Here is a 288358-nt window from a genome sequence, read left to right as displayed (position 1 = left end):
AAATGAACCAACCCCCTGTTTTTTTAATATGCTCATGTTGCCACTTTTTATATTCTTAGAAGAAATACTGTAACTTTTTCAAGACAATGAGACTAAACCTCCTTTGTTTAGCATATGCTGTTTACTTACCCTGAGCTTCTATTTTCTGCTTGAACATATGTGAAACAGGTTATCTTGACATCTCCTAAAATACATACAGAATAAAACTGAATGTGGATATTGTGAGCATGATCTTTTGGGATGTTTAAATAGGGTCTCGATCAGAGCACAACTGGTTTGACTTTATATGTGGGTAATTGCCACCATAGGTTAGTGTCAGATTCTAACTCTTGTTACTCATTCACTCACATACTGAGTGATTGTGTGACGCAGGAGTGTGGGCCATGACCCAACCCATATGTATTTAAGTGGAAGTGCGTAGGTTAAGCACACTGACACTCGGTACATAATCCATGAGCATAGTTCCCCTCCACACATCCATGGAACACATGGATAGAGGAAAAATAAAAACTGTTTTGATAAAGAGAGAATATGGGGTGGAGAAGAAGCATCTGAGAGAGTTCACATAATCCAGCACACCAATCTCTGTTCCTAAACCCTGGCTTTGTGTACATGTATGTTGACTGAGCCCTAAAGATAGCTAAAATATGGAATAAATTCATATTTATGTATTTATTATCCTCTTAATACAGTTTGATACATAGGCCAACAGGTAACCTGACCAAAATTTAAAGGTGACTTAGCTTTTTTTATGTGTGTGGGGGGGGGTAGTGTTTCCTTAGTTCTTCCTTCAGTTTTGCTTATCCAGTTATTTATGGGCCTAACATTTTAATCCATTATTTGTTGGGTATTGTCAAAAGAAAAAGAAATTGGTTGAAAAGCTAATTGATGTTTACAGGCTGTCACTTCAGAAGGGATGAGTATGCCTTGGCATGTTGTCATGATGGACATTGGTCTCTGTTGATTCTCCAGTAAATTTCTTCAAGAAGCATTTTATAAGACAGGACTCTTAATCACATTTTGTTTGTTTGTTTGGCAATGATGTCAGAATTAGATAAGTCTGAGCTGAGGAACCAGAAGCAAGGTCAAATACTTCATTCAGATAACTGCCATTTGTTTCTCTCAGGCATACTTTTTCTTTAGCTGAAAGAATTTGAAGATAGATAAAACTATTCTCTGCAGCAAAGTCCTGGACTATTCACGTAATTTATTGCCTAAAACAGCGCTGATCAAGATGTTGGTGGCACTGGAGGGGGGGCAGGGGAGGCAGGCACCGCCCTCAAAAGACCCTGTCCTCCACTTGCCTCCCATTTCTGAACTCCTATCATTAACATTTCTTTCTTTCTTTCTTTCTTTCTTTCTTTCTTTCTTTCTTTCTTTCTTTCTTTCTTTCTTTCTCTTTCTTTCTTTCTTTCTTTCTTTCTTTCTTTCTTTCTTTCCTACCTAGGCATATATTTTGCCGCTTCTGTGCCCCATATTTGTTTCTGGTGCTGCCCCTCATTGCTTCCTGTGTGCCCACCAATATCTGCTATGGCACCCACAAAGGTCTCAGTAAATATTCCCTCAAAAACACAAGATATGAGAGACTTTCTACTGTTCATGCTCAATTTCCGTTTGCACCAGGTCGGCCTCTCTTACACTGAAACACCCTCTTAAACATGCCCACATTTCATCGGATGTCAGGATTTGATGAACATAGGAGGGGCACAAATAGCTGCTCTCTGTAAGCAAGTGCAGACGTGGCTGATTTGGCTGCCTTTCTCCCCCATTTCTGGGGTGGCAGATGGGAGGACATGTCTACAACATTTTGTGGTCTTGTCTCTTTTCTCGTGCTTTCTTAGATGTGGCAGCAATTGTGATGTAGCCTCATTTGCATTATGCCACACTTGCACAACTTCCATTATATGTTACGTCATGATCGCATGGCAGCCATTTTGTGTCTGGTGCCCACAACACTTTCTCAAAATTCCGAATGACTTACTGGTTCAAGAAGGCTGGTGGCCACTGGCCTAAGCTGCTCCAGAATGAATGGAAGATAGCTATAGACAGCAATGTTTTAAAGAGGAGAAATGCTAGTGGATATGTCAGTCAATGGCATAACCCTTATGCTTGCAGCTTGTTCATGGGCAGTTATTCTCATGGACAGTATAGCTACTGCAGTCCCTATATTTATTCAGGAGAGCCAAGGGCCCGCCCTGACGTGAAGCCTCTGCCTCATTGCTTGAGCCAATGCAGCTTTGGTAATAACTTCTCTAGAAATTATTCATTTGTTTATTACAATTATTTGCACCCCATTTTCCAAGGTTACACATTTGTCCAAGGTGGCTTATAACAAATTTTAAACTACATTTTTCTGAATCCTCAATGTGAAAAATCATAAGGCTATTTTTGGTACAAATGAGGTGATAGTGAAACTGAAGAAGAAGACTATGAGATGGTCTTTGCCTGCAATCCCTTTCTCTCCTGCAATGCTTCCCACAAGATACTTGATGATTGGTGGCCCCATGTTCAGGGTGGAAGTAGATGAGGGGAAGGGTTCTATCTGTCAATTTTCCTTCAGGTTGAACTGGCTGCCTAAAGGCCTTGTCTGAGACTCCTCTTGACCACAGTCCTGGCACTATCACCTCAGTGTGATGAGTTTCCACGTGCAAAGTTGCTGCGGATTACATTCTTGGAATGGACAGTCGCTAGAACATCAGCGATACCAGTGTATGTTATTTCGGATTCATTAGGCTATATTTGCTAACAACATCAAGACGTAATTTGTGCCATTGGGAAAACAAGTTCTTTTATTGCATGACAAATAGAATTGCCAGTTTTATAGCACTCTTAATTTGAAACATTCCTTGTTTGCAGCAAAAGAGCAAAAGTGAAAAATGTCTTCCTATGGCAGACGTAGGACTTGAACCCAGTTCTTTTTATCTAAGACCTTGTCTTTCTCCGCTGGACCCAAAAAGTGAGAAGGCAAACGAGAGAGAGGATATTGAGGATTTTTTCCTCTTCCTTCCTGAGTCAAAGTAAAAGGTTATTTGCTTTTTCTGAACCACTAAGTCTTATTACAATTGTCTTCTATTAACTCTGTCTGTCAACAAGCTTCCACAGCCAGATCTGATTTGCAACACCTGAACTGCATAGATAGATAATCAATGCTGAATGAGTTTCTGATAATTTGATAACATTTTAGTATTCCTTTATTTTGATGAATAGCCTACCTTGTCTCAAGGATTTAGGACGTGGAAGAAATATTATCATTCTTCTCTCAACTGTTAGAAATGTAATGCTAATTCCACCGTACGACCCTTAGAATGACACTGAATGGCCAGGCAACTGGTATAGTTGCTAAGATCATTGCTTCTGTTCACTTCCCAGTGACTGCCCTACAAAATGAACACTTTTCTCCAATAGCTGATAGCAAAATTTCTTATCCAGGATAGACTGCCAATCAATGTGATTCTTTGAAAAAAGAACAGAATCGATTACTTTCAAGTGCAGATTAAAAAGAGGTAGAACATGTTGACAGCTTATGCTTTGCTGTACTCACATATATCCACCTTTATTGTTTTGATTTATTACCATAATTTTGGGTACAAGATCCCAGCAAACATTTCTTCACCCCCCTCAGTGTTTGTTGGAAAGGGGCTGGGCACCCTCAATATTGGGGAAAATCTGGCACCTCTGGTTTATTATTAGAGCAACTGGTTTTCTTTCTCCTTCTTTTACTTTTAGAAAACTTAATTTCAACAGGCAATGGCTGCATGCACCCTATAGAACACATTCAAAACACATTTCCACTCTCAAAGAATTCTGGACACTATAGTTTGTTAGGTGTTGCTGGGACTCTGTGAGAGGTAAACTACAGTACCCAGAATTCTTTGAGGGATTGAGTGTGCTTTAAAGGTATAGTGTATGGTCAGCCAATAAGGCAAGTTGCACTTTCAAAATGTAACTGGAGCTGCACTAGATAGAACACCCATGGGGTCATCCATCTTTGTTTCTTTTCCACCTTCTTCCCACAGACATTTTCTATGCAATGTGCCTGGAACCAAGGCTACATTGCCACCTTTTTTCCATGGCCATTACAGCCACCATTTTTAAAGCTCATGTCTGCAGTTTTTCACAGTCATTTCTGGCAGCTTTTGCCTTTAAAAGAGCCCTTGGCCTACCCCACAACTTTACATTTAAGAATTAACCCCTCCACTCAAAAATAAAACGTCTCTCAATTCTCTACGAATGTCGCCAGAATACCCCCCCCCCCACTTCATTGGACAGAAAGATGCAATAACAAGGGGGTATATATACCCACCCATATATTTTCATATTTTGTTGGGAACTAGTGTCGGGGGGGAATAGGATTGAGGGCTAATTGCAAAATAATGGATTTGGGTCAAGTTTTGGGTGAATAATGAGGATTAATGTGAAGTAAATTCAGTGAGGGGGGATTGATTTGCGTGGGAAATTACTTGCTTTCTGCAAAATTTAAATTCCAAAAATTCTTTCAAAATTTGCATCTATATATAATACTGGCATATGCAAAAACTATTTTACTTTCCCTACTTTTTTAGTGATATGTTTTCTCTTTTTTTGGCTACATCACCACCCTTAACTCCAATAATTCCCATATAATTAATTAATTTCTCTTCTTCTAGCTTTCGTTTGTTGATACAGGTGTATGTAAATTCCGAGCTTGCCCAACTGAAGCAGTTCCAGAAATGAAGGGTGTCTGTGTGTTAGAAAGCAGATGGGTAAATGGGTTGGGTACAGCTGGCTCCCAGGCAGGAGCCAGTGAGAAGAAATCCTGAAAAAGTGCTCTAGGGAATGCTCTCTAAGCAGCTGTGAGAGGAAAAAGGACTCTATACGGTTAATTAGCCCAGTTCTTCAACACACTTGGTTGGAAGGGAGAGGAAGAGCCATGAGCCACAAACATAAACAGGAGCCACAAACATGCAGATCCATGTATCTTAAAAGGGGTAGGGCTCACATTCTGCCAGGACCCACATGCACTATATATTTAAAGCAGTATTATACCACTTTAAACAGTCATGGCTTTCCCCAAAGAATTCTGGGGACAATAGTTGGTTGACAATGTTGGGAGACATTTGGAAAGAAGGAGGAATGGATAACTAAGATGGTAGACTACGCCGAAATGGCAAAGATAACCGTGAAAATCTGGGACCAAGATGAAAAAAAGTTTATACAAGACTGGATTAAATTTAAATTTACTAAGGTCCACTGTAAAGACTTGAAAACATTAGCAGGATTGAGCATCTATGAAGTAATATGAATTAGGGTTATCAATGAACTTGTAACTGAATGGAAAACTAAAGATGTGTAAGCTAATAAATAGGAGAAATTGGGGAAGCATAGAAGGGATGAATAAGTAAGTAATTTGGACGTTGAATTGTTAAATTATTGAAAATTGAAAATAAAATATGAAAAAAGAGAGTTGTTGGGAGACCCCTTTTCCCCTTTGCAGATCTACAGATCTCAGAGCAGTTTAACCATCAAACTCTCTTCCCACGGAACTCAGCTCTGCTGCTGCCAGTCAGTGTAGACAGATCAATGGTCTGACTCTGTACAAGGCAGCTCCTTATGTTCCTGGCATCCACAAGGTCCCCTCCCCTACTGAAATTAGGTCTCAGTAGCCAGTAGAATATGTTACAGTTTTTACGCTGCCAGCAGCAGTTTGAGAACACAAAGGCCTGCTGGATCATCTAGTCCAGCAGCCCGTTCTCACAGTAGATGCCTGTGGGGAAACCCACTATCAGGATCTGAGTTCAAGAGCACTCTCCCTTCAGCTGTGGAGGCAGAGCTTAGCCATCATGGCTAGTAGTCATCAATAGCCCTCTTCTCCCTTCATTTGTCTAATTCTCTTTTAAAGTCATCTAGATTGGTACATATTACTGCCTCCTGGGGGGTGGGTGAGCTCTATAATTTAACCATTAGCTATGTGAAGTAGTATTTGTCTTTCTCTGTCCCAAAACTTCCAAGATTCAGCTTCACTGGTTGTCCATGAGTTCTAGGGTTACAAAATGGGGGACGTGACATTCCTGTTTCCTCTTTCTTCATGCCATGCACAATTTTATAAATGTCTATCATGTCACCTTTTACTTACCTTTTCTTGAAACTAAAATGTCCCAAACACTGCAACCTGACTTCACAGGGGAGTTTCTCCATCCTCCCACCCATGCTGAATTGGCCACAGAATATGAAGAAAAAGAGGCGAACAAACGGAAGTCCAACCTGGGCATATGTATGGTGCAACCTGTGCCAGATGTCACTCACTGAGGCCCAAGGTGGTAAAACATATGGGGAAACAGAAAGGAATCTCCTGAGGCAATGAATGTGGAATCCAACAGACAGTGGGAGGGAGCTGCAGTCTGGCTCTTGTATTAAATAACACCGAGGAACTGCTCCACAAATGCTGAGAGGCCAAACGAAGGCCAAACAACAGAGGCATCAGAAAACAGAGTGAATACTAAGAAGAATGGAAAAAGAATACGTCTTCCCTTTTACTGTCTTGCCAGCTTGGTTCATTTGTTGCTCTGCTTCTTGCTGCTCCACATCCAGGCATTCCTGTCTCCCACTACAAGTTATAATGTTTCCCTTAATTTTATGCCCTTAGGTTTGTTTCCAGTTTCAGCCATCCCTGCTTCTTCAAGTCATCCGTTGTGCACTTAAGTAATTTTAGACTCTGGGCTTAATGGCCGTATGCTCCTGAAATGGCTGTGTTTCTTAATTCACTTACTTCAAAATGTAGTGAGCCAGCCCTGTTGCCCTTGGGGACCTTCCTGCTCATCCTGCTGAGTGGGTTTCTGCCCCCAAATCCTGCCCTGATGGCACCTGATCGCCATATGTAAACTGATGGGAGATGATTGCAAGCACCTACGAAGGCTCCTTGCTAAAAGTGCATCCCCTAAGACAGGAGTTCCCAAAGCTTCATTCGGTTGGTCCATATCAGGCATAGACATTCTGTGTAAGTAATATTCAAGAAAGTCTATGCACTTACAAATGGTGAGCTCAGAATCCCTATTCAGGTATCCTTACCACCACCACGGTGTGATTGCCATCATGCAAAGAGGACAGTGGGGATGAGTCCTGAAATGCCAGGTTAAATATTATAGTCTGCATATGTGTGTCTCCATGAGTGGAGAAGGCCTCTCCCTTGCAGGAGACATTTCCTGTCTCAGTACATGGAAGGTGATGTAACTGGCAGTGAGGATGCAATGGAGGGACAATGCCAACAGGCTAATCCCTGCTCTCTTCCTTGCACAATGATAATTGCTTTTGGGGACTGCAGGCTCTGTCCAAATAGGTTGCATAGACCAAGCTTCTTCTTTGGCGATCACTCATAGCCGAGTAAGATTGTCTTCCATAAACACCAAACAACGAGTCCATAAGTGACTGTGGAGGCTAATTCTGGACCCACACGTCCTTCCACAATGGGGACATTGGTTTCTGGGTGGGAGTTGATCACGGTGTGGATTTGCCAAACGTGCCTTCCTCTTAGCACGTTTTTCCCTTGCGTCCTGAGTACGAGTGTCTTCAAAGCCCATGACACCTTTGGTAAAGGCTGTTCTCCAACTGGAGTGCTCTCAGGCCAGTGTTTCCCAGTTGTCAGTGTTTATACTACATTTTTTTACTACATTTCATTATAAAAATTAATTAAAATCAAATTGATGGCAACCATTAAGCTAAAGTTCTGTGAAGATTGCCAAAGGAGGCATCTTAAATTATTTGTGTGGTTTTCTTCTTCTCTTTTGATCATCACTGCATGAAAATTGCTACGAATATTATGTATATTTGGAAATATTATTTTTAAAAAAATAATGATGGCGGTGATGCTTAACCCCCCCCCCAAACCCAACATTATTCAAAAATGAGCTGAAATTCTATGCACTGGATTTGCCTGCAGTATAGTAGGAGAACTCTGGAAGAAATAGACAACCACATACAACAGCATTGCGAAAATTGTATGTGCTGAGTCAAGCCAGCCTTGCGTTAAATAGAAACAAGCTAACCTGCAGTGTAGGCATGGCCTAAAATCGAGAATTCACTCTTCACGTTGGACTGTCCCCAAGTACTTTTCTCAGAGCACACTTCCATATAACGGTAATATAATTGATGGCTTTATGCCACATTGCAGAGATTTTTTTAAAGTCACAGTTGGCACAAGGATGTATAAATATGGGACAAAACACAGTGAGATCTTGGCTCCACTTAATCCACTGAAGCCAAGATTTAAGTTGCAGGGATCCAGGAATACATATTTTGCAAAGGCCAGGCAGGCAATCTTTCCATTTCAAAAAAAACTAGGGAGTGAGGAAGGTTTAGGATATTTGCTTTAACCTTTTCCACCTCTGTGGTTATATGGGAAGCCTCTGCTCAATGGTAGGTAGAAAAGGAGGGACTTCCATGTGCATGAACCTTAGCAACAGCCTATTCTCCCCACCTCTCACCTTCCACTCTGCCTCATAGTTGTGGTGCCCCCTGTGGCATCCCCGAGGAATTGCACCCAAAATCTGTCTCTGCTTAGCATTAGCATACAACTTCAGAGGTACAAGAAAAGTTGCAGCAAATTTCTTTAAGCCTCTTCCTTCAGTTGCTTTTCAATTTAATGCACTGGTTGCTTTCTGTGTTTTTAAGTGGTTTTTGCTGCTTTTGTTGTACATCGCCTTGAGATATAGTGTAGAAGGTGATTTATAAATTGATGGTGATGATGATGATGATGATGATAGCAATAATAATAATAATATCTCTCGGCCTTTGGAAATATGTATTCCTGGATTTTTTGTAACTAACATTATGTCACTAACATTTATAGCAGGGCAAGCTACTATAATGGAACTAAATGCTTAAAAAAGAATCGATCCTAATTTTATTTGGAAAAATCAATAGCATCTGGAAATAAAAGCCTTATATGTAGTAGAAATGCCTTCAGGAGTCTTCTGATGAGAGCACATAAAAACAGTCCTGCAGATGTTCTTACAAGTGGAGTGTTAACAGAAATATAATTCAAGATTCATTTTGCAACTTGATCAATCATTGCACATACATTATATTGGCACAGAGATTGGATGAAGAGGTTTTCAGTTGCTGCAAATTGCTTTGAGAGGATGAGATACAAAGGAATCTTTTTGCCTTTGGTTAGTGTGCAGGACGGGGCAAAGTGAACCATTTCATATGGTTACTTATTTATCATTTCCTGCCAGAGCTAACTTCCTCATCGAGAAGCAAATGCGGAGATTAGGTCTCACAAGAATATCATTTATACATTATTTAATGCCCTTCGACACGGCCATCAGAGGAATAAAGCAGAGCTTCAGTGATGCTCCCAGGAATACATAGGCTGTATCACAAAATGAAATATTTAGGGTGAAGTCTGAGGCCAATTACCTGGGAGTAAGTCCTACTGAATGCAGTAGGACTTACTTTTGAGTAACCATGCATGGGCCTGCACTGTCAATGCACAAACAAAATACCATATTTTTTCCGTGTATAACATGCCCCCATGTATAACACGTCCCCTATTTTTGTTTGAGAAAATGGGAGGGGGGGATTGTATCTGTGTATAAAACAACCCACAATTTTGAACATAATTTTTTAAATAAAAAAACCTAGTCTTATACGCGGAAAACTATGGTAAGTGCCTAATATTTATACTAGAGACTTGCTATTCAGTTGCAATAGACACTTCTTCTTGTTGTTTCATTATCTTTATTCTCCACTCTGCCGCCAGTTTACAAATTTCCATTAAGGAAACTTTTTATAACTACAGATTAACATGCGTCTAACACGTACTTTACTTATGTGATTGCAGCTTTCCACAGGGCAGGGTGGGAGTGGGGAAATAAATAAATAAATGAAGAGCAGAGGAAACCCACTGTACGTTTATTTATTCCTCCCTACACACCTGCACGAAGGTCCGTATAGTTAAAGCTATGGTTTTCCCAGTAACGATGTATGGAAGTGAGAGCTGGACCATAAAGAAGACTGATCGCCGAAGAATGGATGCTTTTGAACTATGGTGCTGGAGGAGACTCTTGAGAGTCCCATGGACTGCAAGAAGATCAAACCTCTCCATTCTTAAGGAAATCAGCCCTGAGTGCTCACTGGAAGGACAGATCCTGAAGCTGAGGCTCCAATACTTTGGCCACCTCATAAGAAGAGAAGACTCCCTGGAAAAGACCCTGATGTTGGGAAAGATTGAGGGCACAAGGAGAAGGGGACGACAGAGGACGAGATGGTTGGACAGTGTTCTCGAAGCTACCAGCATGAGTTTGACCGAACTGTGGGAGGCAGTGGAAGACAGGAGTGCCTGGCGTGCTCTGGTCCATGGGGTCACGAAGAGTCAGACATGACTAAACGACTAAACAACTACAACAACCACACACCTGCACAGGCTTTCCAAGCTTTGGCAAGGCAGTGTGAGGACTCAGGCAGGATCCTAGAACCCTCTCTTATGCTCCCCACATCTGGGCAAGCCCATTCTAGGATTTAGGAAGGAGACGGGAAGACTCTAGGACCCTGCCAGAGTTCTTTCATTATTACATTTTCTGCTGAAACAGATCTGCCTGCTGTCAGGCGTCTGGAACTATTTACCATGGGAGTAAAGTTATTAGTGGTTGAATTTTACTTAACTGTATGAATCTTTGCAACTTTGTTCATTACATGCCACTGTCATGGCATTCTCTGTATGTTTCATGTGTCTTATCAAGACACAGACATCTACATGCGCTGCTATGTCAACCAGGAAATGAACGTGGCCGTATCACTTGCCATTGGCTTTTTCAAAAGTGCTGGAATGACTGATAAACGAATATTCATATATAGCAAGTGATTTGCAAAGGAAGTGTACATTCATGAAAGGGGGATTAAATTAGAATGCTTCTCTGTTTTTGTTTCACTGTCTGTAATGTCTGAAAGACACTGTCCCTTGAAATGTTTTTTGGCTTTTGTGCCCTAAGATGTTTTAGAAGGAAATTTGATTTTCTGGGCAGTTTGACCTTCACTCTAAATGCTTTTACTTATAAATGGAATGTGTTTCAGCTTCAGTATTTGACTCCTGCCATCGAACAGAAGAATTCAAGATTATTTTATGCTGTGTTGGTAAGCAAGGTAGGAATGGCAATACATACTAATGAAGCAGATTTTCCCAAAGCAAAGAAAGATTCAAAATGTGGTGAAAACAATGGGGGGAAAGCAGTACCATGTTCCCTGTAGTTTTGCTTGCTCAAAAATGCTTGCAGTCCAGCTTTACTGAAATGCAAAACACACAGCTGTGTATTAAGGCCAATATCCTATTAAATCCGAGGTCTGCTAATATTTCACTTTATGCCTCATATATTTCAGGCACATTATATTAATAGACAGGAAATGACTTGAAGGTAGCAATAAACCACCCCAGCGAATTATCAGCACTCTAATTTCCGTGAGATTCTTGCTTTATCTGTGAAGGAGGTAATACGATGGAATATTTACTAGTGTGGGGGCTGATAAATATAGCACACAAGTTGCTTGTCTGCATATGCATCTGTCAGATTATTTATTCAATACACATTTCTATAATATGAATGTGCTCTGTGAAGCCATGGCATTTTGGATTGCTTTGAGACAGGGAGGCCTGAAGTAATCCCTGAGGAACACTATTTCAGTTCCTCCTCTAAAACTGGATTAAATGAATTACATTAATTATGTGGAAGAAAATGATGAGGGTTGTGGCAAGTGAAGAGAGCCAAGTTGTGTCAGCAGGTCTTCAATGAGTAAAACAATAGTGATCCAGTGATCCAGTTTGGAAAGACCCCACATGACGATGCTGTACTGTACAAAGATGGGAGATGTATGATCACAGATCATCTGCAACTTTTCTTAAAAATGTCAAAAAACTGCCCCAAGCAGTGCCTGGGGTTGGTGGGATAAGGCTTCTTACTGTGTTATTTTCCTGATCTAAATTGCACCCCACCCCCCAGCTTCTGTTTGTCCTGTGGAGTGAAACATCCAGGAAACAAATAATTTCAGGGAGTGATTTAGATCAGGGAAATGGCATGGAAATTTTTTAAAAATAGCCATTCCTCCTCAGTGCAGCTTCTCTGGTCAAGTTAGCAGCCCCACACAATCCTGATTACACATCTCCAACACCCAGTGTGGTGTAGTGGTTAAGAGCAGTGGACTCATAATCTGGTGAACCGGGTTCGATTCCCCGCTCCTCCACATGCAGCTGCTGGGTGACCTTGGGCCAGTCACACTTCTGTGAAGTCTCTCAGCCCCACTCACCTCACAGAGTGTTTGTTGTGGGAGAGGAAGGGAAAGGAGAATGTTAACCGCTTTGAGACTCCTTAAGGGGAGTGAAAGGCAGGATATCAAATCCAAACTCTTCTTCTTCATCATAATCCCATTTAAATGAGTCTTTCAAGACATGGGGTGTTTTCTCAATGGAAGCTAAGCACACCTTTTAAAATCTGAAAAGAATCCCTAGTGGATGTTGCTCACTGGGGATTGAAAGAGGGATAGGGGGCTTTTTAAAATAAATGTGTGTATATTCTGGCTTGTACCAGCTAAGAGGAGTGCCTTAGGACGGGGTGGAAAATCTTTTGGCTCTGTGGGCCAAATCCTTCTCAAGATCACCTTGTGGGCCAAATGCGACAGGTGGGTGGAGCTGCATACCTGTCGATTGTGTGACAGCATTATGACACCAGATGACTGACAGGTGGGCAAAATCTCCCACCTGTCAAAATTCCTTGTGCAGGAACCACTCCACAAGGGACGTATGGCAGGAAGCTCTGGAAAATTGCTTGTTTCTCCCCTCCCTGCCATTGATGGGGAGAAAAGAAACAGGCCTTCTCCTGCTTTTGTTTGCAAAACGTAACTTTGTTTCTCCCATCAAATGCTTTCGGCTTCACTTCTGCAAACAGGAATAAAAGGACCCCTGACCATTAGGTCCAGTCGTGACTGACTCTGGGGTTACGGTGCTCATCTCACTTTATTGGCCGAGAGAGCCAGCATACAGCTTCCAGGTCATGTGGCCAGCATGACTCAGCCGCTTCTGGCGAACCAGAGCAGCGCACGGAAACGCCGTTTACCTTCCCGTGTGCTTTTGATCCAGAAGTGTTTACGGAGGACTGGTATCTAGGCAGTGCCAGATTTCTGTATAAGCTAAACAAGCTATATCTTAGGGCCCCACTCTCTTGCCCCCCACCCCAATAAGGGAAAATAAACCTGGATGTACATTTCCAAAATATAAGATAAAAAACAAATAAAACAAAACCTACATACAGCAACAGTGTTTTGTGTTGTATAGGCTCCTATGATGTAAGTAATGGGCCCCACCTGCTAGCTTGCTCCCTAAAATATCATTGGTTTGCTCATTTCTATATATAGGGTGTCTACATTCTGCATGGACTGGTAATAGATTGCCATATAGCATATATTCAACACAAAAAACAGTGACAATTTGTTGTTGACAAATGACAGCTGGACATATAAAGGGCCCCATTACCTTCAGTAGCTTAGGGCCTTATCAAACCTAAATCCGGCCCTGTATCTGGGGCATTAAGTCTTTTACTGATGTCACTGTACATCTGAGTCAGCAACATACCACTGTGAACTGAGCTTTCAGTGGCACAAACCTCATATGACTCTTGGTCATGAAGTCATGAAGCTGTAGTGCAGAGAGAGGATGGATGGAGACCGACACCATCTCACTGCACTATAAGGCAGGATCCTTTGTACCCAACCAGAAGAGCCAACAGGCACAACAACACACAGCACACCAGCTGGGGAGTCTTGCTCATTTTTATTTAGAACATTTCCTAAATGCTTTAGATTCCAAAGAGTCTCAAAGCGATGCTCTGAAAATTAAAATCAAATACAATATAACAGAGATTCAGAACATTGTACGAAGTAGAGGCATAGTGCCATACGAAAGAATATCAAAAACATGCTCAAAGTGGAAATAAATATCAAACGAGCAAACAAACACTCAAACCAATATACAATACAAAAATAAAACACAGTATAAAGGAATCTCAAAACAATATGCAAGTGTAGGTTAAATGCAATACAAAAGAAATCAAACAATATGCCCAACAGAACTCAAAGACAACAAACAAATATATCTCAAAACGGTGTGCAAAATAAAAATAAAACACAGTATGAAATATTAATAATCAATATTAATCAGCAATAAATATTAACAATCAAATGGAAACTGTCAGATGGCTGTTGCGGTTGCTTGAGAGTAACTAGGCAGGACTCCAAACCTGTGTTTTACAGGTTTTTATTTTGGTGCAAACTCTTTACAGTGAAGAGCCCCAAAGCTCATGTCTAGCTCAATTGCTAGCAAAATCCGGGAGTGGTCTATTTTTGGACCTCCCCCAACATAAGAGTTTCGTTACCCCCAACCTTCTCCTTCCCTCTTTGCGCCTTAGGCTACTGCGCAGGATGGGCAATGGCAAGGATGTGTTTCCCTCCTGTCCGCCTTGCCCAGGAGCAGTGTTAAGGCTCCCACAAGCATCCTCTGGTCCTTGCACCTCTTCTCCACTAGAGTTGGGGCTTTCCTCCTCCCCAGAAGAGGAACTGTTTTGCAAGATTTTCGGAGGCTCCCTGTAACACAACTCCCCTTCTGTTCCTCGCCTCTGAGCCGATGGCAGTTCCCTGACAGAAAGCTTTTAAAATAATGTCATAGTATCGGATCAGTAACGTTTACAAAACCCTAACCAATCACTTTGTGAAACAAAGACAGCTGACCAGATAACAAGTCATATAACCTTGGAACTGAAGTAAAGATAAATCAGTAATGTTTTCATTCTTGCCGTGCCTCACACATTGCACACACACCTCGGACCAGATCGGATTCCCTCTCTGACCTCTCATGTTTGTTTGTTAGGTTGAAGGAAGCCCGTTTTCTTAGGGTGGCCACTTAGGCATTGCCAACCAAGAGGAAATGCATCATGGCACCGCTTTGCATAAAATTTGCACATGCTAATTCATATACTTAGATACAAATTTAGAAATAGTTAATATAATTTAAGTAGAATACAGTGTAGCTCAGGGGTAGCCAACCTTTTTATACGTACCGCTCACTAATGCATCTTTCTGGATGGTAAAATTTCCTTACCACCCACCAGTGCTCGATGGAAGGAGGATTCAGCCGTAGAACCCCCTAGCGCCCACCTAGAATCCTGAAACGCCCACTATTGGGTGGTAGGGACCAGGCTGACAACCCCTGGTGTAGATCAAAATTACGAGAAAGCCTGCGTCTGCTGCCCAGGTGCTCACTGGTGATGGGCAACTTAAAGACCACCCTCCCTCCCTTTGGTTCATTCTCTTTAGACTAGAATTGGGACTGGACAGTTCTTCTAACTTCCCTGCGTAAAGTAGGGCATATGGCGACCCTACTCCCCTTCTACAGGATGCTACTGGTAGCTTCCAATAGCAAACTCAGCTGGGCTGCTGGCTAAATCTATTTATATCACATAACCCAGATGAGCCTTTAATCACCACATGGCAGGCACAGAGTGATTAAAGAGATGCTACAGGGTAGTTTCTCTCTGTGCTTTCTTGAGAAATGATTGTGAGTAAGGAACCTGGGGGTGGTAGTTATTCCAGATTAATTACCATGAATAGAAAAGTGGCAGGTGTGCACCTACACTTTCAGCCTCTGTCCGTCCTTTCACCACTGTCTGGGTTCAGAATCCGAGGCTTTTAAAATATCTGTGTGTCCTACTCCTCATGTATTTTAATTGGTAGAAATAACAAGTGGGGAAAATGCATACCCTTTAACTGTCCCAATTAAATCAGGACATCCCGTTGTGGGAGGCTGTGCTCTCAAGAACACAGCAGCCAAACACACACATTTTTGGGCACCATGATATCACAGCTCCCCCCTCCATGCACATCTTTTGCAAACTTGTGTGGGTCCTGTGATTCATGCGGAAGCACATCCCGGAAGACACATGCCCTGGTTTTCTGCGGAGACATTTTGGAGGGTATGCAAGTGTGACGTTAACATATGAGAGTGCTGGAGGTGAAATAGTTAAACAAGTTACCCAATCAGAACCTAGGGGGTGGAGTCAGAGGGACTATAAAACCAGCTCTGGGAGGGGTGAAGGGGGGAGTTCATTGGGAGTTGGGTGGTTAGTTGGAGTGGGAGTGAATTGGAATAGAGTCTGTGGGTAGGTTGAGTTAGTGTAGCGAAATAAGCTGAGTCAGGAACAGTTAGGGGCTAGGAATACAAGTAAATATCTGAGAGGTGGTTTAGTGAGTGAGAGCAGGTAGCGGAAGTTATAGGTCTGGATAGGCACCCCATGATTGTAATTGACCGCTACCGTTTATGAAACTACACACTTGTTAAACGGCAATAAATAAACAGAAGTTTATGTTCCAATTTAACCCTGACTGGACTCAGTATTGTACCAGGTAGGGCCTGGGTGGTGGCAGTGAGAAATAAAGTGCTGGTACAGGGATCAATAGACAGTGAAACATCCAGGGACCATGTGTGATCGCCACAGCAAGTACCACAGTTTACCTGGGGGAGAATGTGTCCCATTGGTCCCCTAATATTCTTGCCTGTTTCTGCAGTTACTCACAGTATAGCTTGACACAGCCCCCGAGCAGCAGGAAGCATTAAAAAGCACCCATTTCCCTGCAGACAAATACATTTAGCGAAACCAAAGTCACTTTACCAAGCATGCTATTCTGTAAAATAAGAGGGGATAGTATCTTCCTTCGACTTCCCTGTTATATCAAGCGGTCCTGGGGAAAATCGAATGAAGCATCATGTAACCAGACAATAACAAGGGGGAAACAATTGCCAAGCATATTAGTTGAAGATAGCGCAAGAAGTAATGAGCTTAAATTACAGGAAGGCAACTTCAAGGCCTGACCCCAGTCACTGCCAAGGAATTGCTGGAACTCATGTCCCTCAGGGCCACCTCTGGTACTCCAGATGCAATTGACTTTCTCCCCCCCCTGTTGGTTTTTTTTAAGCCAGCAAAAGGTTTAAGGCCCACATTGCTCTTTGTTCCAGGCAAATGGGTCTGTTGCCTAGAAACCACAACATGCTCTTCCCTGATGCTTCCAACTCTAAAGAAGCAGCTGGGTTGGTTTTTTGTTTTTTTTTGGTGGGGGGGGGGGAGATGTTCAGAGATGGCCCATTACATGCGCTTTGCACTGTTGCTTTAGAAGCAAGGCTATCATGAAAAGCCATTTTTTAATGCATGTTTCAGGAACTTTTCCTCCAGGGTCCCAAAACTAAATTGTAGCTATCCTCTTTGCAGCAGAATCCCATGGGAAATGCCAGCAGCGTAAGACAGAGAAGGAAAGTGTAAATTGGCACAAAGGTCCAATTTACAATCAACCAGCAAACTGCATCCCATAATTATTAGAGAGAACCTCTTTTCTCAGGTAACTAGAAAATGTGTTGGAGCCTCTAATTACTGAAGAGTGATGAACCTCCGTTGCTTGAAAAATAGGTACTGGTAGTTAAATCCAGTTAATTAATCATAAGAATATGTTGACATTTCTTTCCAAATTGAAACTAACCTCCGATTATAGCTACTTCTGTAAAGTATTGTGATTCTCCTTCCTGTTTGCATCTCACCTGGGGATGATTACAAGGATAGTGGGGGGAAGAGGGTTTACCCCAGTATATGCATTTTTATACACATTACTTAACTGGAAAACTGTGTTGCAAAATTCAGATATGCACAAAAACTGAAGGATGGCGATGTTCCAGTTCGCCTCTTGTCTCAGAAAGCACAGATTTGGTAGGTTCATGTTTAAATGCCAACAGAATTGAATAGGGCTCATTATAGTAGTCCAAGTGGAGAGATAGCCAGAGAATGTACCACTCTGGTGGGACTGAGCGCAGGCAAGTAGGGGCTCAGCCGGTGTATCAGATGGAGCTGGTAGACAGCTGCCCTGGACAGAGAATTGACCTGTGTCTCCATGGACAGCGGTGAGTCCAAAACCCCCATTAGCCAGGCTGATAGGAGATGCAGTCCAAAGCATTTGGAGAGCACCAGGCTACCAAGGGCTACAGGAAGGGATATATTGTCTAAAGCTTGATTTTTTAAAAAAATGAAAGGGGGTGAGGAAAAGAGTATGTTGGGGTGGGGAAGTCTCATTAGAAAGGTATTTTATACCTCAGAGACCGACTAAATGCTATGTGATGCAGCAGTTTCTATAGTGACTGTTCTCTTTCATTTGAAAGCAGAGTAAGCAGTTATAGAAAAACCCAAATAACTGTCTGGCTAGCATGCGCGCTCTCTCTTTCTCTCTCCCCTGATTACTTATAAGGATTTTCTGCCCTTGAATTGGATATGCTCCTCCTTCTGAAAGAGCTTTTGTTACACAGCAGAAAGAAGGAAGGCTAATACTCAGCAAGGAGGACAATGGGAAACAGAAAATTAGAATACGGGAGTGCATCTGCATTAGGGCTGGTTTGGCTGGGGGGGGGGGGTATTATTATTTCTTCTTCTTGCATAAGTACCAAAACACACAGACAGGACCAGCCCAGAGGGCTCAAACTCAGCAGATGGGCGGTAAATTCAAGTCTGCTTCTTGCAGGGATCTGTGGCAAAACATAGTTTGCATTGTAGCCAGAGAGGGAAAGCTTCATTTTGGCAGCAGGTTCAATGTCATTTTCTTGGAGGAAGGTGTGCTCCTACTCAGTGGGGTAGCGTGGGGGGTGCCAGGGGGGCCGGCCGCACCGGGCGCAACATCTGGGGGGGGCGCGCTCGCTGCCTCCGGAGTCGCCGAAGAGCCTCGGGCGCAGGCTGTAGCAGAGCCCCATGTCTCGTGGAACCGACGAGCTGTGCGCGCGCCCGGGCTGAAGGCGTCCGGCAGGCAGCGGCTCTCAGCCCCGCGCGTCAGGGCCGCGGAGGACGTGCCAGGCAGCCCCTCCTCACAGCCCCGCCTCCGCTGCTGCTGCTGCAGCTGCTGGGCCATGTTGCATTTTCCTCGCCTCTCTGCCCCCCTCCTCCTCCGGGCAAGCGGCGTGGTTTGGGCGGCAGCGCCAGCAGCAACTCGACTCAGATCGGCAGGTTAGGGGTTGGGGGGGGCGCAAATTACTTGCCTTGCCCCGGGTTAGGGGGCGCAAATTACTTGCCTTGCCCTGGGTGCTGACAACTCACGCTACGCCGCTGCTCCTACTGCCCATCAGCAAAGGAATGATCAGGAGCTCACTTTGCTGAGATAAGTTTTTTTAAAAACGGATTTTAATATAAAAAGGGAAAAAGAGAGGGGGAAAACAAAAAACAATAAGGAACCAATAAAGAAAGATTACCCAAATCACACATCATATTAAGTGGCCAAAGAAAAGTTAACTCAAGAGTTCAAGATCTCACACGGAGCTGTTGTAAATTGTGGTTCATTGTCAACAAAATAAAATCCCACCCAAAGTGTCCAGTGCAGCTGTTCATTGCAATGTCTGGAAATGGAGTGTAACTTTCTCCCAAATAGCAGTATTCCAAATATTCTTATACCAGAGCATAATATAGGCCCTTAAAGTAGAAAAATCTTTTTGCAGAAGTCCTGTGTTCACTTACCTGAACAGTGAGCCCAGTTCAACAAAAGTGGGACTTAGTTCAAAGTAAACATGTACAGTGGTACCTCTGGTTATGTACTTAATTCGTTCCAGAGGTCCGTTCTTAACCTGAAACTGTTCTTAACCTGAAGCACCACTTTAGCTAATGGGGTCTCCCGCTGCCGCCGCGCCACCGCCGCACGATTTCTGTTCTCATCCTGAAGCAAAGTTCTTAACCCGAGGTGCTATTTCTGGGTTAGCGGAGTCTGTAACCTGAAGCGTATGTAACCTGAAGTGTATGTAACCTGAAGTGTATGTAACCTGAGGTACCACTGTATAGGACATTACTTTAAATCTTGCTTTGCTTCAACTGATGCCCGCTGAGAGCATCCCTGCTAATTTCATGATGAAGCGAGCCAATTTTAAAAGTGAGAACGTCTTGTTTAAGATGCAAAGTATTTGCTCAAATGGCTCTCTTCCTCTTTCAACCATTCTGTTATTCACAGCACCCCTATTTGCCATGACTTCCCTAATAGAGTTGCAAAGCCTGTCCACAATGAAAGGCAGAGGAAATAACTCTTTTCACTAAGGAGCACACTCCAGGTGAACTGAATGGCAATCAAGTGTACATTGTGTGTGCAACATTTATATCGAGACCACATGATTCATTTGACCATTTACCACCCTTGATGAGTTTATACAAGCACAGATGTATTTGTGAAATTCGCAGAGAAGCAGAAGGGGGAAAGCCTTGGAAATAATTCAAGTTCATCAGGAAGTGCATGAAGAAAGGGAGAAGGCAGACCTTGGGTGGAAACAGTGTTCTGTTAGGGGGAATAATTTGTTGTAACTCTAGTGGGTATTACAAAAGACAAATAATCTAATAGCTTGTTAGTGCTGTCCATGTGACTGCTTTACAATGTGTTCACAGCGACTCAGGAGCAATGATGCTTCCTCAGCATTTTCTGCAGCTGTAGTGAGTTTGGTTTTCTGCCTTGTTCCCCGAATTAACTCAGCAAGTGCCCTACCCTGTAATGGACAGCATTCTAATTCAGATTTTGGAGGAACCCGGTATCCATTGTGTGTGTAAGAATGTGCTGAATAGGCAACTAAAGTCTTCCATTTAAAAGCAGTTCTCCAAAAACTAGAGCAGAAGGGAAGCAAACTGTGGTGTCACAGGGGACACAGGAAGTCTAGTCTGGCCCTTTCCCTTTGCCAGAAAAGGAGCAGCTTCGCTACTCAATGTCAGAAAGAATATTCAAAACCTGCCAGTTGCCCTGGGCCTGCAGAACTGAAGGGAAGGGTGGTCTGATCTCATTCATCAGTCAGGGGACTAACAACTGCTGGGTTCATGCCCTCCAACATTTCTTCAATGAAAATAGGGACGATAGCTCAGTTGGTAGAGCATGAGACTCATAACCCCAGGGTTGTGGGTTCTAGCCCCACGTAGGGCAAAAGACTCCTGCATTGCAGGGGGTTGGACTAGATGACCCCTGTGGTCCCTTCCAGTTCTACAGATCTGTGAATCCGTCCTATTCCATAATAATAATAACAACAATAATTTTATTATTTATACCCCATCCCTCTGACAGGGTTGTCCCTGCCACTTTGGGCAGCTTCCAACATATATAAAAACATAATAAAACATTCAAAAACTTCCCTATACAGGGCTGCCTTCAGAAGTCTCCCAAAGGTTACTTATCTCCCAAAGGTTACTTATCTCCTTGGCTCGGGGGTCGGATAACTCCATACGCTCCAACATTTCTCTGATGAAAATAGGGACATCCTGCAGAAAAGCAGGACATTCTGGGATCCAATCAGAAACTGGGACAGCTTCTGTAAATCTGGTTCTGTCCCTGGAAAATAGGGACACTTGTAGGGTCTGTGGGTTGTGTGTGTAACAATAGGGCAGCAGTACACTGTGGGTTAAACCACAGAGCCTAGGGCTTGCTGATCAGAAGGTCGGCAGTTCAAATCCCCGCGACGGGGTGAGCTCCTGTTGCTTTGTCCCTTCTCCTGCCAACCTAGCAGTTCAAAAGCATGTCAAAGTGCAAGTAGATAAATAGGTACTGCTCCAGCGGGAAGGTAAACGGCATTTCCGTGCGCTGCTCTGGTTCACCAGAAGCGGCTTAGTCATGCTGGCTACATGACCCGGAAGCTGTACGCCGGCTCCCTCGGCCAATAAAGCAAGATGAGCGCCGCAACCCCAGAGTCGGTCACGACTGGACCTAATGGTCAAGGGTCCCTTTACCTTTACTTAAATACTAACCTTGTATTACATGGGTCACTGCTGCTTACCTGTAGAGAGAGTGGGAGAGGTGAGGTGTTGGGAAGGTGCAAACTCGCTGGCAGGAGCACGAAATCGCCTCTGCTGGTGTGCTATGGTAATCTTCCAGTGAATCCTGGAGCCCCTGGCCAGTGCCTGCCTGACCTGACCGACCATTGGTGCTGGGCCTGGGAAGTGACCATCACTCATTGGCAGAGTGCACACTTTGCACGCAGAAGGGATCTGGTAGCAAGTGTTGGCAGAATTGCTGTCAGGCAGAGTAGTCAATCCTAGATTCGATGGACAACATAGCTGCTTTGCAACAGGTCAGACTTCCTATATGCCTATGCCCAGCCACCCAGGAAGCATAACATTCCTTTCTGATATTTGCACTCGTATGTGATTCCAAGGCACTATAAAACCTTGCTGTTTGACATTTCACAGCATCAATCTGCTCCTATGATGAAGCACTGCAGAATGTTAAGTGATATAAAACACGGTCATCTGTAATGAATGGAGAGCTGCCTCTGATGAAAGGGGAGGGGGCGCCGGGGACTGGAAGCAATAAATCCTAGTGCCATTATTGGTTGTGCTGCCAGGGAGGAAATGTCTGCAGCCAGCTGCCACTGCCAGAACATCCTGCAACAAGTTTAAAGTATTAAAACAAGAACCTGCCATGGCCAGATGTCTGTGGTGGCAACTGTGAAACAGGCGAGCGCTCAGCAAGCTACGTGAACCCAAATGGATGGTGGCTGTTCTCGATGAGCTGGAAAGAGAAATCCCTTTGTTTCCAAATTAGAAAACACTGAAATGCATCATTAAATTTTAACACTGTGTTCCAATAAAAAGGAGAGAGCTAAAGGAAATTGGACAAGTGATTGATGTTGGTCTGGACCCCTTCAATTCTATTAAGACTGTGACATGGCTGCTGAGCATAATGCATTCTCAAGGCTTATGCACCCACCATGCTTTGCCATTGGGTTGCCAGATCAAGAGGTGATAGTGCATTTGTCTCTAGGTAGCTGCAAGCTAAGCTCAGAGCTGTGATTACTGTATAGGCGATTTTTCTAGATGTAAACAAGAATCTCACAGAGGTTAATTGGGGCCTGTTCTTTAGCACAACGTGGAGACGGATTGAAACTATTCTGGCTAAACGTAAATTTGTCCTGGGGATAAATGCTGCAGAAATGAAGCAATGTGAATAAAAGCTGCCTCACGGCTTGGAGACTTAACCGGCCAATATTGTCCCTGACCTAAGAACTGGGCCTTTTAAAACATGGAATCTTAATTGAATATAATTAATGGGGGCTTAAAAATGAAACTATTTCATGTTGGATTGCATTTCCATGTAGGGAAATTCAAGAGAATTGTTATGTATTAAATTATTTACAGAGTTGGATATTACATTTAAATACCAAGAAATGTGTGGTTTGAGTTTATGAATATTATTGTTGTTGTTGTTGTTGTTGTTGTTATTTATTTGATGATATGGGTTGTAAAAATGAAAATAGATACAAATAAAAATTAAATTTATAACAACAACAACAACAACACTGTCCCTGTCCTTACAAGAGGACTCTTCATACAGGCACACTGCCAAGGACTAAAGCAATCCTGCTGGATGCTCTGAACATATAGTCATTTTTATTTTATGCTGTAAGAACAGTTCCCTGTTTTCTCCTCACCCCTCCATATTTCTATAGTTTGAAAAGAAAGATGTGTGTGTGTGTGTGTGTGTGTGTGTGTGTGTGTGCAGTATCATGTCATACTGAGATGTGCCTTTTGCAGTCAATGCAGTTCTAATCCAAACCTGGAAAATTTATGGTGTCTTTTTTAGATCAATATATTCTTACCCTAGAGTTCATGGGCAATGCAGTGTCAAAAAAAGAGCAGAGAGAACAAGGTTTTTCATTAGTGGCAAGTCAAAACTCATGTGAATGAATGTTTTTTTAGCCCCAGAACTGGGCCCTTTGTGTGATACATTCAGCTAGGCATTGCTCTTTAATTGTGATAATTCTTGCAGTAAGCCTTGAAAAGGAGTTACCTTTATGTAATGCTTTTTTTATTTATATAAGGTTAAATTGAGAAAGCATAAATAACCTGAAGAACCATATAAATGTAGTTGAATAACACCCACTATTGAGAAAGGGACCTAGATAGCTAAGCACTATACAAAAATAAAAACAAGATATTGACCACACATGTTCAGAAAAATACACCCCTATTCAGACTATAGATTTTTAAAAATAAAATAAATAATAACACACTCAGTTCTATAAATTATTGGAAGCCACCCAGAGTGGCTGGGGCAACCCAGTCAAATGGGAAACATATAAAAATAAATTGTTCTTATTCTTAATATCAGGAACAGAATGCCTTCTGTGAGAAAGGGGGCAAAAAAAGGAGGGGTAGATGAGAGATGTCCGGAAAGAAGGTATTGCTGACAGGCTGGAACCCTGAACCCCTCCACACTGCAACATTTTGTTGTATGTTCCACTTGTCCTTCCTAACCTGCATAACATGCAATAGATGGTAAGACAGAAAGGCACCTATGATATATTTACAAGCACTAAGGAGAGTTGGAACCGGGATTCATGTAGCAGGAAAGGTTAAGGGCTTTGGAGGCTGAAACCCTTCCTAAACCAAGAGTCTTTAGCACTGTTTCTGTCTTTGCCTAATTACTTGGGAGCAAGCACCTTTGAACATGTGTGGCTTGTTTATGTGCCAATATGCATTTCTCTCTAATTCTTAATTCTAGGAATCAATGCCTGCCCCTGCCCCCAAATCACCTCACTAACTACAGGGAGAACGTTTAATCCAGCACCATCTACAATTCTATGATTCTCTGTTTTTGCAACAAGTGCAAATGCAATTTCTACATGCATCTAATGCCAAACCCATCGTGTGAACCATCCCTTTCGGCTGAGAGGCTGAATACAAATGGGATCCCTCTTTGAAAATGTCATAAGTTTAAAGGGAAGCAGGGTGGCTAATGGGCAGGGCCTACCGCTGTGACAGAGACTATAAAGAGCAGGAATTGGTAATCTAATGTAAAGACTGCAATGGAACAAGTTCAACCAACAGCGCTGGAGCAGAATCTTTTCAACTAGCAACTCTGAACAGTCATGAAAGAAAGATGATGCCAGACACCCCCTGCTGTATCGCAGTGCTCCATAACCAGAATGGCCCGGGTTCATAGTTGCAAGGGAAATCTTTCATCTCTGCGTCTTCCAAGGACAGCACTGAGGTTGTCTCCACGTTTCTCCACTCCTGTCCTCCATTGAGGCTGTAAATAATGAGACAAGTAAAAACCAAGACATGGGTGATGGGGGGAAGGGGGAGAGAGAGAGGAAGGAGGAGGAGGAGGAGGAGGAGGAGGAGGAGGAGGAGAAGAAGAAGAAGAAGAAGAAGAAGAAGAAGAAGAAGAAGAAGAAGCAATATTAGCCAAGTGATCAATTTAGCAGAAAGGGCCTGAAAGCAAGCCAGCAGACGTTTATTGTAAAATTTTATCGCCTTTTGTTCTCATGTACTGATAAGAAAGTACCCAGAGCACTTCAACTGAATTCAGCTGGATTGCTCAAAGATACTTTTACATGTATGACAGGTATGTGTTGTGGACCAGATCCAGAGCATCAAATGGGAAGGACTCAGACATACTGGGTCTTTTACAGGGAAATCCTACGCATGTCTATTCAAAGGTAAACTTCAACAAATTTAATGGGGCCAATATAAAGGGTTGCAGCATTGTGTAAATTCAGTGGGGATTACTTCTGAGTAGACATGTACCAGATTGCACTGCTAATTTTTCTTTATAAACAGCAGTCCAGTCATCCTGGCTGATATTGGAAGCTCTTTTGAAACTCACACTGGTTTCAAACATAGCTTTTGAGAACAGCATTCCCCCCCCCCCCCATAGGACTGAGGGACTGCTGTTCCAAGCAGAAATGTTTCATGGAAGCAAGTCATGGGCAACTTACACCTGCCAGGAGTCATATAGGCCAACTCCCTGGGTGCCCGAGCACCCACAAAATTCCCCATGAAGGGTCCGGGCACCCACAAATTTTGGTGTCAGGGCCATGCATGTTGCATGGCACCCACAGCCCCAGGCACCCATGGTCGTGGGGCCAGGTTGGCACTCCTGCCAGGAGTGATGCCTCAATGCCTTCCATATGTACTGTGTCAGGAAGATCTGGGCATCGCATAACAGTACAGAGTCTCAAACAAATATATGTTTTTCCAAACCCACATTCCCAGTGGTTCGTATTTCTGTCTCAGTGACGTCTATGCTGGCTTGGTCATGTACACAGAATGGAAGGTGACAGGATCCCCGGTTATGTGCTTTGTGGTGAGCTAGCTTCAGGTATGAGGCCTGTTGAAAGACCAATTCTGCCTTATAAAGATGTCTACAAATGTGTCATGAAGGTTGGCAACATTAACCCCACCATGTGAGAATGCCTTGCAGATGACAGCAGTGCCTGGAGACAGGTCATGTAGCAACAGCAGTGACCAGGGGAGAAACGATTGCCGTGAGAAACGCAGAGAGAAGAAACACCATGGTGCATTTGTAACAGCAAAACCAGATGCCTTCATCTGCCCCAGCTGCAATAAAATATGTTTCTCCCATATCGGTCTCTATAGCTACAGCAAGCACTGTAAGTCTCCAACAGTTTGACTTTACATCTGATGGGTGCACTCTTCCATTGATTCTCAACACAGGCAGATGCCACCAAATTCACTTCCAACTGGAATGGAAGTTGACTTTTTAAAAAGACAATTTTGCACAGTAATTGTTAACAGGCATAAAATAACGTAAGAGCATAAGAAGAGCCCGCTGGATCAGGCCAATGGCCCATCTGGTCCAGACTTTGTTCTCACAGTGGCCAAACAGATACAAGCAAGATTTGAGTACAAGAGCCCTCTCCCTTCCTGTGGTTTCCAGCAGCTGGCATTCAAAAGCACTACGGCCTCCAACTGTGCAGGCAGAGCATAGCTATCGTGGCTCATTCTCCTCAACAGCCCTCTCCTCCATGAAGTTGCCCGGTCCTCTTCTAAAGCTGTCTTACATTTCATAGGCTTACACCCAAATTAATTCTGATGCATCAAGATACCAAGGTCAGTACAAAGATCCCAACCTTTACTGCAGAGTGACACATTGAATCTGCATAAAGTGCAGTAATAGAGATCACAGTGCCTGCCTCCTCTTCATCACTCTTGGGGTGTTACTGCTCCAATGTGTCAATTGCAGTTTTTCTCAATTTCCCCCCCCCCATTTCTCTGATCTTAAATTGAGCCCACCACATTTCCACATCAGTTTGTGATTAAAAAATAAATAAATCAGGATTTTAGTGTGCCTTGCTTCTCATTTTCCTAAATATAATGCATTTTCTATGTTATTTTCACTCATATGTGCATATTATACACTTTTTCACCTGATATACACCTTCTTAGGCTTGAAGAACCACACTGCCAAATTTGGAGAAGCGCTAGCTTTAAAGAACAGCTGCATTTTGCTTCTCATTCTTTCAGGAAATATGAATTAGATAGGCCTGCTTTAAAATGCAAACTGAACTGAATCTCTCCTGCATCGCTATGTCTGGGCATTCATGTTGCTGTCATTCGGGCTGTCATAAAGTCTCCCTCTGGCCCGTGATTCCAGTATGCAAATCAATGTCTGCATCTCTTTATACATGCAGAAATTTACATTGCCATGCATGAGAGCTGAACAGGTTTTTACACACAAGGGTAAGGGCTTAACAAACGACGTTTCAGAATCCTTCAATGGCACCTCAGTCTGCAAGTTACTGTCAAATATGTATAGCCTTCATTGTTCATGTGACAGTATCCCCACTTGGTACAGGATTTACGGTCTTATCTGATTAAATGATACTGAGATGATTTCAAGAATTATAAAGCATGCCACACAAAAGTCAACATTTGACATACTTCAGTCTCCATAGTACCCAGGCTAAACACATGGGATATGACTTTTCATGGGTTTGTGAATCTTTGGTTTTTAATGATACTCACTGGTACTTAATGGCTTAGCAGGTTTAAATGTTGCTAAAAGAAACCTCTCTCACACAATGCATTGTGGGTTGGTAGAACTCTCTGTCACTGTGCAGTAGTGAGCTCAAACAGTAGAAATGCCATTAAACTTTAATATGATCTCATATCTGTTATTTTAAAAATTCAGTTCTTATGGTTTTATGGGGAAATTCTACGGCTACAATGGTTTTATTTGAAAATGCTGTTTTCTATTTTTAATATGTGGCATTTTATCCATGTAATTGTATGTTTTGTTTATTGTAAATAAGTATTGTTTAATTATTTTAAATTTTAAAAACCACTCTGAAAGCTTTTATAAAGCAAGGTAGTGGGATATAAATTTAATGCTTAATTCATCCTCTGCAATGCCTATCCCATGTGCACCACAACCCTAAACATATTTAGGCAACAGTAAGTCCCACTGAGCCCAGCAGGCTTTAGGACCTACCGGTAATAAATGTGCTTAGGCAGCAGCCTAATGCCACAATCTTATGTTCACTTACAGATCAATACTGTGCATGCTTACTCAGAAATAAGTCACACTTTGTTCAATGGGACTTACTGTAGGGTAAGTTTGGATAGGATTTCAGCCCCAGTTAATTAGAACATACAGTAAAGCATTCTTATACCACTTTTATAGTCATGGAAAATCCTGGGAATTGTGGTTTGTAAAGGGTGCTGGGAATTGTAGCTCCATGACATCAGCACCCTTAACAAACTACAATTCCCAGGATTCTTTGGGGGAAGTCATGAGTGCAAAAGTGGTATAAGAGTTATTTGAATGTATGGAGACTATTTTTTCAACTTTTTTTTATTAGGTAGACCTACTGAAATTAATGGACCCAACTTAGTCGTGTTCATTACTTTCTGTGGATCTAACTTGAGTAAAACTTAGTGGAATGCTTCCCATGGTGTGGAGATGACTCAGTGAAGTCAGTGAGGCATATTTTTGTGTAAATATACACAGGATTCTGCTGTAAGCTATCAGCTGGTCAACGGTCATTTGTATTCACCTGTGATCATCTGCAGTGGCCTACAAAGTAGTGAATTCTATGACTGGCCCACTTTCCTGGATTTCTGATTGCATGCAGGCAGGTAGCAACATGCTCCTTACCACCTGATAGGACATTATAGCCAACTTGTTATGTGCTTATCTGCACACTATGGCAAGACAGGAACATACGAAGCTGCTTTACACTGAGTCCATCTTGGTCCATCTAGTGCAGAGTTCCCCAAACTTGGGACTTCAGCTGTTTTTGGACTACAACTCATCATCATCATCATCATCATCATAATTTATTTATACCCCGCCCATCTGGCTGAGTTTCCCCAGCCACTCTGGGTGGTTTCCAATCGAGTGTTAAAAACAATACAGCATTAAATATTAAAAACTACCCTAAACAGGGCTGCCTTCTGATGTCTTTTAAAGAGAAGATAGCTACTTATTTCCTTCACATCTGAAGGGAGGGCGTTCCACAGGGCGGGCGCCACTACCAAGAAGGCCCTCTGTTTGGTTCCCTTTAACCTCACTTCATCCCTAGCTAGCAGGACCAGTGGTCAGGGATGATGGGAATTGTAGTTCAAAAACAGCTGGAGGGCCAAATTTGGGAAACACTGATCTAGTGCATTACTGTCTGCACTGACTAGCAGCAACTCTCCAGGGTTTCAGGTAAACGGGGCCTCTTTAAGGAGAAGCTGGGAATTGAACCTGAAACCTTCTGCACACATGACAGATGCTCTGTCACTGTACTATGGCCCTTCCTCTATTTAGTAAATCAGATACTCTCAGAAATTCAGCTCATCGCTGTGTGGATGCATTCAGTCCACTGCAGACAGCTGCCACTAGATCAAAGGCAATCTATATTCATCTTGAGAATCAGATTCTGAGAATAAGGCAGATTTAAATTCTAGAGGTGGTTATAAAATTTATTATATTGCAACATGGAATGCTGGCAGGCGTTCACAGCAGTGTTGCAGAACTGGGCCTTTTGCAGAAGGCTGAATTAGTCACTTTATATTGCGGTGCTCCAAAAGCATTGCCATCATTAATTGAAAAAGGCAGGACCTTGTGCAATATAAATTTCTTTCTTTTTTTTTTAAATGATATTTATTAAAAGTTTAAGAGTTACAGAAAAAAGAGAAAAAGAAAACAGCAAAAAATTTGACAAAACATACATTACAATACATAAAAAGAAAAGCATAAAAAACAATACAACAATACAGCAAAAAAACAACAATAAAACAACAATAACATTAAAACACACATCCAATGTTCCATATCTTTATCTTTCATTTACTTGTTTCATCGACCTCCTCACACCTCCCTTTTTGTTTTCTAATTTAATTAATTGTTTCAGCAAATTCTTTCCATCTTTCTCAATTTTTTTAATATAATTTATCTTAACGATCTAACCTTTTAATTAACTCAACAAATCCTTTCCATCTTTCACTATATTCTGTCATTCAATTTACCTTAATTTATTTAACCTTATCTTACCATAAAAAAAAACTTTAAAACTTAAAACTTAATACTTATTTGTACATAACTCCTTATATCATTTCTACTAAAGCCAAATACTTTCATTCCAACATTTTTCCTAATACTCGTTAATTTTACACTAATTCTCAAAATAATTTTTTTAAAAACTTTCTTCCAATCTTCATCCAACGTCTCTTCTTCCTGGTCTCGGGTTTTGTCAGTCCTTCTTGTCCATTCCATCTAGTCCATCAACCTGGTGATCTTATGTCCGAGGCTCTTAAGTCTTTTCCATGTCCCTGCAATATAAATTTCAAGGTAAGGAAGGTCATATTGTCTGTGGTATACATTTATTTTACAAGGAATTCTCTCCCCGCCCCCACCCCCTCCACCAATATGTATCTCATAGTGTATAAGAGCTAGAAACAATGTCATTAGGACTGAAGCCAAAACCTCATTGCTGAGAATGACCTCATCCATGATGCTTTTAGCTGAACCTGGAGGTTAAGCAAGACGCTTACAAAATGCTGCTTGCAGTTGAGGTATCTCTCCTCTGCATTCTGCTGCGTAATGAAGGCCTGCTTAAAATGCAGTATGGCTTGTTAATTTTATGTTTCGTTTTGGGAGAAAACAATGTGGGTAATTGCCACAATTAATTAACATGTCATTAGTTAATCAAAGCCAGAAAGCATTTCTCTCTCTTTTTTAAAATGCTTATATTAAAATCTCTTTGGACACAAGGGCATTGAAAGACAAACATGGGGTTGGATTTTGACTTAGGCTTAGAACAGACCAATTGAAATCTATGGGACATAAGCAAAGCCACATTCACACCATACACTGAAAGCACTCTGGCACCACTTTAAACAGCCATGACTCCCTCCAAAGAATTCTGGGAAGTGTAGTTTGTTAAGGGTGCTGAGAGTTGTTAAGAGACCCCTGTTTCTTGCGCAGCGCTAGAGTCGCCAGAAGGATTTAGCAACCAATCCCTCTTACCAGCAAACTCCACATAATTTCATATACTTCTATCATGTTGCCTCCTTCTCAGCTTTTCTCTAAACAAAGATGCTCCAAATATGACCACCTTTCCTCATAGGATACATTGTTTATTAATATCCTTCCAAACTTGTGCTAGCAAGTTCCTTAGCAGAGTTTCACAGTCCCCTTTTAATAATAATAATAATAATAATAATAATAATAGTAATAATTTATTATTTATACCCCGCCCATCTGGCTGGGCCTCCCCAGCCACTCTGGGTGGCTTCCATAGAAACCAAAAATACACTAAAATATCACACGTTAAAAACTTCCCTGAACAGGGCTGCCTTAAGATGTCTTCTGAATGTCAGGTAGTTGTTTATCGCTTTGACATCTGCTGGAAGGGCGTTCCACAGGGTGGGCGCCACTACCGAGAAGGCCCTCTGCCTGGTTCCCTGTAGCTTTGCTTCTCGCAATGAGGGAACCGCCAGAAGGCCCTCGGTGCTGGACCTCAGCATCCGGGCAGAACGATGGGGGTGGAGACGCTCCTTCAGGTATACTGGACCGAGGCCGTTTAGGGCTTTAAAGATCAGCACCAACACTTTGAATTGTGCTCGGAAACGTACTGGGAGCCAATGTAGGTCTTTCAAGACTGGTGTTATATGGTCTCGGCGGCTGCTCCCAGTCACCAGTCTAGCTGCCGCATTCTGGATTAGTTGTAGTTTCCGAGTCACCTTCAAAGGTAGCCCCACATAGAGCGCATTGCAGTAGTCCAAGCGGGAGATAACCAGAGCATGCACCACTCTGGCGAGACAGTCCGCAGGCAGATAGGGTCTCAGCCTACGTACCAGATGGAGCTGGTAAACAGCTGCCCTGGACACAGATTTGACCTGTGCCTCCATGGACAGCTGTGAGTCCAAAATGACTCCCAGGCTGCGCACCTGGTCCTTCAGGGGCACAGTTGCCCCATTCAGGACCAGGGAATCCTCCACACCTGCCCGCCTCCTGTCCCCCAAAAACAGTACTTCTGTCTTGTCAGGATTCAACCTCAATCTTTTAAACACACAGCAGGTAGCTGGTTGCAGGCTTGTGTAAGCCTCTCACTATTAGGTTCCTGGTAAGTTCCCTTATATCCCTCTTAAAAGAATAAACACGCCATAATCTTGTTTAAAGTATATAAAATAGGTTTACTCACATTCAGTTCACAGTTGGATCCCTGAAGGCAGACTTAGTTACAAAGTATATATATGTGAATCTATTCCATATGAGGATAATCCCAGTGTTCTCTGTTGGCTGAGAGCCAACAGAGCATCTCTAGCTAAAAAGCTGCTCTGATCACAGAGGAAGTCAAAGAGAGAGTGTGTGCTGCTGCCTTGTCCTTTTGTAACCTGGACAGGTAAGGTCACGCCCACCTCTAGTCACGTGCAAATGAAATATGTCCCAGCCAGGAGGAAACAGGAAGTTTTCGACTGGCTGGATCAAACATTCCCTCGCATGTCCACTCGAGGAAAACAAGGAAAGTTGTACTTGACTGCTACCGTATTTTTTGCTCTATAAGACGCACTTTCCCCCTCCTAAAAAGTAAGGGGAAATGTGTGTGCGTCTTATGGAGCGAATGCAGGCTGTGCAGCTATTGCTGAAGCCAGAAGAGCAAGAGGGATTGGTGCGCACCAATCCCTCTTGCTCTCCTGGCTTCAGGGATAGCCACGCAAAGCCTCTTGAGCGCAGCCGGAGCGCTCCTGCCTCTTCGCTCAAGAGGGTTTCTTGTTTTCCTTCTCTAAAAACTAGGTGCGTCTCATGGTCGGGTGCGTCTTATAGAGCAAAAAATACGGTACTTATGCATCACATCCCACATGGTCCACCCACTTGATCATTTTGGTTGCCCTTTTCTGAGCCTTTATTAATTCTACAATATATTTTTTGAGGTCAACTGTATGGTTGCACCACAGATCTGTGTGATGGCATTGTGACAATGGCAGTTTTATTTTCAGTTCTTTTCCTAATTATTCCTAGCATAGAATTTGCCTTTTTTTCACAGCTGCTGCACACCTCCAGCTTGCAAATGTGCCTGCAGGCCCCAAAAGCTTGGTGATCTCTCTGTTAAGCTGAAGGCTGGAGCATGTGCAGCTTTATAAGCAAGTAGTCAGGGTTTGTCGACTTTACATATATAAATGTACTATAATTTTTAATGTGAGCTGCAAAGAGGCACTATTATCAATTGCTATTATTTAAAGAGCACTCGTAGCCTTTATCAAGCCTTATGGAAGAGAATGCACCATTTCTTAAAAACAGCAAAACAATGAAAATGCTGAAAGCAATCAATAATAGTTGATCCACTCACAGCACCGGCACCGTGAGGCTTGCTTAAACAGAAATGTCTTGACAAGATGTCTGGAGGTAAACAGTGAAATGGCTTGGCCAATATGTCCTTGAGTTCTTGTTGGTCTTTGCCTTATGATGTAGTGGCCTGCTGATAGACGCTTCCACAGTAAACAAGACATGAATTTCTAATGTAAAGAAAATCAATCAGTTGTGCAAAACTATCAGGATCTGAAGATGCTTGTGACAAGGCCATGACAAATGACTTGCTCTGAATAAACAGAAGCCTTTTCTTCCAGTCTTAAAAAAAATGCTTTTGATATTTTAGTGTGTATTTGTAGATACTCATTTCCTTTTTTCCTTGCTGCCCTGAGCAATTTTCAGTGCAAAGGTGACTGAATAAGCTCTTAAAGAGAGAAAGAGAGAAGAGAAAGCTGTTTTTGTAAATCTGATTCTTGCATTCGACAACTGCTAGGAGATATTTCCTCACGCATTTCATCAGAGTTGGACATCATGTACCTCACAGTTTCAGCAGTGTTCTTACAACCTGTTGGGCACTCAACGCTCAGTCCGGGTTTGAGGGGCACCTCTGTATAGCGTCCTCTGGTGGGCCTTCTCTTGTGCCCTTGGGTCCATGTGGGCTTATCTAGCAGTGGTCTGGCAGCTGCGTTTGAGCCACCATTTTAATTTCCCACAGTGACCCACAGCATAGCATTGCTACAGGATTCTGCAGGAAATTTATGCAGTGGTTCTCACTGGTGTGGAGATCCCAGGACAGGGAACAGTGCAGTAGCAGGCCCTGTTGAAGCCCTGGCAGCCTGGCTGCAGGTCTTGCTCTCATTTCTCCATGTGGTTCAGTGAGTGATGCGCCAAGTCATGAACAGCAATGCCTGTTCACATGACCTATCTGGGGTTTAGGCAGTCTGCCTTTTGCTCCTAGACCTCTGGGGTTAACGACCTGCTTGGAGTTTGCATACATTCAGCCTACGACTTTTGCTCCATAGGGAGCTGACCATGGTCCTGAATTATTGCAACTGCCTAACCCTTCCTTCTTGCCAGGTATCAACATTCCTGCAGGGTGTGTGTGTGTGTGTGCGCGCGCGTGTGCACACACACATACAATATTTAAATAATATTTTATGTTCAATTATTCATAAAGCATCAGCAACCACCCTCAAAGCACATATACAATCAAGCAGTATACAAAACTTATAAATAAATGAATCAGTATTTTCTCTTCATTCAGTGGTCCTCCCATATCTTTACAACACTATGTTTACAAACAATGCAAAGCAGCAAGTCTATCCTAAATATATTTAATATAAGGCCATTAGGTTTATGACTAATACTTTCTTTTCAAACTACTTTTCATACTTTCTGAAAAAGTATAAGGTGCTTATTTTATTTTATTTATTTAATTTTATGAATATTGGGTCACTTTGGCTCCATATAGATGCATATCACACATTCCAGCTGCCCTCTAGACTGCCCCTATTACGAAGTAAGATTATACATGTCCTGACCTGCAGACTTTGACCAGGGTAGAAAGAGCCATAAAACTAGTTTTGTAAGCCTAAGGGATCTTCAAATATCTTTTTCTCTAACAAAAGATCCTCTTCCTACAGTGTGTCATATTGCTTTTGAAACTGAGGGTGAAGTCAAAAGCAGTTTGTGATATATCAATGGGAGATATGATACTAGTGCCTGTTGCTGTCCAAAGAATAAAGTGGTCTAAAATTGAACAAATATCCATTTTGGCATGTGCAAGACTATTGAGTGAACCTAGTGTTTAAACTTTAGACCTCTGTTTTTATATCTAAGTTCCCAAAGGATTGCTTCAACTCTTATATACCCAGTCACTACAGTCTGCAGGAAAAGGGCTCGTACAGATACCATCTTATCAGAACAACCATTCCATGCATGTAGCAATCACACCTTTAGTGTGATAGTAACCACCATTTGGAGCATCCCCACATTACATATCAAATGGACAGCAATTGTTGAATACCTTCTTTTTCCAATAGAGATTTTTGTCCTTGACTTTATTGGGCTAGAAAATCTATGCATATGTATTCCTTTGTTAATCATTTCAGGACGTTTCATGGGAGGAGATTCATGAACAGAGTAAATAATATGTCATCATCAAAATATCTAACAAATTGGTTTAGACGTTTTCTGAGAGCTAAGTAGAGAAAATGCTACAGACTACCAACACTTTGCCAAAGGCACAACAGCACTGAAGAATTAAATTCTTTTTATGTTTTGCAAGCCGATTACTAAGCTAGCATACCCATTCAGACTAAATGAGGAGAAAAAAACAAACCCTAGTGTCAGTGTGATAAAGTGAGGTAGCCACTTCGGACAGCTGATTTTTTGGTGCCATGGAAAGACATCCAATCGTTAGTAATTTAAGTTGTTGATGTTTTACTTCCAGCATGAGGTGCTTCTGGGATTTTCCCTCTCAGCTTTCAAAATTCTTCCTCTCTGGCAGCAAAAGGACAACAGGAATGATGCAGTAACTAACAATTTGCTGCTCTTTCACGACACCTTGAATCTACCATCTTTAACTGTAGTTAATGTCCAGTGTCCACTGGCTGTGGTAGTTGTATTATACCTGCTACTTTTAAAACAAATGGCCTAGAGTCCTCCTAATATACTGAAAGTGAGGGGGGAGGAAATAATTTCTGTCTTTTCATTCTCATTATATATTATAAACCTCTGTCCTTTCCAATATGCCTTTCTTCTTTTTTCTTCCTTAGAAGATGAAATGGCATCTTCACTTTAAAAGTTTTCCATCTGCAAAGCCTGGACAACGGTGTTCTTGCCTTGTGCAGAGTTATTTGGTAAGCAAGATTTCATTAATCACAGTAAGAGATTCATAATGTGTTTTGCTAACAGTAGCAATTTTATTATTATTATTTTGCAGCTCAGCATACGTTTCTCAGGGTAAATCCTTCATGTGTGTTGCCAGGATGAAATCTGGAGAAGGCTACTGTCTCAGTCAGGAGGCCTGACTTGTGTGCATCACAGAGATTACTTTTTATGTAGCATTGCTGCTTTTAGCTTTGCTTTATCATCCCTTTGCTGAGCTTCCAGCTGGATGCAATCCTAGAGATAAAAGCCTGCAACTTCTAAAGGAGGGTCACATTTGGCAGCAGTTGCAAACATCATAAAGCCTTCCAGGCCTGCTTGCTGCTGGGTAATCAAGTTGAAAATGTCTTTGGGAGAGTAGCTTTACAGTGATTGTCTTGCCCAGACACCTGCAGAGTTAAAGGTTTTACATTAGCCCTGGGGCACATTGTGTCACAGAAAAAGACAACTGGAGAAGATCGAGGAGCCTTTGTTTACCCACCAGCCACACTTTTCTACCAAACCGACTGAGCATCCTACTTCTTCTTTAATTGCAATCCCAAATGAAAACGGAAGGCAAGGTTCCTGGCTCATTTATTCTCTGAAGGCAAGGCTGGCTGATAGCTCTTGAGGGCAGTAATAGAATGTGAAAGTTTGCCTTGGAAGGCATCAGCCTCCTGCAATGTCCAGATCAAAAACCTTCTGAACTGAAAAGGAAGTTTAGGAGCACTTTTGCAGTGTGTGTGTCTCTCTCTGTGTGTGTCTTTGTAAAGGGTACCATCTGTCAACGTAAAACTAAGAAAAGCCTACCATATTGTTTTATTATTACAAATATATATATAGATGCAATATAGTTACTGGGAAAGTATAAGCAAATGCAATAGCGTGCATAGAAAAAATAATGAGCTATTTTCAATCTTGTATGTGATTAACGTGTGGAAAGTTTTATCATGAATAAACCAATTATATACAAACTAATTCTCAGTAAGAGTTAAAAAGTTATTCTAAATGTCCTTGGAGTACAGCATTAATATTATATATCATCTTTGTTCCAGCAATGCATAGAAATGCTAACCCAAATCAAATCTTTTAATGTAACAGAAGTGTAGGGCCAGAGGTTATGTTGAAACTGTATATTTCAATGCTTTATTTTAAAAAGGCCCCCATCTTACTTTAAATATATTTTGTGCTCTTCCTTTCATTTGTTTTCTGAAATAATTAAACTTAGCTGAGAAGACTTCCTTCCCAGAATGTCTTATGCCATTGATCTATGCCTAATGACTTAGAATACTTCTAGTTAGCAACAATATCTAGTCTAGCTGCAGCCAGTATTATTTATTTCAAACATTTCTTGCTTGCACTGTAATACAGGTGCAATTTTGGAGAGGATTACTCCTAAAACAATTTAAAATATATAACACAATCACAAAAAATAGCAGATAAGTTGCAACCAGCCAACTAAAAATAAATTGCAACGGGCTTCCTTTTCAATACCTATCTGAAAAGTCAGCGCTCATAGTATGCCGGTGTTACTATAGAGACAGTGCCCTATATGTGGAACATATTTTGTGGCATGTAGCAGTTTGCAGGAGTAAATTCTGAAATGTGCGTTCTCTGAGACAGCTTTATAATTGGTAGAGTTAAGCTGGAAGGAATACATTTCCACGAGGGCACAGTCTCCACAGGCTCTCTGTTGTATCTCTTTGCCTTGAAGGTGCTGCTTTTTATCTGTTCCTGGGCCTTACAGGCAGGACGGTGCACTCCTGTGCATGTTTATTTGGATGCACATACCACTAAGTTCAATGGGACTTGTTCCTGAGTAACTGCATATATATATATATAGAATTTTGTATGTTTATATTCTGCATCTTCCATCAAAGTCAGCTCCTCAGAGTGGATTACCCTCAAGATCCTATTGATTGCATACATTAATAAATCTCAAATAATTGCAGCCTCCATTGAATGACCTGAAAAGGAGGATCCATGCATGATGAGCTGCATCTGGCAAAATTCACTCTTCTACACAGCTGATATGCATGAAGGAGTTTTGTCCCGCTTAGCGTCTGGTCACCCATGTAAGGAAATTGCTCTACTCCTCTTTTGCTATGACTGCCAATCTAGGTAGGCCAGCCATGCAAGAGGCTCTCAGGCAAGCTGCCATTACACTTACGTATGTTGCTCTAAGGGTGTTACCCATCTCTCACCCGAGCCCAGTGTAGCTTGCTGTTCTCTGCCAAATCCCACCTGATGCACACACAGCATGAAGGGGAATATCCTTTTGAGTTTGGCCCGAATGCACGCAAGAACCTCAGCAGCCAAACTGAAGAGTGTTTACTAAACACAGGGTTTCAGAGAGGGCAAGCACAAGTGAGGCAGAAGGATGCTTAAATTTTCTAAAAGGTTGTATTTATTTATTTTATTAGCTAAGCTACTCACAAAAGTCTAGGATCATCTTCAAACACAAGCAGTACAGCATCTTGGATAGTCAGAGACCAAGGGACCAAGGAATACTAACATTTATAAAGACTCTTGACTCAGGTGGGTTCTGGTTAACAGGTGGCTGTGGCGAGTCAATCCCAGGAGTTTCATTGCACATAGCCTGGAATGGCTGATTCTTGGGAAGCTGTTTACTAGTGTGATTGGGCTGGTTCACAAAAGTCCTTCTTGGGCATTTGATAAAGAGTGCAGTAAATGTGTAAGGTGGCAGTGGGTTCTAGTGTGCTAACTCTGCCCTCCATCACTGTTCCCATTACCTTCCAACTTGTACAAAATGGTGCTATAAACCTAATTTATCACAGGCACAATCCAGGGTAAACAAGGCATGCTTAATTTCCACTGAAGCCAGTGTATGAACAAACCTGCTTATCCATCCTATTAATTTAACCGGCATTTATATATCTCCATAGCGCATTCATAAATTTATACCCCTGATATGTGGCTTATACTGGGTAAATGCTCTCAAGATGGTAATGGTAAAAATCCCTGTTTCAAACATTTAATAAAAACAAATTATTAAGCAGTTAGAAACGAAGGACCTCCTTTTCAGGCACGGTTGGCAAATAATATTAGCACTAAGCAAAAGGGCCAAGTGAAGCCAATCAAACCTGCTGTTATATTGTATTAGTTCCCTTTTTTATTATTATGACTCAGTAATTCTAAAAATGATTTTGCTTGGTGTTTTTGCTTCCTGTTGTAGACGCAGAGTTAATGATCTCAGATATATCCAATATAATTGGTCACAGAATCATTATATCTGAGTTAATTATCTTTCTGCCTCTTGGCAGTTTATCGTCAATAACCAACAAGAATAAATCACTGTTAATCCTAAGGTGGATTTGCTTATGTGAAAAGAGTTATGAAAATACATTTAACCTTTAAGATGCTGTTAGTGTCTGCATATAATTGGTGAAATACTTAAGCGCTAATGGGCATCTTGGGTTCAGTCATCCGTCAAAGAAGTTCATCAGTCAAGGATTCCGCAGCGTATCTTGCAGCATATACAAGCTGAAACAAAACCACCACCCAACCCCCACCTTGAGGCATCGCAGGTGTACAGCACTCACAATGCAGCCAATATATTAACACAGCTTGCCGGAATTCTGATGTAATGGATTTTGCTGTTGCAGCTCTCTTTTTCTTCCAACATGCTTTACAGGCCAGCAGGTAGGTGCAGGAAACAGGGTAGCAAGAGTGATTATCAGCAGCTTTACAACTGAAGCGTTGCTTCTGTTTACAACTGAATCTCTGCTCCTCCACACATATCCAACAGAGACTTAACACTAGTAGAAAGCACTTACGTTCCGACAAAGTTGGGGAACCTGATTCTGCAGCTCCAGGGACCTATCTCTCACTGTTCTGTCAGGTCCCCCAATCCTGAGGAGCAGCTGGAAGGCAACAGGGGCTGCAGTGGGTAGGGGGATCAGTAACACTCGGGTGCAAGCAGAAACGCTTGCTACAAAGCCACCACTGGATAAGAAGTTCACTTCAAATTGTGAAGTGTAAATACATCAGAAATCACGGGTGTACACATATTACTTCTACCTTGGGGTGGGGTGGGGAGAAGCCATGGACGGACTGGGTGTGCAATGGGGAACCCAAATGGCCATGAAGGGAAGGAGTTAACTGAGGGGATATACTCTGCTTTGTTGCTCCTGGGCCTTTGCTGCATCTCTCCTAGGCAGGGTGAGACCTGAGTCCCAGTTTGCCTTTGCTTTAGCATGCCTTGCTCTAAGGTATGGGGAACTGGCAAAGGATGATAATGTGTGAAAATGTCCCTTTCTGCCACAGTGAGGATGGTAGAAAATGAGCAGGAAGTTTGATTCTTTGCACTGTTGGGTCTAGAACCAGTTGTGCAATGTAGCTGTGATACATCAGTAATGTGACCCTTTACCCCTTGAGAATCTGGTCATAATTCTTTCAACCGTCATTTTAGCTATACTGATCCTGAATAGATATATTTAATTACAATGGTGTGAAGTGGTGCTTTGGCATAGCAGCAACGGCAAGTGTTCTAGCATTACAAAGTTATACCTTTTTAACACTTCTGCTCCTAAGATCATAATATTACTCAGTATTTCTTTAACGCTGCCTCCGTTAACTCCAAAAAAGCCTGCTTCCTCTGCCTGCTAGCACTGTCAATTATCCTGCCATGACCTTGGCAGTTAAATGCTGTTGGCTGGAGGCTGTGTGTGCTGCTGTTGGTTTGATATGGCATGAAAATGCTGAGAGAGTTCACAAGGTCAGAAAGGAGGAATGGTTTTCCCTGAGATCATCCTGCCTCCTCTTCTCTTGGACTCCCATCTGCACCCCGGTATTCTGCACAGTGCTATTTTTCTAGAAAAAGAAGTGCCGAAACTCACCATGAACACCTCTTTCATTCTCTTAGAACCGCAATGGCATCCACCTTAGTTCTGGTGAGTTCTGGCTGGAAAAAAGCCCCAACTCTGCAAGAGAAGAAGGGAGAATGATGTCCCTTTCTATTGGTTTGCATCAACCCATTTTTATTCTATATTTCTTTTGCAAACCACCTATATACATGGGATGATGACTTGGTACAAGTCAGCCACTAAAAGGTAAAGGGTAAAGGGAACCCTGATCATTAGGTCCAGTCGTGGCCGACTCTGGGGTTGCGGCGCTCATCTCGCTTTATTGGCCGAGGGAGCCGGCGTACAGCTTCTGGGTCATGTGGCCAGCATGACTAAGCCGCTTCTGGCAAACCAGAGCAGCACACGGAAATGCCGTTTACCTTCCCGCCGGAGCGGTACCTATTTATCTACTTGCACTTTGATGTGTTTTCGAACTGCTAGGTTGGCAGGAGCAGGAACCGAGCAACAGCAGCTTACCCCGTGGCGGGGATTCGAACCGCCAACCTTCTGATTGGCAAGTCCTAGGCTCTGTGGTTTAACCCACAGCGCCACCTGCGTCACAAGTCAGCCACTACCTGTCCTTTAATTCAGCAGCAGCAACACCTTGCATTGAACTGGTATTAAGGGTCACACAAGTGGAAAAGTATATGAGTGTATATGCTTTTCTTGGGCTGGATTAGCCTTAGTGAGTGATCGGTCTCAGAGAGTGTTCAGACAAGCAGTTTGGATTGCAAGGTATATAGACAGTACAATGAATACCACTGGTCTAGAAAAGGTGGCGAGTGGCTGCAGCTACTCTAATCCTTTAGACCACTGCAGACAGTCCATTCCCCCCCGATCATTGACATCAGCTATATTTAATGAGCTGGAACAAAAGCAGGTCAATGCAATATATAAATACACTGTTGGAGGAATGCCAAATGCCTAGGGTTATTGAATACTAGTACTGTCTGTATATGGATGCAATCAGAAATCTAAAGGATAAGCAGTCATCTTACCTTCCCCAACACTGTCACATCACTTCCCAGAACAGAAATTATTTTGACCTGCATCTTGAACTGCTTGTAAATCTAAGTGGGCAAAAATAAGTGTTTATTGTATGAAAATACATTTGTTGACATCTAGGAACCTGGGTTTGCAGAAAGCCTAAATTACTTCCAGCATTTTGGAAGGTGGATACTTTGGCTGCAAGAAACCTATTATGTAGAACCTAGGCTATGAATGTAAATAAAGTCTTAACATTACAAATTCTTTAGGGGGTTGGTGTTTTTCTTCTTGGCAGGAGCAAGCAAGTGGTTCTGCCTTGCAGAACATGGCCACTGGATTCCAAATATGTACCGTATTTTTTGCTCTATAAGACTCACTTTTCCCCTCCTAAAAAGTAAGGGGAAATGTGTGTGCGTCTTATGGAGCGAATGCAGGCTGCGCAGCTATTCCAGAAGCCAGAACAGCAAGAGGGATCGCTGCTTTCGCTGCGCAGCGATCCGTCTTGCTGTTCTGGCTTCTGGGATTCAGAATATTTTTTTTCTTGTTTTCCTCCTCCAAAAACTAGGTGCGTCTTATGGTCTGGTGCGTCTTATGGAGCGAAAAATACGGTAACCTTCAACCCTTTACTGTCTTCCTAAAGGGGAGAAATGCACACTTTTAAATAGGCATGAGATATAGAAAAAGGCACCTCAGATTAGGTTTTGAACCAATTAAAACTACTCTAGCTACTATTTCATACAGGACAAAGGGTAATTTGACACATCAATTTGATTGACTCTAAAAGCAAAACAGACAAGGAAAATCTATAAGTTTCTCACAGTGTTCAGTCTGCTAGGAAACACTTAATTGAATAGCATGATGATTAAAGAGCTAAGTATGAATGGGTTCCCTTACCTGCTGTAGAACAAGTAAACTCTTTGGTTCTCTTGTATTACAAAATGCACACGCTTTGGTCAAGAGACGTGCCAACATTAATATACAGCACAACATGCATTTCTGTCCATAGTCTTCCCCTGCCAGTCATTTGAAAACAACATGGAAGAAAAGGGAGAGAAAAAGAAGGAAGCAGCAGCAGCAGCCGCCACATTTTCAGACTGATGGGTAAAACAGAAAACTTTAAATACATACATCGCTAATAAGGGACTTATTTATGGGAGGGTCCTAGGGACCACTGACCTGTGATCCACATGGGCATGAGTTACCTTACTCAGCAGGATACGTAAATATGAGAGCTGGAGGCGCTATCAATGCTGTCAGGCAGAACTCAGACTAGACCAGGAGGTCTTGAGAGGGTGCTATGCACCAGCCAGTTCCAAGGGGGATCATTCATTGTGTCTAAGCGTTCTTTGGCAGCAGATGGAACATTATAATGAACCAGTCTGGAATGTGTTTTATTCTAGCTGGGTTTAAGAACTTGGTAGTTTGCCTTGTCTAGTCTAAGTAGGGTATATTGTGCATGTTAATGTCTAATGCTTGCCTAAAACACACAGCCTTCACCCAACAAGCAACTGCTTGTTGCTCTCAAATCAAAAAGAACCACTGCCTTTGGCAAGCAAAATATTTGCCATAAGAGATCCCACTACATGATCTAAAGTCTAGAGCTTTGTGATTAGAAGGATCTAGAGGACAGTTAAGCAGATATTTCTTCCTGGAGCACTTTGGTAATTCCGTAAATGAAATTAATATTAATTAATCAACTTTTTTTGTATTTATATACTGCTCACATGCCAAAATTACTTCTAAGCAGTTTAGAAGTATAAAACCAGTTATAAAATCCATACATAATTAAAATACACAATAAAATAATTCTATCAAAACATTTTAAAAGCCCATGTACAATATAACAGGACTACTGAGTTTGGTCAAAATTTGCCAAATGTTTTATCTGACTGACTATTGTCTCTGTTCTTCCAGGCCCCCATCACAAACCATTATGCTGTAGTTTGCTTTTAGTCTTCGTTACATTCCTTATAATGACAAGAAGTAAGTCAGTACTCAGCAGCACCTTGGGACTAATGGCTAGAAGAGGTTAACTGCCTTTGGCTCTGCTTATAGCTATCAACTCCTCCCAGTCCATCATTAATCCACAACCTTACCCTTGATCATTATTCTCAAAATCAATACCAGACTCATCATTAAGCAGATGAGTACCAGGCAAGGTGGCTAGAAGACGATGGCTGTGGAGCTGGAAAGTAAATTAGGTTGTTCTCTCTTGGTAGTGAAATAATTTCTCCAGTTGGTTTGCAGAAATTGGTTTTGCAGCATACATACATGATCTGGAATTTTGACTTTGAACACACACACACACACCATTGACACTTATTAATAGGTATAGTTATCAATCTTTCAGAATGTGAGTAAACTCAATAAATGGCCTAAATATATAATAATGGATTTTGCATCATGTTCATAGACATCATTCCATTAGTGGCGTATGGAATAAAAATATTAATGCAATCCATTTCCTAACCATCAAATGTGGTACTGGGGATATTGTGAAAAGCCACTATGCAACACAATCAGAACATATAAATGTATTCAGAAATAAATTAAATTAAATGTCTGTATTGTTAATACAGAAGTCATATTGATCCAGTGAGGAACTTCAGTGCATTCTTCTATACAGCAGTGACAGTTGATGGAAGTTCATATAATCTAATCATTATTTCTTATTATTATTTAGCAATAACATATTAATCACCTTTCTAGTCAATACAGGAGGTGACATGCTCCCTATAGAAACATTAGCTACTAAAAATAAAATAAAATGATACGATGCAATATTTTTAGCAGCCTTCTTCAACCCGACACCCTCCAGATATTTTAGATGACAATTCCCATAATCTCTAACCATAGACCAGCAGGCTGGGGAAGACTGCTTTAAAGCAACAACAATAGAGGATCTTTATAAAAGTAAGAGGCCACCTATAGAAACTCATTAAAAGCATAGTGTAGTGTAACAAATAAAAATGAGCAAGCTACAAAAAGTTGGCCAATTAAACTATGATCAGGAATATATCAGTGGATTTACCAGCCTCTTCATTTGCATTCTCAGAGGTTTCTTTAGTACTATTATTCACGGTTATCATTTGCCATCACTTAAATAGTTATTTTGTAATTCTAGGCATTTGGAAGTGCTTCAGTTTCTCAGATTCTATGGCCCAATAGAACCATAGAACTGGAAGGGACCACGAGGGTCCAACCCCCTGCAATGCGGGAATATTTTTGCCCAATGGGGGGCTCAAACCCACAACCCTGAGATTAAAAGTCTTATGGTCTACCAACTGAGCTATCCTGCAGGCTAGAGCACTTTAAGCCCAATATTAGAACCAATGGAAAATCCTGTTGGTCAAAGCTAAGCATCCATTGTACAAACAGGACCCAGAAAATTAGCTGATTGTGCTGTGATTTGCACTTAGGATCAATGCCTGTCTGTCTGACTCGTGGGTGCATTGACTGTGATCTGCAGGATTCTCTCTTGATTCTTTTATTGTCATAATCAGAGGGTGAACAATTCTGCCTTCAGTTTATTCGTATTGACTTCTGAATCACATAGAACTTAACTTAGCTGTCAAGCTTTGTCAAAGGCTCGAGTGAATTGGTTGGACATGGCACTTGGGTAGTGAAGCACAGGGAGTTTTACTTTTTAAATGGAGGCAAGTTAATCTGGTAACTACCTGGAAAAAATCCAGAATGTCTCTTTTAAATGGGAAAGCGTCACTTTTGACTGGTCTACTTAAGGTCAAACATCAAGTCAAGAGATCTGAAGGCTCCTTGCTGTCCCGTGAAGCACCCTGTCCATATTATCAGATGGACAAGCAATCACATCCAATATGTCTGGTCACTCTTTCAGAATTCATACTCTGGTGAGTGACCTTCAGAAGTTCCTCCTCAAGGGACTGGAGTTCAGTTTTGTTCAGATCAGTGTACCTGATCCTGGAAAGTCTCTTGGGCAGCAGTGACTTCACTGATTTTCAGAGACAGACTCCAAATGACATGTTTGGGCTCTGGGGTACAATTCAGCTGAGATGTTGCTCTCACATAAAGAATTCCATTCAGTGCTATAATCATGGGCTGACTGGTAAATGTTTGGTGCTGGGGATTGGCTAATTTCTGGGAAGAAAAGCACTGAGTGTCTGACGCTGAGGAGCTGGGGGTTGTTAAGATAACAAAGACTGAGGGAAAGACCCTGGTCATGTATATGAAAGGAAATGATGAGGCAAATAAAAGCTAAATTGAAAGCCTGGGGGCAGATTCTACTCTGCCTTTACAAATAAATTATTCTACTTCTAAGAACAAGCAGGTCTATTGCTACATGCAAAATAATATTAAAAATGCTGCTAATTCTTGCATATATATGGTATATATCTTCTAACATAATCATGTCCCCAGGGTAGCTAACAGAAATGTAATAAAACAACACATGATAATTTTTTTTAGCAAAAATAGGTAAAAGACAAAACAAACCCCAAGGCTGCAATCATGTACACACGTACCTATGAGTAAGTCCCAGTTAGCTTATCACGAAACATACATGGTATAGCACTATTAAACAGAAACAAACATATATGAGTAAAAATGTTACCACTTACTATTTTCAAAAAGATTAAACGAGGTACGGTTCCCACCAAAATCTGGCAAAATAAAATTATGCATGTGCCACCCCAGACTCTGTTTGCACATATTGATGTATATTTGACCATGCTCATATATTTGAACTGGTTCCTGGTCACCACATTCTGTTTCTTGCTATATAGTTTCTTCCCATAATTTCATTCCATATACACTTTTTCCTACGGCTTACCTTCCCATCCCCTGTCACTTTGAAGCATCATTGCAACAATATTTATTTTTCTGTGGCAGGACTCACATAGATTTTTTTTTAATCCAACCTGTGCAGACATGTCTTGAAAAAACATGTGGTAAGTTTCAAAAGATGTCATATAGAAATGCAAAGAATTCAGTTGCAGGATAACTGGAGGGAGAGAAGGAGAAAGAGAGAGAGATTGACAAGCTATCAAACATTCAGGTATGCAGTTGGTTGCAATAGGTCCTAAAGAAGTAAAAGAGGTAGAAAACATTTTGCATACTGTAGATCTGGCACTTCAAAAACAAACAAACAAATAAACAAACCTCACAACATCTCTGCAGCTCCAATCTAAACTGCTGGACAAAATTCCAAGAGGCCAGACTAAGATCATGCAATTTCCCCCTGCCACACAAGATCAGCAGCCTTGAAAGGGTGTCCAGGTAGAACAGAAGCAGGCATCATCAGACAGTGATTTTCAGAGACTATTCCCAAGTATTATATTACTGTTAAAGTCACCTTTCCATTGCATGTTTCTTTTAAAAGATTAACGAGTGGCTCTCTAACTTTGGGGAAGGAGGACTTGTCTACTGTAGGGACCTGGGAGTGAGGGAAGCAGAAATCATGTTTCTGGGAATGATCAGATCTTGAGAGAGATAGTAGCTTTCAGTCAGACCAGCCAAAACATGATTGGATTAATAAGATTTCCCTCGGCAATGGACCTTCACTGAGCCATACCTGAGGTGAGGTGGCTGCAGTTTTACTGCATATTTCACTTGAGAACCCGTGACCCTGAGTTTAAGAGCCTCATGCTCTACCCACTGAGCTATGTAGGTGGAATAAAATTTGAAACAAACTTATAGCAAACAGGTTAACAAGTTGCTCAGGAATAGGAAAATGACAACTTTGAAAATGATTGAGACCAAGCCATGCCAATAAAAAAAAGAAGAGGTTGCATTAAGAACTCGTTTGCACTACAGGGTATTGTTGGATAAGGATATTCATAACTGTAATGCTTGTTGGGATATTTATAAATTTGATATTTATTTTGTTTTGTTTTTGCTTCTCTTTTTTCTTTAAGTTCTTAGTAGTACAATAAAAACAGAACTGTGATTTGTGAAAAATATATCATCTACAGCAGTTTACAGGATGACCACATTTTTTAGACAAATTACTTCCCTTTTTTTATTTAGAAAAATACATATATATCATTATTATTATTTTTTTAAAAATCAGTTTACAATGGTATGTACATAAAACCACGAAAAAAAGACATTTTTTCCCCTAATCGGAAATCAGCTAAGTATTCTGGAAATATATATATTTAATTTCCTTGCATTTTCTCTACTAGATCAGTTTCTCCTAGTTGCAATCCACATGTTCTGGCAGTTGCCCAAAGCAATAATATGACATTTAGTAAGCAAAGTATCAAATTAACCAAAGAAAAAAGGGAGGGAGGAGGAAAAGGAAAACCAGAAATGGGAGCATAAAGGAATCTCAGATTCCTGACATCTTGATAACACAATTCCAAAGACCAAGTAATAGATCTGGCAGGAAATAAATGAAGGAAAATGAAATGAAGCCAAATCAAATGCACACTAATTATTGAAATTTGTTTAATACCCATATGTGCAGGAAGCAAGAATCCAAAACAGCCCAGACTTAGGTAAAATTAGTTGTAAGAATTGCTGAGTTTAGCAAGACTTTCTTCTAGTTAGTGGGCTTAGAACTTGCAGCCTTCAAACTTTATATTGGAAACTAGAAATCCATTGTAAAATAAATGGATTAATATTTCAGTCCAAGGTGACAACGTTAAACCACAGAGATTTTTTTCCAAATAGAAGATGCTCCAGCAAGGAGCCCATGTTTCTTTTTAACTGCCAGAGCTGACTTCTGCGGCAATTTGCAGCTCACGTGAAGCATGTGAAGAAAATCTAAGCAAGGGTCAGTGCAGACTGAGTAATATTTTCTGGGCACAGGATCAGCACTTAAGAAGCTGCTGGGTCAAAAGTAGATGCCTTGTCTATATATAGATAGATAGATAGATAGATAGATGAATAGACAGACAGACAGACAGACAGATAGTAAGTATGGATTATATAATCAACCACTGATGAGTACAATGTGAGTTAGGCAGCATGCCCTTGTCTGGAGTGGAACATGTAATTCTAGACTGTCCCTTACTTAGACATCCAGTCCTAAAAGTATGCTAGCAAAAGGAGTTGCAGGAGGAAAAGGAATGGCATGCACACTCATGCAAACAAACACACAAAGCACATGTTCTGAGAAGAATATAGTGCATATAAATTGGACTTCCGCTAATATCTATCCACATTAGTGGGCATAGGTTTCCTTCTCTGTACAGGGTTGCAATGCACCATACCCAACTTATTCACACAATCCCTTCACTTTCCCCCTTTCTATGCAGCCTCCCCCCCTTTTTTTTGCCCTTCACATTTACAGTCTAAACAACTGGTATGTTTTCAGTGTTACATCTGGACCCTCTGGGAACACTCAAATATCATCACATCGCCAGTGTGGCTTCTGCCCCTTGCACACTCCAGTTAATCATAACCTCAGGGTTGGTATATTTTTGAGGGCATTTTCACAAGTGGCTTTAAGGGTTGACTTCTCTCATGATGGCTGTGCAATTACATGCTGGAAACTCACAGAACATTTGGTTGAAGGCCCATCTGGAAGGTGGGTTTACTTTTGCTTGATGTGCTTGTTTGGTCACCTGTGAATTAACATGCTGTCTTCTGAGCACACCTGCCTGGGCCCTGGGCCCTTGCTATGATGGAGCACTTCCAAGTGGCTTTGGCAATCTCTGCAAGAGGACAGGTGCTTGATTTGCTTAAAAATGTGTGCCACAGATACCTGATTCGTACCTGGGATGTTTAGCCACCCAAAATCTTCCCAGTGGTCTAAATTTTAGGTTCACGTTCCTGTGTTTAGAAGCTCTGCTCATAAGGAAATCCCTGAATTATCTAGTCCCCTCCAACCCAAAAAATGTGAGTTAGAGGTAAAATGATGGACGTTCATAAAATTATACATGGCATGGAGAAAGTGGATAGAGAACAGCTTTTCACCCTGTCTAGAATTCATGGACATCCAATGAATCTGAATTTTGGAAGATTTAGGATAGGTAAAAGGAAGTACTTACTCACGCAGTGCAAAGTCAAACTATGGAACTCATTCCCCAAGGAAGCAGGGATGGCTACTGAAGGAATGGGTTTCCCAAACCCCAAAACTGACTGTGCAGGCAGTTTGAAACTGCACCAAAATCCCTATTTTTCCTTAGCTAAAATGCTTTAACTTGAGCTCTTGAGCCAAAACCCAGCTGTATACAGCTGTGCTCGGAGCCCTCTCCTTTATCAGTTTGTGATGGCAAGTATGGCCTTCACTGTACCAGTAGAACAGAGAAGACACGTCTGTTCCTTATCTTACGTCCTGACCACAAAAATGCACAGACCCAGTCTGGGAACAGCGCCAGAGTGTGTTCTCGGAGATGATGACCTCTTGCTCCAGGAGCAAGAGTAGTAACAGGAAGATCCTTTTATGGTCAGAAATACAGGAAGGAATACCCTTTTATGGTTAAGAATACCAGAGCAGGAACATATGTGAAGTCAACCTGCGTACATAGGCTGACGTGGTTGGATTCCTGGGGAAGGAGGGAGAGGGTGCCTGGAGGATATATATACTGAATGAAACTTCTCATTTCTTTGGACTTGCTGTGGACTGACCACGCAAGTGCCTTCTGCTATCCGGAGAGCAGAATAAACTCTTTCTTTGAACCAACCTCGGTGTCATTTGACTTCCTTCCTCCTGTCCGGGAGCAACGCAGACCCAATCGGTGAACTCCAATAAGGCTACACTACTAACTTGGATGGTTTTTAAAGAGGATTCAAGGCAAATTCATGGAGGAAAGAGCTATCAATGGCTATGCTCTACCACAGTTGGAGATTGCAATGCTTTTGAATGCTAGTTGCTGGACACCATAGGAGGGGAGAGTGTTCTTTTGCTCATGTTCTGCTCCCTGTTTTCCCACAGGTATCTGGTTGGCTACTGCAAGAACAAGCTGCTGGATTGAATGGACCAGTGGCCTGGTCCAGCGGGCTATTATTGTGTTCTTATGCCCACCTCTGATAGCTAGGCAGCACCAGCAATGGAAATAACAATATGCATCATGGTGTACATTAAAAAATGGCAGCCCTGGGGTCTGGTTCCACATCAACTTGGTAACATTTGGAAGCTTTAAACATAAGGTAAACTGTGATTATATTGTTACTTCGGTGCTTGTGCTGCACATTGTATCTCTAGCTGTTGTACATAATCAATTAGAAGGCATAAAAGTGCAACAAACTAACAAACCTCACCGTGAACCTTAAACACCCAACCCAAGCATAAAACTCAAATACCAAAAAAATCGACACAATGAAATGTAATACAAATGATAAAAACAGCTAGAAATCACTGGAGCTAAAACTGTATCACAGGAAATAAAATATTTTTAAAGGTCTGGCATATAAGGTTGTACTTGTAGACATAGCATTGCAGAGCAATCAGAGACAACATTACCAGAGATAAATTTTATAATGACTAGTCTCTCTTCATTTATTTCTCACCAGAAAAACCTAGACCACCTTCTATCCACTTTTTTTTAAAAAAAGAGGTATGTTATCCTGAAGTTTATCTCAATACTCCAGATTTTATTTATTTATATATGTCACTGACTGTCTCCAAGGTTTAAAGAAGGTTGCCAATGACAAGTCCTCTGTTGTAATCAATACTATATGTTTGGCATTTATATTGTATAATGAGAATGCATGGTATTTTTCCCTTCTAAAGTGATATTGGACAAGTTTGATTATTTTATATTGGTTTGTTTGTTCTAATGTCCTGTTTATCATTGCATTGTGCAATAAACTTACATTTTTAATATATTAGAATATTTACATTCCATAGCAAGGCGGTTTACAGCATAAAATCAATACAGTACAAAAGAAAACAAACCCACAAATACTACAGATATCTGATATCTCTAATAGAGCCAGTACTAAAAAATCAAAGCTTGAGAATGTTGTCATGAATAGGTATGTTTTAACCAGCTGGTTGAACACCATTACCATAAGGGCCTACATATATCTAGGGAAAGGCTATTGCACAGTATTTCCCATCAGACAAATCTGATGGGTGCAGTATGACTAACAGAGCTTCCTCTGATGATCTCAGTGAATAGTCTGGATTGTAAAGAAGAAGGTAATCACTGAGATTGACTGGACCTTAGCAGCAGAACCTTATACTTGACTTGGTAGCAAATAGGCAGCCAGTGAAACTCCTCTAGTACACAAATGCTACAAATGTGCAGTAGGATGTACCACTGAGCATCCTGACCACTGTGTTTTGCACTAGCAGCAGTTTCTGAACCAACCTTAAGAGGAGCCTCACACAGAGTTCACCGCAGCAATTCAGTCTTGTTGTTTAGTCGTTTAGTCGTGTCCGACTCTTCATGACCCCATGGACCAGAGCACGCTAGGCACTTCTGTCTTCCACTGCCTCCCGCAGTTTGGTCAAACTCATGCTGGTAGCTTCACAAACACTATCCAACCATCTCGTTCTCTGTCGTCCCCTTCTCCTTGTGCCCTCCATCTTTCCCAACATCAGGGTCTTTTCCAGGGAGTCTTCTCTTCTCATGTGGTGGCCAAAGTATTGGAGCCTCAGCTTCCTTCCAGTGAAGCAATTCAGTCTAGAGGTTACTAATGTATGGGTCAAGCTGTCTCTGTCCAGGAAAGGGCATGGCTGGCATACCAGCTGAAACTCACAGAAGGTGATGGATGTAGGTAAAAGTTAATTGTTCATTTATTTACTATATTTGTATGATGTTCCATACCATGAAGCTATCTCAAAGCCTTACAAAAAATATGTAAAACTAATTGAAATATATAGTAAAACAAAACTATTTTTTAAAAAAGGGAGGGATGAAATTTGCATAAATTCAGCAAAGCAGAACTTGCTGCCCATCCCCTCATTAGAAACATATTTTAAACAGAGAGGCTCAGAATATCTCAGTTATTTAATAGGCTTGGGGAAACACCTGGTGCCCAAAAGATGTTGCCATGCAAACCTACTTGTAGAGGCTATTATGTAACCAGGGTGCCACTACTGAAAAGTCCCTCTCCCGGTTGGTTAAATGAAGAAGCACCTCTTTTTGTCTAAACCAGAGGTTTCCAAATTGGGGTTCATGGACCACAAGTGGCCATTCAGGATGTTTTGTGGGAAACCTGCACCATTTCAATTCTATAGTATGCTACGGAATTCAAATTGCAATACAATAGAATTAAATATTAAAAAATAAAAGAAACAATAAATATAAGTATCTGAAGGTATCTGAAGAAGTGTACATGCACACGAAAGCTCATACCAGTAACAAACTTAGTTGGTCTCTAAGGTGCTACTGGAAGGAATTTTTTAAATAAATATACAACAAATGACCATACACCATTTGGCACAGACAGGTGCGAAAACCATTAAGTGTTCCATCAAGACCCTCTGCAATTTTCCAGTGTCCTGTGGCAAGGGTGAAGTCAGGAATATTTCGCCAGTCAGCTTAGTTGAATTATGCCTGTTGAATGATGCTCTAGCGCAGGGGTAGGCAACCTAGGCCCGTGGGCCAGATGCGGCCCAATCGCCTTCTAAATCTGGCCCGCGGATGGTCTGGGAATCTGCGTGCTTTTACATGAGTAGAATGTGTCTTTTTATTTAAAATGCATCTGTGGGTTATTTGTGGGGCATAGGAATTTGTTTATTTCCCCCCCCCCCAAAAAAATATATAGTCCGGCCCACCAAAGGTGGCTGACCCCAAAGAGGGAAGGAGAAGAACACACACCTCTAGCCACTTTCTCCACAGTGCAAATGTAATGCCCCTGGGTTACAAAGGAAACCCAAAACAGCCTGCCACCTGGCACATCCAATACCACGTGCCTGACCTTAGGCACCCTCTTCCCCGACCTATTCTCTTCGGGGTCCGCTAAGGAGAAAAGGCTCTCCTGCTGGCTTGGCCTTCCCTTCCCCTGGCTGCGGGGCGTGTTGGTCTCCATCGCCTCCGCGCGCCTCAAGCCTCCTTGGACACTTCTGAGCAAAGAAATGCACCGGCTCGGGTCGAAAGTGACGGGCAGGTTCACCTTGGGACCCTGGAGCCCGAGGGCTGGGTCCGCCAAGGCCGGGCCTCCTTTGCCCCCCGGTCTACTCGCCCGGGCATTGTTCGCCCACCTCGTCCTTTCTGCTTCCGGAGGCAGCGATGGGAATGATTTGCTGCAGATGACATCAGCTGCCTGGGCTGGATGCTGGCGAAGCAGCAGCAGCAGCAGCAGCAAGCGAGCAAGGCAGCGCGCGTGGCTGTGCCGGGTCCCCTCCTCCTCCTCCGCCGACGCCTCCCTCCTCCTCCTCGCCTGGTCCCAGCCCCGCACTGTCTCAGTATAAAAGCGCCGCCGCCTCCCCGCCCTCCCTCACTCGCCCGGCTGCCTGGAGCGCGGTGGTGCCTCAGGAGCGCGCGGTTTTGTGGCTGTTTTTTTCCCGCCCCTCGCGAGGGAAGGAGGCGCCTCGTTGGAACTAAAAGCCTTTTCGTCCCGCCGCCTCTCCTCTCTCGTCGCCGCTGCCTGAGGGGAGAAAAGGCGAGGAGGAGGAGGAGGAGAGGGGCTTTGCCAGGATGGCGACGGTGGTGCTGGAAGCGGAGACGGAGCCGTCTTGTAGCCTCCCCAACGCGGTGCCTCCCTCGCCCAGCCTGTCGCACCGCTTTCTCGACAGCAAATTCTACCTCCTGGTCGTTATAGGCGAGCTGGTCACCGAGGAGCATCTGAGGAGAGCCATAGGCAATATCGAGCGAGGTAAGGCGGCGCCGCCAGGCAGCCCTCCTCCTTCCCTCCCTCCCTCCCTCTCCCTCAGGAGCCAGGCGAAGAGATACTTCAGCTGCCGCCCTCCGTCTCTCCAGGGGCGGCCAGTCGGGTGGGGTGGGGAGGGAAAGGGTTGGAGAGGCGACCTACAGGTTGCGTGGCGCGGAAAGTCCCGGCTCCCGCAGCGAGAGGGGGTTTCTGCGCCATCGCAGCCCCTGACTGTGCAGCTAACCTTGGCGCAGCCGCCTCCCCGTCGGAGCTGCTGCTCATTGTGGTCTGAGGTTGAAATCGGTGCGCGGTTTCACGGGGCTGACTTCATGGTCCAGACAGAGAGAAGGTCGAGAAAGGGAAAATTGATGCAACCACTCCCTCTCCTCTCCCCCACCCCTGTGTGTGTGGGGGGGGGGGGCGAGGAGGATCCTCCGTCTAGAACTGCGGCTCTAGAGTTGGCAGCGATCTCCATCAGCCTCGGTTTCCTACCCAGCCTCTTCTGACTCCGTTTCAGACTCTTCTTGGAGTTGCATTGCGCATGGATTGAAAGAAGCTGCAGCTGGAATCGCGGAAGGGTGTGTTTTCTCCGCTGGCTGGCTGCAGTTCTTGGGTGGAGGTGGCGCGCGGGGGGGGGGGTGGCGAGATGGAAGAAATGGCTCCCTTATAATTAATGGCTTTGTTTTTAACCATAGCTGACTTTGACAGCAAACCAACAAAACAACAACCCTGAAATACAGTCAGAGAAAAGTTGATTTCCCCACCACCACCACCGCCGCCTTCTCTGTCGTGGTTGGGGAAGCTTGTACAACATATGCACTCATCAAACAAGAGTCTCTAAATCGGCTCCTGTCTTGCAAAGCATGTAAGAAGGAGGCATTTCAGGAATCCAGTGGGGATTTCTTTCTTGGGCAGGTGGGTGGGTGTCCAAGGTTGTGTGAATCCCTCTCTGTCTCACTTGATAGCGGTGCCTTGAGATGCTCATGACTCTTGAGAATCCTGCAGCAGCAACAGAGTGGGGGAGGGGGACAGGCTCTTTGCTCCCCCCCCCCCCCAAGATCTGCAATTCTGGCTTTTTGCATTTAGCTGCGCCAATTGGCACAAGGAAGGTGGGAAGGGGATATCACCCCCTCCTCCCATCCTCTAAAAGCAGTTGATCTGGAGTTTGCGCCACTTTTTCCTTCTGTGAGTCATTCCGCCTTCTCGCTCCCAGCATTGTCATTAGACACCCTCCCCAACTAGCTGGGCAGAGCAGAGGTCGTTCAGGTCTTTTGCAGAGCCAGCAACAGTCCCTCCTTTGCTCTCTCTTTCTCGCCTCTTGGTGCTGCTGCTGGGGAGTCTGCCCAGAGATACCGGCTTGTGGGCGTGGTGCAGTCCGCAGTGCGGTCCCTATGGCAGCCCATAGCGGACAAAGGGCGTTTACACAGTCAAGGAGAAAAAGAAAAATGCATTAAATAAGCATCGGAAAGTAGACAGGCTTTGCTGCCTGCAAATTGAAGCAAAAAAGATTTGGAGATCTCTTGTGCTGCAAAAGGTGCAGCTCCTGACAAGAGATGCTGCTGCATCTTCCTTTGTTTCTAACTTTAAGCCATAAGTATTCTGGGGTTTGTTTCAGGAACCTTAGAACAAAACTGAGACTTCAGAAAGATTTTTTCCCAAGAAAAACAACAGTAACAATAAAGTACAGAAGCTCTGGTTATAAAATATTGAGCACTTTTCCTGTTAAATCTTGTCATTGCCCAGCTATAGAACTGTATTGTTAACTTTTATTTTATAAAAGTCACATTGGAATACTGGCCGAAACAAGTGGATTTCTTATAGATGATCTTAAATATAATGCTCTGCATTCTGGGGGATGCAGTTGTGCACTGCAAATGGGATAAATGATACACAAGTGTTAAAAGGCAGTATTCATAGGTTTCATACAAGTCCTTAGTAATATTAAGTTTTTGAGCAAATGCATTTATTTTTTTAATGGGTTTTGTCTTTATCTGGGAAAGAACAAGGGATTTCAGGAGTCTGCCATTTTCGAAGAACCCTTAGGCAGTGCCTTGATTACATTCTTGCTATATAGGTGTGGTTCAGCAGATGGAGGGGCTCCAGTTGGTTCCTATTGTTGCTTCACTCCCTACAAGTGGTTCGAATCCATAATTTCTTTGTGCATCTTTTCTCAAATCCACATTGTAGTGAAGACGGGACTGCCTGCATTGGTGGCTATTTTTATAAATTGACCTGTTTTATCTGACACTTGCACAGAATGAAAGTCTTTGTTTTAGACTGCTCTGGTTATTTTCTTTTTAGCTTTATCTGAAGTTTTAGCTTAAGCCTGAACTAGCTGTTACTTACTTAAAGTTATTAATAATTGATATAGTAAATGGATGTGTGTTGTGCTCTCAAGGCATCTGATGCCAACTTGCTCACATCCCCCCAGAAGAAATAAGTTCTGTTCCTGCACCATTCCCCCCCCCCCCCATTTGCTTTATTGTTTGGTTGTAGCTCCTTAGAAACAATGCCTACTTTTAAAAAGCTGGATTAGAAATTGAGAGCAATACATGCTATTTTTAGAAATCCAGTGTCTCTCTTATTAATGATTTTATGCTGAATCTGGTTTGGGGAAGAATGCAGATTTTTCTTTTTCTGTGGATCATGATTATATAGTTAATGAGTGGACATATTAAGTTCTCACTTGAAGTCTGCATTCCCAACAAGGGCATCAGTATTTCAGGTAACTTACCTGTGCTCTCAGTTTTGTGCCTTGGGCTCCACCCTTGAAGATGCTGGATTAATGAGACTCACTGCAGAGAAATCTGAGAAGACTTCATGTACTGATGACTTATTAAAGGTTGATCTTGAATGATCTGGAGGATGAAGATTTGGTTTTTGTTCTAAATATTGTCAAGAGGGACTTGGTACAGCATCATTTAATAATCTCCATAAGCTATTTGTTTTAATTCACTGGCTACCCTTTTTCAATACTTAAAAGACGGACTCTAGGATCTGTAAGAAACTCAAGATTTGTGGGTGTGCCCTGGTTGCTAATGGGGGGGGGGTCTGCTGTAAGGCCTTCTACTCTTCTCACAGAAGAAAATAACTTGATCTCAATTGGAATTCCATTGGTCACTCACATTAATAACAGCAGACTATCTATATATATTTTTCCAGATTTCCCCTGTATTAGTGAATTTTGTGTTGTGTTTCTGTCATGTTTCTGTCAGAACTGCTGAATCATTGAGGATGACTGGCAATGGATTGTTGATAAGTTACGACGTTTTATTTTCAAGACATAGTCCTGGCTTTGATCCACACAATTCCCAGTTTGCTTCAATGATACTGCATGATATACAAATGATATATGGCTGGAGTTTATTTTTAAACAGCAGAAGGCAAATCACTCAATTTGGCTACCTAATGCTTTGTGCTGTGATGGCCCATCTTCAAGTGGTCTGATCATGAATGATCATTGCAAGTATGACCCCCACAAGAATATATATATATATATATATATATATATATATATATATATATATATACATACCTCAATTCAATCTTAACCACATGACAAATGATACTGAATGTTGCTCACAATGAAATGCTTGTGATATCTGGAGACCATGAAATATGAACACTGTATTATTATGTTGCATTAAACAAATTCTGAATATACTCTATGGAAGAGCAGTAAAAATCTGCAAGGAAATGAAGGTCAGATTCAAAACAGAAATCATATCTGTATTTCTACACTAAGCAACTGGGTCAAAACATCCTCTCTTTAATATTTCCCTGTACTGGATTGAACAAAGAACTGTCACAAAGTAATACTATTTCTTTTTGTTACTTTTGAATCTCTGGCTGTATACAATGACACTGAGAATAAATGTCATTGAAAACTATCTGCTTGGTGAAGTTTTTCATCCTCTTGTTGACTTTGAGGGGGGCTATATGCATAACTGTGTAGGATTGCAGCTTTATTCTAACCTTCAAGTGTAAGGCACAGTTTAAAAGGTAAAGGTATCCCTGACCATAAGGTCCAGTCACGGACGATTCTGGGGTTGCGTGCTCATCTCGCTTTACTGGCCGAGGGAGCCGGCGTACAGCTTCCGGGTCATGTGGCCAGCATGACTAAGCCGCTTCTGGCGAACCAGAGCAGCGCACGGAAACGCCGTTTACCTTCCCGCTGGAGCGGTACCTATTTATCTACTTGCACTTTGACGTGCTTTTGAACTGCTAGGTTGGCAGGAGCAGGGACCGAGCAACAGGAGCTCACCCCATCGCGGGGATTCGAACCGCCAACCTTCTGATGGGCAAGCCCTAGGTTCTGTGGTTTAGACCACAGCGCCACCCGCGTCCCCTAAGGCATGGTTTACACATGGCATATTCATCAGCCACTAAGTATGGAAGAAATAGGTGATATGCATGTGTGATACAGGTCACAGATCAGTAAGCTCAGGATTCTTGGTCTCTGGGATGGAGAGTATGATTATTGCTTTCAGTGCAAGAAATCCTAGGCTCTGTTCCTGGACATATCCTGGGCACCACACCTTTCAGGGATTTTTTCTTTCTTTAGGGGAAGGATTGTAGTTTGGTGGTACAGCAGATGTTTTGTGAACAAATGTCCTATGTCTAATCTGTAGCATCTCTAGTTGAAATTGGATAAGCGAGCACGCAGACAGTTCTGGGTTAGAAGGACAAATAGTTTGACCTAGTATTATCTATATTCCTATTGCAGGCTCAATCTTCCTTTCTCCTTATACTTTTCAGTGGAGACAGTTTTGCATTTGGTTGAGGAAGATGTTATGAGTCAGTTCAAAGTGTGAATCTGCCTATTCCCCCTTTCTGGACTCTGACACTAGTGGTCATTACTGAATCTTGGAAGTTTCCACAAAGAACAGGGATGAAGGTCCATTCTAATTTAAATGATGTAGGCTTTTCAGCAAAAATTGAATTCAGAAACTCCAGTGCCCTAAATGGTTGGGAACATGATTTAGCTTACATGACTGACACATTTAGTAAACATATCCAACAAAAATACAGCAGATTAATTTTTCATCCTATATAAATCTCATAAGTTTTTGCAACACCCAGATAGTGACTCATCAGGGATTATCAGCAAATTTCATTAAGTATTTATTTCCATCTAAAACACATCTGTAAGTATTTCAGTATGCCTCAAAGTTTGTTTAACCATTGTATGTAACACTTATGGAGAGTTCTAGAGCATATATATGCACTTAAAATATATATGCGTTTATATCTAGCATTTTTAATCTGTCTGACAAGCTGATTGTTTTAAAACTAGATAAGGACTGTGTGAAAGTTGTCTAAGACATCCCCTCCTTTCTTTGCCAAGATCATTTGCAACAGAAGGATCAAGCAACTGTGAATGTCATTGGTGGTACAGAATCACCATTGGAGTGACTCTATTTTACTGCACATAAAATAACCACTACTCCCAAAAAACGGTATTAAGAGGAAAACTAGACTTTCTTTTTTCCCCTAGTGAGATTTTGTTGCTATTGCAAGCATTTTGAATTTAAATGCTAGAATTTAAAACTGCTCTCACATAACTTTTAAAAGCTTTATATGATTAGCTAGGTCCCTTGAAATGATGTCTCCTTAGCCACATCATGGTACATTTCTTTAATATAAACAATGATAAAATCTCAACGTTGGGACAGAAGTAAAGTTCCAACTAGCAGTATTCACCCATTCTAATATTACTGTGCTGTAAAGCTCACCTATTTTTAGAAAACCATTCCATGGTTTCAAGCTCCATATATTAAATGAGGGATGATAAACTTGTGGTCCTCCAGATGCTGTTGAACCCAAACTCCCACCAACCCATCTGGCATAGCCAGTGGTTGTGTTTTATGGGAGTTGTACTCCAACAATATCAGTAGGTTCACAGGATCCCCATTCCCATATTAAATGCTTCTTATGCACATGTTTACACAAGTGTATAAGCACAGTCTTCTAGACTCCACTTCTTCTTTTTTTTAACATCAGACAAACAATTTAACCATTCAGAGTTTCTTTAACTTTCTTCTATACTTTGGTTTTGTTTTGACTTCCTCCATCAGAAAACAGGCAAGTGACCTTTTGAAATATGACATAGCAACTAGTTTGGACTTGCTTTTCAAAACATCTCTGCTTATTCTGCCATGTAGAACTACTGCTTGCAGGCTTTTTTAAATATATAGTCACGATCCTAAAACTGTCTTGGATTATTATGTGCATTTAACATTTAGTATTTGTGTCTTGTAGAGCACTGTATCACAGGGAAGCCTTTCCCAAGCAAACAGTAAAATTCTGTTCTTTTTATTTTTTAAAGTGCACTTCGGTTTAAAAGTTTTAGTGCAGCACATTAATCTGGGGGTGAGTGAACATCTACATCAGGAATAAGAGGGAAATAAATATCTAAATTGGGATCTACTGCCCCTTTGGATCCTGCCGCCTCACCTCATAGGTGGATTTAGGTGAGCATGACCTGTTTGGTCATACTGGGTGTGTTGCCATAGGGGCACCACAACTGTTATGTAGAATGGAAGGTGAGAGATGGTTTGGGGCACCGCATTTTGGTATTGCACAGGGTGCCACTGAAATTTGAAACCCCAAGGTCTGCAACTGCTCACCTGACCTCCTGGATGGGCTGGTCCGGATGGTATGTACAGGAGAGATTGGAGTCCTACAAAGGGAAAAGTGAGCGATTTCTTCACTAGAAAAAGAGGGCCTCATACATACAGGCCTCAAACAAAGACTAGCATCCACTGATGTGATTGCCTGCATAAAGAAAGTTGTGAGGCTTTGGGCTTTTCACAAGTCGCCACAGAGTCTGGATCTGAGATGGAAATGAGGGCTAAAGCCAGAAAACATGGATGGAGGGCTAGGAATGAAGTACCAGATCAGAGTCAGGGATGAGAGTTTTAGTCGCACACAGGATGGAAGTCAAATTCACCTTACTTCACTTCATCAAATATAATGATGGAGTGGAGCAAGGTGAAGCAGTGCAGGCTGAGGCAAAGCAAGTGCAAAGGATGGAAAAGCAGGTGTGCTACCCAATGGAATGACTTAAGACTGCCTAATAATAATAATATAATTTATTTATACCCCGCCCATCTGGCTGGGTTTCCCCAGCCACTCTGGGCGGCTTCCAACAGAATATTAAAATACAATAATCTATTAAACATTAAAAGCTTCCCTAAACAAGACTGCCAAACCAGCCTAGAAGGAGCTGTCAGGCTGTGGCGCTAGTTGACAGTGTTCAGGCTACTACTTACAGCCCTATGGTGCCTGGTCTTGTCTGTCTGTCTGTCTGCCTGCCTGCCCGTCTGTCTGTCTGTCTGATAGTACTGGTGCAGGAGATAGGCTGGTTGCCAGAGGGGGCCCATTCAAAACACTCCCTGTCCACCAACCCCAGGCACTTTTGCTTGGGAATCAAATAGCTAGCTAGCTGAAGGCCCTCTTCCAAGCACAAACTATGTAACCCAACAATCCCATTTATTATGGAAAGCCCAGAACAAAAGGGTAGATTGGCACACTGGTGTACTTGCTATTACTGCTACTATTTATAGCACTATGGTTCATGCTTTTCTTTGTAACTGCAGTGTGGTTAACAAGAGTTTGACAAGGTTGCTGTTGTGAGAAGAAATGAAAAATAAAGTTCCTTCTTGTGATAGGAATTTGGATTTTGAGTCATATGGGTAATAAATGAAAGTGTGAAAGACACCAACGAAATGTGGCCTATTCAAAATTAGTCACCCCTTTTTGAGTTTTAGCCACACTTTCATATATGGCTAAAGACTAATAAATGAATTTCACTCTTCCATTGTGTTTATACATAAAGAAGTGGGCAATGTAATTCAAGTTAGTGATTATGAGGAAAGAAATGTGGTCTCAGCTGACACAAGATACCCTAAATCCAATGTACACTTTCAAAGTAAATCAGAATAACAGATTTGTCCATTGTATTGTATCTGCAATCAGTATTTTTCAATGAGGGAAGTTTTGTATTTTGTATGTTACATGTTATTTAAGCTGCAAAAGCAAAGTTTCAGGTGCATAAGCAAAATTAATTTACTGAATTTACTGAAAATAAAATGTTGCAAAAAAAGTTACTAGGAAGAAATTACAAGAATTTTATGCATGCAGAATGAGTAAAAAAACCCCAAACCCATTCCAAAGTAGCTATGTTGTAAATAGGTTTGAAAATATTATCAGTTGTCACCCAGTAATCGTGCTACATAATAACCAAACTAGTAACAGTTCTTAAAGTTGTGTTTACAAGGCCTTGAGCAGAAATTCATTCAACAACTACTGTACTGTATTCAGAAGAACTAGAAAATGCTTAGCATGGTGATGGATGGGTCCTGGAAAATGAGAGCAGATAATTTATTTATTTTTAAACACCATGTAGCTTTTAAGAACATAGAGTATTCAGATAGGGCACAGATTTTATTAAAAGAAAATTCAGAAATACGCAATCTGTTTGTATCCAATAATTACGTGTATTTTATTTTCTTGATTTTTAGGCATCCGGTCATGGGACACGAACCTTATTGAATGCAACTTGGATCAAGAACTTAAGCTTTTTGTGTCTCGCCATTCGGCTCGATTCTCTCCAGATGTGCGGGGTAGGTTTTATTTTTCTGTCTTTACCCATAAACAGCATAAAAGAATGTAGAAATACTTACTGGCATAATGGAGAATGATTTCAGTTTAATTCATTAAACTATTATTTCCCCCTATGGCAAAACAAGCCTTTTGGATAATGTGTGTTCATATAGATAGAATTATTCGTGGCTCTTCTGTTAAAAATAACACCACACAGTGGATATAAACATGGGATCACAGCCATAGTCTGTAATTCAAACATGCTTGCAAGGAAGTAAGTCTCATTGAACTCAGGGGGATTTAATTCCCTGGAAATATTCCTAGTTGGCCAAAAATCCTTGTAAACATCTATGCTGTGTATCATAATTTGCACATGGGTTCTGTTTCTGGACAAACATTTTTGCAGAGTTCTACATTTTCCTCATATACTCCCTTCTGTGCAATAATAGTGCAAAGAAAGCCCCACTGAATTGAATGGTGCTTACTCTCAGGTAACTGGGGTTAGCACTTTCGCCTAAACTGTAACTCTGCATATAGTTACATTTAAAATAATTGTAACTCTGCCATATTAGTTACATTTAATTGGGCAGAGTGCTTAAGTGGTTATAGATTGACATGGAAATTTGAATAAGCAAATAGTACTTAATGGGCATCCAAGGCATTAGCATTTTTTTTGCTGCTGCATCATGTTAGGCTTGTGGTCTGCTAAGACTCCTAGATCATTTACACATGTACTCAGGTGTCCTCCATCTTATATTTGTGCAGCTGGTTCTTCCTGCCCAAGTGTAGAACCTTACATTTGTCCCTATTGAAATTCATTTTGTTAGTTTGGGCCCTGATATAAATATAAATTAAACACATTCTGGGAGAGAGAGAGAGAGAGAGAGAGAGAGAGAGAGAAGGAGAAGGTTCCGTCTCAAATCGGCTCTTCTGCATTCCTTTCCTGATCCAGTTCTCTTCATAAGACTCCTGTAAGGAGGGAAAGTGTTGTGTTAAGTGGCTAACACTTACCTGGGTTGTCTATATGCTCAGGTTTATAAATAAAATGCTAGCAAGTCTTCACTCACACTCAGGATAACATTTAGTAACTCTTAAGTCTACCCATGGAGCTTAGTGAACCTGCCCGTAAGCTGAAGTGACCTTCTGAAAGGTCCTGCCAAAACCTTTAGGAATATCACTCCCTTGTTGGAAAGTGTTGGGGTGTTTATCAAGCTGAACTTGCTTGTTTTGGTCTAGTCCAGGCATGGCCAAACTTGGCCCTCCAGATGTTTTGGGACTACAACTCCCATCATCCCTAGCTAACAGGACCAGTGGTCAGGGATGATGGGAATTGTAGTTCCAAAACATCTGGAGGGCCAAGTTTGGCCATGCCTGGACTCTAGTCCCACTTAGTTAGGGGTAGAGCAATCATAACCCCTGATACACATTGCTGAAAAGGAATTATTGGGGTGCTGGCTTCATTGCTGCAGTTGTCCCTGCTGCACCTGCTTAAAGTGTGGTGATGTTACTGCTGACAGCGTCAATCCCTGCAGCAGCTGTCATAAGACCTCAAAAGCAGATATTTTAGGGCAGGGTGGTGGTGTGCTGTGGTGTTGACTCTGTTTGATTCAAAGGTGGTCCATACCTGACGAGGAGATGAATCCAGGCTGCTATGCTAGTCTGTAGCTGGCAGGGCAAAAAACAAAGCTTGATCCAATCAGTGGAGGAGCCTGCTGCTCCATTCTACCCCAGCCTTGGATTAGGACTGTTCTCCTAGTCACAATGAATTAGTGCCAGTGTACACATGCAGCAGAATTAGGCAGTAGAAATGGGCTGCATTGCTTCAGGCAGTGGTCTTCCCTTTCAAAATAATCTTCAGAATTATTTTAGATATACTTCCTGCTGCGTAGACTTTCTACTTGCAGGAGATTTCTTTAATGTAGGGAAGCAGTGTGAGTCTGCTCCTGAAGTCTGAAGAGGTAGAGTCACTTCTACCATCTTAGTCTGTTATATGCATAGACTTCAGCCTTACTCTTAGAGGTGACCTGTTCAGGTAAGGATCAACACAGAATACTTTGGTGGGAGGAAAAACAGCCTCTCTGTAACTGTAGAACTTGAACAAAAACTTATTGTCTTACAAAAAATAAGTAGCAATATAGGCAAGCTTATAATGAGCTACTTCTTGGATCCTGTAGAATGCTAGGACTGGCTATCACCAATAACATTCTTATTATTCTTTTCTGTCTTGCACTGCATAGTATTCTGGACTGGCCTGGATCCATCCTAAGGATATATATGGTGACAACGCCAAATTTAGGATTAGGTTTTAAGAAACACCACGTGGTTGATTCAAAGCTATATGCCTTTCTGCTCAGTGGGAAGCTAATGTACAAAGGGTTTGTCTCCTTTCAGATTCCATGCTAGTTGTATAGCGCATATACTGTAGTAGAATTGGGAAGTACCTTCAGATGTGGAGCTCAGTGTATACATCCAGGTGTGTGCATTGAAGCCACCGGATTGGATGTGAAATTGGAGAAATCACTGCAGCAAATGTCTCACTTTGATCAAAGGCTGTTAAGTCTCTTAACGTGGCCAGTGTGTTTGATAGCTTCATTCAAGAACTAAAATAATGCAAATCCTCCTTTTCAAATGAATAAAGCAGGATTATATTATCTTTTGAATGGAAAGATTTGGTGTACTCTAGGAAATATTTTCCAGGAACAATATTTTTGGTCTAGACTTGTATGCTTAATCTGTCATTGTGTCGGATTACAGTTTAATTGCATGTGACTAATTCATCACCACCTTTATGGCGTGCAGTTGTGGATATGTTTCATGAACTGCAATATTTGAACAAAATGCTGGAAAGCAATGTTCCAGGCGTGGAAAGCAATCTGTCTTAAACCTGAAACCCCTAAGAATTACTTTAAAAAAAACACAACAAGGTTCATTTTCAAGACACTAAAAATTACCATTATAGGATGCATCTGTGTTTATCCTAGCTGCATAGTTAAAAATGCAGTCTGCCTTGTACATTTGCCCATTTCATTGTCTCTGTGGGCCTTTGTTCTTCCATTCCTTACAATGCCAAGCCAAGGATGCTTCTGTGACCGTAGTCACAATAGGCAGTGAAACCCTGTAAGATGGAGGCACCTAAGCCTCATGATACACAAAGTAGAGTTTCACTTCACGAGATTATAGTACCCTTGCTGTTTAAGACGAACTGAAGTTAAACAACAAATTTTGCACTGGTGTCTGCATTGTGTACTTTATGTTAAACAAATGAGATGTCTAATTAATGGTTGCTATGACAACAAAGAAACCCAAATGTCATAATGCAGTGGTAAGCAGCTTGTTCAGGGAGCCGAGTCAGTGTGATGCTTCCATTTGCAGCAGAAGGGCAAAAAGGATGCCTACCACAATAAATGCAGTCTTGCTGTATCCAACCCATGCCCCATGTTCCATCCTTGAAAGTGTCCAAGAGCAGAAACGACAAGGGAAAAGAACTGATGAAGGATTAATGGAGAATTAAACCAATGTTCATGGTGGAATCCAGCTGATGCCAATGGAAAGGGCTTTTGATGTAGCATACATATCTAATAACAGAAGAGGAGTAGGGGGCATTTGCCAATTCACTTTTTTCTCTACAACCCTTCTACCTTGTTTGGTGAATTCCTCAACTCTCTGGAGTCTATTTTTAGATTGTGCTGGGGGTTTCAAGGGAAATCAGAAAAGGCCTCCCTTCTTCTGTTAAAGGAGGTATCCAAAGGAACAAAAGCCCTTCAGTGAGCATAAGTGCATCAACTGGCTTCTACCCCCATGTTTTTACCAATCTGTTTCACGATACCTTGAAAGGAGGAGGTATAATTGCAGTTCTATACACATTTACTTGGAGAGTAAGTCCTGTTGAATTCAGTGAGGCTTTAATGGCCCCATGGAAAAGACTATATGTTGAAGTCATCAATATTCCAATATTAATTCTTTGATTAATATATTTATACCCTTTCATTATCCCACAACACTATGTTTCAAAGAACACTTTCTTAATTATTAGCAGGCATTTCCATGTTAAACTTTGAGCTTTGTTTGCTCTCTACTTCTAATATTACATGGAGTGATGAACCGATTAGGAATGGAGACTGCACAAGCCTGAGTTGTAACTGAATGGCCATTTCAGTCTTAATACTTGTGCTGCTTCACAACTGGATAGTTGTGGCATGCTAGTATTCACGGGCTAAGCATTTGATCTTGTGTACTTTTCATTTTAGCTCCTTAAAATAAATCACAAAGCATGTGCATGCCACTGGATTATCGGACACGGTGTATTTTAACATAATAGGGAAATATTGGGTGTAGTTCAAGCAGTGCTGGTTTCCATCCAGTTTCATTAGTATACTCACAAGGTGCATGTGGAAGTCTGTGCAGAATAGAGAGCTGCAACCACTGGAATGTAGCGAGAACAGCTGTGCATTCCAAAGAGGTTTTATGTTTTATAGCAGTGGATAGGAAGGAGTAGCTGCAAGCATAGAGCTGTAGTTATTTACCTTCCTTTTCCTCCATTCCTTGCAATGGTTTGTTCTCTGCCAGCTGACTTGGAGCACTGTGAAGCAATATTGTGAAATAATGGTTTAAATGCATTCCAGCTTTGTCATCTTGCTTTGCGAAAACATTTAACATTTTCGAAGGATAGCTAGCATGCATTGCTATGAATCTGCCCACTTACTGCATCCAACATTTGAGACTCTGCTTTGTGTTCTGGCAGTTTTAGAGGGGTGACTGGAAGGTACACAAGAACATTTGTGGCTCCCAGACTGTGGATCACCCTCCTCTGGGAGGTTTGGTTGGATCCCTCTCTTATGACCATCACCAGATCTATTGTTGACCTTCTTATTTTTTTTATTTGATAGCTTCTGAACTTCTCTTCCCTTTGCGGTCATTTTTGTTTTGTTATGCTGACTTGCATCTACAGTGGTACCTCAGGTTACATATGCTTCAGGTTACATAAGCTTCAGGTTACAGACTCTGCTAACCCAGAAATAGTGCTTCAGGTTAAGAACTTTGCTTCAGGATGAGAACAGAAATTATGCTCCGGTGGAGCGGCAGCAGCAGGAGGCCCCATTAGCTAAAGTGGTGCTTCAGGTTAAGAACAGTTTCAGGTTAAGAGCGGACCTCAGGAATGAATTAAGTACTTAACCTGCGGTACCACTGTACATCTCTTACCCCTCTTGTTTTTATTATGCTGGTTTGTTAAATTTTGTAATTGTAAGTGAATCCCACTTTTGAGGGGGTAGTTGTTAGGATTGATAGATGAGGTTTTATATTTGGGGGGAAATTTTAAAAAACGAATGTGAAGTTTTAATACTATTTACTTTATTTATTAAATTTATGTCCTGCCCTTCCTCCCGTAGGTGCTCATAGTAGATATACTGTGGTGCGAAGAAAATTGAATACCCCATGGCACAGCGGTTTTGCAAATTTGCAGAGTTAAAGCTGCTTCAAAAACTGAAGCAGCTATACAACTATTTCATTAAACTCATAAGGAGCAGTCTTAAGATTTATGATTGCAGAAGAGTGTTATTTCTGGAATAACTCATAAGAGTGGATCATAATGGCTTGGCAGATCTTTGGATTATTCCACTCTGACTCCCCTAATTGACTGAAATCTTCAATGCACATCTTTATACTTTCTCTTGGAGAGAAAGAAAATGGTGACTAGGAGACAGAGGTTAGATTCATTTAGCTGATTCATGCCGATGGAGCCTTCCTTAGTTTTCTCTATGGAGGCGTTGCTGTTAGCAACTGTACCAAAGCATCGCTATCTGTAGCTACACAGTAACAATGAGTTGGGGAAAACAGATGTCTTAAAAGTTCCCTGGATTGTGTTCCTTCTGTGGGGTGTGGGGAAGCCCAATGATTTCACCAACTGTAAGTAGCATTAAAACTGAATGTGTTTCAAAGAAGCAAAGTAGAATATGTGCTGTTTCAAACCTGGTTTCTGTATTGTGCACCCTCTGACCACAGTGCTGGCCTTTAAAGTAAAATAGCTTTCTGGATACATGAGCTAAAACGTTCGATGCTGAAAAAGAGAGCAACAAAGTCTCCCCCCCCCCCCCAAAAAAGGTTATTGACTTGAGGACACTGCAAATATAATGCATTTCCAGTATGGAATGAAGTTTGATGTAGGAAAAAGTTTGGCATTCATAGGATGAATTCCCCCATATTTCAATTTCACCTTGAGTGCACATAGTGATTTCTATGCAGAAAACATGTAAAACTTTGAGAACCACTTCTGTGCTGAACTAATAATGAAAACCAATAACATGCACTCTTGCATGCTAAAAAACTAAAATTTCTGTGGTGCCCTCCTTCCCTTGATGGCCTAAGCATGTGCTTATTTTTTCTTTACGGTTAATCCAGCCCTGATTATGCAGCAGCTAAAAGGTGGCAGGAGGAGGCAAGGCTCGTAAAAAAACAAATCCCAGGGTCTGGGCATTCCAAGGGTGGTGGCTGCCTTAAATACAGTACTGGCATCCACAAGAGTCCCAGTAGATTCTGGAACTCGGAAGCTTCTGTTTATTTTTTCTCTATAGAATTGGTAATCAGATCTGACTAAATAACTTTCACCTTAACTTTCTGAAGATTTTTGTTGTACACCTTTTAAATGTTTTAGCCTTCTGAAAGATATATTAGGAGAGTCCTAAAAGCCCATTTGCTCTAATGTGTCTGAAGACAGGATTTAGCAGTCTGCTAATTTAATATTACTCATAATCATTTGTCCTAGTCTATTGAATTTTTTAAGTTGTCATTATCAGTTTTAAGCTGCAGCGCTCCAATTTCTGAGAAGTTCATTAAGACTTAAAAAGATTTAAATATTCTTCAATAGGTAATAAGGAGCCTTCAAATTTAGCACTTATTAAAAACTTACAATTGTAATATTTTACTGTCCGCATTTTTTGGCTAATTATATTTATTTTTAAAAGATTTTTTAAGGGGGAAGGTTTCATGTAGAAACAAAACAGATCTTGTGCAAACCTTAGCACAGTTTGGTTATTTGTGTATGGCACAGTAATTAAGTCTTACACGGTATCTCCTTGGAGGTGAATCACAGCATGATTCCAAAATCACATATAGAGTTTGTGGCTCCTCCATTTGTATTCATAAAGAGACCCAAGTGGGAATGGCTGCTTTGCCCCTAACAACTCCCCCCTCCCCATTAAACCCTGTAATTACATCAAGAATTATAATTTGTCTTTGGCTTCAGTGGGATAATGTCATTGCATGTCAAGTTGGGGATTATCAAGTGGAAGGAGACCGTGCTGACATTGTCATTTTATGTTAAATAGGAGAATCTGATTTTAATTCATCTCATAATGATTCAGTAGAGTATAGCCATTTACTAGGCAAGTTAATAGGGGCATCTATATAATAACCCTTTACCACCAATTACAAGCAAGACAGGAGACACAAAAGTATTTCTATAGAATCATTAGTTCAATAAATAGGAGTAGCTTTGTTTCAGCTGTTACACTACATGGTACAGTCTGAGAATTTAGGAATCTAATGCTTAAAGTCAGTGACCCCATTTATCCTCAACTTTACAAATGAATGAATAAATAAATGAACAGAATATAAAAAGGGTTGCAAATTGTGGAGTTAGGGTTCTTTTAAAAAGTTTGCTTCCCCTGCCTAAGAAACCATTATTAACATTTAAAATGGGTAACAAACTTGATGTGCTTCTTGCTTCTTTTCTTTTCTTCTCCATCAATTGATCCCTGCCATTCTTACCAATGCTACAATCTACTGAGCTCCCAATCCTTCAGTCCCAGAAAGATGGAATAAAAGCAAGTCACTCTTGCATCTCTACCACGTATGAATGAGAAAACTAGCCTCTCCACTGACTCATAGCAATGAACTGCCAGAAAGCTGCAGCACATTTGGGATGATTATCTTCCAAGTTGGCTATCAGAATGGCTTACTTTGTACCATCAAACAAATCTTATTTGCTTTGCGGTTTTCTTTTTTATCAAATTCTGTAATTTCAAAGCATGACAGCTTTATAGGAATTAGGCATCCTCATTTTAGATAATTGGTTAGGTTTATGTTGTTGGTTGGTTGGTTATTTTACAACTAATTGTCCATGTTTGGAGCAAGAAATAACATTAAAATACAGTAAACAATGTTTCATTTGAATAAAACTTCAATGTTACGGATAGTTTAAGAGAGAAAGAGAGATCAGATTATGCTGACCCAAGGCTCCTTATAGTCAGCATCTTCCTTTCAGCCAAAAAAGGGCCCCTCACAAAGGGTCACACCCAAATACAAAATTCAAATACAAAAAAAAATAGCACTCACACCAAAAATATGCAGCAAAGTCTTAATATTAAAGGAAACATTAAAAGCCAAATATTAAAAGCATTGGTGTTTCTGATTAAAAGGGCAGTCCCTGCTCCTGCCAACCTAGCAGTTCGAAAGCACGTCAAAGTGCAAGTAGATAAATAGGTACCATTCCGGCGGGAAGGTAAACAGTGTTTCCGTGTGCTGCTCTGGTTCGCCAGAAGCGGCTTAGTCATGCTGGCCACATGACCTGGAAGCTGTACGCCGGCTCCCTCAGCCAATAAAGCGAGATGAGCACCGCAACCCCAGAGTCGGCCACGACTGGACCTAGTGGTCAGGGGTCCCTTTACCTTTACCCTGCAAAGATACCAAAGAGAGCAAGAGTAAATCTTTAGGGAGCAACTCCTCTTTTTCAGGGTCCCAGGCAGGATGGACCGGGCAGGTAGAAAAGCTTAACCCCTTGATGGTTCAAGTGCAATCACTCCCCTGTAGCAATGCCTCTAACAACAGCCATTGAAATACTTTAGGGAAGTCCACAATAATGTCTTTCCTCCATTGTTTTGACCCTCTTCAAGTGGCATTCATACAGCCTCTAGACTGGAAATGATGGCTAATAACTGTTGACAACTCATTTTCTATGTGTTTTTATTAATCCCTCTTAAAGCCATCTAAGTCAGTGGCAGGGCAGTGAATTTTCCCAAGTTAATTATATGCTATCTGAAAAAGTACTTTCTTTTTGGATGCCATACTTTCTTTTTGCACCATACTATTAATAAATGTCAGTCATATTCTGCTTTAATTATGTTAATTTCTCTCCCCCCAAAAAACTAGTTTTTCAAAGGGAAGATCTTCCTTCTCTGTACATTTTTCTAACTTTATGGTACCCCTTTGAAATGCTGGCTATCAGAATTGCACACAGTACTCCAAATGTGACTGGTTAATATTATGATTTTGATTGTTTTTTGCTTGCTTTGAACTTGTGGATTGCTTCTACAATAAAAAAGTGCGTAAGGTAATGTGCAATAGAAGTTAATGCCTGCTTTTTAACCAGTAGCTGGCACTAAAAAAAGTTGTTATTCACAACCACTTGCTTATAAAAGTTTAATTGTATTCCCACTTAAACTTCTGCATATGAATACTACTAATGCTGAATATATTAAATGTTTATTAACAGTTTCCATGCCTGTTTTTTCTAAAAAAAGTAAATTTGACCACAAAAGCACCAGTCATTAAATATCATCGAAAACTGGCTTTCTAAAATTTTAGAATCGTTATCGTCCCTGCTGTTATTATTAGAATGTAAAAAAAAATAACATCAGCTAAAACACTTCCTTTGTGTTCTGATACAAAAACTATATTTTTCGGCATATACCCAGCAATAAGGTATGAAATACATTTGACAGAAACCAAAAGGCCTTGCCCAAGTCCCTGTGAGCAGAATCCCCTAAGCATTTTAGATTCTGAGCAATGCCTATTTTTCAGAGATTGTGCTCCTGTGGAGACAGGGGGAAATGTCATGTAATTCTTGACTTGGTCTGGGAAGAAAACCTTACTCAAACATGACGGTCTTGGGTGGCATTCAATTGAATACAGGTTGATCCTTGAAGGGAAATCCTGGGTGCGGGAGGAAAAATGCAGGCTTTAGCCTGAATCATGAGAGGAAGAGGTGCATGCAACCCCAGTCCTTCTCACTGTCTTCACTGCTGCCATCAAGTGGGTATATTTATTTCCTAGCTACATCCACCAAACATCCCGACATCTGTAATGTACTTACTGACCCTGCCAGCTCTCTGTACTAGGTGGTGTGGTGAAACAATTTGCCGTGAGGTGAATAACAAGGCCTCAGACAGCAGTATGCCAGAACAAATGTAGCTTTTGGAAAGGTTTTTGTAAGGCAGACAGTTGAATATTTTCAGGAGGAGGAAACCCTAATTTTAAAATGGTTTGAACAGTTAAACTCTCAATGTTCAGCTTTGTCTGCTCCAGGAGTCAATAGATTCACTGTAGCTCTTGGCATCTTCCTTCTGATTTTGGCTCTCCTTTCTCTGTTTGGTTATACTTGCATACACCATTTTCACACACACCCTCAAACTCTTGGCCCTTATGTGTCGGGCTAAACTTGACTCTAGTACTCAGAAATACTGTATCAGTCACCCGGTGCAGGAATGGGCGGAGGTTGTGGCACAACATCTCCTCCTTTGCAGCTGACCGTTGGCTCTGGCCCCAGCCTGCTGTGGGGAATGACTAGATTGACATGTGCAGTTCCTCTATGCAAGGACTAAGTAGCTGTGTATTGTGCTCAGGTTTTAACTGCTGCTGTACTTGATTTGAGTGTGAGTATTAAATTGCGTTATGTTGTTCTTGTTTTTTAATTGTAAACTGCCTTGGGGACGTGTTATGTATTGAAAGACTGATTTTCAATTTTTTAAAAATATAAATAATCAAATTACCTTTATATCTTCATTTCTACTGAGAATCTATTGGTAAGGTTGTGCAGATGTTTCAAAATTAGCTGAATATGTGCTCAAACCCATTTGCTCATTCTTGGTTACGAGGCTCTGCATCCACACTAGTCTGAGACTAGAGCTGAGTCCGCAGTGTGTTAATTCCATATATGGGTAATTTTGGGGTTTTATTCCAGTTCTGTATTTTTTAAAAAAAATATTCATCTGTTTTTAACTAATATGCACATAACATATTCTGCAGTGATCGTGATTTACTGAGCTGCTATGTCAAAGGAAAAGAAATCTGTGTTCAGTTACTTTTCCTCCACCCCGTGCTTTTAGTTCTAGTAGTCTTGGCAGTTGGTAAGTGGCTTTGCAATGCTGATACTCCTCTCTACAATCTAAAAGGTTTGTGCAAAGCAAAACCCATGATGAAATACGGGCTGCTGTCTACTCAAGTTTCACTTCACAAAGGAATTGGATGCTTTTAAGCATTGCCATGTCTCTCTGCAAGTACCGTATGTGGTTTTTTGTTGTTTCTGGAATCTGTTTGCAAGTCCTTAAAAAAAAAACAACCAAAAAAACCCAACAACCCAGAACTGCTTACAGGGTAAAAGTTAAACCCATGCAGAGACAAAATAGATGGGTATTCTTATTAAAAGCCCAGGTGGGCTTATTTGCCTGGTGTCACCTTCAACTCCTGGGGCTGATGAGATTGACTAGCATTTGGCTTTTGTCACCTCTGATTTGCCAGGCGCACACGCCACCGCCCAACATTGATGCATATTTTATGGCTGAGGGTTAATTAGAACACTATAAAGCTGAAGTAGAGGAGGTTGATTTAAATTCCATCTGTGTGGATTATGATGTAGCGGGGTGCATTAGCATGCAGACAGAGTTTCTATACGTATCTTTCAAATGACAAGTGACTTGAAGGCACATCACAATCTGGCAGATCTGCTGTGTGTTATAGAGCTGGCCCACACCTTCATATTAGCACAATTTAATTAGGCAAGAAAGTGCTCCATATCTCTTAAGAGACAAGATGAAATGATAAATCAATATTCCTTCCAAAGGTTCTTTCAAGTAGAAAGTATGGCTTTCTAAGTAAACAGGTTTTCTCGTTTGTAAAGAAAAGAAAAAAGATGCTAAATATGCTTATTCCTAACAGTTAAACATTCTTTGTCCAGTACCAAGTATTAGAATAGATTTGCTTTGTGGCATTATATTGTCATTTCCATTTCCATTATGTTCTTACGTCATGCTGTTTTAGTGTAATATTCAAGCTTGAATAAAGGCAGTGTTTTATTTACAGAGGCTACATGCCATTAGTTTTCTTGAGCTAATAACCACTGTATAAATACCAGAATGTTATGAAAATGATGGGCATTTATCTTAACTAACAAATGGACATTTTTGGCATCATTCTCATCTAGCTGGTTCCGATGACTTTCAAAATTGTAACATCTTGCTAATGTACTTAATAAATAAAATGTGATAGTCTGCATGTAGCTGGCTGTTGGGTATTGCACAAGGTCCTCTGAACATTATTTGCTTATGGAGACAGCCTTGTAGTTTACTCCCAGATAACGTGTGCTTGGTAGGTGAATAAGCTATACATTAAGGCAAAAACAAACAAACACCTGAACCACATATTAATAGCCAACTTGCATTTCCAATTTATCCAGCCATTGCAAAGTGGTAATGGGAAGGGACAGTTTGTAGGGGAGAATTGGTGGGTGGGAGAAGGAAGTTATTCTACTCCTTGCCACTTTCCCCACTCAATCCCTCCCGCTTCCTACCCACACCCCCAAACTGGGAGTTCTTCCAAGCAGTGTTGGTCTTTTGTATACACTGATCTGCTGGTACCTGGTCTCTGGGTGTGAAGCAATGCACATGGTGCTCTTGATCAGGATGAAGTGTCAAGATGTACAGGATGACAAAATGGGCTCCACCAACTATTGATCTTGTAGCAGCCACAATGAACTGAGTTAGACCAATTCTTGGTGATCTGAGACACATTTTACTGGACATAGTTACAGAATATCAATGTCTGTGCATGGGCTTGGGCCAAAATTACTTTCTTTGTTTCCTGTTAGAGTTGGGCCAAAATTACTTGCTTTTTCCCCTGTTTCCAGTGAACTTTGTGAGTGTTGAGAAGAGCCACCCATTTCTGGCACTTTTTGTATTGCTTTGATGCTGTCCTATCGACTGCCTCTTTTCTTCTTTGTTGTCCTTAGTCAAGTATGTGCTCACTGAAGTTTTATCTATTTGACTGTGGTTATCCAGATAGTTTTGTCCATGATGTCATGATGTTCTGTTCTAGTATGGTGATGCCATGGATGCCACGGATGCTTAGAAACAAAATCATTTGAGTCACACCACAGTCACTTTGAATGCAGTCATTCCAATTCCCTTTTTGTAAGACTTATATTTAATGCTGTCAAAGCATGTATCTCACCATTGATTTAAGTATTCATCCCTTAAGTTTTATAATGGATGAGTACAGTTCAGGCATAGGCAAACTTGTCCCTCCTGACCACTGGTCCTGTTAGCTAGGGATGATGGGAGTTGTAGTCCCAAAACATCTGGAGGGCCGAGTTTGCCTATTCCTGGTATAGTTTCTTCTGTGGAGAAGTTCCCAGTGGAAATGCTAGCAGCTCCCAAGAATTGGCATTACTTAGCTGGAGAAGAAAGCATTTGTTATCCAGACCTACTGGAAAACAATAACAAAATGAAATGGAATACAGTTATTTTACTGTATGAAGGAGCATAAGGGTTTCTTGGAAAAATTAGCAGTCACCTGTCATTCCATTGTGTGTGCTATTTTTGACTGATGGTGATCTTAAAAGCTTGCTGAATATTTTTTTCCTAAGTAGGTTAAAGTCTTGCCAGTGCTGACACTTTGTCGTCTGACGGGGTACAATTTATGAAAATAATTACATAGTCATATATAAATTGGCAAATGGGAAGTTACACATCTAAAACAACACTTTATATATGCTACAGTCAAATCAAATCTGATATTTCCCAAGAAGATTAAAAGCTCTTTGCTCAAAGTAACAGTTGAATATTTCTGACTTTGGGTGCAGAAGTGGTTGCTGTAAGGAGAGTCTGTAATAAATCTGTTTCTTATCACATTAATGGAATGTCTATAAAATTGATTGATTGTCTTTCTGATTGAAAAAAGGCACACACACATAAAAAAGAAAAAGTAACCACTCTTCTGTTTAAAAGCACAAGAGAATAAAAATGAATTTACACTGTGCTTGAACTCTGAGAAGGCTAAGATGGTCATTTGTTATATTACATTTATATCTGAACTTTTCTTCCACGAAGCTCAAAGCAACTTCCATAGCTCGATTCTTGTTCTAATCTCACAACAACCCTGTGAGGTACATTAGGCCAATGGCTGGGTGTGGATTTGAACCTGGATCTCTCTTGTCCTAGGCAGTGCTTCATTTACAGAGGCTACATGCCATAGGGTAGCCAACATGGTGCCCTCCAGATATTGTGGACTACAACTCTCATCACCCTTGGCTTTTGGCCTTGGTGGCCGCGGATGATGGGAGTTCTAGTCTAAAACATCTGAAGGGCACCATGTTGGTTACCCCTGCTCTGTCCACTACACCAAACTCGTTGTCCTTGGAAGATGATGCCAAACCTGTGGGCGCTACAAGATTTCACGTCATGTAGGAAACAGTTTCAGCAACTTTCTCCCTGCAGAAGACCTTAAAGAATGAGGGCGTTCATACAACAGGAGACACTCACTTAGGTAATATAGCATCATGTGGACTAATATAGCCACAGATGATACTGTTTTAGTATTGTTTGACTGTCTTCTCCATCTCCAATATAATAACTTTTTCTGCCTGCCTCCCTTGCCCATGAATTGAGGGTAATGGTGCTGGATTATCATTTAAAATGGAAAGGGGAAGACAAGACATTTCATTTTTGAAGAGGAATTAAAATAAGTGGAATGTTAATAAAGGCAGTCTGTAGTATAGGTGCAGAAGACGTCACTGTAAGCAGTTCTATATTAGACATGTGGTACTGAAGACAAGCCCTGTTCAGCCAATCCATATTGAAAGTACTAGTATTATGCTACAGGGATAGCAGGTACTTACTACACAATTTGAATACAGTAATTGTACCTCAGCATGACATTTAGGGATGTGAATTCTAATATTGCCCAAGGGCTTAAATTCAGATTAATGCAGTACATCTACTTTTGAAATACTGCTTTCTCTCATTAAAATAAACTAATTCGAGACCCACAGCAACGCTCACATTTTCTTTGTTAAGACTTCAAAAGTGCCTGAAAGGTATTTTTACCGTAATGTGTGGCTTCAGATTTATAAACCCAGGTTGAATGTCTTGCCATTTTGTAACGAAACTCCTATTCCCTTTTCAGCTATTTTTTGTTGAAATTGAAAGCAGTTGTTCAGAGTCTGAAAGTTTTTGTATGATAAGGGAGCATTACTCATACGATGAGATCATCTCAAAAGTGATTTTTTTTGCCAACTCTGAAATGAAAAAGGAATTCTGTCCTCCTCTTAACCTCTCACCTTTCTCTGAATTATTTAGCTTAACTGGATAGCTCAATTGGTAGAGCATGAAAATCTTAATCTCAGGGTTGTGGGTTTGAGCTCCATGTTTGGCAAAAAGATTCTGGCTTTGCAGGGGGTTGGACTAGATGACTCTCGTGTTCCCTTCCAACTCTATAATTCTATGACTTTATGAAAACAGAAACTGTACCCTATTGTACATCAGAAAAGGAATGCCTTTGCTGTGTGTCATAACATTTGGGTGCTGTTGGGCTTGAATTGCTCCCTTGTTGTTCCATTATCTCTTTGCTGCTGTTCATTTCATTGCTGCTCTTGATATGAATGTGTCCTTCCTGGATTGTTGAAGATTTCTATATTATAGCGCTATATGTGTGTACAGGTGACTCTGCAATTACACTTGTGCATCTTGTGCAAACTTGTTTGGCAGCAAACAATGAAGACGGCAGCTGTACTCTGTCAGGATTTTAGCTTACTGAATGGTTACTTGTTTCTTTCTTGAGTTGAGCAGAAAAATCACTGCTAACACCCTCACCTAGTTTATATAAAACAGGTCCTCATGATATCGCAGACTTTGATTGATATCTAAATCAATTTGAATTTGAATACTGGCATCAATGGGTTCTGTTTTGCCTCGGAAATTATCATACCAGCAAGATTCATTTTCACTCCATTTGATTTTAACAGGATGACCAAGTGCTTTGAAAAATAACACTACATATGCTATATCACACCTGACAAAAATAATACACACACTTTCTCTATACAGTGGTACCTCAGGTTAAGTACTTCATTCGTTCTGGAGGTCTGTTCTTAACCTGAAACTGTTCTTAACCTGAAGCACCACTTTAACTAATGGGACCTCCTGCTGCTGCTGCGCCACCGCTGCACGATTTCTGTTCTTATCCCGAAGCAAAGTTCTTAACCTGAAGCACTATTTCTGGGTTAGCGGAGTATGTAACCTGAAGTGTATGTAACCTGAAGCGTCTGTAACCTGAGGTACCACTGTACAGTGGTACCTTGAGTTACAAAAACCTCAGGTTACAAACGCTTCAGGTTACAAACTCCGCTAACCTGGAAGAGTTACCTCAAGTTGAGAACTTTGCCCCACGATGAGAACGGAAATCATGTGCTGGAGGCGCAGTGGCAGCAAGAGGCCCCATTAGCAAAAGCACATCTCTAGTTAAGAACAGTTTCAGGTTAAGAACGGACCTCCGGAACAAATTAAGTTCATAATTACAGGTACCACTGTACTTAAAATCTTGGTAAATTAAAATTAAAATGAAGCAACATGTAGGAAAATCATGATCCTCTGTGGCTGCTAGATCACAGAGGAGCCAAGTGAAGCCCCAGTAAAACTTGTTTGCCTTGATTCCAGTAGGATGCTGGCAAATTATTCAGCATTCCTCTGGGGCACAGTCTTCAGTGCCACCCATGCTGTTGGCCTTGTCTGTTAATTGACCTCAGGGGGCTGGAATAAATATGAGCAGATAGTTTGTGATATCTTGATGCAAGCTTTTTCCTCAGTTGACAAACATTCCAAGGGGAATATCTTGAACCTCTTGGTACAGTTTTGAATTTAATGGCTCTTTCTTACTTAAACACAGTGGGAGACTAGATGACCAAATAGGGCAAATAATATTTCTTCTCTAAATTGCAGCAAACAGTTGGTCCCTCATTCTTTTCTCTTAACAGATAGGTAGCCGTGTTGGTCTGCCATAGTCAAAACAAAAAAATTCCTTCCAGTAGCACCTTAAAGACCAACTAAGTTAGTTCTTGGTATGAGCTTTCGTGTGCAAGCACACTTCTTCAGATACACGTGTATCTGAAGAAGTGTGCTTGCACACGAAAGCTCATACCAAGAACTAACTTAGTTGGTCTTTAAGGTGCTACTGGAAGGAATTTTTTTGTCTTTTCTCTTAAGTAGCTGCTGGATGATAATGATTACAAGAGATTTCTAATCATTACATCCAAGAAATGGCATCACCTCACCACCCAACATGTAGAGTGTTTAGCTGGCAGTCCTAAGTGGAGAAAGGAAGAGAAAACCACAGGGAACTAATGTATTAGAGAAGCTTCTGTGAACACCTATTCACTGCTTTTTATTGTTATTGATCCCCACACCCTTTTGTCTGGATATGCCAACTTTGCACCTAGGTAATAGGCTGCTATTGTTGTGTGCAAGCACATTTCTTGTGGGGAAAAGGACCCTTTCATTTCTCTAAAGCCCCTCAAGGGAAAACTTCCAGTCTACTATAGGGGGCTTTTTTCACACAAGGAAGCAATCTGTTCTATGAGTTTGGTACAAGAAACGTCTTTCTGCGGCTAGAATCTTTGGCGCACTTGTTTGAGAATAAATCACTTAATTTGTATGATAATGTGTACAAATATTTTGATTGGTCATTGATCCCAATGCTACAAGTATTTAGGTGCAGCTCAGGGAAGCAGATTGGGATATACAGGATTATTATTATTATTATTTTAAATTTATTACTGCCCTTTTTCAAAGATCTTCTTATCAGGACAAGTTAATTGTTGTTTACTGTTGTAACAATTGTTTTCTCAAAATTTATCTTCTGTACCATGAAAATAAATAATAACAGTATTAAAAAATAAAACACAAGTAAATAATTAAACCATAACAACAAAACAATAACTCCCCCTCCTTGTTTGTTTCAGAATGTTGCTTATGGAAAGCAACAACTAATGAACTGTTACATTTAAAATAAAGAAAGAAAGAAAGCTAAATGTATTATGAAAGTTAATTTTTGAACAAACACAAGTATTTGTCTTATAAATGAGCAAGTCTGATTCCCCCTGATATATGCATTACTGTAAAGAATACTGATGTTTTTTCTTCAATTATATATTCAATGCCTGACATTGCTAAGTTAACAAAGAAGGCTATGCAGAAGCTATATTGCAGCTTTTGACAGTAATACCATAGACATCTGATGCTCTCTGAACCTTTTCTAGTAAAAGATTATCCAGGATCTCAGTGGAGTTTTTTAAACCCCAAGATGCTGTCAAGAAACGATATTATAGCTAAATAGGGTATCTATGCACATTTAATATTTCTTTTTTTTTTTTACTAAGCTATAGCCCTAAAGGAGAAAGCATTGAAACAAAATTCTCAGAAACCTTATGTATTGCCTTTGATATTAATGAACTGACACTTTCAGTAAAAATTGTGCTAGAGACATTTTCAGAAAAAAATTCTAAATGCACTTAGGGCTGCTACACTTGGTTTGCCAGTACGGAAATCTTGGTATACTTAGTTTGTGCCATTTGTGAATAGTACCCATTTAAATTTTCTCTTTTTTTCAATAAAATGCCCATCGGTCTTAGTGGAGACTGACTGGAAGTTCGCAACAACAGGAAAAATGAAATTATGCATATATTTTATTGCTTGTGGCGTATGAATATGCTCCAACACACAATTTGAGTGTTACAGGTTTAAGAGCTGCAGGTTTCATTCTTGAAACAAACATGGATATACAATTGCAGCACTGAACCCCTTTACTCATCTTCACTTCTTTGCATGCTGCTTAGAGGTCTAATTATGAGGCCTAATTTGTTACTGGGACGCGGGTGGCGCTGTGGGTAAAACCTCAGTGCCTAGGACTTGCTGATCGTAAGGTCGGCGGTTCGAATCCCCGTGGCGGGGTGAGCTCCCGTCGTTCGGTCCCAGCTCCTGCCCACCTAGCAGTTTGAAAGCACCCCTAAGTGCAAGTAGATAAATAGGTACCGCTTTATAGCGGGAAGGTAAACGGCGTTTCCGTGTGCGGCACTGGTCCTGGCTCGCCAGTTGCAGCTTTGTCATGCTGGCCACGTGACCCGGAAGTGTCTTTGGACGGCGCCGGCTCCCGGCCTCTTGAGCGAGATGAGCGCGCAACCCTAGAGTCGGTCAAGACTGGCCCGTACGGGCAGGGGTACCTTTACCTTTAATTTGTTACTAGAGTCCTTTCAGTCATCATTAAATAACTTGGAGGCCTGAAAGTGCTCTCATGTCATCTTCACAGAGCTTTGTGGTTAGTGTAACCTGGCTTCAGTTTTTTCCCCTGTTATATGAAATAATAGTGTGTATATTCAACACTCAATCCACATTGGATCCCCAAATAGTTCACATGTCTTTTTTGGATTTCTGTGCTGATAGCCTATAACAGCAACAGATTCTTCTTTAGGCAGAAACTTTGTGAAAGTGGATTCAGAAGGTGCCACCCACTACTATTCTTGAAAAAGAGACACAGGGTCAGTCTTCAACAGCAGCTGCACATGAGCTATGTATACATAAAGCATGAATCTTGTGGGGCGAAATGCATGGATACAATTTGAAAGGATTTTGGATTTCAGACTTAATAGACTGACGTTGCCTAGACTGACATGGAAGCATATCTATTTGAAAATACAGTAGCTCAGAAGATGGTTCAGAATGACTTCTCTTCAGATTGTATGCTACAGATTACATTTCACCATTTGGCCAATATGTTTCTGTGAGAGATAAATCAAAAGAGTTTGTATTTCTTTTATCCATGAGGAAAGGTTTCTGTTCTTTCCTCTGGCGTCATGTTATCTAGTAAAACAAACACAGCATTTGGACCCAATAAATATCTGCATTTTATTGTGGGCCTGCCATTTTTTGGTTATATGAGTGAGTGTCATCCTATATTCACTTTCTCTTTGATTAACAAGCCACTTTTTTGCTTAATTATTTATTATTTAAATGTTTTGCCAGTTTTTTGTTTTTGTTTATTGGCCAAGACCTGTTATTAGCTCTCATTCTGCATGAGATTAGGTTGCAACAACTAGACCAAATATGGCAACTTAATTTTGCTTGTAGTAAGGACACAACAGAATTCCATAGGATAACTCAATGAAATTTCATTCCTTCCCTCTGGCATTCAGGAAGGGTAATTTCCTTAAGAAGTACAGCAAACCACAGAGGGCAATATCTCTGTGTGCCAGAGTAGAACAAATAGGATTAAGTTGTACTGTAGAGGCTTTTTCAACCTGCATGACTGAACACTACTTTCACAGGTTTGAAAGAACCAGTGGATTGTAACGGGAAAGAAAACATGGCAAATGTTCCTCTTTGTAAAGTACAAAAACTATGACACCGGTTTTTAGATGCTAGGTGTCAACTTTGAAATGCAAATTGTTACAGTAATGTACTAAAAGGTTTAATACTTAGGTCTATGCAATTTAGAGCCCCAAATCCTCCTTTACATATTAGCGTATTTCATTTTCTAAGAGTTAGGAAAGGGTAAGCTAATAAGGAAGTAAAATGGGCTATAAATGCTATATTGGATTTATTTAACAGAACACTTATTTAAGAGAACACAAGGAACATCCCTTACAGCAGCCTTGAAATGATGACATATGAAAAAAGCTTGTTTCCCATTTTGGTCTCTTGAACACTCTGAATGATCAGTGCAGAAATACAGTGGTACCTCTAGATACGAACGGGATCCGTTCTGCGCATGCACGTGACATCATTTTGAGCGCCTGCGCATGCGCAAGCGGCGAAACCTGGAAGTAACAAGATCCATTACTTCCGGGTTGCCACTGAGCACAACTCGAATGCACTCAACTCGAAGTGTATTCAACCCGAGGTATGACTGTACTTCAATGACCAGGATAATTCTTCCACATTCTGCTAGAATTGAAATAAAATATTTGGTAGCATGAGTTCTGATAACACAGCTATGTACCAGGTCACATAGAACATTTAAACCTAATACAGTGGTACCTCAAGTTACAGACGCTTCAGGTTATGTGATTTCGGGTTGCGCACCGTGCCAAACCTGGAAGTACCGGAACGGGTTTCGGCGCTCGTGCATGCGCAAAAACACTAAATCACACTTTGCGCATGCGTAGAAGCGCCGAATCATGACCCGTGCATGCACAGACGCGGCGCTGCGGGTTGCGAATGTGCTTCCTGCACAGATCACGTTCTCAACCCAAGGTTCCACTGTAGAAAGTGTTGGGTGTGGTTTTATTATAGGGTTGCCATACTGGACATAGCTGGGAATTGGCCATTGGAAACATTGTCTGGGTGGAAATAGCTGAAATGTCTGGGGAAATCCGGACATATGGCAACCCAGGTTGGCAGTGTCATTTTTTTTACATTTCCCCTTAGAAAATGGCAGGGGTTGGGTTGCCAGCCTTCACATCATGTTTGTAGGCATATCTGTAACACAGAATTGGTCTGCGGCCTGGTGCATGAAACCAGCTTCCCATAGAGTACATCCATGGTGGGTCCTGCCATCTTCTATTCTGTGGACATCAATGGGATAGTGAAAAAATGGCTAAACATGATAGTCAGATAAAAGAAGATATCTGAGGCAGATAAATATCTAATCAGCCATGTTAACATAACTAGAGATGGATTATTCAAATTCAGCCAGAGTTTTCTTTTTAAATAAGTCAAATGTTGAGAACATTTTGCTGTTAGCCTACACAGCAAATAGAAAACACACTATGCAATTTCCTTAGAACTGTTATAAGCAAATGCTTAAAGTCTATGTAATACAGTTTTAGATTCTAAAATACATTTCCTTCAGACACCAGTTTGCATTTCACTAAAACTGACTAGCATGCCTCTTCTTTCTAAGAAGTCTACCTATAGTCCTCATTTGGTATTAGAAATTGCTTAGGTGAGCGGTTTGGCTGAAACCAAATATTGGAAAATGCAAATAAGTGATCCCATGTATTTCTAAGCAAGTCAGAAAATCAATTTATAATGTTCTGTAAGCACTGAGAGAGGAAGCCTTTATAAATATATTAAAAAGATGAGAAACCTTCTGGGGCTTTATGATATATTATTTATACAGCATGAAGCCAAGTGTTTCAGTATGAGAAAGCAGCAAAGAGGTATATGAAACTGAATTTTTAAAGACTGGATTGCGACTGACAAAAAGAAAAAGACAATGCTTAAATGGAATGTTGAGAAGAAGATGCAGGTGTTGCTGGTTTTGATTGTGATAATATCCCTCCCTACATTTTTAACTGAATTGACACAAAATGAAGTTTGCCAGGCAATTTTGTTTGGAATTCTGGAGACAAGCCATTTTAGTGACATCTTCATGCCAGATATTTACCAGTGCAACCTTATCGAATGTGTATTCGGACCCGCAAGCCATAATTTCCCCAGATAACCATAATACACTTGCAGTGAAACACACTGTGTATCATATTTTACGTAAACAAAGTAAGGTGGCATATTTTATTGCTCTATTATATTTTAGGGTAGTGTGTGTGTGTTTTTTTAATATTTTTTATTAACCGGCCAATCAAATCAAATTAAATCACATCACATAAATTCCGAATTACAAAGCCGAATTTTAAATTTTGTTGGGGGGACCCATATTTCAAGATCCGAAGGGGGATTCTGATCATCTTCTTGCTACTGCGTTAATGTCCAAATCATTCCAAATCAGTCCAAACAGAGTTCATAATTCTATCCAGTCTTATCTTGCTGTTTCCACATCACATCTTGTTTATATATTTTCTCTTTTTTCTTTATGATCTCTTCTGATAGTTTCCTTAAGCTGATAAACACCAATAATAATAATAATCCTGTGTGAATTTTCCGTTCTTCCATTCCTCAAATCGCTCTTTCTATCTCACAAAGCTGTCGCTCTTAAGTCCCTCTGAGGAGTTTCACCCACAATATATAAACAGCTCTATTTCTCTCTTTCTCCTCCCAGACTCAAGACCTCCGACAGAACTTCCCAATATGGCGACGGCATTTTTAACTGCGTCATTCCCAAGCTCTTATACATTCCTCGCTCTTCTTAAAACATGCTTTGGTTCGAAAGTTTATCTCCACACAGCCTTAAATCCACAGCTTAAGTCCTTATAATGACATTTCTGACTCGTGACTCGTGAGGGGAGGGGATTCTTGTTAATCACATAAGAAAAGAAAGGAAAGTTTTTTTTCCCCCTCCCCCATCAGTCATTTGCCATACCGTGTCTTGGTGTATCTTCTCATGTTTTATTCTTGTCTTGTTTTATCAGAGATCTCTTCTATAGCAGTCTTTACTCCCCTCCTTCCTTGAAATATGTGCATTCCTTCATCCAAATTGTTTTCTTTTGAAGTTCTAGCAGCTAGTGGCGCGAATCAGGGACGGCGTCCAGGAGTGCCAGAATCCCACAGGAGGGCTTTGTGCCTAGTGCCCCCATCCCCACAAGTTCAGGGGTGGTATAGGGCACAGCAGGCAAAGGCAGTCCCCCCCACCGTCCTGGGGGGGGGGTTAGGGAGGCTAATTATTCCCATCATAGCCTCCAAATTACCTCGTGTGGGTCGGAGAGATGTTATTGTCAGCCATCTTCCGATGCGCCCCCTAGTAGCCCCAGGGTAGTGTGTGTTTTAGCATAGAGTGGCTGGGGAAACCCAGCCAGATGGGTGGGGTATAAATAATAAATAAATAATAATTATTATTATTATTATTATTATTATTATTATTATTAATTATTATGCAAGCAGGTGCACTATGCAAACTCTTCCTAAGTCAGAACTGGAGATCTTAAAAGTTGGCATACTTCTACACTAATAGAGAGGTGCCCAGGAGCTTATCCTGCTGCAGTACTTGGAAGCAGAGCTAAACCTGTTCTCCCAACACCACACACTGCACTGGAACAACCTCCGAACATGCTTTATTGGGTTCTATTTAGGATAAATTGGTCTTCTTGGATTAAAATTTAACAGAATAAACAAGACTTCAAACTACAATATCAGTTACTTCAGGCATTTCTTTAGAAAGTTATTGTATTAAAAGGTATCTGAAAAGCTAGCCAGGCTTTTCTTTTAAAAATATGTTCCAAATCCGAATGACAATTTGCTGTTGCATGATAGAATCAACTCTTTCAAATAATTCTTGTTAGTACTTCATTTCTTTGCTGGAGGTCTTCAGGCAGAGGCTGAACAAACATGTGCTGGGAATACTTCAACTCTGAATTTAATGGATGACATTGAAGTAAATGGTCCACAAATCCAGTTCTATAAATATGATTCATTCTCTCTGCCTTTTTTTTAAGAGGTGGGGGCTTATTTCTCCCTATGAAGTACCTTGTAAATGATGTTGTTTATGATAGTCTTCATTCTTCCCAAGAGCATAATCTATAGATGGATTTTGCTGTCCTTTATACATGTGGATATTTCAGAATTCAGATTAGAAATAAAATGAAATATTCTGTCAGTTTTTCTGCCCACAGAAGGGGAAGTGGGGACCTGCAGAATTCATTTTTTTTTTTTTTTTTAAATAATGTTTATTAAAATTTTCAAAAATACAGAAAGTAGAAAGTTAAAATACATTCAGAACCTTATTTTCATATAACCACTTTCTGGGACTCCCCCCTTCCCCCACCCCTATCATATTCCTGTTTCATATTGTTGGCTCCACAAGCTCTCAATTCTGATTAAAAACTTAATTTGTTTAGACCATTGTTCGAATTTAAAATTTCTACACTCCTCATCAATACCCTTAATAAAAAGCCAAAAATTTCTTTCCCAGGGTCCACCCCATTTTTATTCCACAATTTCCCTTTTTTCTGTAATAATAAAAACACCCCACATAATAGAAATATCAGAAATAAGAAATAAAAGGTATAATAGATGAAACAAAACCAGTTCAAAAAAAAAAAGAAATTGACAAGCCTTTGGATTTTAGTTCTCCCCCTCTGTCCCCGGTTTAATTTCCCCCTGACCACCAAACCATGTTATCCGCCTGGAATTCTTACAATCCATAAATCGCCTATTTTCCCCCGACTCCTTGCTGGTTTTTTTTTTTATTTTTTTCCTTTCATAATTATTTTTTAAAACACTTAGCTTCAGATCTTTAATAAAGCTCCCCCCCTTGTTCTTTCCAAATTGTAGTCCAATTTCCTCTTGTTCCGCTGCTGAAACGTTCTAATTCAGAAGCTTAGTAAGTCTGCAGGGATTATTATTATTCAGGAACAAAAACTTGCGTTCAGTCCCTTCCTTTCTTCAATAGAAAATTCTATTGTCTCCTTTAGTTGTACACCCTGTAGACAAAATATTTTTTCCGTTTTGCAGCTTTCCCAGAAGATAACCAGTTCTGTAAAATTCCAGTGGTATTTTTCCACTTACGACCATCTTTGTAATGTCCCGAAACTCCTCTAGGGGGATTGTTGTAACTTTGTTTTCTCTAGTCCAAAAGTCCGATTGTTATCCATGTTTTCGCCATTTTGTATCCAAGTTTTAAAAAGTTGTAGCAAATTGTAACAAATTTAGCCAGCAAAGTTCTCATAATAAAATCCTCTCTGCTTTCCGACTTTGACAGCTACTTTGACAGCTGTCAAAATCTCCGACTCTTTTCACCAGGCTCTCTCTTCAATCACCCCGGTTCCCAGGGGGGGGTGGTTACGTTTCTTCTCCCTCAATTCGTCCTCCAGCACAGTTCTTATAATTTCCCATCGTGGAATTCTTAGTTTTTATCAGCAATACAAATCTTTTTGGACCTTGGTTTCCCCGTCCTTGTCTTAGAAGGTTTACAATAGGGGGGGGGACTGACTTCCTTTTTGGATCCCCCCCCGCTCGTGTCCAAATCGAAAGGAAATTCTTTTTTTTCCCTCCTTTTAAACCCAGTTTCCAAATTACTCACGGGTTGTTGTTAAAAAGTCCGAATTTTCAATGGAAGAAGTCAGCGCTCTCCGCCGGATGGCATGCGGCTGCGCTCGGCAGGGATAGCAGAGGACTCAAAGCACCACGCTTCTCCCCGGCACCCGATCCGTAGCCTTTAAAAAGGCTCCTTCACGAGTCGGGAGGGCGCTGACGGTGCCAGCCGAGTCTCCATGTCCACGGCCCTCGTGGCCGTGGTTTTTAAGGGTCCCCGCATCGCCGGTGCGGTAGGACCCAGCCCCTGCCGAGCAGGCTCCCTCCGGAGCTCGGAGGGAGTCCGCCATTCGGCGATGGCGCCAACCCGGAAGTCGGGGACCTGCAGAATTCAACTGAGCTCCAGTTAGCAGGTTGCAAGAAGAAAAATGCATTTTTAATAAGGCAGAATTGTCTCTGATGGCTGTTAATGGATTCTGGAGATCCATATGTGTCAGAAGAGAACTGTCTTTGAGGAAGAAGGAGATATAAAGCAAGAATAATCAATACCTCATGGATACCTGAAGGGGTCCATAATTTGGGAGGTGGGGGAACTGTAGGGGGTAAGGGTGCATACAAATAACTTTTTATGTCTGTACCGTTTTATTAATAAATGAGAAAAACATTTCACTTTTATTATAAACTAACACCTGCTGCAAAATGATGCTAGCCATTCCTTTCTTATGATTTACCCACTCTTTAAAGGCAGTAGAATTTAAAAATGAGCAGGACAGACTAGATACGTAGAAGCACAGACAACAGATTTTTCAAAAGAGTCCTATAAACATTTCTAGGGCAGGCCAGTGCTTTTCCTGTTCACAGTGGTAGAAGGGTTTTTTGTGTTTTTTGGAGATTAGAAACATTTTTTTCTTTTTAGTGTTTAACCTTGTGTATGATACCAAGGAATTTGGTGGCATAAAATAAAATACTGTATTTTTCGCCCTATAGGACGCACCTAATTTTTTTTGGGGGGGAAATAAAGGGGAAAAAATTTATTCCCCCCCAGGCGCGGGGCTTCCCACGGCTTGCGAAGAGCTGCGCGAAGCTAAGCCTGGGCGCGCTGCGCCTCCCCGCTGTCCTATGGGCCGGTGCGCTGTCCCCTGAGCCCGCTTCTCCCTGCCGCCAGCCTCCAAACCAGGTTGGGGGATAGCGGGATGGCGGCGTTCTGCTTCCCCACTGTCCCCCGAGCTTGTGGGGCTGGCGGTGGGGCTCTCCTGAAGCCTGGAGAGCGAGAGGGGTCGGTGCGCACCGACCCCTCTCGCTCTCCAGGCTTCAGTGAAAGCCTGCATTCGCCCCATAGGACGCACACACATTTCCCCTTCATTTTTGGAGGGGAAAAAGTGTGTCCTATAGGGCGAAAAATACGGTAAAAACAAATTTATGTAAGTGATTTTGATATTTCTCGTATAATAATAAGGGTGAGGGGAGTTAAATCTGTCTATACTTGATATTTTAGAGAAATTACTAGGTTTGTGTTATTTTACTGAAACTTTCCAATCATAAAGACTTTTCAGTAAGAAGACGTTTGTGAAACTGCAGGAATTTGAATTCAAGTTCTCTCAAAACACATGCAAAATCTCTAAGGAAGATGAATAAAATTGTGTGTAGTTCTTTGAGATCATTACACTAAAGCCAGTTTGTACATCTGCCCCATCAGTCTTATTATTTCAGCTGTTTAAATGTGCCACCGCATGAGGTCTTTTATTTGAAAATTTATATATAGCTATTCACATCACTTTCCCTCCAGAGACTTTTGACTCCCCCCTACTTCATCTTTGTTCGGAGGGGGGCTATTATTCCTTTTATTGCTACTGTCACAGAAAACCTTATAGTCTAAACCATTTAAGGAAGTAATCCCTAGAGCCATCCTGGGCAAACATCCAGACATGCAACGATTCCCAAAAGAAAGACATTCTCAGAGACAAAGTGGGGGAGAATATTTTTGATTTGGGAATATCAGTCTTCAGCAGAGGGTTATGATCAAGGGACAGATAGGCTTCTGAAAAGCATTTAGATAAGGAATACTAAAAAATATAAACTAGAATGCATTATTTATGTAACTTGCTAATGTGAGGTTAAAAAACAACAGACAAGAGGCATGTTAAAACAGACTCTGCCTCCCAGTCAGTTTAGGGTTTTCACTTAGACCAGGAGTTGCCAACCTTTCTGGACTCATTGGCAAAATTTCATATTGGAGAAACATTTCTGGGGATCACATATCAAGCACACACCACAACCTATTCTGTTGGGTTTGTATTCTAATGTTTCTTTCTAGTCTAATTTCAGCAGAGGGCAGGGTCCCTGTGAATGCCAAGGAAGGCTTCTGTGGGAAATGTGTTGGCTCTAAGTAAAACAAAGGAAAGGTTTGGGGAGATCTGGCTTGGCGGCAGTACATGTAAAGAGGATATAGTTGTCTTAGCTGATCATAAGCTGACCATGAGCCCTCAGTGTGATGCAACTTCTCAAAAAGCTAATGCAATTCTGGGCTGCATTAACAGAAGTATTGTGTCCATATCATGGGGGGAAAAAATTTCATCTCAATTTTGTGCTGGTCAGGTCATGTATTGACAAAGTGTCCACTGACAAAATGGACTGTTGCCCATAAGAGGGCAGTCTATGAGAAACAGTTGAAAGTACAGTGGTACCTTAGGTTAAGTATTTAATTCATTCCGGAGGTCCGTTCTTAACCTGAAACCGTTCTTAACCTGAAGCACCACTTTAGCTAATGGGGCCTCCTCCTGCTGCTGCGCCGCCAGAGCCCGATTTCTGTTCTCATCCTGAAGCAAAGTTCTTAACCTGAAGCACTATTTCTGGGTTAGTGGAGTCTGTAACCGGAAGCGTATGTAACCTGAGGTACCACTGTACTTAGGTGTACTTGACCTGAAGAAGTTCTGAAGAATATTTGGAAGAGGTGTAGGGAGCAGTCGTTTAGACAAGAAGCTGGCATAAAGCAAGCCAACGCCAATTAAACCAGCATAAACTTGCACCCAAGCCTGTCAGAGGGGAAACAAGCCTTTAAAAGAATGTTTGACTTAAACACACACCCTTTTTTGCAGTTGACATGACGGAGCTGAACAGAATCCAATTTCAGTCCCTGCTGCCCATTCCCACCTCTGGGGCACCCCTTTTGGGGGGCTTACACCAGCCTTTGCTCAACCAGCTGAGCCAGGATGCCAGCTGAGCTTGAGATCCACTGCATCCTAAGCTCATCCTGACAGATCTTGCAAAAGGATTGCACCTCTAAATGGAGTTTAATGGCCCTCTGAAGTACTGCACTTTGTTGTAGGGTAAATGTGCTGCTGTGATTTGTTGATTGCCTAAGATACAGATGTTTTCCTCTGAAGAAGCGCTTCTGTTGCTAGGATATTGCACTTCCCCAGCACTCAGACCACAACATCTTGTTTCTGGAAGAAATGCTAGTCCCTCAGGAGATAGTACTGTTGTTTCAAAAACAGTGGTCATATCAAAATTATTTCTGTGAAATGTTATAGGAATCTGTTGATGAATGCATCATTAATAAGATGACCGTATTGTTTGTAAACATTTCTTTTCAGTTATTATGTTTCAAAAAATTCATAAAGCATTTCATCAAAACATAGCATTGAGCAAAATAATTAGCAATAAAAAGAGGGGGGGATTAGTAAACTAAAAAAAAACATAGCTTACTTAGGTGGAACATTGGCTTTGGTTCCTTAAGTAGAAAATAATCAAAATCAACAGTAACTAAATGCCTTTATTAAGACTAATTACATTATAAATGTTCTAATAAATGCATTACTTAATGTGCATTTGGAATATAAAAAGTAAGCCATAACTAATTGTATATGACTGGAATAGGGCATAATTCAGCAAAAGTTAAGTATTTTTTAGTCACCACTAAAACAAAACTCCAAAGTGCTTAATTTCACTTAACTTGTGACTCTTGCTTTCTTTTTAAGCATCACTGGAAGAACATTGTACTGGGTTTGCTGGTTTTTTTTATACTGTACTTTTGTTGAAATGGTTGCGGTTGTTGTTTTCATCTTCCAGCAGTATTAAAAAATGAAGCTGTGCATTTCAAGGAGTGATAAATGTGGCAGTTGTGAGAAGTTTGTCCCTGATGGTAAATAATGGGGGTAAAAGGTCAGATGTTTGTCCGTTGTTGATTAATGGCAGTAGTTTGACAGCAAATTAAATGTCACATAAAATTGGCAAATGATACAACAAATCAATACCTAGTGAGAAAAGCTGATACAATTATTCTGGTAATCAACACCATTAGACACCCACAACTTGATTTAAGTCATGCAGTTTATTACAGAGGCTTTCATGGAAAATGCCCGGTGTGTTCAAAATAGCCCCCAAAGTATTCAAGTCAAGAGGCAATAACAAAAACAATCCCCAGCAGCTGAGGCAGCTGATACCCTTGTTAAAAGTTAGGAGTAGATGACAGCCATACACCTATTAAAATATAGCAGCAGATATCAGGGCGTGCTCACATCGCTCTTATAAGTTCAAATAAAGGTTTCTTTAACTTAGTGTGACATGCAGTCATCATATACTGTATAAGCTGACTAGTTGGCATAGTTACTGCTCAAGGTGAATCACTGTCTTGATATCTAATAGCTGTTCTCAGGCCCATTGCCACCTGAGGATGAGAAACTAAGGTTGTATACACACTATATTTTTAAAGCACATTTGAAGCACATTTATTCCCTCAATAAATTCTGGGCACTGTAGCTCAAAATACCAGACAACAATTATCAGACTTTTAGAAGACATCTGAAGGCACCCCTGTTTAGGGAAGCTTTTAATGTTTGATGTATTACAGTATTTTAATATTTTTTTGGAAGCCGCCCAGAGTGGGCTGGGGAAGCCCAGCCAGATGGGCAGGGTATAAATAATAAATTATTAATTATTATTATTATTATTATTATTATCATCATCATCATCATCATCACCCCTCACAGAGTTGCCATTCCAAGCACCCTTAAGAAACCACACTGCCCATAATTCTTTGAGGAGAAAAATGTACTTTGAAGATAATAGTGCGTATACAGCCTAAGCCTCACTCAAAGAATCTTATTTCTGATTAAAAATGCGTAAGTTTGCATTGCACAAACTTTGTTTAATTTTGTTTTATTCAGGTTCAGAAAGGCAAAGCTTATCACTTATTTCAATATGCAGAGAAACATGCATTTAGGAGCTGGCCAGGACTATATCTGTTGGGAAATCATAAGAACCATATATCTGCTATTTTGCCAGCCTAGCATGGGGGAGTTTTATCTGTTATTTTTCTCCTATAATTTCACTACACCTTGCACAGTTCAATAACTTCTTGTTGTATTGCTACATTTCCTCAGATCATTTGTTGTGCCTTGTAACTTCTAATCACATGTATATATACTTTATATAGATTCTAATTCTGCTTAGTATTAGATATGCTTGAAAAACAACCACAGTGTCAGGGAAGTGTTACAACTATTGATGTAAAAGCAACATTGACTGGGTTTTTATTTACATAATTTATACTCTGCACTGTCAATATATTTTTTGTGTTCCCAGGGCAGATAACAAAGTAGAATTGCAGAATAATTCTAGGCCAGAGGTAGATTTAGGGTAGCACAACCGGTTCCACCACACTGAGTGCTGAGGGCAATGCAGAGTACCTCGAATGTGATGTAGTAAATTGAGCAGAAAAGAAGGCGGGGGCATCAAATTTTGGCCTTGCACAGGATGCTGTTGAAATTTGAAAGACCAAAGTCCACCCCTGGGAATAGAATACCATATTTTTCGCTCTATAAGACACACTTTTCCCCTCCTAAAAAGTAAGGGGAAATGTGTGTGTGTGTCTTATGGAGTGAATGTAGGCGGGAGGCTCTGCTCAGTGTGGAGCTTGTGTGCGGCTCTTGGGGGCTTTTCCCCGAGGAGGGAGAAGGGCAGCCCGTCAGTCCCTTCTCCCTCCTCGGGGAAAAGCCCCCAAGAGCCGCACACACATTCCGCGTGCTCTTTAAAGGGAGCGCGGCTCTTGGGGGAGCCTTCCTCCCACTGCCCACGATTCCTGGCTCATGGGACAGCCGCGAGCAGCATCTTCTTGCCCATGTCTTGCCCATGTCTGTGAACCCTTTCAATATTATTCCACTGCGAGGAAGATGTGCGGGAGATACATTGGGTAATGTGAAAGACCTCATAGTTTGGCCCAACTGAAAGTTGTTGTGCTCTGCACACTTAGCTTGAGAGTCAGCTATGCCAAACCTCCTGCTGGATAAGCAAGCATAAGGTCAATTGCATTTCAAGTATTTTATCTCCAATACATTTCATGTATTTTTATTTAATGAGCTTGTAGATCCGTCTGAAATTCAGTGAATGTTGTATTGCCAATTGTCCTGTGTCTTCCCACATGTATGCCTTTAAAAAAACAAAATCCCTAAAAAACCCCTGATGTGAACCTCTGTTCTGCAAATAGCACTTCCATCACTATTCACATTGTGTGCACCTCTTATCAATTGAGCCATTTGCTTGCATGTCTGTATAATCTGGGTTATTCTATTATGTGTCCAGAAAAAGGCTGACTGTTATTGGAGACAGGCGGCTATTCTGCATGGCTCATTGTTTTGACACAGTATGGTAGTTAGTTCCTATTATGCTGATCAGTGCCTTGCATTATTTTTCCATTCACGAGCTCCATAAGTGCTTTCCTTGAGTTGTCTTGTTCTGACCTACAGTAAGAGCTGGGCTCTCAGTGAGATACATGCTTTCTATTTTTATTCACTGGGGGACTGAAGTATTGGAAAACCTGTCCATTTGGACTGGGGGGAAGGGGGTTAAGAGGGAGGGAGTGCTTCCTGTCACTGACAAGTGATTTCCCCAGCTAATTCTTTAGCTGAAGTCTGTGAAGCTGCACTGTGGGGACACCAGGAAAAATGCTTTTGTTCAGTGTCTTAAAACCACAGATCAGCCATCCATAACCATAGAGTTTGAATGGCGAGAAATACTTGGTGAACATTCTGATTGTACTGACATCGGAGCTACAACTTTCTCCCCTGCTGTTCCAATTGAACTGTGCAATTTCTGTTTCGCACCTCAAGTCTAAGGCAGCCCATGCCCCGCAAAGGTTCAGAAGTGATCAAAGCTTTCATTAAAACCCAGTCTGAAAAAAATAAATTCCACGTGGTGTGGCATGTAATCTCTAAATGGGATTTTTGTTTTCCCTCTATAACAGTAACATTGATTCAAGGCCAGTGGTCTCGTCTGACTAAAAACATTAACACAATATATTCAGGCTGCTGTTTGTTACACAAAGCATTTCTTTCAAAGGGCATTCTCTTCTCCCTTGCCCCCTCACATCACTATTTCTGCCGTTTAAAAACATCCGAGAATGAACGTGAACCTTGGATGTGAAATTCTTGCTTCCTTCAAAGCATTGTTTGCCTCTTTATTTTTATATGTCATTAGAAGGATGTTACTACAAGGCAAGAGGAAGTTGGGGGTCTATATGCATCAGAGCTAATTTGCAAATACATAGAGGACTCACAATCTGCTGACTATTCAGAGTCCTATTCACTTGTTGTGAGCAGAAGATTCATTAGGGAGCTTTGCTGACTCTGACATCTGTTAAGCCCCTTGTGGTGTGGTGTCTGCAGTAAACATATTGTTCATTCCATCAAAAGCAATACTTACAGCAGAATTCTGTTCATGTCTACTCAGAAGTAAATCCAGTTGCGCTCAGTCGGACTTGATCCCAGCTGAGTGTGTGTAGAATTGCAGGCTTAAGTTATAGGCAAATAAGTATTCAGAATAGCCAGGCAAGGACGCATCATAAAATGCTTGAACATTCTACTTTTCCCAGAAGGGACCAAATGTCTCCCTCTCTTTTTATGATTTATTTTTTTTAAAAACCAAAGAGCATCTTTCAGAGTACATCTACCAAAATTCTATGGATTCCATTTTAATTAGGAATACTTAAGCAAAGAGTTAGCATTCAGTGCAATGAAAGCTAATGGTACCATCTCATTTGACCTCTCTGAAAACATACATGTTCTGTGATGGAAGATACATTATTTTAGGTAACAATGTAGAGGAAGAGTCAGAGCCATTCTTCCTTCATTACCTATGCCTTCATTTATTATTTCAGTATGCAAACCTTACACAAAATGGATGATGTTGCCATCACGGTAAATGATCCATAAAGCAGGAACAGCATAAAATCTATCACATTGTAAAAGGTCACTTGACTGCCTGACTAGAGTGTTAAAATCTGACCTGTGGAAATTAACTTTCTGAGCAAAAGGGGCAGTTCAGCTGTTCCTTCACACCTAACTCTCTCAACAATGCCATCAGTAGAATAATGTGTCTGTAGAAACAATTGGCCCCATCTGGTTTAGTATTTCATCATTGTTCCAGAGTTGTAGGGGTTGGCAGAAAAGGAACAGGGAGAAATAGACACAGGGATGGAGGTGAAAGTAAAAACGGGGGTACAAAGGGGGCTGCTGAGGGATGGGATAGAAGGAGACCACTAGTGCCACCCTTCATCCATAAATGACAGGCTGGTTTACAATATAAAAACACAAAAATATATAGCATAATAGCAAACAAAATCAATTACCCCCACAGTTTAAAAGGGCATAGATTGTTCGATTAGCCAAAGATAAGAGGAATGTTTTTGCTTGGTGCCTAAAGATATGTAACAAACGCACCAGGCAAGCCTCCCTCGTGGGGAACCACCACAGAAAAGGCCCGTTTTCATGTTGCTGCCTCCTGGACCTTTCACAGAGTAGGCATATGAAGAAGGACCTTAGGTGATGATCACATGGTCCAGATAGTTTCATATGGGGAGAGGTGGTCCTTGAGACATTGTGTAAATATAAAGGTATGTGGATTATATTCAAGAGCCTTTTTTTTTTTTTTTTGCTTTTGGAACCCTTCTGTAGTTGCCCAAATCCCATATTTTACACTAGAATCTCCTGTGGCAGAAAATGTTTATGAGTAAAAAAAATTCCATAAAAATGTCAGAGCTTTTACACCAATTGATTTGAACACTGACACATTTGTTATCTGGCATTGCTGTGCTCCTTTTCATAGGTTTTTAAAGTGTATGTGTGTAGGGTGTGTTTTTGCACTCTTTTTGTCAAGGTTGATTCATTCATTCATTCTTTAAAAATTAATTTTGTGCCTGGCTTCTTTTCTGGGTGCTGGACTAATTGCCGTTTGGGTATCTGGATGACATTCCCTTCACAATCACAATACGAGTGCTAATTAATCTCACTTCTGTTCTCAGAGAAAGGAGAACCAATAAGAATGCTGCCAAACGCCACAAAGAAAGAAGAAAATGGCAGAAGCCTTTTGTGGGCAGCTGCTCCAAGGCTGATGAGCATTACATTGAAAAATAGATACATGCTAACTATTGAGTATTTACAACAACAGTCTCTTACATGGCACACAATCACACCAAATTTGTCGTCCCCGTCCCCCCGAGCTTTCATGTTATCATCTTTGCTCAATCTTATTTGAAAACACTAGTATTTCGTATGCCAGGGAAAAGCAAGATGGGACTCCAGAGTGAGTTTATTAGAAGAGCTATCCTTAAGGAAGCTAGACTGCCTTAAGGGAAACAAACAAAAAAACCTGTCCTGCAAACCTTACAATTCATTTTCTTTCCTTCTGTTTTTGCAGGTCAGAAAATCCTTCACCACAGAAGTGATGTCTTAGAAACTGTAGTCCTCATCAACCCTTCCGATGAAGCTGTCAGTACTGAGGTAAATTCATCAATAATGTATAAATGAATGCATTGTACACAACAGACATAAAATAAATAAATATCATAAGAGCCAGGACATTGATGTCCATCTCTGAAATCTGGGCTGACATTTTTATGGCCCACCAATGTCTTGAAAACAGACATTATTTTGAAAATAAAATAAAATATAAGAATCCTCTGCTTCCCATTATCTGCCTTTTCCTTGTCAAAGTTCTGTTTGCCTCTTTATGAAGCAAAACCATACCAAGAAACTTGCCGGGTCAGACCAAAGGCCTACTTAGTTTTTCACCATGTTTTCTAAAGTGGGCAACCAGAGGCCTATGGGAAGTCCACAAGAAGAAGAAGAGTTTGGATTTGATATCCTGCTTTATCACTACCCTAGGGAGTCTCAAAGCAGCTAACATTCTCCTTTCCCTTCCTTCCCCACAACAAACACTCTGTGAGGTGAGTGGGGCTGAGAGACTTCAAAGAAGTGTGACTAGCCCAAGGTCACCCAGCAGCTGCATGTGGAGGAGGAGCGGAGATGCGAACCCGGTTCTCCAGATTACAAGTCCACTGCTCTTAACCACTACACCACACTGGCTCTCACAAGTAGGCTGTGAGGGCAATAGCCATTTCCTGTTGTTTCTCAACAACCTCTCCTCAGAGGCCTCTGATCCTAGAGATACCATATTAACCATAATTGACTAGGAGCCATTAGAGAGCCTTCTATTCCATGAATTCGTCTATTCCCCTTTTAGAATCATCAAATTGATTACAACCATGGCTGAACTTGTGGGAGCGAACTTCATAGTTTAACTATGTGGTGTGTGATGTCCCTCCTTTTGTCCATCCGGTCCATCTTCAAACATTCAGTTTCATTGGATCACCCTGGGTTCTAGCATTATGAGAAAGGAGAAAAACCTCTATCACTTTCTCTACACCATTTTATAAGCTTCTGTCATGTTCCTCCTTGCACACATATTTTTTGAAACTAAAAAGCCCCAAACACTGTAACCTGTAAGAGCTGTTCGATCATGGAACAGACTTCCAGAAGAGGTAGCGGACTGCTCTGTAACTTTGCACATCCATCTGGTTCCATTTTTAAAAAATTGATGTCTGCTGGTAGAGAGGCCAATCTTAGTACATTTGAGAACTCTCAGGTAGATATCAACCAAACCTGGTGGCTTGTTAATTTTTGGCTTGTCAATAAGGTATTTAATTTCATCTCTTGTCACCAATATTCGTATCAGCTCTTCAGATTCTGTTCCTGAAAAGGTCAGTGTAGGCTGTACACCTTCTATAGTGAATACTTTGCTGCAATCTTATCAGCTTCTTTTGACTCTCTTCTTATCCAAATATCTAATTTTTCTACTGAACAGGGGTTTTTGCTTCTGATGTATTTAAACATGTTTTTTTTTTACTTGTATGAATATTTTTAGCAACATGTTTCTCAATTTTTATTTTTGCATCTGTATTATCTGTTTGCATTTCTTTAGCCAAAATTTGTGTTTCCTTTCACTCTCCTTATTTGAACAGAACTTCCAACTTCTTGTCTCTTAATAGCAGCACACATAAATATTTCAGTTTACAAATAGATAAACATTCTCTAAGTCAGTATCTGGAGAAAGAGAGAGAGAGAGAGAGTTTTTACACATGTTGCCTGTATGCCATCTATAGCCATCAAGAAATAAACAGGGTGCAGGAATATCAGCAAAGTGGAGGTGCTGGGGTTTTTTTGCTGAAAAAGCTAATGGCTTTGTACAAAAGCTTATGGCGACTTTCCCAGAGCTTTTGTGCCAAACACAGGAAACAATAAAACAAGATAATTCAATTTTTAATAGTTTTAATGCAATTAAAACAGGTGAGATTTAAGTGGCACTCATCTGATTGTTGAGTGCTATCTATTTTTGTTAAAAAAAATGCATGCAGAAAATGGACTTGACCCCATCAAGGGTAATGTTACATTTTTATATCCCAATACAATTAGTGACAAACCATAATGGGATTTCTTTTCTCTGCTGTTCCATGTGTTTTAGTGAATGCCCTTGAATTATCTGTGGAAGGTGAGTCCTTGAACAGAAATTCAGGGCAGTCCTGATTTTTTTCATGGCATGCTTTTTTAAAAAAGCATTTGATTGTTTGACTGTTTATATACAGATAAAGATAGCTTGCTGAGAAAGTATTTTGAGAGAATTCAGTTGATTCACCTAGCAGAAATAGTTCGTGTATGACAAAGTGAATCTATTGAATACACTTGAGAAATAATGGCAGAGCATGGGGGATAGTAATACAGTAGTGACAAGCAACTGAGAAAACATATTTTTGATGGTGTTTGCTTTTGATCTAAAGAAAGCCATTCTGCTTGTTAAGTAATCTGCTTTGAATATGTTTTTATTTTTATTTTCCCAGGCCTTCTAAACGTTAAATGATTTCAGTTTATAGGCTGCATTTGTTTTTCTGCTGCTTCAACTTGATATAGGTTTAACTTTGTCATTTTCACTGTGCTACTGCTTCTATTTTTGGTTATAGTTCATTTTGGGATAGATTTTTAAGATTTTTGTTCCAGTTTAAGCTGCCTTGAAAGCTGAGCTTATAGAGTTCTGTCCTGTTGTGCACCATATTTTACAAACCCTCTTCCCCCATCTCTGTTTGGGGATAAATAAAATGCAAAGCCAGTTGCATGCATGTTTATTTAGGTCAAGTAGAAGTGATAGTCCCTGTAGAAAGCAGGAGATATTTTAAGGGCATTTTTTGTTTTAATCCTTTTCTACAGGTTCGCTTAATGATCACAGATGCTGCAAGACACAAACTCCTGGTACTAACTGGGCAGAGTTTTGAAAATACAGGCGAGCTCATTCTTCAATCAGGCTCCTTCTCATTTCAGAATTTTATTGAGATCTTCACTGACCAGGAGGTTTGTATTTCACTACTCTCTATTCTAATGTCTTCTTCAATATTAGTTATTTGCACGTTTAATTTGTAGATTTATGTGCTGAACATTCTCAAAGAAGGTGGCAATAAAATAACAATAACAAACATACTAACAAAGCAATCCTGTGGTGGGCAGAGAAGAATCGGGGCATAGCAGCTGTTTTTCCTGTGTCCTACCGAGCTCACGCTGGCCAGGGTATGAAATGGGGGCGGGGGGTGCTGGAGAGGAGACAAGTTTACCTACTCCAGGACTGGCTTATTTCCCTTCCCTTCTCGAGGGCACATCGCAGTGATCAGGGGAACCACTCATTATATGATACCCCTCTTGTGGAATCAGGGGTGCCAACTTGAATGTAATGGGGGGGGCAGGTAAGCCCCACCTGCACAATCAATTTCAAGATGCAATACCCATCAACAGTGAGGGAGGGCTCGAATATTTTTGGAGGTGGTGCTGAAGGGACCTTGGCCCCTAGGAGTTGGCTCCTCTGTTTGAAATGCTCTCCCCAGGGAAACTCACCTGATGTCATCATTACTTATATTTAGGCACCAAGCAAAACTATTTCTATTCTGGCACACCTTTGGTGTTTAATTGTCTGTGGCCTTCAGTAGGTGGGATCTTTTAGTCCTGCCTTTTAAGAAATATGAATGAGTTTTAGATTTCCCCCTGTTTTGTTTTATGCTGGTTTTACCGTACGGTATACTGTTTAATTACTATTGTAAGTAGCTTTGAATTACTTCTGTGAAAGGGAGGATAATAAGTTCAGTAAATAAAAAGTTGGAGAGGATCAGGATATGTTGGTGCTTTCCCCACGCATTTCCCCGAGGTATTTGTTAAATGTTCGGAAAGTTATACCATAACCCTTTATATTACAAAGTAGACACTCAACCGAGGTTCTATGACCCACACAGTGATCCTTTTCCAAGTATTTTTCTCTATGCATCCCAGGACGTTGTTTGAAACAAAGCTAAAAGGTGGATGTGAAAGTAATTCTTCCCCAGTTCCCCCCACCTATGTGTATATTGTAGGGAAATCTTTCTTTAAAAATGATTTGCATCATTCACAATTGATTGGATTGCAGGCTTATTCTGGACTTTAAACACTGATGTCTCAAAGTGGAAATTGAACCCAAATCACTGGAATTTCAACAGATACTGTCAAGGCTGCCTCAAGTCTCAGCTCACAAAAGACCAACGTCTATCTCTTCTTATATACAAAAGTGTTTATTGCAGTTCATTGTTTGCTTCACATCCGAGGCGCGCAGCCCTACGTCTGCTAGGCTTAGACCGCTGAAGTCCCCTCTGAATCCGTACCTCCCCTGCACCAGTTTAAGAGGCTTGCGCTGCTCCACCTCTTTCTCTCTTTCCTTTTCCGCAGGGTCTTTCTGCCCGCTGGGGTTTCGCCCCTCCTGGATTCCTCTGACGCGGAATCAGACTGCTCTTGCCCCCTCCTGCGGGCTTTGGGACCTGGCCCCTCCTCCGGGCTCCCTGTACTTCCGCGCGCCTCTACATTTGAACTTGGCGCGCGCGCCCAACCTCTAACCTTCCTTTTAACAGCTACACTACTCCCTTCACTACTCCCCTCCCCTTCCGGGAGGGTGGCTTGCTCCGACCTCCCTCCTTTCTCTGCTGCCGGAGCCGCTTCCCCTGATACACTGAAACCTCCACCCCCTTCGCTGCACTCTGGCGGGGAGGCTGGTCCTGACGCCCAGCTGCCACTTTGGGATCCCCCGCTGGCCCCCTGCTCCTGACACGTCCCCCCTGGGGCTCCCCTGGCCTTGACCACCGGCGCCCCCTTCTGGGAATCCTCTGATTCGCTGGAAAGACTCATGGAATCTCTTGAGTCATTGTCATCCTCTTCCTCGCTGTCCTGGGATTCATCCCCATCGCTCTCCATCTCCTGCCTACCCTGTGCCTCTGTCCCTGAACCCCTGACAGATACAAACACAGATATTTCCGGAGTTTTTGTTTGAAAAGCAGGAGGGATTGAAAGAGATTATATATTAAATCAAAAGGGTATGGTGGTGGCCTGGACCTTGAGCCCACTATACATCATTGTTAATCTTGTTCTATGGACAACAGTATACATGATTTGTGAGTTTTGCTCCCTAATATTCAAAACATCAACATTCCAAAACTGAAAGAATCCATATCTGCTATCTACAGAGATGGACTATCTGTCAAGTAGTCACTAGGGCTGTTCTTAATTCTTTCTGTTTCTCTAGACATTATGTTGGCTTGCAATTAATGTACAGTGTCTGCAAATTCCTGAAAGGCAAAGAACCCATCGTAAACAGACTGTCAAGCTGAATTATGTATTTTTATAGCACTGATACATAGGCACAGACTGAATCCAAGGAAAGTTTAACAGATCTAAGCCTCAGTCAGACCAATATTAAGAGAAATCTGGTCCCACAATATGGGATACTTATGGAACATATGGGGTACTTTAGGAAATTATCATAATCATAGTTATATTTATACCTTGCCTATTTCCACGACGGTACTCAAGGCAGCTTACAGATAAAAACAAGAACCTCTAAAAATATAGAAAACTCAATCATTAAAATACAATTAAACATCAATAGAATTAATACTATATGCACATATTTAATCTGTTTTAAACATACCAATAATTACAGTAAAAACAGTATGGCACCAGACCTTTCATTAAAAGCAGTAAGTTCCCAGTAGCCTACTGGAACAAGGTAGTCTTCACCTGCCAGTGGAAGGAAAGCAAGGAAGGAGCCAGTTTAGCTTCTCTAGGGAGGGAGTTCCAAAGTATGGGAGCAGCCACCGAGAAGGCCCTCTCCTTTGTCCCCCACCAAGTGTGTTTGTATGAGTTCAACTAAGGCAGCATGCTCTTCAAGATTTCTGGTTTGGTTGTGGGAAACAGACCAAACAAACAAATCAATCAATCAATCAATCAATCAACCAACCAACCAATCAATCCCTTGCCTGATTTCTATATGTAAGTTACCTTGCAAAGTTAGTTTTCAAAAACACACACACAAAAAAACAGTTGCATCATGCTTCTTCATTCCAAACAGTTCCTAGAACATTTTTTAAGTATTAGCTTCATGCAAACTATAAATATGTATCTAGACTTGCAGTTTTTCATGCATAGTGGACAATCTGCGGCTACTTACTGGAATATTGCCCACGAAAATATACCTTATTAAAGAGGTATACTGATCGCTTTGACATGAAGACTCACATTGTTTCTCTTCTTAGCAACAAACAACCCAGCCACCCATTTTATGAGCCTGGCCAGTTTTTTCTAATTTAATATGCTAATTTCTTTTATCAGATGTCTACTTTGCAATCGTTGAGGCAGGCTACTTCAGGATTCTGTCTCAAGGACATACACATATTTGTTTTGGAAAAAATGAGAAGCAACACTGAAAGAAAATGAAATTTGATAAAGTTACAGGTCTGCTGATACCCCAGTTTTGCATACTAAAAAATGAACATGGCTTCTATTATCAATATGTCATAACATTTAAAGAAAAAACCTAGATCATGTCTTATAAATGCTTCTGTATCATTATATTCTAGAAAACCTGGTGCCTTTTATTGGCTTTCCTCTTGTATCTTGCGGTGTTTATTCTCCTGAGTGTTTGCTACCCTATTAAATAATAGTGTTTTAGTTTCTCTGCTTGACATTTGGATAAGATCTATTTATATCCCATAAGATGGTAATATACACAGTTTTAGTGACATATGAAGACAAAACAGCTGTTCGGTCTTCTTTATTTTCTTTTTGTTACTATTTTCTTTTTATATAGATGTTGGGTCTCTCAGGAGCAAAACATCTGCTCTATGACTTTCATAACAGTTACTTTCAAAATAAATAATAAAAAATACTATATATTAAAATACATAACAAGTGCTTGAATCTCCAAAGGAAATAAATATGTGCTTATGGTTATTTATAGTTCTTTCCCATTCTGCTAGCTAATTAAATTTGTGGGCCAGGATTCTTGGCATGACCAATTAATTCCTTGATCTAAACCATCCCTTTAGTGTACTGAATTTTTATTTTATTTTATGGCATTTGTCTCCTGCCTTTCTATACACATAAACAGAGAAGCTTATAACCATAAAACAATAATCAAACAGCAATGAAGCAACAAGCAATTTTTTAATGCAATAAAGAAACAAGCAGTGTGCTTCTGATTATCAGTCGCTGGGCATCGCAGGAGGGGGGAGAGTGTTATTGTGATCAAAAAAAGATATGAAAAAATACTAAAAGCAGCAACCAGCAATAAAAGAAATATAAATATCCCCCAGTGCCCACTAGACCAATACCAGTTTTACTGCTCCTCTAAAAGCAAGCAAGGATTGGGACAGGCATACCTCTGGGATGGGGCAGTGATGCTCACCTGACCTGTCAACAGCACCATGGCTTACTGGGGTGTAAAAGGGCAAGGCGGTGATGAGGTCTTCATGGTGCAAGAACATAGAGCCAATCCTGTATTCCTACTTGCACATTTGTACCTCTCTCCCCCACTAAATCACAGCAGTACTGGTGGCAGGAGATCAGGTAAGTGCCACCGCCCTGCCCCACCAACTGCAACTATCTATGTCTCTTGCCACCTGTCAGTCATCTGAATCATAGCCTCCTCTAAACTGTCTCTTGAATCCAGTTCTTTGTGTGCACTACACACACAACCCTGAGATGCAAGTTTACTCATTCATTTAAATGAAGAAAACAGCAATGTGTGCACAGGTATGCATGTCCAAGTGCTTCCTCTGTTGTAGTAAATGGAGAATCCGTTGGGGGAGAATTCACTGCGTATATTGGAATCTGAATGAATAAGAGAAATGTATTTTTTTTAAAAAATGAGCACGATCCCGCCTTTCTTCTTCAAATAGAGTACATTAAGAAGTCTTCCTTATTTTGAGGCTTTAGGGAGTCCTGAGAACTGCCTTTTAGTTTTATGAAAAGTAAGTACAATTTAGTGTAAATTGACACATAACATTCCCCTTTATGTTTTGCACCCCAGATTGGAGAGTTATTGAGCACGACTCATCCTGCCAACAAAGCCAGCTTAACGCTTTTCTGCCCTGAGGAAGGGGATTGGAAGAATTCAAACCTAGACAGACACAACCTTCAAGATTTCATCAACATTAAGCTAAACTCTGCCTCTATCTTGCCTGAAATGGAAGGACTTTCTGAATTCACAGAGTACCTGTCAGAATCAGTGGAAGTGCCATCACCTTTTGATATCTTGGAGCCACCAACATCAGGAGGTTTCCTGAAGCTTTCAAAACCTTGCTGTTACATTTTCCCAGGTGGAAGAGGAGATTCTGCACTATTTGCAGTCAACGGATTCAACATGCTCATCAACGGCGGGTCAGAAAGAAAATCTTGTTTCTGGAAACTCATTCGACATTTGGACAGAGTGGATTCAATTCTGCTCACCCACATTGGAGATGACAACCTGCCAGGGATTAATAGCATGTTGCAACGGAAAATAGCTGAATTAGAAGAGGAACAGTCTCAAGGCTCCACTACCAACAGTGACTGGATGAAAAATCTAATTTCACCTGATTTAGGAGTTGTATTCCTTAATGCCCCTGAAAGCCTAGGAAACCCCGATCCTAATTTTCAGTTAAAAAGAAGTGTAGAGGAGGCTTGCTTTACCCTGCAGTACTTAAATAAGCTGTCTGTGAAACCAGAGCCTCTTTTTAGAAATGTGGCAAACAGCACTGAGCCTATTATCCTTTTTCAGAAAATGGGAGTAGGGAAGCTTGAGATGTATGTGCTCAACCCAGTCAAAAGCAGCAAAGAGATGCAATATTTTATGCATCAGTGGACGGGTACAAGCAAAGATAAAGCTGAGCTGGTGCTACCAAATGGTCAGGAGGTAGACATCCCAGTTTCCTATTTGACTTCCATCTCATCCTTGATTGTATGGCATCCTGCAAACCCTGCTGAAAAAATAATCAGAGTTCTTTTCCCAGGAAACAGTACCCAATATAGCATATTAGATGGACTAGAAAAACTCAAACATTTAGACTTTCTTAAGCAACCAACAGTTACACAGAAAGATCTAACGGGTAACATGGTGAGCCCAGCAGTAAAACAAACTAAACTGAAGCAGCGAGCAGAGAGTAAGGAAAGTCTTAAGCCTGCTGCAAAATCCCTGTCTAGCAAGACAGTCAGAAAAGAATCGAGAGAGGAGGCGTCTGACACAGGGAAGACTAGCCCACCTGAAAAGACTCAAAGGGTAGAAAGTAAAGAAAAAACAACCACAAAAAAGGACAAACCAGCAAAAGCTGAGACTAGGCTTTCTGTGACAGAAAAGGATCTGACAGCTAAGGAACAGCAGCTGGCAAAATCTGAAACAATTGAAAAACAAGCAGCAGATGTCAAACCAAAAGTAGTAAAGGAGAAGCATGTGAGAAAGGAAGTGAAAGTAAAATCTGAGGAAAAGCAAGAGGAGAAAGAAAAGCCAAAGAAAGAGGTGTCTAAGAGAGAAGAAAGGATAGTGGCTAAGAAAGAGGAAAAGCCTAAAAAGGAAGATACCAAGAAAGATGTGAAGAAAGAATCTAAAAAAGAATCAAAGAAAGAAGCTCCTCCAAAAGAATCTAAAAAAGAAGAGAAAAAGGAGAGCAAAAAAGAAGAAAAGAAGGAGCCCAAAAAGCTTCTCAAAGAAACAAAGAAAACATCTGCCTCTCTGCCGGAGTCGAAAAAGACTACAACAAAGCCAAAGCCACAAAAGAAGGAAGAGTCTGTTAGAAAAGAAAGTGGGCTTGTTGGGAAACCAAAAGAAAAAGTTAAAAGCAAGACAGCAAAGAAAGAGATCAAGGTTGCCGAAACGCCTGCTGCAGTGGCTGCTTTGGGAGCTGTCGCTGCAACCGTAGCAGCTGTAGGTGTTGCAGCTGCTGGAAAAGAACTCGAAGCGGAGAGGTCCCTTATGTCTTCACCAGAAGATTTAACCAGAGACTTTGAAGAACTAAAAGCTGAAGAAGTTGAAGTAGTAAAGGAAACAAAGCCTCAGGTAGAGATAATAGAAAAAGAAGGCAAGTTAACTGATATAGAACAAAAGGATTATGAAGTTCAGAAAGAAAAAACAGAAGGGCCTGCTGATTCTCCTGATGAAGGCATAACTACCACTGAACCTGAGGGTGAATGTGAACAAACTCCTGAAGAGCTGGAGCCTGTAGAAAAGGACAGGGTTGATGACAATGAAAAGTTTGAGGATGAAGGAACAGGTCTTGAGGAATCTTCTGAGGCAGGGGACTATGAAGAAAAGGCTGAGACAGAGGAAGCCGAAGAACAAGTTGTCAATGAGGAAGAAGAGGCACCACTAGGCCTCAGAAAACAAGACCTGAAGGATAAAATAGAAACTGGGGAGACTGACAAAGAAATGGCTGGAGCATTTGAGCATGAAAAAGCTAAAGATTTGAGATATGATGAAAAAGCAGAATTTAGAGCAGAGGGTGAAGAGCGAGATGAAGAACATGTAGATGAAATGGTTGAAAAGGCAGAAACAGAAGAGAATGAGGAGGAAGACAAAACTGAGGATGTCAGAGATGAAGATGAAACTGAAAAAATAGAAGCTGAAGAGGATTATGTTATGGCTGTGGTGGACAAAGCAGCAGAAGCTGGTGAGATTGATGATAAATATGGCATGCACCTAACCACTCCAGCTAAGTACTCAGAACCTCCATCTCCTGCTAAAGAACCAGCATCTTCAATCCATGATGAAACGCTACCTGGTGGTTCAGAAAGTGAAGCAACTGTTTCAGATGAAGAAAACAGAGAAGACCAGCCTGAGGAATTCACTGCTACTTCAGGTTATACCCAGTCCACCATTGAAATATCCAGTGAGCCAACTCCAATGGATGAAATGTCAACTCCAAGGGATGTGATGAGTGATGAGACTAATAATGAGGAAAGTGACTCCCCTTCCCAAGAATATGTTAACATTACCAAGTATGAATCAACACTGTACTCTCAAGAAGTTACTAGGACTAAACTTTCTCCCCTTCCTGATGCTTTCAATGGGCTATCTGAAGGATCTAAAACAGATGCTACTGAGGGAAAAGACTATAATGTTTCAGCTTCTACAATTTCACCGTCTTCTTCCTTAGAGGAAGACAAATTTGGCAAATCTTCCTTCCAAGATCTGTACCGCCAACGAGAAAGTGAAGTCAAGAGTACTAGTAAACTAGAAATTTCAGAAGCTTTGGATGACAAGCATAGCCCAACTAGGAGTCTAGATGAAAGTCCAACCCCTCTGTCACCTGTTGCTAAAACACCTCTAAGTGAACGTAGTGTGAACTTTTCACTGACTCCCAATGAGATTAAAGTGACATCAGAACCTGCAGCTCTCACAGCACTCTCTGAAAAACATGAAACCCATGAAGAGCACTGCCCCAGCCCTGATGATAAAACATTAGAAGTGGTGTCCCCTTCACAATCAGCTGCTGGTAGTGCTGGACACACACCATATTATCAATCTCCCACAGATGAAAAATCAAGTCAACTTCCTTCTGAAACTACTGGAAAAGCAGATGCTTCATTCAGCTTTGAAGTTAGTGATACCAAAGATAATATTACAAAACACAGACTAAGCCCAATGGATGAACCAGTGCCTGACTCTGAATTGCCTTCTGAAAAAGTGCTCTCACCTTTACGAAGTCCCCCACTGATTGGTTCAGAGTCTTCCTCTTATGCATTTTTGAGTGGTGATGTAATATCTTCTGCTAGGGATACTGACAGTCCCTTTGAAAAGAAGAGTGAAAGAGATGGTTCTCCTTCACAGAAGAGCCCAGTTTCTGATGTTGCTTCTACAAACCTTTTCCAAGAACAGCAAGTTGAAAACGATGTACAGCTTTCACCAACAAAACTGGACTTTGTCCTAGAAAAGGAAAAGGATGACTTAGAAACTTCAGAAACTCAGCCTTCATTGGTTTTGGATGAAAGGAAGCTAGGAGAGGTTTCTCCTACACAGGTAGATATTAGTCATTTTAGTTGTTTCAAAGAAGACACCAAGATGTCAATCTCTGAAGGTACAGTCTCTGATAAATCTGCAACACCTGTTGATGAAGTTGTAGCAGAAGACACTTATTCACATATTGAAGGAGTTGCCTCTGTTTCCACAGCATCTGTTGCTACTAGTTCATTCCCAGAACCAACCACTGATGATGTATCTCCTTCACTGCATGCTGAAGTTGGATCCCCACATTCTACTGAAGTAGACGATTCTCTTTCTGTATCTGTTGTTCAGACACCAACAACATTTCAGGAAACAGAAATGTCTCCATCTAAAGAGGAGTGCCCAAGACCTATGTCCATTTCTCCCCCAGATTTCTCCCCTAAAACAGCAAAATCAAGGACACCAGTTCAAGATCACAGGTCTCCTGAGCAATCAACTATGTCAGTAGAATTTGGGCAAGATTCCCCTGAGCAGTCTTTGGCAATGGACTTCAGCAGACAGTCTCCTGAACATCCAATAGTAGGTGCTGCTATGCACCATATATCTGAAAATGGTCCAACTGAAGTCGATTATAGCCCTACAGACATGCAGGAGCACTCTTTTGCAAATAAAATATCACCAGTGGAACAAGCATGTTTTGGCAATGATAAGGATATTTCTGAGATTATTTCAGTATCTCAGATAGAAGCTTCGCCCTCTTCCTCCTCTGCTCATACACCATCACAGGCAAGTTCTCCACTACAAGAAGAAACTATATCAGGTGTCACTCAGCCTAGTGATATGCCCTTACATTCTGCATTTCCATCAGAAAAAGTGAACAGCCTTGGAGAAAAACTTTCACCAAAATCTGATTTATCTCCACTAACACCACGGGAATCTTCTCCTCTATACTCACCTGGTTTTTCAGATTCACCTCCTGTGATGAAAACAACTACTGCCGCTTGCCACTCACCTCCATTATCATTGCACATGTCCCCCGACAAATCATTTGGTTATCATACCTCAATAGTTGAAGACCCTTTAACAAAACATAGCCAAGAGCTCTTAGCCTTTACGGACCAGGAAGACATTCAGGAAACAACCAGATCGCCTGAAGCTCTTAAATATTCTTATAATGGAACTGGAAAAACTACCAGATCACCTGAGGCTGTTAGTTATTCCTACGACAAAACAGAGCACACCACTGGATCCCCTGAAGCTCTTGATTATTCCTATGTTGCGACAGGGAAAACCACCAGATCACCTGAGGCGGATAGTTACTCCTATGAAACAACAGAGAAAGTCACCAAGTCACCAGAAGCCTTTGATTACTCCTATGAAAAATCCACCAGATCATCTGAGTCTGTCAGCTACTCTTATGAGACCACTGGAAAAACACACATATCTCCTGAGGCAGTCAGCTATTCTTATGAGACCCCTGGGAAAACTAGCAAGTCATCTGAGACTGTCAGTTACTCTTATGAAGTGAGTGGGAAAGCTATGAGATCCCCGGACACTGCTAGCTACCACCATGAGGCTGATAAGTACTTTGTTTCAGAAAAACCAGAAACCCGTCAAGATGTTGATTTGTGCCTCGTTACATCTTGCGAATACAAGCATCCCAAAACAGAACTTTCTCCCTCCTTTATCAACCCTAACCCCTTGGAATGGTTTGCTAGTGAAGAACAGTCTCAAGAGCAAGAGAAGCCGTTGACTCAGTCTGGAGGAGCACAGCCTCCTTCAGGGGGGAAACAGCAGGCGCGCCTGTGTGGAGAAACTCCCCCAACCTCCGTCAGCGAATCTGCCCCATCACAGACGGATTCAGACGTGCCGCCCGAAACAGAAGAGTGTCCTTCTATTACAGCAGATGCTAACATTGACTCGGAAGATGAATCTGAAACTATTCCAACAGATAAAACCATTACATATGAACACATTGACCCTCCGCCAGTCCCCATGCAAGATCGCAGTCCATCGCCTAGACATCCTGACGTCTCCATGGTAGACCCAGAAGCCTTGCCTATCGATCAGAACTTAGGCAAACCGTTGAGGAAGGATCTAAAAGAAAAGACAAAGACGAAAAAGCAGGGCACTAAGACCAAGTCTTCCTCTCCTTCCAAGAAGAGCGACGGCAAATCAAAACAGGTGGCTTCACCAAAGCCTGCTGGCTTGAAGGATTCGCTGGATAAAGTTTCCAGAACAGCTTCGCCAAAGAAGAAGGAGTCCGTGGAGAAAGCTGCCAAAAATGTCTCTACTCCAGAGATAAAATCTTCCCGTAATGAGGAGAAAGATAAGGAGACAAAGAATGCAGCCAACTCTACAACATCGAAGTCGGCAAAGACCGCAACTGCAGGTAAGAAGAAATGGCAAGGTTAATTCCAAAGAGCAGGGGAGGGGGAGTCTCCAGCCCTTGGGCCATACATTGGGCAGCCAGCCCCGCCCATCTGCCCCACACCTGACGTCATGTGCAGGCAGAGATGTGGCTGCTAAGTGCAAAATCAGGAGCCTCAAAGTGCACTCCTAATTGTGTGCTTTCAAGCAGAAAGCATGCTTTGGCTCTGCTTCTCATCTGCTAATGGCTCGTCTGTGCTAGCGCGATCCCTGTGGGGAACTCTGACACAGTTGATGGCTGCAGGCAGCAGACTTCAGCTCTTCTTCCCATCAGCCACTGGTAAAGCCTCAGATACTTCAAAGCATGACACGGGGCTCTTTGCAAGCCCTGCATCGTGCTTTGAAGCCTCAACTTCAGAACACCCAATCATTTGTTTTCACTGTGACTGACAGGTGGGCAGCCCCACCTGTCAAATATGGCCTTGCGAAGCTAGGAGCAGAGAAGGATCTGGCCAGAAGGATCTAGTCCTACCCTAGATGCAGCACTTGTTTGCTTCAGCTACAGATTCAACCTATGTTGTGAAACGATCATCTAAAGAGAACGTAGCTATGATAGCGGGCCAGTTTGCACATAATGCTGAGGCAAACTAAGGCAAACTGCAATCATGAGGCATCCTGGAGCAAAAATCATGGCTTTTTCCCTTCTCTCCCAGTCCTGCTGCTGCCATGCTACCCAGAGCATGGCATGACTTGGCTTAGCAATATGTGTGAACATATGTGTTCATGGTTTCATCCACTCCGAACAAACTACAAGTTGTAGCCAAGATTGGCTCTTTGCTTACCATTCGTGACTTATTTTGCAGATACATAGCATGAGCTCAGATTTGCATGTAATGCTAAGTGAAACCATGGGCTGATTTTGGGTATTGAAGCAGCAGGGAAGAGCAAAGTGGCTGTTATTTTACCTCTGGGCCCAGACATGCTTGATTGTTCACAGTTATCTATGGTTTGGCTTAATTTTAAGTATGAATTCTGTTGCCTGTTTTTTGTACCTATGCTTATACATTGGTTATTAAAAACAATCATTTCACATATGCAACCATAAACCTACATAAGTTCCTGCTTTTGCTTTCCATAATTTTGATGCCATCCATTGTACAGTTTAACAGTATTTTGATCAAACGTTAATTATTCATGGATATTTGTTTATCCATTTGTTATTGAAGAATGACTGAGAATAGATCCAGATTTGACATGGCAGAAATGCTTGCTATGGATATTTTATATTATTATTATTATTACTTATTTACTTACTGTGTAATGCCATAGAGTTTGGACAATGTGCTGCTACATTTAACATCTGTGTAGGCTCCTGTGTCTGCAAATTACACCCACCTCTGTGAAAAGGGAATTATATTATAGCCGCTTTTATATTCCCCTTTATAGTAAATGGGTAGGGGCATAGCTTTTTCCCGATTGTTTTAATTCAGTCCTGAATAACAGGTTGGACTGGGAAGACACACAGTGGCTCAAAAGCAGACAGGGCTGCTTCCCAAAATAGTGATAGAAGTTGAATGTTGTTGTCAATGCACATACAGGTGTTTGAAGCTAAAGGTATGTTACTCACACCTGAGGCAGTAAAAATGCTGCTGCTATGGTTTACATTGTGCTAGTAAAATCTGTTCCAGAAAGAAGGAAAGGCTTAGATACCATGTACATTATTGTTACTTTGGAAAGAATAAGGGTCCAGTCAGCAGGTAAAAGGTTTCTGAGAATGCCTTGACCTATAACATCCCTCATTGTAGAAATGAAACACTGTGTACATTTTAGGCAGCCAAGCAACTGGCTACAAGAAAAGGTCCAGAGGTGCCCATCAAAGAGTTTGGTATTGTATTGATTGCTAGAAGAACTATAGTGAAAAGTGAGGATGGTGGAATATGTATAAGAGCTATTTCTTGTTTACAGAGTGAAGCCTATGGGCAGATCTTCCTGAATTTTCATGAATGCCTAGAACAGTAGAAATAGCAAAAAGATGGGTCCATGCAAGCATACACATAGATGTAATCCATGTTCATCATGCACTCCCCTGGTGCCTTAGCTCTTATTTTCTGAAAGAACTGTAAGCATTAGAAGCTGCTAATTGTCAGCCTTTTAAAAAACCAAACCAAACCAGAATGGCTTTCCCATTTTGCCTTTGGTATCCTGCCTTTTTTGCAGAACTAGCACCTCAGTTAGCATGTGCTATTGCTTCTGTATATCCTATCTCTATTAGCCTTGTATTACCAGTTTCTTTTTCATGAATGGAAGAAGTACAATGGTAGCACAGTACTGTGGTAGCACAATACCCAGCCAGTCCTAGCTTCATTTTGCATATTCTCCTATGCTGTATTTGATTAGCATCCACTGTGATACTGAATCTCCTAGTATTTCTACTTCTTTATATAGGAAGCCATATACTGATTCCCATTCCCCTTCTTGCTTAATTTTTGGGGAGTGCTGTTGTGCAATAGGAGCATTAAACAAAGATGAATAACATGAGAAATTGCATAATGTTGAATTGTGGCTGGTGAGAATGAGTACTTGACCTCACAAACTTGGAAGGTGCTGAACGTAAACACAACCTACATCTTTTGAACAAGTTGAGCAACTGATCTCCTGATTTCTTCCTGGCCCCTTTCCCAAAAGTTCTTTTTAGAAAATCTTACTTTCAGTTCTTAAACGCAGTTGCATTGCTGCTCTTATATATCTTGCAAGGTGCTACTGTTCTGCCATGGTTTTGCTTAGAGCTCTCATCCTAATGGTCTGGGTCAACCTTTTCCTGGTTCCAACATCTGAGTGACCTTTGAGCTGGCATTTGGGACAGTAGTTCTTCCAACTTGAAAACTGTATAATAGAAGGACCTCCTTCAGGAATTTCCCAAAAATTTTGATGTTCCATAAATTCTGTTGAAGAATCCTATTTTTTTGAAAGACAATTTAATAATCACAGTTTCTGCATGACAATTCTTGAATTAACCAATCCTATTACATGATACAAAGTACCTGATGATGAGGGTTTAAAACAAAACTATATAAGAACTGATCAGGTATATTTTCCCCTCTTGTTCTCCTCACTAAGCAGTCTTTGATTCTATAACTGTCATATTTTAGCAAATCTTTTAAGAGTCAGTAGTATTCATTGGGGAATATGTGTTCCACAGTCAAAGTGTGACAAGCTAGTTCTGTCCAACTTTAAATTACGTGTTTTCTAAGGTCACATTTTCTCATCAATAACTCAGACAAGACCCTTGTGTGTGTTTGTGTGCTTTTTTTTTTAAGGACCTGGAAATGTAAAACAAACAAAATCTATAGCTGTGCCTCCAGGACCTCCTGTGTATTTGGATCTGGTCTATATTCCCAACCACAGCAACAGCAAGAATGTCGATGTAGAGTTTTTCAAGAGGGTGAGGTCATCCTACTACGTGGTGAGTGGGAATGATCCTGCTGCTGAAGAACCGAGCAGGGCTGTCCTGGATTCTCTGCTGGAGGGCAAGGCTCAGTGGGGAAGCAACATGCAGGTAGGCTCTCCAGTATTTGTGAATTAAAATCTGAAGAGATAAAAAAGTGACAAGGAACTTTGAGAAATCTCCTAAACCAAGATGCTGAGAGGTGCCTCATATTTGATAACAAGTTTCTTCAAGCTTTTTCTGGTCACAGTGACCCTCTTGCATGCCATGGTAAAACCAGAATGCATGGTTTATCATTACTATAAAGATCACTCCCATGGAAAAACAAGCACGGACTTAGCATTGTTTCTGAGTCAGGAATCATAGTTTATTTCTCCCAAACAAACCATGGTTGGCAAAACAAGAACAAACCTTGGCTTCACATGGCAATTCAATTGGAGGAAAACAAAGCAGTCTTTAGTTGAGTTGTCAGGACTTCTGCTTTGCTGCTCCGACCCTGCTAGGAGAGGATCAAGTTAGCAATTGTCTGTGTGTTCACTGTAAATCAATAATTATGGTTTACCATGGCATGTGAATACAGCCAGTGGGGAGGAAAGTGTTCTCATAAGCTCATGATTTAAAACAACAACTAGAGCTATATTGAAAATTGTTTTTTCTCTTAATCTTCCACAGTTTGTGTTAATTACTAATCATACATTTTAATTGACTATTTGCATATTACCAAAACCTTACTGTAGGTGCCTTTTTCAGACTTTGAATGATGTTTAAGTGCAGATCTAGACGCAATGTGGTAGTCCCATGTCTTCAAATGCATGGCATACCCAATTTTGTGTGTCTACTATATATTTTAATGGTTTCATGTTCTATATCCAAGATTTTGAGTTTGGCTTAAGTACATCTTTAAACATTGTGCTCAATGCTTGGAAACTGGTTTTCTGTGAGCCATTTTGGGGTAACATTTCAATAACCCAACAGCATGGTCAAGCTTTCTCAACTGGATTAATAGGCCTCTGCCATGAGTGTGTCCTTCTATATTATTTTATTTTTAGTTCATTTGCTGTTATTTTCTGCTTTAAGTATTTTTACTGTGTTGTGTAGATTGCCTCAAGACACACATGCAGAAGGTAATTAATTAACAATTATAATGGGCCGAGGCCAGTTTTGGAGAAGCAGCTCTTCCGTGGATGGGGCTAAAGATGCCCTCAGCCATACAAAAATGTGATAGTGTTGCACATCATGTGTTCAGTATTTTGAAAAATGTGGATATGTAGAACTTAGTGCCTAAAATGTCAGAGGCTCCCATTTCACAATTGTAGAGGTTGAAGTTCTATACTGTACCCCAAGTAGTCTCTGTCTTGTTTACATAAGGACCATATGCCTTGAGATAGAGTTTAGATTTCTCAACATCTCAAAATCCACGTCTTCTGATAAATGTTTTTGTTGCACCTAGTTGCTACTGGTGTTAGCCACAGAAGTATTCTTTCAAAATGGGGGCCAGTATTCTCAAGACTTGCTCACACATTAATACCGCCTTCCGTTTGATCTTAATGTGTCCTCTGTTCTCGTATTCTTGTATTGCAGGTGACCTTAATCCCTACCCATGATTCGGAGGTGATGAGGGAATGGTATCAAGAGACCCACGAGAAACAACAGGACCTTAACATCATGGTACTGGCGAGCAGCAGCACTGTTGTTATGCAAGATGAATCTTTCCCTGCATGCAAGATTGAACTGTAGAAAAAGAAAAAGAAAAAAATCAATGCATCACAACCTTAAACTTTGTTTCCAGACATTCTTCAATTTGAAAACACCTTTTCTAATGTAACCCATCTAATTCAGCTGCCGAACTATATATATATATACCTGCCAAATGCTATACTGTATCACAGTGATGCAAGTCACTAATCTTTTTTTTCCAGTCTTTTGCTGATTGCTAAGGGAAATAACAGTATTCCCACCATAGGGTTCAAATTACTGCAAAACCTGCAGATTCTGGTTCATCTCCGCTGAACAGTTGGAAACCATGCACTAGCAAACACTGCTGACTTCTGCCAGGTATGGGGGCGTTTGCCCTTGAGAGAAAGACAGGGAGAGAAAGCGAGAGAGAGGAGTAGAGGAGAATAAAATCATTAGTTTTGCATTACTCTCAAAGCAATCAATATATTGCTTCCTGCAGTCTGCCATCACATAAAAAAGAAAGATGTAGGTTTGCATTAGTCTGAATAACTGCAAGAGCGGGCGTTTTTAATTTAGTGACAAAATTAGCTAGAAAATTACGTGAAACCGAATGTGGCTTTGAAGGGACGTAAGATACAAAACACTCACTTGCTGTTGGCAACTTCACTTTGAACATGTCATATTCGCGTCACAGAACTCTCCTAGGCAATATATGCAAGTAGTTTGAACCCCATTCAGTTTAACATGCAAACATGTTGGTCTAAGGCATGCTCCCAGTGAAAAATACATCTAGTCTACTCTTAAATTCGACAAACTTGCATGCTGAAACACCCAAGTCACACTCAAGTTTACTGAAGCAACATACCAAAGCAGTTGGGAGTACCTATGGTAGACAATTTGCCTTAGAATGTGACTTGAATGTACAAAGATACTTGATGCACTTATTTTTTAAATGCAAGATAGCAAGTTTATAAAACATCTGTGTAGGATTATAGTTACACCAGTACAGAAGTATGCGTGTGCATGTGTGCTACTGGAAACCTCTCTGATTGGTCAAACAGCTTGGTGCTATGAATTATGCATGTAAGTTGAGCACTTCATTTGTGCACCTGAACAGCAAGCCTTTTATTTTATTTTTTTGAAAGTCTGCTTTTTCTCCTCCTCCCCCTTTTCCCTTGTGAAAGAAAGGGTGCCCGGTACCAGAAATTAACACATACAGAATGTTGCAAAAGGTTCTCTGCACTCTGTACAGTCTTTTGGAGCCTTGTCTCACCTTATTTTGACAGTTAATTTAAGAGCGAATATGGGAACAAATGTACAGATTTGATTTTTTTTTTTAGCTAGGTGCGAACTTTTAATAGATGAATTTTTAAACAGAAGTTTTGTTTACAGGAAAATTGCAAAGAAAAAAAATCAGGTGAAGGGATTTTTTTTTTTTAAGTAGTTTTGTAAGACAAGTGCGTAATGTTATTTTGAGGTTCTGGTGAGAATGAAGTACTGTATTTATTTAACATAACTGCCGATAATAATTTTGCAGGGAGCACACTAAAAAATGCTGTTATGTGTCAGTGATTAAAGAACCCAAGAACTAAAATGCAGGCTGGCTTCCTTTTAGCCAAGAGACTGCCTAGGTTCTGGGCTGGCCCAAGGGCACAAGCAACCCAACACTTGCTTGTGGCAATGTTTTTTTGGAGGCGGGATGTATCAACGAAAGCAGCTTTTGATTGGCAGTTGCACCGCGGCATTCTTTGGGGTGCTGCTGCAATGCACTTCTCCACCTGTTCAGGGCTACTAGTTGGGGCAGCAGAAGAACTGGCTCTACCTACTGTAGGTTTTCCTTTCTCCTGGTACCTGTCTTAAAATTAGCTCAAGCAAGTTCGTGCTCCCCATATTTACAGATCCCTTCCAAAAGAAAAACTAGGATTGTGTGAATGTTGCAATTCTGTGAAGGGTGCAGAAAAGCTGATTACAGAATTCAGCTTTCTGAGAATTTCAGCGCTCTTCCTCTCTTTTTAACCCTTATGGTTACAGGGAGGACCCAGAGGAGTGGCTGGCGGGAATCTCAGTACCCTGTGGAGCATTTTCCCAAGATTAGCAGTCATAAAATTAATTATGCAACATAACAGAAGTCATGCAAATGTGCATAATTTATGCATCTTGCAGAATTAAGCTTCAGTTGTCACAGAATTTGTGTTACCTTGGGGCAGAAGTTTTGATTTTTTTAAAAAGCCAACTATCACGCACAGCTTGAGGGAAGGCTACTCATTATTAAGGCAGTTGTCAAAGGGTTAGGGCATCACAGAACCTGTGGTAGTACCTGAAGCTTCATGGAAATCTTACTGGTGCTGGTAGAATATCTTGAGGACTGGGTCGCAGTTATCACTGCATATAACAATATCCATTACGCTTTATTTTGTGGTTTTGTAAGGAATTTACATGACCGCCGTAATAGGAATTTGCTTTGTTCTGTGCCAATTGTTTTTTTGCCGAAGGCTTTGATTCCCTAAATAGTGGATTTTATATCGTTTTATTTTCTATTATAATTTATTTCAATGGTTAACATTGTTTATTTTTATTTTATAGATGTGTATTTGCACTGCTAATTTTTAAAAATTATTTTTCATACTACTACTACCCCCCTTTTAATTTGGGCTGTGTTAGCCCAGTTAATGCTGTGAAATATTGTTTGTTAAATGTTTTGTGCATTTTTTTAAAAAAAAAGTTCTAATATTTTATTTTTGTTTGACTTTTGTAGCGATGCTACTTTATTTATTCTTTCACCCAGGTCATTCAAAAGCTTGTGTTCTTGTGGTCTCTTTGCTTTTATTGGAATAATGTACATGGAAGCAACTAGTAGTAGTTTGGGACTCGCGTCCTTAAAAATTCCATATGATTGTGGTACGAAAGACAAAGGGAAATGTACTGTGGAAAGAGGCAGAATTTCTAAGTTAAGTGTATGTACAATGCTTCTTTCCTAATGTGAACAGCTCAAACCTAAAGAGGAAGTTGCACCACAGCACAGAGTGGTTTGTCCCAGTATAGTTAAAACAGAATCCTGAAGTGGGGGAAGTTAGTTCCGCTACCTGTAATTTGAAACTGCTGGCACCATGAAGCTGAAATGCTACATAGCTGATGAGCCCTGGGTACTCCTGCCTGCCCCTTTTGCAGCTCAACACTAGCTTTTCGTAGCCCAGCTACACAGCATCTCTGATGTGGTGCATCTTGGGCAGTGCCCTCGTCCCCACTGGATGAGTTAGCACAATACCATCAACAGCACATTAAGTGTGCCGATGCGCTGGCCACAGTTGTTACTGCACCACATCCTGAGCTTGCCTTGTTAGCAAAGGGTCAAGGAGGATTGGCCTTTTACAGTCTTAATCCCATTATGGATCGAGCAGCAAGTCTTGCTGAGTGCAGTGGGGCTTATTCCCAAGTAGGTCTCCAGGGGTCTTCAGCTTTGGGTCTACCAAGTTACTAACACAATATTCCATTTATCAGTGAACTGTGCAGAAATGATTTGTTTTATGATCTGCCCCCCACTTTATATGTAAGCAGAAATTAAATCATTTTTAGTGGGAGTATATTTTATAAACATATTGCAAATAAATAAACAGAAGAATGTCGTTAACAGCAAGCGAGTATGTGAAAGTAGCCACTTGGCCTGTTTCCAAACAAGCTGCTTCTTTTAATTAAAAAATGAAGACTTTCTTTTAGTTCAGCCCTAAATAGCAATATTAAATGAATATGTACAAAAGAGAAGCTGCCATCTCTCCACGCCCTCCGAGAAGTGGCAGTCTTTCTAGTCATATGCACACCAGCAGTCCCATAGATTAGTTGAAATCAGCATAGCAGTGCAGTCCTATGTATGCCTAACTCAGAAGTAATCCCCACTCAGTTCAAGGGGGGCTTATTCCCACATAGGTGCATGTAGGATTGCAGCCTCAATGGGGTTCAAATCCGGCCTTAACATTCCTTCACTCTAAGAACATCCTCAATCGTTCTCATACATATTTTGTTGTAGGAACAAAAATTTAATCAGGTATTTATGTTGGGTGCACTACTTCTTCTTTTAAATGCCTCAGAAATGTTTGATAGCCCCATTCAGCTCTTGGATATCAGCAAACATTTTCCTGTATATAAAAAAATGATACTCTGTATGGCTTCATCTCAAAGATCTCAGTTGCGCAGAAGCCATGTCCCTGATCAATCTGCACACAGAAACATGCGCACAGGTCTGCAATCCAATGTGCTTCTTGAGAACTGGCTCTTAGGGGTTTGAGAACCCTCGGGAACATCTTTTCAAGGATACAGGGCGATGGAAAGTGTATGAGATGGATACCCATCCCCCCCACCACGAAGGGGAGTGCCTTCCTCTTGTGCAACAATTTATTGGATAGCCTGAGCTATCCGTTTCAGGATTCTGAATAAGATTGCAAAAGTGGGGTATAAATTTTCTAAACAAATCTGCTTTTTACGCACACACAAGTTTTCAATGGCAGCCAATTTTGGCGGTGTTTTTTTTTATTAAAAAGAAAAACTCCTCTTGACCAAATTAATGCCTTTCTTGCCTGTGCAACTAACCTAATTGTGTTAGTTACAGCCATACACAATTAGCTTATTGACAGTCAACCAGGAAATGCCATGGATACTGATTCTGAGCTCTGCTGCTCAGCACAGATTACTAGAAGCATGGTTCAATATTGATTAGCCTAATTTTAATGTGTCAATATTTGAGTGCTGATAGCACTCTAGAAAATGATGGTATTGCCCATTGGTAACATTCCCCTAATCGTAGCCTTTATGATAGTACTATTCCATTGAATGAAATTCAGTGACTGTTTAGGCGAGATCACAGTCCATTTCCCAACTTGACAGTGCAGTCCTATACACGTCTACCCAGAAGCTAATCCCCAGAGTTTGGTGGGATTTACTCCTAGGTAATTGTGCATAAGATTGTAGCCTAAAATGGATCTTCTTTTGCATGCCTTTTCATCTTCATATGGTGGGTCTGGTTACAACAATTCCTACCTTTTTGATTCCATTCCCATTCTTCGTCTCTTTGAGTTATTTTTAACTTCTCATACTGTGGTGAATGGATCCAAATGTGTATATGAATGTATTTAGCTGTCTTCAATAGCTTAAGCAGTTTAGGAACCTAAAAACACTGAACTGAGAAAATAAATTTGCTGGGGGAAATTCCAAGTCTCCCTGCCCCAACGCTTCCTGCTCCAAGGAGACGCTCTGCATTATAAATTTTATGTCCTAGGCCTCTTCTTTGTCCATATGTAACCAGAAGTTCTTGCTCAGAGGAAAATAGTAGTTTTTGTGGTCTGGCATTATTAAGCAATGGGGGGGGGGGAATGCAATCTTTACACTTACAGAACAAAAAGAGAGTTTCTGTAAGTGATAATATTCTCACTGAATAGTTGACAAACCACCCCAAAAACAAAACAACAAAAAACCAGTCCAGGAACAAGCAGTTTTTCAAAATGCATTTGCAAATTGCATTATTTGCCTTGTTAAAGATGCTTGCTATTTTAAAAGAAGAAAGTTCGCTGTGATTATAACAAAATAAAGCAAGAAAAATGCAGCATCTAAACCTTGAACATTTATGGGGGGGAGGGAATGCTTCTCTGCACTGAATTAGCTTTAGGAGCCTCCATTCTATTCATACAAGACTGGGCTGTACTCACATTGGTAAAAGCGCAATTCTGAAGTTCCAGGATGCTTTCACATGTTTGCATGCAGCCATTAATTCTTCCAAACCATGGCGAGAAAGTCTTGTTGCTGGCTGAGAAGCTCCTCACACACTCCTCTCTCTCTTGTTCCGAATGGTCTTGTTTGTGTCGGTCTGCAGCTGTGTATGGTTTTATGTCTTATAATCCTTCATCACCTCTATTCTATCCAGTCATATCTAATGTAGAAAATTAGTTTCCAGTGAAAGTAATATGTAGTGCTTTTATGATATTTGTGTGCAATATCCCCTCTTCTGTTGAGGATATTTGATGTAAAGGAAACAAGCTCAGTTCCACAATAAAATACAAAAATAGTTATAAGTGTCAGTGTGGGTTCTTTTTGTATTTATATGAGGATGCACTTTCAACTCTCTTCTCAAATCGCATTCCTGGAAACAGCAAAGGAAAGAAAGTGTTGCAAGATGTAATTATTCTGTAGCAGATGAATTCTGTTAGTAGATGTGGGAGACAAATGGGGTGTGGAGTAGCCATCACAATCACAGCCTACCCGTGAGCTTCCCAGGGGCATCTGACTGGCTGCTGTTGGAAGTATTGCGGCTGTCATTGACTGGTTGGATGCAAAGGTGTGGTGGGAAGAGGGCTCAGAGCCCAGGGATTGGTGGTGGGATGACAGTGAGTGGTCAGAGGAAGAAGAGGGAGCAGACTGAGAGGAGGAGGGGTCAGAATCTGAAGAGGCAACAGGGTTTAGTGAGCAGGAAGAGGCTGTAGCAGAGAGCAGTTCAAACTCAGAGGCAGAAGCAGAGGCTGGAGAGGAAGTGGACCAAGAGGCAGTGATGAGGCAGGCTGCTGAAGAATCCAGGGAGTTCCCCCCCCCTGCAACCAGCTTGCCTCCCCCACAGGTCTCCTAGAACATGCAGAGAAATGAAAAGAGCAGAACAGAGATTGGTTGTGCACAGACACCATCCATGACTGCTTGGGAAAAAACCCTGGAGAAGAGACAACTGTGGGAAGGCAGGTACCTCACAACTGACTCATTGGACAGTTACGGTTATGGCTGTTATGATCAGTTTGGCACATAAAACCAGTAGCAGTTATGATGAGTTTCCCACACAAAACCAGTGGCTGCTATTTTTTGGGCAGGGATAAGAAAGATTCCACGTCTCATCAGCTACAATTGGTATTATTCTCCAATATATACACTTGGAGGGGGGGAGGGAGCCTTCCATCCAATCAGTTGTAATTTGGATTGTTCCCAAATTCAGGCATAAGATGAGCTGGTAAATGCTGTGACTTGCTGGTAGTGCCTGCCAGTATCTCTTTCAGGGTATATGAGATGCCTTCTGGTCTTAAATCTATTGTTGGCCTGTCCCTGCTTAAGTTGTGAGTTCATAATCTGGATACCCCGGCTAGCAAAAGTGGAATTATTTTGCGGAGGGAGTGAAGGAGCCGAGGGTTAAACCGCAATATACACTCAATTAGCTTCTGCCAACCTGATTCCCTGCAGATGTTTTGAACTACAACTCTCATCAGGCTACCTACTACAAAACATCAGGAGGACACCAACTTGCTGAAGGCTTCTAGGCATCTCTTCGAAGATTTCCAACCAAATGATGTATTGATCTCCCCTGCCTTGGCCCTGATTGGCATTGTAAGACCTACAATAGAATACAATAGAGGAATGACTGCATCTTTTGGTTCAGGGCTTTAATATTGATCATGACATGTTTGCGATGTATCTGCAAGATCTGTCAGACATTTCAAGTCTGCACTTGAGACTGCAGCAGAGCTTTCAGAGGGTGGCAATAGGGGATTTCTCAGCTCCTGCTGCTCTCTCTTCTCTCTCTTCTAGATTCTGTTCCCTCAAGGTTTTATGTCATCCCCTTTTCAATGATGAAACCACTGAGCAAAAACCAGGTGCTAACAGCATGCTGAGGACGCTCAAGTTTCCTCTTTCCTTCCTCTCCTTACTGCTCCTGAGAGCTAATTCTGGCAATCTAAACCTGTTTAAGCAAATCTGGCAAAAAAGAAAAAACCCAAGATTGTGACAAAATAGATTGGTAGAAATAAAATGTATTTGACTATCTGTCTTGCACATACCACCTTGCACCCAAAGATCTGTAAGTGGTGCACAATAAAAGGAATAAAGGTAAAGGGACCCCTGACCATTAGGTCCAGTCGTGACCGACTCTGGGGTTGCGGCGCTCATCTCGCTTTATTGGCCGAGGGAGCCGGCGTACAGCTTCCGGGTCATGTGGCCAGCATGACTAAGCCACTTCTGGCAAACCAGAGCAGCGCACGGAAACGCCGTTTACCTTCCCGCCAGAGGGGTACCTATTTATCTACTTGCACTTTGATGTGCTTTCGAACTGCTAGGTTGGCAGGAGCAGGGACAGAGCAACAGGAGCTCACCCCGTCGCAGGGATTTGAACCGCCGACCTTCTGATAGGCAAGTCCTAGGCTCTGTGTTTTAACCCATAGCGCCACCCACGTCCCTTATAAAAGAAATAAAAACATCTAATTCAAAACTAAAATGGATAAAAATACAAAGGGCAGGAGCAAGAACTCCAAAACAGCACCTTTATTGCTCAAACACCCAAGCAAAGAGCCAGGCTTTCAGCTGACACTGGAAGGCCAGAAATGCAGGTGCCAGTTGCATTTCAGGAGGAAACTTGCAGGAATGGACTTACAATACACAAATTTTAATCTATTAAAAAGTATATACAGTGGTACCTCGGGTTACATAAGCTTCAGGTTACAGGCGCTTCAGGTTACAGACTCCGCTAGCCCAGAAATAGTACCTCGGGTTAAGAACTTTGCTTCAGCGGCAGCACGGCAGCAGCAGGTGGCCCCATTAGCTAAAGTGGTGCCTCAGGTTAAGAACAATTTCAGGTTAAGAACGGACCTCCAGAACGAATTAAGTTTTTAACCCGAGGTACCACTGTACTGACCTATCAAAAACCATCAGGGGGGCATACAACAAAACAAAACACCACAAAAAACAGTACCAATAATAATCAGGCATATATATTGACTGCATACTACAGAATTGATTCCCCATTTTCCTGGTATCTCAGTACTGAAAGATGCTTAAATGACTGCAATTCCAAGTCTGAAAAGACTGAAATAAAATTGCCAGGCTATTCTTGGAGCTTTAAGATTCTGGCTCCACACAAACCGACATCAGTGCAAAGGACAAAGGCAAAGTGATACTGATCGATTCAACAGCACCTAGAAAAAAAGCCAGGGTACAATGCAAACTGTCTGGCATGCCAGTCATATTCTGTTTTAACCAGCTATAATATCTGGAGGCTGGATCTTGCTGTTTCACACTGTTCTGAATGTGAACAGAATTATTAATGCTCTTTTACCAGCTCTGCTACTGCTGTATCTTGATTCTACGACAGCAAAATACAGACTAGCCTTGATCTGAGATGGAGGGAATTACATGTGCAATTTCCCTCTTGTGAATAATGGATACTGACCTTCTCTATTGGATTGGCAGCACCGTGAATAATGAAGGGAAGGGAGGGAAGTTGTATATTTGCTTACCTACTCATTAAAGTATTCGGGGGCTGCTGTGAATTTGAATCAGCAATTTGCATTTCAAATGAAACAGAACTCTTAGTATGCAGATATTTTGTACGCATTGCTGGACACATGAAACCCCCAATCAAAAGCTGCCAAAGCAGATTGAAGCAAAGAGGTTTATTTAAAGGCAGGTTGCCCTTACAACCACCCCCACCCCCCTTGTAAGATGTGTTTGTTTAATTTGTATACTGCTCTTCATCCGCAGATCTCAGGGCGGTTCACAACATAAAAATACAATATAAAACCACAAAATACATGATGAAAACAAGAACCAGAAACCCCACAAAGGAATACCACCACCAAAACAGACATGTGTTCTTTCCATAGCAAGCTCCTTGCTTATCCATCTGCCGCTCATGAATCCTATGGATGGAAGAATACATTCCACAACTTATAAAAAGATCAGAGGGAAAAGGCTGAGGCTACAATCCTGTGCACAGCTAGGGATGGAGGAGAAATTAAAACAGTCTGCATTTTAATATGAGCTTACCTAATAGATGCTTCTATAAACCAGAATAGAGCTAATCCTTAGAAATTTGCACTTATCTGAATTTAGTAGCGCATCCCAAAATTGGGAACAAAAAGAAAACGCACAAAAAAGAATGTACAAGGATGCTTACAAAAATGTGTGTATTAGGAAACTGCAATTGTCAGATACAGCTACCCCTAAGCACACTTGCAAGTCTCACTGACTACAGGAGAACTTACTTACAGTAATCATGTATATTATTATTATTATTATTATTATTATTAAATCCGTAAAAGCTCTTCAATTAATTTGTAGTACAAGTATGCTTGTCTTCATAAAACAGGATTATTGCTCCAACTTTAAGAAAGTTAAACAAATAGATTTAACCAAACAAATAGATTGAATACTAGCACTGGGCATTTATTTCATCCTCAACCAACTTTTATGCCGTTATTCAGTGATCTCCACGAAAATGCTCACATTCTACAAAACTGGACGAGCCATGCAAATTGTCAATCAGCAGTATGGCTGCTCCATTATTATTTATGGTTGAAACAAATTACACACATATGCAGTCCGTTCTATGTGCCTGTCACTTTGCACAATACAAAATGCACTTCCTGAACCCAAGGCCAAACCAGGGTTACCAAAACTTTTCAGCTGCCTCTTGCAGCTATGCTTGTTAACCAAAGCATGATCTGCAGAGAGCTGGAAGTGGGGAAGTTTATCTCTGCTATGTAATGCTTTCCTTATGGAGTCCTGAAAATTTTTTATCAAGCTTTGGTTAAAGGAACAGGAACAGGCCACTATCTCTGATCCTACATTATTAATTTATAGGTACCCATTTAAACATGTGGAATAAATACACAGAATCCAGTAATTTCTGAATTGGCCGAGAGCTTTGCTGGGCAAAACAGGGCCAGCTTTCACCTACAGCCTTCACTGTCCATTAACACAACGCTAATGTGCAAATGCGCTGCTCTTTAAAGTCTCACATTAACAGTATTGAGAGCCATGCTAAACTTGTTACTGCTGTGAGAGAAGTTTCTGAGGATCATGGTGCTTATGCTTTCTGAAAGAGGCCGTTCAGGGCTCTCCCTGTGGAGAGTATGAAGCTGCTAGAGGAAGCAGAGAATCTGGAGCTTTGTGGCACCTAGTCTCTGTGCAACCTGTAACCACAGGCAGAAATTCCCCAGACATCTTTGGAAATGCTGGAGCACAGAATAATAAACACATCATTATGTAAACAAGAAGGCATGGCTGTTAATTCCTGTAATAGCACCTGCACAACACACCCCATAAGGGCTGGCTTAGCATCTTCCTTTTAGGAGTAACATTTGCATCTCAAAAGGGTAGGATTAATCTGCTAGGCAAATGAGTAGCATCCACAAGTTCTCTCACCCAGTGAAAAGTAGACAAATGCAAAGCAGCAAACTCCATTGTATAGCCCGAGTTCTCTGCTTGTGGATTACATCATCCTTATGCGTACATTAGATGTCTGCAGTGCCTAGAGACAGACAGGTTGTGTATCCATATCAGTGACCAGAGAAGGAACGACCGCTGAAAAGAGCGCAGAAAGAAGAAACGTTGTGGTGCACCTGCAGCAGCACCACCAGACACCTTCATCTGCCCCAGCTGTAGCAATACATGCCTGTCTCATATCAGTCTCTACAGCCACAGAAGGCACTGCAACCTTCCAACAGTTTGACTTTACCCCCAAAGGTGAACTCCTCCCGAGACAGATGGATGCAAAAAATGTGTACATTTTGTTGAAAAATTGCAGGTTCTATTTCCCCCAGAAACTTTATTGTAATAATAATTCATTATTTATACCCCGCCCATCTGGCTGGGTTTCCCCAGCCACTCTGGGCAGCTTCCAACACAATATTAAAATACAGTAACGGATCAAACATTAAAAGCTTCCCTAAACAGGGCTGCCTTCAGATGTCTTCTAAAAGTCTGGTAGCTGTTGTTCTCTTTGACATCTGGTGGGAGGGCATTCCACAGGGCGGGTGCTACTACCGAGAAGGCCCTCTGCCCGGTTCCCTGTAACTTGGCTTCTCACAGTGAGGGAACCGCCAGGAGGCCCTCGGCGCTGGACCTGTGTCCGGGTAGAATGATTGGGGGGGGGGGGGGGAGACGCTCCTTCAGATATACTGGACCGAGGCCATACTGTGAATATTGCATGTCAGTGTGGACTATACAATGGTCATCCTCAAGAGATCTGGAACAACTGGAGGCAGCTGCAGGAGACACCATACGTACAGATCAGATGTCCTCACTCAGCATGTATCTCCCAAATGAGAAGCATCCATGCAGCTAGATGATTTCTCTTTCCACACCAAGGAGCTTTCAGTGTCCCAGGGCCAAAGTGGTGGAAGACCCACTCTGTAGTAAGCTTGGCTTAACGGTTGACTCAGGCAGGAAATACATGGTAAGTATGTGAGCAGAAAGGAAAAGGTTTCAAGAGTCTCAAATGACCGGGGGGGGGGGGGCTCATGGAAGGTTTGGGAGAGAGACAAACAGCTTATTTGGCTCTGAAGTTTTCTGAACAAGGAAAGACCCAAGAAGGCTAAATATATTCTTCTATAGGAGGTGGAACACTACAATTACTGTAAGACTGAAGATATGAAGAAGAGTCGAAGCTTTAGCAGATAGGCTTCACCCCAAAACTGCTATCTTTAATAGTAGTTATTAATACGATGCAGCCTGCAAAATAAGTATAAAGGTTCCAGAGTCCCAAAAGTTCAGGTTTATCTTACAGGAGTGACATATTTGCCATTCCACAGTAGCTCCATCCCACAAAGGTCCATTAACACACGGGAACCATGGGGGCAACGAAGCTGATCGTGTGCACCGAGAATAGGGCCTGATGTGTCGTGACAGGCCTAATTACCACGTTTACAGTCGTGCACATAGACTGCAATGTGGGTTGGAATGCACAGCCACAGCAAGGGGCAAACAGCCAACAGAAAAGATAGAAAACGAACTGCAAGAACATTCACTCTGTATGCACATAATCTGGACATTTTTGTTTGCCCAAGCCGTAGAGCTGTGAAAGAGTATCAATGCATCTTGCTCACTGGGATTATAGGTACATTTAGCCCCAATAGTAACTCTCAAGTAGTGGTGCTATAAATGCCTGTGAAAAGCTTCTAAAAACCCAACAAAAAATGGTGGGTTTTCACCTGGCATCTAAAAGGCTGGAGAGAGATTACATACCTGTGGAGTCACCACCAAAAAGGCTCCTAAGAGGCCTGTGTCCTAAAAACCCTGGGGCAACGGTTCCTCCTGAATGAACTTTCTACAGGTGAAGCCCTGCTGCAGATTCCAACTTATAGGTAGGCTAGGTCAACTTCTGGAAGAAACAAAACCTCTTCTATCACAGCCCCCATCTTGTGGAATGCCCTCTGGACAGGGAAGTACCTATGGTCCTTTAGCAGCTGATCTAGCCTCCTGCTGCTGTATTGACAGGGCATGGAGAAGAGAGCAGCTCAACACATGGTGATGGCTTCCAATGCCCAGGATGCCTAATAGCAGGGCTAGAAAGACCCTTGCCTGAAACCCTGGGGTGCTGCAATCCGTCTGAGATGGTGTGACCTGATACAAGGCGGTTTTATGTGTGCTGCCTCCAAAGAAGACTCCAGATCTTAACTCACCTGGTGACTGCTTGTGATCCCTTGAACAAAACAAGCAGACAACATTTTGAACTCCTGTTGGTATCCTTTTTTTAAACAGCAATACTGACTGTGGCCAGAGCACTTGGAATGTACTGTCTCACCCAGCCTGTTTTAGAAATGAATCACTTTATTAGACGACAGGTAGACATAACACATAAGAGGCAAAACTGAGGGCTTCAGAGAAACAATTATAATTACAGTGGTTTTTAAGGGGGTGGGGAAGAAGCACTTTTGCTGCAAGATGGATCTGGAAAGGTTTCATCTGCATACAGTCAAGGCCACATCACAAGTCGATCTTCTGCGTTAAAGAGATGCTTTTGCTGCATTCTGGGCTTCCAGCTCCTGCCTGGCCTTTTCCCTCAACTCTCTCTCCCTTTCAGTCAGCAGCGTCCGCTCCTGCTCCCACTCCTTCAGCTTCTCCTTGTGTTTTGCAATGTCTTCCACTTCAAATGCTGGCTGCTTTTTCTCCACAAGCTGGGTGGTCAGTGTCAACAAGCTTGCAGATTCCACCTTGCCAAGCGACTGCAGCTTAGAATTCAGCTCCTGTCATAGCAGGGGGGAAGAAAGAAAGGAAAAGAAAGAAGAAAGAAAGAAAACCGCTAATCAACCAGTCGCAATACATCAACAATCCACATGCCCGGCCTGAGTAATCTTTTCCCCCTTCCTCTTTCCCCGGAACTGGAATGTGAAATTCTACAAGTCGGCACCGTGCAGCTGACTTGCGTTTTGTCCTGGAAAAACGTGCCAGCCGCAATAAAGGAGCACTTCTTCATTCCTTCTCTCCATCCCCAAAAGAAAAAGAGAGGAAAAAATGATGGGGTGATGGAACAAGCAAAGGGCAACAATAATTTATAGACTAGATTTTTATGATTTAGCAATAACAAAGCAGAAACAAAAAAAGAATCAATCTTTAATTCTGCTAAGTGCTGGGATAGCTGAACTTGCATGATGACTGAGAAACATCATTAATAAAGACTCGTTATGCTAACAAATGATGAATGGCCAGCCGGCAATCTAAACATCCTATGGCTCCCCCCGCCCCCGCCCCCGCCCCCCCATTGCTGATCCAAGGACTCGCCCTGAGTCGCTTTGGCTAACCTTCCGCTCAACAGATGGGAATCATTTAAATAGGCTTGTCCTAATGGCATACTAAATAGATCCCATGAGTCCCTGTGCAACTGCCCAGCACACATTCCTCTATGGCCCCCTTTTTAATGACTCATGCGATTTCAGGCTCAGCTCGCTGGATGCAGCCCCTTTACTTTGCTTTGATTCTGCTTGTGTGGGTGCACCAGGGTGGGCTGCATGTGGGGGTACTCCATTGCAGGCAGGCAGGATTCGGCCAGGCAGCTGGGCAGTATATCACAGCAGAGTCCCACTTCTATCTGTGGTGTAGTGCTTCTCATGACACGCCCCGATGCATCGTAAAAAAATATTAATTCACTTAAGTGCTTTGAGATGCGGGCCATTTGTGGTTATGGAAGTTTTACTGGACAGCTTGATGTTCCCCAGACAAAAGGCAAATTAATTGCCCTAATGGAGAAGCCTCCAGGAAAATGAATGGGAAGAGAGCAGCCCTAGCTAGGAAGGATGCAATAGGACAGCCGGAAGCTTCTAAACAGCCCTGCTTTAAACAACAACAACAAAAATCCTTGGTCACTCACCAGGAATAATATTATCCTCGGATGTGCCTTTGTACCAAAACTAGAAGATACCCATAATTTAGAGAGATACAGGTTAGCTAGGACTGACTATTAATGAGGTGAAATAAGATGCACAGTGAGCAGGGCTCATTTATTTATTTGTTATCCCATTAGGAATTCAGGATGGCATCAATCAGGGCTGCAGAATCTGTAGCTCTCCAGATGCTGAACTCACAACTCTCATCAACTCATGCCAGCATGGCTGTTACTGCAGAGTGAATGTTTTGGATATTTATATATATATATATAGCTGACAGATGAAGAACTGGAAGTTCTCCTTTTTTCTCCCTTTCCTCTTTTCCCTTTCCCCTTCCTCTCTTTTTCTTCTTTCTTTCCCTTTTTTGGCTTGTGTTTTTGTTTAGATAAGTTTATCTTTGGTATTATAAAAAGATACTGAGCCTTTGATATTAACTTTCGTATATCATTTCCCCCCAAGCTTTAATAAAATCTATTTCTGGGGGACAGGAGGCAGCATAGCCAAATGTCAGGGGCCGATAGAAGCTGAAGACCCAGAGTGCTAGAAAATTGCTCAATCTTCCCCCATTTCCATTTTATCCTCTTTAGGCTGAGAGATAGAGAGTGAGAAAAGGTTAATCAGTAAACAACATGGCAAAGTAGAGACTTGAACCTGGTCTCCCCAGTTCTAGCCTGAGGAAGGAATTCAAGGTAGCACTATGGCAATCCCTCTGTTAGTGTGTGCTTTTCAGCTTGGCAGATCAAACAACCCCCTTCTCCACCACGTGGCATGCTGGCCTGGGGAGTTTCCCTGGGGGTTTCCCCTCCTGAGCCAGGAAAGGGGGAGGGAGCCCCATTGCAATAGTAGAGGTCCTTGTGTGGGCATCTGATAACGAGACTAGTTAACTGAATCCTATCCTGCTATCCCACCCTTGTGAGATTCATGTGCAACACAGAAGAGGAAAACCTGTCAAACCACAGGGCAGTTCTACTAAGGAGAGTATCGCTAGACTGCAATTCCTGCTGTCAACAAGAGTTACCACACAGGCTGTTTCAAAGACCTCCTGGGCTTCTCCACTCCCCCCATTCTTAGTTCATGTAGCCTATAATTTCCATAAGCCATGCAATTTCCATCTCCATGTTTACTCACAACCACCCTCCAGCATGGGGCCTGGACGCAGTAGAGAGCTAAAGCTTTGTAGCCGCTGCAATGCAGAACTGTCTGTTATGCAATCACTGCTTGGGCCTCCCATCCAAGGAAACCTCATCGGGCAGCTCCCATGGGGAGAGAGCAATTTTGTCATGTTCTGGACCATTGACCTTCACAAACTATTTGCTGAAGCAACAGACTATGTATGAATTCAGTCGAGCAAAACCCGAAGATAAACAAATGCACAGAGTTGGCCAGACTCACAAGAGAACTGGAGTGTTTCAGAGCAGTATCACTGGAATATGGGAAATCCAGTTCGTATGCTGGCAGGTTCTATAGAAATGATACATAATGGCAACTGAAACAAGTTTTAGGTGGGCTGGCTGGAAGCCACCTGTGTATAACTCTGCCATAGGACTTTATATGTGTTGTTTATGCATTCTAATACAGTCCCACCAGATGGCACTGTGGAGTTCTGTTTTTGCCAACCCGATTTCTCATACAAGGTCTGTAACATGTTTAACCGAAATGCTTCTTTGATGTGTCTTGATTGAGCTATATTCTGACTTGCTTTGTATGACTCGATAATTTTTTTAAAAAGCAAGCAAAACAGAAGAGTTTCTAGGACTTTTGATTAAAAACACTTAGAAAAGTGAAAGCAGATGCGGTTCTGAAGCATCAGGAATGCTGTTGTGTACTTCTGTTATCCACACCCTAAGCAATCTGCTATAACAAACTTCCAGGAAACTTTGAGGACAAAATCACCGAGATCCAGAAGCAGCAGGATGCCATAGTTAAGAGCATGTACAATGGAGGTTGGTCTACAGCACACATGTTCCCTTTTGACCCCGTCTATCTAGGTTTCTTTTAAACTTGCTGAAGGGGATTGACTGGGTGGGTTCAGGGGGCAATTAAGATGCTTGAACTCAGGATGAAAGGGAGAAGAGGAAGGCACAGTTGGCAAACCCTCACTGTGATCAACTCCCACCCGGAAACCTGTGTCCCCACTGTGGAAGGACGTGTGGGTTCAGAATTGGCCTCCACAGTCACTTATGGACTAACTGTTAAAACTGTGTTTATGGAAGACAATCTTACTCGGCTACAAGTGATCGCCAAAGAAGAATGCTTCATTGGAGGAGGGGAAGGTACCATCTGCCTTGAAGGAAGTGGTAAATAAGGTAGGAAGAATGGTGGCAGCAATAGGTCTAAGCCGTAAAACGCATGGGATATTGCCATAGGTAGGACAGGAATTTACTCCAAGCCAATAGGTGGACTGCTTCTGAGATAGGCTGTGCTGATTCACTGAAATGGCAAGGGGAGCTGTTGGGGACTGCAATGGAATTGGCCAGTGCAGCTACAATTTTATTTAAAATAAAATTTAAAAACAACATAGTGGTCCATCTGAGGATGAGAGGCCAGCAGGGGATGATCACTTCCAACTCTTTTCTGGCTGCAGGGCTGAGGCTGCATAAACCAACCGCCAGATTTATTTTCTTCGAAGTAATTTCCATTAGTCCTCCCCCACTCCGTAATCTTCTTGAGCCTTTCACTCTCCTGACATAAAAGCACTTGGACATCTCAGTGGCCAATAGCAGGGGACTGTATCCTTGCACAAATAATATAATGTAAATTTAGAAGAAGAAGAAGAAGAAAGAAGAAGAACTGTATTTAGTTTAGTGGAAATTATATCCTGTTTAGAAAAGTGACCCTGTTCGGAAAGGAACTGAGCCATCACGCTGGGCATCTTGCTGAACAAACATACCATTAAACCTTGCTCAACTGCTATCTGAGTCTCATTTTTTAAATTGTGCTATTTCTGCTGCTATTCCTTGGGCTTTGTGGGCAGAGTGTGAGAGACATGGCTTTGAGCAATCTTCCCAGACAGAGAGCTAGACCATTCTGCCATGCGGGGGCCTGGAGGGGCATGTCTGGAGGAGAGCGGATCAGTGCAGAAGACCCAGAGCCCAAATACCAGTAGCAAAATAGATGAAAAAGTTATGCAACTATATAAAGCACTAACAAAATGCATTTTAACTTTATAAATATTAAACATTAAGTTTAGTCTATAGCCTGACAATTATCCTTATGCCTTGCACTCCTTAGCATAGAAATAATGCAAGGCAGCTTCTTACTGTGTCATTGGGAAGAATGTGGCCTCCACATTTTTCATTAATCTCAACAAGTAAGAGGAGCAGAAACTTATTTTTACCTTTAACGAAAGCTGAAATTTCAGGGAAGGGGCATGGAATGATCCTGCAAACCCTCCTCCTGACCTCTCAGCTTCAAGTGTTTCCGACCTGGTAGAAGCTGTTCATAGACTAATTAGAGGTGGAACATAAAAATCAGCTGCGTACTGAGTCACTGGAAGCTACAATTCCTTCCAAGCATGCATGTTATCAAACCTACTGCTTGCTTGTCTTGTGACAGAGGCATGGGGTGGGTGGACTATCACATTTCTGTAGGCTGGCAATGCATTTGCAAAGCTGAAAAAAGTATTACTTGGGCAAAACGGTGCAGAACTCAAAAGACACAAAATATGATGCTAACTATATAGCTTTAATCCAGGGACAGGAAACATGTGGCCCCTCCAGATGCTGTGGGACTCCAACTCCCATCAGTCCTAGCCAGCATGGACAATGGCAAGGGGTAATGAATATAATATAGCTCAAAACCTAAGAGGACCACAGGCTCCCCATCCCTGTTCTCACGTTTTGCCACTGGGGGAAAAGCTTCCTTATCATCTACTGTCGGCCTATACTAACCAGTCCACCAGGTCTCTTACAGGCTCACTAATAAAAAGCTTTTCTTTTTACCTCCTCTACGATGTAATCAGAGAACTTTCTTGCAAGCGTCCCTCCCTGGTTCATTTCCGAAAGAAACGAAGCCTACATTCCTATGCACACCCAATAAAAAGGCTTAACATCTGTACAATACATTCCAGTCTTCAAGCTCTCTTCACATGCACTGTAGCTGTAATCTGTAGTCTGTAGTACTACTATATCTAGCTGTAATCCTCACAACATCTCTGTAAGGGTTGCAGATGGAGGGAGCATGGAACTGAGGCTGAGAGAAAACAAATTTCCCCTAGTGAGTTCATGGCAGGGACAAGATTTGAACTGGGAGAAATTTCCTGATTCTTAGCTCAGTCTCTATATGGCAAGTTCTATGGAAATCTGTGGGGTTTACTTTCGAGGAAACATATGCCGGATTGAGCTGCACATTTCATTCAGCAAACCTGCCAAGACACAAACATCTCACCAAGGAACAGATCCTTAGAACAACACTGTAGGTATAAATCTGTAGAATACTCTCTGTGCCATTTCTATAAAAGGGTGCTTTCCCCAGTGACAGGGCGATAAATCATGCAAAAACCACAATGAGGGAGAGGGAGTGCAGGAAAAGGCTGGGCCTCAAAACGAAACAAAAACCCCAGGCAAACCATCTCATTTACTCGTTTAGTGGACCTTCTTAGAACTAAACACAGGACCAAAATTGCGACCACTTTCTTACAGTCATTAGCAGGCTGCGTAAGGGGGAAAGACCTATTAAACCTGCATTGACCCAAAGAGGGGAATGCATCTAAACTGTGCCCTTAGATGCCAGAGATAGTGCAAGACCAAACAACTCATCAGGAGTGACACTCCATTTTAGTTAGCAGGAGTTTGGCTTACCAAGTCTGATGTATGAAATGCAAAAATAACATCCCTGCAGCCAGGCAGCAGACAAGGGACACCTTTTAGAAAGGCAATTCCCAGTTTGAAGTAGTAAGAAGATAGCTCAGTTGGTAGAACATGAGACTCTTAATTTATGGGTCATGGGTTTGAGCCCCACATTGGGCGAAAGATTCCTGCATGGCGGGGGGTGGGGGGTGGACTAGATGACCCTGGTGGTCCCTTCCAACTTGGCAGTTCTATAACTCTATGAATTCAATGTCAGCATCCAAAAGCCCCAATAGCATTCCTGGTGGGACACCAATGGAGCCTTAGTGTCACAGAATAAAGAAGAAGGAAGGTGTACTCTTTTCCTTTTTGCTACAGACAATAACGCTAATTAAAACCAGCTGGGAAGAGGGGAAGCTGAGAAGCTGCATACCCCAAATCGGTTCAAGTACTCAGGCAGCCGTGACATCTCTGCTTCTTCCGATTGCACTTGCTTCGGTGTTTCTTCTGAGTCCTTGGTGTCCTCTGGGGAAACTTCTGTCATAGGGATGGGCTGCAAAGTGGCTGCCAGAACATCAATCTTTGCAACAGAAATGAGAAAAAGATAATAAGTGCTGTTTAGAAAAACTGAAGGGCATCATTGTTGCCTAAATTACAGGGATGGTCAATGTTACAGATAGGTAGCCGTGTTGGTCTGCCATAGTCAAAATAAAAAAAATCCTTCCAGTAGCACCTTTAAGACCAACTAAGTTAGTTCTTGGTATGAGCTTTCGTGTGCAAGCACACTTCTTCAGATACACTGAAACAGAAGTTGCCAGATCCTTCTATATAGTGAGAAGGTGGGGAGGGGTATTACTCAGAAGGGTGGTGGGAATGGGAGATAGGCAGATAGCTGGGATGAGCCTGCTGACGACTCTTAACGACTGTAATGGGTCTTACAGGAAAAGGCAAGGGGTGAGAAGGTGAGAAATGGCTTAGTCATGTATAATGGGATAAGAATCCAATGTCTTTGTTCAAACCAGGTTTCTCCATGGTTTTAAGTTTGGTAATGAGTTGCAATTCAGCAGCTTCTCTTTCCAGTCTATTTCTGAAATTCCTTTGTAGTAAAACAGCTACTTTGAGATCTTGTATAGAATGTCCTGGGAGATTAAAGTGTTCTCCTACTGGTCAATATACTGCTCCTGTGGGCCTTTTTATGCAGCTTCTGGAGCTTTTTATGCAGCTTCTGGATTCTTGTTAAAATTCATGAGAATACCACCTATTAGTTTAATAAAGGAGGGGCATTTCTAACCTTTATGGATCAAATTTGATCACACAAGAGCAACAATGCTAGAGGGTCATAAACAGAAGGCCAAGCAGACAATACTATAATTCACTGTTTTTCAAATTCAAGACTTTCCTGTCTTATTAAGGCTGCACATTTTTTTCTCCAGGTCCTACTGCAGAAAAATGGATCAGGGTCTCTGAGACGGTCTACTGTAGATGGAATGCATAAATTTTAAAACCATAAAGGCACAAACAAAAAACATAATTTGATAGCATCAGCAGTGAATTATTTTACCATTGCTATGAAATGAAACCCTGGGAAATTAATGGCGAGTCTTGTTTTTCTTTTGAAGTGCCTGCACGGTGGCCAAAGTTAGTGAGCCCAGCCTTTAGTGAGTTGATTAAGCCCAGCCTTTCTGGAATTACTATTGATTTTATGATTGGCTCTGGACAGGTCACATAGGCTCTTACTGATATTCCACAATTATTACATGTATATTGGAAGAGATTATTGTACACTTATATAAAGTCAGCTAGTATCTCAATTCCTGTTTTGCTGAAATGCATCATGAGCTCATTGTGTTCCATTTGATTTTCAGTGGATTCATCTATCGGCTCCCTCTCTTTGATAATGGACAGGAGAGAAAGGTAGGCCTGGATGGGATGGGGTGAGCCGACTCTGCAATGGACAGGAGAGAAAGGTAGGCCTGGATGGGATGGGGTGAGCCGACTCTGCAATGGAAGCCACCTGGGGGGCAGGGCAAAAGCTGTATTTTGGACAAGGCAGAAATGTAGAAGAATAGGAAGCTTGCAAGGCACTAGTAGCTCCTGTTCCCTTTGTGTCAATGCCACATCCAAGGTCACTCAATGAGGCCATGTGAGGAGTATGATGGATGTGGTTCTCCAGGACTCTCCTGGGCCATGCCAAGTCCATACACGTCTCCAGCCTTTCTGCACACCCTTCAGTGGTTTCACTTGGCTGGAATGTGCCCTTGGTCTGCGACAATGCCTTTTGCTTGACTGGGTTTGTGTGTGTACATGGCTGGCATGTTTCCTACTGCACAAAGATAAGAGTTGCATGCCAGTCTCTGCCCACTCTTGCCTCTGGCTTTGATCATCACTGGCATGCAGGATGCCCAAAAAGCAACGCGGCCCTGACTGAAAGAGGTTCCCCACCCATGCATGCCAACAGGAGAAATGATTATTTCATACAACTCTATTAACTTTACTCTCCCTGCTGAAATACGAGAGGCCCCATCAGCATGGGCATTCCATGGGCTCCTAAAGACAAACTTGTTTAGACAAGCATTCCCCTGGTGCCCTGATTTGAACGTCCTGCTTTATTTGCTGTTTTAACTCTTTCAGCAGGGTTGTTTTACTGTACATTTCAACTATGGCTGTTTATTTTAATGCTTTGATTGAATTGTTTTATGGGTGTGTTTATATGTTTTGTATTTTTTATTTATTTGTAAACAGCTTAGCAACAGTATAAATAAATAATCTACACTGTGTTTTGACTTGAGTCCAGAATACCCCATTTATTCTCCCCACTACATGAGGAGCAGAGGGTGAAAAGGAAACTCTGCCAGGCACTTTGCCTCTTTGGCACCCTCCAAGTCAAGCAGAAGCTGAAAAGTGAAAAGTTGCCCTTTCTACGTATACCTCTCTTGTCTTTTGGAAAGGATGTTCCTCCTCAAGGTGAAGAAAAATGCCACTGAATGCAATCAGTTCAACAGAAATTTGAGCAACACAAAACATCAGGGCGAACAGCAGTAGCCACCAGGCTGCTGGTCTCCTTTGAAAACCCTTCGGCTCTCTTCTCAAAAATGCAAAAGGCCCTGCTTTGTAAAACAACAGTTCTCCACTTACAGCTTCCTTGCAGAGCTTTGTATCATCAGGAAGCAACGTCACTTTCTCCATCACTTGCAAGGCTCTGTTCAGGTACCCGGGGGTCCACATGAGCGGCATTTTGTGGTACACAGCTCGTAGCCCCTTGTGCAGCTCCACTTTTCCTGTTATTATTAAAACAGACACTGTGAGTGTTACTGCATTATTTAAAGTAGAAAGAACCGTTAAAACTGGAAGCATCTTTCCTGTACTCAAAGTAGACGAGATGCTAAACACATCACTGTGAATCATGTCAGTGTCTTTACTTGAACAGCAAATCCAGGGCTCCTTGGTTTTCACTGGGGCTACAGCATGTTGGAAGAGAAAACTTAATTATTTTCTCCCCTGCTGGGGTCCTGATGAAAATCTCTACTTGTTTGCTATTAACATAGCACCAAGGGAAGAGTTTTGTCAGGACAATGGTGTGGGAGGAAAGAGTTAAACCTCTGCTTCCATTCCCACCTCAGTTTGGCCTCAAATAGTCATTGTTTGTACCTGGAAAATGAGTAGAAGTCAGTCAAAAAAGCAACAATGGGGTCTTCCTGTCTCTTTCTTGCCACATTATTCTTCCCAAACATACAACAAAGCCCCCTCGTGAGGGTCAGGTAGATCTCAAGAACTACCTCACATGGAGGAGTGGGAATCCTTAGTCTCCTTCTCTGCTTGATCATATCTGTAAGTTTCCTGAACTTGGAAAGAGCCAAACAATGTTCAAAATATTCACACTATTTTGTGTACAGTGAGAGGAGTTGGAGGATAGTGTTAGACTTAAGTTGCACATGACATATTAGTGTCCTTTATTACCTAGAGACAATATTTGGTTTCCTTGATTATTGTATACTCATAGCACCAAGAGCTGCAACACATATTACTGTTTTCCCAAGCGCAGGAAGTTACACAGATGTCTTCAGGCACATATCTGTTTTTCTATTTTGAAAGATCTTTTCTTCGTATGAAAATTGTAACACTTCAAGTAATTCTAAACTATGTGTGGATTAAAACCTGAGCAATGGCTAACCTAAAATTATTTATTAGCAGGATCCACCCCTTACTGTTGTCTTTCTGGTGAAACCCAATCATTGATGTTAAACATTTCAGATGTGGCCTTGCTTCTCTTACTGGAGTTTCTATCACCTTTAACTGTCTATGTTAATCACAAAGGTCCATCTAACAATGAAAACGACTGTGACACACCTTCATCTCTCTTCCCCAAACAGGGAAGCCACAGAGAAGCACAGGAACGTGTGTGCAAACAAACGCTCATTGGGCGATGGCTAAATATAAACTGCTAAGGTGCTCCAGGCCAGTCTATGCCCACAGACATCTTTCACTCTTTGCAGAGGTCTAGTCCATTAGAGCTGGCAAGACTGCAGAATATGTGACAAAGCAGAAAATAGCTTTTGATCTTCTGAATCTCAATGTCAGCAGGGTCACTAGCACACAACAGTAAAATGATTTGCTAAGTGCAAGGCCTTCCCATATTATTTGGGCTATATTTAAATATACATACATACATACATACATACATACATACATACGTCTGCAGTAACCAAAGAGAGGAGGAATGCATTTATCTGTCAATAGCTCAAGCGAAAAGCAAACCAACAGTTCTGCCAATTTGCGGCAGTTTTCATCTTGGTTCCTACTGCATCTGCAGTTTTGTCTTAAAGTCAGGTAAAATCAGAATCAGCGCCCTCCTCCTGACCTGTCACGGGCATTATTATCATTGTTAACAAGCTGTGAAACTTAGAGAGAGAGCAACTATCCAACTTTTTTTTTTTTTTTTTTACTAAAACTGTATTGCACCTAAGGGTAAACATGCCATTAACAGCTAGGAATGGAGAAGGGCAAAACTTTCATGGACTTTTAACCTTGTATGAAATAAAATCATAATACAACGTAGGAAGGGTGTTGAAACAGGGGACTTCAGACACTGTGGCCTCAAAATTAATCCCACCTCCCCAAAGGTGTGGAATTTCAGTGGGTTTATGGAATCATGTGGAGAGACAGGATGAAGAGTTGCTCTTGAGTTGACACCCTTCCCTTCCCTTCCCTTCCAGGTCAATATATATAGCTTCTTATATCTGCTATTGGTATTCTGGTGATTAGGAAAATATGGAAAACAATTATTTATTTTAGGCATAGAAAAAGTTTTTAAAGGTGTGAATTCAAAATGCACCACAACCTGAAAGATCTGGTCCCATTCTGAGCTGGGTCCTGTCTCCTTCAAGCTTGGCCCAACTCAAAATAAACACCACACCAACCCTCTGCTGGTGCTCTGCTCTTCCACCCTTCTTAAGGAATAAAGGGTCTTAGTCTGATACAGAAGAAACCTTACAAGGACTCATCTTAGATGCAAATGATGCCTAGAGCTTCATCTACTGCTAGGGATCATGGTGCTTGTAGTTTGAAAACCGCAAAAGGAAGGACTTCTTCACAGCACAACTGGAAGTCACAATATGTAGCAATAGCCACCAACTTTGATGTCTTTAAAAGGGGATTTGACAAATTAATAGAGGATACAGCTATCAAGGACTACTATTTTTTATTGATGTTGTATATCGTCCTACACCCGTTGATCTCAGGGCAGTTCACAGCATAAAATCACAATACAGTGGTACCTCGGGTTACATACGCTTCAGGTTACATACACTTCAGGTTACAGACTCCGCTAACCCAGAAATAGTACCTCGGGTTAAGAACTTTGCTTCAGGATGAGAACAGAAATTGTGCTCCGGTGGCGCGGCAGCAGTGGGAGGCCCCATTAGCTAAAGTGGTGCTTTACGTTAAGAACAGTTTCAGGTTAAGAACGGACCTCGGGAACAAATTAAGTACTTAACCCGAGGTACCACTGTATAAAAAACAGAAAATACATAATAGAAACAAAAACAGACAACCCAACTAGTCCTAGTTAAGGACTCAAGTACTTAAACTTTGCAGGGGTCAGCAAACTTTTTCAGCAGGAGGCCGGTTCACTGTCCCTCAGACCTTGTGGGGAGGCCGGACTATATTTTGAAAAAAATAATGAACGAATTCCTATGCCCCCACAAATAACTCAGAGATGCATTTTAAATAAAAGCACACATTCTACTCATGTAAAAACAGGCTAATTCCTGGACTGCCGCAGGGCGGATTTAGAAGGCGATTGGGCTAGATCCGGCCCCCGGGCCTTAGTTTGACTACCCATGACTTAAAGGATAATTACACAAACACCCACTCACCCACACTCCATACTAGGTGGCCTTGCTCATGGTTCCCTCAATGGACATGGTCTATGGGGCTGCTCATATGGCAGGGCCTTCTCGGTAGTGGTGCCTGCCCTGTGGAATGCCCTCCTATCAGATGTCAAGGAAATAAGCAGCTATCCTATTTTTAAAAGACATCTGAAGGCAGCCCTGTTCAGGGAAGTTTTTAATATTTAATGCTGTACTGTTTTTAACACTCGATTGGGAGCTGCCCAGAATGGATGGGGAAACTCAGCCAGATGGGTGGGGTATAAATAATAAATTGTTGTTGTTGTTCAAGTAACAACTTAAAACACATTTATTTCATCTGGCCTCTGGACAAAATCAGAATTACTCTGCCATATCACTGTCTGTTAATACTATATCCGATGTTTTATTTTACTGTTATGTTTACTTGTGCATTTTTATGATGACTGTTTTTAGCAACCTCTGAGCTGAGCATGAGGAATAAATAAGCAACCTTTGGTATCAGAGGCATCAGTATATCTATGAATATCAGTTTATGGGGAGCACCAAAAAGGGGAGTGATGCTCAGATCCTGCTTGTGGGCTTTCCATGGCATCTTTTTGGCTACTGTGGGAGGCAAGATGCTGGACTAGTCTTTCCTTATGTTCTTACTAACTGCATACCCAGTAGAAAATGGCACCCTGTACACCACTTGCAGTAGCCTTGTAGGCCCTGTTTTGTGTTGAAGTGAGCCATCCATCACTTGTTACCCTTTACTCTTTTTCCAAGGTAGGTATTCCTGCCTGCTCCCCAGCTTGGGGATAATGGGTGGGAGTAGAGAGAGAGAGAACTTGGCAGGAAGCAGGGTTCATACATACAAAGCTCAGTTGGCAGAGCATAAGACCCTTAATCTCAGTGCCGTGAGTTCAAGCACCACGTTGGGCAGAAGATTCCCACATTCCAGGGGGTTGGACTAGACAGTCCCCATTGTGGTCCCTTCCGACTCTACAATTCTATGATTCAACCAACTGGGATTTTCATGCATTCATCATGAATTTAAAGCAACAACAACAACATCCAGTTGATTTTTGAACCTCACACATCTATGATTTATTTGGACTGCATGCCAAAACACAAAACTTGATTTAGTTCTAATTTTGCAACCCGTCAAAGGCTATACAGTGTACCTCAGGTTACATACGCTTCAGGTTACAGACTCCACTAACCCAGAAATAGTACCTCGGGTTAAGAACTTTGCTTCAGGATGAGAACAGAAATCGTGCAGTGGCAGCAGGAGGCCCCATCAGCTAAAGTGGTGCTTCAGGTTAAGAACGGACCTCCAGAACAAATTAAGTTCTTAGCCTGAGGTACCAGAGGGCCTTCTCGGTAGTGGCGCCCGCCCTGTGGAACGCCCTCCCATCAGATGTCAAAGCGATAAACAACTACCTGACATTCAGAAGACATCTTAAGGCAGCCCTGTTCAGGGAAGTTTTTAATGTGTGATATTTTAGTGTATTTTTGGTTTCTATGGAAGCCGCCCAGAGTGGCTGGGGAAACCCAGCCAGATGGGCGGGGTATAAATAATAAATTATTATTATTATTATTATTACTATTATTTTTACCACTGTATTAGAATTTAAATCGAAGAATCTCACTAATCCAGCTACTTTTAATCAACCAATAAAGCAGCACGGTAAAGTGCTTGTAATGAAACACTATATAACTTACCGAGAAGTGCTAAGCCATACAGCTGGGAACTGAATCCCACCGTGTTGGTCTGCTTCAGGCCTGCCAAGAAGAGGGACGCTCCGAGATTCCTCTCTTCCTCCCACTGAAAATAGCAAACATTGCTGTTACATTTTCTGTCACATCTGGTGCTTGGTTTTCACCACCATGCAAAATATATTCTCTGATACAAGCTGGCCCAAGTTGACTCTTCTGTAATGGAAGCTGCTAGTCAGATGAATGGAGCACGTATCCCTTCGTGTATCTTACCATCTCAGCCACAGCTTACCGTAAGTTCTGATTTGGTTGTCAAATACTTGTACATCACGTAGAGTGAGAGAAGTTGTGTAGAAACTTGGTCAAAACTTTCCTGTATCATTATCTCAGTGACCACAGCCATCGCATCTAACAATAAACAAAACATTTAAAAATTAAAGGCGTGGTTTGCCAAGACTCTTCTTCCCACATTAGTTTCAAAAGACATGAGTGTGCTTTCCTCTTTTACACCCGAATCTTGATGTGCAAAAAAATGCAGCATCAGAAGAAGAACACATCTGCCTTTTGCAGAACCAGGAGGCACATAAGGAAAACATTTGGAAGCAGTCACAAAGCTGGTGTATCTTATCTATGCAACAGTTCCGCTCTGTGCCAGGAGACCTTCCTTAAAATTAAAATGGGAGTGAGAGAGGATAAGAGTCATGGTACTTTACATGTAAGGACTTTAAATTCACAAACACCCTAAACAAAGAATACTTCATGGACTGTGTCAACAAAGCTAACTCCAAAATGAATTCAGGGGCTATCAGCTTAAGGCAAGGTCTCTTGACAACAAGCCCTAAGTTTGCTGGAGCGCACAGCATCTCGATACGAGCAACAATGCACAAATTCTTGAATGATGTACCATCTGGAATTATTTCCTGAGTGGCTTTAGAGGTGCTTAAGGAAAGGATGGCACTTTCCATTAGGAGGCCGTGTCAGCTAAAAAACTTTGGAAAATAATGTTGATACAGAGGAACTCTCAGTCAACCCATGTTGAAATGCACTGGGTGATTTGATTACATTAATACCCCCCCCCCGACCTGCTCGATTTTTACCTCCTCTCTTGCAGAAGGGCTACAGAGGGTTAGTAGTAGAAGATGCACTAGGCATGCAAAAGATCTCTGGCTCATGCCTGGCACTGGGGTTGAGAAAAGAATCTTGCTGGAAATGCTGGTGCCAGTTGATGTCAAAAATACTGAGCTGAAAGGATCAATGTCCTGACTCAGTAGAAAGGCAGGGTTTCTTCTGGCTCCTCGGCAAACCACGGCAAATCAGATGAACAGAAAGAGGTCCAAAGGCGGCCATATATAAATATGAAGAAACAGGGAAGATCACGATGACCAGCAGCTGACATATGCTTACTTACCTTCATAATTCTCATCCTTTATAAAAGAATCCAACAATATATTGAAGGTAAAATAATCTGGGATAATTCCATATTGAACCTGCAAAAAACAAGCGGAAAGCACAACAGTCAATACATTTTGATGTATTTTTAATCTTTGTTGGAAAACCAGCCAGATGGGCAGGGTACAAATAAATTATTATTATTATTACATCTCATCTCATTTTAGACTATGATACGATTGTGTAGCACAGTAGGGCAAGGCCAAGGGGATGCCTGGACCAGTAAATCTCCCACTTTTACTTGTCTTTCACTGCTTGAAATGGGAGTAGGATAAAGAATGTCCTTTGGAACATACCACTGCTTAATACTGACCAGGCAAGCAGAAAACTGCAACTGCATGTAGCTGGCCATTCATCCCTTACTGCCTATCCACTTGGGCCTTCAGATGTTCAAAACTGGTAGCATGGATTGTTCTGAGCTGCGTTCTTCGGGGGGGGGGGGCGACCTAGTAAAGCTACATTTGCTGACTTACAGCAACGTCTCTGCTCTTAAGGTAGTCCTTCAACAAGGAGGAAGACAGAGCTCTACATGCAGCAATGATACTGCTGCCACAGCTTTTCTTCACCATCACGAAGTCTTTGTCTTGGTTTTCATTGATCTGGAAGGTGCTCTGGGAGCCTTTAAAGCTGAAGAGCAGGGTTTTAAAAACGCTTCACAGAAACAGCAGTCGGAAACTTGTGCATTCATGCAACCATCCACCTGTATGCATGCATTCTTCTACCGTTCCCTATAGTTAAAAATTTGCCGCAAGATTGCACAGCCATACATTTAGCGATGTGCAGTGTGGAAGAGCCCTTTATACTCTATGCCAGAGGCAAAGATTGTTCAGGGATGACTGTCACTTCACTGTGTTTCTTGCCAAGCGGTAGATTTTAAGGGGATGGTTCCTGCATAATTTTCCCCACAAGTCTTTCGGTCCTCTTAGGAACAAGACCTAATTCCTTTGTGCGCAGACATAAGAATGTCTCTGCATCACTAAAGCAGGAGACATCATCCGCTGCCAACTTAAAATCTAAGCTAAAAGGAAAAGCCAAAAAGCTAAACAATAAATGCTGCAAGGATCATGTGCTTCTGGGAATGCAAAGATGGATATCTACAGGCAATTATTGCCCACTCCTGTTCAAAGCATTTCTGAGTCGGGTAGAAAACATATTGCTGATGCTGCCTACAAGGCTTCCAGCAGGTTCCACAATACCATACTCCGAATAAATTAAATAATTCATTCAACACAGAACTTTAAAATAAGCGGTGGGCACAAGCCAGACAATAAAGAACATTTTCAGGTCTGACTGATTCCAGCAGGAGATCTATATATATATATATATAAGCATGGGCTTAACTCCCCACCCGCACTCTGAAATAGCTGGTACTTGTTTAAATTTGGCTGGTCAGCTCCACTACAAAAAGGAAACAGCAGAGATTGCATGAAGTTTATCTAAAATTCCACACTTTCATCGTAAACAAAGAATACAGTCTTCTGAACAGGAGACACGTTCACAGAAAGGTTTCAGATGTAGCTAACTATGTACGTTTAACAACATTTCAAAAATGTCTTGTTCAAGCATCACCTTATTTTGCAAAGTGTACAAAGCTTTATCCTGTGCCCCAAACTTCAGGCATTGCCTGATCCAGCTGTGGATGATCCAGTCTCTCAAGTAAAAGCAATTTGGGCTGTGACGAAACCTAAGGGATGAGACAAAACATAAAAAATTAAGAGAGACCCGGACGCATGCTGGCCTACAAAGGTATGTGAATTAATTAAACATAAGCGGTATAAAACACAGATTTTCTTTGTAGTTTCAGGGGGTAGATCTATAAAGGGAGCTGGATCCAGACTTAGTCATGTTTAGTACAGTCCTATTGAACAGGACCTAAGCCAGGCATGTCCAAAATCCGTTTCGAGGGCCTAATCCGGTTTATTGTTTATTTTCTAGGGTAAAATCCTAAAATATAAAGAAAGCTCAACAACTTCAATCCTAAAAAAAGGTCAACAACTTTGGTCAGCCCTCACAGCCCTTCACTTCATCAAATCTGGCCCTCTTTAAACAAAGTTTGGACACCACTGTATAACCTTGTTCCTTGTTTGTTTAAAAGGAAGGGAGAAACATGAGAAAACCCTCTTCCACCCAGTATTATATAGAAAAACAACACCACCCCTGCCTTCAAAATGCATTTTCACCTCTACCCTTGTGGAAGTAGCAGAACCACCTTTCCACATGACAGAAACAGTTCTGTTAAGAGGTGCATGTGTGAGCTTTTCGGCCCAGTGCCAGATACATCCACCTTGTTTTTAAACGGCTACAGAAGGACCTAGTGTGGAATTCAACCAAGTTGTGTGCATGGAACAAGGTCCACTCACATAATTGGCTTTCTCCCTCCTCTCTCTTGCTGCAAGCCACCCACTCCCTAAATATGCTCTGGAGGGAGATAGAACCCATAATAAGTTTAGGGGGCACATGAGGGGGAGGAGAGGAGGGGTCCTGTTGATTTTATTCTGTGTACACACACACACACACACACACACACACACACACCTAGTGCTACGTTGAATTCTACCTTCATGTTCTATGAATGAGTTAGTATGCAGGATACATCAAAATGGAGTTATGCCGGAGATGTACAGAAAACTGCCTCTCACATGTTACTCAATGGTGAAATGGAAGTGCTATGCAAGTAGGAAGCTGTGGAAACTTGTATGTAGGTAGTCGGATATTGCTGACGGCAGCATAATATGAAAGTTATTATCTGAAGCGCTTTCCTAAACAGAGGTAGCTATTTTAGAAAGCAGGATAACAAAAGAAATAAACCTATTTCAGAAAGTTAATATTAATATTCCATAAACTATCAGACTAAACAGCCCCTCGCATTGTCAGCTCATGGATTTTAGTATTCAGAACGAGCTGCAGCAGATCAGCTTCTGCCATTGTGATCTATCTATTATTATCACCGTGGCTGGGGTCAGGGGTTCAGCATTACTGGGCACTTGCCAAGGCTCGCTGCCCAGCAGGGGCCCACTGCCAATCCCGTCAGCCTTCTTGCCCTGCTGTCGCTGCCTGTTTCCTTGCCCTCTCTCAAAGAGCAAGCAGTGAGATGAGTAAGGAGAGGCACTAAGCTCCACGTGTCTTGTCCTCTCCCGCTAGGAGCAAGTGCAGGCTGGGCCCAGAGGGAGAAGCAAACAAAGGAGCAGATCAAGGTGGGTGAACTGTGCACATTCAGGGAGGGAGGCCTTGCAGGAATGTATTTCCCAAGGCAACCCTTCTCCCATTCCCTCCCACCTCAGAAAGCAACAACACCCTGCACTGATTGTTGTATTCTGTACTGTCTTCTTATTTATTGTTGGCTATATTTTCAAAATAAAAGAGAAGTTACTTCCAGGTAGGGACAGTATTAACCATGAGATGAGCCCTGTTAGGCTTAAAGGGTGCTGCACGCTCTGGCATGCGCACCACCAAAAAGCTTTTCCCAAATGGGAGAGCACGGCCTGTGCTGGAGCAGCATGCAATTGTGTTTTGAGATGTCTCTGTGCAGTTTACACCTCAACAAAAATACATGTGCATTATATATAAATACAAATCTCACCTTCAACTCAGCTTGATTGCATATGCGACCATTATAGTGTGTGAGAAGCCTTTTGGCAGAAAGATGCAAAGCTTGAATTGGGCCCCAGAGCCTAGAATCAGGCTCTTTGTGCAAGACAATCTACAGAAGGTCAAGGCATAAAATCTGGTAAACCAAAGTAATTGCCCAGAGGAAGTCATCCTTCATGGACAAATGAGGTCCAAAAATAAAAACACCAACAACAGTAGTGTTGAAATGCCACAAGGTTTTAGGGCTAGATAACTACTTTACAGTGGACGCTAGTGGTTTCCAGACTAGGATTTAGAAATGGAAATGTTGGTTTAGGTTGTAGAAAAACATATAATTATCTTCAGTGTTCCAACAACTTTCTCATAAACTCTCATGCCCTTAAAGTATTCCTAAAGGACAGAGTTTTACAATCGACAGTTAAATCCGGGACTAGAAAATGCTAGAGGGGGCCTTACGTTTATCTGTATAAAGAAGTGCCACAACATTTTATGGGGGGAATTAATGGTATAAAAGAATTCAATTGTGTTTAATAGTAGGAAGGAACTGGGAGGCGGGTGGGTAGGGCTGAAGGGGAGAAGGAACTCCCTCAACATTTGTCTCGATCGTTGTCTGAGCCCCAGACAGAAGAACCTAAAATCTATGTCACCGTGAGCAACAAGGGCTAGCAAGCATTAGATCAAACCCCCAGTGAGCTCTAGCCCAGACCTCTTTTTGAAGAACATCAGGATGAATGAACAGCACTAATACGCAGATGCTAGCAGCCTGGAGCCAAACTGCAGCACCATTTAGTGGTAGGATTGGTTCTTCCATCTGAATGAGCATGCTTTCCAGAACATTTATCAGACTATTATAGCCACCAACCCTTTTCACTTCCCTCTAGTGAGTTTCAGAGAATTGTCCCTTATGGCTACCGGCTATACAGATTACCAAGGGGAGGAGGGAGGTTGCAGCAGTCGGCCGTGTTAGTAGAGACCCAGCTGCTAGCTAAAGGATGTATATATGCTATGTTGTAAGTGACAGATTATCTCCCTTCATATTAATGCTAGACTTATGTGTGTTTTTTTAAAGGCACATTTAAAATATCAAGCCATGAATGTCCATTTGGATGATCTAATTGGTTCCTACATTTCTCGCTTGAACTCTGATATTAAGAACAGGAAGATCCTATATTTGCTTTCATTAGGGGCTTGGCTCAAAAATGCTTGCAGGAAGCATCAATTACAGGCAATCAGGCTGAATCATATTATGATGGATCAATTACCTAATTGGTACTGACTGGCTCACTAGACAGCGAGAGAGAGAAGAGGTCAGACAGCAAGATCTGCATCCAGTCACAAAGAACGGAAAATCCTGTATGGGGCCCCAATTATCTCCTAAGTTTCCTGTTCCAAACTGGCTAGTGTACGGGTGAGATAGCGAGTGGTCAGAATCGTGGATAGCAGGACTGCAACGCTGGATGCAAAAACAGGATGGGCCACAAGGTTCACTGTTAAGGAGCGAGTGTTGCTCCAACACTGGCCTGGGGCAAACAGAAAGGTCCTACAGGGTGAGGTGCGCGTCAAGCCAAGAAGCCTAACTGAGAGTTGAAAGGACCACACACGGGCCAGAGCTGGAATGCTTCCTGCAGCCTTGGCTGGAAGGTGAGATGCAGGTGGTGAGCCCTTTTTCTTCCATGTGACTATCTAGCAGCCACACCTGACAGCCAGCCACCTGTGGTAGTTTGTGAATCCTGTAATCTTTGTCGCGACATATGCTGCCTTCAGTTTCTTGAAGGAAGGTGGAGCATAAGTGCAAAAAACCCCAACCACAATAGCTAAAAAATCTATGCACATACAACTGCCTGCGCAAAGGGTCTGGTACATGCAATTTGGAACTCAAGACATTTCAACATTGCTGCATGCTAGCAAACTGTAATGTCTTGAAATATTTACTTGTATTCTCTTTTTTTTTGCAATAATGTTGATTAAGTTTCTTATAAATGTAACACATATTGTAAAAACAAATACAACAGAGAATAAAAAAAAGAAAAAAGAAAAACAACATAAAACAAGTACAGCAAATAACAACAAATAAAAAATATAACAACTAACACATAAACAATACAAATTGATTATTTAGTTAAACATCCAACGTCATAAACATGTTGCTTGACTTCCTCTGGTCCCTTCCATCTGAATTTTCCTTGTAACTAAATGTAGCAGTTTTCCAATATCATTATTCCAAAACAATATTCTAATTATAGTCCAATTTATTAACTTTTCTTAATATTCTAAATCTCATTTATTTAATTAAATACTAATTTAATCCTAGGCCTGATTAGTACTTTCAAGTATCTTCTAATTTTTAATATTACAATATTTATTCAGATAGTCTTTAAATTTCTTCCAATCTTCTTGATGTTCCTCTTCTTTCTGGTCGCGGATTCTTCCAGTGAGGTCAGCTAGCTCCATAAATTCCATCATCTTCATCTGCCATTCTTCCACCGTTGGTAATTCCTGTGTTTTCCATTTCTTGGCTATTAAAATCGAGCAGCAGTTGTGGCATACAAAAATAACTTTACATCTTTCTTGGAAATATTTACTTGTATTCTTAAAAAAATTCTAACAGAAACAAATTTAAAGCTTTGAATTCATTTAAATACAACATTTAAACAACACTAAGCAGAATTCTCCATTAATTTCCCTCTCTACTCCATTACTTAAATGCTCTTTGCCATTAGAAAACTCTTGAGATATTTATACAGCATGTAAAATTAACGTTCTGTACTCGATGAAGTTTGTTGGCTGAATATATAATGATGTTAAATTTGATCTCTAGAGATTTAGGACATTTTGAAGGGGGGGGGGGATGAGTTGAGGAAACCTACAAGTTTCCAGTCAGTGGAGATGCTACACATTTGTCTTAAAAAAAGGGAAAAAAAGAAAAAGAAGTATTTAGAGTATCTGTTTACCAGCAGCTTAAAGCACAGATCTGATAACAGGGATATGCTTTAGACAGCATTGCATAGTATTGCAATTAAAACAGAAGAATATATTTACTGCTAAGAAAACCAGAGTTGGTTTACTGCTAAGAATATTTACTGCTAAGAAAACCAGATGGATGTTCTAACTGTAACAGGAACTGGAAATCTGCTTCTTCAGAATTTCCAAACGCTGCAGTTTAATGCAAAACACACACCAAACACTATTTGCAAAGGGTACCAGCTCCCCTTGGGAATGGAACAAGTCACAGCCCTGGATGGCCACAAGAGGAATGGCTTGGGAAGACATGAATGATGTCATGTCTAGTATAACTTCTCCCTAGCAACAGGATTAACATTTGAAAAGGGGAGGAGGGTTTCAAAGAAAGGAAAACAGAACCCACAACATATTTCCTAACTGGCCTGGGGGGGGGGTGGAGTGTGACAAGTCTCTTGCTAGTTGTGACAGACAGGAGCACACAAAGAAAGTAAATGCAAACATACACACACCAGCTGACAAGAGGCTTACAATAGTTGGGGGTGGGGAGCATTGGGGGCCTTACTAAAAATATGAGCTAGACAGCTTTGATTAACCAAACAGCAACACCAGAGCACTGTGGGTTATGTTCATGACACCACCTCTAGTTTTATATGCCTCCCAGGTATCACTTTGAGGCACAGTAAAGGTAAAGGTAAAGGGACGCCTGACCATTAGGTCCAGTCATGGCCGACTGTGGGGTTGCGGAGCTCATTTCGCTTTCCGGGCCGAGGGAGCCGGCGTACAGCTTCCGGGTCATGTAGCCAGCATGACTAAGCCGCTTCTGGCGAACCAGAGCAGCGCACAGAAACGCCGTTTACCTTCCCGCCGGAGCAGTACCTATTTATCTGCTTGCACTTTGATGTGCTTTCGAACTGCTAGATTGGCAGGAGCTGGGACCGAGCAACGGGAGCTCACCCCGTCACGGGGATTTGAACCGCTGAGCTTCTGATCAGCAAGTCCTAGGCTCTGTGGTTTAACCCACAGCGCCACCCTGTGGTTTAACCCACAGCGTCCCTTGAGGCACAGTAGGGCAGGAATAGAAGAGATACAGAAAGAAAGAACTGCCCCTACTAAGAAGATGTGGAGTTTTCAGGTCCATGCCTTTTCCAACAGGAGCCCTTAAATCTTACCATTAACAACTGTATCAGCCCAAGATACCAGCCCATAGTGAGCAACAATTCCTACTGGGTATGTCAGTTTCTAGACCCAACAAGTAGCTTTCACTCATATTCCCCTGTTACAACGTAGGTAGCCAAGGAGCAACTGGTGAGATTTGTAGCTTCAAAAGTTATACAAACATAAAATCATGGTTCATTTGAATCATGAATGGCTGCTGTAGAATCATAAATGTAGGACATATTGCCAAATTTCTAGACAACTCTATAGCCATTTTGAATGTTCCCCATCCTGCCCTCACTGTGGGTGTGGAAACATGTGAATTCTGAAACATGGTAGGAAAACCTTCAAGAAAAAATATTCTTCAGTACTGTATCATAAACTTCTTACAAAATTCATTTGTTCCCTTACTAAGGTTATATTGCAGAAAGATTGGCTGACAACTGCTTTGTCCTTATCTACAAAGACAAAATTTTGGGGACTCATTTTGTTCCTCATATTCTTAAGCCTGGGGATTCTTTCTGATTTAGGATTCAAGCTGAAATAGAAGATTTCAGGGCCTTTTAAAGAGATGTTTCTACCGTTGCTTGCTCTCTCTTTTTGTTCCTTCCCCCTTTTCTCTTTATGTTGCCTGCAGACAGAGTTCATCTGGTTTTGTCTTTCTATGGCACCATTTTAGATGCTGGACAGATAAATATTATTTTTCTTTAAGCAGAGAGAACAGTTTTGTTTGCCAATAACTTAGCATGAAATTAAACCAGTCTTGTTACTCTGGTACATCATAATAATTGGCTCCAGATAACCAGTCACAGCCATTGCCAAGGTAATGGCAACCAGAAAAACAGTCTTCTTCCTGTGATAAATAAAGGCTGAACAGCCATCCCTCTCTCTCCCTCCTGTTTAGCGTGGGCTAGGGAAGAGATACTGGATTATTCTGTAACGGAAAGATAATGGATGTTAGAAGCAGCAGGATCTGGCCTGGGTGGGGCAAATGCCACTGGCAAATAGTGGGCAGCAATGGTCCCTTCCAACTCTGCAGTTGTCGAGGTGATTAACTGCCTAGAAATTCACTCTGGGATGATTATGCCTGTTGATTATTTGGGAAGAGTGGCCTGAAAGGCAAACTGTCACTCCGAATATCAAAGCACCAAAATGTGTTTTTAAACAACAACTTCAGGTGGATTCAGACAAACAACTGAGGTAATGAGATGGTGACTAGCCACCAAAGGCATGGATCACTCATGTGAATATGTGACTCATCACTGTCAAATAGCTATGGTGTAGAATTCAAAGAACTCTAGGTAACCTCACCTTTTGGTTGCTGCGGCAGACGCCCCTTTGTGACTTTCTGCCTTTCTGAATCAAGCGTCAATTGGTTTCATTTGGGCTGTTTCCAGAACAAATGACTGAAGGATTGGGATGATCACTTCTCTTGTTGAGTAGCTCCATCAATAGTAATAAACACCAGCATAAGTAGAGAGATTGAGCTGTACTCATGGCAGAGCCAAGTTTGGGTACTGTAGGTTACCGTGCTCAGATGACTGTTGGTAGCAGTGTGTGCACGACCGTGTGTAAGGCTCCCTAAGGACCCAACACTCCATTCAAGAAGGGTCTGGTTCCTTTTTGTCCATTTTAGTTCCCTATGACCTGGATGAAAACTCAAAAAATGGCATAGTAGATGCTTTTAAAAATATGTATTATTATTATTATTATTATTATTATTATTATTATCATCATCATTCAACTGAAGGAATTGTTAGTATATCTCTGCTCATAAATCTCGATAACAGGATATAACTAGGCTGTGCAATATGTACAAGGACCCGAGGAAGACTGGGGGTGGGGGTGGAATGTGTAATCTATTTATTACAGTTCCTGCGCAAACCTTTCTGAAAGGAAAGAGAGCTGTGTGGAGCAGTGCTTGGTGCATTGCATCTTAAGACTACAGGAAGCCAGCTATGATAATCGAAAGAATACCCAAAGGGGACCCAAATGAACACCCAAATGAAGAGGGGACCCTCTGGCACTTCTTGTGTACTGAATGGAAAGACCATGAGGTTTCCCTGTGGCTTTCTGCTATCTTTATTCCTCCACATTCCTTATCACCTATTCTTTCAAAAGGAAAGATCCCTAAAGAGCCCCGCTGTAACTCTGGCCTTCTGTTCTTTAATATTTATACAAAGAAATCAATCCGACAGATCCTCAGAGCCACTGAACTGGAAGGCATTTCCAAACTCTCCCTCTCAAGCAGCGGAGGATGACTAAATCATACTCACCCCAGGATTACGCTGAAATTTCTCCAAATAAGATAGAGAAAGCTCCATGTAAGAAACACTGTCACCGCCTTTGAATTCTTCAGAAGGCCACATTTCCTTGATCAGCTGCCATCAGCTGTCAAGGCTTCACTCTCAAGCAGCAGCCAGGACTCTAGCACAAAAGAAAAGCCCACTGGATGAAGAGAACCAGTGGAGCAAGCCACAGCCCCTTGAAGTCAGAGACCTCTGAACTGAGAACTCCCCTACGACAGATTCTTTCTACACCCTCAGGCTCCTCAGTGCCTGCGCCCCATCCCAGCAGGCACAAGGAAGGCACTGACTGAAAGGTGACAGAGTGCTAGGCTCTAAGCCAGAGGACTACTTTTTTTAAGGCCGTCCATTGTTGGCAATGAAGCAGAGTCTTGGAGGAGTAGCCTGGGTCAAGAGGGATAACAGGTCTCCCTTGATCTCCAGACTTGTCTGAGCAAGTTGACTGCTTAGAACTAGCCAAGGTCCTGTAACTCAAGCCTGACTATGCAACCCTGGGACGTTACACCAAAACTTAAGTGTAAAGAGTATGAAGGCAATACAGGGTCTGGAAGGCCACAGCCCAGCTTTTTCCAGCTCTTGGAGCAGATGAGAGAGGCAGAATGTGCTACCTGCCAGAGGGTCATAAAAAGGGGACTAGAATCTCTGTTTCAACTCTGTAAGAGGAATGGAGGATCTGATATATACAAGTGATTGAGAGTTTGGAGCCACAGCCAATAATTCACTGAGATTACTTAAAGAGGAACAAGAGGATATAATTTGTGTATACAGTGGTACCTCGGGTTACAGGCGCTTCAGGTTACAGACTCTGCTAACCCGGAAATAATACCTCGGGTTAAGAACTTTGCTTCAGGATGAGAACAGAAATCGCATGGCGGCGGCAGTGGGAGGCCCCATTAGCTAAAGTGGTACCTCAGGTTAAGAACTGTTTCAGGTTAAGAACGGACCTCCAGAACAAATTAAGTTCTTAACTCGAGGTACCACTGTATGCCCTTAAAAGCAGAAGAAACAACACAAGGATCTTATTTTTGTTGGGTGCTACTTCGTTTCAAACTGCTGTATTGACGTGCTCATATTTGTACAGCAATCCAGAAACCCAGCAGCACTGTAACTACATACAACTTCAATGCTACACCCAAAATTTCATGCATGCAACAGCTGATTTCAGTGGGATTACGTTCATGCTTCTAAAATAGAAACGGTAGAGAGAAAAAGCTGTCTTTCTCTAAATGTAAAAAGGAAAAAGGGGAAAGGGTGAGAGAGCAGTACTTACTTACTTACTTACTTACTTACTCACTCTCACTCACTCACTCATTTAGTATACTGCCTTCCATCCATGGATCTCAGGGCGGTTCACATCATTCATATCCAGGACAAAGAAAACTGGAATTAGCAGGAATTAATGCAGTGGAGGCTGGTCCATTTGGAACAGGCATGTCCAAAGACCATTTCAGGGGCTTAATCCGGGCCGCTGGTCGGTTTAATTCAGCCCCTGTGGCAGTTTATTTCATGGGTAAAATCCTTTAAAAAAGGTCAACAACTTTGGTTGGCCCTCACAGCCCTTCACTTCATCAAATCTGGCCCTCTTTGAAAGAAGTTTGGACACCACTGATTTGGGCCAATGGGGCATTTCCTCTGCCCTCAGCCAACCCCTGCTTCTTACTTATAACAAGCCCAGGGGGTAGCACTGCCTGTCAGCTTCTTCCTCATTGTTGCTCTTGAAGAACTCAGCAGGGAAGAGGATGGGTAAAAAACTATAATTAGTTGGCTCTGCCCATCAATGGCTCTGCCTCCACTTTTATGTTGGTCTCTCCACCTTATGCCCTACTGGTTCAAACAAGCACAAGGCACCACTGAGGTTGTGACAAATTATGGAGTCCCTAGCTTAAGAATTTGCTTTATTTCTAAGTTCTAAAATGAAGTAGCCCAAGTCAAAGGTTTTTTAAAGATGGGGTTGCCCTATTTCAAACAGTGAAAATCCGGACAAAGTTGAGCTGTTTTCAGTTTTGCCCAAAGTTGTTGAGCCCAGACACTACTGCCAACTGCAGTATTCCAGATACGTCCGGATGATGTATGGCAACCCTATTGGAACCACGTTCCATACACTGTGCATGAAGTATACTTGCTCGCCTCTGAAGCAGCCAAATGTGCCTATTTTACCATGTTGCCTATGCACCAGGGAGCTGTTTCCAAGTTCTTGCTCAAGATAAATCAGATCCATGTGTCTTAGTGAAATGCAGTGGCATACACTGCATGTATGCATTCCAAAAATCTGCATGTGAACATTTATTTTTCTAAACAGATTTCCTGCCCTACCTCCACCCCGGTTTACTTCAGATTTTACCATAATTTCAGAGGAAACCAGACAGAAAACAAACGCTTCAATTGCTGATGAAGCTTTCAAACTGCCAGAAATAAGCTGATCTACTGGAATGAATCCAAAGCCACTTCACTTTGTAAATGTAAGTCATAGCTCTCTGTGTTGAAGCTTTAGCTTTTAAAAAAATGCCACGTTCTCTCTTCCCAGGCATATTTTTAGGTACAAAGCTTAATAATCAAATAGATTCCAGGCAGGCTTAGTATAGAAACTAGAGGGCTTGGGAGGACATCACCAGGAAATCTCCTTTGTCTGCCATTTCAAGCTGTAAGCAGTGGAAATCCTCTGCATTATAAAATAAAATAAAAAAATAAAAAAGGCCCAGGGGCACTGATCACGTCTCACTGTCAAAAGAAAACTGCCCCACAAAACCCTTTGCTTCTTGAAAGTTGGCTTTTAATCATCCATGAGTAAAAGAAGCTTTCCTTTTATCTCCTGGCCTGTGTCAACCTTGCATCCATTTATATGTATGCATGCACATGCCCCCTCCTCCTTTTCAAATCCTTGTACAACCTATTCAGTGCACAAGTTCTTATAGGAACAGTGCACACTTTAACTCTACATCCCAGGGAGTAAAAGAAGGGATTCCCTCCCAACCCAGCTTTGTAAAAATTAAAATTTCCAATGGCATTAAGGAAACATTTCCTCTGTGCAATGTGTCACAAATCTATTTAACAGCTACGGCAATTACTATTATTATTTAAACCTTTTACACAGCTGCTGAAATCAAGGGGAAAGGAGAGAATTTCAACGCAAATAAGGACAAAGAAGTAGCTTTGCCCGCTTCCCCACTGAACTAGGCCTGTTATTTACATTTTCCAGTAAATAAACTATGAAAATGCAATCATTATTCACCCACTCTTTGAAGAAAGGCTATCAGACATGCAGAGGGGTTTTTTTTAGCCAAGAATTTAAAGAGATAACATTAATTTTGAATATTTTGTTATAACCACTAACATGGAACATAAAAGCTATTTTTTAAAAAAAACACACAAGAACACCAACCTAAGCTACTGAGCATCCAAAGGAAATTTCCTTCAAAACTATGAAATTTATCCCAATAAATCTGCATATAGGATAGGTTTACTATCTGTTTAATTATATGGATCTCAATTTGGGCAATCACTGAATGATTTGGTCCAAATTAAACACATGCTTGAATTTGGCTGGAGCTTGCTAGATAATTGCACCTAACATTGTACAACAATCCATATAGAATTATAGAATTGAAAGCTATTTCAAAGGGCAGCTAGTCCAACCAAATCACCTAACCAAGGACTGGCACAGTCAGCTTAGACATCACTTCTCATATGTTGGGGCAGGGGGAAGAGAAGGGTGAGTTGTGGTATAAATGCCTAAAACTCCAAGGTTCAGTACACACATTCTTTAGCGACTGCCTCATTCCGTTGCACGGTCGTAACTGTACCATTTATGCACCAAGCTCAATGCAATAGCATTATCAGCTGCTGGCCACAGTTGTGGAACTACCTTGCCTCCAGAGGTCTGCCCAAGCCCACTCCCAAGCATCCGTCAGGAATCTTGAATCTTTTAACTACTAGCTTCATGGCCTGAGCCTCAACACTAGCCTAGCTGAAACTAGCCAATCAGAAGCTCTTCAGGCACAGGATTATGGTATGTTGCCTCTGGAATAAAACACAGATGCATCAGACCAGATGTGCTCATGCACAGGATTTCTCTATGCAGATGTCAACTCCAGTTCAGTACTGTGCAAGATGCTGGCAGCTAGGACCAGATGCATAGTCCCACTACTATGCACGAATAACAGCTGAATAGGATTTATGTCAAAATCAAACCCTTGGCCGTAGCATCTAACCCACAGGTCTCCATGGGTACAAAAACACAAGCACCAGTTAGGCGCAGTTTTCCAATTTCTTTACATATTAGGATTATTACATATATGATGTAAGAGGGTTTTGCTTGTTTGTTTAAAACCCCTAAACATAGCTTTGGAATCTTCTTTTTTTAAAAAAAAATCCTCAAAGGATAGGAAAGAAGAAGAAAGATCAATGTTTCCCTTTTGTTGTCATCACTGTTCAGTGATGTATGCCTAAAGAACAAACATTTTAAGAACTAGTTTCCCTGAGGTTTTGCTCTCCTGTAATCTCCCTCCCATTCTTCCTCTCCTTCTGTAGGAAAAAAAGAATATGCTTTTTCATGTATAAATAAAGGTCAGATACTGTTTTCACTGTAAAGCTACAAACTCTTTGAAATACTTAAGAAACCAAACTGGGAAATGTCTTTCTTTTTTATAAAAAAAAAATCTACTCACAATAAAGAAAACAGTCATTAAGGATTTCTTCCTCTTAAAAATTACTTATGGGCTTCACCCAGTTGAAAATGACTGGATTTGAATACAAATTCCTTTAATAATCTAGTGTTAGAGCACACACTCTGATAGGCCCCTGAAAACACTGGAGGATGATGGAGTGAGCTGTTACTATAGCAACCTGAAAAGAGATTCTCTGGTGCTTTCCATAGTCCCAGCACAACTACAATAAAGTCTAATTTACAGCCAGACATTTGCTTGAGTAATATCTTCCCCTGTTGCTTATGTCATTTATATTATTATTTTTTAATGAGCCATTCAAAACATTTAACTTCTTACTTTTGAAACATTATCCAAACATCAGCAAGTCTGTAATGCAGCAGATAAAACTCATACAAGTACTGTTTTTTTCAATAATGCTTAAAAGGTCAGGTTTACTAGTTAGCTGCATTCCTTCCTCAGTGAAAATTATACAGAGCCATAACCGCAAACAGGATACAAACGGTATTTCGATTTCTCCCCTTGACCCACTGTAGATGTATGTAGTTAACCAATTCCTCACTATAATAAGGACACATTGTTGTGGCAGCTATCAACTCTGAATGGGGGCACAGAGCACAATTAGAGAGGAAGATATATCTGTTCAAGAGCAGGCAGCAAACAAGTCTACGCTACTAACTAATCACATACTTAAGCTGCGAACACTTCATGCAGTGTCAAATAGGGCACATCTTCAATGTTTAAACAAGGCCTCTGAAAAATGCCTGTATTTTTTAGCGACATGAGAGCTTGAAATGCTTAACTGTTTCTGTAATTAAAAGAGCAAATAATGTAAGGGTAGGAAGCCTTCAGAGATATGTTTTCCATATCTCTGGAAAATGTTTCCCATAACAACACAACAAGTAGACATTGTTTGTTTGTGTGAATGAACAAGGTAGCACATCCTAGATCTCAGTTATATTTCATGTTTTGAGCTGAACCGAGATGTAATCTTCAAATTCTAGTTGTGCGCTGTTTCTGTTTTAATGAGAATGGCAATCTTAAAACTGTTTGGAAAATCCCAAACCCTAAAGTAAAAGGCTAATAAAAGTTCATTAGTAGTACTAGTAGTCTTTCTATGACTTTGTTGTTCCATTACTTTTTGGATCTATCATTTTCAAACATACTGAGGGCTGTCTGTGGCAGACTGGAGTTGGAGCCCAAAATCTTTGGTTGGCAAAGGCTCAATAGATTATAAACCTGATGACATGACCTGTGTTGTTATTAAATCTTTGTACAGAACCTGGAAAGCTTAATTTAAAAACTTGGTAACTGAATTCAAATTTGGTATGATATAATATGAAAGGAACATGCATCACATGGCTCTGCTATTAGTAAAAAAATGTTCATTTGCAACTATTTTATTTTTGCTTAAGCCATGCTAGTGCGGTATCTTTTTGCACCCTCAGCCCCTCATTACTTCTGTACAGGGCAGCTGCTGCTATACTCGTTCGTTCCTACCCACTTAATCTCCTAATTCTTCACTATGACAACCATATTCCACTGTGTGCGCCTGCCCCCAGCACTGCACCAATCGAAAATGCCAGAAATATAATGGATGAGATGAAATGTCAAGAAAAACAAATGGAGGCCTTGTATTAAAAACAAATCAAGTCTCGCTTCTTTTTACATTCAAACACAGGTTAGGAACACATGGATCTGATGTTTGAGGCTTCGTACCCAGGGGAACACGGGTGTGCAGGGCATACCAACAATGCCTTACTCCTGGGAAACAGTCATGAATATGTTACCAAAATCAGCCTCTCTGATTAATGATGCACCCAAGATGTCTACCTTCAAGCTGTGCTGCAGCTCATGACTGTGAAGTCACATGGCAGGCTTATCATGAATACGTAATTAATTTTTAAAGCCTTATTGTATTGAACAATATTACACTGCCTCGATTATACCCAGGAGGTAATGGGGCTCTAACAATAAATTGTTGTACAATTAGCTCCATCTGCCTCCTTTGGTTATTAGCACTGGTGACACCTTTCTTCCTATGAGTCAGGATTAGATGCCAGGGAGCTCTCTTTACCAGGAGAATGAAGAAAGCAGAGCCCGCCTGTGTGTGTGTGTGTGTGTGTGTGTGTGTGAGAGAGAGAGAGAGAGAGAGAGAGAGAGAGGTGTGTGCAAATGAGAAAGATGGTGAGCACAGGTGACTATATTTTAAGTGAGCACATGCGCCAGAGAGGTGTGCTGGGCATTTGTGAAACGCTGCTGGTAGGAAAGTACCCTGGGAGGTGAGGGGAAGCTCTCATTAAATTTCTGATAAGCAGCTGCTATTGGATGATCCCTCAAGAGATCAGAGTCTTACAACAGCGTGGAATAGATAAGGGAGCTGGCCTAAATCAACTTAATCAATGAATCAGTGGCCTCAGCCAGCTCTGCTATTATGCAGAGTAGGACAGCCGCCTCGGGCAGCTGACTGTAGGTATCATGAAAGGGCTGCAAATTGCTAAAACATTTAATTTATTATTATCATTATTGAACCTCTACTGCCAGCGAGGAGGGCAGATGCTTGTGGGATTTCCTGTCTCAGGTGCCAAAAGAATATGACCAGCTTTGGATATTATGCATCGTACCATAGGCAGCAAAGTCTTGGGCCAGCCCTGACTAGGGGCAATTGGTACTCTTTTCCTTCACTTGGAGTGAGCGTTTTGAGGACTGGAATACTTACCGTATTCGCTTGAATATAAGCCACACCTTTTTTCCAAATTCTGACAGTGACAAGTTAAAGTGCAGCTTATATTCGCAACCTTCCCTTTCCCCCAACAGCTCCGGGGAGGCTTGGGAGCAGCAGGCGGGCTGCGCGCCGTTGTCCCACGCTCCTGGGTTGCTCTCTGTGGGGGGAGGGAAAGCCGCTGGCAAAATGGCATGGGGGAATGTCTCCCCCCCCCTTAAATTCTGAAGGTGTGGCTTATTTGAGGGTGTGGCTTATATTCGGGCCAATACGGTAAATCAAGCATATCTGGGGGGCCTAATTCAGCCCACCAGTTGATTTAATCCGGCCCCGTAGTAGTATATGTCCTGGGGCAAAATTCGAAGAAAAGCTCAGCAAATCCAAAAAAAAGCTCAACAACTTTGGTCAGCCCTCATGCATGTTCATTTCATCAAATCTGGCCCTCTTTGAAAAAATTTGGGCACCCCTGTGGTAAATGCTGGGGTCTGACTTAGGTCCAGAAAGCAGAAAAACAGCAGACACTTTATCTCTATCAAGTTTTCTTCTAAATGCTTTGTGGAGTGAACAACTAACAGCCAAATAACGTCACTGTGAAGTCACTAGAAACAAACCATCCATCAGGGGAGAAATAAGAGCTACTCCAAACAACCCCATTTATCAAGTGGTAATTTGAAAGGGAATGAGTCACTCCTGGGAGAAGAGACATTCAATTCTTAATGCTGGCTCAACATCCAGATGAGAGAATTCCCACACAAGAAACCAGAAGTAGCTTAATCTTTCCAGGAGTTACTATCATAGTGCTCATTTCTTGTCTGAAAGCATTTTAATGGGAAACTTCATCAGTCAGCTCCCGTAACACAAGTAATTAAAAGAACCAGCTCCTGTACACATAAAATGATCTGTACACATAAAATGGCTGTCGTGCAGAGGCTGCTTTAAACAGATTTCTTCAGCAATTGCATCCAGGCAAAACAGTGCAGCAGTTAAAATTGCTTTCCATTTATATGGGGCACAATTCAGCCAAAAGTTTAGTAAGTGCTTAATTCTCCCACTTAATATGTTTAATATGCTTCAGGTACTTTATTTCTATTTTACTTACAACAAAGATAAATGCAGCTCTATTACAAATACAGCAGCAAAAATATAAGATGGGGGGGGGGGCACCTGGCTTACTAGTAGTACATGTGAAAAGGATCTGGGGGTCTTAGATGTATCAACAGAAGTATAGTGTCCAGATGAAGGAAAGCCACAGTACCACTCTATTCTGCCTTTGTCAGACCCCAAATGGAGACCTGTGTCCAGTTCTGGGCACCACATTTTAAGAAGGATACTGACAAGCTGGAATGTGTGCAATCAAGATGATAAAGGGCCTGGAAACCAAGCCTTATGAGCAACTTAGCTGGAGTTGGGTATGTTTACCCTGGAACAGAGGAAATATGATAGCCATCTTCAAATATCTTAAGGGTTGTAACGTGGAAAATGGAGTGGATGGGGCAGCTTCTAATAAATAAATAACATTAAATAATTGTATATTTCATTTATATCCCAGCTTCCCTCCATTGAATTCAAGGTGGCGTACATAGTTCTCTCCCTGCCCTGCCCCCCCCCCCTTTATCCCTGCAACAACCCTGTGAAGTAGTTTAGGCTGAGAGACTGTGACTGGCCTGAGGTCACCCAGTGAGCTTCATAGCTGAGTGGGGATTGGAAGTCTCTCAGGTCCTAGTCCAAAATTCTAACCACTACACTACACTGCTTATTTTCATGTTGCAGGGTTTTTATGGGGGGGGGGGAGACTGAAGCAAATCATTATTTTTAAATGAATTTCTTACCCATTTTTTACCATGAGGTCCCAGGGGTGTCAACAATATAGGAACCCAGTATTAAAATTAGTTGAAACGATTCACAATCAGTAAAACAGGGTGAGTCCTAAAATATGTATCTCAGGTTTCAAAGACAGCATTCAGCAGAAACTATACAAAGAAGGAACCAGATGAAACCCTGTGGGGGAGGGAATTTCAGATTAGGGACTGCCACAGAGAATGCCATGTCCTCGGCCATCTCCCTCCCAAACCTTTGAGGGTGGCAGAACTACAAGAGGATCTGCACGGAAGCAAGCAGTATTTCACATATCAGGAGCCTAAATCATATAGGCCTAAACACCCATGTGTTTTACAGTGGCTTGTAATTCAAGGCAGAAGTGAGACTGGACTGGGCACTTTCTGTTCCAAAACAACATGCAAAACACTGGCTAGTTCATCCCACAGAGAGAAGTCATGTTCTCTCCCTCATTTATAACAATAATCTTTTTCCTGCTCTACTTACAACTCAGGCATTTAAAAAGAAAGAAAGTTGAGTGAACTGCCACTGAGGAAAAGGTGGCAATGTATGTGCTATAAATATCGCACTGTGTTATACAAACCTGAGAAATATCTTTCTCCACTTTTCTTTTTCCTTGCCACATGGCTGTAGCTGTGCATTTCTGCACATTTTGATTTCCTTTAGAATTTAGAGCATATTTCAAACAGCCTAGAATGTTTGCATTTACTGTTTCATTACCATTGGCAAGCTGGGTACTTCACTGAAGCCGTTTCTGACTTGCGAAAAGGAATCACATTAGTTTCTGAGGTTATAGATCCCATCTCACTACCATTGTCGTACAAAAATTAGGTGATATTTAGCGAAGTTCCACTCAGAGAAGACCCAATGAAATTAATCTACATGACTAAGTTAGGTTCATTAATTTCAATGGATCTACTCTAAGTAAAACTCAGCATTTCTCCTTTCATTTATTGAAAGAAGTGCAAAAGCTCAGAACACTATACTCTCTCTCTCTCTCCATGGTGCAGTATGCAAGGTTTTAATTTTTTATTTTAAATCACATTGAGAATTGGGGGCAAAGAGGAGAAAGCAAGCTGAAAAACACAGACCAGCTAGGCCCATGTATAATATTCACCAATTTCTCTGAGCTGTCAATTTATTTATTTTTCCAGGTTGGGCAATGTGAGCCTTGGAGCTCTTTTGCAAGTGGGAAAAAGTTAGTTTCACACCAAATGTGTATTAAATAAGAAAAAGCAGCCAACCACAGCTCCCCAAAGTGTGTGCCTGTTATCCTTTGTTCTCTTTGTTTTGTTTGATGTTTAGGAAAATGAGTGCAATCATAACTAACAGCTAATTTAACAGTGACGTTACAATACAGGAAGAATGTGCTACTTTTAAGCAAAAGGAAATATGTCGCATTCAAACAAAAAACAAAGAAACCGAAGAGGAAACACTATTCTTCCCGAGATGGCTGAGCAGTTCACAAATTCTGAAGACTGATCAATTAGCACTTAGGAAAATCTTTCCATTTGCCAGTTGGTGCTCAGGCTTGCCTCTTAATTAGCCCTTCCAAGCAGGCGTATTTCCACGACATTGGGGGTAATGGACAATGAAATATCCTTGTCCTCCCCCAGCTCCACAGATGCTTCCCCTCCAAACTTCTCCAGGAAAGACTTGGCCAATTTGCCACGATCATTTCCATAAATCTCATTTACACTCTGTGCTCACAGGTCCCATCGCTCCCCTCCTGCCCACTTATGGCATCCCTTCACTGCCCATGCTTAGGTGAGGCAAGACAGCTATAAAATCATAAATGAGTTTTCCCTTGAAATAACAGACCAAACAGGTAATTACAGGTTACTAATGAATCCAAAAGAGTTGCATTGAAAAAGAGAAATCTGTGTGCAGTTACTTACCTGTACTAGGCAGGGAGCCAGCCATGTTTACTGTACCATCTTGGCTGCCATCTGTATTTTCCAGCTACTGCTGACCTTTCTACAACTTCTAAACCTCATTTCCCAGCTGTTCCTACATAAGCAGGATAGCTAAGAACGAAGCAATAATTAAACGCTTCTGATGCCAAGACGATATGCAAATTAAGACCATATCTAAGGTCCTAGCCAACGAGATGCTGGTATCTTTGAATAATGAGTCAGTGGTAGCACTTTCGTGTTTAATCTTTCACACAGCCTTTGACATTTGGCAGTAAAAAAGTGGTGCGTGTTTTTTTTAAGGGTAAGTGAACAAAGCATTTATGGATGGTGATGTGTAAGACATAAATAAGTCAGTACCATAAAGCTGCGTAAGTACTTTTTTTAGCCAAGTGAGGTGGGTGTTCTTTTTTAATAATTAATTCTTACTGCTTTTTAAAATATACAAAAAACACAACTATAGCAACATATACAGACAACGTAAACTATCAGCTAATCAGAACGGGCATTTTATTAGAGACACATAACATAAAGAAAAAGAAAAACCATGCTAAGTAAAAGGAAGGAAGGAAGGAATTCCAAGTTTATCACATTTTGTTGGGCAAGTCCTTTAATGTTCTTTTTTCTCTAATAAACTAATAAAAATCATACCACCCTACAATATTACCTTTCTTCAATTGTCCACTGAGCACTCTTTAAGCTTCTGAATTAGGGTCTCTACTAGACCTTAAGATACTGGCAGTGTTAGAAACTTAGATAGAAAAGCTAGGAGCCAAATGGCTTCTGGGACCCGAGTTGTGGGCACCAAAACAGAATCTTTAGTCGCCACATTTTGTGGAGGTTGGCAACACTTTTTATTTATTACTTTGATAAGCATGAACTAATACGCAATTCACATAAGAGACACATTGCTAAAATCACATTTTTATCAGAAATTGTTAATACATGTTTAATTTGATGTTTACAATAAAAATATCAGTCCCGTACTTCGGTTTTCAAAACATTCTACTCTTTATTGTTAAACTTCTTAACATGTTGTCTATCTTTAACATATACAGTGGTACCTCCGGTTACAGACGCTTCAGGTTACAGACACTTCAGGTTACAGACTCCGCTAACCCAAAAATAGTACCTCGGGTTAAGAACTTTGCTTCAGGATGAGAACAGAAATCGTGCTCCAGCGGTGCGGCAGCAGCAGGCCTCATTAGCTAAAGTGGTACCTCAGGTTAAGAACAGTTTCAGGTTAAGAACGGACCTCTGGAACGAATCAAGTTCTTAACCTTAGGTACCACTGTACTTTGAGTCTTCAAAGCACATACATTTCAGTAATCCTTGAGTGTCGGCCAGGCGCGAAAAATGGCACCCAGACTTTTTGAGGTGCTCACAAATGGAGAATCTTTAGATGCAAAATGCGCCTGCCACCCTGCTAATTTCGATCCCTGGATACAGGCATTCAGTTGTAACACCTTTCATGTACTGCCAATATATTGCTACTTTGAGATGTGTCATCAGCAAGAGATGCACACTTGCTTTTAATTGGTTTCCTGCATGAGCAGGGGGCTGAAGTGGATTGTATTTGAGGTCTCTTTCAATGCTATGATTCTATTGTCAACAAGGCAGTTACTATGTCCTTTGGTTTCTGTGAAGCCTTCTAGCAGTGTTGGTTAAAGGGATAATGAAACCTGCATTTCACCCTGAAAGCTATTAGAATTCTCATTGCACCATTAAAAATAAGAGTGAAAAATATAGGTATAAAACTGGACCAACCAATTATTCATAATATGTAAAAGTCAAATAAGGAGCCGCGTTTGCCTTTTGAACTCTGTCAGCAATCCTCTCTACTGGTTCTTCTGATTAATGCAATAGACCCAGAAGTAGCCTTCAACTCTCACAAAGACACACAAGACCTCAAAAATAGCAGTTTTAATTAAATTATGACCTGGAGAAAAACCAAGCAGAAGCAGAAGCAGAAGCTGTGAACAGGCATGTCATTCCACATATTTTATTCAAGGCAAAGCTGGTGGCTCTGTTCTAGCTGCTCAGTTGCACATCTACATTTTGCAACAAGAGTCCACTGCCAGAGGATAGTAGACCAAGTATCCAAAGCAAGACTAAAGGTTATTTAAACACTCACAATTCTAGCTGCAAAAGGGTCGCCAACATGATGCCTGCTGGTGCCAGTGTGCCCACAAGCACCTCCTATGGCACCTGCAGGCCATTTCAGCAAATATCGCCTGAAAAATCTACAATGCATGGGAAACCTGTGTGCTCTTCCTGGTCAGTCTCTGTTTGCACTGGCTCTGACTCTCCTACGTTTAATGCACTGCTTTAAGCAAGTCCACATTTAATTACAGGTCAGGACTGAACACTCATATTCCCTTCCATTCTGAATACAAAAGATGAGGGAAAGAGCCTCTCTCTGTAAGTGCCTGATATGTGTGCCTTTTGTTTCTTTTTGGGGGGGGGGGGATTTAAGGGGCAGGCATGCCGGCACCATTTTGTGTTCCTGAATCCTTTTCTGTTATTTTAGATGTGGCAGCCATTTTGTGTTATGTCACCTCTGAACACAAATCAGCGTTTTTGTTAATGTACCCCCTGGACCGCCCTCAAAATTCCAGATGTTATTAGTAATCTGCAGGAAATAAATGTGTTCGGCTGAATCAGATGTACCAGATTCTTAATGAAGGGAGAACTCTGAAGGAACTGCCTTTGCTGGTTGTAATTAACTAGTTTTACACTTGAAATCATACATGAGTTTCAACACTGTATAATGAAAAGAGAGTTTGACTTGAGTACCATTTTCAAAACGCAACTTAAAATCACATCATCAGCCTTTGGTCTTAAGAAAGTACCTTCTTTTGCTACCATGGTTCACTTTACGTAAAATGGGAACAACAGCAGTCTACCTCAAAGCAGTGTTGTCAGAACATAAAATGGTGGTGGCTGTAACACACCTGATCCATTAAGGCTTCAATCCCATGCATACTTAACTGGGAGCAAAACAATTAAACAAATAGGGCCCTACTTCTGAGTAAATATGCACAGGACTGGGCTGCATAATTGGTATAAAAAGTGCTACAGAGAGAGCCATTTTGGTGTCAGAGTTAGGGCTTCCCACTCAGCCATGAATGCCGCCACCATCATGGTCTGCCAGCTTCACCTAACTTGGAGGGTTATTGTATGGCTAAAACAGAAGTGAACCACATATGCTGCCCTGAACTCCTTGCAGACAAGTCAGAATAAAAACATCAGTAATGCTAAACAACATTTTGCCACATTTGCATTCAACATTACCATACCACAACCCCAAGCTCACCTAGCAAGGTGAGAATGCTCAGTGTACAAATCTAGCAGTCCATGAGCCTAGAGGTTACCATACAAACAGCAGAAAGCCACATAATTACACCCCATATTGGCCCCTGTCAACGTATCTTCACTGGATTTGGCAGCCAGCATTCTTGCCATGGCCCCCCACCCCACTTCCGGAGGGGACAGGGCCCTCTGACATTATGCAGAGCTTGAAACTCAGGACAATTGTGAAGAAGGGCAGGAGTTCAAACCCACGTTGCTAAGCTTCAAACTACCAGGAAGCAGCAAGAAGTCTAATAGCTTTCCAAGTTTCTGTAACGCTTACTGCAGCATCAGAGAGGGTCCCTGACATTCTCCCATGCTTCTAAAGTCAATGTGGTATCATGGAGAATCCTCACACTTCTCCAGGTGCATAAGAACAGTGAGGGCTTTTCCTGTTCCTATTTTCTCATCAGAGTAAAAGATTTACTCTCCAGGGCTGAGCTGCTTAATGCATTTATGGATCCTTGGTCACCTATTGATTGATGATCTGCAATATAATTACAAGTAACACCTAACTGTCCCCAACCAACAGCTTGACGCAAATAATATATTCAATAGCCTTGATTTCTTTATCTCATAAATCAAAGTTTGGAAACCAAAAAGGTTGCTTACTTGTAAAGATAATACTCCGCTTGATCCACTTGTTCACGAGAAGTAATGTTGTCTATAAACTGAAGGAGAAAAAGATGGTCAGCTCAGAGTGCAGAATGGTGCATACCTAACTAGTTTTGTGAATGGTTCAACAAGTGTTACGATTTGCAACTGAAGAACATTACAGTTCTAATCGCTTGCCAGGTAAATGGAACATCATATGATTGTACTGAACACAAACACAGTCAATTACAATTGGGACATATGGCGAGCCATTTACAAACCAGTTGTAACTAGGCTACTCAATTCTATTCCCCGTTCCACCTGTTTTCCTGCCCCCACCTTGCAACTGTCAGTCAGCAATCCTTGGCCTCTGAAGCTCACTCAATCCTCAATGGCCTGTTTTTGTGCTTCACCTCTCTTAGCCCTCCCCCACAAAATATTTGTACTTCTACAAACTTTGGGGTTCCCCCAAATCTGCTAATGCCTCTATCTTGTGCAGTGCAGAACAGGTGTCATGCAACGGCACAGACGTCTGAGCATCAGAAATAGAGGGAACGACTCCACATTATTTATGTAGTTGTTAAATTTATATGGCTGCCCATCTTTGCTTTTTTAAAGATTGTACATTATGAAGATAGGCTCAAAATACACAGTAATAGTGAAAGGGAACAATGGCTGGCAAAATCTTGGGAGATGAAGAATGAGTAGGACATCCAGTGACTGTCGGGTGGGGCTCCAATATATTGCATAGTTCCTTCAACCTTTCTTCAAGCAAAAGCAAAAAACAAATTATGTAAAACAGTTGAAATATGCAAAACTTGCTTAATTTGCATAATCTATGCAGCTCACAGAACTCCACGTTTTGGTAACGTCACAGAAATTCTTTTTTCTTTTTTCAAAAAATGCAAAGTGCATGTAGCGCCATCAGAAATCATCACTATGAAGTCTACCCTTCATGTTTTCATTTATCATTTCCTTCAGAAACGCCAGGTCGTTCCCCATTTCTAGGACATAGTGAAACATGAAACGCTGGGAAGCCTAGGAGGGAGCACAGCAGGACTTCATCAAAGGCAATGGAAGCTCCTGAGAGAGCTCCTGAACAACAACTACTACTAATTAATTATTATTATTATTATTGTTCGTTAAATTTGTTCATCACTTTATGTTGCCCAAGGGAACCCAAAGCAACTTACAACCAAACTTCTAAGCTGTAGCAGGTGTAGCTTCTCCTATCACTACAGCACTGTGATGGGAAAAGTCCTGTATGGTGAAATCTTACTGGGCTGGTGGATCCCTATTTTCCAGTATCTGTCAGGGGCAGAGAAAGAGCTACCCACTCTTAAGTCCTTGGATGTCACTGAAGAGCAATCATCCATTCTCTCGACTTTGGGGATTAAGGACACATGTCCAGTTCCACATGAATGCAGTATATTGAGCTATGTATAATTATCGGTGAACTGGAAGAAGCCAAATGGAAGCAGCTGCTTTCTCTTTGATGTGGTACCGGAATTGGAGAAAAACACCCAATTAAATGAACAAACAGCATGTGCTGCTCTGGTTTTAAATGAAATGCTTTTTTCACAACACACTTAGCTGACCTATGGAACTTTCTTCCACCAGCTTTAGTTATGGCCAACAACATAAGCCATTTTTAAAAGGGGGATAGGGCAAACATATTACCGTATTTTTCGCTCTATAAGACGCACCAGACCATAAGACGCACCTAGTTTTTGGAGGAGGAAAACAAGAAAAAAAATATTCTGAATCTCAGAAGGCAGAACAACAAGAAGGATCGATCCCTCTTGCTGTTCTGGCTTCTGGGATAGCTGCGCAGTCTGCATTCGCTCCATAAGACGCACACACGTTTCCCCTTACTTTTTAGGAGGGAAAAAGTGAGTCTTATAGAGCAAAAAATACGGTAATTGAAAACAGAAGTATCAACAGTATTAATATAGTTCATTTTTCCTCCATGAAGAAAAAGCACAGCTGTTGGTAGAGCAACTTCATTTTCAGAAGGACCCCGTTTCAATCAACTGAGTCTCAGGTGAAAAGAATCAGGAAGCATACAATGTGCAAGGCTCTGCCTGTGACCCTGAAAAGTCACTGCCAAACATAGAATAGATCAGAAACAGGAAACTGATAGCTCCCAAGATTTTTGCAGACTACAACTCCCATCATCCATGACCATTGGTTATCTGGCTGTGGCTGATGGGAGTTTGAGTCCCAAAATAAAGTAGACAATCCTGGCCAAGCTGGATAAACAGCCTGAGCCTGATACAAGGCTGTGTTCCTATCATATAATATCACAGGTTGCCTATTTTAAGATATTCCATTAATTTATCTGGACTCTTTTCAAGCCAGGTTCAGGCCCAGGTATAGCATCCAAACCGATCTTTGTAGGGAGAGGTCTGGGGGAACGATAGTTGATTCTCTTTGAGGGGCCCTGCACTGCAGTGGTTTCATTTCTATATATGAGACGATAGCAACTGGAAACTATTACTTGACAGCATGTGAGTTAACTTGTGGTGTCCCACAGGGGTCGACCTTGTCCCCCACGTTATTCAACATCTATATGAAGCTGTTGGGAATGTCATCAGGGGTTTTGGGATCCTACTGATGACACACTACTTTATCTCTCAATGCCATGTGAATCAGGAGAGGCGGTTGAGATGCTGGGCTGCCGCCTTGAGGTGGTAATGGGCAGAGTGTGGGCCATTAAACTGAAACTGAACGCAGACAAGCTGAAGGTGCTGAGTGTTGTGGGCTTTAGGGTCCAGGAAGTGAGCAGACAACCTTTTCTTGACAGGATGTACTCCCCTGGAGTGATCAGGTCCATAGCTTGAATTGGGGGTGCATCTTTTGTCTTTCCATCTGACCTCATCGCTGTATAGATTTCAAAAAAAGGTCAAGATGCACATTTTTGTCCAGGCCTTTGTGGGTGGAGGACGAGACCAGAATATCCTTCCCATTGCAGTGCTGTAGTTATTTCCAACTGATTCTCTAATCTGTGGTCTAGTAATGTTTATGCAGAACATTTTATCTGAATTGAGCAACATGTAACCCTCTCTGGGACCATAGGCCCCCACTCTACGGGGCTGAGGGCCCTCCCAAAGTAAGCAGGGACAGGGCTGAGCCCCCCCAATCTTGAGGGCCAGGGCCCCACCAGGCCTCCCCGCAGTGGTGGAGGGCCACCCTAGGGCCCACAGCCTCCGCCCAACGTCACATGTGTGATGTCACAAAAATACGACGAGTCCCCCCCCCCATATTGTCACATGGAACTTGGCATCTCTGTCTGGGACTGTGTGGTGAAGTGTGGGCTGTATATGACTACAAATAAAAAAATGTAACCCACCAGAGGCTGGGATTGAAAGACAGGGAATGGAATATTGTATCAGGCTACTAGTTTGATAAGCTATTAGTTGTAGAATGCCCAGTACACTTTAATATGAATACAAATAATTAATAACCATCAAGTGTCCTCATGTTTCCACATCTGGACACTACAAGAACATCTGGCCTAGTACGGCTACAATGTTCTTTTCCAGGCAGTCTTATCTTTCTTTCTTTTTCAAAATCCAATTTAGTTGATTGCCTTGATGCTATATTGACATGCATGACCTCCACATGCCAGCAATACTTTATTGACACTTTAGAACTTGGAATCTTATCTCTAGGCCTGGGGGAGTTAAGAAGTAGAGCTTGTACTACAAAGCATTAGCGTTATAGCCAAAGAAGGTCAGCTCAATAGTGAGACAAATAATGTAGATTAAAAAGTAATAACAAAGCTTGAGAAGAGAGATTAGAAAGAAGGCACATCACACTGAGGCAAATCATCTCAACTCATCTCAGGGCTTTAAATGACTATCATTGTGCCCTCAGCACAATACTAACTCAGTAACTTTAGATCACAGTATAGCATATGCAGCAAAAAATATTTCAGTTCAAGATCTCCTGGAAGAAAAGAGGTTATATCTGACTAGGGGCTTTTTAGCGAGGGTTGGGGGTATTGTGGCTTTCATCTTTAGCCAAACTGGAGTTTGCATTCTTACCCGGGATACAGTTAAGGAGCTGACAGGAAGCTTTCTTTCATAGGTTCTGTCCATCAGAGTGGCTAGTTCACCTGTAGAAAGAAAATAAAAAATCTTCAATTATCACTAATCATTTCTGAGAAGGAAAAAAAACCCAAAGGAGTATAAACAAAGTTACTCAGTGATCTGGACTAAAAGACAGATAAAAGCATTTAATGTAAGCCTCCATTTTTAAATATCAGCCATGGAAATGTAATAACTTCTCCTCACTCCAGCCATAGGATTTGCTGCTAGCCTACTCATCAAAAGTTAGCACTGCCTTCTCATGGAAAAGTGGACATGGAAGTTAGCCTTTCTTCCTACAACCATAGCTCTACGCCAGGCTTTCTCAAACTTGGGTCTCCAGCTGTCTGTGGACTACAGTTCCCATCATCCCTGACCACTGGTCCTGCTAGCTAGGGATGATGGGAGTTGTAGTCCAAGTCTGGGAAACCTTGCTATAGAAACACAGCGTAAAGCTGCATAAACTAGAACTATGGCTTTTGAATTGGACACAGACTTGAAACATGTATGTTCCGAAATTATCAGAATGAAAACTGAATCTGCACAATTTATTCCAGATGTAGACTTCTGATTTTCTATTTCTGAACTTTCAAACCCCTTGGGCAAATGCTGTTGAACTACCACTCTCATAATCTCATAAGCCATTCTTGCTGGGGCTGATGGGCTTTGTAGTTCAGCAACATCAGGAGGGCTAAAGGCTCTCACACCTCCCACACAGTAAGCCCTACTAGAGCAGGGATGGGCAACCTGTGGTCTTCTGGATGATATTGGACTCCAGTTTCCATCAACCCCAGCCAGCATGGCCAATGGTCAGGGATGATGGGAGTTATGGTCCAGCAACATCAGGAGAGTAACAGGTTCCCCACCCCTGCAATACAGCTTCGTCATGCTAATCATTGGTGCACAAGACTCTTTCTTTGGTAGAATCATAGATAATCTGGTCCAACCCCCTTCAATGCAGCAATCTCAGCTAAAGCATCCATGACAAATGACTGTCCAAGCTCTGCTTAATAGCCTCCAAGGAAGAAGAGTCCACAGCCTCCCAAGGGAGATAATGCCACTGCCAAACAGCTCAAAAGTTTTTCCTGATGTAGTCTGATGTCTTCACAAAGTACTTGGAAATCTTTGCCAGAGCTTTTGCTCCAGTATAAAGCATGCTCTGCTGACACACATTCACCAGCCCCATCGTGAAATGCTTCAAAAACAGGTAGTAGAAATCAGGTTAACCGAACAGAGTAGCAGTTCTGCCAGCAAAGCTTCAATTACTGTTTCACTACTGGGAAAGAAATGAATAATTCATTTTGCATTTGCCTCTTTTATACACTTGCAGCATTCCTGCAAAAAAGATAGGACTTTCCCTTGATTCATCGTATGTACTCTGTGCAGCTTGTTATTTAATATTTTAAACTCTAGTTGTCATTTAGTCAAATTGAGTCTCATGTGTCAGATAACAACAACAACAACAACAACAACAACAACAATAATAATTTTATTATTTATACCCTGCCCATCTGGCTGGTTTTCCCAGAGAAGGCCCTCTGCCTGGTTCCCTGTAACCTTGCTTCTTGCAGTGAGAGAACCAGCAGAAGACCCTCAGAGGAGGACCTCAGTGTCCAGGCTGAACAATGGGGCAGGAAATGCTCCTTCAGGTATACTGGGCTGAGGGCCTTTTGTGGCTTTAAAGGTCAGCATTAACACTTTGAATTGTGCTCAGAAGTACACTGGAAGCCAGTAAAGATCCTTTAGGACCTGTGTTATATGGTCCTAGCGGCCACTCCCAGACACTAGTCTAACTGCTGCATTCCGGATTAGTTGTAGTTTCCAGGTCACCTTCAAAGGTAGCCCCACATAGAGTGCATTGCACAGCAATGCACTCTACGTGGGGTGTATGTACCACTCTGGCGAGACAGTCTGCAGGCAGGTATGGTCTCAGCCAGCGTACCAGATGGAGCTGGTAGACAGCTGCCCTGGACACAGAATTGACCTGCACCTCCATGGACAGCTGAGTCCAAAATGACTCCCAGGCTGCATACCTGGTCCTTCAGGAGCACAATCACCTCATTCAGGACCAGGGAGTCCCCCATACCTGCCCGCTCCCTGTCCCCCCAAAACAGTATTTCTGTCTTGTCAGGATTTAACCTCAATCTGTTAACCGCCATCCATCCTCCAGACACTCACACAGGACCTTTATTGCCTTCACTGGTTCAGATTTGAAGGAGAGGTAGAGCTGGTTATCATCTCCACACTGGTGAATGCCCAACCCCCTGATGATCTCTCCCAGCGGCTTCATATAGATGTTAAAAAGCATGGGGGAGAGGATGGAGCCCTGAGGCACCCCACAAGTGAGAGCCCAGCGATCTGAACACTCATCCCCCCAACACCACTATCTGAACAGGAAGGAAGGAATGAGTGTAACCACTGTATAACAGTGACCCCAGCTCCCAGCTCCTCTAGGCGGTTCAGAAGGATGTCATGATCAATGGTGTCAAAGGCCGTTGACAGATCCAGCAGGACCAGGAAACAGCTTTCACCTTGGTCCCTGGCCCGCAGAGATCATTGACCAGTGTGACCAATATAGTTTCAGTCCCATGATGAGGCCTGAATCCCGATTGGAAGGGATCCAAATGGTCCGCATCCTCCAGGCTGGAGTTGTTCAGCGACCACCCGCTCAATCACCTTGCCCAAAAATGGAAGATTTGAGACTGGACGACACTTGGCCACATTGGTTAAGTGTCTGTTCCCAATATGAGCAAGACTATTCTAATCAGATCGTAAGTGGCAAACTCTTAATTTAGCTGGATCAGTTCTTTATCAGTATAGCAAGATTACAGATGCCCTGGGTACAGAAGGCAAATAGTATTTCCTTTAAGGCACTGTTTTTCTCAAACTTGGGTCCCCAGCTGTTGTTGGACTACAACTCCCATCAGCCTAAGCTAGCAGGACCAGTAGTCAGGAATGATGGGAGTTATAGTCCAACAAGTTTGATAAACACTGTTTTAAGGGCTAGGGAGAAAAACTTACTAAAAAGAGACTTCAGGCACCTCTGGGTTGAACAGTTATTGGCTAGTTTCCAATCTCCCCTTTTCAGTGTGGGTTGTTACTCAGGAGAAAATTGTCAATCTTTGTCTGGTGTCTATATTACCTATGGTGTACAAAAGATATATATTGTCCTTCTACAAAGCCCAAATTACTGAAAGTCGTATGGAAATCTCATGAATCAGCCAAAGAAAATCATAATTAATGCTAAATTCAGAGTGACATCCATCCAACAACTAAGCATAACCTTCCAAAATAATGAGATCTAAGATTGCCTATTGATGAAATTTGCTTTACCACTGTCTGTAGAGATTAAAATTCCCAGTCCCTATAAATGGGTGACTCAAGGGACTTGTAACTAGGAATAAAGCTTTTCAACTCCCAAAACTGCTGGTTCAAATCTGGCTCAGGTCAGCACCAATCAATGGAGGGTTATTGTATAATAGCTGCTTGGTATCCTCTTTGAAATAAATCAGTGGTCTCAAGTTTAGTTTCTAATGGACAGGAGGAAAAACCACTAGCACAAAGAGGTACTGTAGATCGCAGGCAGTCTCCTTAAGGATGTCAGTACTCTCATATGGCATTCAGTATTTCAATATGTCAGTATCCTCATATGGCATTCAAAAAACCACTGTTAAGCAGTAAATTTCTCCTGCGGTTTAGACAAATAATGGGATTTTCATAAGTCACGTCCGAGGCCTCGTGCGACCTTCAATGCAACTTCTGGTTTTCTACCAGATGTTACGTTGGAGGCTACGCAAGGCCCTGCATGTTGCCTGGGAGGTTAGCACCCACACAAAAAATAAATCTGTGGGCCCCTTAGAGTTGGCACCAGTGCTTGGCAAAGGGGCACAGCCCTCACCCCATTAAGAAGTAAAGAAGAACCCTGCTGGAACAGACAAAATGGCCTATCTAGCCCAACATCCCATTTCCCATAGTGGCCAACCAAATGCCTACACAAACACAAAACATAAGGGCAACAGACACCTCCCTTTGTCGCCCCCCTTCTACCTGTATGCTGCATTAGCATCTGATTCTGGAGAAAGCATATAACTAGTAGCTGTTGACAGCCAATGGCCCATCTAATAAAGCATCCTTTCTTCACAGTGGCCAACCAGATGTCTACGAGGAGCTCAAAAGCAAGACCTGAGCTCAAAAGCACTCTCCCCTCTTGCAGTTTCCTGCAACTGGCATTCAGAAGCCTCTCACCATGAAAGCAGAACATAGCCATCGTGGTCAGTAGCGACAAATAGCCTTATCCTCCATAAATGTGTCTAATTCTCTTTTAAAGCCATCCACATTGGCAACTACGGTATATCCTTGTGTCTGTGAAAAACTATTTCCTCCCCCCCCCCATCCTGACTCTCCCTCCATTCAGTTTCACTGGATGACCCCAGGGTCTGATACAGTGGATGCTCGGGTCGCGAACATGATCCATGCGAGAAACACGTTCACAACCCATGGAGTTCACAACCCGCAGCACCTCGTCTGCGCATGTGTGGGTCGCGATTCCGTGCTTCTGCGCATGCGCCAAAACCCGGAAGTAACCCGTTCCGGTCATTCCGGGTTTGGTGCGGTGCGCAACCCGAAATCACACAACCTGAAGCGTCTGTAACCCAAGATATGACTGTATTACGAAGGAGGGAGAAAAACCTCTTTTTCTCCACTTTTTCCACATCGTGCATTAATTTCATGAAGCTTGCTTTATTCACTTGAAAGCATTTATAAACTGCTTAATAATTTTAAAACCTCTAAACATTGTACAACGTAAGAACAATAAAAAAAATCAAAACAAAGAAACACAACATAAAACTTGTAAAACAGTAATGTAAAGCTTTATAAAATCAGGAATTCAAACAATTTTTTTAAAAAACAAGGTCCTAACTTAAGGATCAGGGAAACCTTGGGCAAAAAAGTGTGTCTTTACGAGTTTCCATCCCCACCCTTCAATACTTGCATTTTTCTTTTTCATTTCAATCTTTCATAGCCTAAGAATTGTTCTAGCCTTTTGTTTGTCCATTTCTGCACCTTTTTCTGCACATTCCATCCCCTTTGTCGACACCGAGCCCTGGAACAATCCCATGATTAATGCTTGCATTCTTTCCCTTTTTGAAATTAATCAACCTGCTGTGTAATCACAAAGGTGTTTCAGAACCACAACCCATTTTAATGTTCTTTTTAAAAGAGTGGTGAAATCCAGGCTTTAACTGCTATGTCTGTGAACAATAGAGCCTTTAAATGGTGCTAAGGGAAGATTCATCCACACCATGGGCACTTCATGCGTGACTCCCCCACCCACCCACAGGAGAAAATGCAGAGCAGCTCCTGAAAATGGGGAGCCCCAGCAACATCCACACTTGTGTACATCACACAGCACCAACATTTCCCCCTTACAGAGAGATTATCTCCATCATGTGCAATTGTAATGCTTCCCTGAGTGACCATTGTTGCAAAACCAATGCATCCCTTGATTGAGAGTTGCCATCATCTGCAAAGACAGCACTGCCATCTTGTGATCAAATAAGAGATAATGCAAGATTACTATTTGCAAACTGAAAAGCCCAGATTTTTTCAACCAAATACAGACAGGAATTGTTACATTCCACATCCAATTATTTATCCCAGTCTCTATTTCTTTGACCTTCTGTCCATTCAGAATCCTGACTTGGCAGCTTGCCTCCTAGGATTTCTGCCCATTTTTCCTTCAAAGTTAGATGGTCAGCTATTTCTTCCTGCCTAAATCATTGATTAATGCATCACCTGTTAGCATTAATCCTGTGGGATTTGACTGTCCAGTATCACAAATAATCCTGTGGGATTTGACTGTCCAGGATCCTGTGGGATTTGACTGCCCAGTATCAAGGGCATAGCCATTGATGAGGAGCTGGGATGCCATGATAGAACCATGGGGAAAAGTTATGTTACATGTTATGGGAAAGAGGAGAAATAACTTCCATAGAAACGCCATTTGCAATAGCAGCCCCCGTTCTGCTTTGAAAGGCTCTTGGATTCTGCAACCACAAAGGCCGCATCTACACTGTACATTTAAAGCAGATTCAAACCACTTTAAACAGTCTGTGAACTGTAGCTTGTTAAGGGTCCTGAGAGTTGTTAGGAGACCCCTATACCCCTCAGAGAGTTACCATTCCCAGTTTTTTAACAATCAATCCCTCTTCCAAAGGAACTCTGGGAATGGTAACTGTGAGCGAAATAGGGGTCTCCTCTCAGCACCCTGAACACACTTTCCCTGGGGGAAGCCATGCCTCCTGAAAGATATACGATACTACTTTAAACATATAGTGCAGATAGAGCCAAGGGCTAACATAACTTCTATTCCAGAATTTAATGTCTCGACAGTTCTCCACTTCTTTCTCACATACCTCACCCTCAACAACTCAGGTGTCTTGCTCTGGGAAAACCTGGTGAAGACCACTAACGAATGTGAATTTACAGGGCCTTTTTGGCGGCCCATAGCAACATTTGACACTACGCTCCCACCCCAGCCCTCACACCGCCTTGCCAAAACCAGTGAAGTGAGGTGCTAGGCTTTGGGAAGGAGGCATGAGGGATCTGACAGTGCCCTAGAGTCCTCCCACCTCCTTCCCAAAGCCTAGTTAGCACTTTCCCAGATTTAGGACCGTGCCAGAGCCAGGTGCTTCCTTCCCAAAGTCCAGCGACTCTCTTATCTGGCTTTGGGAAGGCAGCATGAGGGCTGGGGAGCAGTCAAATTTTGGCTTTGCTGCCCCCACCCTGCACGACAAGGCAGTGTGTGACCTGCAGATTCTGTGTCAAAGTACTCTTGCAGCCCACTTGGTATGAGCAGTTGGACTGCCCTGATTTAGACAATAGTTCATCATTATTTTAGACTCCAATGTATTTCCTTACCCAGGCTCTGCTGATCTTTTTCTCTTTGTTCCCATGTTGAACTGTCCACATATGCGGCTGAAAGAATACATCTTCTACCTAATAAAAAGAGAGTCAATAGCAATATATAAGCACTATCATTTAGAAAGGTTTCAATTTCTCTAAATGCACATTTTATTAGTCACCTTCTTTTTTAAACATTCAGTTCTCTAAATTAAATGCAATAAATTGACATCATGCTTTGGAATCCAAACACTGTAGAACTGAGAACTCTGATCTCCCTGTCAGCTTTACTGAATATGGCTTTAGGGGGTGTCCGGCCACCACATCATAAATCAGACCTCCATAAAACACAGGCTGATCTTATAATTCATTGCATATTGCCTTGTTATTAACAGGAGTACATAAACATGATTCCCCATCTAAAAGGTGCTGATTAAAAGGTGAAATGCTAGTTCCTTTCAAGTAACACAAAAGTGGAATCTGAAATCCATATGCCTACAGTTAATGCAAAATATTTGTACTGCCAAGACTACAGTATTTATTCCAGCACTCCAAGTGAATGTTAGATGTGAGACAGCATGGGGGATAATTATGAACCCTGACAAACCCCACAAGGAAGGCTTCACGGGGCCAGAGCACTCCCCAAGCATCACCCTCTGGAAATGACCATCCAATTAGGAGTGGAACCACCACAAAGCTGTGCCACCTACCCCTTCTGGACAGCTGCTCCAGAAACATACCACGGTCGATGATACTGAAAGCTGCTGAGAGGTTGAGAATTAACAAAGACACATTTCCCCTGTCTCTCTCTCTTTTGACATAGGTTACCATATAGGGCAACCAAAGTAGTTTCGGTGTCAAAACCGTGTCTAAAGCCCAACTGAAATGGGTCTAAAATCAGTTTCTTCCAAGAGTGCCTGGATCTGGTCCGTGACCAGATCATGCTCAAGAACCTTGCCCAAGGAGAGGAGATTGGCTACTGGCTGGTAGTTACAGTACTTAGATTTTCTATACCCAGGGAGGGTTTCTTGAAGAGTAGTTTTACCACTGCCTCCTTCAAACAGGTAGGGATCACCCCCTCTTGCAAGGAAGCATTAATCGCCTCCTGGCCTAGCAGGTTGTCTCCCTCCCTGCTAGTTTTTCACGGCCAATAGAGAGGGGCTGTTTAGCCTTGGTGGGGTTGAAGAAGCCTACAGTTGCCCCACACCCTCAAACCACCTGATTAAAAAATGGTCTAGGTGTATATTTTAGGATCATAGAGTAGGAAGTATGCTGCGTTCAGAAATAAATCTAGTGCTGGACAATGTCCTTGATAGTCCTTGCTCACTTGGTCCTCTTTAGTGTGCAAGGGGGTCAGACTAATGCAAAGGAGTCAAATGAGATTTATAACCATAAACCTGACCGGGCAACCTAACTTCATTCCAACAGCACAATTTCCCATTCCCCCATTAAATTTGAATGCAGGAGTCAAGATAGGGCTCATTGCTGAAACACAAAATGTGCCCCTGAGCAAGCCCAACAACCATAATTCCAATGTCTCATTGCTTAAGATATCACACTAAACTGGGTTTTCCTGGACATTTTGACATGTCTGAGGTGGTCAAACTCCAAACTCAAAATGTAGAATTTGAATGCTTGTACTCAATGTCATTCTGACACCTTAGATGTTCAATACACTTAGTAGCAGGAGACTCTTTCAGGTGGTTCGCAATTTAACGGAACCACCTTTACCACCAGGGCCTTGTAAAGACCCCAAGATCTCCTGCAACGATTTTGCAAAGTTTTTTGCAGATAAAATCACTCATATTCGGAAGGAGCTAGACACCACCGTGGGAGCAGGGCTGGGGTGGGAGAGTGCTAGAGCTCTGTCTATAACATCCTTCTGGACCGTCTAGAGGGGCTGGGAGCTGGGGGCACTGTTATACAGTGGTTTCGCTCCTTCTTCCTGGGCCGTGTTCAGAAAGTGGGGGGGGGGGATGAGTGTTCAGACCCCTGGGCCCTCACTTGTGGGGTGCCTCAGGGTTCCGTCCTCTCCCCCATGCTTTTTAACATCTATATGAAGCCGCTGGGAGAGATCATCAGGGGGTTTGGACTGGGTGTCCATCAATATGCAGATGATACCCAGCTCTACCTCTCTTTCAAATCAGAACCAGTGAAGGCGGTGAAGGTCCTGTGTGAGTGCCTGGAGGCGGTTGGAGGATGGATGGCGGCTAATGGATTGAAGTTGAATCCTGACAAGACAGAAGTACTGTTTTTGGGGGACAGGGGGCGGGCTGGTGTGGAGGACTCCCTGGTCCTGAATAGGGTAACTGTGCCCCTGAAGGACCAGGTGCGCAGCCTGGGAGTCATTTTGGACTCACAGCTGTCCATGGAGGCACAGGTCAATTCTGTATCCAGGGCAGCTGTCTACCAACTCCACCTGGTACGCAGGCTGAGACCCTACCTGCCCGTAGACTGTCTCGCCAGAGTGGTGCATGCTCTAGTTATCTCCCGCTTGGACTACTGCAATGAGCTCTACGTGGGGCTACCTGTTGGTGTTGACCTTTAAAGCCCTAAATGGCCTCGGCCCAGTATACCTGAAGGAGCATCTCCACCCCCATCGTTCTGCCCAGACGCTGAGGTCCAGCGCCTTCTGGCGGTTCCCTCATTGCGAGAAGCAAAGCTACAGGGAACCAGGCAGAGGGCCTTCTCGGTAGTGGCGCCCGCCCTGTGGAACGCCCTCCCATCAGATGTCAAAGCGATAAATAACTACCTGACATTCAGAAGACATCTTAAGGCAGCCCTGTTCAGGGAAGTTTTTGTATGTGTGATATTTTAGTGTATTTCTGGTTTCTATGGAAGCCACCCAGAGTGGCTGGGGAAACCCAGCCAGATGGGCGAGGTACAAATAATAAATTATTATTATTATTATTATTATTATTATTATTGCATTACAAATTAAAACTAGAGTAGAGGTTAAAACAAAGGCTCACTTTGTTCAAGGGAGGTGGGGAATGGGAAAACTCCAGCTTTCATCTTCAACCCTAGAGGGAAATACTGTACATTGTGGAAAGGTACTACAGAATATTTAGAGGATTCCACATCCTTTCTCTCTCTCATGAGGCAGTTAAGGAATGGAAGAGGGTGAAGTTGAAAACAGCTATTTTTCTCCCTTTCTGTGTCTCGCCTTCTTGCTGTACAAAAATCCTCCAACGGGGACTTAGCTCTGACTCTATGCAAATCCAGGATTATAATGCAGCACTACACATCTCCCAATGGAGGCTACATGATGATGGGTTTATAGTTTTATGTATACAAGAAGAAAATAGCCCTTGTCAACCTGATGTCCTCCAGTTGTTGTTGAACTCCAGCTCCCATCAGCTCCAGCCAGCACATCTGGAGGGCACCAGGTTGTCAAAGGTATAAAATGAGCAGCCAAAAGGCCAAAAACATATTTGTTGGCCACAGTCACTATGCTATTGATGTAAAAAAGGAAGGGCATAATAACACCAAGCACATTTTTCTAAACTCCAGGTTCCCATTGATTTTGGCAACGACAGCATATATGTATATATGTGTGTACACACACACACACACAGAGAGAGAGGGAGAGAGAGCGCATGGAGGGAGGGCAACCACGAGCCTTGATGGAAATGCCAAGTGGTCAACAGATAGATCATTTGACCAGATGAGGGAGAGATAACCCTCCTTCTCAGCTGGCTGAAATGTATACAAGAGCACTTTTGCTAACTCTCAAAAAGGCTGGCCAAATGAATGCGGCTCTCACACCAAAAGGTTAGCCGTACCCTTACATAAAAGGTCAACGTGGTAAAACGATGGGGGTCATGGAATCACAGAACCGTACAGCTGGGGAAAGATCATTAAGGGTCATCTAGTCCAACCCCCTGCAGTGCAGGAATCCTTTTGCCACAAAACAAAAAGCTGCCCCAGAAGTGACCTCAGGGCTCCATTGATAACCATGAATCCTTCGCAGCGCTGGATGAAATCTCTGGCAGCTAACACGGAAACCCTAGGGGGGAAAACTCTCACATATAAAACGGCAAAGGCTGTAGTGACACGAAAGCCGTTTAAACTCGAGCAGCCTCGTTCAGACTCAGGCGCAGGAAGGTCAAGCGAGGAGGCTGCTGCAAGCCTGACGCCCATGTGCTCCAATATCTGAGGGCATGGAGAACACATTCCGGGGCGCAGCCAGGCCTCACTCAGACCTCCCCTGCGCTGCGCTCGGGGTCCCTGGAGCTCAGTCCCCGAAAGACCCGCCTGGCGGCCCCACAGCCCACACCCACCTGCCGCAGCCCAGCTCCGAAGCGCAACCTGCAACCCTCGCCTCAGGACGGGCGCCGCCATCTCGGCCCGCACCACCTCTTCGACGGGGGTGGAGGAGCTTAGGCGGCACGCCGGCGCAGCCGATGGCGAGACGCGGGAGATTCGGCGAGGGCGGTCCCTGCGCGCCCCTCCTGCCGCGGCCGCTCTTGGTACGTTCCGGGGACAGAATGGCAGCGGCAGTGGGCAGTTCCAATGGAATCCTGCGAGAGACCGTCCGGCGCTGCATGCGGGGCACGCTCGCCGCGGCCGGCTGCCTGAGCTGCCCGCAAGGAGGTGCGTGAAGGGCGACAGGTGGGGAGGCTGCAGGGGAGAGGAAGGGACGCTCTATGGAACGCGCCGATCCGACCTTGTAATCGGAGAACTGCATATCCCATCGTCCACTGCGGCGCCATAAGCCAAAGTTTTTTTACTGTGGCGGAATGGTGCACGCTGGGGGTTGTAGTCCCGAACGTGACGTCGCAGGAAAGGCCTGATGTGCTCAACCCAAAGTCCTTTAGGATGGGAGAACGTGCGTGGTTGCGCTCCGCGTGTTTCAAGCGCCGGGCGTTTCTTCTCTCTTGTTTAATCACCTAGGGATGAATGTGGAACGCCCTAGGTGACAAAAAAAAAATTCCTTCCAGTAGCACCTTAGAGACCAACTACGTTTGTTATTGGTATAAGCTTTCGTGTGCATTCGTCTGAAAAAGTGTGCATGCACACGAAAGCTCATACCAATAACAAACGTAGTTGGTCTCTAAGGTGCTACTGGAAGGAATTTTTTTGTTTGTTTGTTTCGACTCCGGCAGACCAACACGGCTACCTACCTGTAACTAGCCCTAGGTGACGACCGTTGGAGCCTGTTGCGTGGAGTGTGTACAGCCTATGAGATCCACAGAGATCTTCCATCAGGCGGCAGAGAGAAAGTGAAAAGGCGCCAACAGGGATAGCCGCAAATAACTTAACCCAGCGTGTTTTGTATTTGAGAAGAGTTTTAACGCATTTGAAATAAATGCTGCCTTTCCCAGTGAATTCAGAAGGGGACATTGTTCAGTGTTGGAGCACGCTGTTTCTCAATAAACCTCTGCATGCGCATAAGCATTTTTAATTATTGCATTTGCTAGTTGCTGCCCATGAAACATCCTGAAGCAACTGAAAAGTAAAAACATTTTCAAGGCTAGTATAGGATACATAGTCGTATCCAGTGTTAGCTGAAAAAGCCTGCTGAGCTAGTGGAGCAGCAGCGTTGGCTATGACCCAATGGCTCTACTCTGAGTAGAACCACAGCTGTCTACTCATCATACCTTTTCCCCCCTTCTGCCTGCATTGCAGGGGGTTGGACTAGATGACCCTCACGGTCCCTTCCAACTCTATAAGCCTATGATTCTAAGCTTCTGTTTTTAGCCCTGTGCACTATTATACTTCTCTGTTCCGGCTTATGAGGGCTAATGCTTGCTTATGATCACTTGATGGTGATGGTGGTAGTTAGACAAAGGGCAGCTAATTATAGGTGTGCCTCCTTGGTCCATGATGTCCAGTCTGTGACATCTTTCTTTCAAACAGACAAGTTATTGAAATAGTTAACAGTTAGCAAGGGAATCCTCTAACTGGAGCAGGCCTACTTACCTTGCAGAAGAGGAGCTGCAGAGAGGGGTGCTTTTCAGCTGTGACTTTCAAAAGGCATGTACCGTGAGGTGAAACATGGGCAAAGCAGGAGGTATAAGTGAGGAAGGCATCAGTCAATATAAGTCTGCACCTGAGAAATAAAATACAGAAAAGCAAACATATTTATTGTTACAGGTAGGTAGCCGTGTTGGTCTGCCATAGTCAAAACAAAATAAAAAGTAAAAAAATCCCTTCCAGTAGCACCTTAGAGACCAGCTAAGTTTGTTATTGGTATGAGCTTTCGTGTGCATGCACACTTCTTCAGATATTCAGATATTTATTGTGTCATGTGCTTTTATAGGTTAGAACAGACTTTCTAAGCTTATCCAAATATTACAAGAGAACGTTTACAGTTATTGAGTAGAAGAATATTATATCTGCATAAGGGATGTGAGTCCCCACCATTCTCCTTTATGTTAGTAGGTGAAAGTATGAGCATTTCTGAAACTGATATACAGTACAAAGCATCCTCTTTCTTTACACAGCCTAAGGTTTAAATAGATACTATTATTGAAACCTTAAGTGTATGGTGTATTCTGAATATCTCTCTTTTCCTCCCTTTCATTTTCAGCCAAACGTTATTTGTTAACAGAAGATGTTTTGCAATTACATGCATTTCAGCAACATAAGTTGGAAGTGGGATATAAACTATATGGCGAGAAAGGTAAGCCCTTCAGGGAAATGTTGGTCTCCCAGGGTGAGAGGCTGGGAGGAGAAAGAAAAGATCCCAGGTGAGAGCTGGGAGGGGCTGCAACCTTCTGTGGGTGGTAATGACCTTTAAGAGGGGATTCTGTACTCTTATTTTTTGTAGCTGCTTTTGTTTTTAATTTACATTAGTTTTCTGTACTGTATCATGAAAAAAACCTAATAAAAATCTTAAGTGAGAAAGAAAAAAGAAAGGTAGCCCTTTCATGTATACCAGAGGTGGGGAACCCATAGCTCCCCAGATGCTGTGGGCCTACAACATCCTGAAAGCCTCCAATTCCCCACCCCTGATGTGTATGCTTTACTTAACCATTCACAAGTTAATGTTGCAAAGCTTAAAGGCAATCAGTGGTTTATCAGATACAGTTTTGCTAGTCATCACAGGCTCAGAGCAAAAGCCATATTGAGGCTTCTCATAGTTCTTGTACATTGAGGAATTCTCTGGTGTTTGGTAATGCTCTCTGTCCTTTGCATAACTGGTGTATGCTCAAACGTCTCTTTATCTGCATCTGAGTTTCCATCCCTTTATTTATTTATTAGGAGTATTTTAACATCACAGTAATACTGTAGTGTGGGGATGGGGAATCTGTGTCCCTCTAGGTATTTGTTCGACTCCAGCTTCCATCAGTCCCAGCCAGCAGGGCCAAATAGTCAGGGATGATGGGAATTGTAGTCCATCAACATCTGGACTACATACCTGCCAGAACAACATCGGACAATAAAAACAAAACATGTTCTCAAAAGAGGGCAAGCTTTTTGTGGGAAACTGCAGCTTCTATCTTTGTTTTGAGCAAATACCGTATTGGCCCGAATATAAGATGCACCCACAAATAAGTCACACCTTTTAAATTAAAGGCTTATTTGCAGATGAGGCCCGCCTCCTGGCACTGCCACCCTGAATGGGGGATGGGAGGGTGGGCGCTTACTTCTGAGCATGCTGTGCGCCCGCCTCCCAGCACTACCACCTCGTCTGTTCAGGGCAGTAGTGCCAGGAGATGGGCGCACAGTGCTTGGTTCCAGCTATATGCTGCACTTTAACTTTTCACAGTAGGAATTTGGAAAAAAAGTGTGGCATATATTTGGGTCAATACGGTATGTGCTAAAGGTCCTTTGTGGTTGGCTAGGGAGCAAGGGTTCACATTCCTCCTGGGCATCACCCAGGCACTAGGGTCCAGGCACTAGACTTGCCCCCAGTAGATGATCACTACTTAAGGGCAAAGCTATTGCAATGTGACGTGTGAGGGCAGAATTTTTTGTGGGGGTGGGTGGGAAACCCAGTACGCTCTACAACTAATCCGGCCATGACTACCGTAACTGGGATAAGGCATGTAAACTGACATTACAATTTTTCTATATAACCTAAATACAAATAAAGATATACTATTAATTCTGTTTCAGACACATATTTCAAAACTATTGAAGACAAGTTAGCCAAAAATATGCTAATTCTCAGAGATGAATTGAAATTGTTGCTTCATTTGTGCCAGACGAAAGAAGAAGTGAAAATAGTCAAGAGGGTGATATACAGGTAAAATTCAAAAGAACATATTCTGGTTCCTTCTTTTGCATTTCCTTTAGTCTAGAATATCCTGGACCATGCGACAGTTAGTAGGGAACTTGGATATTTTTAACAGGATCAGCCTTAATACAGTTACACTTCAAAGTTTTCAGTCCATGCCTGAGGTCATTGGGTTGTACTCAGCATAGCACTAAAGTGGGCTTTCCATCAGTGCAAAGGTTTGTACTTGTGCAACAGCATGATCTCCTCCCCCCTTGTACCCCTTAAAACCCTCCAGAACAAAATTGAGATGGCATAGGGCATGCATACAGGGATCCCAGTGTGCTGGCAGAAATATTTTGTTGACTAGTACCCACTGGACAAATACATTTAAAGCTAAGTAAAGTAACATGATTTGCTTGTGCCTGCCTATCCAGGTTTGTCATCCTGAAATGCTGTTGCTGTGAAGCAAATGCAATTTTATCATAAAGTTAATCAAGTTGATTAGGTTGAATCAGCCAATAAACGCCTCTGATGTCAATGAAGAACAGCAAATTGGGAACAGAATTACTGTTCAATCTGCAAGTAGATGTTGTGAAACACGAAATACTGACTAGAAGAAGATAATTAATTAGAATCCCGTGCCATCTTCCAAAATTAGTATTATGCCTATGGCAGAGCAAAGGATTAATTCTGAACAGGGCTGGCCCACCCTTGAGGCAAGGTACGGCAACTGCCTTAGGCGGCAGGATCTATGGAGCAGCAGACCTTCACTCCCCCGTTGTTCCTGATGTAGCTCTTCACTAACCCCTTCTTCCCTGGTGGGGAAGGAGGTGCCGTTTTGTTGTTCACCTCAGGTGCCAAAATGTTTTGGGCCTGATCTTGAAAGATATCATTTCTCCTCTTTGTTATGTTGCATCACATGGTAATTCTGTGCAATGGCTCTGATCGGTTTTCTAGTCCCATACAAGCAGGCAGCAAGTAACTCTGTGCATGTAGGTTCCTTTCATTTAGACTACCTTGTTTCTGCTTTTATCTTTACCTCTGCTCTTTAAAACTAGATTGCCACACACACAACAAATTCCATGTCATCTCTACAGGTACCATGCTGAGAACAAAAATGTGGCCTTTGGTGGTTTCAAATTTGGTCCTCTTTTTATGAGGCTGTGTTATGAAATGAATCTTGAAGCAACGGCACTGGAGCTCATCAAAGACCAGGTAGAATTCAGAAACACGCCCGTCTCTTTTCTTCTCTAGTCCAGTAGGAAATCTTCCCTATACCAGCTCCCTTAAATCCATGGTAGTTGTGAAAAGTATATAGATAAATAATAAGCACAGAGGCTTCTGGGAGAGGGTCACTTTGCTCTTACCAGAGTTCTGAACTGATTACACTTTCCCCACCCCTTCCAATGGCTTTTTCCTCCCTCTCTCCCTTTCTCCCCCTGCTTGCATGAAATTAGGCCAAAGATTGCAAATTCCTCACTGCTTCCATGAACACCCATTTGTGTGGGGGGGAGGGGAGACACTCTGCTATGGTTTACATGCCATCATGTAATATGAATAAACAAGCAAACAGCTTGTGCTGCATTGGAAAGAAAATTCTCGTTTCCCTCGTGGATCTTTCCCATTCTTACAAAGGATTGTTTTTAAATGGTAGGAATAAAATCACTGGAGAAATGTGATGAACGTCATATTTTTCTCTCTTAATGTGGAGGTGTAAAGCTGGAACCCAAAGGGCTTTGGAGCTTTGTGGTTTCCAAAATCTAATCCTGAAGGCTGGAGGAAGTGCTAAATATTATTTGTTGTTGTTTATTTAGCAAAAGATTGGCAGTATTTATTTTTTAACCAAAGCAGATATCTTTATTCAAAAAGCACAAATGAAGAGAGTGAGATCAAAGGAGAATTTTTTAAAAAAGTTAAAAGAAGAAAGAGAAACAAGATAAATGAAGAAGAAATTTAAAGGTTTGCATTAATTAAATGGGAGGGGGAAAGTTTTTTTTTAAAAAAGTTGTTGTTTTGAAGCTGTTGTCTCCTACAGGCCTTAATAGAATGCTAACTGTCAGGAGTTTGAAAATGAAATTTTAAGACCCTTAATTTTGCCTCCCAAGCTTTGAGGGTTCAATGGCTTCAGTTTGAACTATTAATTGGGTGTTGATATAACCAATATCTGTGGGTTGTCCCAAACTGATGTTATTTATATTCTTCAGGCTTTGCACGGCTTCTTTTCAGAAAGCTCATCATTCAATATTTTGATGGATATGCTCTTTACAAAAGGTCATTATGAAAGTAAGTAGCGTAAGATCCCTAAAAAGGAATATATTATTGACAGCGAAACTGTCTTTCTGATATGAAAAAATAGAATATTAAAGTGCTATAATTGACACTGAATTGGTTGATCTTTTGAGCTGGAAAAACCTGATGTGATCACTCATGGGTGTTAAAAGAGCTGAAACACATTTTGCAAATATAATTGAAGAGTACTCATTAAGCACTTGATCTCTCTCATCAAATGTAATCATACAACTCATGATTAGGGCTTTTATGGATCTTTTTTGGTAACACTTTTTCATCTTCTAACTTCCTGCCTTTGCTCTCAGCCAAGCAGCTGTCTTTCATGAGCCTGGGAATTTTTTAATCGCTGCAAGAAAACATGCTATATTTTCTGAACACCACATATTTTCACCCCCACCCCATCTCACCCATGTGCAGTGTGATCTACTTGTCTACTTGGAGACAAGATCCTTTGAGTTCAGTGGAGTTAACTTTTAGGCAAACGTGCATAGGATTGCAACCTAAAGATTGCAATCCGTACACAGACTTGGGAGAAAATGCCACCAACCTTTTGAGGAAGCACATATACAAAGGAGCTGCATGCTGGGGGTGGGGATGTTTATTTAAAATCGTATTCCTTTTTTCATAACATCTCAGAGCTTTGTACGTATTTTCAAAACAATAAAAACCAAAGCTCCAATTTTAAAGTACAGTTACATATGACAACCATCAGGTAAAAAACAGTAGAGAACAAAAGAAATCAGTAGCTCAGTGGCAGAAGGTTTTCTTAATCAGAAGCATCTTAGGGAGCAATCCTATGGCGAGATCCACTGCAATGAGCTGCTTAGGATGCAACAGATATTAAGCTTAGCTGGTTGATTCCATGTTTAGCTGGCATTAAGTCCCTGGTGATGATGCCCAGCTGATGATGCGTGATTTGCCAGTGAAATTTGCTCATCCCAGCTCAGCTGGGGTTCATCTGGCCGAGGCTGATGCAAATCCGCAAAAGGGAGTGTGGTGGGGGCATAGTGGGGGTGGGAATGCAGGGCTTAGGCTAAGCCTGTTCAGCTCAGTCACATGACCTGGCAACCTGGCACAGAGCACTATTTAGGAGGCTTGTTTTCCCTCTGCCAGGTTTAGGCAGAGCAGCAGCAGCCTGTTGCCGAACATAGTATGGACCTGGTATGCCAGTTTTACTCACCCTGGCTTGCTTGATGCCAGCTTCTTGTAGAATCATAGAACTGTAGAGCCAAAGGGTCACCTAATCCCAGCCCCTGCAAGGCTAAAGAATCCCTGACAGATGACCATCCAACCTCTGTTTTAAAAACCTCCAATAAAGGGAGAGCCTACCACATTGCGAGGGAGTCCAGCCTCGGAGGTAGTCCTGTGAGTAGGGTTGTTCCCTTCATCTGTCTTCCAGAAGACAACAGGGAGGGAGCTCTTTGGAGACAGATTCCCAAAGCTTCGGAACTACTGCATTGGACTCTTTGCAAACAGGACACAGTTCTGGTCACCATAACTTCCTCCTACAAAGAACATGCACACCATATCATTGATGAAAGGTTGATGGGCTTGTGTGAAATGTGCAGTTTTCCTCTTCAAATAACCATGAGTGATTCGAAATGGATCCTTTCCCAGAACATGCCGTGCTAGTTGCTAAAAACCATTGCTATCATTGGGGTGGGGGCAGGAGGGAGGTTATTATCTTTGTCACTTGTCACTGGTGCAATCCTATGTCTGTCTACTTGGAAGCAAGCGGTAAGACTGTAGCCTTAATGCGCTAAAACCTATGACAGTCTAAAAAGGCCCTTGACCACCTTTCCTAATTTGTGTGTGCTACTTTAGGTATGTTAGGATGAAACCATTGTATCCAGCTAAATCATTCCCCTCCCGTGCACCTTTAAAATCAGTTCCAGGGGTTCCCCCAGCCTTTATTCAAATTTGTGGGTGGGAAGGGAAGTTTGGTTGTGCTTGCACAAATTGTTCTATGTGTGCAGTGATTTGGTTAGATTCAGCTCCAAGCATATAGTTTGTATGGCATTTTATTCTGTCTAAGTCACAATTGCTAAAAACTTAATCAGTGAAAATTGGCATATCTAGGATTTTCCCCTATTTTGGTTGCACATACTATAAAACTTCCATTAAATTTGCATAGCCTTAGCAAGTGGATTATATAAAGTGCTATGCATCTCATCTGCAAAGTTTTTTTTTTGTTTTTTGTTTACAAATGATAATTATTTTTCAGAACTTGGCTTAGGGTTCTTAGAAGTGTTATTAATTAGCAGTTAATACGCTAATTAGAAAATGATGGAAGTAACAATAACTGAAAGTCTGTTTGACAGGTGCTCTGGAAGTGCTGTTAGAGATGAAGAGACAAGGTGTTAAATTCAGCAGTGATACCTATTTGCTCGCAGTTGCGATATGCTACAAGCTGGTAAGAACACATAGTGTTAAAGAATTGCTTCTAGGGTTTTTTAATGAATGAAAGATTAATATTGGAAATGCTGTGAAACCTAAAGGTGGTTTTCTTTTCTTTTCTTTCTGGAATACTACTTATTGATTTATATTTATTTCCAAAAAATAATGAATGTAATATATGGAGGCAGTGTACAGTCAGGCACTGTAAAACAAACTAATATTAAAAACAATACATAAATAATAACAATAAGCATGACTGGCTCACCCTGAGAAAGTTTAAACAACTCTGTAGGTCTGTAGGAAGTCTTCAATAGATAAATGGAAATTATCAGTTTGGATGATGGTCAAATCTCTGCTGGAAGAGTATTCCATAGCATGGGACCAGTGGCAATAAATTCTTGATTTCTGGTTGAAACTAGTTGGACTTCTGAACCACAGGGAACTCACTGCCCTTCTCAGGATGGTCTCAGTGATGGAGCTGGGATATAAGGGCTTAGTTGGTCCTTAATGTAAACCTGGGGCCAAGTTATTTAAGGCCCTTGTATATGTATACAAGACCCTTGAATTTGGCCCAGTAGTATATTGGCAGCCAGGCATATGTTTTAGCAGAGGTGTTGCATGCTGTCAGCCATCAGCAGTCTAGCTGCTGCCTTTTGAACTAGCTGGAGCTGCCAGACCAGTTCCAAGGGCAGCCCCACATAGAGCAAATTATAGTCATCCAGTCTCAAGGTACCAGTGCCTTGACTAAAGTGGCCAGACTTTCCTGATTCAGATATAGCCATAGCTGGTGTGCCAGGTGAAGCTGGTATAGCCACAGAGGTCATTTGCGTCTCTGATGAGTAAGGTGTATCCAGGAATAGCCCCAGACTATATACCTGCTCCTTCAGATGGGGTGCAACCCCATCTAGGCAGGCAGTTGGCCTGGGTATCAGACACACAACAGTCTTAACAACTTTTTTAGTAACTTTATATCTCATATTTTAAGCATGCACCACTTACAGCAACTTAAGAGACGGCATGCACAAGCAATACAGTTGAACAATGAAAAGTATGATAACCAGCAGTAGATAATAAGATTGCTCTTGACTAAAGAGATTATGTGGCAAAGGGTTATGTTTCAACCAAGAAGCTTTGATTAGAACAAGAAGCTTTTAAGATCATTTAAACTTACCAAATGCTGTTGCATTCAGGTCCTGGGCTGCCTCTAAGGATCTGATTGGCCACTGTCAGAACAGAATGCTGAATTAAATGGGCCATTGAGCTGGTCTTATGTTCTTATAAACATTTTAAAATTGGGAGACATTCCGTGTTTACAAAATTAATTTAATTATTTTTTTTAAAAAAAGATTGGGAGCCATTTGGGGGCAAAAGAAAAGTGCATGAGATGCATGTCCAGATATTTATTCACTAGTTCAGGAGTCATCTGGGTTTGCATAAAGCTCATGATGCACAAGAGCACATTCCTGTTTACCCCCCAGGCTCAGATGCACTTACTCTAAAATGTTTATGTAGGAATGGCTAATATAATCTGTTGCGTTCACCTTTTTCTTTTTATGTAAGGAGCTAATCCCTAGTATGCATAAACATCTATATCTCGTACTAGTAAATAAAGCTTACATTCCACAAAGACACATATATATGTTCCTTTCTGCACCTGGAAGTGCCTTCTTCCCTCTATTCCAAGTCTAAAGAAGCGCTAAAACTTCCACAGCCCATCATTCCACCTCAGGCAACTTTAGGATGGAATGCTCATCACTTTTGGCATGGGAGTCTAAAAAGTATCGCATTTTCAAATTCTGTAATCAGTGGGCTGCATGTGTGTCTAGTGTAAACTTTCTGGAAAGCTTCGAAGTACCTTAACTGTTGGCACTTAGGCAGTAGGGCGGTGTCTTTATCCCGTGGATCTGAACTGTGAGTCATTCATGCATTGAAATCTTTTATTCTACAGAACAACTCGGAGTCCAGAAGAATTTTTACTACATTACTTGAAGATGGGCAGCTCAAAGGAGTTAATATATCAAGAAGAGTTTACTACTTTGCAGTAGTATTTGCTTTGAAACAGGTACTGGATTGTTTTGATTTATTGTCAGGGTTCCTGGAATCTCTGCATGTAACATTAACATGCACTCCAGGCTTTCTGGTTTCCTGGACCCATTTCTCCCCCCATTCCTAGGGAAACTTGAATACACTGGTACTACATAAACAATTGTGGTATGTCATATGCATCATACATCATTTTCTAGAATATTTAGGGGGGAGCGGGGGAAGCTTCCTACGGTACCCGTTTGGTTGGGATAGGAATCAAAACTGTAACTGCATTTAATATAGCCCATCAGCTTGAAAACTCAAAGTAAATAAAAAGAAAGGGTCACAAAACGAACGACAACAGATGGCTAGCTGGCACACTCTAGATCAGAAGTGGCCCCTGGGCCATCTTTATTCGGCCTCCTGGTGGCCTTTATGCACCATTGTTGTAAGCATTCTGGCAAAGGACCTCAGCCAGTCCGTCTCTCTCTAAATCAGATACTCATTCCCCAGTCAGAGATCTTAAAGAATCCAAGCTCATGTGCTGTATAGCTGTGAGGTCCTTAATAATACCAACTTTAATGAAATGCTGAGCACAGCTTTGTTTTACGTGCACAGTTTGATTTATTGTCTCTGTTTATTCTTCCTAGAATGATATTTCCAGGGCTCGCTCCTTCTATTCTCACATCATAAACACAGAAAGCAGAGTTTGCACTAATCTGACAGTAAGTCTGCTGGATTTTGTATGTTACTCCTGAGCCAGGAATGGGAAATGCATTTGGCTGCATAGAAATTTAATTAGTTAATTAATAATAATAATTTTTAAAAAATGTGTGGGTTTTTAAAATTAAAAAGGAAGGTTGTCCACTGCTTTGAACAACTTTAGACACACAAGATGCTACTTCGTTTGATGCTGTTCTGGAAAAAAATCCAGTTCTCTTGGGGGTTTTCTGGATTATTTCCAAACGGTTTTAGGATTGCTACTTGACAGACCCTCTAAATTGAAAGGGTATGTTATAAACGGCTACCTAGCTACTCCTCCTCACTTCTACATACAAATAGCCGAAGATTTGAAGTGTTTTATCTTGTAATGTGCTGGCAAAGCCTCTGATGCTGATGGATGTTAATTCAGTGATGTCATGGAATATATTCAAACATGTTGTCAACTAAACATTCCTTGACAGTGGAGCTGTGAACTCTAACACAGCCCATCTTCAATTAGAGAGGTGAAAGTTCAGTTTGGCTGAGGGAAAATGCTCACACAGCCGCTAGGGACAGGAGGGGCCATAAAAGGAAAGCTCAGTGGGGAGAGGACTATGGTACCACTTAAACTCTAAGGAGCAAGGAGCCCATGAACATAGTAGTCAGAGGAAGGGGGCACAATGGGGGAAATAAAGAGAGCAACAGAGTCAGGTGAACTGAGGAAGAGGAAGGCAGAGGGGATGGGAAACTGAGGAAAGGATGAGTAAATGAAAGTGAAAAATACAAATTGGCTGTATGCTGTCGGCAGCGAATGAGGCGAGCAGAAGACTGGAGTAATCAGGCTGCAATTAGCTAAATTAATAGCAAGTCCTGCTTCTTCTTTTCCCAGGCATCCCCACGTCCCACTCCACAGTATATAATTCATAATCCTTCTGAGTTGGTTTGTTAGAACATACTACTCTACATCCAGCATGCAAAGCCGTTTTCCTTCGAAGTAATTTATTTAATTTCATTTAGGCACATTTCCTCTCCAGGGAAGCCTCACAGAATATTTGGGGGAGGGGGGATTCCTTAGAGAATGTGCCATTTTCATGCTTCTATTTTTTTTAATTCCACAATGTTTATATGCCTCTTGATTGTAAAAGTGGTATGCAAAAAAAACACACAATAACATTACCAGTAGTTTGTTTTTTGTTTTTGTTTTTTAAACCAAGTATTAAAAAAATCATTTTCTTTCACTTGGGCCATTGTGTCATCTATAAGGGCAAAGTATTTGTCTGTTTTCACTGCCCCTTTTACTAACTATTCCAAATCCTCATGGCTCTTAGAAAGGGGGAAGGGGGAAAAAGATCTGTATGTTTGGTGGGGAAACAATCCATCCTTCTGACCTTTCAGGTTTCAGGGGCGTCTTTTGTTTTTACCTAATCCAGAGCTTATTAAAGCTTTATTCATTAATGTTTTGTTTTGTTCAAGATTCTTCTTCAGGTTGCAACTGGTGACCTAGAAGACCTTGTCCAGAGACTGAAAAATGCTTCAGAGTCCAGTGTTTCAAGTTTTGTGAAAAAACCAGAGTTCTGTATGGAAGTGGTAAGTGGATGGTTACTGTGGAAGCCAATCAACAGTCTTCATAGCAGAGGTAGGCCATGTGTGACCTACCAGATGTTGTTGGACTCAAACTCCCATTATCTCCTACCAGCATGGTGATTGGCCAGTAATGATTGGAGATGTAGACCAGCCACAAAAGGAGGGGAGGGTCACAGGATCTCCATCTTTGCTGTACAGTGGTACCTCAGGTTACATACGCTTCAGGTTACATATGCTTCAGGTTACAGACTCCGCTAACCCATAAATAGTGCTTCAGGTTAAGAATTTTGCTTCAGGATGAGAACAGAAATCGGGCTCGGGCAGCGCGGCAGCAGCAGGAGGCCCCATTAGCTAAAGTGGTTCTTCAGGTTAAAAACAGTTTCAGGTTAAGTACGGACCTCCGGAACAAATTAAGTACTTAACCCGACGTACCACTGTATGTTTGTTCCCTTGTATGCCCTATTCTGAACTTCTACCCAATAAAACGTTTCCCTGACCTTATGGCATGGGTCCAGGCAGGGGTGTGTGGTCAGTGGACGAGGGGGACTAGGGTAGCCCCCTAAATGTTCCCCTGGCGCCACCAGCGTAAGGAAGGAGGTGTGATGCTAACTTGTGTGACATCATAACATCACACATGTGATGTCAGCCCCCACACACAAAAAAACACCTTCGCAAACGGACACCTCTGGCCCTAATTGCCCCCCAACAAACAGAGTCACCACACGCCACTGGGTCCAGGAACCACTGCTTCCATTATTTTATACGTTCAAGATAGCTGGGTCTGCTCCCTCCCACAAAGATGATTGGCCACACCCTGGATCATACCCTCTTTTCTGAGCTTTGATCAGCCAAGAAGGTCAAGAGGTGTAGTGTGGGTGTGTGTAAGGTAATGTTTCTGCTTCTAGTTGCTGATCTGTTTGCCATTGTTTTCTCATAGCTGGCTACAGCCAGAGAGAAGCTGGAAGACATCCCAACTCTCCGTGTCCAGTTTGAAGAAATCGTCACCAAGCTGCAAGCCTCAGGACAGACCATTTCTCAGACTCTGGATGACTTGCTGTGTCAGCCGCCACGCACAAAGAGGCGTCCCATGCAGCTGCTCAAGCTGAACCAAATGAGCCGTCGGACTTTGAAGCCTATACACTCTGCTCTCCTGGCTGAGTAGATCCATCCTTTCCCCTGTTAGAATTTCTACCCAATAAAACGTCTCCCTGGCTTAGAAACGTGGTTTTCACTTGGTGTGTTTTCTGGGATGAATTATGATGCTCCAAACAAAATTGTATGAGTGGACACTGTGCAACCAAACAAATAAGGGAAAGACTTAGATCTGCTCAAAGAAGACAACTTGCAAGCAAGCTTGTTCAGCCTCCTGGGGAAAATAGTTACTGCTTGATGCAACATGTGTAGAAAGTTATCACAGATGGTGAATGACAGAGACCACCCCCCTCTAATCTCTATATTATCTCTGACAATATTCAAGATGCTTTATTGCTTGTACCAAACACGAAGTGTTTAACTGAAATCTTTCCTAATCTTGTTGATAAGTGTTAGAAATGGAAAAGAAAGGTATATGGAGATGTGATAAAATTAGATCATATTGGGGGAAAATATTGAAGGTTATAGAGAATAATAAAATAATAGGTTGGGGTCACTAACTCAGCACCTTGTTTATTAAAGTTATATACCGCCCTTCATAAAAGGGACGCAGGTGGTGCTGAGGGTTAAACCACAGAGCCTAGGACTTGCCGATCAGAAGGTCGGCGGTTCAAATCCCCATGATGGGGTGAGCTCCTGTTGCTCGGTCCCTGCTCCTGCCAACCTAGCAGTTCGAAAGCATGTCAAAGTTCAAGTAGATAAATAGGTACTGCTCCGGTGGGAAAGTAAACGGCATTTCTGTGCGCTGCTCTGGTTCGCCAGAAGCGGCTTAGTCATGCTGGCCACATGACCCAGAAGCTGTACGCTGGTTCCCTCAGCCTATAGAGAGAGATGAGCGCCGCAACCCCAGAGTCGGACACTACTGGACCTAATGGTCAGGGGTCCCTTTACCGCCCTTCATCCGAAGAACTCAGGGCATTTCACAAGATAAAAATACAAGTAGAACAAAAAATAAACAATAACCTCCCATCTCACAATCACAGTGATCTCAATAGCTACCTCCACGGAACTCCACAATCCACAGCCAACAGTTTGGTCTTCCTGCTCAGTCTGTGTTTGCAGTGGCTTGGACTCTCCTATACTGAATACACTCCTTAAACATGCCCAAATGGGAAGGCAGAAAAATGTATAAAAGTAGAAGAAATAAACACAAATTTGCCTCGCGCACCCATTAGATACTGTTTCTCAAAGCCATTTAAAAACGTCAACTTTATTTTAGAAAATGAAATGTAATGCTAATTTTTTGAATTCCAAAAAATTGTCAAAATACTACACAGCAGACAGTAGGGGGCACAATGGATCGTGCAATGTAGAACAACTCATCTAGCTTGAATATAAGGAATGTAATAAATCTGCAACCAACATCAACAGTCTTGTTATAACCAAGAAGCTCCCCAAATTAGCTACAGTATATGTAAAATTTCATTACTGACATAATCCATACATTTGTATGTGTGATTTGCATCTTGAATTGCATGCATGAGAGACCACCTCTCCATGCTCAAAGAAGATGCATAGGCTTAATGAGAAGATACCTTCTGGAACCTCATTAGTGGCACTTGAAGCTATGCTGGAATGTAACTGCATCCAAAAATAAAATGCTACAAAGGAGGCGTTCCAAATGGAAACAAAATTAGTTTTAAGGCAATCTCAATGTGCATGAATTTTAATATTCTTTTCATAGTAAAGTGTTTATGCAACTGAGATATCTTCCACTATGCCTTGATGGTTGGTCTTGAGAAGGATCTGGTTTAGCAGGGTCTCTTGGTCAACAGTTATATTTATACTGAAGAATCATTGCAGTCCAAGTGGGGGGGGGGGTAAATGACCGCTGGATGGTTAAGTCCCGTCAAAGGCGACTGGGGTGCAGCGCTCATCTCACTTCAAGCTGAGGGAGCCGCCGTTTGTCCACAGACAGCTTTCCGGGTCATGTGGCCAGCAGGACTAAACCGCTTCTGGTGCAATGGGACACCATGAAGGAAGCCAGAGCGCATGGAAACGCTGTTTACCTTCATGCCGCAGCGGTACCTATTTATCTATTCATGCTGGTATGCTTTCAAACTGCTAGGTTGGCAGAAGCTGGGACAGAGCAACGGGAGCTCACCCCATCATGGGGATTCAAACCTCCGACCTTCTGATCAGCAAGCCCAAGAGGCTCTGTAGTTTAGACCACAGCATCACCCATTCCCTTAGATCCAAGTATCAGGTCACAAAGGCCTACGAGGAAAGGTTACAGAAGCTAGGCTTGTTTAGCCTGTAGAAGAGAGGTGATATAATAGCCAATAGAAGCTGATGTTATTGAACCATTTCTTCATCTCGAGCTTATGTCTGCATCAGGCAATGCCCTTTATCTTTTGATCTATACAGTATAGCTGTTAGAATTCCATTATCTTTCATCTCAGGAAAGAGGCGTTGATATGAGGTTTTGAAAGTGTCTGATTTACCAGAGAGCCAGAAGAGAGGTCAAGAAAAACAAGCAGATAAGTACCTTGAATTAATAATGTGTTGCGGTATGAGGGAGAAAGGTATTTCTCCTCAGCATAAAAATAAAATTAATACAACACTTTAAAAGCAACAAATATTTATTTCTTTAAAAAAATTGCTAGAGACAGTTTGAATAAAAGCCCATTTTTGCACATTCCCAGTTGTATGCAATAGCCTCAAAGTAGAAAAAATTAGCTACATTTAATAATTTATATGCTTGCTTTAAGACCATTTTCAGTGACAGGGAAACCAAATGTAAAGCAGCTCCTGTGTGGGAAATGGGAAATGGGCCTAGGGGGATTTTGTTAATAGAATTTTGTGTCAGCTCTGAATTTTTACCCATTACCAATAATGGTAATTTTTGTTTTTTAAAAAAGATAAGCTGGGAAATGGGGCCTTTTGATTATTCAGTCTTCTATAAGACCGTACATCCCTTAATCCTTACCTACCAATATTTGAAGCTGTGTTGACAAAGAAGATTGGTTCTTCCAACATTAGCTGCAGTAACTTCAGTTAAAGTCACTTCAGGAAATTTGCCTGTTGCTGTAGGCTCTCACCAGTATTATGACATAAAAAATGCTTATATCTAGCCTGTAAATGGTGAATTTCAGGTACTCAAAGTAATCTGTATTTGTAATAATTACAAGCGGACCTGTAAGTTTGGCCAGCCACTGTATTATGGATAGGGGGCTGAGGTTGATAAAATAGTAGCCTAAAACTTCTAATATTGGAGGGAAGATTTGGACTCTCAGTTCACTTTCTTAGCATATTTCTTAACACAAAAAGCTTGTTAACAGATGAAGATCATAGGTTTGTCCCTGGGCAGTTGTCCTTGTTGTGGTCAAAGGACCCATCTGGATGGTACATGATTGAGTTGCCCTTTGTCCACCCAATTTCTCAGCCATGGAATGACTTTTGCAATATCATTTCATTGCATCTCACAATGGTGCCTGTTGTTGGCACATAAGTCTTGAGCCAGCAACATCCCAGGCCTGCTCATAGCACTGGCACAACAGGACACATGCCCTGCCTGCAGAAGGTCCCTGGTTCCATCCTGGACAGGATTTGCTTAGTCAGTGAAAGCCTTGTGCAAATACTTCCACTTGGGGAAGTACAGCCTTCTCCTGTCTCTTCTTCCAGGCCCCCCAACATCTTCAATTGGCTTGGTGGAGGGGAACTGAGAGAACCTTCAGAACAGTGGGGGGGGGGGGAGCACAGATGGAACATTCGACCAAGTGCAACTTGGAACTCCACTCTCCCTGCCTAAAGCCCTGAAGGGCCACAGCCAATCAGCATAGCTGATACTGAGCTAGATGGCCCATTTGTCTAACCTGATATAAGGCAGTTTCCTATTGTGCCATTGTACATCATGCAGCAAACATATGGAACATAAGAACAAATCAGTTTCTCAAAGATGTGAGTATTTGGGCAGTATTTGAGTATTTGAGATGTTCTCAAAGATTTGAGTATTTGGGCAGGGGAAGGAGAAGGAGAAATAAAAAAGAGAATGGTTTTGGGAAGGACTTCTCCTTTATGCGTCAACTTTTGTCGGTTCCCACATCAAACTGCCCAGAAAAAGAGAACTGTGAGAGGGAAAGATTGATATAGGTACAAAACCATTTCTGTGGTTAAGCAGTTTCAGGGGAAATTTAGACCACAGAATCTGTTCTTCTGCACTTTTACTACCTTTTGGAGAGGTGCTCATTTTAGAAGTGGCAATCCGTTGAGGCTTTGAAGTCTCACGCATCTCCATGAAGACCAAAATAAGAATTCTCCCATTTAATAAGAATAATGATGTGTCTGATTTTCATCTTGTCTTTATTTGTTTGTTGTATTTAAAGCCTACCTTTTTCTTCAAGGAGCTCAAGGTGGCATACTTGGTCTCCCCACTCCTCAATGAACCCCCAAAACAACCCAGCGAGGTTGGGCTGAGAGGAAGCGACTGGCCCAAGTTCACTCAGCAAGCTTCATGGCTAAGTGGGGATTTGAATCCTGATCTCCCAGGTCCTACACACAGAACTGTAAGAACTGTAAGAAAAGGGCTTCAACCTTCTCGGTAGTGGCGCCCTCCCTGTGGAATTCCCTCCCTTCAGATGTCAAGAAGATAAAGAATTACACAACTTTAAGAAGATATCTGAAGGCAGCCTTGTATAGGGAGGTTTTTAAGGCTTGATGTTTTTATTATGTCTTTAGATATGCTGTAGAGTGGTTGGGGTGAGTTTATAACAGCTGCCTCGGCTTGCAACAGGCCACCACACAGTTAATACAAGGCTGCATTCAGTGATGGAGACAGTGCCCAGTGTTTACATTGTTCAGACACAGAGTATTTTATTTTCTCTATGCAATGGTATTACTTGGGTATATGGCTGTCTGGAGAAACCCTAGTGTGAGCTGGCTATTTTACCTGGGGACACCCACAGCAATTTCTGTCATCGCTGCACGCATCACAAAATTAATTTGCTCATCCGGCTTAGCTGCTGATCAAATGTCAAAGGATGAGCTTGTCCAAGGCATGTGGCTGAATGCACATTCTAGATCAACTGTCCTGCATGTAAGCAGATGCCACACAGGAAGTTCCCTCTGTATCCAGCACTGTGGCCTGGTTGCCCTTCCTGGACAGCCCCAAAGAGATGTTAATCTCTTCCAAGATTTGACCACACAGATCAGCATCTGTGTGGTCAAAGGGCCACCCGGGAAGGGCCACCACTAAGTGCCCAAGAATCTCCAGGTAGGTGTGAGGAAAACACCAGCCTGAAATCAGCGTAGATGGTTGTAAATCTGATGGCCCCATGGTCTGACTCAGGTTAAGACAACTTCCTATGTTCCTGACAGTTTCACACAGTGATCTTGGATGAGCTCTGGTTCTTCTTTTCATTCCCTCGGTCAGAAGATTTGGGGCTGGCACAGCTTTGTTAATCATCTGTTTGGAGCTGCTTATGCACATTGACTGCACATTGCACATCATTGACTGTGTATTCAGCAAACAAACACCTATAATCAAGTGACTATGAGTGGCCAGAATCAGCTGCTAAATCTTCTTTAGAAGCTTAGAAGATTCCTTGAAGGGACAGCAGCTCTCTCACAGTGGCATCAAAGAAAAAACACGACTTAAATGAACTCAAGCTTACTTTAATGCCACAATATGAAATCTGAATAGGTGTGCGCGCTAAATGTTCCACATCTTTTACAAACACCTGACTCCACCTTCCTCAGTCTATGACTGCCTCTGTAACTGGGGTAGGATTAGACATCTGTCCTCAGCACACTAGGAAGAAAGGCCTATGCGTTTCTCTGAAATTTGTGTTTTGGCAGCACATTTTCACATGCAACTACAGCTGAGAAACTTCCAGGTTTGCGTGAATAAGGTTGAGGCCTACACACCTAAGACTTATTCTGAGTAAAAATGCGCGAGAATGTGCTGCACATGCTCCATGCTCAAAGCTAAATATAACAAGGAAACAGCCATCTATATGTCACATGGGTCATTCAAAACATGATGTATGGGTTTTTCAACATAAAGGTCAAGCATCTTGACCAATTATAATATGCAGATGACATGACATTTACTTGGACATTTTCATGGACTTCATTGAATGAAATAGGTTAAACATTTAATGTGTACTTCGAAGAAAAACATTGCATCACATCTATCTAGAGAGCTAAGCAAAAGGCACTAATTATGATACTGTTCTGCATCCCAAGATTAGTGTTTAAAGTTGTCTTCTATCAAAGATGAATAATTTTTAAAGGGACTAGCAAAGATAACAAAAAGAAGGGAGCATACTGACATTTCAACAAACTTCACAGCAAATGTATTTGACATCAGCTGCTTTCTTGCCTTGCCAAGATGGATTTGAATTTCTTCTTACATTAATTAGGACATAACACATGGTGGAAAGTAAACCCAAACCAGTCAGCTCAAATGCTCAGACAGAATAAATGAGAGGCACAAAGAGCTTGTGTTGTATCCATGAAGTCAGCTCTTTAGCACTGGGATGAGGAACCTCCTGGGCAGTGGGTCAGATCCTTGTCTCCCCACACCTGGAGGGCCAATTTTGGAAGGGGGACCATCATAGTGATATCAGGTGATGCTGCATTTTTAAGCCCCGACTGTCAGGACATTTCAAAGCATACTGTGGGGCTGTTTGAAAGCCCTTTTGCATACAGTTCCACACGGCTAATTAAACCTTAAAGGGCAGTCTGGGGCTGTTTGCAAAAGGGCTTTCAAATAGCCTGTGCTGCTCTTTGAACCTCTGCTGCTTTGGCTGTGTGTGCCAGTTTCCCACAGGGGAACAGGCATGTGCAGATAAGGCAGTATCAAACCCCTCATTCCACCAATCAGAATCCAACACAGAATCAACACAAAATGATTCAGACGATGCCAAATCAACCCCCCCCCCCAAATCAGCCACCGGCTGATGTCACTCCTCATGGGAGTGACATAAGCTGATTGCAAGTGGGGATGGTTTCTGAAAAACGACCACACAGCTGTTTCCCAGTCCTACATTAGTGCAAGCATTAGCGCAAGCAGTGCTTTTTTCAGGGGGGACGCATAGCCCTAAACATTTTGTGAATCTAAGTTTGGCCTCATTGAGAGGCAGTATTTCATTATGAGTAGGAAAGTGAGAGTGCCCCTAAACATTTTTTTTAGGAAAAAAAAGCACTGAGCGCAAGCTTATGTCCTTGTGATAGTGGAGCAGCTTCACTGAGTACAACCCCTTCTCTCTATCAGTGAGTGTATTGATATCTGATGTAGGTGCCTTTTTCTATTGGCGGGGGACCTGATGGGGTGCAACCCTCCACCTTCCTGTGGTCCTGTTTCTTTTTATTCTCTTTTAGACGTTGCAGTCTTTTTGTCCTATGTCATGCCCCTCAGCAACCATATTCCAAATGTGTGCATTGGCCCAAAACAGTTGGCAACCCATGACCATTAGGTCTAGTCGTGGCCGACTCTGGGGTTGCGGTGCTCATCTCGCTTTATTGGCTGCGGGAGCTGGCGTACAGCTTCCGGGTCATGTGGCCAGCATGACTAAGCCGCTTCTGGCGAACCAGAGCACCACATGGAAACGCCATTTACCTTCCCGCCGGAGCAGTACCTGTTTATCTACGTGCACTTTGATGTGCTTTTGAACTGCTAGGTTGGCAGGAGCAGGGACCGAGCAACGGGAGCTCACCCCGTCGCAAGGATTCGAACTGCCACCTGCGTCCCTGATTGTGTCAGTAGAGAGATAGAAATGCAGGCATTTGAGAAAATGTCTGAAAACGTGATGACTGCTGCTGGCACTCTTGCATGTGTTTAGCATGTCCTGGACTGTCTTGTGATGTCAGCACAACTTCACTGGCACAGCAGACTTGCAGTTGATAGGATTATGTTTTGGTTCCGACTGCATTGATGTTAATTGATCAGCTTAAATCTGTTTGGGCCTTGCAATTCACTCTGATGGTGCTTTATTTGCAGCAGTTTCAGAACTTTCTACCAAACAGACAATAATCATCAGCCTCGCCACCACTACAGAGGCCATGATTTGTTTCAGTCATTTCCTCTATTTTATCTAAGCATTCCAGCATTTTCCCCAGGAAATTCTTTCCTATTCATTTTGAGTGTCTTTCAGGGAAGCCAGCAACATGAAAGTTCTGAAAAATGTTGTCTTATTTTGACATCATAATCAGATGTTTCCCCTTTCTTGCAAGCTACAGGCGAAGCAGTCCTACAGTCCTTGGTGCAAAATATGAGCTATTAAAGATGTGAGTGAGCATTAAGCTAAAATATGAAATTTTAATTCAGCCGAGGTGTGTGTATGCGATTGCGTTTTATTCCTGCCATCTCAAATCTAAAACAGGAGGCTTATTTTTAATTCTGGATAGGGTGGCCAGTTAGGCATTGCCAAATGCATCATCAAAGGACAAGTGAACAAACAAAAAAGATGCACAAAATCTGCATGTGCTAATTTATATGTATAGATGCACATTTAGGGGCACTGATGGTGTTTCGTGGCTGTATTTTTCAATGTGTCATTGGCACATTAGGCTGTACCGTCCATGTATCATTCCCCTTTATTAGTTGTCCTGGGATGTTCCCCATTGCTACTACATTATTGCTGTCCGCAGAGGCACTCCAGTGTTGTAGTGCAATAAAAGTGGGACAACCCCTAGCAGTCCCGGAAACACTCCAGAACTTTTGTGGTATGAATACTTACAAGATTTAAGCAGGAAGCTATAGGACATGTGCTGATTGAAAGAAAACTGGATGTCTGCCCTGAAACATTTGCAGGAACAAACAGTATTGAACGAGGGACCACGTATTACTACTCCAATGCCATCATGAGCATGAACAATCATGAATGCACAAAATGAAGGACTCTGGAGGGGCCCCTTAGAATTACTATAATGTAAATACAGTCCCAATGTGATTAAGAGTCTCATGCTCTACCGACAGAGCTATCCACAGGATTGAAATCAGATGAATTTAAAATTTAAAGAAGAAACAATGTGCCCTGTGCTTACAGCAGTCTTATGAGTAGACAGAAATTAGATTAGTTCCAGCTCACAAACCTGGAATACAACCTGATGAAGTGAAATCTTAGCTGGCAGATATATGAAAGGGGCAAATGTGGTAGCCGAATAGCAATGAGATGCAAAAATTACAGCTAGTAATACTTAGAACTGCAGTGTATATTAAATAGGCACAACCTTTGCAGCAGCAGATTGGCAATCATTTACTCCGCAATGCACATGTAGTAGTAAGGCAGACAACCATTCACAAGGGACAACCATTCAGAAATATCCTGTTATAGGTAAGCTGACTAGCAATGAATGGTTAAGATTCTAAGAAGTAGCTCCTGCAATGTTACAAAAGCCAATGAGAGATGTGCTACAGAAAACTAATAGCAGAGCATTGAGTCCTATTGCAATAGAAATACATGAGTGCATCATGTTCCTGAAAATATTTTGCCTATTCAAGGTCTCAGATTGACAGGTGCAGATAGCCAATCAAGAACAAGATAGATAAATAAATCATGGCAACTGTCTGGGACTTCGTGCCTTCTGGATCTTCCTAGTGTTAAAAGATGTATTTTAGCATTAGAGTTCTACAAGGCTGCTGTAATGCAATAAAGGACTAGAGTGTATACCTTCTTCACATCATGGAACGTCTGTTGCTAAACTGGCATTTCTTTCATATATATATATATGAAGATATATAGTATACAATAATATACACGTAATTGTTGCCTAGTTCCAAACAGAAGGAGGAGGAAGTTTGTACATCAGAAAAATTGCTTCCTATTGCAGCATGAATAACCCAACTGGTAGCAAATTGGCTGTTTGCCACTCAAAATTCAGCTGCTGCTGAACTGCGTCCCACTTGTTCTCTGTTCGAGAGCTGATGCTATCTAGCCATAACTCCAGCACAACTGTTTATAGGCTGCCATCTGTTCAGCTCTGGATCAAAAAGGACAGAACAAGGCAGACATTTGTCGGACAGCTTTTATCTTCCATTATCTGGCAGCCAGTAAGTCATTTGGGTTCAAGGGTCCCGAGACACCTTTGCTGCATGCATCCAGCTCCATAGCCAATAAGGCAACTGTGCATTGACAATCACTTTTTCACCCACCCTGAATATGAGGGATGCTGAAACTTTCTCATGCTAAAGGCTATATGCTGCAGTGAGGAAGGAGCTGCACTTGGAAGCAGTCAAGGTGTGGATAAGAGGAATCAGGAAGCTGGCTAGTATTAAGTCAGACTGTTTGGCTGGCAGGGCCAGCCCACCCATGAGGCAAAGTGAAGAGACTGCCTCAGATGCCAGGATCCAGAGAGGCAACAGATCCAGCCTCCAAGAAATGTGTTGCCCACTGCTGCCACTGCAGTGGCAACAACAGCTGTGGCACATTCCTTGAAGGTCAGACCTGCCACCTCCTTGGCAGCCCATTTCCAGCATGCCCCCTCTACAGCAGCCACTTGATGACTAGGAGGTGCTGCTGGTCTCCTCCCACCCTTATTCCCAGTGTAGATCTTCACTCACACCTTCTTCCCCAGCCGGTGGAGGCGCCATTTTGTGGTTTGCCTCAGGGGCCAAATTCACATGCCCAGCCCTGATTTCTGGATCTCAGACATGGTTGTTTCACTGCATCCACTACCAAATTCTATTGCCAGGCTTAGAACCTGGAATCTTCCGCGTGCAAAGCTCTGCCACTGACTTGCCACCTTCCCTGCATGGAATGTGTGCCCTAATCCTCTGTCTCCAGGCCGAGTAAACAAAAAAAGCATAAAAAACACTGGGAGTTATCCTGATCCAGAAACAGCCAGTATCAAATAGCATGGGGGGGGGGTGCTCACCTGACCTCCAGCTGAACACATTTCTGCTGCTTCCCAAACTAAGCCTTTCCTAATGATTTGTTAATTAGTTTATTTCTTTTATGTTGTGGTTGTGATGTTCTACTATGTAAGCCGCTTTGCGACTCATGTGAATGAAATGGGGCATAGAAATATAATAAATAAAAATGAATAAAATAATTGATGTATATTGTGCTCTAGGAAGCCTAGTTTGGTCAAAATTGAGTACACACTTCCATAGTTAACGCTAAATACATTCGTTCTGGTAAATGAGCCACCATAGCCGCTAGAGGGCCATGAAAATTTGTGTCATGGAATTTTTAGACTCATCTACCCATGTACTAAGGGACGTGGGTGGGGCTGTGGGTTAAACCACAGAGCCTAGGACTTGCCGATCAGAAGATCGGCGGTTCGAATCCCCATGACGGAGTGAGCTCCCGTTGCTCAGTCCCAGCTCCTGCCAACCTAGCAGTTCGAAAGCATGTCAAAGTGCAAGTAGATAAATAGGTACCACTCCAGCGAGAAGGTAAACGGCGTTTCTGTGCGCTGCTCTGGTTCTCCAGAAGCGGCTTAGTCATGCTGGCCACATGACCCAGAAGCTGTATGCCGGCTCCCTCGGCCAATAAAGCGAGATGAGCGCTGCAACCCCAGAGTCGGCCACGACTGGACCTAATGGTCAGGGTCCCTTTACCTTTACCTTTACCCATGTACTATCTGAAACCCAAGGGACGCATTGGTTGCCAGAGGTGACATATATTGGCATTATTTTCAGCTCTCATACTGCACTAATAACCCTTAAGCCCTTAGTCCGCTGACCAACAAATGAGCCCAGAACCTGCTTCCCTTTGTCTCTCCAGTCCCCCAGACTACTTGGATTGAGAACCGAGGGCTCTCTTTGGTAGGGCTGGACAGAAGATATTTCTTGACAAATCTGAAGAGGCACCTTAAAAATAATTCTTACAGGGAAATATATTGCCTTTCAATAAATATTCATGAACAAGAATCAGAGCAGGCTGCATTCAAGTTGCTTAAGCTTCAGGCACCAACGGTTAGACCCTGGCTTGGGTATGACCATGCACAACCCTATATGTTTCTACTCAGAAGTAATTCTCACTGTGCTCAGTGGGGCTTACTTCCATCTAAGTGAGCATAGGGTTGCTTCCCTCCCAGTTAGTGCCCGCATTTTCTTTACATAGCAATACATCTGCCTAGGAATGTGGATGGAGCCTGGGTGGAGTTATTTTTCAAAACTGAACCCGAGATGTACGTGAGCACTAAGACTGTTGATGTTGGCAGCTGAATACTTGTATGTTTGCAATGCGCAGCTGGAGATCTCTGCTGGTCCATTTCCAGCTATGAGAAGGTGTTTGATCGTGGTCTCAAAGAATAACCATACAGATAAATTATAAACTGAAAAGAAAAACTCTTCCTTGGGACTGAGTGTTTTCATCCCATCATTGTTACACGCTAGAAGTCTAAGGCGTGAAAAATGTTTGCACCTTTTTTTTTTTTAAGGCAGAGATCCAACAAGCTCCTGAGGCTCTGCACATAAGTAATAAGCTAGCTATAGCAGAGGGTAGTATCCTCCTCCACTGCCTTATGTAGCAGTATTGGAGAAGCATTTGTGTCAGTACTTCCCACCCTACCCCAGATGGATCTCACTAGCTCTCTCACTATGCTGGCTAGCTGGGTCTGATAAGAGTCCAACAGTAACTGGAAGTCCACAAGCTGGTCACCCTTGATATGCGTGTTTGCAGTGGAGAACAATTGCTGCTCTTCAAACCCACACTGAGACCATGCATGCATGCGCACAGCATAGCTGTGTGGAAGCTACAGAGAACTGGCTCTAGTCAGTGAGGGACAGGCTGTGATCTCCTGTGTATGCCACCTTGAATTCCATGAGAAAAAGTGGCATTTAAAACTGGTGTTATTTAATTAATTAACCAGCGGGATTTATATGCCGCTTAATCATCAATTAATTTGTAATTAATATTTTTCATCCATGGGGCAAAGGCAGATAGTGCTGGTTGCATATCACACTAGAAGTAACTCACCTGTCCCCTACGGGGGATTGAACATGCAGCCTTGGCATCATCAACACCATGCTCTATCCAACTGAACTATCCAGAGGGGACACATTTCCCAAAAGTGTGATGAAAGAAGAAGACACTGATTTACATCACATTTGCATTTGTTGATCTATATGGCCATCTGCTATAAACAGCAATGCATCATGGAAAAAGACTGACCAGGTGATCTGAACAGCTGTCCTGCCTGATGTCTCCCTCTATCATTCTGTAAAATAAATCTCCCAGTGTTAAATAATGTGTCCGTGAAAAGTGGTTAAGAAAGAGGGATTGTGCTTCTCTATCCTTTTCTCTACACTCATTATCCTAAAGATCTTACACAGCCCAGTTCTGTACATGTGGTGTGTTCATGAGGATCTTTCTATAGCAGTGGGTTAGATTTCAGGCCATTTCTATCAGTCCTTTATGGGACTAACTTAGGTCTGTTAATTTCAGCATGTCTACTCTGTGTAGAACTTAGCTGGACACAACCCTATGATTCAAGGTGGACCCAGTTCAAGTGTCAACAAAAATGACACTAGTAAATCATGAGAAAAGGGGATCAAGTGCCTTTTCCCCTCAAAATTTGTTGTTGCCTTTAAGAAAGAGGAAACACCAAGAGCCACTGATACTGAGCCACATGGGACTACGCTGGTCACTCCCAGCTATCAAAGACACAGAGCTTCCTCCACATGCTGAATGAGTTTACAGTGTTCACAAAACATACAATCAAAGCCTTCCCCCATTCATGTTGTTCCCTGAAATGAACTATGCACAGAGCTACAATGGCTAACCTTTGCCTCACAAATGTGGAGAGGCTGAGTGTGTTTCGTCACGTGTGTTCAGATCATTGTTTAGATCAGAACCGTTTTCTTTTCACGGCGGATTGTTCAGAGCCCCAGCCAGGCTTTGTTGCTCTGTAGATATATAAGCAAGTACTTTAACTTTGACACTGTAAATTATCTCCAGACAGAACTTGGAGGGCGGGTTCCAGTGAAAAGCCAGGGCTGCATCCTGGGGACATACATAAAAACATAAGGAGAGCCTGTTGTGCATCAGGCCAGTTCTTGGGGGCACCAGAGTGGGGGGCATGTGGCCAGCCAAACAACTATTTTTCTGCTGCCACCACTGGGCCAGTGACCATCTAGTCCGAATTCCTGTTCCCACAGTGGCCAGCAAGATACCTATGAGAAGTCTGCACAACATGAGCACAACAGCACTGTCCAATCCTGAGGTTTCTAGCCACTGCTATTCAGAAACATACTGCCTCCAACATTAGAGGATTAACATCTACTTCAGTGTTAGTCGCTACTGATAGCTGTATCCTCCAAGAACTTGTCTAATTCTCTTTTAAAGCCAACCATGTTGGTAGCCATCACTGCCTCTTCATACCCTCCATCACGATGTGGCCCAAATTCAGATCTGAAATTCTGAGTGGGTCATGCTGAGATCGTGGACCTGGGAAAAGTGCTTGGGGGGGGCATAGCAAAAATGTGTGTTTGGGGGCACAGCGTAAGATTGCAGACTCGGGGCAAGATCTCAGTCTGAAATCACACGAGAGCAAGGCATCCAAAATGACTGCCATGTGCTCACAGGAAAAAAACAACAGGATTTCCTTTTTTTTTCTGGGGCAGTTGATAGGTATTCCTCTTTTGCAGGTGAGGCCTGGTGAACAGGCACTTCTCATGCCCATTAAGCTATTTGGCCCCATGCAAGTCAATGGACAGATACAGCCCTCTGGCATCTCTATTTGGTGCACCTTCTGCCTTTGCAGGTTTCAGTAGATAAGCAGAGCTGCCAGAGCCCCACACTAGCTACTTGGCTTTGGATCAGTGGGGCCTCATAGTCACCAGCTTCTTTGTCAGTGTTGAAGAATGGCTTTCTCCTAGGACAGAGATAGTGAATGTAGTGCCCTCCAAACATTGTGAACTACAACTCACATCATCCCTGACTGTTGGCTATGCTGACTAGAGCTAATAGGACTAGTATTTCAGAACATCTGAGGGGCACAATGTTAGCTACCCCTGCCATAGGTTAAGACCTGGAAACAGATGATGAAGCTTATGTCCCCTAATCAGGCCTCCACTTCCTGTTTCTTCTGAGGAAACAGTGAGTACTTTCTGAGGAAAGTGAGTACCTCTTTAATGAGGGACTCATTATACCCCCCTCACACCAAGTGTTCCTTGGGATGTTTGGCCAGAGCATTAGCTACAAGTAAATCTACTCACAGGGGAAAAGAGCTGAGTATGCTATGGGAAGTAGCTTGCAGCCAGTGGTTCCAGCTTGGCATTTCACAAAAGGGCTGCCAACTTATTTGGCCGGCCTCTGCTCCTGTGTGTTCCTGTGTTCGCTAATATAGTGCATTATGTACATTACTTTCTTTAATATCTTCATTTTTGTGAACACTTTCATATAAGCATTTTTGTAACCACCGTTTGGCTGAAGAACTGCATCGCATTATTCGGATGTGTGAATTTTTAAGGTTGGCTGTGTTTCGATTCACATATTGTTTGGGAAAGTATGAATTTGATAGATTCCACTTTTAATGTGTGCTGAATGGAATTTCTCCGACACCCGTAAAGGCAATTAATGCATAAATAATCCCTGCTCTTGTAAGGAGCAACACAAACATTTAGCAGAGCAAGGAGAGCCAAACTTGAGTTTCCCCTTCTTTCATTCAGGATAAGGTACACAGGGAGATAACCACAAAGCTTGTGTTATTCTCACTCGCCCTTTCCCTTCCAAAGCTATATTGTTGGCATTTGACATTTCCTAAACAGGAATAGAATTGTACAATCCATCATATTTAGCTTATGAAGTTGAAGTGCACCATCGTTTTGAGAGGTTCCTTCTCTTCCTCAGGCCTCACACTGGTTCCCCCATTGTGAGGTTTAAGCACCCTTACAGCTGTCATGTGGCTGGGCCTATATAATTCTGTTCTTTTCAAATGCACACTGTCATGCAAGCTCTTTGCAAATTTATTTACTGATTTTGGGTGCTAGGTGTGTCAACCCGCTCCTTGGCTTAATTCCAGGTACCTATACCAGTCTTCCCCTCAAAGCAGGGTGCCTATTTGCAACTGCATTTACTTGGGAACCTTGGAGAAGGGTTGTAGTTTGGTATTAGAGCTTATGCCTTGTTTGCAGAAGATGCCAGGTTCAATCCCTGCCCCCTCCAGGTAGAGTTGGGAGAGACTCTGCCAGTCAGTGTAAATAGTATTGAGGTAGATGGACTGAATTTAAGGCAGATTCCTATGTTCATAATGTTCTTTGTTGACGAGGTGCTGACTTTTTGTGTGACAAAAACAGGGCCCTCATTGCAACCAAGTAACTATAACAGTTATGGTGTAGGCAGTTGATTTGCTGATTGTCCACCTATGCCCATCCTATATGTTTGTAAATAAATTCATATATTTTTAAAAAATACCCGCCAAAAGAACACATAACCAGGTAAGTGCTGTTCCTGGAACATCTCCCAATTGGGAAAGTAGGGAGCAGCATGTGACAATATAACCATGAGAAACGTGGACCAGTTGTTTTATCAGGACAGAGACAATAGAAATTGCTGGGAGGGCTTGATGCAAACTACAGCAGCACCTTTGATATATATTTATTTGTTTGTTTTAAATTAACAAAATATATTTGACATGTAACATTTCATATGAGCTACTGGCTATCAAGAAATATACTGGAATTTGGGTTGGATCCCACTTGTCAGGTGTTGTTTAAAACACACACACACAAATCAAGGCACAGATACAAGAATACATGCTGTTAATGCTGTTATTTCCTATTCAGCTAAGCAGACGCAACGTGTTATTGTACACCTGGCAAGACTTTATTAAATACTCTCCTTGGCATAATAAATACTATATTTTAAATTGCACTTTTCAGATTTGCACCGTCTACAGCAGGGATGATGGACCGGTGGCCCTCCAGATGTTTGGAACTCCCACCTTATCTGAACTCATCTGACCATCGGACATGAAGGCTGGGGCTGAGGGGACCTGGATGCAGGTTCCCTACCCATGATCAGCAGCCAAATGCAGCAACACTATGGAAACAGGAAGATGCAAAGAAACTGGAACCAGCACAAAGATCTTGAGAAGAGAAGAGAAGAGAAGAGAAGAGAAGAGAAGAGAAGAGAAGAGAAGAGAAGAGAAGAGAAGAGGCTGCAACAGACTGAGACAAATAACTTAGAAATAACATGTTGAGGAGAGCAGGGGAGTAAGGGACAAAATTATAACCAGAGTAAATTCATAATAAAATTAATTGGGACCTGCCTGATCTTTTATCCCATAATGGGATATCCTAAAAAATGTTGATATACTTCAAATAATTAGAAATCTGCCTTTGCATTGCATAGTGGTTTACAGTGGACCCAGGTGATCTTTATTTTTTACCAGTCTCCAAGTGCATCTGAACTCTCCTGAGTCAGCTGTTCTAAGGCCAAACCCATTTGTTAATTGATCATCATGTTACTGATACCCTTTGTTGTCCTAGACACATCCTTTCATCATGAGCTATGATCAATATTTCCTTTGAGTTTTCCACTTGTCTGCTCTATTCTGCTGTACCTTGCAGAATCCTACTTAGCTTCCCAGAATCTCTGTCTTATGTATCGCCTGCTCTTAGGTAAAGCATTCTGAATTTGCTGAGCACTTCAGATGTTTCTCTAAGGCCATATCTACACTACTGACTTCTGTTGGTTTCACACCACCATGGCTTCCCATGAAGAATGCTAAACGGTACGGTAGATCTGTAGCAGTGTTGCTGTGAGGGAATGCAAAGCCACTCACAGGTCTGCAAGCTGAAATGCCCATTGACCATAAAAACTTAAGAAGAATCTAGTCCAGCATCCTGTTTTCACAGTGGCCAACCAGATGCCCAAGGGAATTCCTCAAGCAGAACTTGAGTCCTGTAAGGTACACCTGACAGCTAAAACACCATAAAGTTAGAGCAAAAATATGGAATAGCCAATATCTTTAAGTAAATAAAACAACCACCACAAAAGGTTACAGCACATCCAGGAGAACATTCAAATCATGATGCCTCATATGCAATCTATTCCACTATTCCAGGACTTGTTCATTTCACTCTGCTGCATGCATGGAAAAGGTTAGAATGTTGGGGGAAATTATGGGAAAGAAGCTTATAGACTAGATTGCTATATATGACATCATTGTATCTATGACATTATTGTATAAAAATAGGGACAAGTGAATGACGGATGAAAATTGCCTTAAATTATTTATGCTTATTCTCTTTTTCATCATTTGCCAGTCTTGTTAGATTACAGCTCATGGTAATGAAAACTATGAAGGAACTTCTCTTTCCCAGCACTAGGTTTACATGTGTCCTTTTAGATACCCAGAAAAACAGTTTGCTTTTCCATTTTCCTTTCCAGCAGCTCCTTCAAACTCTTGTTTCTGTGTTGAAAATACAAGTAGTCAGAGAGAGACTGAGTGAGTCTATTATTCTCAAAGTGGCTAAAGCCCATATGCCTCCCGTCATTATTTGCAAAGTCTCTTTCTCCTCGGCTCTGGTTCCCGTTGTTCTCTTTCCTCTCCTCACATTTCGAATCCAGGATTTTCTCTTTCTCATCACAATAGGACTCTCTGAAGTCTTTCATCTTGAGTCCTGATTGGCTGGAAAGATCATGCTTGCTGTTGCTGTGGTACATGGCAGGGCTCTGCGGCTCCACCCCATAGCAGTTGTCTTCATCTTCCTCATGACATGAGCTTCCTTTGGCACTTTCCCCATCAGAGTGAAATGAAAGTCCTTTCCCTTGGCTTTTTTGGGAAAGGTCAAAGGGTTCTTCCTGTTCCAGGCTCCTTGAGGCATCTGTTTGTGAGGTTCTTATTCGTTCCCTTCCATGTCCTATAAGAGTTTTTTTTAAATTAAAAAAAAGATGATTGTGTTAGCAAATATATTTGCAGCCCTACACCCATTTTATAATCAAAATAACTCAGAGCTGTGATTCTAGGATGAATATTTCAGCTTGTGTCCCTTTGTTTCTATCTGTTTATCTTGCAAATAATGGAAGGGGGGAGGTAAGGGGGCTTCCTGCTGATCTGCTTGGCATCCCTAGCACAGAGGAAACAGCATCTGTCCCAGCAGTACTCAGTACCAGCTTAAACTGCCATGGAAAAGGCCCAGTTTCATGACATATGAAAGCACAGCAGTGGTGTCATGGTTGCATTGGTTGTGGAACACCTTTAATTTTCTGTTCAACAAGTAATTCCCAAAGGTGTTCTTTAAATTTGCAATGTGAATATCATACCAATGTGAAGAGGGAAAGTGGAATTTAGGGCTCCTCCCCATTAAAAAAAAAAAAAGTCTTAATATTTTGGATTATTAAGTCTGAAAGCCCATGGGTTGGGCTGAAGCAGCCTAACTGTATGATTTGTGGGGAGGGGAGAATCAGTAATGTGATATTTGTAACCTGTTCTGCCATAGTTCTGCATGTTTAGGGAAGCTTTTAATGTTTAACAGATCATTGTATTTTAATACTTTGTTGGAAGCCGCCCAGGGTGGCTGGGGAGACCCAGCCAGATGGGCGGGGTATATATAAAATATAAAAATAAAATATAAAAATAAATTATTATTATTATTATTATTACTACTACTACTACTACTACTACTACTACACTGGCAGGAGTGCTGGATTGGCTCCACTGCTGTGACTACACAGTCTTTGCCTTGTTGCCACTCTACACCATCCAGATAAGCAGCAGCATATTGGGAGGGTGGCTCCATAGCACCATCCTGGCCATTCCTGAGTCCGACTCCTAAAGTTATTGGACAGCCTTAATCAGAACATCCATTTAGACATCCACCTTCATTACACAGGTAGGCAAATCTACAAAGCAGACTGAACTCTAACATTTGGGAGTCAATTTAGACCATTCAGTTTTATCGGTCAAATCCAGCTACCTCAGCCAAAGCATTGCAGTGTGGTGTCAATAATACCAGCAGCTTGATTTTATAGCTGCAGCAATTCACGGAGCCACAGCATAAATACAGTAGCATCCTTTGCATGGCGAGTGGGTGAAAATCCATGTTGCTTTCCTTCACATAAAATGCAAGATATATTTTAAAAAGTTTACAACGCAATATTGGCATCAAGCCTGCTGTGGTCCTGAACCGAAGAGATGACAATGCAGAGCCTGACTTGCAATAATTTACTACAATACCAGACAACCCTTTAAGTGTCATCTCAACACCTGAAAAACCAGAGCAGGTTATGTGATGAACTCTGACCCTTAATTGCTTCCGGGTCATGCAGTCTTCTTTTATCTGTGCAGCAACAGGACACAACTGGGTCTGTCTTTCTTCCTTAGACTTGGCTAGCCATTCTCTTATTTAGCAAGGTTTGCTTCAATTAGGTTTACACAGACACACAAACTGCCTTTTAGATGCTACTGTATAAGTAGTTTGGAATTGTTAAAGCTAATGCAAAAATCAGCCTAGTTTGCTGGTCATTTACCTTGAGACCGAAATCCTCTTTCCATCACTCCGTGTTTGACTTTCATGTGTCTGGTGAGGTTCCCCTTCAAGGTGAATTTGCTGGGACAGTAGAGACATTTGAACGGCTTGCTGTCTGAATGCAAGTGCATGTGCCCCATTAAATTATGCATTCGATTAAATTCCTTTCCGCACAGCTGTCAAAAGACCAATGACAATCAAAGTGATTTATTCTGCAGATACACAGGGATCATTTTATTTTCTTGAGATAGAACCCCTTGCTGCTGAGACAGCTTCTTGAGAGTTCCACAGCTTATCATAGACTGTGCTTACAGGGGAAATCCGAATAGTTTCTTCTTCCTAAAAACCACCAGGAGAACAATCCCATCCCTCCCTTAAAGCTGGGTTTATGGATGAATAGGCCCCACATCGGTGTAAGGCTATGTACATTTAAAACACTTTCAAAGCACATTTTCTCCCCTCAAAGAACTCTGGGTGCTGTAGTTTGTTAAGGGTTGCTGGCAGTTGTAAGTGTGAGGGGTAGACTACAGTGTCCACAGTTCTCAGAGGGAAGGAATGTATTTCAATTGTGTTTTAAATGTATAGTGTGTACACAGCCCAAGTCTAACACAAGGAACTGAGGTGGGGTGGGGTAGCATATAGATTTGATAAATAAATGAATAAATAAATAAAACTTGATTTAACCAGGCACCCAGTTTGTGGAAGTAATTCTATAACAGGCCAAAATTCAGCTATAGCTGCTGGATAGCTCCAGCCATTGCTTCTGGATAGCAGGGCTGACCCTAACATGAGGCAGACTGAGTCAGCTGCCTCAGGTGCCAGATGTCGTGGGGTGGGGAGTGGTGGCAAGATTTTAAAGGATCGAGCCCCTATTCATGTTACCACTGTGAAATTAAGATTTGATTGCTGACCCAGTCATCTTCGGAATATGGAATGGGGCGCCATCTTGTCCTCTGCGTCAGGCAGCAAAATGCCTTGGGACATCCCTGTAGGGGCTAATGGCCTTCCATGCTCACTCACTGAGGATGAGGCTGAAAGTTGCACAGGAGCTACTGGAAGTGCACCTAAGTACGGTAACTAAGATTTTAAAACCGCATCACAAAAAATGCAAAATACGAATATAACAAGCAAGTGTTTTAAAGCAAATGCTGCTAATCTAGCTATGGCTACTTGAGGGAAGACCTAGGTTTGCTGCAGTGCAGTGTTTTAAATGGCCTCTGGGACTGTGGGGAATTTTGTAGATTCAATCAGATATACAGGCAGGGCTTAATCCTCAGAGCAGAGCTGCCTCTTTCCAGGAGATGGCATATGAAACTGAGATGAATGTGGCCAGAATCAGGACCCCTATTGTCAAGGGAAAGAATGTCTGGAATGCTGCAGGGAAATAAAACAGATGAAGAGGAAGGTTATGTATTTCCTCTTCAGGCATCATGACGCCTCCATTTCTTCATTAATCCTAGATTTGGTCATGCTTCTGTATGTGGTGGTGACCCAGAGCAGCCCCACCCAAAGTCATTCTTGCGCCATCTATCAAGCATTTTTCTAGGAGTCCTTAACAGTGTCTTTGCTCTCTTGGGCATGCAGTTATTTGCCCTTGTTGTGAAGCAAAACTTTTGAATGTCATGGGAAGGAAGGAAGACGAAAAGACTATTGGCATGTGTCAGAGTTGCTTCCAGATCCTAGCTCACAGAGGATCACGCTAGCCAGCGATCATTAAATAAAAGTCTTTATTGAGTTACAGTTTCCATTCTCAAGCTGCTGCGTGCAACCCTACGTCTAATGGTTAGATCGGCGAAGCTCCATCTGAGTCTCCGCCCCTTGTACACCAACTTAATATCCTAGCCTTGCTCCACCTTTTCCGCCTGACTGTTCTTCTCTGGGTCCCTCTGCCCCCCGGGGTCTCTTCCTTCCAGGGTTCCTCTGACGCTGACCCCCCTGACTCTTCTCCCTCCTTTCGGCGGGCTTTAGGACCTGGCTCCCTTTCCGGGCTGCCTACTGCGCCACTTTCCTGTGCATTTGAACTTGGCGCGCGCGCCCAACCTTCCACCTTCCGTCTGACCGTTTCTTCGCTCCCCGATGGAGGTGTGGCCACTCCTGACTCGTGCCCTCCCCCCTGTTGTGAGCTGCCAGCGCTTGATCCCTGGCGCCCTTCCTCTTCCCTGCTCTCTGGCGGTGACGCTGGTCCCGATTTCCAACTGCTCCCCTCTGAGTCCCCTCTGGCTCTATCTTCCTGGGGTGTCCCCCTAGGCTCCCCCCTTGCCCTGGCCACTGGTGCTCCTTTCTGTGAATCTTCTGATTCACTGGAAAGACTCGGAGATCTCGGATCGTCGTCATCACTCATCTTTTCTTCTGCCTCCTCCCCCTCGCTCTCTGTTTCCTCCCTTGCCCTTGCCTCTGCTCCTGAACCCCTGACATCCATCCCCCCCTCGAAGCCCCCTCTTCCCCCCTCCCCTCCTTCCGGTGCGGGATCTGGGTGCTGCCGTGTCAGGGGGACGAATGTCGGATACAGTTCGCTTCCCGTGGCGGGCCGCCATCCGAAGTCTTCCGGTTCTTCCTCCCTGCTCTCGTTGACGACGGTCACCTCCGCTTCCATCTCTGTGCCGCCGTGCTCGAAACCCGGGTCGTCCCCGAAAACGTCCATGTCCGTCTCTCCCTCGTTGCCTTCTGGAGACGTTGCTCGTCCTGGACCCTCCAGCCACCTTCTGCGGAACTGCTCCTCTGGTCGATCATCCCACCAATACGAGGGTTCTGAAGCAGATCCCGAGGGTGACCCCTCCGGGGAACGGGCGTCTCGTGTCGGTTCGTCGTCCGAGTCGAACCCCCGGAACGTGCTGGCTGAAAGCGTGGGCGTGAAAAGCCAGTCGTCGAAAAAGTCTGCTGGCATTGGCCTATGTGGGAAGAGGGCATGAAACTCTTCTTTGAGCAGAGGTTCGTCTAAAGCGTAGCCCGGCACCCAGCTGTTGGCACTGGCCGGGGTGCCCTCCTTGGCGAGAAGGTATTCTACCCCCTCTTCCCCCCATCTGGAGTCCAAAATCTCCGTGACTTCGTTGATGCGCTCCTCCTGTGCCACTCCCCCTTGCCCGGTTCTCTCCCGGAGCGGACCCGGTGCCGTTCCTGGTTCCTGAAACCTGTGAGGTGCCTTGTAGGGAGTGAGCACCGATCTGTGGAACACCGGATGCATTCTGGAACCCTCCGGAAGAGCCAGCCTGAAAGCCACCGGGTTGACCTGTTCTTCGACTTGGTAGGGCCCCAGTTGTTTATGCCCTAGTTTCTTCTTCGCCAACGACCTGGCCGGCACTGCGTGGGCTGCTAACCAGACCCAGTCTCCCACATGGATCTCTTCACCAACCCTTCTGTGTTTGTCCGCTTGTACCTTGTATGCGTGTTTAGCCAGCTCCAGGTGCCGCCGCAGCTGATCGTGGACCTCCTGCAACTCCGACGCGAATGCATCTGCTGTCTGCGGCTCCCCCTCCCCCATTCTTTCCAGTCCCGGGAAGGTTCTGGGGTGCCTCCCGTTGTTGGCGAAGAACGGCGTGACCCCCGTGGACACGTGCTTCGTGTTGTTGTAGGCGAACTCGGCGAGAGGCAGGTAATCCACCCACGTCGCAGGCTGTTGATTCGCATAACATCTCAGGTACTGCTGCATGATGGCATTGACCCGCTCCGCTTGCCCGTTGGTCTGCGGGTGTCTAGCCGACGCCAGGTTGATCTTGACGTTCAGGAAGCCCATCAGCCTCTGCCAGAAGTTCGAGATGAACTGTCGCCCTCGGTCGGACAGAATAGACCGCGGCAGACCGTGAACCTTGAACACGTGGTCTATGAACAGTTTGGCGGTTTGTTCCGCCGTGGCCACCTTCGCACACGGAATGAAATGTGCCATCTTGGAGAACAAATCCACCACCACCAGCACAGCCGTCTTGCCCCTCGAGCTGGGCAGATCCGTGACAAAGTCCAGGGCCACTCTCTCCCATGGTTCGAACGGAGTTTGCAGCGGTTCCAGCAGTCCGGCCGGCGGTCTGTGCACTGGTTTGGACCTCTGGCAGGTGTCACACCTCGCCACGTAGTCCGCGACTTCCCCTCTCATTACGGGCCACCAGAAGTCTCTGGCTACTAATTCCACCGTCTTCTCCTTGCCAAAGTGCCCGGCAGTGGGCGCGTCGTGCAGCTGCTGCAGTACCTTGGCGCGAAGTTCGTCTCCCGGCACGTAGATGGCCCCTTTACGGATGAGCAAACCATCTCGCAGCTGGAACTCGTCGGTCGCTGCCGTGCCCCTGTGCACCTCTGCCATCTTTGCTTGCGCGAAGGAGTCATCCTGCAACGCTCGTCGCACCGCATCCAGGTCAACTGTCGCCGCCGCGCACGCCCACACTGTCGGTGCGAAGATGTGCATGGCGGCCGCTGGCGTTGCCTCCTCCAGATACTGTGGCTTACAGGAGAGAGCATCCGCCATGATGTTGGTGTCCCCCGGGACATACTCTATTCGGAAGTCGAAATTCGCAAAGAACTCAGCCCAACGTATCTGCCTCTGGTTCAGGAACTGTGCCGTGCGCCAGTGCTCTAGATTCTTGTGGTCCGTGCAGACCTGCACCGTGTGCTTGGCGCCGATCAGGAAGTGCCTCCACGCTTTGAACGCTGCATGAATGGCCAGCAACTCCCTGTCCCAGATGGTGTAGTTCTGTTCGGACTTGCTGAGCTTCCTTGAGTAAAACGCTCCCGGCCTCCAAACCCCCTGCGGGTCTTTCTGCAGCAGGACTGCTCCCACGGCTCTGTCCGAAGCGTCTGTCTCCACCCTCATCGGCCTGCTGGGGTTGACATGAAGCAGCTGCTCTTCCGACGCGAAGAGACGCTTGAGTGCCTGAAAGGACTGCTCCGCCTGCTCTGTCCAGATGAACTTCTTTTTCTTGGAGCTGAGCGTGTCCGTGATGGCCGCTGTCTGCATCGCAAAGCCTTTGATAAACTTGCGATAGAAGTTCGCGAAGCCGACAAACCGTTGGACCTCCTTCCGGTTGCGTGGGCTTTTCCAATCCAACACTGCTCGGACCTTGGCGCTGTCCATGGCGAGCCCTTTATCAGACAACTTGTAGCCCAGGAAATCCACCTCCGTCACGTCGAATTGGCACTTCTCCAGCTTGGCGTAAAGCCTATGTTGCTGTAGCCTGCTCAGCACTTCCTTGACGTGTCTGTCATGCTCCTGCTGCGATTCCGAAAAGATCAGGATGTCATCCAAGAAACAGACGCACGTCTTGTAGAGGAGCCCCGCCAACACGTGATGCATGAAAGCTTGAAAAACGTGGGAGCCATTTTGCAATCCAAAAGGCATAACTCTATATTCGTAGGTGCCCAGGGGCGTGAACATGGCTGTCTTCCACTCATCTCCTTCCCGCATGCGAATGAGGTTGTATGCCCCTCGCAGGTCCAACTTGGTGAACACTCTGCCCTTCCGTACCTTTGCGAGGAGGTCGTCGATTCGGGGCATGGGGAAGTCCGATGGCTTGGTCACACTGTTCAAGATGCGAAAGTCCACTACAAGTCTTTTTTGGGGCGTGTCCCGCTTCTTAACAAAGAATACCGGACTGCCCCCCGCTGCCTTGGACTCTCGGATGAAACCGCGCTCCAAATTATGATCTATGAACTCTTTGAGTTCCTGCAGTTCGTCCTCAGACATGGAATACAGCTTCCCTTTGGGCAGCGCCGCCCCCGGCAGCAGGTCAATTTTGCAGTCATATGGTCTGTGGGGGGGTAGCCTGTCTGCCTCCTTCTCGCAGAAAACCTCCAAAAATTCTGCGTACTTGTGGGGAACCGCTTGCAGCGTGCCTAGCTGCAGCTGTGACTCCTCTTCCCCTCCTTCCTGCCTGGGCACGATGCAGTGTTCAGCGCAAAAGGAAGAGCCGAAGGTCAGCTGCCTCTGGTACCAAGCCAGCGTCGGGCTGTGCTTGTCCAGCCAACTCATGCCCAATACAATGGGCGTGTCCGATAGTTGAGTGACATTGAAGCTGATGATTTCCCTGTGATTCCCAAGTCGCATCACCATTGGTGGCGTCTGCTTCACCACTTGCCCCCCTAGCAGCTCCCTGCCATCCACCGTGACAACCTGCAGGGGCAGCGTGGCAGGCAGCAACTGTATAGCGTGCCGGTCGACAAAGTCCTGCCCTATAAAGTCCGCATTGCTTCCGGAGTCAATGGTGATTGGCACGTCCATGGTGATTCCATTGGGCAGCTGGAGCGACGCGGTGAGCCTCACTACCGGTTTGGGCGGGAGGGGGTCCATGGGCTGTAAAATCTCTGGGGACTGCTTCACTGACACGTCTGGCTGGGCCCTAGTGCCTCTTCCTCCAACCAGACTCCGTCGTTTCCCTGCTGTGGTTGTCCTTGCTGCGTTGCTGCAGTTACCATTGCTGAGGCTGCAGTGTGCTTGTGGAGCCTCTGGGGACACTCTTTCGCCATATGCTGTGGATCATCGCAGATGTAACACTTCCTGTTCCCTCTAGGAGGCTTCGCTTTCACTGCTGCCGGTGCTAGGGCTCTGGCTGCTGACTGAGCCCTTGCACCTCCAACCTCCATAGGTTCCGCTCCTCCTCCTGGCGGAGGCGTGGATTGCGCACGCGCTGCTTCTCTGGGAAGGAAGGAGGAGCCCCTGGCTGGTTCGCGTCCTCCACGCCCTTCGCCACTGCTCCACGGACGTTCTTCCAGCCGCACCCCCACCGCCAGCGCCCTCTGAACGATCTCCTGCGTGGTCCGGGGTCTCTCCCCTCTCGCAATTTCATCTTTAACCGAGCCGTGCAATCCCTCCCAAAACAGGTCTCTTACAGGAGCCGAATCTCTGTCCCATTCCAGAGCACTGACCAAAGCGAAAAAGCGGGCATGGTACTGCCTTACGCTGGCCCTCCCTTGCTTCAGTCCATGTATCTGCTGCCGAGCAAGATCCACGTCAATGCTTGATAAAAAGCACCCATCCATCGCTTTAATAAAGGCATCCGCATTTTGGAGCGCCGGATCCTTATCTCTCCACAAATTGCGTAGCCATGCTTTAGCATCTCCATGCAAATGGGACATGATGAATCCCACCTTCTCTTGCTCATCTCTAAAGTCTTTGTTCAGCAGTTGCAGTGCACACATTACATCTGCTCTAAAGTTGGGGTACTGTTGCAAATTCCCATCGAAGTGAGAGACCAGACCGCCTGTTCGTCTCCCCAACCCAATCCCCTCCGGTTTGGGTGTCAGTTGCCCTTGCTTCGTAAGCACTTCCAACCTGACCTGGAGATCCCTGTAGGCGGCAGCTGCGTCCTCCTCTCTCTTCCTGGATGCAAGAGCCTCGGCATTCAGTCGCGACACTGCTTCTCTGAGTTCCGCTATCTGCTGTTCGGCCGTCATGTTGTCTGCCGTTCGTGAGCTCGCTAGTAGGCACCCGCTTTCTCTCCTCTCCGCGAGGCTGTAGATGCCCACAATTTACTGAGATGGAGCTTACTGTCAGAGTTGCTTCCAGATCCTAGCTCACAGAGGATCACGCTAGCCAGCGATCATTAAATAAAAGTCTTTATTGAGTTACAGTTTCCATTCTCAAGCTGCTGCGTGCAACCCTACGTCTAATGGTTAGATCGGCGAAGCTCCATCTGAGTCTCCGCCCCTTGTACACCAACTTAATATCCTAGCCTTGCTCCACCTTTTCCGCCTGACTGTTCTTCTCTGGGTCCCTCTGCCCCCCGGGGTCTCTTCCTTCCAGGGTTCCTCTGACGCTGACGCTGACCCCCCTGACTCTTCTCCCTCCTTTCGGCGGGCTTTAGGACCTGGCTCCCTTTCCGGGCTGCCTACTGCGCCACTTTCCTGTGCATTTGAACTTGGCGCGCGCGCCCAACCTTCCACCTTCCGTCTGACCGTTTCTTCGCTCCCCGATGGAGGTGTGGCCACTCCTGACTCGTGCCCTCCCCCCTGTTGTGAGCTGCCAGCGCTTGATCCCTGGCGCCCTTCCTCTTCCCTGCTCTCTGGCGGTGACGCTGGTCCCGATTTCCAACTGCTCCCCTCTGAGTCCCCTCTGGCTCTATCTTCCTGGGGTGTCCCCCTAGGCTCCCCCCTTGCCCTGGCCACTGGTGCTCCTTTCTGTGAATCTTCTGATTCACTGGAAAGACTCGGAGATCTCGGGTCGTCGTCATCACTCATCTTTTCTTCTGCCTCCTCCCCCTCGCTCTCTGTTTCCTCCCTTGCCCTTGCCTCTGCTCCTGAACCCCTGACAGCATGTTATTGCTTATACATTTATTACCCACTCTTCACCTTAGGTTCCAACATTATGGCAGAAAATCTCTCTATAGATTGTTGGGCATAGGAAACTGAAATTATTCATATTCATTTTAGTTAAATTGTTGTTGTTTTTTGGAGGAGGAAGCTAGTTTTTGTAAGGACTGGCAACAGCTCCCACCAAGTCTTGCTGGAGAGAAAATGTGTTTGACAACATGCAGATGGCCTCCTCCTCTTCCTTGTTGGCAGGAGGAGTGGGTGGGGTTAAAAATGCACAGGAGCAAAATAAGATTTTGATCAATTCGGATTATGTAGGTGATCCATGTGGTGAATGAGAAAAAAGGGTCACTTCTGCTTAGAGTTACACACATACACACAGAGAGAGTGCACACTGACGCTGTAACATATACATACATGTATATCATATGTCTGTAGTCAGATAACTAAAATTACACGAACCAAAATGTAGCATCGGTTACATGGCCAGAATTCATGTTATGAAACAAACAATGAAAATTTAAAAAACAGTTATGGAATCTTATGCAGGTGAAGCATGAAAGGGCATAAAAACTAGGAAAGAGAAAGAGCTATGAAGCCTGATGGGCACCCATCATTTGCAAAAACGGGGGGGGGGGGGAATTGACAAAAGTGAGACAAAGCCATTTCTGCCCTTCAGAGGAGGTGGAGTTGCAGGCTTCACGGCCCCACCATGCACGCGGTGGCTAGAACCCGGCTGCGTCACCTCCTGGCCAGCCAATCGGCTGGCTCTGGGGGTGTGGCCTGCCTTATTTAAAGCAGGATGCGGCCGGGGATCTCCCTCTTTGCTCTTGTTAGGACAACGCCGTCATTTCATTGCTGTCTTTGATTTTCTTTACTACCACAGTGGATGCACCACTGTGTGTGTAATTCATTGCCAGACACTGGGTTGGATGGCTTTAAATTTGTGGAGGACAGGTCTATCACAAACGAGTAATTATCATAGTTGCCACGTTCTAGTTCTTTTTGTTTAGGATTAGACAGTCAAATATGACGTATGTCCACACTGCGTAACTCAAGACACATTTACAGCTATGTTAGTTGTGTCTGCCACCAGTGCTGGTTGGTTATTTACCAGGAACTGAGGTCGTGCAGTACCATGTTGAATACGATTATGTAGTTAGGAGTGGGTAGAAGTAGCTTTTATACCCCAGGGTGAGGAGCCTGCTCTGGTATAGAACTGGGCTCTTCTCAGTTCAGAGATGGAGGTGAAGTATCAGATGGTCCAATGGGTGTAAGGGCATCACTACATTAGTGGGGAGAGTATCTTACATGTGTTTGCTTGGCTGCAATCATTTGTATGTGGATTGTAATATTCTTGGCGTACAAGTGGCTCATCTAAGGCTGGTTGGTTGGCAGACATAATGCATGAGGTAGCGAATGACTGAAGTGGTTGCATGGAATGGACAGCAAGTAAGATGGATGGAGTGGTTGTATGAACAATGTGTATTTTGTTGGTTGAACGTTTACATTATACTGCCTCAGAATGCTTTCTGACTTATATAGAGAAAATTTGTTTCATTCCCCCACCCCCACCCCCGGTAAATAATTTGACATGGGTTTTGTTGCACTTCTTATGCATGTGTGTGTGTGTGTGTGTGTGTGTGTGTTTATCTATTGTAAACCACCTTGAAATCTCCCAAGGAAGTGCATACAATATTACAACCTTAATATAAGATGGCTACAGACTTGCTCAATGGATTTTTGGAATTTTTAGGAAACTGTAACAAAGGACTGCAGCTTTGCAAAATATAGAAGCACCTAACTTAGCACCAGGTTACAGTGATTGAATGTAACTCATTTTCAAGGTGGAAAGCTCAAGTCTTTGGCAGCATTGACAAAAGGAGTGAGTCAATGGCAAAGGATTTTATAATATTATCATGTGATTCAGAGCTGCTTCAGTGGCAGCCTTGTATTAGCAAAACTGCAAGTAGGGATGAGCAAATTGGTCAATTTCAATTTCTTTCAGTTTCTCATTTTTCCAATCTTAATTTCCACATCAGTTTGTGCAACTTTTATATTAAAATACCTCCTCCTGAAAATTCATAAGCATATTAGCACAAATTTCTCCTAAGATTAACATTTTCTACATAATTTTGCCAAACATGCACATTTTCAAAAGCATTTTTCCCTAATAAAATACACTATATGTTATTTTTTGGCATTATTTGTTTTCAACATGTGCAAATGAGCACACATTGCTGGGCCGGAAAACTGCACAGCAAAATCTGGGGAAGTGCAAATTTCAAAAAGTGACTGGGTTTCAGTTCACACCTTGTTTTGTAAGGTGTGAATTGGGAAAGTTTGCCTTTTTAAGCATGAACTGGATCCAATTTCTTCCCCATCCTTTAGTAAAGGTAAAGGTAAAGGGACTCCTGACAGTCAAGTCCAGTCGCAAATGACTCTGGGGTTGCGGCGCTCATCTCGCTTTACAAGCCGAGGGAGCCGGCGTTTGTCTGCAGACAGTTTTTCCAGGTCATGTGGCCAGCATGACTAAGCCACTTCTGGCGAACCAGAGCAGCACATGGAAACACCGTTTACCTTCCTGCCGGAGTGGTACCTATTTATCTACTTGCACTTTGACGTGCTTTCGAACTGCTAGGTTGGCAGGAGCAGGGACCGAGCAACGGGAACTCACCCTGTCGCGGGGATTCGAACTGCCGACCTTTTGATGGGCAAGCCCAAGGCTCAGTGGTTTAGACCACAGCACCACCTTTACTCGGAAGCAAAAGTTGTAAGGAGGTTTTTAAAAAAATAAAGAAATGAGCCATCTAGATTGACTTGCCCCAAAAGACAGTGGACAGCAGTGCTTCTGAGGGAGACACAGCTCTGTGGCTGAGGATACATGAGTGGCAAAGACTTTCTTCTCCCCTCAAGCCACGTATGGGTTCTGTGTGGCCATGATTAGCTCTGTAGGAAAGACGGGTGTTTTCTTTTTCCCTGAGAAACAAGGCCAAGAAAATGCAGCCTGCCATGAGGCAGAAAGGCCACTGCTGTGTTGCCCTTCCTTTGTAGCCTTTTTTCTTTCTTTCCTTCTTTTTTTTTTAAAGAAGGTTTAATAAGAAGGGTGTTCCTTTCCTGAAAGTAAGAGAGAGAGAGAGCAGGAGAAAGACTGTAAACTGTCCAAAAGGGCCGTGAGAAAACAGGAAGCTCTGAAAAGTACAAGAGAAAGCAAGATGAAATCTATTTGCAGGCCATTCCCTGGGGACATGCAGGCCATTGTTAAGCAAGCAGTTCGTACAGCTATATCCTTCCTTCTGCTGAGGAGGAGCCTGTTGCCAAAACAGCGGCTATCTGGTCATTGCCTTAACTCACTGAATGCCAGCCAAAGAGGCTTAATGGAGCCCAAACTCCTTAGGAGGTTCTTAAAGTCCAGGAGAGGAAGAGCCTCGAAAAACTGATTCTCCGCTCCTTTGTTTTCCTTCTGATTTATTTGTTTAGCCATTCCTTTATTTTATCACTTTATAAGCTGCCTGTCTGGAACAAGATGCTCAGGATTTATCATGAACCCAGTGCTGGGAATACAAGTGGCGTATTTTTATTCCCTGAGAAATGGGCATGTTTTAGAGAAAAGGTTGCATGATAGAAGTTCATAAAAAAATATGCGCAAAAGGTTTGCTCCTCGCAAAACACTAGAACTCGTGGACATCCAATGAAGATGAATGCTTGAAGATTCAGGACAGATAAAAGAAAGTATTTCTTCCCAGGGCTCATGGTTAAATTGTGGAACTCATGCATGCAGGAAGCAGAGATGATCTCCAATTTGGATGACTTAAGAGAAGGATTAGACAGATTTATGAGGAGAAGGCTATTGATTATTACTAGCCACGATGACTATGTTTTTCCTCCATAGGTAAAGGTAAAGGGACCCCTGACCATTAGGTCCAGTCGTGACCGACTCTGGGGTTGCGGCGCTCATCTCGCTTTATTGGCTGAGGGAGCCGGCGTACAGCTTCCTGGTCATGTGGCCAGCATGACTAAGCCGCTTCTGGTGAACCAGAGCAGCGCACGGAAACGCCGTTTACCTTCCCGCTGGAGCGGTACCTATTTATCTACTTGCAGTTTGACGTGCTTTCGAACTGCTAGGTGGGCAGGAGCAGGGACCGAGCAATGGGAGCTCACCCCGTCGTGGGGATTCGAATCGCTGACCTTCTGATCGGCAAGTCCTAGGCTCTGTGGTTTAACCCACAGCGCCACCCGCATCCCTTTTTCCTCCATAGATCAAGGCATTAATGCTTCTGAATACCAGTTCCTGGAAACAACAGGAGGGGAGAGTTCTCTTATCCTTGGGTTCTGCTTACAGGTTTCCCGCAGGAATCTGGTTGTCCATTGTGGGAAGAAGGTGCTGGTCTAGATGGGCCTGATCTGACAGGCTCTTCTTATATTCTTAAGGTGCAGGGAAGGGGTGTGTGGGGCACTTCAGATGCTGTTGGATTACAACTCTAATCCTTATTCATCACTAGCCATGCTGGGTGGGTCTAGGAATGTACAGATCTATTCAAATTCCAGTTTCTTTCAGTTTCCCAGTCTAAAATTCAGCTTGGCAGTTTTCTGCATAGGGTTGCATTTATTTATTTTAAGTCCTCAAAAAAATTCACCACCATTTAAGTGTGCATTTCCCTTAATATACGCATTTTCCCATGCAATTTTGCCCAGCAAGTTTACATCATATAATGCATTTCTGTATGTTGTTTTCACACAAATATATGTATTTTTACACTCGCTTTCTCTTAATATATACTTTCCCTGCATAGACACTGCTTCACTTCCCAAATGGCTCCAAACTGTGGATCATGCAGAAGTTGTGAGTGCCTCTTCCATCACACAACAGAAAGAATGCATTCCAGCTGATCCCTGGAGCAATATAGTCTATGCATATACAGTGGTCTGGGTGGGGCTCATGGGGGTTATAATCCAAAATATCTAGAAGGCACCTGGTTGGCAAAGGCTGCCATTGCAAATAATATGGGTTGAAGCAGCAGTGTACTTAGAGGGAATTGCCAACTAAGGGGGCAGCTGAGCAATGAAGATAAAGTGCAGGATTGCACCAATGTATTCTTCTCCTGCAGCTCAGAGCAAAGCTTTGGCTAGTCTCATGAAGCAGCAGATATCCAATTCTGGGAGTTTAATTTTTATGACCCTGCAGTGCAGATTAAGTGGGAGTTTAACTAATTTCCTTTATCCTGTTTGAAATATGATAACACCCTATCCAATCTTGTTAATATACACCCAGCCTTAAGGTCTGAGCATCATTTGTATTGGGTTCTGATAAAAAAACAAAAAAACCTTCCGCACGCATGGATTGATTCATGTGTTTAGCCAGTATATCAAATTGTTAAGCATCCTTGACCTCCCTTTGGGATGAAATGTGCTATGCAAATGTCAGATATATTTATCATCAGCAGACGAGCAATTATACTAAGTGCTGTGAAAGTGCAATCTCGAGATGAGGAATAAAACAGAAAGGAAATTAAAAAAAAGGATCAAGCCTAACAGTTGAGCTTCAAAGCTTCCTCATTTGAACGAAGGGCATGAGAAGAAAACAAGAACACAACTAAGCCAGCGTTCCAAAAGTGGCAAAACATTAAAAAGCAGCATGGAGGTATTCTGTTGTTTGGTATACCCCATTCACATGCTCTTTGCCTAAATGTGGCATAATCTGACCATTGGGGAACGCTCCTAATCCCGCCCCTGGCATCAAACACACTTCCTGACTCTGGCTCTAGATGTCCACATGTTAGCAGACTCTTCTGCACAAAAATTTAAAAAAGAGCTTCCATGCAAACACCAGCAGTTTTTGGGACATTATAACCTATCCCATTGTCTGGGAAAAGTGAAAAGTCTTCACCTGCCATCAAAAAGACAGTATGTACACCAAAACACACATTCAGCTGGAAACCGGCTGTCTTTTTGCTTTCTGTCTCTCTTAAACAGCATTCACACCAACGATGTGGAACAAATTCTAAGGTTCTTTTAGTATTTATTGTCTGTGAAAACTCTATTAAGATTTAGGTATGGCCCATTTATGGTGATGAATAATACCACAGGTTGTCTTAACTCTTAAGAGCTGTCAAGAATTAGTCTCTTCTCAAATATGCAAATGTCCCTCTTCTTAAGGGACTAAGTGTTCAGTTAGGTTTAATAAAGCAGACTTGGGCATCACGAAAGGGTGGCAAAGCTATTGAATTTATTATTATGCCTTTACACACAGAGAAGCATCCTGGGCTCAGTAATGGAAGGAAGGAAGGACATAGATGTAATGAAACAAAAACAAAACACAATGTAGATTTCATACGGTTATTTGATAAGTTGTTTGGCTTTATGTGTTCCACTTTGCGAGTATATTTTCCTGAAAAGTGTGATAAGATACATAACCAATTCATTAATTAAACCCATATTTTCTGCTGAGGAGCCAAAATGGAGTCTCAGGTTATATTACTACTATTGATTTTGTTATGTATTTTGTGTTTTCATCTTGTGTTTTTGTGTTGTGAACCACCTGAGATCTTCGGATGAAGGGCGGCGTACAAATAAATAAAAACAATACAATCACTTGCCAGTTTTCAAGTGGTTGAATCACTATGGAAGCTACGGGGATTCAGTCAAGAGTTCTACCTACAGACATTATATTATTTCACAATTTTGCTCTTTACTACGCAAGGCGTTCCTATTTTTATTCGCCATGCCTTCTACTCGACTGCCTTCTACTTGGGTGCCATTCCGTTCGACTGGGTTGTCTGTCTTTGAAGGACTCACCTTACACTTGAAGGGCTTGACATCTGAGTGGACAATCATATGGGCTTTGAGCGTCTGTTTCTGTACGAAGCTCTTGAAGCACAAATGGCACTGGTAGGCCCTGATGTTGGTGTGAATTAATACGTGCCTCTTCATATTAGCGAGTAGCGTGAACTCTCGGCCACAGATCCCACACTTGTGCTCCTTCACACCCTTGAAAAACAGAACAGCAAGGAAACTGAAACGTATAGCTATTTTAAGACCTGCACAGCAATTCCCGATTTCTCACTTTAGTGGGAATGACCATCTGCCACATCCTTTCCTTGTCTTTTCATTAAATGTGTTGTTGCACTTCAACTCCCATCAGCCCCAGCTAGCACAGCCAATGGTCAGGATGGTAGGAGTTGTAGTTTGCCATCCCTGGTTCAAATGCAGGTACATTTAGCAGCTCACCAATAAGGTACCTATAGCCCACCAGTTGGGAATTGTTAAGTATAATTGTTTAACTGACACTGAAATGGAGAATGCCTATGTGTGTTGCTGAAAGGGTTTAAGTGGAAAATTCCACTGAAGCTAAAGAAAAGCAAGAGGAGCTCTATGAGCTGCTTCACGAGTTGACAATTGCTCTCTAGTAGCTATGATGAGGTGTTTAAATTTAGATCACATGGGAGGCTATTGAATTGCAAATCCGCCATCTTGGAAGGGGGGTAGCTAGAATCTTTGTTCCCAGGCTCCGTGGAGTAAGGATGTGTGAATGCCTCTCCAGGAGCACACAACCTCAGGCTGTAATGGAGGCAGGAATGGAGGAGAGACAAAGGTTTGATCTCAATCCTGTTTAAAGCTATATTTAAGAAGAGACGGAACCTATGCTTGAATAAGCATATATTTTATGGAACTGTTTCGGTGTATCTTTGATGTTTTTATTCTGTTTTGAAGAATGTTCTGCAAGTAAAGTTTTGAATAATATTGAATGGCTCTGGATGATGTTTCACTCCAAAAAGAACCAGTTGTAGGGCGGTGGAGGGGGTTTTTTTGGCTGTTTTATTTTCATGGTACAGAAGATAAATGTTGATAAAACAATTGTTACAACAGTAAACAACAAGTAACTTGTCCTGAGCCATTTTTTAGGCATCCGGTCGCTTCAAGCTGCACAATATTAATATCTGCGACAGGAATCACCGACACTGACTTACCTTATGAGTCAAGGAGTGCTGCTTGAGGTGATGGGGCTGAACAAACTCCATGCCGCATTCGGTGCAGATGTACGGGCGGATGTCCTTGTGCTTCATCATGTGATTCTGCAGCTGGCTTGGGTACTGGAAGGTCTTATCACACTCTGTGCAGCTGTACTGTATAGGGCCTCGATGGGTGGTCAGGTGCCTCTTCAGCTGAGCCAAGGTCGGGAAGTCAAGGCCGCACTCAATGCAAATATTCTCCCGGCCGCTCTCATGCTTGGACTCGTGGGCTTTCAACTCGCTGGGGTAGGCAAAACCTCTCCCGCAGATCCTGCAGCTGTAAGGCTTGACGTCACTGTGCTGCATCATGTGTCTCTTCAGGTGGCTGGTTTGGGTGAAGGCCTTGTGGCACACTTGGCATTTGTGAGGCCGGGTGCCCTGGTGGGTGAGCATGTGGGTGTGCAAGTGGCTTAGCTGCTTGAAAAGCTTGCCGCAGAGAGAGCAAGCGTGTGGCTTGATGCCGCTATGCCCCAGAATGTGGGTGACCAGGTTGTATTTGGACGTGTAGGACTTGTCGCACATGGGACACTGCCAGCGCTTTTGTTCCCCTCCCACATCGACGTAATAGCTGTCATCGATCTGAATGTTGACATCCACCCTCTCCACCTTTTGTTTACTTTCAGCTTGTTCCCCTAACTCCGTCCTCCTGGAGAAAGGAGGCTCCGGAGGCCTTTTCAGTGGGAAAGGGCTCCTGAAATGAAAATCTGGGGGCATAAGAAATGGAAACATCATAGAAGGGTGAACTTTAGGGTAGTACGGATAGGGCACCTGCAGAAATGGGGCAGGTCCAGGCCAGAGCACATTAGGTTTGATGGGTTCTTCCTTGATAGGCTGTGCTCCAAAGTGTTCCAGAGTTCTGTAGAACTGAAAGCCAATGTTGCACAGGTCAATCATGTGGGCATTGTAGTTTGGCTGTGTGTGATGGTGCTGGAATATTAAAGGGAGGTCAGGAGAACCTGCAGTGGGGATGTCTTCAGACCTGTGCGACGGGGAGGTGGGCTCTCCTGGTGAGATGGCAGAGGGCATTTTCGTGGGCATGCTTTTACGCTTGCGAGATCCCCCTTCTAAGGAGCCCTGGAAGTTCTGCAGTTCTGCAGGGGAAGGGCCATATCCAAACTGGGCAAGCTGTGCTCTGAATTCTTCATTGAGGGGTGAAGCTACATCTGACTTCACAACAGGGTCCAAGCAGTGGGGAAAGGGAAGGGTTTGTATGCCATCCATATTGCAGGGAGCTTCCTCTTTCTTCATCACATTTAATTCCCCTTGCATACTCTAGCTTCCTTTAAATAAAAAGTAAACGTTTTAAAATTCACTCTTGTTCTCGTTCGTTACATCATATTTAACTTTAATGATTGGTGCCTTTTGGTGTTCAAGTAGAAGCCCCAGAGTTCCAATTTGAATGGTGGGAGTTCGCTCTAGAGTGCCCTGAACCTGCAGAAATGTATTTCTTTCAAGCATTGAGCAGCACCCATATCCAGTCCAGTACACATCTGCACTAAGGGGGGGGGGCGGGAGTTTTTCTGACTTTTTCCTTCCTGTTCTGCCCATGAGCCAAGAAGATGACAGTCCAGCCAGACCTTAAAATTCTAACTGGCTGGACTCCCAGGAAAATAGGCAGTTTGGTTGGCCATGCTAGCAGAAGGAGGAATAAAGCACCCTGGAAGACTTCTACACTCATTGTTAGTTTGCAACTCTGTGGTAGAGCTCACACTTTGTATGCAGAAGGTCCTGGGTTCAATCCCTAGCATTGTCAGGTAGGGCTAGGAAAGAGCCCTCTCTAGGATTCTGGAGAGCTGCTGACACTCATTAAATACAATACTCAGCCTGATGGACTCAGTATAAGGCAGGTTTCTATGTGTCTGTGACCTGATTCTGCCTGGTCCCAGGAGGCAGTCTTGCTGGTGCTGAATCAACACCCGCAGTGCCCTGATTTGAAGCCATCTGATATGTCCTTCAATGTCTGGGTTCTGCTGTTCTTTGTCCAGCAATTTAAATCAAGCCTGGAGTGTGCATTAGCTCTTTGCCCTAATGTACAATGTCCATTGAAGAAATGTGCATTTAGCATAAGAATCAATACTGCAGGATTTGTACTTACATTAATTCATCTCCTTTGTGCCAAATCTGCTTTAAATGCATCTGCACAGGCTCCAGGAGGCATTTGTGTCTAAGGAATAGATAGAGAACAATCATTCTTTAAACTGTGTTATAGTTGTGACAGTCGTTTTATGCTCGACGTTCTGTTACTGTTTTATGGTGCAAAGACGGAAGCAATAATAAAATTGTCTCAGGACACGGTGTGCTCTCTTGTTTCTCCCCCCACCCCCACCCCCAATACTTGTAAAAAGGTTTTGAAGAAAGACATAAGGCACAATGCTACAGTGGCTGTATGTTTTTTGTTGGACTGTGAAATGCAAATGAGTGCTACACGTTCCCTTCTCAGATGTTCCACCCTACATATCAGGGTGGGGGTGGGGGGGTGCTAGCCTTTTTCTTCCTCAGGTCCACATGCAAGGTTGTGGCCAACCCTCCAGGGGCCACATCCCAGCAGTGGTGGTGGCAGCCAAAATTGCCATGTATGCACTGCACTCATCACAGGCCAGGCATGCAAACTCACAACAACACTCTGGTAAGGGCAGAAAGGTGAAGCTCTCCCTCCCCAAACTCTGTCATCACAAAGCTTCTCAGCTTTACCTACACCTGCTGTTTACATTTTTCAAACCGCATGTTATCTGCATTCACAAAATTAATGCCGTGTCTAGTTTGGCTCAGAGATCTTTGATAGAGACCTTGCTTCACAGACCCTGGAGAGCAAGGCTTTCTTAGTCATGGGCACCAAATTATTTTGATCATTCTGTGGTTTCACGATTATTATATACTGTATGTGTTTTGGACTACAACTCCCATAATCCCCGAAGACTGGTTCTAGCGGTATAGAGTGGGAATGTTGTCTTTTGACTTCATTGATACCATTTATAACATGAGCTTTTATCATGCCTTCCACCCCCTTCTTGGCCTCCATCCTCTTTTTTCCAAACTAAAGTCTCTGATGCTTTAGTCTTAAGGAAGCTGTTCTAGCTGCTCAGTTATTTGGCTTGCAGTTTTGCTGGCCCACTTTTTTTCTTTATGGTATTAATCCTGACTATTTTGGCTACCCTTTAGTTCTCTGGGAATGAGGCTGATTCCCTTTTTGATTGGCTTATCAACCACTTCTGTTTACTGTATTTTTCTCACTTGGGCAAGAAATTCACTTTTAAAAGCAAAAATTATTCCCCTTCATGACTCTTTTCACACTGTTACTTAACCACACCAGCACCCTCCTAAAAATTTTCATACTTTTCTGATCTATGACATATGTTTTGTCTGAGTCATGATTATAATGGTTTTAAACAACCTCCAAGATTCCTGAAATAATTTGACACTCCTCTAACGCTTTCCAACTTCTTTTTGAGAAATCCCCTCACTGTTATGAAATTTCCTCTTCTTGGTAAAATAGGGCTGCCATATGTCCAGATTTTCCTGGACATTACCAGGATTTCAAAGGTGGATTTGACGTCCAAAGGCTCAATAAATTTGTGGTTTGTCTAAAAGAAGCTCAACAACTTTCTGGTTTTCCTAAAAACAGCTCAACAATTTTAGTGGTTTCCTTTAAAAAGCTCCTTTTTACTTTTTGAAATATGGTAAAAAAATAAAAGATAGTGTTGAATTTTCTAGACAATTTCCCACTCATTCATATATATTGAAATTGAAAGTGTTGTGGTCACTTTCCCAAAGCGGTTTGCTAACACTGACACCTTTAACCAAATTCTGGACACGGCTAAATATTAAAACAAGTATAGCATCCTCCCAAGTGTCAGTGACATTCAGGCCTAAAGTGGTTATTCAGAAGTAGATCTCTTATATTCAATGCAGTTTACTACTAAAAAGTACTAGAGTTTTCCCCTTTGTATCTTCGTCTTCATCTGGCTATACATTTATCTAATTAACATTAGGATGACTGAAGTCATTCATTTTCAGTTTTCAGTCCCCCCACATTCCTTTTTTTCCATCTCTGCATCAGCTTTTTTTGGTCTGCTATTTCTACGCACAAAAAGTTATGTGATGTGCAGCACAATCCTAAGGCCTCTTACTATACTAGTATAAGCCCTAATTGGCACATTTTAAAAATCTGTTTCTCTAACAAGATATATATACCACTTAATAATAATAATAATAATAATAATAACCTCTAAGCAATTTACATAAAATGGTATTTTTTTAAAAGAATAGCAATATAAACATACTTTAAACAATAAAATTATCAAACTATAGATAAAAATCAACATATTTGAAAAACAAATTGGACACAATAAAACTGCATGTCTGTGTAAAAAGGTAAAGGGACCCCTGACTGTTAGGTCCAGTCGTGACCAACTCTGGGGTTGCGGCGCTCATCTCACTTTATTGGCTGAGGGAGCCGGCATACAGCTTCCGGGTCATGTGGCCAGCATGACTAAGCCGCTTCTGGCGAACCAGAGCAGCGAACGGAAATGCCGTTTACCTTCCCACTGGAGCGGTACCTATTAATCTACTTGCACTTTGCATGTCTATGTAGCCTTGCCTAAACAAAATAGTTTTTAGTAGTATTGAAAAGAAGGCAACGATGGTGCCTATCTAATACCAATAGTTCAGTGGAAATTATGTTGGAGCAAACGTGCTTAGAACTACATTGTTAATTTTTGGCATACTGAGCAGCAGCACTGCCAGCGCAACCTCCTTTCTGTAAGTTTATATCTAGGAATGACTGTATCCCATTGATTCTCACAATCTGACCAAGTTTCTGAAATGCTCACTATATCTACGCTAACAATTTCTAAGGGAGGTACGGTAGTTGTATTAGTCTCCATGACACACGTGGATGCCAACTTTGTCTCCATTTCTACTTGAGGAGCAATATTGCAGGACCAAAAAAAGCCATTCACATCAGAGGGTTCTTTCACCTGCTTAATTGCCAATGTCATCATTTGCCAACAATGCCCTTCTATATTTTACACAGGACAAACCTGTCAGCTCAAAATGAGCACCTATATGACATCAGTGGCATGCCCAATACATTGTTTCTATAAAAAGCATCTGAAGTCTTATTTTTATTCATTCCTATTGCTTTAGTCTTTCAAAGCCACCATGCTGTGTCGAGGTTCTAACTCCTCAGAGCTGCAGAATGGCTAGAACCCGGCTGCCCTATAGAGACCGGAATGTCACTGTGAGGTTATATTTGGCAACATGCCAATATCATAAGGTCACTGAGCAGAATCCTGGGAACCACAGAGAAATATACTCTTTCAGATTAAAATAAACTTGGAAGTGGAGACCAAGCAAAACGTAAAATGAACAAATTTCACCTGAGGAAATTAGACTTCCACCTAATTAAATCAGCGTCTCTGTAAGGACCTTGGTATAGACTTCTGATCCTACATGAAAACCTCTAGGTGCCAATTAGGGACAGATTAATAGGTCAGTTTGGGTTTCTCTCCAGTTGTTTTTCCACATTTAGGTTCAGCTCTCCACATTTCCACATAAATTTGCAGCATTTTAGTGCACTTTTCTCCCAAGGCTCACATCTTTGTATGCAATTTTACCCAAAACAGACATTTTGGCAGGCTATTTTTTTGCAGTCTTCCCCTGCTGCCCCCTCCCCAAATATGCATTTTTGAACAGAGGTAGCCAGCGACGAGGGCAGCAGCGCTTTCCTGACCTCCCACTACCGGCGTTGCTGTGTCTTACTCCGAGGGAGAAGGGCAAGGTAGGGAGGTTACCAGAGATGCTTTGGTGGGAGCACCAGGCTGGTTCCACAGATTCATTCACACCATGAAAACTTCCCTATTGCTTCATCCCTTTCCCTCTCCTTGGTGGCATAGTCTCAATTACATCAGTGCCCGGGGTTGGGGGCAGCTGAGCACCACCTCTCTACCAGCTACTCCTCTTTTTATGACCCTCTGTTGGAGGGCCTGCACCACAAAATTCAGAGGAGTACAAGCTTTGAAGGATAGCGGCAGTACTTTGGTTCGGGTGTTGTTCCAGGGAGAGCGGACAAGGTAAGTTTGCGTCATTTACTTATTAAAATATTGATAAAGTGTGCTTTCATACCAAATATCCCAAGGCGGTATGCAGATGAAAAGCACAGCATTGCAACAAAGATAATAAAAACATAAAATTCATCTGTAGGAACTGCTTGTCAAAGAATCACGGGGTTGGGGGGTTGGGAGGGGGAACTTATCTGAACAATACAGTTTTAAGAAGATGTCAGACCTCTGATGGCAAGGACCTCCATTTTGTCAACCCCAGCCTCAGCCCTGGTCAAGGCTTGCAGACCTTGTATTGCAATGTGAACTGAATTTCTCCCCATTTCTAGCCCCAGTGCATCCAGGTTGTGCACATAACCCCTTGGTAGTAGATCAATAATAATAATAAATTTTATTTATACCCCGCCCTCCCCAGCCAGAGCCAGGCTAATACCAATAAAATCACAGTAAAAACATAATAGGGGGAAAGGGGGGGGGAACCAATTTAAAATTCAAGTTAAAATGCAATTTAAAATGCAGCCTTATTTTAAAGTAGCTGATAAATCAAAACCATAAGGGGAGGGAAACATAAGAGTCAGACCAAGTCCAAACCAAAGGCCAGGTGGAACAGCTCTGTCTTGCAGGCCCTGCGGAAAGATGTCAAGTCCTGCAGGGCCCTAGTCTCTTGTGACAGAGCGTTCCACCACGTCAGGGCCAATGCTGAAAAGGCCCTGGCCCTAGTTGAAACCAATCTAACCTCCTTGAGGCTCAGGACCTCCAAAGTGTTGTTATTTGTGGACCTTAAGGTCCTCCGCGGGGCATACCAGAAGAGGCGGTCCCGTAGGTATGTGGATCCTAGGCCGCATAGGGCTTTAAAGGTCAAAACCAGCACCTTAAACCTGACCCTGTACTCCACCGGGAGCCAGTAGCTGCAGCGATTGCCACCAGCCTGGGTGGCTTGAAAAGAGCATTGGACCAATTCATAGAGGACAAGGCTATCGGTGGCTTCTAGCCAGGATTTCTCTGTTCCTTGTCCACTGTCAGTGGCATTATGGCTCGGAATACCAGTTGCAATTAACCACAAGAGAGGAGAGTGTTCTTGCGATAATGTCCTGCTTGCAGGCTTCCCAACAGCAGCTGGCTGGCCACTGTGAGAACAGGATGCTAGACTAGATGGGCCATCGGGCTGATCCAGCAGGTTTGTCTTAGGTTCTTGTTATCTCATCAAATGGCCATCGCCATTTGGAATGGTGTTGTGCATGGATGGGAATTTGCTTTCACTTTGCTGTACGTGAGCAACTTTAAACCAGCACCAACATCTGTTATAGAACTGAACAAAGTTAGAGAGTCGGCTCTACTTTCATGGTACAGATGATTAGATGAAAAAGTAGCTGAACTCTCTGTGTGTGGGAGGTGTGCAGATAACCCAGGATCTTTAAATTATAGGCTCTTATTTCCCACAGAGGGAAGTGCCAAACTTGCGGGAGGAGAAACAATCCTTTCCTACAGAGATATAAAATTACAAGAAAAGACGATTTGCTTCTGATGGCATCCACAGATGAGGCAGCCTTGTACAGAAGGGGGTCACCATTTTGCCCAATCCTATCTCTGGTGACAGCAACCCCCCTGAGTCCTTCTCAGCGCTCCTTACTTTAACTGGAAAGGCCAAAGAATGAACGTGGTATTTTCTGCATGCCAAGCATGTGCTCTGGCCTATTCTCAAGATAGCAACACTCCCACAGTGCACTGAAAAAAGATGTCACAGGCAAAGCAAGTCTCTGACAAAGTGAAATGGCTACTGAGGGCCAAACTAGAAAGGAAAGAGAAGTTCTGAGATTTGTTGCAGAAGGGCAAAGTGATGGGGGTCAGCGGTACAGTGCAAAAAGAGAGGGGGTTTGCCTTTAGCCCCACATCAGTTCCTTGGTGTATGTAAATGGCTCCCATGAAACAGCCGTTAATTTCAGAGTTTAAAAGACACAGACTCCCATATTAATACAGTGGTACCTTGGGTTAAGTACTTAATTCATTCCGGAGGTCCATTCTTAACCTGAAACTGTTCTTAACCTGAGGTACCACTTTAGCTAATGGGGCCTCCTACTGCCGCCACGCTGCTGCTGCGCGATTTCTGTTCTCATCCTGAAGCAAAGTTCTTAACCCGAGGTACTATTTCTGGGTTAGCGGATTCTGTAACCTGAAGTGTATGTAACCCGAGGTACCATGGAACCTGTTTGTTTTCTCTTTCATCGTAAGAGCAGTTTGGGGGGATGTGTAATCTGTAGCAGAAAATCAGCATGGGAGGCAAAGGTAAAATCAGTTCAAATCAGGGGCATATAGAATTTTTTTGGGAAGGGGGAAGCCCTCCAAAAAGACAAAGAAGTCTTTGGCAATACCTAATTTGGCCCTAAGTGTCTTTTATATAGCCACAGATCAGCAGTCCAATTAATCTAGGGGTGGTTAATCTGCAGCCTGCTAGACATTGCTGGACTACAAGCCCCATCACCCCAGATCATTGGCGTTTCTGGCTGTGGCTGATGGGAGTTGGAGTCTAACAACTTATTTATTTATTTTATTTTTATCCCGCCTTTTCCCCAGTGCAGGACCCAAGATGGCTCAAGGCATAAATTATAACACAGACAACTAAAAGCACACAATAGATACAAACATTTTAAAAAATGAAATAAGTAACCCTTATGGAGGGCTGTAGGTTCTCCACTCCTGAAGTCATCTGCGTATTTGATTGGAACTGATTGGTGTTAACTGTTTGTTTATTGCTATTTACATACTGCTTTTAATTCAAAATCACAACATGGCAGGGGGAGAGCAGTGAAATAAAGGCAAGGGATGTTGTAAATCTGTGTTGCATTGTTATTATTAGTAGTAGTAATATTTAAAGCAAGTTTGCATGACTACTTATCAAGTTCTGCAAATAAATTGAAATGCACTGCTGGGTCATGAACTAGGTAATGAGTGCTTTAGGGTCAGCCAAAATGCATAGTGCTTCAACACTGGAAGCAGAAGTCATTGCCTCCCATACAACAACGGATTAATGATTTGCACTCCCTGTCCTTCCTTGAGCTGGCAAAGTATCAGCGTGACCACAAAGAAGAGAAATGCGAGAACATCTGGCCAGCGTTCCTTGAGACTTTTGTGTTGTGGTTAGCACTCTGGTATATATTTGAATTAACAATTTATACGGTCACATTAGCTCCTGTTCCTCTTTCCTATTTTGACTCTCCACATTTTCACATCAGTGGGTGGTTTTTGTTGTTGTTAAGTCCTTGCGAAAATTAATCAGCATTTTAGCGTGAATTTCTAATATACATTTTTGAGCGCAATTTTGCCTAATATACACATTTCGGTATGCAATTTTGTCTGCGTATACATGGAAAAGCAGTTTCCCTTACTGTGTGTGTTTCCTTAATCATGCCATTTTTCACTATGTGTTTCTGTGCACAATCATGTCTGTTTGTGCATGTTGCTTGGCTGGAAAAGGGCATTGCAAAATTCAGAGAAGTGTGAATTTTGAACTGTAAGAACATTATCAGAAGAGTCCTGCTGGACGAGGCCCTTTTGTCCCAGTGGCCAGCCAGGTATTTGAGGGAAATCTACAAGTGGGGCCCGAGCACAAAGCACGCTCTTCTCTTGTGGTTTCCAGCAACCCATTTTTAAAGCCATCCAAGTAGGGGGCCATCATTGCCTCCTATGGGAGCAATAGTTTAACTATACAGTGGTACCTCAGGTTAAGCACTTAATTCATTCCGGAGGTCCATTCTTAATCTGAAACTGTTCTTAACCTGAAGCACCACTTTAGCTAATTGGGGCCTCCTGCTGCTGCTGCGCCACCGGAGTCCGATTTCTGTTCTTATCCTGAAGCAAAGTTCTTAACCTGAAGCACTATTTCTGAGTTAGCGGAGTCTGTAACCTGAAGCAAATGTAACCTGAAGCGTATGTAACCCGAGGTACCACTGTACACTGCATAAAGAAGTACTTTCTTTTATCTGTACCGAATCTGACCCAACATTCAGCTTCATCGGAAGTTCATGAGGTCTAGTGTTGTGAGAGTTGCATTTTCTGTGTCCATGTTCCCTATGCCACGCACAATTTTATAATCTTACTCGCCTTCCCTCTCAAGTAAAAAGTCCCAAACACTGTGTTTCAGTTTGCATATTGTTTTGGGAAATGAAAATTAGGAAAGTTTGAGTTTAATGCAACCTGAATTGAATTTCTCCTCCACCCCTCTTCTGCCCCATTGCCATTTGAAGTACAGGAGTTCCTGTTGATCTCATTTGTTTCTTAGTCTTTGCCACACAGGTTGAGAATCTCTCCTCTGTTTGTTGCCATTCTGGTCATATGTAAAATGCCACTTGCAGTATAACACATCTGCCATTCACATATTCAGCCTACAGGGAATTAATTCTGAAGCCGTGAGTCAACCCCCTCCTGCCTCTGTTCTCTCTATCCTTCTATTGCTGACATTTCCATGGAGATTTTAAGCCCCCCTGAACCAAGTGCAGAGGCGATGGCAACTTTAGCATATCTTTCCCATGAAGCAAAGGGAAGCACAGCCTAATCAGAATAATTTTATAGCTCATCTCAAATATTTTCACAAAATGCCTTAGGAGTTGTTATCACATTAGGAAAAGCTATCTGAGTGACACAAGATCAAGCACACCAAGTTCTTCCAGAAATAAAGTCCGCATACAGGAACATTACAGAAATCAATTTTTAAATATAGGTGTCAAGGATATCCGCACATCACATCTGGGACATCCTTCATAAAAGATGCTGACTGTCTATTTAGGGATGCATATTCTGTCCCAAAGAATTCTAATTCACAAAGCACTTAAGTGGGTGGACTTGGCTTTAAGCCTGCAATTATAGTCAATTGGAGTATTTCACCTTTTAAAATCATGAGTATTCCCGGTTTAAAAGTTTGGAGATTAGACACTTTTCAATTTCAATTTCATAATTTCTTATTTAAGGTATTTGCAGCCCACTTTTCAGTTTAAAACAAAGCTCTCAGTTAATATCAAACTAATAATTTCAACCTTAAAATAACAATTAGTTAGCAATTTAGTTATCAATGGTCTGACAGTCTGATGTTCACATGATGCCCGCAAAACAGGTCAATTATAATAAGAACTGGTCTATTCGGGTCTATAGCAGAGCTGGACTGAAAGGTTTTATATTTCATAAGTTGCTGAGTGTCCAAATGTTGGTGTAAAAATGCAACCATTTGAAGTTTGAAACCAGCATTTGACATTCAAATGTTGTCTTTTGTATTGGTGAAATCAATGATATCAATATAAAATTTGCTAAGGCTGCAAATCCTATGACCCTTGAAAGGGTATCCCAGGGGCCTTTGGGTGTTTCTTTTCTTTTCTTTTTTAAAATGTTTTATTCGTTTTACATAATTTTATACATTTTAACTTTAACCATTTCAAAACATTAAAATAATAGGTTATTTCAAACCTTCGGACCTCCCTCTCTCCCTCCATGGGTTATATATATGTATCTATTCTGCATCTTTTACCATTATCTATCTGTTATATTTCCATAGTTACCATAGTTCATTTCATATTACAAGTGTCATTGTATCCCTGCCAATGATTTTAACTGTTTATAGTGGTCTTTTAAATATGTTAAAAATTTATTCCAGTCTTTTAGAAATACTTGATCTTCCTGGTTTCTGATCTTTCCCGTCAGTCTCTCCATCTCTGCATACTCCATCAGTTTAATCTGCCATTTTTCTCTGGTCAGCACTTCTCCCTTCTTTCATCCATTGGGTGTTTTAGGTCTCCCTCTCTGAGGATGGTCTGACATCAGAAAGGGATATCCAAGACTACTTCCTACCACCATGGAAACCTCCACGGCCTTGACCTTACGGATGTCAGAGTTCCAACACCGCTAAAGACAAAGGGGCAGAATGTGTCATGACCCCAGAATCAAGCAGTGACCAGGATACTGAGACAGAGTCTACAGGGTCACCCACTAAGGAGGCAGACCATGTTTCTGGCCCTTAGCCTAAAACTTATGGGACCACTGGACCAGAAACTGGCAGGAAGGAGCCCACTGAGCCACATCCCAAAGCACCAGGGCCTTCAGAATTAGAGCTAGGACCTTTGGGGTGCCTTCGCCTGTGCCTCTCACAGTACCTCACCAGTCCAACAGCACAAAAAGCACACCGGGTTGCAGAACATGGAGCTTAGGAGAACTGCCTACCTTCTGGTCAGAGGGTTGGCTCTTTAAAAAACTCTAGACCTCTAAAAGGGAACAGAGGTGGACTGGAGGCAGACGCTCAAAAGACTTAACTTCACTTGTTGGAACAAGTTTCTCACTAGGAGCTCTCCTTAGTGCTGAAACAACTAACTTGCCTTGCCCTTTGGGAGACCAGCTCATGACGTTGTGTTGAGGGTGGATCAGGAATGTGTTGGAGTGGATTTAAGGGAGGCATAAATCTACAGGGTCCACAACTTTCTCAGTCACTCAATGCCCCCTCCCAAAAATCTATATGGGAGTACATAATATTGAACACAATATTGAATCATACTGAACACAATCAGTACAATTTTTTTTACGTTGCTCAGAAGTAAGCCCTTCTGTGTTTAGCAAGGCTTACTCTCAGGTAAATGAGTTTAGGATATTCAGACGGTGGGACTTAAATGTGGTGACCTCCAGATGTTGAATGACAACTCTCCTTATGCCCAGCCAACACAGTCAAGGGTTAATGGGAGTTGGAATTCAACAACATCTGAAGGACACCACACAAGTTATGCCATTGTCTAGTTCAGTGTTCTTCAACTTTGAGTCCAAATGTTGTTGTACTACAAGTCCCACCATCCCTTCCCATTGGCTACACAATCTGGGGATGGGTGGAGTTCTAGTCCAGCAATGATCTTGGAACACAAGGCTGAAGAACACTGGTGTTGTATTCTGTTGTATTCTTAAAGGGTATTTTTTTAAGGGGGGAAAGAAAATGTGATAAAGAAAGTATTCCCCAAAGGAAAAAATGATTTTCATAAATGCAAAAGTATTCTTGAATTGATAATGCATTGGTATGTAAATAAGTTTACATTCTTTCCAATGGAAAGGGTTTCAAGACCAGTAATAGATATGCATACATCCTTCATCTACATAAACAAATTAAGTCAGTTGTGGGGAGAGGTCAGCAAACCTGAATTGTAATGTTCCTATATCCTTGCCTGGCCTTTGGGCTTGTCCCTCAGTCCTGCCTCCTGGCTTTGTTCTCAACTTGTTCTTTGGGCTTTTGGTTCCCAGTTGGTGACTCATCCCAGTCCGGACAGTGGAACAGCAGCAAAAGAAGCAGTGCTGTGGTGAGCTGCTCACATAGCAGTTTTTATGTATGTTTGTTACATTTCTAACTCCTCTGTTCTACCCAAACGAGCTCAGGGTGGCACCAAAGGAGCATTGCTTTAAAGTTTGCATTTCTTTAACTGTTTTGATTAATGGTGTTGGAACTGGAAGCCAGTAGAAAGCTGCTCAAGTTGCCCATGACCTTGAATGAGTTGGAAATAGCAGCAAAGTACACACACAGAGATGTGCACAAGGAAAGGCTGGCTGACATCTCACTTCTCTATTGGAAATTACCTTCAGGTGCTGATTTGGACTACAGAATAAGGCATTTTCCCAACAAGAACCACTTCCTATCTTCATTCAGTTCCCATCCACATTACTAAAGTGGAACTGAAGACGTGACAACCCTTTTAAGGGTTGTTAAAGAACACAAATAAGAAAGACTCAGGATGACTTCAGCAAGGCAGCAATCACGTCCATCCAAAACAATCACACAAAGCAGTACAATTTAGGAAGCGTTCACCATGCCAGACCAAGTGTGCATGGGCCAGGGATTTTTGGCTGCTTCTAGCAACAATTTAGTCACACAAAGGTGTTTGTGGTTCATCTCGAAGGGCAAGGTGGAACGTAAAGGATGCTGACACAATATTCTACACAAACGCTATGCTATAGAACAAAAGAACATTACCCTCTCATCTCTGTCCCTCCCTCTCTCCCCCCAACTGAATGCAATTTAGAATGATAGTGTCTCATATAAAATGTAAACCAGCTGTGAAAAAGACTCTATAAATAAAAAATGAAGGTGCTATATGTACTTTTCCCTGTTTGCTTGTTTTATGACACAGGAAAATCTCTAATTAAACTAATTTTTTTTTTAATGGACTCACAATATTGAATGCACAGCTCCTGTTGGATATGAGCATCTGAGCCTAAAGGTAAAGGTAAAGGGACCCCTGACCGTTAGGTCCAGTCGTGACCGACTCTGGGGTTGCGGCGCTCATCTCGCTTTATTGGCCGAGGGAGACGGCGTACAGCTTCCGGGTCATGTGGCCAGCATGACAAAGCCGCTTCTGGCGAACCAGAGCAGTGCATGGAAACGCCGTTTACCTTCCCGCCAGAGCAGTACCTATTAATCTACTTGCACTTTGACGTGCTTTTGAACTGCTAGGTTGGCAGGAGCAGGGACCGAGCAACGGGAGCTCACCCCATCACAGGGATTTGAACTGCCGACCTTCTGATTGGCAAGCCCTAGGCTCTGTGGTTTAGACCACAGCGCCACCCGCATCACTAACAGGGACTCCCCGCAAGACCTGAGTGATCAAGCAAGTATATAAAGCATTAGGCGGTCCCTGAACCTTTCAAACACTAAATCCATTTGAAAACTGTTATGAATTAAGCAACAAGTTGAGACAACAGATCTTTAGAAAGCTTTCCAGGCTGACTGTGCAACGTTTCTGTCCCTTTTTGCTATTCAGCATCGTTTTAGGTTTTCTACTTTTATTGCTTGCTCTTCTTTACTGCTTATCATTTTATTGTGGATTTCTTTTTACTTTAATCCCTTGTTTTATATTGTTGGGTCCTTACAGGTGCAGTGTTGGGGTGTGAATGTTTTAAATCAGGAAATGAACGATCTGCCTAGAAATTGTCCATATTCTGCACGGACATCTACATGGCTGTTTCCCCTCAAACAACAGCTACTCTGATTTTATTTGGCACTAAATCTTCCACTCCAGTTTCAGAAGATTTTTTTTCTTTTTTCAGAATGAAATAGTCACAATCTCTGCAAGAATCTACAAGCTAACGTGAAATATTTAATAAATCATTTAATATAAAAATATTTTTAAAATATTAAACATTTTGAATATTAAATGCAATATAACAATACCAGCAAGAACACATTGTCTCATAAAACACAACACCAGTATAACCTCTAAAGTAACTGGGGCTACACATTTTGGAAAACTCTTAATATACTTAAATATATATATATCTTCCAGTATCCATACCTAAGCAATGATATGCAATATGTTGTTGTTGTTTTTCTCCCTCTCACTTTTCCTTCTTTTTTACTAGAAGGAACAAATAAGCCCATTAACCAACCAACCAACCAAGTAGTCTTATGAACCTTTAAAATGAATTCACCGGGGGGGGGGGGCTGTTAAATGCCAGCAGATTACTCAGAAGGTAAACCAAAGATCTAGCATGAAACCTGCATTTCTTTGACACTGGTTCTGTGACTCTCAGGGTGTTTCCAGATGGGGCTTTCATACTGTAAATAGGTCACTAGCAACAGAGTATTTCATTTTGGTTTTTTTTTTTTAATTATCAGGATTTCCCCAGAAAGGGTATATCTGAATTTTGAAAATTTTCATAAGGTGAACCTGTTCTTAACTTCCAGCTTTTTATCAATAGTTTTAATGTATATTTATATTTTATGTAAATCACTTGCATTATTTATGATTAAGTGGTGTACAACTTCTGTTAAATTAAAATTAAATGGGGACTGGCATTTCCCCTGACAATGCCATATGACACTACAAAAACACTTGTACTTATGTGGATCACTGATCCCTCCCCCCCAATAAAAAATACCCTATCTGCAAACACACACACACCAATCCTGTCTGCTTGGCTGCAGTGAGAAACGGACTATATGGACCTTCGATCTGATCCAGCATGGAATCATTTATACCAGAAATGGGGAACCTGTGGCCCTTCAAATGTAGGTCCCATCCCTTGCCACAGCTCCTCCCAATCTCCCTTACCTTACAGGCCATTCAGGCTGGGGCTGATGGGAATTGGAGTCCACCAACCTCTCAAGGGGATTGTTCTAGAATCTAGATAATATTTGGGGTCCTTTCCAACTCTACAATTCTACAATTTGTTTCCCTTTCCTGGTTTATACCATAAACTTAACTACAAGGCAGAGGTAATTACTTGCTCTACTTCAGCGCAACACTGACCCAATTCTTCACGAGGAAAGGCACTGACATGGAAATTCTTAGCCAGAAAACTATTATGCCATTATGTGGTATGCTTCTAAATATCAGTCACAAACATGAGAGCGCTATTGTGTTCATGTCCTGCTTGTGGGATTCCCATAAGCATCTGGTTGGCCACAAAATGCTGGACTAGACAGGCCTTTGATCTGGACATTATTATGTTCTTAAGCTGTTTGCTTTGAGCCCCTGTGTTCGCTATGAGGAAAACAAATTCACAGAATTCTCTGCAAGGGGATAGGATGGGCCTCTGCTCCCTTACCACCACTGCCCTGTGCTTGACAGACCACACTAACCATGTCCTTTTGTGGCACTGCCATGCCACATCAGGCCAGCAAACAGCTGCTCCCTTTGGGAAATGGCTTCCACTTTGGGGATGAAGGGCTGTAGCACAGTGGTAGACAATCTACTTTCCATGCAGAAGGTTCTAGGGGTTCAGCCTCTGACAACTCCAGGTAGGGCTGAGAAAGGCCCTCTTCTGAAACTCTGAAGGGCTACTACCAGTGAGTGTAGACATCACTGAAGTTAGGCAGACCAAGGGTTTGACCCATTATACGGAAGCTTTCTATAGTATTCCAATGTTATTGACACAAAAGCAGTGATGGGCTTGTGAGTCACAGCATTGGAGCTAAGCCCCCGAGAGATTTTCCCACTTTTTGAAGCATTCAAGGAGGCTTACAATTTCATGACCCAACTGCCTCAAAAAATGGAGACGCAAAAGAGCCCCAAGTCAAATAAGAAGGCATTGATCTAAGACTGCAAAATGGCGGAGCTTTAAGGGCTGCTGAACTTCCCATACAATCAGTGCAGAGGGGTGAGTCTCCCTTTAGCAGTATAGCTATTTTGGTAATATCTAATGCTGTTGTTATCTAATATATCAGGTAATTTGTTTTGGACCACAACTCCCATCAGTCCCAGTCAGCATGACTGTGCTAGCTGAATCTGGTGGAAGGCATAGCTGGAAACATCTGGAAAACACTGGGTTGAGGATGGCTGTATTCATCATCATAGTCTGGTTAGCTTTGAACAACATCACATTCTTCCATTAAGAAAAGACTCAGTGCTAGATCTCTGGGGCAAATCCTCACCAAACGTATAGCACCACCCTATGCATGTTTATTTGTAAGTGTCCTGCTGGGTTCAGTGGGGTGTGCTCCACAGTGAGTGTATATAGGATTACAGCCGTAATGAAAACAGAGCTCTATCCTACAACAGGCCCCTTACCTGGAGTTTGTGTATCATATCAACAATTCATATTCATATTTTAAACACCTTCATTGCATCATCTCCCATAAATTCAGCCTTTTCTATTAAGTCACATTTTTACTGCACCTAAGCTTCTTACCATGTAATTGGTAGCTGAAAAATACCTCTAACAATATCCTGGTATGGCACAATTAATGACTGAGCCTACAAAATCATGACTTGAAGCCTTTATAATGCAATCCTATACATTATAGGATTGAGTCCTGTTGAGTTGAATAGGGTTTACTGCTAGGCTAATGGAATGCAGCCTTAAAACTCTAATTTCCTTGAGAAAAATATTACCATTGATCAATATATTGCCTTTTTTTAAAGACAAACACAACCGCTTGCAATTGTTTTTGTACATAACAGAGTTCCAAAAATCCCTGCTTACGATTCAGTTCATCAGGTTCACTGGTATGGTACACTCTCAAGAGTGAAGACACATGAGATGTGAAGAATTAACATGTGAAATGTGAAATAGTGTTCCCATATTATATCCTCTGCTTTATCACAGAAGTAGTAGGGATCAAAAAACCATTCAGTTCTTCACACGCCAGCCACAAGAAAAAAGCAGATGCGCTCCCATCAGATGTCAAAGAAATAAACAACTACCTGACTTTTAGAAGACATCTGAAGGCAGCCCTGTTTAGGGAAGTTTTTAATGTTTGAAGTTTTATTCTGTTTTAATGCTCTGTTGAAAGCAACCCAGAGTGGCTGGGGAAACCCAGCCAGATGGGTGGGGTATAAATAATAAATTATTATTATTATTATTATTATTATTATTATTATTAATTCCCAGATGTCCCAGATGTTGTGAGCAGGTGAATCAAGGCATACTACAATTCTAGGCAAGGCAACCCTACCCCTGCTCATTCCAGATATATTCACAATGCACACATATACACACTTGACTCATGGTTAGGATTCTACTATAACCAAAATATAACAAGCCAGTTCCTGAGCCTGTGTAACAGCTACCTACTACTAGACTCCCAAAAGGAACTAGGGAATTAAATTCCATGCCTCCAAAACTTTTCTACTTTCCCACTATTTGGGGCACAACAAAGCAAGAATGACAAGAACAACAACTTGTGGTTTCAGAGCAGTGAAACAGTTATATGATTTAGATTTTTCTAGAGCAGATGTTTGCAGTACTAAAGGACACTGGTGCTGCTATGGGGGCAAGCAATCCCTTATAAAGAATGCAGATGTAATTAGTGATAGAGGAGAAATTCAATTAAGTTTCCATTTAAAGCCAAATGTATCAAATTCACACTTAAAAAAAAATGTGAACCAAAGCACAGCTACCCTTCAAAATTTGCACTTATCCTGACATTGTGACGCAGTTCTCCAACCAGCTGGTATTTACATAAATGCACGTATTAGGGGAAAGTGTGCATAAAAATGAAGTTCTTAGTGAAAATAGCATGTAAAAATGCATTATATTAGAAAAATATTGTAAAAAAAGTATGCAATAGTAAAAACTGCATATAAAAATATTTCTATTAGGAGAAATTCACACTAACATGCAGATGAATTTTCATGAGAATTTTTTTTATTTAAAAAAATCACAACTTGCTGCAAATGTAGAGAACTGAATTTAAGACAGGGAAACTGAGAAACTGAGAGAAAAATTGAGATTGACAGATCCTTTCATCTCTGGTCATAATATTCTGTAATCAAGATGCTCATTTTGTTTTATGTGGCTGGGGGATAGGAATAATCCTTTAAAATAAGAGAATCTGGCAATGTTAAAATACACTGAGAAACTTTTAACAATTCCCTTTCTCCTGAAATTATCCATCTTCCTGTCTCTTAGATCTCTGATCACTTGCTTCAGTAAATGGAAAACTGGAGCGTAGTCCAGCCCAAAGCAGCATTTTCCTGTGATATCTCCTGAATTTATTAAAGTTTCACATTGTTACCTTCAGTACATTGGGAAGTTTAACTTACCAGCTGCTGACACTGCTCTGGTGGCCCAAGTTCTGTACCGGCTTCCTAATTGGCAGCCTCTGTCACTTCTTGAGTAGGGAACTGTGGTTGATTTAGAAAATAAGGAGGGACAGTGTTTCAAATGACTTAAGAAAGAGAACAGGAACAATCACTTCGTTCTGGGGTTGTTGGTTTTTTTTTCATTTTCTTCTCTCAGATGAGTTCTGTACCTTCAGAAAGAAGGAAGGAAGGGAGGGGAGAGGAAGTCAACAGCCCTTTAGCTTTCCTGCAAAAAAAATAAGGAAACGGCAGATAGCCATCTCATTTTCTCTCAAACAAAATGGTTGGAAAAATAAATATCACTAAACCAAAAGAAATTCCTCAAGTATTATATCTTTATGATGGATTTTGTAGGGTGTAATTTATAACTCGATGGGTGGAATGCGATCAAAACAAACACAATGTTCCAAAACGTAGAGCCTTGCCTTTGGGGAGTAAGATGCCCATATCTAGAAGCATTTTAACAGCCCTAGCCAGAAGAATACAGGCAGGGAAAATATACAAGGCAATTCAAAGACGGGGGAAAGATCTCGGTGTACACAAATAAAACTAATAGCCTCAATAGAACGTTTATTAAAGAATAAATGTACATAAAGAAAGGCAATTCAAAGACGGGGGAAAGATCTCGGTGTACACAAATAAAACTAATAGCCTCAATAGAACGTTTATTAAAGAATAAATGTACATAAAGAAAGAAAATGAGTTCAGGCTTTTTGTGTGCTTTTGATGAGGTGAAGTGTAATCATAAGCATGTTTATTCAGAAGAAAGTCATATATATATATGAGAGAGAAAATTGCTGCTTGCCACAAGCACTATCCCAAAAGATCATTTATTGCAATAGTGATCATTGTGCTCTTGCCAGGAGGGGCAGATCTTTTGCCCCTGTGTTGAGGGGTGGTTACTACAGGAGTTCTTCTGACACATGAACATGGCTTGAGCAAAGATAGGAATTATTTGTGGCCCCTCTCATAGCATGTGTGGCGGATCATTCCTTTCTGTTTGGAGCCTGAATCAGTTGCTGCCACAGGAGTAGCCAAACTAAGCCTCCTGGTGTATATTTTGCTCTAGGACAGGGGTAGGCAACCTATGGCCCGGGGGCCAGATGCAGCCCAATCGCCTTCTCAATCCAGCCCGCGGACGGTCCAGGAATCAGCGTGTTTTTACATGAGTAGAATGTGTCTTTTTATTTAAAATGCACCTCTGGGTTATTTGTGGGGCATAGGAATTCGTACATTTTTTTTTTCAAAATATAGTCCGGCTCACCACATGTTCTGAGGGACGGTGGACTGGCCCACGACTGAAAAAAGGTTGCTGCCCCCTGCTCTAGGATGCTTAGTTTGGTCAGAATCGGAGTATATACACTTCCACAGTTAATGCTAAATACATTACTTCTGGTCAGTGCTTTTGGGGGGGGGTACACATACCCCTAAACATTTTGTGAATCTTCGTACTTTTGTCCATTTACTGTATTTATTTTTCCTGATTTGAACTATAAAATGGTGGTACAAAGTGAGAGTACCCCTAAACATTTTTTTTAGGGGGAAAAGTGCTGCTTCTGGTAAATGAGCCATCATAGCCACTAGAAGGCCATGAAAATTCGTGTCCTGGGCTTTTTAGACTTGTCTACCCATGTACTCACTGAAACCAAATGGGTGCACTGGTTGCCAGGTGTGACATTTTTTCCAGCTCTTCTACCCAACTATTCCCCTCCTCCGCAGATCTCTGTCTCTCCCCATCCCAACCATTAGTCAGCATTTTGTGGCTACTGAACACGCTCAATCCCATTGAGCTGTTTGGGGGATTCACCCACTAAGGGGGATTCACATACATACTTCTGGAGTTCCCCTAGGCCTGCTGACATCTCTCCTCTGTGGGTGAATGACATAAGCAATGACACTCAAGCTTAAGCATTAAAAATAGCATGAATTGTGCTTCTTCTGGTTTTGTTTTCTAATGGAGGAATCACACAATTGCCAGCCTTCAGCATGGAGTGATACAGCCCAGGATCAGTTTTACGATGTGATAAGGCCTATGCTTTTCCGTTAGAAAACATATCTGAAGGTGGTCAGGAGGACCACTGGTATCTACAAGAAAATGAAACCATTAGAATCTTCCCCCTTCTCCAGTCATTTTCATGGATGAAAATGTGTTGCATTCCCACTGCTCTAAAGAAAGGCTCTTTTATATGCACGTGGCGTAGCAAATGAACACATGCCAAGCTTCAAAGTAGTTATCAGCATCAGGAGTTGAAAAGGGGCATCAGCCAGAATAATTACGTAGGTGAAAACAAGAGCAGAGTCCTTCAGTCTGCAGCATTTCCTCAAAACACACAAAAGAAGTTAAAAGAGGATAGTTTTGAAGCATAGTTTGCTTAGACTAGCTTTGTTTAATGGAAGAGCATTTTGTTGAAGCTCACAGTAAGGGTGCGTGTGTGTAGAACTCGTTCCCATAAACAGATCAGATGGGTTTGGGAAATTCGTTACTATGAATACTGTGGACAAATATAAAGAGCATTTCAGATAGGTCTAATATTAATACATAGTAGGGAAAATTAATGCACACTGATTTATCCTTCTATCACCTGTTCAACTGACAGTGCACCTCCATGTCCCTTGTAAAAATAGGGTAAGTGGAAATATGTATTGGGTTGAGATAACCAGTTTAATAGTATTACCATGCCAGAGAAACATCTATGTCTGTGAGAGCTTGCAAAAGCACAGGGCTTTCAGAAAACTAGCATATCAGGGAGGATATCAGTATTCCTACCCTCCCCCATATTTTCTATAGGCAGACAGGGATTGTGGCTGTATCACAATATCACAGGCATCTTCTCAGATCAGCCAAAAGGGGGAGCTTCTCGTGCAAATTTAAAACAGAAGCAGGAAATGTCCCTTTTGTGATTTGTAGGATCATACTGAAGGGGGCATTAAAGCTATGGTTTTCCCAGTAGTGATGTATGGAAGTGAGAGCTGAACCATAAAGAAGGCTGATCGCCGAAGAATTGATGCTTTTGAATTATGGTGCTGGAGGAGACTCTTGAGAGTCCCATGGACTGCAAGAAGATCAAACGTATCCATTCTGAAGGAAATCAGCCCTGAGTGCTCACTGGAAGGACAGATCGTGAAGCTGAGGATCCAATACTTTGGCCACCGCATAAGAAGAGAAAACTCCCTGGAAAAGACCCTGATGTTGGGAAAGATGGAGGGCACAAGGAGAAGGGGACGACAGAGGACGAGATGGTTGGACAGTGTTCTCCAAGCTACCAGCATGAGTTTGACCAAACTGCGGGAGGCAGTGGAAGACAGAAGTGCCTGGCGTGCTCTGGTCCATGGGGTCACGAAGAGTCAGACACGACTAAACGACTAAACAACAACAACAACTGAAGGGGGCAATCTGCCCTTGAAGTTGACTTGGAGTTATGACCGTCTGTGGTCTGTGATCTGACTGGCTGGAATCCTCCATGTGGACAGTCTAGGAAACAGCCCTCAGCCAGTTGCCAGTCTCCCCTTCTTGAGTAAAGCCTTACACTGCTCAGGACCACAATACCTCAAGGGCCGTCTCTCTCCATACAAACTGACTGGGACCCTGCAATCGTCATCTGAGGCCCTCCTTCATGTGCCTCCTCCACAAGTGATCTGGAGGGTGGCAACACAAAAACAGAGCTTTTCTGTGGTGGTTCCTCACTTGTGGAATGCTCTCTTCAGTGAGGCTCATCTGACGCCTTCGTTACTTATCTTTAGGCACCAGGCAAAAACATTCCTCTTCTCTCAGGCCTTTGGCAAATTGAACAATCTGTGGCCTTTTAAACTATGTGTGGGGTATTGTTTTTGTTTGCTATTATGGTATTTATTTATTTTTTATGTTGTAAACCGCACTGTGATCTTCGAATGAAGGGTGGTACAGAAATAATAATAATAATAGACTTCAGTGACATCATGATATAGTTGTGACTGATTGGCTAAATAGTATCATGGATGATGGGGATGCGGGTGGCGCTGTGGGTTAAACCACAGAGCCTAGGACTTGCCAATCAGAAGGTCGGCGGTTCGTATCCCCACGTCGGGGTGAGCTCCCGTTGCTCGGTCCCTGCTCCTGCCAACCAAGCAGTTCGAAAGCACGTCAAAGTGCAAGTAGATAAACAGGTACCGCTCTGGTGGGAAGGTAAACGGCGTTTCCATGCACTGCTCTGGTTTGCCAGAAGCGGCTTAGTCATGCTGACTACATGACCCGGAAGCTGTATGCCGGCTTCCTCGGCCAGTAAAGCGAGATGAGCGCCACAACCCCAGAGTCGGTCACGACTGGACCTAATGGTCAGGGCTCCCTTTACCTTTACTTTATCATGGATGATGAGATCATCAGACAAGGCATGATTAGCGTAGCCCTTGCAGTAAATGATCAATCACGCAGATCAGCTGTTTGGCAAGGAGAGGAAGCAGAAGAGAGCAAATTGTCAATGTTCTGAAAGCCTAAGTGAGTAGATTGGGAAGCAAAACACACATTTCAACCGTCATTTACCTCATCCAGGTAGGGAACAGAGGCTCAGGAGGCTGCTTCCATGTCACTTTCCCCCTACATTGCTTCTTAGCGAAAACAAGTTATCTTGCTCATTTCCACGAACGCAGGGCACTGAATAAACACACGAGATCTTTTACAAAATTCTGCTGCAAAAAAAGCCAGTATTCCAACTCCTACAGTGAGTCATAAATCATAATGTGCAATAAATTGTTTTAATTCTACTGGGATGCAAACACTAACAATGAGGCATTGTGGGCTGTGTGCAAGAACTGCGCACAAAGCTCTGGCTTCAAAAACCAGTGCTCTGGGAAGTGCTCAATATTTAATTACCCTTCGCAAGAAGGGAAGCGCAGAGGAAGGTGAGGCAGAAAATATGCTGAGGAATAAGAAAGGAAGGAGGGGGTCATATATCATGTAACCTGAAGAGCAGTGGGCAAATCTGTCAGATAGATCAGGCTCGCAGCAGTTCCGCTAGGTCAGCTTGCAATTTTGAGCATGTGGGAGGGCAAGTAGGAAGCAAGACCTAATCAGGGCTCTTGAGCCTTGAGTCTAAATTTAATTGGCCCTGCTACAGAGTGAGAAAACACCCCCAACAAAACAAAACAAAAAGCAGGCTAATTACAGGATAATAGATCAATCAATTATAGTGCATTTTATTATAAGCACTTAAAAAAAAAAAGTAGTGATACAAATGTACTTAAAAATGTAACATGTTGCAATAATAATAATAATAATAATAATAATAATTTATTATTTATACCCTGCTCATCTGGCTGGGTTGCCTCAGTCATTCTGGATGGCTTCCAACACATAAAAGGATAATAAAACGTCAGACATTAAAAACTTCACAAAACAGGGCTGCCTTCAGGTGTCTTCTAAAAGTCGGATAGATGTTTATTTCCTTGACATCTGACGGGAGGGCGTTCCACAAGGTGGGTGCCACTGCCAAGAAGGCCCTCTGCCTGGTTCCCCGTAATTTTGTTTCTCGCAGTGACGGAACTGCCAAAAGGCCCTTGGAGTTGGTTCTCACTGTCTGAGCTGAACGATTACACTATAGTTGTAATGCAAAATATGTCAAAATCATAAATATATTAGGAAGGTGAAATTGGCTTCTAGTGATGTTCTAGTTGATGATGAGCAATGCTCTTTAGAACAGAGAACTGAGATAGGGGGTCATAACATATATGCAGCTGTCATTTACCTGTGAAGTTCCTCATCCAGGTAGGAATGCTCACCCCAAAGCCTGCCTCCATATGCCCATTAGGCCCATTATGAGTCAAAGATACTTATCCCAACAGGATAGATAAGTCATCAGAGGGGTCAAAGCTTTGACAGGTCTCCTTGGATATTCCACAATGAGATACTGCTGTGCCTACCACAAGAGACATCAGAAGGTCGGTAGTTCGAATCCCTGTGATGGGGTGAGCTCCCGTTGCTCGGTCCCTGCTCCTGCTTAACCTAGCAGTTCGAAAGCACCTCAAAGTGCAAGTAGATAAATAGGTACTGCTCCAGCGGGGAGGTAAACAGCGTTTCTGTGCGCTGCTCTGGTTCGCCAGAAGCGGCTTAGTCATGCTGGCCACATGACCTGGAAGCTGTATGCCGGCTCCCTCGGCCAGTAAAGTGAGATGAGTGCCACAACCCCAGAGTCAGCCACGACTGGACCTAACGGTCAGGGGTCCTTTTACCTTACCTTTACTCCTACTAGACACATTGCAAAATTTGGAAAACTGCAAAATTCGAAGGATGGCTGTGTTTCAGTTTGCATATTGTTTCATAAAGTGTGAATTCAGTAAGTGCACCTTTAAATATGAACCGAATCAAAACCCATACTCAAGAATCTTCTCCTGAATCTTCTTCTTCAGAGAGAATGACTATCAAACCAGTTTAAGGCTGTGGTGTAAGTAGGGCTATAACGGGACCATAATTTTGCTGCTAGGCTGACCTATCACAGTCACTACCATTGAGAACACCACACTGGCACATGTTCTGGGAAATGCAAATGGCACTTGAGCTATTTGCACTTTCCGAGAGGCTCAGCACGGTGTCTTGCATCCTAATGGACTTATGCCAGACATCCACTTACTTACACCTAGACTCTGGAGGTATGTGGAGGTTTGGGGCTACGCTTGTTATGGATGCATCTTACGAAAACCCTTCACACTTTCAAGGAGAGGAGGCAGACAGCCGATGAAGACGTATATTTATGGTTCCTTTCATGCAGAATGTTCAGACTATGATTTTATTTTATTTTTTTTACAGGGAGGAGGCAGACAGTTCACTGCAGTCTGCACCGAAGGATTCTCATCTCATGGGCCTAAGGAATAGAATTATGCATTAGCAACACTTCACAACGCTGTACTGGGGAGGCAGAAGTGAAAAGTTAACATTCATTCTGAAAGTGCAGGAGAAAATATAGGTCAGCCCAGCAGAGCGTAAATAACCAGGCTGGAATCTGATTAAGACTTAGCCACATATTCTTTCCCAAAAGCACCACTGGATCGCTGACTCGTGCATCCTTTCCCATGTAGGTTTTGGTATTCCCCATGTTTGTCATTTTCATTCAGATTTATAGCCTACACTGGCTGGGTGTGTTTGATTTAAAAGTAGAGCTCTTCTGCTTTGTATTCCATATTAGTAACAGAGAGAAGTGAGTCGTCCAAGAATAAGAAGTGCCCTTAGCATTATTTGCAGAAACGACGGTAGCATCTCATATAAGAAGACAGCGCTTCCCAAGGTTGATCATATGAGGTCACCATGTGTTAATTCAAGGACAGAGTGCCATCTATTGACTTTAAGCTTAGCCAACACCTGGAAGAATCCTACAAAGAGCATCATCCTAATAAAACCTCAGTTTGCGATAATAAAGAAGTCCTAAAGGTTGATCATGATTGCTGCTCATGGGGCAATCCAAACTATAAGGAGCAAGAGCATTTCATGCTGGTGTTAATTATGCTGGTGTAATTTACTCAATTCCAAACCCCTTTCAGGAATGAACCCAAGCTCAAGCCTAGCAGAGGGGAAAAAGGTCTTGAAAATAGGGCTCGATTTGCACCACCAATTTTGCTGGTTTACTAGGTCATGCTGGATGGAGCTGAATAGAATTTGGAACAGTGGAAGTCTCTCCTGCCTCACTTGAGCCCCTCCCCTCCCCCAGAACACCTCCTTTTCATTATTTACCCCAACCTTGGCTCAGCCAGGGCTCGGTGGGCTGAGTTCCAACATGACCTGACATATTCATCCCAAATAATGAAGCACATTGCCTCTGTCCATCTAGTGTAATCTTTCTAGTGCAGTGCACCAATGTAACATGACGTCATGATGTCATGTTATGTCGTGAGTGCCATTGGGCACCCATAATCTGGAGCCCAAGTCGGCACCCCTGATACCACCCAAATAAAGGGCCATCTGATGGCCCTCTAGTATTAGCTGACGTTAGGCCTGTGTTGAGAATGTCTCACTTGGAACTGCCTTCATTCTGACCAATGTCCAACAGCTGTCTGGGCTAAAGGAGCTGCATGATTCCTATGCAAACCCCCAAAGATGAAGGCTGGGGATGCCCATGAACCAGGCAAAGGGCCTTCTCAGTAGTGGCACCCACCCTGTGGAATGCCCACCCATCAGATGCTAAAGAGAAGAGTAACTGTATAACATTTAGGAAACATCTGAAGGCAGCCCTGTATAGAGAAGCTTTTAACAGTTAATGTTTTACTATGTTTTTATATGTGCTGGAAGCCACCCAGAGTGGCTGGAGCAACCCAATCAGATGCGCGGGCTACAAATAATAAATTATCATCATCAGCTTACTGGGAAATGTACCATTTTTCTAGCCAAGGCTCCATAACTTGTTTCAGGGGTCTAACATAGACTACACAGATCTCCCAGCTAAGTTAGCCACTTTGAGCTTTTTATGAGGAAAGGTGGGGGTACAAATGTTTTAAAGAAATAAAATGTTGAGCATGAAGTTAGTTGCAGGCATCCGTGAATGTTGTGGCTTCAAAGCTAGGAATTCCTCAGCTGTGAAACAGCCTTTAAACTGTTGAGTTTGGGCATAGTTTGCCTTTTCTTTCAACAGAGTTCTACATGCTAATTGAAACAAGAGCGATAGCCCTGTTTATCGCACTTATCAAGCATTCTTTCTTCCTGCTCCCCAGTGAGTTCATGATGTCAGTGGTTATCTAAACGTGACACCTAGTGTTCAGCTGTGGTGGCAGTAATTAAAAAGAAATCCTTGGGAAAGTTCAATGCACTGCATTTCAAATCATTTCCAAAGCGTGGTACCGTGATAAGGTTATCTTGACTACAATGTAAGTTAAATTTTCTGTTCTCCCACGGATGGGATGTCATGAAATGACTTCTTTCTTAAAGTAGGAAACAAAATGAAGGAAACAAATGTGACAAGGGAGACGATTGCAGATTTTTAAAGTTTGCAACCAACGAAATCCTCAATAAAATAATAATAATACAGTGGTACCTCGGGTTACATACGCTTCAGGTTACATACGCTTCAGGTTACAGACTCCGCTAACCCTGAAATAGTACCTCGGATTAAGAACTTTGCTTCAGGATGAGAACAGAAATCGGGCTCCGGCAGCGTGGCAGCAGCAGGAGGCCCCATTATCTAAAGTGGTGCTTCAGGTTAAGAACAGTTTCAGGTTAAGAACAGACCTCCAGAACAAATTAAGTACTTAACCCGAGGTACCACTGTAATTACGAATTGAGAGGGGGCAGGGGATCTTCTCAGGTGCCAAGGAGGTATGAGGCATCTACCCATTCCAGGCTTTCTCACGTCTTCCAAAATTCCCTGTGAGGCTGCTAAGCCATTAGAAGGAGCCTGCACGGCTGCAGCATCTCACCAGCGCTTCCTTCCACCAGCTGCATCCCCCTTCACTCTAAATGCCAGTCAGGCTACTGGTGCATAAGTGGCTGGTGAGCCAGCTTCTTCCTCCATATCTGTCCTCCCAGAGAGGTGCTTAAGCATGTCTTTGGACAGCTGTCTAGCAGCCCTGGGTGAGCAGAGGATTCATTGAGCTCTGTATTTGCTAAGATAATTTAAATATTAACAGTTGCACTTTCAGTAGCCTGGTGCTGCTTCCCAAATGCCTCCTGTGCCTTTGCTGCAGGAATGAGATTAAAAAACCTAAATAAATAATAGAGCTTTCTATGTCTACACATCAGTGAGCTGGTGGCCCTATCGGTGTTCCCACCCCGTGCTGAGCAGTGGCAGAGGCTCAAGAAGGAGCAGTGACTGTGCTAATGCCCTGGAATGGGAAGAGGATCGCTTGTGGACTTCTTTGACTCCTCTGTCCAGGAATGAATCCCGGCCACGTAGCCAAATAATCTCAGGCATACAGAATTAAGGCTTAACTCCTGGTTTACATAAGCGATTGCTTTAGGGAAACAAAGATTTTAGATCGGAAAGCCAGCTGCATAGCAAGGACAACTGCTTCTTCATCAGAGAAGCCTCTTTCATCGGGGCTATTAATATACGCAGCTTCAAATGTGCCACACAGGAACCTGGGCTCGTTCAAGTGCTCCTGTATCTGTATTACACTGCATGCAAAGGAGAGACTGTGATCTCGTTCGGCGTCAGCATTGGCCTGGGTTGGTATGTGCATATTAGCCACTTAAAATGCAGTGAGGTAGTTTTCCCCAACTGCATTTCAACTTGCTTTTTAACATCACTGTACACACCAGAGAGTGGACAGGGATGCCTTTGCCCACTGCCCATTACCTGATTTGTTTTCACCACACCAAATTCCTGTTCAAGGAAACAGTCGACTGAGCGTGCACAACAGCTTTCCCAAAAGAACACGCCTCATCAGATGGAAGCTGGAAAACACACCAAACAACAGTATTTCTTGAAAAACTATAAAATAGCAGTGCATCACACTGGGACTCCAACATACTGAGTACCAAAACCAGGATGCACATATTACAGGCCATACTCCCATGCAAATCCCATGCAAGAGCACAGAACCCAAAAGATGCACTTTTTTGGGGAGCTGTGCTCTTACAGCGCCCAAAAATGCATGTTTTGGGGAGCAGCATGAGATCGTGATGCAAGGTCTTGGTGCAAAATCATGCAAGATCATGGCACTCAAAATGGCCACTGAACTCTTGCAGGAAAAAGCAGGCTGTACCGTTTTCCCAGGTCACTTGCAGGGTACGGTATTATGGGTAATGTTGTATGCCCTCTGCTTCAAACACCAGCAGCGGAAGCACAGAAGAAGAAGAAGAAGAAGAGTTTGGATTTGATATCCCGCTTTATCACTACCCTAGGGAGTCTCAAAGCAGCTAACATTCTCCTTTCCCTTCCTCCCCCACAACAAACACTCTGTGAGGTGAGTGGGGCTGAGAGACTTCAGAGAAGTGTGACCGGCCCAAGGTCACCCAGCAGCTGCATGTGGAGGAGCTGAGGCGCGAACCTGGTTCACCAGATTACGAGTCTACCTCTCTTAACCACTACACCACACTGGCCAGAGTAAAAAGTCTAAGTGCGGCCCAGCCTTCCCACCACACCTGCTTTCTGTTACACTGGGGAAAACTTGCTGCAGACTCTATATAAGCCTGTTATATAAACCTTTGAGGGTGCTACCAGATTACCTGTTTAGTGTGCATTCCTCCTGATTTGTTTGCAGAGAGGCTAAATGATGCTGCATCAAGCAAGTGTCATCCCACACTTCCCAGTGCATTTTCCCATCACTTTCCTTATTGCAAGAAAGCAATAGTTCAGTGGGAGAAGCAGAGTTGTTGTGCAAGGCCTCCTACTGAACTATTATAGCACAACCCAAATTTGCCAGCATGAGATTGAATCCCACCTCAGAATATCTGTGGCCTGGATGTACCCTTAGCTACGAGTACCTTTGTGGAGCCTAAATTCTGTGTAGTCAAAGTTCTACAGACAACATGGCAGGGTGCCAGGATACATGCAGGAATCCCAGATACTACCCCCTGCTCAGAGCTCGGGGTGCATGCAACAATATATTCAGGCACATGTAGCTCCATCTATTCAGGCCTTGATGCATATCCCAGAGAAGGGAATTACACAGTTGTACAGGGGAAAACATATGGGCACAACCCTTATTGTTAAATAAACAACCTGACTGCCAGGGCAAGGCTGCAGTGATGAGCTTGCACTGTGAGAAGATTGCCATGCACGGGGTTATGTAAACTTCCGAGGAGTGATTAAAGGTCACCAGACATCATTCAGAGATGGAAGTATTAGACACAGAGTTTCTCAGTCGCAGCACCTGAAAGGAGCCAGGCCAGTCCTGGTGATTCTTCAGGTCTACAACAGGATGACACAACCAGTACAAAAAGTTCATCACATATACGCCAATTGTCCTCTGTTTATTTGCATGCCACATTCTCACAAAGGTGTGCTCAAAGTGTCTCACAACATATCCAACAAACAATATCAATTCAAAAAATGTATTGGAAATAATCTTAGGTCACATCCATGCCTCACATTTAAAAGCACATTAACAGCCGTGGCTTCCCTCAAACAATCATAGGGACTGTAGTCTATCCCTCACAGAGCAACAATTCCTAGCACCCTTTACAAACATTGATTTCTATTGTTTAATGTAGCTATCCTGAGAAGATTCTCACTCCCAGCCTTCTTGAAATCCCAGTGACTTCCATTTCCACAGAACGTCTGCAAACCCCCGTTCACTGTTGTTATACAGAGATATATCAGAGGTAGCTTCCATGTCTGTTTGCTGGGTTTTTCCTTTACCTACTCCTAAGTGTTGAGGAGAGAGAATGCATTCCAAGAGAGAATGCAGAGGACAGAGGGCTTCATAGGCTCACTGTTAGACTCAGTGGGTATTGATGAACCTTCCATGTACCTTTGAAAATATTAAGGAGAAATGGAGGTGATAAAAACACTGAAAGGCAATTTTCCCTACTGACAGTCACCCCGCCTTCCCATTGCCATGCTGCACCTGTCTGTAACTCCCATTTTGCAGCTTAGGTTGGAGTGATGAAAGATTTCATCTATGCAGACAGTATTATATAGTATATAGTGGACTGAGGAGACCTGTGGGTGCAAATTCCCACATAAGCCATGAAGCTAGCTCGTGAGGACAGCGATCTTAGCCTAACCTTCCTCACAGGGTTGTTGTGAGGATAAAAATAAAGAGTGTGTGAAACCGGGCACACTGCCTTGATCTCCTTGTAGGAAGTGTGGGGTATAAATTCAGTCATTAACTATTATTGGTAATATATAATTTTAGATCAGCACCAGACCCATTCACTGGGGCCCAGAAGAAACTTAGTGAGTCATCCCGCATGTTGAATATTAACAGAGGCGGAGCTAGCTGCTCTGGCACCTAGAGCGGCACACATTCTGTGCACCCGGGGGCGGGGCTAGCTGCCTGTGGGGGTGGGGCTAGCCACCCATGGGGCAGGGCTGGATGCCCACAGAGTGGGGCTAGCTGCCCACAGGGGTGGGGCGAGAGTCCCAAGGGAGTGGCGCCCTGATGTCACCCCCCCCCCATGGATGACACCCGGGTCAAACTGCATCTACCGCCCCCCTTTCCTCCACCAGTGAGTATTAATAGTCTCACCAGAGACCTAGAAATAAAGAAAGGAAAGTTTAAAAATCTGTAAGTCATCACTGACATCTCATAAGAAGAAAAAGCCATGGAAAAAGAATTGGTAAAAATTTAGTTTGCATTTTGGGGGCTGCTGCTCATATATTCTGGACAACTTTCTTGGGTATCTTATTCTGCTCTGCATGTATTCACTCATCTTTAAATTATGTATGGCAGAATATTCATGGTCCATTAAAGTGTCATTCTTATCTCTCTCTCTTTAAAGGAAGAGTTTCTTCATCAGTGCTTTGGGATGCAAGGATGACTTCTTCTATTTTAAACATGTCACAAAATGACTGCGTGGCAAATGGTGCAATCAAACTTTGAGCTGTGAAGCCATCACTACGGCTGATGCATTCAAACCTCTGCATAGTAACAGTTGTTCATCACAGCTATATGCAAAACATGCATTATTTTCATTACCACTAGGGAAAACAAATCTTAATCATTTGGAGGTACCTTGTATAATACAAGCGGATTCCATCAAGAAACAACCTTAATAAATTAATGAAACTGGTAGGCAGCTGTACCGCCTTCTGAATAATAATGTGTATAGTTCGTTTCATTTATCGTTATGTGCCTTGGTGAAATGCTTTTCATTACTGTTTGCATGAGTCATCTAGTTGAGTAGAACATTTGGTTCCTTAAAATCATCTCCCCTGCCTCCACATTTTTAAGGCTGAGACATAAAATTATATGGAAACAGCGCAATAAAGTGAGGCTGGTATGACTGGGGGGAAACACGCAGAGGAACCTGATGGAAGTCCAAACTTGGTTTTGTGCTCCAGGGCTTTCCTCCTTCAAGGGCCAATGTGCCTAAGAAGGCTAAAGCATTTCACAATTTAGTTCCCAAGACGCAGAGGACCAGAGCCTTATGGTAGCTTAGCAACCATCTGCTTATTCATGAGCAGATATTATAGCGACACAGAAGCATCCACTAAGGAAGGTGATGCTTGATTCACAGCAACATCATTCCAGGTGGTTGTTTGCTTTACCTGGAAACCTCTTATTCACTGCCAACTCCCAGCTGTTGCTTCTCCGCAGCTCAAACCAGGCAAACCATTTACAGGCTCTCTCAGGTGGATGTGATTTTAGACCCATTCCAAGGGACTGTTTTAGATGGAGAAATCTCTTCAGCCCAAGGCCTGCTTTCCCTTCCCAGCAACCTTCCGAGGATCATGTGCTGGTGCTGGGCAAGAAAACACTGGGTGGAGCAATTCGTATGAATTCTATCTTTGTTCAGTAACCTAGTTTCTACATCCACACAGCTCTCTGTCCTCCATCCAGGCATTTGAGAAGTATCAGAATTCAAGGACACACAGACCACACACAAACTTCTGTTGTTGGAATCCATCAGTCCCGAGAGACATTGGAGTGCGCCTCCAGGAGTGAAGTCAAACTGCTGCATTAGCAGCACTGAAGTGACCTCTCTGGGGTACAAGCCTGGGCAGTGCGTATGGAGGTCCTGGGCTGCCCAGGCAACAAGATGTGGTCCAAAGAAAAGCAGAGCAATACGTTTGGCACCAGCTTGGTTGCAGGAGTTACACTGGAAGGAGGTGTAAAAGGCGCCATCCAAACTCCAGATTTGACTTGTGTAGGGCATACTCCTTAGCCTTTTCTTCTCCCAAAGATATCCCTCAAGGCAACAGAGGTTTAGGATCATTTTCCTTCTCCTAGATGGGATACCTTTCCAAGTTGATGAGCCCCATCTGCCTCTCACTTCCCCCTACAGTGGTACCTCGGGTTACAGACGCTTCAGGTTACAGACTCCACTAACCCAGGAATAGTACCACGGGTTAAGAACTTTGCTTCAGGACGAGAACAGAAATCGCACGGCGGCAGCGGGGTGGCAGCGGGAGGCCCCATTAGCTAAAATGGTGTCTCAGGTTAAGAACAGTTTCAGGTTAAGAACGGACCTCTGGTACGAATTAAGTTCTTAACCAGAGGTACCACTGTATAGCATATGCAGAAACCACCTTCTTGACCGTTTGACCCACTATTGGTCTCACCCACTCAATCTGCCAGAGCCTGTCTTCACATACAGGGGTAGTCCCTAACTTATAGAGGGTTTGAGACCCATTGGTATAGCCAGCTAATCAAAGCCGTTTCCAGGAATGTGGCCATGTCACGGGCTGACAGCTTCTAGGAGCCACAAGTAAGAGCTGAGTGCAAGGTGGGGCCAAAATGGACAAACTACCCCATGACGTGTGTCCATGTCCCCACACCAGAGATATTACTCCTCCCCTAACACCCCATACACCCCAACACAGAGACATTAAAAACCCTCAAAGAGGACGAAAAGCAGGACCAGCGAGAAATGTGGTTAGGGGAAAGAGGGTGTGGCTGGGGAGAGTCTTAAGAGCCTCTTGAAAAGGTCTTGAGGGCCATATTTGGCCCTTGGTTCTGAGGCTTCCCTTCCTTGGCTTGGATAAAAAGAAGCCTCCTGGCGCATTATACCCTTTCAATAATCAAGCCAAACCAAACGAAATGGAAAAACAGCAAAAATCATCAAAATTGTCTTGAAAGCCTTAAAAGATGAAATCCCACATGGATAGCTGACGGCATGCAACAGTGCTGTAGTGGAATTTCTATAGTGATAAGGAGATTTCCCCCTCCTACTCATGCATTTACTTCTGAAAAAGGGACAATTACATACAGGCAAATTTGAAAGGAAAGAACACCTACACAAAACGAAGTACATTTTGTCGGCTAAGTTCCCTGAAGTGAGAATAAAGCCTTGGAGAAATCTGGACTCCTTCACAACAGTGAAAAAAGCAGTTCTCTCAGGCAACCCCTGTGTCTGTTGGGCTCCAAGCGCAATCAGGCTTAGTAAAAAGGGGAAAGCCAACCTCTGCAAAAGAAAGAGTGCTCCCTTTCATAATTCATCTTCTCCTTGCAAATTAACTGGTAGCATTAGGACTATGGGAGATCTAGCACCAAGCAAACTGGGCGTTAATGTCATCCTTAAGTAATGATGCTGAAAGGATAAGTTCAGAGATTGTATGACCCAGCAGCACTTCAACTGACTTGCATAAAACACAATAGTCCTGATCTTCTGAATGAACTCTAATTCTACACCCTTTTTTCCTTGGCTATTATTATTATTATTATTATTATTATTATTATTATTATTATAAACAGCTTCCAACATAATATAAAAACACAGTGAAACACCAAACATTTAAAACTTCCTGATATAGAGCTGCCTTCGGATGTCTTCTAAAAGTCACATAGTTGTTTGACATCTGGCAGGAGGACATTCCACAGGGAAGGAGCCACTACTGAGAGGGCCCTCTGCCTGGTTCCCTGTAATGTCACTTCCTGACGGAACCTCCAGAAGACCCTTGCAGCTAGACCTCAACATCTGGGCTGAAGAATGGGGGTTACATTACTGCCTACTAACATCATCATCATCATCATCATTAAAAAATGTACTCACCATTCACCATCAGCCTAGGACAGCTTAAAACAATTGAAAATTGAAAACAGTTTTAACAGATTGTCCTGTTAGAGCAGGAGTTTGGGGCAGAAGTCCAGGGTCCTCCTAGCAGAATTATCAGGAAGACACACACACACACACACATACACATACACCCCAAAAAAATCCCTGTAGAAGGGTTGGTTTGTAACATTTTAAAGTTCAGGAATACACATTACCATCTAAAGACTGGGGTCCACTGCTTTTTAAGTTGCCTTCCCTGGTTTGCATAGCTTCTACCAATACTAGTGTTATAGAGGAGAAAAGACCATGTAAGTACTGTAATCCTGTGGCATTTATTTGCAAAGCCCAAATGCATATAAGCAGTGCTTTTTTCTGGGAGGAACGCAGGGGTACGCATACCCCTAAACGTTTTGTGAATCTTTGTACTTTTGTCCATTTACTGTATTTATTTTTCCTGATTTGAACTATAAAATGGTAATTTTCTTGAGTCAAAATGAGAGTACCCCTAAACATTTTTTAAGGAAAAAAACCACTGCATATAAGATACAAAAGGAGTGACTCATCCACAACAGCAGTCCTGGCTGATGGTACTGTCTAGCTATGTTAATGTAACACCTGTAGTGAGAAAGAAACCCAGAGTCCTGATTCAGTCCAAATGGAAAAGAATCAAATTTGCTGATGAATCTTAGTTCCATTGTGAGTCAAAAAGAAGGCATTCTGCCTTAGGCAAGTTCATTTTGTTATGTAGTGTAGTTTCACCCTGGGCCAACAGGGGAATACTGTATATAGTTTTCACTCAGGTCTGTAGATAGTTTTCACTCAGGTCCGCGTCTGTTATTTTAGGCGGGAACTCTGGGCTGTTGTGGTTACAATGTTGACAGCCGGCTGCCTATAAATACAGGCCGGCTGAGCTGTTCGCAGTCAGTTCTATTCCAGCTTACCATAATAAAGAGCTACTTGAAGAAATCGCTGTGCCGGCTGCTATGTCAACCCACGACCTAACACTGGCGACGAGGATGGGATGGATGGACATCAGAGCACAGCCAGATGCGGCCAGCCTCTGAACTGAGCTGAATCACTGAGCTGAATCACAGAGCGAAATCACTGAGCGAAATCACTGGGCAGAACCAATTCAGAGCTGACTGTTCTGGCTAGAGCACTGTGTTCCATCCATCGCCCTTCACGCCGGCATCGGGATCATGGCTTCACTTGTGCCTCTACCGCTTTTTGCGCCAGCCTCTGAATCATGGGACTCCTACCTCGCTCGGTTCGACTGCTACCTCCAAGCCAACGAGCTGACAGAAGTATCACAGGAGCGGAAGCGGGGCCTATTCCTCAGCCTCTGTGGGCCTGAGGTGTTTGAGACGGCCCGAGCGTTGGTTGCGCCTGAAGCAGTCCAGGCAACACCATGGGACACGATCCAAGAGAAGCTCCGCAACCACTACGCACCAAAGCCGTCCAAGATTGCTGCCCGCCATGTGTTCTACCACCGGAACCAGGCAGAGGGGGAGTCAATCAACAACTACACCACCGCCCTGCGACAGGCTGCCATGCACTGTGAGTTCCGAGACTTAGACGATGCCCTGATGGATCGAATCGTCTGCGGGGTCCGGGACATCCATCTGCAACGGCGCCTCCTAGCCAAGCCAGACCTCACGCTACAGAAAGCCATTGAGGAGGCTGTGGCCTCAGAAGCTGCTGAACGCTCCGCCCAGGAGATCCGCAAGTCCAGCAGCCCGCGTCTTGCTAGGGAGCCAGTTCCGGTGCATCATGAAGAGGCCAGCAGTGAGGAGGCATCCTCCAGTGAAGACGATGACGTGCACCAGACAAAGCGGGAGCGCAGGAAGTTCCAACAGAAGTCCAAGGGCCAACCGGAATGTGCTGGCTGCAGAGGCAACCATTCCCGTGCCAAGTGTCGATTCAGAGACGCCATCTGTAGGAAGTGTTCCAGAAGGGGCCACATCGCTAAGGTCTGCCGATCGGCTCCGTCTGACACCCCCCCTTCATCGACTCGCAAGTCCAAGTCTTCACTCCAGTCTGCCAAGGAAAGTTGTTTCGCTCTCACCAACTGCCGCTGCCCGTCTGGAACCACGATTGGCCAAACCGACTCGCCTACGCGACGCAAGCTGAACGTCACGGTGCTCATTGAAGGAGCTCCATGTGACATGGAGATCGACACCGGGTCTGCCCTGTCCATCGTGTCATGGAGCACCATCAAAAGACTGGTACCCAGAGTGTCCAAAAGGCAACTCGACTCTCACCGCGTACACCTGAGAGACTACCAGGGAAACGACATTCCCGTGGTAGGCGTTGGCCGGTTCCGGATCGCCTTCAAGGATTTTTCGGGCCTGCTCCGGTTGGTGGTGGTCGAAGGTCAGCGGCCAAGCCTCCTAGGGCTAGACTGGTTTGATGCCCTCGGCCTGGAAGTCACCGGCATCAACTGCATCTCTAACGCAGAGACTGAGGGTCTGGTCAAAGACTTTGCCGAGGTTTTTGACGGCACCTTGGGCCAATATACAGGTACGCCCATCTCCTTTAGCCTTGATCCACAAGTCGCCCCCATCAAGCTAAAGCCACGCCGGGTTCCCTTTGCTCTCAAGGCTAAGGTGGACGAACAACTGGACAAACTGATCGCCCAAGGAGTTTTGGAGCCGGTTGACCACGCAAAGTGGGAAACCCCCATCGTCACGCCTGTCAAGCCAGATGGGTCGGTGAGAATCTGCGCTGACTACAAGTGCACGATCAACAAGGCACTTCAGCAGCACGCTTACCCGGTTCCTGTTGTCCAACACCTGCTGCATTCCCTGGGTGAGGGTAAGGTCTTCGCTAAGCTGGACCTTGCCCAAGCCTATCAACAACTGCCAGTCGATGATGCCACTGCTGAAGCCCAGACGATCGTCACCCACCGGGGGGGCTTTCCGTTGCCGCCGGTTGCAGTTCGGGGTGAGTGTGGCTCCTGGCATCTTCCAAAGCCTTATGGAGCGTCTCCTGCAAGGGCTTCCGGGCGTGGTACCATATTTTGATGACGTCTTGGTGTCTGCAGACTCACACCAGCAGCTGTTCGAGCGCCTCCGTGCCGTGCTGACCAGGTTCCAGGAGGCCGGGCTCAAGGTAAAGAGGGACAAGTGCCAGATCGCCGTTCCACAGGTAGAGTTCCTGGGCTATCTTATCGATGCCTCCGGTCTTCATCCAACCACATCCAAGATCCGCGCTATCCAGCAGGCCCCCACCCCAAAGAACAAAACGGAGTTGCAGGCATTCCTGGGGCTGCTGAACTTTTATAACATGTTCCTGCCCCACAAAGCCACAGTGGCTGAGCCTCTTCACCGACTCCTTAGCACTAAGACGCCTTGGGCCTGGGGTCATCGGGAGACGGCGGCCTTCAACGCGGTCAAGGCTCTCCTTTCTTCAGACAGTGTGCTGGTACAGTACAGTGAATCCAGGCCGCTGGTCCTTGCCTGCGACGCCTCACCTTTTGGCATCGGTGCTGTCCTTAGTCACCGTTTTCCAGATGGAAGAGAAGCACCGCTCGCCTACTTTTCCAGGACACTATCTCCGACGGAACGGAATTACAGCCAGCTCGACAAGGAGGCATTAGCACTTGTGGCTGGAGTGAAGAGGTTCCATGAATACCTCTATGGCAGGACTTTTGACCTCATCACTGACCACAAGCCACTCCTGGGCCTCCTCGCCGGTGATCGTCCAACTCCACCGGTCCTCTCACCACGCATGCTGCGCTGGACTGTTTTCCTGGCTGCCTACCACTACCGGCTCATCCATCGCCCGGGGAAATCGATGGGCCATGCCGACGCCCTCAGCCGTTGCCCTCTTCCAGCATTTGTGGAAGACCCGGCTCCAGCTTCATCGCTCCTTCTGATTGAGGATCTTCCGGCAGCGCCTGTATCGGCTGCCACTGTGGCCTCCGCATCTGCCCAGGATCGCACCATCAGCCGGGTGCTCAACTGGGTGTGGAGGGGGTGGCCACAAGGGCCTTTTGCATCGGAGTTCCAGCCCTTCGCAACCAGACAACATGAACTCTCAGCTCATCGCGGCTGCCTGCTGTGGGGAGACCGCGTCGTGATTCCCCAGGGACTCCGTCAGCGCGTCCTGGAGGCTCTGCACGTTGGCCACCCGGGAATTGTCAAAATGAAGGCGTTGGCTCGGTGTTACGTCTGGTGGCCTAATATGGACGATGCCATCACTGCCTGGGTGTCCGCCTGTCAAGCGTGCCAGGAGTCGAGGCCTGCACCACCGGCAGCTAAGGGACACACCTGGGAGATGCCAAAGACACCCTGGTCGAGGGTGCACATCGATCTGGCTGGCCCCTTTCACGGCCGGACCTTTATGGTAGTGGTGGACGCCTATTCCAAATGGCTGGAGGTCGCCCTGATGCCCTCCACCACTACCGAAGCTGTCATCCGGGTGCTGCGAGGCCTGTTTGCAACGCATGGGTGTCCTGATGTCCTTGTCTCTGACAACGGACCGCAGTTCACGTCAGGCACGTTTGAGCGGTATCTTTTGGGACTGGGCATCCGCCATGCCCTAACGGCACCCTTTCATCCATCCAGCAACGGGCAAGCGGAAAGAATGGTGCGCTCGACAAAAGAGGCACTGGCGCGCCTGGACCGGGGAGACTGGCATGAGCGGGTCGCCGAATACTTGTTCGTGCAACACATCACCCCTCATGCGGCCACAGGGAGGAGTCCTGCTGAACTGCTTATGGGCCGCCGCCTCAGGTCACCGCTCGACCGGCTACACCCAGACTTTGCCGTGGCTGAACCCCCAGGCTGTGCCAACGCACCACGGTCATTTGTCCCAGGAAACCAGGTCTTTGCCCGGAACTATGTGGGGGACATCCCTTGGGTGCCAGCCACAGTAGTGGGAGTCACTGGACCTCGCTCGTACCAGGTGGCACTCGAAGACGGACGCTTGTGGCGACGGCACATAGACCAGCTTAGGCGCAGGGTTGGGGACTTGGACACTACCGAGGTGCCCCAACTGCGCTTGCGGCTCCAGAAGAGACACGTACAGATGGCGAGGCCCCACCTACACCTCCCTCGCAAACTGCCAGCGTGGAGCCGAACCAAGCCGTTTCAGAACAGACTCAGACCACTCCACTTGCGGAGGCTCCACCCACAGCAGCGGATCCAGGGGAGTTGGTTCCAACGCCACCTAGGGTCGCACCACAGCCTCAGCGAGAACTGTGTGGCCCTCCGGACTTGGCTACCAGTCCCCGGCGGTCTGGCAGAGTTTCCAAGCGCCCAACTTATTTAAAGGACTATGTTGTTGGACAGGTATCACTGTTGGTCTAAGTATGGGAAATGTAACCGATATGCTTTTGTGCTTAATTGAACCATTACGCGTAGTGCTGTATATAAGGAAACCATTACGATTGTAACTAACGCCTTATCTCGGTGGGGAGGGGTGTTATTGTTAAGTCGTGGGTTGACATAGCAGCCGGCACAGCGATTTCTTCAAGTAGCTCTTTATTATGGTAAGCTGGAATAGAACTGACTGCGAACAGCTCAGCCGGCCTGTATTTATAGGCAGCCGGCTGTCAACATTGTAACCACAACAGCCCAGAGTTCCCGCCTAAAATAACTGGCGCGGACCTGAGTGAAAACTATCTACAGACCTGAGTGAAAACTATATACAGTATCCCCCTGTTGGCCCAGGGTGAAACTACACTACATAACACCCCTCCCCACCGAGATAAGGCGTTAGTTACAATCGTAATGGTTTCCTTATATACAGCACTACGCGTAATGGTTCAATTAGGCACAAAAGCATATCGGTTACATTTCCCATACTTAGACCAACAGTGATACCTGTCCAACAACATAGTCCTTTAAATAAGTTGGGCGCTTGGAAACTCTGCCAGACCGTCGGGGACTGGTAGCCAAGTCCGGAGGGCCACACAGTTCTCGCTGAGGCTGTGGTGCGACCCTAGGTGGCGTTGGAACCAACTCCCCTGGATCCGCTGCTGTGGGTGGAGCCTCCGCAAGTGGAGTGGTCTGAGTCTGTTCTGAAACGGCTTGGTTCGGCTCCACGCTGGCAGTTTGCGAGGGAGGTGTAGGTGGGGCCTCGCCATCTGTACGTGTCTCTTCTGGAGCCGCAAGCGCAGTTGGGGGCACCTCGGTAGTGTCCAAGTCCCCAACCCTGCGTCTAAGCTGGTCTATGTGCCGTCGCCACAAGCGTCCGTCTTCGAGTGCCACCTGGTACGAGCGAGGTCCAGTGACTCCCACTACTGTGGCTGGCACCCAAGGGATGTCCCCCACATAGTTCCGGGCAAAGACCTGGTTTCCTGGGACAAATGACCGTGGTGCGTTGGCACAGCCTGGGGGTTCAGCCACGGCAAAGTCTGGGTGTAGCCGGTCGAGCGGTGACCTGAGGCGGCGGCCCATAAGCAGTTCAGCAGGACTCCTCCCTGTGGCCGCATGAGGGGTGATGTGTTGCACGAACAAGTATTCGGCGACCCGCTCATGCCAGTCTCCCCGGTCCAGGCGCGCCAGTGCCTCTTTTGTCGAGCGCACCATTCTTTCCGCTTGCCCGTTGCTGGATGGATGAAAGGGTGCCGTTAGGGCATGGCGGATGCCCAGTCCCAAAAGATACCGCTCAAACGTGCCTGACGTGAACTGCGGTCCGTTGTCAGAGACAAGGACATCAGGACACCCATGCGTTGCAAACAGGCCTCGCAGCACCCGGATGACAGCTTCGGTAGTGGTGGAGGGCATCAGGGCGACCTCCAGCCATTTGGAATAGGCGTCCACCACTACCATAAAGGTCCGGCCGTGAAAGGGGCCAGCCAGATCGATGTGCACCCTCGACCAGGGTGTCTTTGGCGTCTCCCAGGTGTGTCCCTTAGCTGCCGGTGGTGCAGGCCTCGACTCCTGGCACGCTTGACAGGCGGACACCCAGGCAGTGATGGCATCGTCCATATTAGGCCACCAGACGTAACACCGAGCCAACGCCTTCATTTTGACAATTCCCGGGTGGCCAACGTGCAGAGCCTCCAGGACGCGCTGACGGAGTCCCTGGGGAATCACGACGCGGTCTCCCCACAGCAGACAGCCGCGATGAGCTGAGAGTTCCTGTTGTCTGGTTGCGAAGGGCTGGAACTCCGATGCAAAAGGCCCTTGTGGCCACCCCCTCCACACCCAGTTGAGCACCCGGCTGATGGTGCGATCCTGGGCAGATGCGGAGGCCACAGTGGCAGCCGATACAGGCGCTGCCGGAAGATCCTCAATCAGAAGGAGCGATGAAGCTGGAGCCGGGTCTTCCACAAATGCTGGAAGAGGGCAACGGCTGAGGGCGTCGGCATGGCCCATCGATTTCCCCGGGCGATGGATGAGCCGGTAGTGGTAGGCAGCCAGGAAAACAGTCCAGCGCAGCATGCGTGGTGAGAGGACCGGTGGAGTTGGACGATCACCGGCGAGGAGGCCCAGGAGTGGCTTGTGGTCAGTGATGAGGTCAAAAGTCCTGCCATAGAGGTATTCATGGAACCTCTTCACTCCAGCCACAAGTGCCAACGCCTCCTTGTCGAGCTGGCTGTAATTCCGTTCCGTCGGAGATAGAGTCCTGGAAAAGTAGGCGAGCGGTGCTTCTCTTCCATCTGGAAAACGGTGACTAAGGACAGCACCGATGCCAAAAGGTGAGGCGTCGCAGGCAAGGACCAGCGGCCTGGATTCACTGTACTGTACCAGCACACTGTCTGAAGAAAGGAGAGCCTTGACCGCGTTGAAGGCCGCCGTCTCCCGATGACCCCAGGCCCAAGGCGTCTTAGTGCTAAGGAGTCGGTGAAGAGGCTCAGCCACTGTGGCTTTGTGGGGCAGGAACATGTTATAAAAGTTCAGCAGCCCCAGGAATGCCTGCAACTCCGTTTTGTTCTTTGGGGTGGGGGCCTGCTGGATAGCGCGGATCTTGGATGTGGTTGGATGAAGACCGGAGGCATCGATAAGATAGCCCAGGAACTCTACCTGTGGAACGGCGATCTGGCACTTGTCCCTCTTTACCTTGAGCCCGGCCTCCTGGAACCTGGTCAGCACGGCACGGAGGCGCTCGAACAGCTGCTGGTGTGAGTCTGCAGACACCAAGACGTCATCAAAATATGGTACCACGCCCGGAAGCCCTTGCAGGAGACGCTCCATAAGGCTTTGGAAGATGCCAGGAGCCACACTCACCCCGAACTGCAACCGGCGGCAACGGAATGCCCCCCGGTGGGTGACGATCGTCTGGGCTTCAGCAGTGGCATCATCGACTGGCAGTTGTTGATAGGCTTGGGCAAGGTCCAGCTTAGCGAAGACCTTACCCTCACCCAGGGAATGCAGCAGGTGTTGGACAACAGGAACCGGATAAGCGTGCTGCTGAAGTGCCTTGTTGATCGTGCACTTGTAGTCAGCGCAGATTCTCACCGACCCATCTGGCTTGACAGGCGTGACGATGGGGGTTTCCCACTTTGCGTGGTCAACCGGCTCCAAAACTCCTTGGGCGATCAGTTTGTCCAGTTGTTCGTCCACCTTAGCCTTGAGAGCAAAGGGAACCCGGCGTGGCTTTAGCTTGATGGGGGCGACTTGTGGATCAAGGCTAAAGGAGATGGGCGTACCTGTATATTGGCCCAAGGTGCCGTCAAAAACCTCGGCAAAGTCTTTGACCAGACCCTCAGTCTCTGCGTTAGAGATGCAGTTGATGCCGGTGACTTCCAGGCCGAGGGCATCAAACCAGTCTAGCCCTAGGAGGCTTGGCCGCTGACCTTCGACCACCACCAACCGGAGCAGGCCCGAAAAATCCTTGAAGGCGATCCGGAACCGGCCAACGCCTACCACGGGAATGTCGTTTCCCTGGTAGTCTCTCAGGTGTACGCGGTGAGAGTCGAGTTGCCTTTTGGACACTCTGGGTACCAGTCTTTTGATGGTGCTCCATGACACGATGGACAGGGCAGACCCGGTGTCGATCTCCATGTCACATGGAGCTCCTTCAATGAGCACCGTGACGTTCAGCTTGCGTCGCGTAGGCGAGTCGGTTTGGCCAATCGTGGTTCCAGACGGGCAGCGGCAGTTGGTGAGAGCGAAACAACTTTCCTTGGCAGACTGGAGTGAAGACTTGGACTTGCGAGTCGATGAAGGGGGGGTGTCAGACGGAGCCGATCGGCAGACCTTAGCGATGTGGCCCCTTCTGGAACACTTCCTACAGATGGCGTCTCTGAATCGACACTTGGCACGGGAATGGTTGCCTCCGCAGCCAGCACATTCCGGTTGGCCCTTGGACTTCTGTTGGAACTTCCTGCGCTCCCGCTTTGTCTGGTGCACGTCATCGTCTTCACTGGAGGATGCCTCCTCACTGCTGGCCTCTTCATGATGCACCGGAACTGGCTCCCTAGCAAGACGCGGGCTGCTGGACTTGCGGATCTCCTGGGCGGAGCGTTCAGCAGCTTCTGAGGCCACAGCTTCCTCAATGGCTTTCTGTAGTGTGAGGTCTGGCTTGGCTAGGAGGCGCCGTTGCAGATGGATGTCCCGGACCCCGCAGACGATTCGATCCATCAGGGCATCGTCTAAGTCTCGGAACTCACAGTGCATTGCAGCCTGTCGCAGGGCGGTGGTGTAGTTGTTGATTGACTCCCCCTCTACCTGGTTCCGGTGGTAGAACGCATGGCGGGCAGCAATCTTGGACGGCTTTGGTGCGTAGTGGTTGCGGAGCTTCTCTTGGATCGTGTCCCATGGTGTTGCCTGGACTGCTTCAGGCGCAACCAACGCTCGGGCCGTCTCAAACACCTCAGGCCCACAGAGGCTGAGGAATAGGCCCCGCTTCCGCTCCTGTGATACTTCTGTCAGCTCGTTGGCTTGGAGGTAGCAGTCGAACCGAGCGAGGTAGGAGTCCCATGATTCAGAGGCTGGCGCAAACGGCGGTAGAGGCACAAGTGAAGCCATGATTCCGATGCCGGCGTGAAGGGCGATGGATGGAACACAGTGCTCTAGCCAGAACAGTCAGCTCTGAATTGGTTCTGCCCAGTGATTTTGCTCAGTGATTTCGCTCTGTGATTCAGCTCAGTGATTCAGCTTAGTTCAGAGGCTGGCCGCATCTGGCTGTGCTCTGATGTCCATCCATCCCACCTTCGTCGCCAGTGTTAAGTCGTGGGTTGACATAGCAGCCGGCACAGCGATTTCTTCAAGTAGCTCTTTATTATGGTAAGCTGGAATAGAACTGACTGCGAACAGCTCAGCCGGCCTGTATTTATAGGCAGCCGGCTGTCAACATTGTAACCACAACAGCCCAGAGTTCCCGCCTAAAATAACAGACGCGGACCTGAGTGAAAACTATCTACAGACCTGAGTGAAAACTATATACAGTATCCCCCTGTTGGCCCAGGGTGAAACTACACTACATAACAGTTATGTAGTGTAGTTTCACCCTGGGCCAACAGGGGAATACTGTATATAGTTTTCACTCAGGTCTGTAGATAGTTTTCACTCAGGTCCGCGTCTGTTATTTTAGGCGGGAACTCTGGGCTGTTGTGGTTACAATGTTGACAGCCGGCTGCCTATAAATACAGGCCGGCTGAGCTGTTCGCAGTCAGTTCTATTCCAGCTTACCATAATAAAGAGCTACTTGAAGAAATCGCTGTGCCGGCTGCTATGTCAACCCACGACCTAACACATTTATTCCCCAAATCCATTCATTAGTTATGCAGTTCCACAACCCGGGTAGAATTTTACATGTTCTCAGCCCTCTTGCAGACTGACAAAGGAGCCCTAAGGAAGGATAGGGTTAGGGGGTGATTTATTTTATAGCAGTGATTTCTGCATTGCAGGGGGCTGGACTAGATGACTCCAATTCTACAATTCTATGATAGTCCTATCTATCTATCTATCTATCTATCTATCTATCTATCTATATCTCTATCTATCTATCTATCTATCATCTATCTATTGATCTATCTATCATCTATCTATCTATCTATTGATCTATCTATCTATCTATCTATATCTATCCTATATAAGTGGCCTTATTGTCAGTCAATTTAATTTAGGATACAAAAAACCTCATGCACTTACATATTTTCTGGTTGCATTTTTAGCAGCAACCAGTGACCCTAGCGGTAAACATTTTGCAGAAATAATTCCCCTACTTGGAAATGCCTCTTTCCCGTGTTTATACAACAATCAGCGCTGTTCAGTTCCATGATCAAAATGTGGACTTTGGGAGCTACCATAATATAAATATTTACTGAGGTCTCCATTCTGCATCAGTTAGGCAGGCTGTCATCCCATTAAGTTTGGACTTTTCTAAAATTCAAAGGAAGTGAACCTTTTATGCAAGGTCACGTTTTGGTGCTCTGGTATTGAAGCTCCCTTGGCCCTCATTGGTCCAGTGAGATCATTTGCTTGAACCTTTATTTAACGTGCATAGAAGAAGCTGCTATTTGGTTTTTGAATCCAACATATTTACAGGTCATCTTACTTTCCCCCCCCACCCTTACAGCTAGGTCCAAAGTTTGTCTAGCAAGCCCTGAACTACCTTTGCTGCAATCTATACAGTGCTTTCTAACAATTCCATGTGCAGCAATTTATATCTGCCACTAGGCGCAAACCTTCTTCTCTGTTCATGAATTGTAGCATTCCAGACAAAGTTTTAGATCCAGCAAGAGGGATGTTACATAACCATCTGGGGGATAGTGAAATTGTAGAGTGCCATTTCCACTGAATACTCAATTCATTGAATAGTACAGCATACATTGAGGTTGCAACTTGATGCATTTTGAAATGATGTGTTGGAATTTTGCCACATTGGAGCATCTTTCCATACCAAATTTGTGGAGAAAAAACCAACAAGGAAAACCTTGTAGGAAGAGGGGTGATTTTTAGCCCTATCTTGTTCCATTTGCTGCACATATAAAACTTTTGTGATTATACAGTAGTGAATGTCAGATTGCAATGGGAGGTTGTCAAAACTCTGTTATGAGATTGCTGTGTGATTATGGTGTGTGACGTTATCACCAGGGCTGAATCACAGTGTGACAAATGAAATTTAGGAGTGTAGGATCAGTGGTTCATGTTTCCTCAATGGTTGGGAAATACCAGGGATTCTCTTGAGTGACTTGAACAGGAAATACTATGGAAAGGCAACTCATCACACACACACACACACACACAGAGAGAGAGAGAGAGAGAGAGAGAGAGAGAGAGACGGAGGGTCTTTTTTGTGGTAGCAGCCTCATATATATGGAACTTCCTCCCAAGGGACATAACATCTGATTCTTTCAGTGTTGGCTTTTAAACAGGCCTTAAAAGCAGTTCAGACAAAGCAGGATTTTAATTAGGGATTTGCCTGTCGAAAATGGTGTCCGGGAGGAATTTCGGAAAAGCAACTTAACAACTTTGTCAAAAAAAGCTCCAGATTTTCACTTTTTGAAATATGGCAACCCTAGTGACAATGCTGAAGTGTAGTCCACTGTTTGTTTTCCTGGCGTGTCGTGAACTTCATTGTCGTGCCAATATTTACAAACCAACAATGCTGAAAGACATCACTCATTCAAATGTAAGTTGGAAAACACTAGTGTTGCAATTAATTAAATGCTGGAGAAGGTCATGGGAACCTAGGAAAGAACTGAGAGTATAAGTGATGGGTGGGAGGACAGCAGATCCACTCTTTGAGAACAAAGTAAGTTTAGGAATGAAATACAAGTTTCCTAGGTGCCAAGTCTACTTAGGCCTTGCCACTGACAGTCCCAGATCTGCCTAGAATGATAGATCTGTTCTCTGGTTATAGTTATATTTGTCTGTTTGTTTGGAGTATGTATTTGGAGTTTGACCCCCTCCCCTAAAAAAATCCTGCCAACACTCAGGATCAGCAATTTGAACTACTCTCAGAAATAGTGAAATTGATAAAAAAAAATTGTGTAATGTAGTTCCAGTGATCTCTTATTGTTCATCAGCCCTAAATATTTCTCCGTGACAGAAATTCTTCCTACTAATTCCATGTTTAATTAATTGACACAGTGGCTAATTTTAGAAGCCACACGCATGTCAGCTGTTTGATCATGGATAAAGAATACAATCAGTGTAAGGGATATCAGTAATGAGTGCCCCATGAATCCCTCAGACATTTCGAATGAAACAGCAAAAAGAAAAAAAGTCTGAACTTTCATAAATGAAGTTTACACTTTTAGTGATCCCTAAGAACTTTTGAAGGCCATACAGATTAACTGTGGTTTAAAAAAAAAAAAAGCAAGC

At 43.0% G+C, this 288358-nt stretch overlaps 4 protein-coding genes and 5 long non-coding RNA genes across 10 annotated transcripts; 6 read left to right on the top strand and 3 right to left on the bottom strand.

The window, feature by feature from the left end:
* Positions 1 to 39188: 39188 nt before the first annotated feature.
* LOC308458478 lies at positions 39189 to 42626 on the bottom strand. Its single transcript, XR_013977460.1, has 3 exons — positions 42320 to 42626; positions 41316 to 41399; positions 39189 to 40340 (listed from the first exon to the last, which is right to left on the bottom strand). It is a non-coding gene; the product is annotated as an uncharacterized lncRNA (long non-coding RNA).
* An 11841-nt stretch (positions 42627 to 54467) lies between these two features.
* Positions 54468 to 124624, top strand: MAP1B (microtubule associated protein 1B). The gene is made up of 7 exons (XM_080972195.1): positions 54468 to 54998; positions 63518 to 63619; positions 99188 to 99270; positions 102028 to 102168; positions 107192 to 113468; positions 116764 to 117002; positions 118473 to 124624. The coding sequence occupies exons 1-7, from the start codon at positions 54821 to 54823 to the stop codon at positions 118626 to 118628; spliced, it is 7176 nt and encodes a 2391-aa protein (XP_080828321.1). The 5' UTR covers positions 54468 to 54820; the 3' UTR covers positions 118629 to 124624.
* Positions 124625 to 126864: 2240 nt separating this feature from the next.
* LOC308458536 lies at positions 126865 to 145139 on the top strand. The gene is made up of 2 exons (XR_013977532.1): positions 126865 to 126999; positions 144264 to 145139. It is a non-coding gene; the product is annotated as an uncharacterized lncRNA (long non-coding RNA).
* On the bottom strand, positions 132111 to 188470 carry MRPS27 (mitochondrial ribosomal protein S27). The gene is made up of 11 exons (XM_080972969.1): positions 188348 to 188470; positions 184083 to 184160; positions 177120 to 177190; positions 173089 to 173147; positions 149553 to 149667; positions 147943 to 148021; positions 146827 to 146942; positions 146541 to 146643; positions 141604 to 141746; positions 138902 to 139048; positions 132111 to 132544 (listed from the first exon to the last, which is right to left on the bottom strand). Exons 1-11 carry the CDS (start codon positions 188406 to 188408, stop codon positions 132305 to 132307), a joined length of 1212 nt encoding a protein of 403 aa, XP_080829095.1. The 5' UTR covers positions 188409 to 188470; the 3' UTR covers positions 132111 to 132304.
* On the top strand, positions 139053 to 140947 carry LOC308458502. The gene is made up of 3 exons (XR_013977491.1): positions 139053 to 139154; positions 139679 to 140382; positions 140436 to 140947. It is a non-coding gene; the product is annotated as an uncharacterized lncRNA (long non-coding RNA).
* LOC308458519 lies at positions 149993 to 164771 on the top strand. Its single transcript, XR_013977513.1, has 3 exons — positions 149993 to 151177; positions 160293 to 160452; positions 164336 to 164771. It is a non-coding gene; the product is annotated as an uncharacterized lncRNA (long non-coding RNA).
* PTCD2 (pentatricopeptide repeat domain 2) lies at positions 188471 to 202451 on the top strand (the record flags this gene model as incomplete). Its single annotated transcript, XM_080972968.1, has 10 exons — positions 188471 to 188660; positions 190600 to 190692; positions 192132 to 192261; positions 193332 to 193449; positions 194439 to 194517; positions 196845 to 196936; positions 198869 to 198982; positions 199596 to 199670; positions 201121 to 201234; positions 202169 to 202451. 10 exons carry the CDS (start codon positions 188471 to 188473, stop codon positions 202391 to 202393), a joined length of 1230 nt encoding a protein of 409 aa, XP_080829094.1. The 3' UTR covers positions 202394 to 202451.
* Positions 202452 to 218857: 16406 nt separating this feature from the next.
* ZNF366 (zinc finger protein 366) lies at positions 218858 to 258699 on the bottom strand. 2 transcript variants are annotated; one of them, XM_080972609.1, is made up of 6 exons: positions 258539 to 258699; positions 241082 to 241150; positions 238945 to 240266; positions 237773 to 237964; positions 222753 to 222927; positions 218858 to 221143 (listed from the first exon to the last, which is right to left on the bottom strand). In XM_080972609.1, exons 3-6 carry the CDS (start codon positions 240253 to 240255, stop codon positions 220626 to 220628), a joined length of 2196 nt encoding a protein of 731 aa, XP_080828735.1. In that variant the 5' UTR covers positions 240256 to 240266; positions 241082 to 241150; positions 258539 to 258699; the 3' UTR covers positions 218858 to 220625. The 2 variants fall into 2 exon arrangements, with proteins under 2 accessions (XP_080828735.1, XP_080828736.1); XM_080972610.1 differs by lacking the exon at positions 258539 to 258699 and adding an exon at positions 250698 to 250827.
* LOC308458428 lies at positions 250883 to 253152 on the top strand. Its single transcript, XR_013977398.1, has 2 exons — positions 250883 to 251252; positions 252639 to 253152. It is a non-coding gene; the product is annotated as an uncharacterized lncRNA (long non-coding RNA).
* Positions 258700 to 288358: the final 29659 nt, after the last annotated feature.

This window comes from Podarcis pityusensis (genome assembly GCF_964106645.2).
Source record: "Podarcis pityusensis genome assembly, chromosome: 11".
Taxonomy (NCBI): Eukaryota; Metazoa; Chordata; class Lepidosauria; order Squamata; family Lacertidae; genus Podarcis; species Podarcis pityusensis.
Note: the sequence above shows the minus strand (reverse complement) of the source record. Positions and strands in the feature narration are given on the sequence as shown.

What these genes read in the sequence shown, in the direction of transcription:
- MAP1B (XM_080972195.1), top strand. Translation starts at nt 54,821, where the DNA reads ATGGCGACGGTGGTGCTGGAAGCGGAGACGGAGCCGTCTTGTAGCCTC. An exon ending in AGATCTTCACTGACCAGGAG is followed by an intron (nt 102,169 to 107,191) that starts GTTTGTATTTCA and finishes TTTGCACCCCAG; the next exon opens with ATTGGAGAGTTATTGAGCAC. An exon ending in AGTGGGGAAGCAACATGCAG is followed by an intron (nt 117,003 to 118,472) that starts GTAGGCTCTCCA and finishes CTTGTATTGCAG; the next exon opens with GTGACCTTAATCCCTACCCA.
- MRPS27 (XM_080972969.1), bottom strand. Translation starts at nt 188,408, where the DNA reads ATGGCGGCGCCCGTCCTGAGGCGAGGGTTGCAGGTTGCGCTTCGGAGC. An exon ending in AAAGGATGAGAATTATGAAG is followed by an intron (nt 146,943 to 147,942) that starts GTAAGTAAGCAT and finishes GTTTATTGTTAG; the next exon opens with ATGCGATGGCTGTGGTCACT. An exon ending in CAACCAAATCAGAACTTACG is followed by an intron (nt 146,644 to 146,826) that starts GTAAGCTGTGGC and finishes TGCTATTTTCAG; the next exon opens with TGGGAGGAAGAGAGGAATCT.
- ZNF366 (XM_080972609.1), bottom strand. Translation starts at nt 240,255, where the DNA reads ATGCAAGGGGAATTAAATGTGATGAAGAAAGAGGAAGCTCCCTGCAAT. An exon ending in TCAAGCCCTTCAAGTGTAAG is followed by an intron (nt 222,928 to 237,772) that starts GTGAGTCCTTCA and finishes GTCTTTTGACAG; the next exon opens with CTGTGCGGAAAGGAATTTAA. An exon ending in AAGAGGATTTCGGTCTCAAG is followed by an intron (nt 221,144 to 222,752) that starts GTAAATGACCAG and finishes AAACTCTTATAG; the next exon opens with GACATGGAAGGGAACGAATA.